Source organism: Cryptomeria japonica, chromosome 3 (assembly GCF_030272615.1).
Source record: "Cryptomeria japonica chromosome 3, Sugi_1.0, whole genome shotgun sequence".
Classification (NCBI taxonomy): Eukaryota; Viridiplantae; Streptophyta; class Pinopsida; order Cupressales; family Cupressaceae; genus Cryptomeria; species Cryptomeria japonica.
The window spans coordinates 408676442-408964799 of NC_081407.1; the positions used below are offsets into that span (position 1 = coordinate 408676442).

General features: G+C 38.5%; 1 protein-coding gene across 6 annotated transcripts; it reads left to right on the forward strand.

Annotated features, from left to right (window-relative positions):
- Nucleotides 1-6927: 6927 nt before the first annotated feature.
- Nucleotides 6928-227249, forward strand: LOC131035073 (uncharacterized). Of its 6 annotated transcripts, none has more exons than XM_057966695.2 (18): nt 6930-7081; nt 7225-7352; nt 7688-7732; nt 7927-7944; nt 11072-11241; nt 11340-11400; nt 11534-12980; nt 13157-13188; nt 86500-86632; nt 86879-86976; nt 122809-122853; nt 123465-123570; nt 149540-149666; nt 150017-150132; nt 214776-214852; nt 216339-216473; nt 226133-226201; nt 226397-227249. In XM_057966695.2, exons 5-18 carry the CDS (start codon nt 11072-11074, stop codon nt 226667-226669), a joined length of 2889 nt encoding a protein of 962 aa, XP_057822678.1. In that variant the 5' UTR covers nt 6930-7081; nt 7225-7352; nt 7688-7732; nt 7927-7944; the 3' UTR covers nt 226670-227249. The 6 variants fall into 6 exon arrangements, with proteins under 6 accessions (XP_057822676.1, XP_057822678.1, XP_057822680.1 ...); XM_057966697.2 differs by having other exon boundaries at nt 7225-7320; XM_057966696.2 differs by lacking the exons at nt 7688-7732; nt 7927-7944.
- Nucleotides 227250-288358: the final 61109 nt, after the last annotated feature.

Below are 288358 nucleotides of genomic sequence, written 5' to 3' on the forward strand. Positions count from 1 at the left end.
AACGATTGTTTTGACATAGTTTCCTGCAATGATTTATAGAGAGTGATTTATGGAGTGGTAAAATTTTTTTGAATCCGATGTTTTGGAGGGAAAGTTGGCGATAGATCGAAGGGTAATAAATTCACATAACTCATTTTGATGAGGTTGTTGTTGTCAATGTGAAAAGTGAAAATGTGAAAGTGAACACAGGGGGAGTAGAACAGAGTGCAGAGCTGGGTGATAGAGAACCAACAGAGTGTAGAGCCGAGGATCAGTAAATCGACAGAGTGTAGAGCCGAAGGTATATTCAGGAAACCGGTGTTGTGTAGAGAAGACACAACTGATGCAGATATAATATAATTTTCAGTGTGATCTGATCAAGTTATTAGTAGCCACTCCAACAGATCATCTTTCTGTTGCTTTCTAACCATTGCAACTAAAATCCCTTAATAAGGTGGACTTTAACAGGTCCCATTGTAAAAATCCCTTAACCGGGTGTCATCTTAATTGACGATCCTAAGACCTTTAATAGGGTAAAGGCACTGACAGACCTTAATCAAAATTCCTTAATCGGGTGGCACCTAATAGTGTCTTTGTAATCTCCTAACAGGGATGGCTCCTCACCGGACGTACTCCAGAAAAGTAAAAATTTTGTGAGTTCCCACTCACACCGTGGTTTTCTACCATTTGGGTTTCCACGAGATAAATCTTGGTTTCACTGTGTATCTTTTCATGCATACATATTCTTCTCCAATAATTATTTATATTGATGAATGTTAAGTTAGTACAAACTTAAAGTAAAAGTTTTAATTGAGATAAAACTGGTATAGTGTTGATTCACCCCTCCCCTCTCCACACCAGTTGGGACTAACAGAGGGTTTGTATTTGTTGTGTGAGTGTCAAGAGGGGATTGCCTACATTATTTCTTGTTTCACTATTTCTATCGTCTTTGTTTCTGTCACCAGCTATTCAAATTTCAGTGGTTCGAGTTGTTTTATTTTGTGCTTCACTTGTCTCTTCTGTTTATTTTAAGTATGTTGCATCAAAGTCTTGAGACAATTTTATGCCCATATTTGCCAACATAAAAAAATACTTCTCCTTATCATTCTCTAACACCTTTTCCATGAATTTCCCAAATGTGGGACCTTGTTGTGCTTCCTTAATTGTTTCTTCTAATATTTCTTCTTCATCATCATCTTGAGTGTGTTATATAAAAGGAACTTCTTCTTCCATTGTAGCTTTCTATCTTTGTTTTCATTGTATCAGTTTCTTTTTCTGATTCCTACTCAAAATTGACATACAAGTAATTGAGATTTTTAAGCTTTTGATCAGTGTCAAAGTGCAAGTTTTGATGTAATTGGACCAAGTCCAATAGGAAAGATCTTATCCAATTAAGAAGACAAGGTCAATTTGATCTAAAGTTCAATTTCGCGATGAAGAATGATAAATCCTGATAAAGACACTATATTGAAGAATCAGATAATTGATATGCCAACTATGCACTTAGGATGTTGGATCATAAACTTTGTTAAAATGCGTGTACTTGTAAAAACCTGTTTTGTCTAGTTTCAAATTGATTTGATGATAATGACTTGAGAAGCACTTTGAAAAGGGTGTTTAAAATTGTGTTTAATTTTCTGTGAAAAGTTGCAGTTTACTCTCTATCTGTGGTAAAAATGCACAGATGCGCTAGAACAACGTATCAAAGCCTAATCTATTCACCAAAAGCGCTAATTTGCACTATGTATGTGCTATGTTGTCCTATTAGTGCGCTAATCTATGATACTGATACACTAATCTTGGTTTTTAATATGTTATTTTGCTTTGTGTTAACCTATGTTATGTGATGCCCTAGTATTGTCAATGTGCTAATCTGGGATACCAATGTGTTAATCCGTGTTCTCATTGCGCTAAATTGTGGTACCAAAGTGCTAATATGTGTTCTTAATACGCTAAATTGTTATCAGAATGCACTAATGTTTCCAAGAGATACGCTACTTTGTGCCTTCTATATGCTAATATTTTTAAGAGATGTGTTACTATGTGTCTGTGAAATGCTAATCTATGAAATGATGTCCTGTTTGAAATTGTTTCATAGTTTGAGGTTTTCTATAAGTTGAATCCTTATGTGTTTCAATGGACAATATTCTGATTTGTGATTTTAAAACATAACCAATGTCCAAACAATTATTTTGTCCTGAATTCTAAACATGAAGTGTATGTTCGAGGCTCAAATAAAGCCCAAGTTTTCACGGGTATAGCACATGAAAAACACTTCAAGCAGTTCTAGCCTAAGGAGTGGATGCAATGTGATAATTCAACCCACATCTTGGTATTTCTTCACGTTGAATGCTCAACACCTTAAGGAGTGTTTAAAAATCTTGGATTTGTGAGAGAAGATAGATAGGGGCCTCCAAGACTGAAAGGATAACTCGATCAACCTTTTTTCGGAAAGCTATAAATAGCCTATACAAAGCCGAAAAGTTCTATCTCATCTCAAGGAAATACATATGTTGAGTGTCTTGGGGGAAAACCAACTATCCCCTTGCATTGAGATTACCGCGCCAAGACTTAAAAGGGTAGATTTTAATGTAACAGTACTAGTAAGGGCATTCATTCAGTGCGTTGAGGTATAAACTCAATTTCTAGTCTCCCAGCCTTGAAAACCAAGGATTGATATACCCGAAGGTACGAAGGAGAGCTAATCAAAATCACTTTCATTGACCTCAATTTTCATAGAAATCACTTTTATTTTAGAGTGGGTTAGATGAACTTGGCATTAGCCGTTCCCCTCTCACCCAGCCTTATGGGCTACTCGGGTGGGAAGGCCCACTAAAGTTATTGCACTATTTGAAATGAAAGATTTGATGAGTCAGGTTTTCTGATTACCCAACGAAGGGACCTATCATCTCAAACACATAAGATATGGTGTTTATTGATCCCTTAATTAAAATATGTGCCTAAATTAAACAAAGAAATGCAATACTCCAACGCCTGCAAACAATATTAGTAGTCTTAATTAGAGGTCATTGACTGTGTAATGTTTTGCAATTTCAGTCTTTGGTAGCGTAAAAGTACCTGCAAAACAAAAGGATGTAAATTAGTCTCTGGAAGTTAAAATTCTGCAAGTACAAATGAAAGCACTAAAACAACTCATCTAAGTGCTAGTTGGATCTACAATTGCACTATTTTGTGAAGCTAAAACGCTAATCTATGAAACCAAAATGCTAATATGTGCAAGCAAAGCACTAATATGTGAAAGCAAAGCGCTAATCTATGCAAGAAAAGCGCTAGTCTGTGAAAGTAAAACGCTAATCTGTGTAACCAAAGCGCTAGTCTATGAAACCAAAGCACTAATATGGAAGATGTATGCATTAGAACGAAAGCTTAATGCACCAAACTTAGTCGCCAAAATGCTAGACTGGGTCTCCGGATGCACCTGTTAAGAAAAACTTGCCGAAAAAAGATATTTAAATTTGGGGGAGTGCCCCACGGTGGGCGCCAAAATGTATGCATGTAAAATATGTGAAACAGTCCATTTAATAAAACATTACACAAAATTCAATGAAACATTACATTAGAGAGTAAAACAAATAAACAAATTATAAAACTCCCTCAAATTGTCTCATTGTTCTCTATTCTCATGGACCTTACAGGTTTAGGGGCTGGCTCTCAGCTGCATGATCATAAGATGGCTACCTAAGAAATGAGAGTGAAACAATGCAATTCTATGATCTAGATGATGATATGAATTCTAAATTATCATGACAACTATGATAAAAATTCCATGAGTGCCATTATCAAAATACAATGATGCTAAAACTTATTAAAATACTTTTAAAAATGCTACTAATGATGCTAAGATTGCTAAGGGTTTTCTCATGGCTGAGAAGAGAGGTATTTATAGATTTTCCAAAGCCAAAGCTGAGGTGGCAGGAATCAACGGTGGAGATTAGGTTTGGAGAGATCAATGGTAAAAAATGAGGAAAGTAGAAAGGAGGTTAAGAGATAGGACACTTGTCATCCCTAGGGGGACAAGTGTCAAGGAATTTCCAACAAATGCCAAGAAGTAGGCAAGTGTAAAGGGGATAAAAGACATGTGGCAAAGGTGCCATGTGTCCTCAAGGGAGAATGGACACTCCAAAGGAGTTATATAAGGTTAGTTAAACCCATGGTTAGATTTGGATAGGTTAGGCTAGAAGGTGGTTAGGTGTAGGAGACATGTGATTTAATTTAAATTAAAAAATTCAAATTAAATGAGAGACACATGTGAGATTAATTTGATTTAAAAATTCAAATTAAAAGTTAAGAATAATTAAACGAAACAAATTAATTAACCTTGTCCATTTAATAGAGAAATGAGGAAAATGATTTAGAAAGGAATGAATTTAATAAAGTGAACCATATAAATAAATTATTCAATTTATTTATAGGTAGAGGAATAAGAGGGCTTCAATTTATTAAATAACTTTGTATTTAATCAGTTATCTCTAGACCAATTTCTAGTATATACATTAACGCCTCCACAATTTTGATCTCTGAAATTATCTCACCTTATCACTCTGCTAGTCTGCCTTTATCTCTCCTTAATTCACCTTATACCTCCCTCACCTTATCGCTCCATGAACTCCTTATATCTTCTGCTCCTTATCACTCCACATGTCTCCTTTTTCTGTCCTAAGCTCCCTTATCTCTCCACCAACCATGACCCTGCCTTTATTTCTCCTTAGTTCACCTTATACCTCCCTCACCTTATCGCTCCATGAACTCCTTATATCTTCTGCTCCTTATCACTCCACATGTCTCCTTTTTCTGTCCTAAGCACCCTTATCTCTCCACCAACCATGACCCCGCCTTTATTTCTCCTTAATTCACCTTATACCTCCCTCACCTTATCGCTCCATGAACTCCTTATATCTTCTGCTCCTTATCACTCCACATGTCTCCTTTTTCTGTCCTAAGCACCCTTATCTCTCCACCAACCGTGACCCCTTATCTCTCCAACTGCACAGCTCAAAACAACCTCCTTATCACTTCGATTTTTTGTATATGTTGTGCAAGGAAGAGATTTGAACCAATGACTTGCCCATTCTGGGGCTCGTGACATTACTGTCACACTACGAGGTGGGCCCTAAATACATTCTTATTATTGAATATTATTTATTTGGTAATTTATTCTTGTGAAAATAATATTTATGTGAAAATTAGTTATTCCATTTTAATTTAATTTATTGGTAAATAAATATTTATTAGTTGGAAATTATTATTTAATCCATATATATTTATGAAAGAAAGTAATTATTTTTAAGAATATTATTTGGGTATATTAATTTAATTTTTTTATTTTATTGATTTATTTGAATGTGTAGGATTTTATGTTATTTTAATAATTAATATTAATTATAACTCGAGTGTTATAAATTGATTTATAAATAATTATTGTTTATTGTTGTTTTAATTGTATTTTTAATTTAATAAATATATTCCTATTAATAGATATCATTTAAAGAGTGATTTATTATTGTACATGTGATATTTTTAGTGTGAAGTTATCTTGAATGAGAATAGTGCTTTGTTGTGGAACTCATTGTTCTATCTTGACTGAACTAGCTGTTCTATTTTTTTGGATAATTTTATTTAATTGAAATTAATTATTTTATGGTGGAAATTATTTATTATTTATGATTTGTTATTTTATTATTTATTTTATGTTATTATTTTGAATTATTATTTTATTATTTATTGGAATGGAGTTAACCTTTAGTTTTATTTTTGATGGATTATTATATTAAAATTTTTAATTTAATTATTTATTATTTATTTTTTTGAATGAGAGTTAATTATTTTTAGGGGATTATTTATTTATTCTTTGCTTGCTTGCCAAGTGGGAGTTAACTATTTTTAGGGGATTTTTAATTAGTAGGAGTTAATTATTTTTTAGGGAATTAATTATTTATTCTTTGCTTCTTTGTCAAGTGGGAGTTAACTATTTTTAGGGGATTTTTAATTGGTGATTTAATATTTAATAATGATTGTTTAATTTTTTATGGGGGTTTTTATTTGAAAATCAATTTTAAATTATTGATTAAATGTTATTTTTATGATTTTCCAATTAAAGTTTTTGTGCATGTTTTTTTGTGAGCTTTATTTAGTTTTAATTGATTTTTAATTATTATTCTTTATGAGAGTTTGTTTTATGACTTTTTGTGAAGTTTTTGGGAGGAATTATTGTTGGAATTTTGTGAAGAATTTTCTAAGGGATTTTTGTGAAGAATTTTCTAAGGGATTTTTGTGAAGTAGATTTGGAGGAAGGTTTGTAGCTTTTTGAAAAGTGGATTAGTTTCTTTGAGCTTTCTCTTTCTTCACAGGGTTTCCAAGTAAATTCCTATTTTCCAATTTTAATTTCAGTTTAATTTGTATTGATTAAATGAATTATTAGAAAAATTTGAAGATGTGTTATTGAATATATTTACTATTTTAAATCAATTATTTAATTTATATTTTTAAAGATTGAATTTTACTAAAGCCCCGACTTCTTTTCTTCTAATCTATAATAGATAAATAATACAGTATAGATTAAAAAGCCTAATTCTTCCTCTTACTTTCTTTAACTACACTATTGCAACTTCCAATTTTTTTATTTTAATATTAGAGCTGACAAGTAGGTTCGTAATATACAATTTTACATCATGATAAATAAATTTAACGACTCGCTTCCATTCGAAGATGAATTGGGAATCATTGACTAACCGTTTTAACTTTTAGTCTATTCCTACAAAGGCATTCCAAATAACGCGAGTCTTAAAATAAATGAATGGTTTTAATAATATCTACAAATTTATATATCCAAAAATAATAGCAAATTTTCTTTGCCTACAAATATCCTCCAATAAATATTACCCAAAAATACATAAATAATATCTATTTCCTTTTTATTCTATATTCAAAACGTCTGAAAATGATTTATAAAGCCAAGACTTGTATCCTAAAATGCTTTGAAGCGCGCGTTTGACTGCGATCGCTTCGCTTTGCCTGCCTTTTCTCTTCTGAAAAGGGATTTTCTTTGCCTGCCTTTTACAAAGTTCCTCTGCCTTTATGAATGGTAAGAAGTAATAAATGTAGCACGTTTTTCCTCTTCTGTAATTTTTAGTAGTATTTCTTTTTCAGTAAGCATGCAATCTAATTGATTCTTGCCTCTGATATCTCTTCCTCCATTGTTAACGTTTTTAACTTTTATACATCCAGGGGCAGCATTATAGCATAAGCGAGAATTTATGATTTTGGAAATAAAATTAAACTGGAATCTGGAAAAATACCACAAAACTGTCAACAGCTTTCCTAGTAAGAATTTGAAACTGAAAACCTGAAACCAGGTATATTTATGCACAGATATTGAATATATATATTTTATAGATTAGGTTTGAAGGGAAAACTGATTTCCATTGACAAGTCTGTGGCATTTCTCGCAATTGAATCCTGATAAAATCAACTTGCTTGCTTCTGGATTAGACCATGTTAATTTTTTTGGCAGAAGCAAGCACATTGATTATTATGGACTGTGGAAACTTCATGAATCTGATTCTGATAAAATATCAAAATTGATTCATATTGACAAGTCTATGGCAATTCTAGCAGTTGACTCCTGATAAACTATCATAACTGATTTCTAATGAATCTTCTACTTGCTCTAATTACCTCTGGTGAACAGAACATCACAAACACCGCAAAGACAACCACTGCTCAAACAACATAGGTTTTTTTAATTATTTTATCTAAATTAGCTTTATGTTTATCCCCATTCTACTTCCTAGAGTAGATGAATGCTTTATTCTCATCCTATCTAATAGAACACGCATATTCCTATTTTTTTTCACTAATACAAAATTGGCCTCATTGTGGCATGTCACTCCTCAATTGCTTCGTTCCCGGCCAATTCACATATTGAAGGATGCTAGATTGTGGCAGGTACCTTGCAAGAGTCTCTTATCTGAAGATCTTTCCATCATACCAAATTTTCCACTAGAAGCTTGCTCTTAGGCTTTTATCCCTATCTAGAAGCCATTATTCTCACAATGCAACTAAATTAGCTTGCAACTGAAATAATTTAACTTTCAACTACTTATCAAATTGCATAGGACAAAAATGCTAGTAAGTCCTTGCTCACCAATCATTACTATAAAATTCAGTGTTTTAGTAGATCTGTTCCAATGATCACATGAACTCTTTGCACAATTTAACTGCTGATTTCATATGGATGTTCTTTGTTAAGTTGCTTACGTTCATTCTGAAATGTCTTTATTCGTTTACAGTCATCAGTATTAAGTACTTAATGATTCTGACGATTCCAACCAATAGATCCAATTCCCTGATAGATAGTCTGAGGTTCCTTCCTGATTTCCTGATTCTGTGATTTCAATTCCAACCTTTATACTTTCATACCATTGATTCCTTTTCCTCTAATGCCGGGAATCTGAGATCTCAGAGACTCCTTCATCACAGTAGTCAACTCATCAAGGTGACATTGATATTTGAGCAAAGGCAAACCTTAAAGATCACATATCGCGGGAGATTCCCTTTTATTCCGAGTATGAAGAGAGCGGTCTTAGTCTGGTCTATTCTCAAAAGGTGATGAGTTAACGTTCTTTGATAGTTACAATTCAGGCTTAACTATCGACCTAAATTACAACAATCACCCTTCCCTTTTTGCAAACCAAGATTTGGGGCAATATTGTTTCTAATGTCGGGTTTCTAATTGCTGCAGATTTGGAAAAAGAATAACACTTATTTTTCATTTGGAAATAAATAAACCTGGGGATAAAGGGACTTGAACCTTCAGGGTCTATAAAACCAACATTCCTTCCAAGCTTCAAATTGTATGCACGTGTTCTCTGTACCATGCAACAAGGTTACCCATAACACTTCTCTCCCACTTCATATATACCTAATTTATTCTATTACATGATAATTGGGCCATTTCTCTTCCAGGTGAGGGACGGCTAACTATTCATCTTTTCAAAAACAAAAAACAAATCCTAAAGGAAAACACATTTGACTGCACTTGGTCTGCAATTGCATTCATCCCAGCCTTTAGGAGATGCCTAAACTTCAACATTCACAGCCGCCATCTTCAGCATATGAGTTTCCTGCAAGACTGAATTCACTAACACAATGATTGGATCCTGTCTATAAAATACATCTTTGTATATACTATATATTGGCGCTACAATTTCTTGGGGTGATTTCCTTCAGTTCATACAATTTCAGAAATCTCCCGAGCAAACCTGACCTGGACATAAGATTCTTCATTCAAGGAGAATTTATGCAACATTTCTGCTGATTTGTTGAAAAACTCTTTCATGGAGAATGACTTGATCATCTTGAATCAGGTGTATTGGAGGAGTAGGAGATTATAGTGAATAAAAAAATAAGGCACTCTTTTGGATCTACTTTGATTACTTGATAGCTTTTCAGCCCTATGTAAAGTACGACGAGAAGCAGAGGATCTTCTGTTCATGTTGAGCAGTAGTTATTGCATGAATTGTGGTGTCTGTCTTGAATCAATGCCAGTACTGTCCATGTTCTGAGCCAAAGGTTCAAACCTTTCTTTGATAACCTATTATTGGATGATTTAACTGTTTTCATGTTTAGAAAATTTCAAGTTGTTTTTTTGTTTTCTTCAGAGATTTGGCCAAGATTCACAATTTTCAGCAGTCTTGTGAGTTCAGCTGTCAGATTTGGCCGAGTCTTTGAATCTCAGGTGCAGACTTCCTGAGGCTGTCATGGACTCAGATCTGTGATTATGAGTCTCAACTTGGTGAATGAAACACTGCTCTGATTATTGCTCATAACAGAACAGCTCAAGCTCTGAGGCAAGCCACTTCCAATTTCGAAGACAACCAATCTTCAGTTTATCAAGGGCTGGATGAGACAGATCACACAGTATCATAAAACAGTAATCTCCTTGTTACATTAGTTATGCCATACTTAATAGACTAGGAACCCTTTCCAAAAATAAAACAGTATGGGTGACACAGATCACTCAGTATCATAAAATTGTAATCTCCTTGTTACATTAGTCATGCCATACTAGGAACCTTTCCAAAAATAACTCCATCCTTTCTTATCTCTCCAAAACAGACTTCATACTTTATTCTTCATAAACAATCTGTCTACTTTTCATGGCTTTATGACTGTATTCTATCTTTCTAGATTAGATTTATGCTTTATTCTCTTTCTATTTTTTCTAGAATAGCTTTATTCTTTATTTTCATCCTTAGAATGGTTTTATCTTTATTAGCAGCCTATTCCCTTGAATCAACACAGGCAGAGGTCTCATTGATGTGCCTACTGCTGCTATAATTCTGCACGAGTTGGTGCCATTACAAAAGAAAATTTTTTTGCCCTAAAAAATGAATCACTATTGCTTTGGAAGGGAGTTATTAAAGATGGTCGGTGGGGGGCAAGGGGCCTATACTTCGTGGCAGCTGCAGAGAATTTACTGTTAAACATGAATATAAACCACATAATTATTTTTTCGTTTAATTTATATTTTCAAATAAATTTCTCACTGTTGAGTGCTAATTGTTTTTAACAGCCACTATTTAATGAAACTATAGAATCACGGGGACCATTTAGTGCCTAATAATTTTTAAATTATCTCAAATTTCAATAGCACCCACAACACAAATTCATGGTGCCCCCACAATAGAATTATTATGTTATTTGTTATCCTATTTCCCTACACGAATCGGGCTCAGAGAGTCTCATACACTTGACTTGTCCATCTCGTTTAAGGATTTTAGGTTGAGGCTCCTATATTGGTTTATTTCACTTTGATGCTTGTTATCGGGATAAAGAGTAAGAAGATGACCCTTAAGTTGAAACAAACTCTGCTATATTATGCTTATGTTTTTAAACACTTGAATTGCCTTGAAATAGGAGTGTAGTCCAGTACTAAGTTTATAACATTATAGACTGTTATGATGTATTAGGTTGACAACATTTCTTTTGATACATTCATATTAGAGAATGTAGTAGATACAGATAGGAGAAACTATTGAATGCTCTAACATGCTAGTTGTATGTATTGCAGATGGCTATTCCAATTCTACAACCTGATAGATTTGTTACAAGTTCTATGCATAATGCCAAACTACCCCACTTGAATGGCTTGCGGAGATGTGACAATGCAAGGTTAAATGACTTTGGAAAGCATTTGCCATTATTGTCAATACACCAAAAGAAGATTTCTACCAAACAAAGGTGACAGCTGGACCATCATCTTTTAGTCATTTTACAGTTATTGCACCTTTAAGTGTAATTTCTTGAACAATTTGATGTGTATAGAAAATTGCTTGTAGGAAGCTCAATGGAACTTTTCTGGGTTCAAACGATTGTAGATTTATTGTATCAGCCATTGGGGTATGAAATGAGACCTTCTCTCTGATTCTAATTTAGTTTGTGATAGATGGAATATATTTTCTGTCCTCTTGAATTCTTTTTTGATTGGTGATTTGTTTATTTTTTATGAGGAACTACTTAAACTGTGCTACAGGGTGGTTCTAAAGATGGTATTACAGAGAGTGAGACTATGAAAGCTGCACTGGAAGAAGCCAATGCAAGAGCAGAAGCTGCAGAAAAGGGCAGGAAAAAAGCAATTGATGAATTAGGTCGAGCTGAAGCCAAACTCCAGGAATATGCTGCTAATTTGGTTAGCAATACTGAGTTAGCTGTAGCTGAACTTAATGCTGCTAAGGATACTTTTCACCAACAACTTCAGCACCTACTTGATGAGAAACTGGCTATAAAATCTGAGCTGGTACTTGCAAAGCAGGATGCTATTGATTTGGCCGTACAAGTTGAGAGGTTCGCAGAAATCGCTATCCAGGAAGCCACTGCCCATATTGTTGACGAAGCCAATTTAAGGGTGTCTACTGCAGAAACTTCTGCTGCAGAAGTAACTCAGCAGGTGGAAGAAAAACTACGAAATGCTGCTGATGGAATTGTTTCAACTGTGGTAACAGAATCAAAGGGTGCGATGAACAAGTCTTTAGCCATTGCTGAGGTGGCAAGAGAGAAGGCGAACCAAGCTCAGGCAGCCCTTGCCGAGAGGTCAAATGTGCTTGATAAACTATTCAACTCTGAATCTTCTAATATAAGTTTGAAAACTACTGTCCATGATCTGGAAAGGGAGTTGCGGCTATCCCAAAATAAAGTCGAAAGATTGCAAGCTGAGTTAAAGGCAGTTGAAGCTCGTCTAAATGCTGCGGAAGCTAGGGCAGCTGCATCGGATAAGGCATTGCTGGAATTTCAGGAGTCTGCCAATAGGGCTTCCTCTGCACAGGAAGAGGCTGCAAAAAATGCATTAGACTTTTTTAAAAAAGCATCAGCAGGAAGGGAAGAGGCACTATTGAGGACTTATAAACTTGAAATGGAAAGTATGGTATCTGCACTTGATGCTGCAAAGAAAGCAGAAAGCATAAAGGAGAAAGCATATCTCAGAAGGTTTGAAGCTCTTGAAAGAGCTCTAAATGCTGCCGAAGCTTCTGTAAAAGCTTGGAAAGAGAGATCACAGACAGCAGAGTTGCTTTTGCATAAGGTTAAGGAAGGTGAAGGTGAAAGCCAAGAAACAGAGTATGTGCTAAATGGAGGGAGAATGGAATTCTTGATAAGAGATGATAAAAAAAGGTGGAACCTTTTGGCACATGGTCCTAGAAGAGAAACACCAGAATGGTTGGCTCAAAGGATGGATGGTGTTTGTCCGAACTTTCCTCCCATTAAGATTAATGTTCCTGAACACAGGATTGAGGCTGCCATACCATTGGATTTGCCTAAAGTGGAAGAAGTATGGTCAATTGCTAAAGAAAGAACAAAAGAAGATGACATGTTTACAAAACGAGCTGTTGAACAAGAGATTATAAAAAAACAACGAAAAACTCTGGAACGTGCGTTGCAGCGAAAGACCGTTCACAGACCAAGAATTCCTGAAGAGACAAAATTAGGTTGGAATTTGCATTTCAAGGTTTCTGTATTTCAAATGTTATAGTATGTACTTGTAAGGTAGAGCCGATTGTCTTTTCCATGTTATTTAATGAAACAAAGATCCAATATGCTCTTTTTAGTGATCCTTTTTTTGATTAACGATTTTAATTTTGTGGGTTGTTGGTTTTCTCTGCAGAACCTGGTACAGGAACTGGGCGAGAGATAGTGGTATGTGATATAGATATGTTAGAATATTATATGTGGTTTTCTGTTAACATTGCTTGGGATTTCATTTAAGTTTCCTGTTTGTCTCAACTCTCAAATGATTTGGGATCTTTGTACCTTGTTATCATGTGCATGCCCTTAGAATTTCCTTTGCAATTTGAAGGGAAACCTGAAATCTATTGGAGTTAATAAAATTTGAGATCACTCCTTCCTGTTACTTCTATGCTATGAATTCAGGGATCTGGCAAGAATTTGGTCAGGATTCATTCTATGATAAATTTCAATTCTGCAGTCAAGTCTTATTTGATCGTATTTTAAGGCAGGTCCACCTCTCAAACTAAGTACCACTTTATTATAAACAGGACCTAAAACCTTCCAAAAGTGAACAACATAAAGGCATAAAGCAATGGCTTGGAACCCTATAATGTATCTATTTATGCATTTCAATACTAAAAAAAATAAAATTTGGACCAAATCTATCAAAGGTTTGCATATGTATCCAAATATTTGAAAACTTTAACTGTGATGACTCCTGCTTGTTTTGTTTTAACTTTCAATCGAATAATATATTTACAGTGATAAAATAGAGGTGCATAGAATAATGGTACATCCTAGAAGTCTGCGAAATGTAGAGTGCTTGATAGTACACAAAATAATAACCAAATCTCACCTGGTGAATATTTATACAATTTAAAGCATATCTTTTGAGAATATAAAACAAAGCAATTGAATGCTCCATGGGTCCATACTTGCTTGTTATGTATCAACTATCAAGAAATCCTAGAGATTGAGTTGTCAAGATAATACATGAATAGAAGAATCTTTCGTATCCCCTGCAGGACACGGTGCCATGAGCTCAACAGTTGGGTTGGATCCAGTTATTATTGTCATTTATATCCTGACCACATCATTCAGGTTTTGGTTTAGGGTCTGTCATGTCCCAGCCATTGCTTTTCTCTGTAACTGGTGGGTTTGCTGAGATGACAAGATTGAGTCTTAAGCTCTTAGAGGAGTGAGTTAGCTTTCAGACAATGCAAGGGGCCACACAGACTGCCTCTGGCGACATATACTAAATCTGCACCATCCCTGGGTGATAAATGCAAGGTAATCTTAAAAATAGAAACAGTGCAAGAGGAAAGGACAGATATGCAAGAGTATATAAGTGAAGAAACTAAAACCAACCCTCAGTCCTTCTTTGGGCAAAAAGGATTATGAAGTGAAGAAATTCAAACCTGAAAGTTGTGCTGCTTTCCAAGCTTGGTTTATATCAGTAGAAAACATCTTTCAAAATGTGGGACTCAACAAAAGAAAGTCCCTATTAGTGGGCTATACTTCTAAGAACAACCTTCAACTGGTTCAATAGCTTTAAAAACATAGCTGAAATCATTAAACAAATCATTGATACTTAAACTAAAATCAAGTATGCAATGGCGAGGGATGACAATCCAATTGTAGATACTTTGAGAACAACCTTTGAGTGGTTCAATAGCCATAAAAGAAATGCTGAAACCGATAAACAAGCCACTGAAACTTGGAGTAAAATCAAGGATGCAATGGCTGATGGATTACCATTCAATTGGATGCACACTAAGAACAACACTTGACTGGTTCAATAGCCTCAAAAGAAGAGCTGAAACCAGTAAACAAGCCATTCATACTTGGTGTAAAATCAAGGATGCAATGGTCAGGGGACTAACATCCAATTGGAGCACCTTAGTCGCTAAGTTGCTTGTTCAGGTTTGGGTTCAAAGTTTGTGATTGCAATATTGTGGATATTTTTCCCCTAGGTTTGGGTTCAGATAAAACCATTCAATATATATATATATATGTATGTATTTGTTTGAATATGCTAAATGTAGTTCAATATAGTATTATGCTAAGGTAAAAAATAATTGAAGTAAGCAACATGGGAATGTAGTAAGAAAATCCACTTGAGAAGAAAAAATGATAATGTAGCAAGTGACACGGGAATAAAAACACGACCTTAAACAAGAAAAATGCCAAAAACATGGGAATACATCTTTTCTCATGTGGATGCCACACCATGGGCGAACCCCTAGCCGTCTTGGACTTGAACCCATATCAGAACTGTATTTATGTAATATGGGGACCTATATAGGAGAATCCAGTAACATAGTTTAGGAGCCTTTAGACAAGGATTAGGGTTCAAACAGGCAGGCAATGCTTGGGATTATAGAGAAATAACAATAAACATGAAATTTAGTCTACTTGGTTTTCTATAAAATTATCAACTTCTCAAGTTCATAGAGGGATTGAGATCTAACATAACAGAATATTCAATTCTAAATATTTTCAAAACTTTAGTCAAAAACTATTTCCCTAGCTCTTAAACCCCAAGCAACGTTTTCAGCCTCACTCCAACAAGGAGAGTAAGCTATTGTTGAAAAGAAAACATATCAACATAAATTAGAAAAAAATCAATACTAGAAAGAATCTTTGCAGCCTAACAAGAATTTCAAAACTTGGTTGTTCAATTTATATCAGTTGCAATTTTAGAGAATGAGGACTTGCAGAGAGTAGTGATCAGCCCCAAAAGAAGGAAAAAATTATATTTGTTGCAGTTTGCAAAGACAATAAGACATGGAATTGAACCTCAAGAAGGTAGTGAAAAGAAAAATCAACCTAAGTAAGATTTAGATTAAAGTGTGAATAGGTCCTAAAGTCCTAATGGTTTGATAAGGTACCATGTTCACACCAACACCGCCTCTTGAGTGCAAATTAGGGAGGCACTAAATTAATGCAAAAATGTGAAGTGCCCCAAATATAACTCAAAGGCTACCTTCCAGTGACTCTCATGAGGATCATGAGAATAATGGGATACAAGCCCAATAGAAAAGGTGATATCAGGAAAGTATGTGTTGAATACAAGAGACTGCCCAAAAATTGTTTATACAAAGTGGCATCAATGCTTGGTGAAGTGCAAGTGGTAGTCAATGTGACAACTGATTGAAATGGGTTAGGAGCTAGCTTACAATCAACCTTGCTAAAATGATGAAGTAGATAAATGGCACACTTCTGTTGATGTATGGACACACCCTTCGTAGATTGAAGAGCTTATAGACCAAGAAAGAAGTGCAGGAGCTTGAGATTTGTCATCTCAAAGTGCCCCATCTATGAGTGTCATATATCCTGAAGCATGGAGGAGGAGCGATTAGTGAGAAATAAATCATATATGTACAAGACCAGATTCAAAAGATTAGCACCATGCCTTTGAATATACACCGTGTGTTCAAAGTGGCAACGCATGAAACTAGATGCAAGTAGGAAACCATCTATCTTCTCATACCAAGGGCTAGGGGCTTGTTTGAGACCATACAAAGAATTTTGTAGCCTACAAACAAGAGAAGAGTTCTACATGAATCTTGAAGCTGCTCCATGTAGATCTCTGCATGAAGATCACCATGCAGGAAAGCACTCTTCATGTTCTTTAGGTAAAAAGGTCAACCTTGAGATGGACCGAGAGAAATGATAAGGCAAATAGAGTCCATCTTGCCTACAGGGGCAAATGTCTTGGAGTAGTCAATACCCTCAATCTGTGAAAAACCCTTAGCAACAAGATGTGCCTTGTATCACATAATAGAACCATATGCTACTTGCTTGGTGTGGTACACCCACTTGCACTGAACCATCCTTAAGGAAGAGAAACCAAATTCCATGTGTGATTCTTCATCAAAGAAGAATACTCATCCATAGCATGATCCTACATTAGAATACTTGAAGCCTCTAGAAAAATCTATGAATTAGTAGATATAGAATGACTGAGAAGACTAGTGCCACAAGATAGAGAGTTGATGTGACAGGAAGTCATAGGATCACCATCTAAAGATCCAACCTTGAAGAGTGGTAGGAAGCGGAAGTGGTGGAATAGAACCATCATTTGAAGCATCCTCCAATGTACATGTATCCTCATGAGATAAAAAGCTGGAGTAGGTAGTTAGGAAGAAGAAGAGGATGTCGAATCCAACTACGGGAAAGACTCGTAAAAGTAGACATCTTTGCGAAAGCAGACTTCTCTTGTGGTGGATCAAAGAATCGATAAGCTTTTACATCCTCATAATAGCCAACAAAAATGAATGGTTGAATCTTGTTCTCTATTGCCTTACACTGGTCATCTGGTATGAATGCCCAAACCTCACTACCAATATCTTGAAGAAGGAAACATTAGGATTTATATTGGACCAAGCCTCCTTTGGGGTGATATTTGTAATTGTCTTGTGGGGAATGTAGTTTTGAATATATTCGGCACAATTGATTGTCTCAACCCAAAAGGACGGAGCCATAGATTGAGTTTGAAGCATACAATTGGTCATCTCCTTAGTGATTTGTTCTTGTGTCTAGTAACTTCATTCTATTGAGGAGTAAAAGGAATCACACATTGATGATGAAAGCCATGGTCAATGCTATAGTTTTGAAATGTCTAGTTCAATATTCCCCCCATTATATGTGTGTAGATGCTGAATAGAAGAACCTAATTGCTTCTCCTTGAACATCTTGAATGTTCTCAAAGTGGCAAAGACATCACTCTGGAAGATGCTTGGTCCAATATCAAGCCCGATGTTTCCTTCTTCAAGGTATTTGTTAGTGAGATTTGGGAATTCATACAGGATGGTCGATGTAAGGCAATGGAGAAGAAGAGTCAACCATTACATTTTGTTGGTTATTGTGAGGATGTGAAGGCTTATCAATTGTTTGATCCTACCATGAGAGATATCTACTTCATAGAGATGTCCAATTTGATGAATTTTTCACATAGTAGGATTCTCCTTCCACTTCTTCCTCATTACCTTCTCTGCCCTTTTTAATCTCATGAGGATACCTATGAATTGGAGGATACTTTAAATGATGGTTATGTACCAGCACCTCCTACTGCTCGTGTTTTGCCTTGGTGGGCCTGCAATACTATTCATGAGGCAAGATCTTTAGCTAGTGATCCTATGGCTTCTTGTCACACTCACTCTTAGCCTTTTGGCACCAATCATTAGAGTCATGCTATCTATTGATTCATAGAGTTTTTTATAGGCTTCAGACATCATTGATTTGGTATTCATAAAGTCCATTGAGTTGTGTTTCCTTTAGGCATCACTGATCTGTAACTTTTCTAATTAGTTTTTTTGTCTCTACTAAATTAAAAGCTTCCATTTCAAGAATTAACACCATCTGAAATCAACATCTAATGAGATAGTTGGGAAAAAAGTACTTGGCATTCTATCTTCATGAAGAGGAGTGATGAATGTCTATCTTCATGAAGAGTAGTGATGAATATTGAATGAGTACTTCATATTTTTTGTTTTTGCTAATGAACTTGTAAATACCCAAACTATATGTATACATGGAAAAACAGATCCAAAAATAATTAAACAATTATCAACCAAGTGAATGAATCCTGGTTTAGGATCTACCCACAAATTTTCTTTAAAAACTAAGATTCTATCAATCATATGAGAGTATATTTATGAATGTAGAACACAATTCTTCTACTGAGAGGGGGCCGAGGGGGAAGGGGTGAATTAGTAGAAGAGATAAAATTTAGATTCTGAACCAATTAAAAGTTTTGATGAATTTACCAAAACTTTAAACTGAAAACTGAAAGAAATGCAACTTGAAACTGAAGTTTGAAAAGAAGCAACCATACAATGAAGCAAATGCACAAGAAATACGTGGAAAACTCAGGATGGGAAAAACCACAGTGAAAAATGCTGCTAGGATCTACTGTCCTAATCCATCCTCACGAATAAAATGGTTTACAATACTTTATGGGTACCAACCCTAAGGAATCACCCAATTCCTTGCTAAAGAGCACCAACTCTTGTTGTCACAAACTCTTCAATCTGAGCACTAACCCAGCATCCTTGAGGCACTTACCACAGGATGTTACAAACAAGTTTTTACAGAATTCAAATCTGCAACTTTAAACTTCACAAATATGAAGATACACAATTAAAAACACTGCAAACTGAATAACATCACCCTTCAGATGTTTTGGACTGATCTATACAACATAAAAATATCAATCTCCTCATAAATCTTTACAGATTCAGTACCATCAGTGACTTAGAAATTCTGTTTACAATCTCAGACAATATGCAGTCTGCAAGTCCTGTTCACATTTGCTTAACACAACTTCATCAAACAAAATATTATTAACCACTGTATTATCAAACCTTGTTCACCATTTAAACAATGTATGCTTGAAACACTGTCAAAATAAATAATTTGCATATGTACTGTATACCTCAGAGTTTGAACACTTGTTTAGATTTTCTTCAATAGATCCTATACTCCATTAATCACCCAGAAATAGTTGCAGGCCCTTGCTTATAAATCATAGGATTGCATGTCTATAAAGGCACTTTTTTACTTTGCTATAGCAATCAATTATTAAACTCTCAACCATAGAACTCAAACAACAATTAAATAGTATCTCTCATAGTTGGAAAACTCAGGCTCACCACGGACTTGGCAGCCCAAAAATTGGACTCGTACTTGGACTCAGCAAAATCAGGAAAGGACTCTGCAAAAAAGAAAAGCGTAGTTTTACAAAAAAACAAAAAGAAATTAGTGCATTTAGAGAACATAAGAGCCATAATTGAAACATTATGTAAGAACCTCAAAAGGCCCTCAACTGAGACAACTAATGCTTTGCTGAACCTGTTGCGTTTCAAGTGTGTTCTTTGCAAATAATGACAGCAAATAGAATTTTGACAATCTTAAGCACAAAAAGCAACTAATGGTATTTGCTGGAAATCAATTTATATTCAACAACACTGATCAAACCCTCATTACATCCGTTCATCATTTATTTAATACTCAAATAAAAATAACAAGCAGCTAGAGAAGAACTGATAAATACCAGTATATTCTGTTAAAACCCTTATTTTCCTATTGCTGGTCATGCACAGATTTTATGACAGCAAGCTGCAATTTATTTTAAACTGACCCGAAATACTCGCATGTTAGCCCGATGGAAAGACATTGGCAAGGCGTCCCTTCTGGCATTTGTTTTCGGAATTTTTGGACTCCTCCTCAGCAAAAATCGTACCCTTTCAAGGAAGAAAGGTACGACAGATCAGCAAGCTGTACATGCACAAAACCCCCATCTGTCACACACTTATTCCTCCTTTGTTCTGACTTTGCGGCTGCAATCAATCTTTTGCATAAAAATTAATAAACCCCTTTCCAATCTGTCCAATCTTGGTTTCTGGATAAAACCAACTGAAAGAGCAAGATTAGCTGATATTTCACAAGCTCTGATGCTGTTGCACAAGAATCCCACGTTTTCCTGTACCGATACCTCTGATCACTGCAGAAGAATCTTCTGCTGAAACCCTAGGCCAAAACTCCTTTCAGAGCTCCAAAGCAAATTATCCAAAACTTAGCATAATGAAAGAAAACCTAAAATCTTCTTTAATCATCCCCATTTAGGGTTGGCGCAATTCCCAAGAAAGGTGCGATTTGGCCTTTAATAATGTTTTAACTTTTATTATTTATTTTTGACTATTGAAGTGTCAAAAAATAAATCATTTTCCATTTAATATAAAACTGGCCCCATCTGATGAGAAATAGATCCTCACTTAAGTTATAACTTAAAGTGACTTTTAAAACATTAAAACATTAAAGTTCTCCATTTAATATTTAATTAAAAATAATTAAATATTAATATCTCTCTAAGTATTCATTAGAAATGCCTGCCGTCTGAACTGGAGACTGCCAAACTATAATCTGTCCTTGCCCAACCTATTGGCTATAAATAGCAGGACTGCTAAAAATAGAAAGTATCTCAAACGGAGTCTTGGAGACTTCAAACGAAAACCAGACCTGGAGTGCTCGCTCTGAAGATGGCGAATCAAACTCTGGAGGACCCTCTACCCAACCTCATCAGCCTACGAATGTCAGTGATAGGCTAATCTACTCAGCTGACAGATGTCAACTAGAAGGGGACATCACAGTCCGCCCCTCCTGAAATTGCTAGTCCTCAAGCAATCTCAACTTCGGGTGCTGTAAAATTTCCTCGCTTTCCCAAGTAGCATCCTCTACCGGCAAATCCTTCCATTTCACCAGGTATTCTGTGATAGTTCGTCTCTTGAAATTCCTCTCCCTGAACTCAATGATAGCCTCGGGTACGAGTATCAACTTTCCCTCATCATCCAGGGGTGGTAAGATCGTGGAAGGAACAATACGGTGTCCCAACGCTTTTTTGAGACGTGACACATGAAATACATTGTGTACTCTGCTATCTGCCGGTAAATCCAACTCATAAGCCACCTCATCTATATCCCTGGTTACTCTAAAAGGGCCATAATATCGATGCTTGAGCTTCTCTGCTCCACTCTTCCTGAGAGTAGATTGTCGATAAGGCTGCAACATCAAATACACCATGTCTCCTACCTCAAATGACCTTTCTGTCCTCTTCTGATCAGCATATTGTTTTTGCTGATTTTGTGCCTTGGCTATATTTTCCTTAAGAGTCTTTACAATGTCCTGACTCTCCTGTATCATGTCTCCCGCACTAGGCACCCTACTGTCACTCAGCAATAAGTCAATGAGACTAGGAGGTTCATACCCGTATAGTGCTGTAAATGGAGTCATCTGAATGGACATGTGGTGAGTGGTATTGTAACAGTACTCACAGAGGTAAATCCACTTCACCCACGCCTTTTGCTGCCCTGAAATATAGTTCTTGAGGTAGCCCTCCACCCATTTGTTAACTATCTCAGTCTGGCCATCAGTCTGAGGGTGGTAACTGGTGCTCGGTGTAAGCTCGGTCCCACAGAGTCTGAAAAGCTCCTGCCAAAAGTGGCTCAAAAACCGCGTGTCCCTATCACTGACAATAGTTCGAGGCAACCCATGTAATCTGAACACCTCTTTGAAGAATAACTTTGCTACCTGAATAGCTGAATAAGTGGTGGTGATCGGATAGAAGTGAGCATACTTCGTCAAACGATCCACAACCACAAATATGCAATCACGTCCTACGCTCTCGGTAACCCTGTGATGAAATCCATAGACAAACATTCCCACTTCTTGTCAGGAATTGGAAGTGGTTGAAGTAAACCAGCAGGGTATGTATGCTCCTGTTTATTCTGCTGACAAACAAGGCACTCTCTAACATACTGTAGAACATCCGCCTTGAGCCCTTTCCACGTGAAGCGCTCATGAATTTGTCTGTAGGTTTTGAAAAACCTGGGATGTCCTGCTATCGGTTCATCATGACAAAACCGCGGTACCCTACTCCTCAACTCCGATCTTGGGATCAAGTACACTCTCCCCTTGTAAATGATCAATTCATTTACAACTGTATACCTGCTATCCACTACTGACCCCTCTATCACACCTGCAGCCCAGCTATCTTTGGCGTACTCTGCCACTATAATATGTCTCCAATCCTCTGCTATCTGGACCATAGAATTCAGGTGGGGACGACGTGACAAGGCATCTGCAACTACATTCTGTGTGCCTTTGATATAGGAAATATCAAAGTTGTAAGCCTGAAGTTTGCTAACCCACTTTTGTTGCCTGTCATTTAAGTCACGTTGCCCAAGGAAATGTCTCAAACTATTGTGGTCAGTCTTAATGCAGAACTTGCTGCCCACTAAGTACTGTTTAAACTTGGCCAGTGCATGCATTATGGCTAACATTTCCTTATCATAAATGCTGTAAATTCTCTCAGGTCCACGGAGTTTCCTACTCTCATAAGCAATAGGGTGCTTGTCCTGCATAAGCACCGCCCCAATGCCCTCACCAGAGGCATCACATTGTAACTCAAATGACTTCGAGAAGTCAGGTGTAGCAAGTACTGGACATGAAGTCATGAGCTCCTTGAACCTCTCAAAACACTCCTGGGCCTCAAGAGTCCATAAGAAGGTACCCTTTTTCATCAAGTCTGTCAAAGGTGCCGCATGGCACGAATAACCGTTAACAAAATGGCGGTAGAAACCACATAGGCCCAAGAACCCACGCAACTGAGTGAGGTTCACTGGAGTAGGCCAATCTACAATAGCACAGATCTTCTCGGGATCCATCGGCACTCTCTCTGCACTGATAACATGGCCCAAGTACAATAACTCAGTCATTCCAAGGTCACATTTGGATTCCTTGGCATACAAGGACTCCCTGCTCAGAATGCTCAGAATTGTATCTAAGTGACTGAGGTGCTCCTCCCAAGTATGACTGTAAACCAGTATATCATCAAAGAACACCAATACTGATTTCCTCAATTGATGTCTGAAGACTTTGTTCATTGTGGACTGGAAAGTAGCAGGAGCATTGGTTAGCCCAAATGGCATAACCACAAACTCAAAATGTCCATAATGACAACGAAAAGCAGTCTTCTCAATATCCTGCTCACAAACACTGATCTGGTGATAGCCTGATCTCAAATCAATCTTTGAAAAATAATAGGCCCCATGTAATTCATCTATGAGCTCATCAATATGCAGAATGGGATATCTGTTTTTGATCGTATGCTTATTAAGGACCCTGTAATCAATACACATCCGCAATGTGCCATCCTTCTTCTTCACCAAAACAATTGAAGAAGCAAAGGGGGACTTACTAGGCCAAATATGTCCCATGGCCAGAAGCTCCTGTATGGTTTTCTCTATTTCATCTTTCAAGCGCTTCGGATGTCTATATGGAGTAATCATCACTGGCTTCGCTCCCTCCTCTAGCTCAATGATGTGCTCAAAACCCCTATCTGGTGGCCTCCCTGATGGTATGTCACTGAAAACATTGCTATGTTTGGTTCTCAGTATCTGAATGTTAGGATGATATTCAACTTTTTGAGCATCCTGCTGTATGGGCATGATCATACACTTTGCTGCCCACTCAGTCTGATCATGGTGTACAAGCCTCTCCATCCGCTTGAGTGTAATCATTCTGAAATTGGTGTCCTTAATCGCTTTCAACACATGTGTTTTCTCATCAATGGTGAAAGACATCTCCATCTCCTGCAAGTCAAGTGTAAACTTGCCTAGTTCATGCAACCACTTCATACCAAGGACCAAATCTGTGTCTCCCATCTGAACGACATTGAAATCAGTCTTGAATTCATAATTGTTTACACGTAATGGGAGTTGTGTAATCATCCTATTACACTTTAAAGTGTAACCATCTGCCACCCTCACATGAATGCCCTCAAACTCCTTTGTTTGGATTCCTCTCTTCTCCACCAACCTGGCATCAATAAAGTTATGTGTGGGTCCGGTATCCAGCAGTGTAATAACTTTCTGACCAGCAAGTACTCCTCTCATTCTAAATGACCCTTCCTGCTGAATACTCGTGAGAAGTGCCTCCTTAAGGTGCTCATCACCTTCTGCATCCATTTTGTCAAGTCTCGGAGGACCCTGTGTATCATCTTCAGCCTCTAAATTCTCATAACCAGCAGGCTGACCTTCATGATCAGATTCAAAATCTTCATAATATGCCCACATTACTCTGATTGCCCTGCCCTTAGGCCTCAAAGGACAGTCATGGTTGGCATCATATGGACCTTTGCAATAAAAACAGAGTTTCTTTTGCCTTAAATCGTTAAGTGTCTCCCGATCTAAGGGAGGGGCTGTTGGCTTTGGCTTGTAATCATTTCTAAAGTCTGATTTTTCTTTCCCTTTGCTGAAATTCCTATTATCTTTGAAAGATGTTGACCCTTTTGTCCCAAATTTATTTTGAGTGGCTGTCACATCCATACTCTGTGCCTTTTTAATGGCGAGTAGAAGTGTTGGGGGATCAAATGCCTTTACCCAGCCTCTCAAAGGCTCCATGAGTCCCTCTATAAACAAAACTACTAATCGCTGATTTGACATGTTATTTACCATGCATGACAGCTTCAAAAACTCTGAAACATACACCTCCAAGTTCCCTGTTTGTTTCAGCTGTGCTAACTCCCGAAAGTATGACTCAGGGTCTTTCTTATCAAACTTTTCTACTAACAAATCAGCGAACTCCTGGTAGGTGGTAATCTCATCATGTTGGAGAGTGATGAGTCCATTATGCCACCACTCATGTGCAGTACCGTCCAAGTGTAAGGTTGCAAACTTAATTGCATCCCTTTCAATCATGGGTCTCAGTGTGAAGTATGTATCCAGTTTATGGTTCCAAGATCTAGTTGTAATTGCACCGCTGCCATCATAATAAGGTAGAGTGAGCTTGCTTGTGGCAAACTCAAGATCTCTATGTTGGAAATGAGGCCTCCTCTCTTGCCTGTTTCTCTCAACCTTCCGTTTTTGCCTCATGAACTGATCAAAATTCAGATTCTGCCTCACATCAGGTGGAAGAAGACTCCACTCATCATGTACCGTCATAACATTATCAACAAAGACAGGCTCTGCCTTAGCTCTGGCAACATCCTCAGGTTCTTCTGCCAAGAAATTAGGCCTTGAAGGCCTGTCAACTGTGCGTGTAGCTACCCTGTGAGGTCTAGGAATATTGGCTACACTCCTATTGTCCTCTGGTTCTTGATTGTTTCGGTTTGGAGGATTCATACACTCCATCATGGTGGTGAGTGCCTGTAAAGCCTGAGCAACTTGCTGCTGCCCCGTAGCCATAGTCCTAAAAAATTCTCTTGTCTCCTCATCCTCAGCTCTGTGACCTCTGGTTGGGCTGCCTGTATGCCTTTCACCCATGGTATTTGACTGCCTGTTAAGACTCTGTTCTCCTTCACGAAAGGCTTTGCTGCGTGTGTAATACCTGTGTGAACCCGTTTCCTGCGACTGCATGTAATTGCTAAACCCTTAGGATGGCAGGATTTAGCTCTGATACCACTGTAAGAATCTCAAAAGGCCCTCAACTGAGACAACTAGCGTTTTGCTGAACCTGTTGCGTTTCAAGTGTGTTCTTTGCAAATAATGACAGCAAATAGAATTTTGACAATCTTAAGCACAAAAAGCAACTAATGGTATTTGCCGGAAATCAATTTATATTCAACAACACTGATCAAACCCTCATTACATCCGTTCATCATTTATTTAATACTCAAATAAAAATAACAAGCAGCTAGAGAAGAACTAATAAATACCAGTATATTCTGTTAAAACCCTTATTTTCCTATTGCTGGTCATGCACAGATTTTATGACAGCAAGCTGCAATTTATTTTAAACTGACCCGAAATACTCGCATGTTAACCCGATGGAAAGACATTGGCAAGGCGTCCCTTCTGGCATTTGTTTTCGGAATTTTTGGACTCCTTCTCAGCAAAAATCGTACCCTTTCAAGGAAGAAAGGTACGACAGATCAGCAAGCTGTACATGCACAAAACCCCCATTCTGTCACACACTTATTCCTGCCTCTATTTTGACTCTGCGGCTGCAATCAATCTTTTGCATAAAAATTAATAAACCCCTTTCCAATCTGTCCAATCTTGGTTTCTGGATAAAACCAACTGAAAGAGCAAGATCAGCTGATATTTCACAAGCTCTGATGCTGTTGCACAAGAATCCCACGTTTTCCTGTACCGATACCTCTGATCACTGCAGAAGAATCTTCTGTTGAAACCCTAGGCCAAAACTCCTTTCAGAGCTCCAAAGCAAATTATCCAAAACTTAGCATAATGAAAGAAAACCTAAAATCTTCTTTAATCATCTCCATTTAGGGTTGGCGCAATTCCCAAGAAAGGTGCGATTTGGCCTTTAATAATGTTTTAACTTTTATTATTTATTTTTGACTATTGAAGTGTCAAAAAATAAATCATTTTCCATTTAATATAAAACTGGCCCCATCTGATGAGAAATAGACCCTCACTTAAGTTATAACTTAAAGTGACTTTTAAAACATTAAAACATTAAAGTTCGCCATTTAATATTTAATTAAAAATAATTAAATATTAATATCTCTCTAAGTATTCATCAGAAATGCCTGCCGTTTGAACTGGAGACTGCCAAACTATAATCTGTCCTTGCCCAACCTATTGGCTATAAATAGCAGGACTGCTAAAAATAGAAAGTATCTCAAACGGAGTCCTGGAGACCTCAAACGAAAACCAGACCTGGAGTGCTCGCTCTGAAGATGGTGAATCAAACTCTGGAGGACCCTCTACCCAACCTCATCAGCCTACGAGAGTCAGTGATAGGCTAATCTACTCAGTTGACAGATGTCAACTAGAAGGGGACATCACACATTACACATGTCATGTGATCTCCAAACACTCAATATTTGAAATTTCATCATTCATACTCATAGTTTCAAACTTTAAAATGTATAACAGCAACATAAGTTTATAAATGTTTACAAAATTACATATAATGATATGTCCAAATGTGAAAAACAACAAACTAAACAGCAATAGCAAATGACAAAAATGAGGAAAAGTGAAAAAAAACCATGTTTTAACTGTCACCGGGTGTTGTCAACAAATAGCGAGAGTCCTTCATCAGGATTTGGGAGTCTTGACATCAGACTCGCACGAGTCCTCAGAAAAACTTGGTAGTCTTTGGCTTGGACTTGTTGTGACCTTTTCACACATCCCCTTATTGCAAATGGGGAACCCCTCTTTCTTGCTTTCTGCGTTGATTAGTTTAGGGTTTTGGCAGCATAATGGGCAATTTTGAGTTCCCGTGCCTGAGTCTTGGATCTTTGATCATGCCTATTGTGATTTAGGGTTTTTGAAGTTATAGGATCTTGCAGGTGAAGTTGAAATTTTAAATGATCCTAATTTTGTTTAAGTGTAGACCTTTTGAGCGTTAACGTGTTTTTGAACGTCCACGTTGGTGATTTTTAAGTGCTAAGGTGTTTTAGGACCTTTTGGAGTTGTTTTCTCGCTCCTAGGAAGTTATTCAAATTGATTTTGCACTTTACCCTGATAGGTTTCCTTTTGTTTTGCTCAAATTTTGGTGAGTTTGCCCAAGTCTCGATGTGTTTTATTGAAAATTTTAAGTGTCTAGATGATTTTGAGTGGTTAAACTGTTAAATTCCGGATGAAAATTCACATTTTAAGGGTCAAAATGTCAAAATTCCAGATTGGAGGTGCTTTTCTACCCACATTCATGATGATCCATGGTTTTCCCCTACTCAAAATCCTGACTGGTGGTGGATTTCCACTGGATTCCAGATGGACCTAATTTTTCCCCCACTCATTGTCCAGACATGGGGCGTTTTTCCACCAGGATGCTCAAAATTTGACTGTGGGAATTTTTCCTGACAACCCACAATTTTCCACCAGGACTGCGGATGACTTTAATGAGGACTAAAATGATGATTCCTGATGTCTATCGATTTTCCACCAGGACTTTTATGACGAGATTTTGTGGATTTTTATGCGGATAGTGATTCCAGACCCTAGGCGAATTTCCACTAGGGATGATTTTGAGGATTTTGTGTCTGGATAACTGTCCAGACTGGGGTCCATTTTCCTCAGAGTGATTTTTTATGCTAAGTGGCAAGTTTGAGTTGAAATTTTCACTCTAGACTAGGATCGATTTTCCCCTAGAGGCATTTTGTGCAAAGTTTGATGAATTTTTGTTAGGCTTTTTATCCTAATAGGGGTTGAATTTCCCCTAGTTGGCATTTTTAATGATTTTAATGATTTTTCATTGGGATTTTTATCCCAATAAGGATCGATTTTCCCCTAATGGTCAATTTGATTTTATTTTTGAAATCTTTTTAATAAATTGACCCACATTTAATTGTTTTTACAAACATCAGCGATTATTTAAAAATAAAAACAATTAATAAATGATTTGCAATAAATATTAAATGATTTTTACCTTCTAGAAGCAAATCGATTTTCCCCAGGCAAGTATAAGTAACAAAGTTTTATCCCGCATTGCTTGTGTGGTGAAAACTGAAGGCAAAAAACATGTTTAAAAGAGGGTGTCCAGCAATATTATGGTACTATATTTTGCTGATGGTGATTGCTACGTGGTTATTTGGAGACATTTTGGTGGCTGATTGTGACTTTTCCAGCTAGGCGATTTTTATTTAAGTGTCCATTGGACACCATTGGAGGCGATTGGAGTTGCAGATTTGAAATTATTTCTTCCAATTAGACCTAGGTGCCATTTTTGGAGAAGATTGCAGCTTGTTTAGAAGATGAATTTTTCAGATTTTGGCGATTTTCTTTGTGATATCCTCACCGCATCACATGATGTAAGGCCTTTTAACATAAATAAATACAAAATTAATTATTAAATAAGGTAATAATGTTAACACGCTATTGAGGAAATAATACTAATAAATCATTAGAAGAGAATTGATTAATTATATTTATATTCAATTAATTAAATATAATTAATATGTTTAAAGTATATTGATATTTAATAATAGTCAAAGTAATTATTAAATATATTTACATTGAAATAGGAATCGTTCAGAAGTGGTGGGACGGGAAGCCGCAGCCCAGGCTGCGCCTACCCTCACACCCCTTCCTTCGGAAGGGAAGTGGTGTGACGGTAGCCGCAGCTTAGGCTGCAGGCCGTCACATCCCTTCCCACGGGAGGGTGCCCGTGGAGGGACATGACCACTCCCTTCTACGGGTATTAAACCCAATCAATCCGTTGGGGTCAAGGGAGGCAGAGGAGACAGAAAGGAAAATAAAGGAGGGAGGCGCTGCAGACCAGACTGCGGACAGACAGGTAAGAAGTCTGTGGTATAGGTAGGAAAATAGGCAATAAATATTAATATATGTATATTAATGAATGTAGGAATGGATTAATATATATATTAATAAATATAAATGTATAAAAATAAACAATGATATTTAATATGTATATATTAATGAGCATAGGAATGGATTAATATATATATATATATATATATATATATATATAAATATATAAATATAAATGTATAAAATAAAAATGGTATTTAATATGTATATATTAATGAATATAGGAATAGTTTAATATATATATATATATTAATAAATATAAATAAGAACTTGCTGTATGCATATGTAATGAAGGGCTCTTAAATGTTAAGGAATGCTTATAAACATAAATAGTGAATACATCAGGATAGTAGGAATGTATGTTAAGAAATACATGTGAATAATGGTTAATGAACATTTTATGAATATATGTAATGAATACAGGACTATGTACATGTGGATTATGGAATAGGGAAATAGTAAATAAGAATGCAAAAGAATGTATTGTAAATGTAATCACATGAGAGAGGCTATAGGCAGGAAACTCTCTTAGCCTAAGGGAGGGATTATGATAATCCCTAGGGTAGTATATACTGAACATTGATATGCATATGTATGGCTTGGTTGATTACGTTCAACCAAGAAGAGACGGATCTGGCCGGTCCCCTTTGAGGACTTGGATGATGGGATGCATCACCCAAGGCAAGGAATGGACATAGGGTCTTCCTTGGATGGCTTGGGTGTAAGAGGTTACACCAAAGACAGGAATCGAATTAACCTTCGATTTCCTGGAGGGCTTGGATGTAAGAAATTACATTCAAGACAGGAGTCGAATTCACCTTCGACTTCATGGAGGGCTTGGAACCAAGATGGGTTCTAAGAAGGCGAGCTTCATGGCCGCCTAAGGACATATCGTCGTATGACATTCATATCCTTTTTATTAGATAAAAATTATAATTATGTTAATTAAGTATTTTTAAGTTAGATTGCAATTTAGATTACTTCTATATATATATGTCTGTTATATTGTAACAAACTGTTTTGCAGGACAGAGATCCCAAACTAGTAGGGACATTACATTCTTCCAGTTGTACGATTTTGTTGAAATATTCTTTTGGCACCATTAAGGCTGAAGCTCATATTTGATGATTATTTTCTGCACTTCCAGCCTTAGGCGATTATTTTTTAGACACCATTTAAGTGATTTGGAGAGCATTTGGGCTGTCTTAGACGAATTCTTGGGGTGGCGCCATTCTCCTTAGCTGGGCGATTTTGACTTTGGGGGGTATTTCCCTTTAATTTGGGGCATTTTGGTGAATGTGTCAAGTGTTGGATGGCTGCCATCATTTTCAGATTGAACTAGACTTGCATATTCGCCATTGCTGGGCGCCATTTGACCTCCATTGTTTGCTGGTAACACATTTTCAGACTAAATCTTTCACCAACCAGCAATACTTTTCTTAGGCGATTTTGTTTGGAGGTATTTTAGAGCGTTTTCAGACCTTCTTAATGCTGTTACAGGTCTGAAACTTCATTGTCAAGGGGCTGTCCTCAGAAAACATTAATTTCCAGCCACTTTCCTATTGGGCGATTTCACTTGGAGTGCATTTTTGCACCATTTCTTGGCAATTTTTTGAGTTTACTATCATTCCTAGAGGTGCTGGTAGTCTGAAAACTCTATTTTTAGACTTGTCTTCAGACTGAAAATTCACTTCCAGCCCTACATACGTGCTCAGAGTTATTCATTTTTGCCTTGGGAAATTTATTTTCATCATAGATTTTGCATAACACGCGATTGCAACATAATTTTGATGACTGATTTATAGAGTTATAGGTTGTCTTCAGACTTGCTGGCGGCCATTGTTGACCTTGGGAAGGTGTCCTCAAACAACTTTTGTGTGAAAACACTACCTTTCACACCTTTCCTAGTTCAATTCCCGATCTGGATACTCCTTTGCACTCTAATTTGGATAAAATTTCTAAGTATAAGGAGGTGTCTTCAGACTTTGCTTAGTCTGAAAATTGATGATTGTAATGAACTTCATGAGGGTTTCACACCCTAATCTTGTCATATTTTCGTTCTATTTTTAGAATTCATTTTAAATACAGATTAAATTCCTGATTTCCATCCATAAACTTGTCTAAATCATTAAGAAATGAGAACTTATTCAACTCTGAAAATAGGTATCAAGATAAATTTTCTGAAGTGTCTAATTTCTAGCTTCATACAGGTGCAATGTCGAAGTTGGGAATTAGCATGCGGAGGGAACAATAGAAGATAGTTAAGACGGGATTCTATCCAGAATCCAAGATGTCATCCTGATGGAAGGAGATTACAGACACGAATATGAATTTCCTAAACATGGGCCAGATGCGACAGTGGATGTTCGGAATTGGAAGCTAGATTCCTTCCCCAGCCTATGTGAACATTATGAAGAGTGGTATTTATCAGGCCACTGGATTTCCGCAATCCATATAGTGTAGCGAGCTAATCCTGGAGTGTGCACAATGTTATGATCCTCTCTCTCGAATGATCGAGACTCCTAAAGGTGCCATCATTGCCTACCTTGCTGAGGTGTTTGGAATTCCACGTGGAGTAGACATGAAAGATAGAACCAAGGATGAATATGAAGAAAGATATAAGAAGAAGATGGATCCGTGTAAGACCGTAGTAAACAAGGAGTGGATGATCAATCCTAGGACTCATCATTCCAAGGCTCCCAAGACACTCATGTGCACAGATTTCAATGATGAATATAGTGATTTAGTAATCCTGCTTAACCGAGTGATGGGGATGCCGCATGGTGCAATATATGATTGATAGATGTTCTATTTCATCCAAGATTGTTTGAAAGGAATGTTGATTAATTGGTCAAGAATCATAAGTGACAATCTGAATTTTCAACTGAGGAATGTGGAGCGGTCTAGGTCATTCGCCATGACTTCCTATTTGGTGTACTTGCTTGCACGATTTGTTACCTACAAAGGATTGATATGCAGAGGTGAAGTCGGGAATGGACAAGGACAATTTAGGAGTTATGAATGTTATCCACAATTGGACATGTATCAAATTGAAGATTATAAGAGAGTGACTGATGCGTTCACTATGTACATAACGTGAACGTTGCAAGGCGGGATCCACAAGAGGTTGTCCAAGGAGGCAACAGAGCTTATAGAGAAATATGGATCGTAGTACATACAGTTTCCCACATTCACATGCCTAAGGATTCATGTATTTCAATTTGAACCTTACAAGCTTCCTAGGTATCCTATAGACAGAATAATATTACTGGAGGTGGTGAGACAGCTTCTGGAATTTGATTCCATCTAGAAGGATAAACATAGAACATGCATGTCATTTCCTATTTTTGTAGGGAAGACATTGGAGGTTTGCGAATCTGTCACAACAGTTAGCACAACAGTTGAAGAACTTGCATTCTATTGATTTGCAACATATAAAAAAAGAGAATGATTTGATCCAGATAAGAAAGTTGGAAGGATCAGGGGAGATAAGTTCATCCACAAGGTAGACATAGAAGATTATTGGGCCGACTTGATGGACGAGCAAGCAGTGAAAAGAAGAATGTGGTTCGGAATGTCAGTGGATTTCGTGAGAAAGTGTGGAATTTTCCTCATTCCTAAGCAATTATTAGATGACAAGGATCATATGCATCCACTATATGAGAATGAAATGAAGAAGGCGATTTTATTGCCTAATTGGTCGGAGCTAGAAGAGACAAATTTGAATGTGTTGATGAGAGAGGTCTTGAGTTTCTCCCGAGGATGGGTAGACCATCAGATGAACAAGTTAGTTGACATGGGTGTTACCTTCACTTATGAAAGGATGAAACCGGAGCAATCCGCTTCCGAGGATGATCAAAGGACTATCTGTGATATCGGGATTCACTTGGATGAGGAGAGTCAAGCTCCCAAGCGAAGGAAGAACACACCAGGAGAAGTCAAGGCTAGAGGGAAGAAGATTGAGGAGGTTAAGAAGAAGAAACAAAAGACTATCATTCTTCACGTATCATTCCTCCACCTCCCCTCAGTGTCTCATCAATCAAGGAAGTTGAAGTGCCAGAACAAAACAAAGAGTTTGAGCAATGTTCCAACACAGTGATATTACCAGATAATGTTCAAGATTTACATGCCACAGCTACATCTGCTCCACCTAATGAGGATGATGATCAACCAGGCTCTCCTTCTGTCCTTTTGGAGGTTAGTTTGGGGAAGAATGTTATATGATTTGACTAGGGATGATCCTGATGATGATGATGTTATCTCGGCATTGAGAGAGCTTGATCGAGAGATATGTCTTGATGATGTTATGGAGATGGTCGCTATTCCTGATTGGCTGATAAAGAGTATGGAGAAAAGTAAGAAAATGATAGAGGCACAACCTATTGATGACATTGATGACTACCTAGCTAGGAGCAATAAGGAGAAAGAACCTCAGAAAGATGAGATTTTGTCACACATAGCTAGAGATGCGACAGGAATGCGGATTGCACAGGTGGTTGCTCCTATTGGAGATGTGACGATGGATGTTGCTACTCCCATGGATATCTAGATTACTTCAGCTTCCCTTGGTCGTACTACAAAGGAACAAGAATTTCAGGAGGTTGGTGATACCCTCAAGGCAATTAGTGCCAGATTGGACTGGGAGATAGAGAAAAGAGAGAAGTATGAAGAAGAGAATATTAGACTTAGAGAGTACGTTGCAGGCAATTGATCGTGGACTACATACACATTATGAGGCAGCAAGAGTACACTCTCGGAGGTGGAGAAATGGATTGAGGATACAAAGAGACAGGCGGATGATTTCCTTACTCATTTTGTCCAGGCTTTTGACAGGACAACATGGCTCATATTCAGGATACAGTATTTGGAGGGAGTTTCGAAAGAATTTTGACCTATTCAGGAGAAGACTATTCCACGCCTCAAAGCTTTGAAGAATATTCCTATGTCCACATTGATCAAGGAGAATAATGGAGATAGATATGATTTCCATGGCTGGTATTGTTCATTAGCCATGAAGAAATCAACTTATGAGAGCGCACAAAAGAGTTGTGCAGAGATGGAAGGATCAATTCATGATATTCAGTTGAAGATCCTTGCCTCAATTGAGGAATTATTGGGAGTTGATGTCAGTGAAGCTAGTGGTTTGCACTTAGTAGAATTGAGAGTCATGTATTTCAATTAGTTGGACTCTTTGAAGAAGAGTCAGATAGATGATTTGGTCTCTTTATTGATTCATGTTTACAATTTGCAAAAGCTCATGCCAGATTGGGAGAACACCTTGGATGCTTGCTTGGATGCGTTGGACGTGATTGATTTACAACATGATGCCTTACCCAACATTTCCATGGAGGAGTTAGATTTTGTATTAGCTAGATTCTTGGATTATGCTGTGAGAGAAAGAGATGCAGGACAAAATCTTCTAGAAGATTCCCTATTTAATGACTAGGTATCTTTCTATTGGGCCGTATGTTGGTGGCTCCATTTTTGATGTAAACCCTAATTAGGGCAACTCTAGGGTTTTGTTGGCATGATCTTGGCCCTTGATTTTGATTTAATCTTGGCCATTCATTTTGTATGAGACTCTATCTATACCTCATTGCCTCTCATTTGTAAGAGATATTTTTGAGAATTGTTGGTAGATGCTGCAGATTTGAATATAAATCATTATTCGACTTGATGGTGATTTTTGTTTAAGTGTTGTTTTGCATTCAAGGTTCTCAATTCCTCCAAGTTAGATTAGAATTTTAGATTTAGAATTTGCTTTCAATGTTTGTTAGATTGAATGAAAGAATTGTTGAGTATGTTTGTGTGGAATCTATTAATCCATACCACTAGCCTCTTGCTGATTGTAAGTGCGCCGTGCGTGGTCAACTGGAAATTTATGCAAGCTTAACTTCAATTATTATATGTCCATTGTTATGCATCAACTTGGATGGTCTCAATGTTTGATGTTAGTAATTTGAAAATCTATGAAATACCCCTTAGATGATTGCACTAAGCTCATGTCAAGATCTGTTCGACTTGATGGCGAGACCTTGCCTAGTTTGATTCCACTAAATTTTTTTTTATCATTTCCTACATTCCTAGGCTTAGAGTAGATTTCCTGAACCCTATTCCTTTTTGTCCTTTTTTTGAAAGTCTTGAAAGAATTAAGTCCAGAACTACATTGCCAAATCCTAAGTTATTAGCACACTCATTCCATATTCATGATAAGAGAAGTTAATTCGAACAATTGTATAAGTCCCCAAGTGAAAACAGCAATTCACATTGACCATTGAGTTACCCACTCGTCAAGACTCGACTGTAGAAACCTTGGAATCATTTTAGTTGATCTTACCCTTAGCATCTGAGGTGATTTTGTTCAAGAGAGGGTAAAGTACTTTGATATTTTATTCTGATGCTTGCATGTGCATAAAACACACATCAACAGGACTCTCCTAGACTCGATTCGTGAGTCCGTGGCGAGTTGACTTGGCCTGCCAACGGACTCGCGAGTCTTGGCAAGTCCGCATAGTCTTCCAACTATGGTATCTCTCTTTTCTATCGGCTTTATGTTTCTTAGAAACAGTTGATAACTGTTTGAACCAATTTCGGTTATTAACTGCTTGGAGTTGGCTTAAGATTACAACCATATCATAATTAAAATCCTTCATCGCTAAAGCATTTGAGATGGCAGACTTCCAATGGCATTTACAAACTTCTTTTTGAATACAGTTAGGAGCAGTTTCTAACTGTTTACCCAATCTAATGCAGATTGATGTGTTTATTCAATCTGAAATCAAACTTGCTTGATACAAAGTCATTCTGGGAATTAAAGTGATGCATTCTGATACAAGTCAATTTGATAAATTCATTGTTACTGCAAATATACATCGAACTGATTAAGAACAGGATTTCCATCACCATGAAGTGTAATGTTCCCTCTTCCGGTTTTGGTCCTTGTTGAATAATCTTTCAGAGATATAAGATTTCTGCCTTAATTCCTTTCTAGGAATCTTACAATTCACTAAGAATGTCCTTAATCAAATCTCTACATTCACTGAGAATGTCCTTGATCCAGGCTCAACATTCTCTAAGAATGTCCCTGACCCAATCTTATCATTCACTAAGAATGTTCTTAATCAAACCTCTACATTCACTGAGAATGTCCCTGATCCAGGCTTATCATTCACTAAGAATGTCCCTGATCCAATCTTATCATTCACTGAGAATGACCTTAATTGCTGGTAATGGTAAACACCCACTGTTCAGTGAGAATCTTCTGCTGAAATGTCAGGGCCGAACTCTGATCTGATCAGATATCTTGCTGATGAATGGATGTTGACTGTCTCCCTTGTAATGTTTCTTTGCCTGCTCGAAGAATCTGATCTGCTCACATGCCTCCTGAATACTGTATCTTCCTTTGGCTGGAATGAAGGCTTAAGAACGAGTCCTTAAATGATGAAAGTGTCAAATACTCTCCTTGATTCAATTTCTGGAAATGAAACAAATATCTATATATTAATATATTGGATTTTCTGACTTGCTGCTGTTGGGATTTGTTAATCCTGATTTCAACTTTCCAAAATAATAATATATCCTCCACCCTATTCCTTCCTTCCATGATTCGATCCCATTTAAACTTTTTAATCAACACGTCCCTTAAGGAGAGACATTATTGTGTCTCTTCATTCATGTCCTTTGACAATTAATTATGAATCGGTTAATAATAATCACTATTACTTGAGGATACATATAATCAGAATATTAATTGATAATGGAAATCAATTAATATCAATATTAGATATCATTTGTGCCTGTAACTTAATAACAGTTCTTATATGATCTGATCGATGGTGATCTCCCTGGATTTTTTGATTCCTTTCCTTTATATCTCTCAATGTGAGGGAGAGGTCACACCTCTTCATCATGCATGCCCTTTTGGCAAGAGACAGAGCCTTTCCATCATTAGCACCCTTTGAAAAAGTGCAACTCTTCATTATATCTGTCCTTTGAAAGGTACACAACCTTTCAAGATCAGATCTGCACTTATTTAAATCAGATCTGTACTTCTGATTCCCCAAATTATTCCCTCTCAAATGAGGTACTGTTCTCCCTTTTATATCTCATGTTTGAGGGAGTCAAACTTTTGATTCCATGTCTTTTGACCATTCATTAACTTAATTAAATTTTAATTATATTTAGTTATATTCTTTTATATTTTAATATTAATTTTAAATTTTATTCGCGTGAATTTAATTTTTTTTAATTATAATTTGCCATTAAATTCTATTTCAAGGTGGGGACATTACATGAAGTATCTTCAAAATAAAAAGAAAGATACAATCTGAAAGTAAATAACCAGATACCGACCGATCTATGCCGTCACCTTGAAACTGTATCAATCAAAACAAGTTTGTCTAAAACAGTTAAGTATCAAGGTATGTGATTGTTCTCCATCTCCAAACAAATGTGTACTTTCAGATTAAGATTTCTACAGACTAATATTTCTGCAGACTTTATACATCATGTCTAATTTTCAAATGTATATTGACATCAATGACAATTGTGCTAACGATGAAGTCAAGCTAGCTGACTTGGGTACTATTCAAAAGTGGGATACCCACAAGCTCACCATCAAAGACAAACCAAACAATGTAGCAATTACTTCAGAAGATTGCCAATGATAACATCCTTATATCCAAAGTATCATTTTCGTGAAATACAAATGGGAACATGGTATAAAGACCAAGACAATTTAACCATACTCTTAATATTCCAACTTAAGAAGTTAATCAGAAAATGCAGCAATTGCTACACAATATTCATCAAGGAAAACACAAAGGAAGAACCTGTTGACGTGTATTTTGTACACAATCATACACAGAATAAAATACCAATAGGCATCTTATCCTCTCTTGAGAAAATAGTCTCTAACTGCTGAAGATTCGCGTAATGGATCAGTTAGGTAGACTCCAAGGTTCTTTTAGTGGGGTCTCCATGTGTGGACAAGCTTTTTAGTGGTATGATGTGATTTGCTGTTTCCTCCAAGGCGTCTTACGGATTCCAAAGGCTCGAAGATTCTACTAAACTAAAAAGGAACTTTCAAAAATAGCAAAAGGACAGGGTTTAAGGAAGTCTAATCTAGCCTAACCCTATGAATGACTTAGCATGAATGAGATTTGGCAAGACTCAACCAACTTCAATTTTGCCATAAGATAACAACTCAATTGAAATTAGTGCGATCTTCTAAGGTAATAATGATGTTCAATGCATCAAAGACCAAGGACACTACTACGAAGGTACATATCCTAGATACGAAAATGCTTGAAGGTTAAGGACTCAAAATGTTCTCCAGTCGACCACGCAAGGCGTTCCTACAATCAGCAAGAAGCTAGTGGTTTGGATTGCGAATCCTACCAAATATCAAATCCCACACTTAGTCTTTCAAATTAACAAACTACTTTGATTGAGCGTGATTCAAGTACATCCAACAACCATGAAGATAACTTAAGAAATTTGCAACAAAACACCATAACTTCAATATTTTATTGATTTCCAAGTCATCATATACAACAATTGCTTGAATTTCTCTCTTCAAGACTCAATCTTGCTACAAAATAAAATTGCTTACAACTCTAATCTCTCTTCTCTATTACATCAACTATTGATTCTTCGACTATTAACTATATTTAAATGAAATGAAAAATGGGGGTATAAATAGCATCCCCAGTTACAATGAAAGGTCCAGATTGAAAATAAATCAACGGACAAGATCATGACACCTAAACCCTAATTAGGGTTTGTTACAAATGACCTCCTTTTTACTGAACAATATTAAATACATAGCCAAATATTAAATTTGGCACAAAAATCTAGGAGGTATCAACCAATGAGAAATAAGATGTCATGTCATCTGTAACAACCTTTCATCTAGAATCTTATTCCCTTTCCAATTCTCTTTCTTAGCATATGCAATGAATTTTGTCACGATTCCTTCGATTTCTGTGATTGGAATCTCGGGAAGATTCTTGATACTCTCTTCTAAGTGGATGACCTGATCGAATGCATCTAGAAGAGCTGCGTCCCAAGTAGGTTCAAGTTCCTTCGTTCTGTCAATCAGGAACATGGTGGCATACATCTGATCATACTGTTCATCTGTAACATCTGCGTCCTTGCGAAAGATGATCTTGATTCTATCCTCAAATTCTTGTATATCCACATCTGTCTCGACCTCGATCCTTCTGCCAAGAATGGTACGAAGTACCTCAAATACTCTGTCCTGGATCGGATTGATCACCTCCTCAACTTGACCACATCTAACACTGATGTCCTCGAAGAGAACACTCTTTATATGGAGTAAGGTTGACCACTGAAACAAACTGTGAGAATCACCTTCCAAGATCCTCTCCTGCGCTAAAATTCTTTTGGATGTATGTCTTATTACTTTCAAGACAGGGATGGTAACGTCCTTGGTATGGGCGAATGCAGCTACTGTTGCCATCAATCTGTGGATTATCTCAAGAACTTGGATAGCCTGATGGGTGATCTTCGCCATCCTTGTAACAAACTCTATGGCCACTGTATGAGATCTATCCATCCAACTACATGTACGCTGGACCAGGTTCCTGAATCTTTCTGCTTCATTGATCGATTGAAGGGGCAATGCTTGCACTGGTGATCTAACTGGATCCTGACGTCCCAAAGGTTCATTGATGTGACTGAAATATGTCCTCCATGCATCGACCTCTCTCTCCAGCTTTCTATTCTTTTCCACTTCTTCTCTAAACTTGTCCTTCAATGCCTCAAATGTGTCGGTGGCATCATCTAAAGTCTGCTCTGCTGTGGATGGTCCTAACTCAATAGTCTGTACATCATAATCCTCTGCTAGGATCTCACCCTCATATTTATCTGCTGCCGGTGTAGCTATCTGCAGTTTTCTAAATCCAGTCTCATCTCGAATCATCTTGGACATCTTTGTAGCCTTCTTCTTCTCTGTTATCACATGTGAACGCCCAACAAGGCTCTCTAAATCAATTGCATTGTCCTCGTCCTCAATTACGATCACCTTAGTCAATCTTTCCTTCAACCAATCTGGGATATTCGATCTTGTTTCTTGAACTTGAATTTCTTTATGTACTATTTCTTCTTGTCTGGGAGGAGATGTTACTTCATTATCTTCTTCTAAATCATAGTCTTGGAGAGATCCATCTGACGAAACATGCTGTGCCTGTCCTTCCTCCTGTCTGTCATTCTGTACCATCGACTCCATGGACTCTTCCACTCGAACTGTTCTATTTTCCAGTCTGGAAGAAGTACTTGGTGTTTGATCTTTGTTGGCACCTTGCTTTTTCTTGGAAGACTCTTTCTTTTCTGATCTTTCCTTTCTCTTCGAACCTCTCGAATGGAGATTGCCCTCACTGGCACACCGAAGGTTACCTTCACCTGAATTCCTAGGATTAGGATTGCCTTCACTAACACTGGCTCCACCTTCGGCTGGTTTCTCTTCCAAAGTAAAAGACATAGCTATGCCTTGTTCTCTCAACTTCTGATGCTGAACGTCTACCCATCTGCGAGTACAAGACAAGACTGGTGCCATCAAATCATCTAAATCCACGACCTCGGGCTCATTCCAATTCAAACTTATCGTTTTGCTTTCTCTATCATATGAAGACTGGATGTGCCTGCCATTGTCCTGAGCTTGGTCGGCCACTTTGTAAATCCTGCATTTCCTGATGAAATCCAAAGGCAATCTAGAATGTATCTTTCGTTTCACTTCGAGATCATCTAGGAGATTCATCATAAAATCTTCAATTTGGTGTTCATGTTTAAATCTTCTACCGACCGTCTCCTCTAAATGTCCATGTGGATCAAAACTATTCCTCCAAGCAAAAGATGAAAAAGAATACAAGGCTAACTCCTTCTCTGCGTCATCCATGGCTAAGACATTAGGACATACCTCAACTGAATTACCCAAAATAATAGGTACCTGAACTCCATTCTGGTGTCTGTGTCTGAATGCCTTCACATATGCTGCCAACTGCCTTGTTACCTCAAGTAACACAATTCTGTCTGTTGGATACCTCGGCAACATGTATGGAGGTAAAGGACATCCATGCACTCTAATGTAAGTGAACTTGGGAAACTGAATGAACCAAGCACCATACCTCTTGATGAACTCCTGGGCATCCTGAGATAATCTGTTGTGAATCCCTCCTTGCAACGTCCTTGTGATGTTCATCGTGAAAGTATCATTGACTAACTTGTAGTTCTTCCCTGGTGGATGATGCAAGTAGGTATAGGATTCACAAGCTCTGACCTCGCCGGGTCCTCTTCCAATCACTCCTCTGTGAGGTAGTCCTGCGTACTCAACACTCCTGATCAAAGCATAAATGACGTATGAACTCATGTGGAAGGACTTAGTAGCCCTGAGTCTTCTCAACTGTACGTCTAAGCAATGGCTAATTATCCTAGCCCAATGTATCGTACCCTTTCCTTGAACAATCACCTGGATGAAGTAAAACATCCATTTCTCAAAATAGAAGGCATGAGGTGCTCCTGTAAATCTGTTGAGCATGGTAATCAAATCTCTGTACTCCTCCTGGAAATCAATCCGATGCGGTGTGTTCGGTACTTTGCTCAGACGGGGACGACTCTTAAGTAGCCAGTTCTTGTTGATTATGCTTAGGCAAGCATCTGGATCATCATCGTACACTGACCTGGCTCCTTCAATGCTTTTGTATATCATGTCCCTGTGCTCTGGAAGATGGAAAGCCTCACTTATGGCTTCCTCTGAAAGGTAAGCCAAAGTGTTTCCCTCATTGGACACAATTGTCCTGGACTGTGGATTGTAGTGACGGGCACACTCGATCATCAACTCGTGGCACTGAACAGCTGGAGGAAAACCGGCCGCCTTGATGATGCCACTCTCTATTATTCTCCGGGCGACAGGTGATGGCTTGCCAATGTAAGGGACCTCTCGAAACTTCTTCGTGCTAAAGTTCCCCAAGTTTGTATCTCCAATGTTGCTCCACTTCGACACGATCTTGGTCTCCACTTCTTCGGTCTTCTGATCTTCTTTCATGAGAGCTGAGCGGCTGGTGGATGCTCCCGCCTTTGGGGTCGCCATACCTACACAACATTTCATTATAAGAACTAGATTTTGCAATAAATAACGTTGATTAGAGAGATAAAGTTTTTAGGAAACCTCATGATAAGTCTTTAGAGTTATCATTTCCTAAAAAAACAACGATTGAGCTGAGAAATTCAAAATTCAAAATTTCAAAATTTGAAATACGACGATGAATGAATAAAGCAATAATAATTAAAATCGCCATACCTCGATAGAGAGCTAACTCTAGAATGCAAAAAGGAAAAGATCGCCTAGGGAAAATTGGAGGAGTAAAACAGTCTTCAATGTGGTCTCCTCAAAATCGACTTCGCCACCTTTGGATTTCAATGTGATCTTCAAGTATCGCCTTTGGCGTGGCCTTAAATGGATCTCCAAGTTCGCCTTTGACAAGAATCTTTAACCCTTGGTAAATTCGCCCAAACGAAGGTCTTCAAGTTCGCACCACCCTTGATGTATAAAGCGCCACCTTTGGATGAATGAAATTCGCACCACCTTTGGTCCTTAACGCAATTCGCACTCCACACTTGATGATATACTTCGCATCACCTTCGCTTCTCCTCAAGATCGTATGAAGGATAAAAAAAATGATGTGAAAAATGAAAATTTCACTCCCCATATATATAGCGCTCGCACCTTTTCATCCCCTAGGCCGACTTGATAAATAAAACCATTTTTAAAAATGATTTTAAATGATTTGCAATAAAATAACAAGGCCGACTTGCTTAATTGAGCGCTCTAAATTCGATTTTATATTAATTAATTAATTAATTATTAATGCCTTGCGTTTGCAAATTTCGATTTTTTAATTAAGGCAAAAATAATTAATAAAAGATAACGCCATATTAAATGCTAAATAAAAATGGATTTTCAATTTTTTAATCGATTTAGCATTTAAGGAAATTTAAATTTGTTTTTTTTTTTGGCGCCAAAATTGGAAGACAAAGGGACGTACCTCATCGCTCTGGTCCCTTGGAGAGGGACAGGAGCGATTCAACATTTTGTCCTGATTTTGCATTTTTTCACGATCAACTCCTTCATCTCCACGTTAAAAATCGATCATCTTGATAGGTTCTTCGCATTTGATCATCTTGCATGTGTGCTTAAGTGCCTTTTGAGTGTACATCGCCCTGGTCCTTGTCCAAAGGACAGGAGCGATCTTCTTGTTTCCACGTCCATCTTGCATCTTTTAACTTCGATCTTTTATTGTTGGCGAATAACATCCTTTGTTCGTGTCTTTTGCGCTTATTCCATTTGCTCGCATGAAGTTTTGGGCGTATTAAAGGGATCATCGCCCTTGTCCCTTGGAGAGGGACAGGAGCGATCCATGTTTTCTCCTTGACCTTGTCAACTTTAAACCTTGATCTTCGTTGTGATGTCCTTCAAACGTCGTCCTTCACCTTACCTAACCTCGCCTAGCTTGGATCTTGAAGGAAAATGAGTGCTATTGATAGTATCGCCCTGGTCCTTGTCCAAAGGACAGGAGCGATGGGAGCTTTTCACCTTGATTGGCAATGTTTGGACGTTGAAAAACTCTCGCATTTATCTTCAAACGATGCCTTGGAGCATGTATTACCTTATGAAATCTTGCTCTTACGTAAATCTTGCACAAAATGACCAATGCATCTAACATCGCCCTGGTCCCTTGGAGAGGGACAGGAGCGATCTATGTCCTAGGATGCGAATTTCATCATTGTGACGACCTTTGAGTACTTTTGCTTGCTAAAGACGCCTTGAAATGTCCCTCGCCACTTTGTCTTGACTTGGATCGACCTTGAACTTTGGAGGAACGACCTTGAACTTGCATAGGAAGTATCATTACCATTGTATCGCCCTGGTCCCTTGGATAGGGACAGGAGCGATCCTCCCTTTATGGCCTTTATTTCACTTGGTCAGGTTCCAAATTTATATTCAACGGACTCGTCATGCTCCACTCCATTCGTTCATGTCTTGACATCATCTGTAACTTTGCAAGAAAATCATTTATATCAAAATCGCTCTGGTCCCTTCCTGAGGGACAGGAGCGAACTAGGCATTTAGGACCTTTGTGGACGTCCAAAAAAATCTTCAATTTGTATTCAATGCGTCCATCTCATGTTTTCCCTTGTTTTTGAACGTAAACTTGCCTTGACATTTGCCTGGATTCTGTCTAATGAAGGAAATCGCTCTGGTCCCTGGGAGAGGGACGAGAGCTACAAGGTACCTCGCCCTGGTCCCTTGGAGAGGGACAGGAGCGATTTGGTCATTCTAGGTCATTCTCCTTCACCTTTGGCATTTCAAATTATATTCATTTGGTAAAGCACCTTCCTTTGGACCCTTTCAAATTGCTAAGTCATCAAAATCTTGCAAGGACAAGGCGAAATTTGATTTGTAGCTCCGGTCCTTCACTGAGGGACAGGAGCGATTTTCCTCCTGGAGGCATTTCTGTGCTCATGAAAATCTTCAATTTATATTCAATGGAAAGATATCGCCGTTCTCCATCACTTCCAATTTGAAATTTGTCTGGACTCTGCAGGGATGATGAGATATTTGAAAATGAGCTCCCGTCCTTCACTGAGGGACAGGAGCGATTTTGCTCCTACAGGCCAAAATAACATGATTTTTCACATTTTAACACTTCACGAGGCGAAAACAAATCAATTCCAATGCCCAGGATAAAAAATCAAAAAAGTCAAAATTTGGTCAAAATATTCAACCGGACAAAAAAATTCACATTTGACTGTCAACACTTAGACAAATTTAAGCTCTGCATTAACATTCCAATTGAAAATTAGACCATTTTGGCGAACTCATTGCATTCAAAATTTGCATTCTAGAAAAGGAACTCAAAAACTCTCAAAAGCGACTGGATTCTGGCCTGAAAAGACAAAATTTAAAACCCTAAGGCTTGACCCTAAATCCAGACGACTAACTAACTAGCAAAACCCTAAAAACGAAAGCGAAAACGAGCGAAAAAACAAGCAAAAAGAGGGGGTCCCCATTTGCGATGGGGCGATGTGTGAAATGGTCACAACAGAACCTTAGACACGATTTAAGGCCAAATTTAGATCATTGTTTGATCAGTAAAATGATTTTCTTCAAGTTGAATTACTATTTGGAATCTCAGCTTAAAGAGTAGATAATCAGAATGAACATTTTTTTTAAAACAGGTTAAAAATAGATATACAATGATCACTAAATATTACAATCAAAATGTTCTTGCTGTCAATTTAGTGGACTCTAACGAGAATAGAAAAAGTATATTTTTGCACATCAAATTACCAAAATAAATTGCTATCACAAGAACAAAGAGAGGATTTAGTTACCACCCTCCATTTATGTCGACTTTATCATCTATAATAACTCTGAGAACATATGTGAAAGTTATATAGCTGTTGTGGATGTATACATAAACACAAACCAAATCCAAAGTACCAAGTCTAAACATAAGGAAAAAAAACCATATCAGAGAAAGTCTAAAAATTAATTCGTTATCTACGCATGAGATCCTATGTCATGTCCTGTACCATTCATCTATTTGATCCTCATTGCCTATTCTTCAACCTTTTCTCCAACTTAGCCATATGTTCTTGACAAGGAAGAAAGAGGTTTGAATCATTCATTGCTAGGTTTAATCCGAAGGTTGGCATTGGAACTACTTCTGGGCAATGGGCTTAACAGTATCCAAGTTCCCATATTGTACACCGTCTTAGGAAATGGAGCCCCTAATTATCAAGATTCAAGACAATAAAAAACCAGAAAATTTGTGAAGCAGCTTCCTATAGTCCCCTGCTAAAACCATTGCATCACCTTCATTAAGTTTTTTCTCCAGCCCCTCCAAACTGGAAAGCATTTGCATTCACCATGACTTGCTGGTATTTGATAGCCCTGTGTAGCTGCTCATCTTCCAAAGCTTCTAAATCTCTACAACAAGCTGAATGGGATGTGAACCTTGACTTTACTCGTATTACAACCCAAATTCACAATCCTTTTTATGTGGGGTCTTTCTATGCTTTATTTAACAATCAACTGATGGATGATGCTGTCTTTCCTTTCTCTTTTTTATGTGCCCGACACATTGTTTTCACCAATGTTTTTATTGAAAGAATGGGGTTAAGTTTTCTGAACATTGTCATCAATCATAGCCATGAGCTTCCCCAAATCAGGATCCTTGTCTAAAACATTATAGTTGTTTTTAGTGCAGTTCAAAGGGGTTAGAGTTGTGTTTTTCATGAATTGATCGCTTTGCATTTGCATTGGCAGGGTTTAAATAATGTTCCTCAGGACTATTGGTTCACATTGCTCTCTTTTTAAGTGTTTTGGGAATTATATCTAAAACAAATTGTAAAGAGCTGGACAATAGAAAGCTAACCTACCTTGGGAGAGAAAAGTAGCTGAACTTACCTTCCCTTACTAGATGATGTTTTAAAGGTAGGCTCCCAACCAAACATGTCTTTCCACAGAAAATCAGAATCATTAATCCTCTTCTTTGCCTCAGAGAAACCTTTGAATGTTTGGCTAATATATTGCAGAAGGCCTTGACCACGAGCATACTTCACTAGAAAGACTCTCTTTCTATAAATTATTGAAAAATACTTAAATTATGATCAAGAAAATCATTTGATTATTAGAGACTTTCAGGGTGACGTTGTGACTCCCCATGGTGAAGTGGTCATAAGTGTAATGATCTGACCATTTCTATGTATTTTTGCCACTTTTTGTAGTTTCATCGCATGGACACTTTTCAAACAGTTTGTATGCATTCTTTTCTGAAATTTTCTGATTTGCAATGTTTCATGATAACCATCACGTGTGTTTAATTCACATTTGCATCATCATAGCATTTATCAAAACTTAAAGCATTCGACCATGCACTTACTATTCATCCACACAAAGGTGCAAATGACAATGGAAGAATTTAACTTGGTCTATAAGATTTTCAGAGTTACAAAATATCAAATTTGTGACCTCTTCTCTGCAGATTTGCATTCAATAAATTTCTGTTCATGTAGGTCTGATCACCAAGGATTTCAGACTGTCAATAGATTCCAAGATGATGGTATTTGCACCCGAACGTCTCTTTTAAACTCCATGCCCATCTCCTAGCACTTGCAGTTACACTTCTATCCTCTTGAATTGACCACAGACATTCATTGCTGACCCCATTAACATTCCCAAATGCCGAGTCTTTCTGTCCATATAAGTTTTGATCAGATGAAATGAAGTTTCATTCCTAGCAATAGAATGAATGCACTTGCCTAGAACAAGGAAACATGCACGACCAGCGACACAAGTAGCTTACATCAGCAAAGGGAATACCTACACCCAACAACCACTGAAAATCACACCCAACTCTAACTACACCTCATGCCCAACAGTATTTGGAATAAAAAATCTATTATATACAGAATCAAGTCTTCATAAAATGTCGTCACATATTCATGCTCTACCAATCACTAGAACTAGCACTTGGAAAACCAACAAGATGATAAACCTCACCAAAACAATCAGAGAACAATAATCTTTTGTTTGTCTACAAATCTCCAAAAAATTGTTCAATATTTATTCGTTTGACACTTGCGTGAAACTAGTGGGATTTCACCTATAAATCGGCTAGGAGAGATGTCTCACCACCGAAACCAATTCCCTTAGAGTTTTATCCTAGGTTTATCTCTCCTTGAAAGCTTCAAATCTCTACAAAGGAATACATCCAACACATGCCAATGAGCTTTCAAAAAACCCCTTTTATAATTTCTCATAGAACTTTCTCGAAGGTACTTTTAATTTCCCGCCTCAAATATATCATTAAAGCACTTTTATAACGCAATTTTATAATATTTGCCCATTAAATCACTTTATTGAATTAATTTAAATCAATTTATCCAAAAATTTTTGGACAACTTTATTTAATTAATTTATTCCCTAACAAAGCTTGAAATGATCCTATGGGAATTGAATAGGCTAAAAGCAAGGTTACTAGGAGACGGGGGGTACTTGGAGACTTTGAAGACTGGTACCGGTATTGGTACAACTAATTTTCAAAAATAGGAGACGGGGGTATTTGGAGACGCCAATTTTTTTTAATATAATTAAAAAATTTCCAGAAATATCATGATAGAGAACTTTGAAAACAAGAATAGTGGTAAAGTTTAACATTAACTTTAAAATTGAACAAAAATTTGAAATGAAAATTGCTTTAATTGCTGGTACCATAGCTAGTCTAAATGGTTTAGTGAAAGTAAGGTAATACAGGTGTTGAGCACACTCAATATTGTCAGCTAAATAGTAAAGGCGATTTCTCTTTAGACCATTACAATGACAAGAAATCAGTCATACAATTGTTTATGTCCCTCTTAAAAAGTTAACACTGACAATAGATCCGATCACTACAATTTTGCATGGATTTTTGTCTTCACGTCACACGGTTTTCTTATTAGTTATTACCTATTTTCCTACGACTTTTCTTTGCTACAAGCTTATTTTGTTTATTTACTTTCCTTTTTTTGCCTTTTACTGTATTTTGCCCTAAGTTTTTTTGGCAAGAGATGTCAATTTTTAGTTAGGAGATTTCAGAGACAGCATGAGACGGTAGCCAAAAGCACTCTATGCGTCAAGAAGTTTCCAAAGAAGTCTCCGGTACTAGAGAACACATCTTTGTCTTTGAGACGTGTCTCCAGGGGTAGGAGATGGGTCTCCTAGTAACTATTGTCTAAAAGTGACACTTCTAGCTACTTAGGGAAAGGAGAAATTACAATAAGCATAGTTGGAAAACTTGGACTCTACAGTAACTTGGTAGACCTAAAAGTTTTAATAACCCGAGACTCAGTGAGAACTTGTCAATAACTCTAACAACTTTATCGAACATTTGAAAATACATTTAAAAACAAAAAAAATTCTTCAAAAACTTAGGGGTCTGGGGGTATAGGCCCAAGCGCGGTCAAGAGGTAGCACCCCTCATGGGGTTTGCAGTTAGCGTCCTATTGGTGTACATTTTATCATTGACCGAACACTTAGAATAAAATGTCAAGGACACTCTACCCTTTCTTGAACAAAATCACTATGTGTGCCAAGGTTGCAAAGAAAGACCACACAGCGACTCCAAGGTTTATATGTGCGAACAGGCGACTTTATGTTGGATAGCTTCCTTGGTGATGTTTGCTGAAATACAAGGGGGACTTACACTTGGCTCGTTCAATTCACAATGAAGGTCTAGACAATGATGATCTATCGTTTGTGTCTTGGATCATGGACTTCAAGAAATCTGAAAAGGAGATAAGTGTTTAGAAGTTCTAATCTATTACTAAGAATTCAAGAGACGATATTGACTTGGTGAAACCAATAACCTCAATTTGCTTCGCCACGCTAGGACAACTATACAAAGTGAGTGCAATCTTCAAGGGATGTGCTTATGATTTTCACGTCATGAACAACTACCATCGAATCGAACAATATTCATCCAAACAGAAGTTAAGCATCCATAAAGTAAGCTCAGACTAACTTTACACAATGAACAAAAATCATCTGTTCATCAAAAGTATGAGCGGAAGATTCACCATAAATCAATACTTAGTAGATCTTGCATTTGCTTAACATACATGAAATAAAATCTAAACTATGATGAGGGATAAGAACCATGCAAACTCCAAAATAAGAGAAGTAATCACCAACAATTTGAACAATGCATTACTTATTATTTTGGCAGTCGTAAACAACAATTTACTTACTCAACATGTTTTGCAACATGCTCCCATGTTTTACAAATGAGTGGCGAGCTCAATTTATAGGCTCTTCAATTACAATTCAATGGCCAAGATTGATTTCAAATCAACGGCCGAGATTACAAATAAAACCCTAATTAGGGTTTGTTACAACTCACTTCCTCTCGACCAATGAAAAAATTACATTTGGGGACACTTGTCCTTTTGCTAAATATAAGCCAATAATTAAATAAAATATAAACCATATGGATATGTCAGGTTCGTTGAACTTGGACATGTTGACTTGGAACAATCTGATTGGTTGGAAGATGACGAGGGGACACCTTAGCGTGTTGGATGTCCTCCTTGGCCACTTTGTTCTTTTTCCATGTACTTGCCTTAGAATATCTTTCCTTGCCAACTTTCTCTGTGAAGTATTTCCCATACTTAGCCATATTTTGGCTATTCAATTTCATTTTGTAACACCTTCATGTGGACCTTTCAACACTTAGCCAAGATTTTGGCCATCTCTATGCTCGAATGAAGTTTGCCTATGGATTTGCCTTCAATTCTGAATTTGGCTTGTGCTAAGTAAGGTAGACTTCCATCCTTTGAACAAGGATTTTATCCATTTCCTTTTTATTTTACCTCTTTATTCTTCTTCATTGTTCTTGTTTTCTTTCCAGCACTTAGTCAAAATTTGATTCTTTTATTGTGAAAAATTCCACACTTAGCCATTTTTTGTTTCCTCTTGGCAAATTCCAACACTTGGGTCGGACTTAGGAAATTCCTTCCCTTCCTTGCTTCAAAAAAATCCACTTATTGTCTTTGAAAATCTTCCCTCCTAGCCAACTTGTCTTCATCTTGGCCATGTAGGTGAATGTGTTGGCAAAGAATCTTTAGAAATTCATGTGTTTTAAGAAATTTCTCTAAGTGTTGGATAAATCTTTGAAAAATAATTCGAAGTGTTATAGTGGCTATCCTTCTATTATGCTTGAGCGGACTTTGCATGTTCAATGCCAAATAGAGGGCGGAATCCATACTTGTTTGGCCATTGTGCATGGCGGACTTCATGTTTATCTTGCCAAAAGGTGGGCGGACTTGGCACTTGCTTAGCCCTTTTGTGCTTTAGAGGTGGCAGACTTGAAGAGTTCTTTGCCATTTATCCTTTCTAGCTAGGCGGACTTGCTGATGTGTTGGTGATTGGTCAAGTGCCAAGGTGGACTTGATCATCTTTAGGCCATCTTCCTTGGATAGAGCGGAGTTCATGTTTGTCAAGCCATGTTGAGTTTAGCCTTGGTTAGCCATGTCTTGGCGGACTTGGCTTCATCTTGGACAATCCATTTTCTCACATGGCATGGCGGAGTTTAAGATTCTTGTGCCAACTACTTCTTGGTGGACTTCATGACTTGGAAGCCAATATGCATGGTGGACTTGGCAGCTTGCATGCCATTCTTACCAAGTGTGCATGTTGCTTGGGCGGACTTTACCAACCTCATGCCATTCCCTACCTTGGACAAACTTTGCTGGGCACAAGACATCTTTAACCTTGTCATGGCAGACTTTGCTAGGCACAAGACATCTTTGACCTTGTTATGGCGGACTTGGCCCCTCATTAGCCATCTCCCTTAGGCGGACTTGCTGAGTGTTAGAACATTGCACGTCATGCCAAGGCGGATGTTAGCCATCTTCATATTTCTCGTAGGGCAGACTTTGTAGTTGGTTGGCCATGTTCTTCAAACCATGGTGGACTTCATGTGGCTTTGGACATTGCCTTGCCTAACCTTGGGCGGAGTTTACTCGACTTTGACATGGACAACTTCATTGATGGCATACCTTGAACCTGCCTGAGACATGGTCTTCTTTTTTCATGAACACTTGGATGAATTTTCGTTTGTTTGGAATATTTGGATGAACATTTTGTTTGCAGATTTCACCTTGCTTTTTGCACTTGAAGACACAAGTTTTTGATTCCGAAGATAGGAATGCTGTTGCCATGACCTGAGGGACCAAATCCTGGGTCAACTTTCAAAAAAGCTGGAAAAAGCAAAAAAGGCAAAAAGCAAGCCAAAAAATTTGCTTCTCGGATTGGTCACAAAGTGCCAAAAAAAACAAAAAACAAAAAGCAAAAAAACAGAATCCCTAAAAAATAGGAAGGTGTCAGAATTGACCCAAAGCAATTGCGATCTTCATCCTTCGAGCCTTTTGAGCACTCCCGTGATGTCCAGACACAATTCTGAGAACGATTTCTCCATTTGACTTGGATGATCACTCTAAAAACTCTTAACTCCTCATTGCAAAAAGACTGGTGATTAGCAATTGCGAGGCCAAGGCAAAACCCTAAAAAGCAAAAAAAAATAGGGGGTCCCCATTTGCAATGGGGCGATGTGTGGAAAGGTCACCACATCTAGCACCAATCCGAATAAATGTTCCTGAAAATTTCAAAAATAAAACCAATATATACCGAGAAACTTTGGAAAATTCCTTCCAATCCATCAAATGACTAGAAAACATACTCAAAAAGGAATTAAAATTCTCAAATTGGATCAAGACACTTCATCTTGGATTATCCAAGTGTGTGCAATTGAGTTAATTCCAGCTCAAAGGAAAAGTAAGACTTTGAGAATCCGTCATGGTGAGCTATGTCACTATCTTAACTTCAAAAGCATCCTGGATAGAGCCTTGTTGCCAGCGAGCATCCATAGCCTCGACAAGGTTATCGCTGTGATCTCACGAATATTGCTCCACTGCCAGCCGTGCGTCCATAGCCTTGATGGAGTTACTCACATGTTCCCAAAGCCAAGTATTTTGATACTTTTCATTTCATTTTCTTTTCTTTTGATTTTTTTTCCTCTTTTTTGTTGATGTTTGTAGCTAGGTCGGATTCCTTCTAGGGCCGACCTAGCGCATGGGTGACTAATTGGCCTATTGGCCTTAGTCACATTAATATACAAAATTGAAGTATAACTTGTAAATTGAGCTGGTCCCATAATGGGTGATGAAACTTGTGAATAGGACCTACCCTATAATATGCCAATGTAACTTGTATATGTGAGTAGGGCTGACCCTATATCAAGCGATGTAACTTGTAATGTAATTGATCCGACCCTATATTTGGGCGCCAAAATAAGATCATGTTATTGTTATTTGTGAAGCTGACCTAAGGTGTTTAAGGCGGCTAAGCTATATATATAATCAAAGTTCATGCAAGCATCAAACACAATTTTGATTACACACATTCAGTCAAGCGAATTATCTCTGCCTAAGATCAGCAAAGTTCTCCAGCAGACTATTAGCGAATCGTCCTTCCAAGAGCAGCGAACTATCTTCTTGAGGCAGTGATTCATTCCTAAGAACAATGCATTGTCTCAGGGGCAGCAAATCACATTCACAGTCAGCGAATTCACTCCCATGCTCTGCAAATGATCTGCATGACAGCAAATTCTCAAATCTTGATATTGCAGATAAGCCTATCAAGCTATTCCTTGTGCCCTAGTTTGAAATCTTTATTCTGCTGTTCTGATTTATATGTTGCTTCAAGTGTTGAAGCAAAGTTGTAAAGAGACACACTGATATTGTCTAATATAAATTGAGATCTTGTTGCTGGGTTTTTCACCTCCAAGAGGGAGGTTTTCTTATGGTACTATTGTGTTCTGAGTGTTTTGTTGATTTTCTGTTATTGCTATCAGTCTGATCTAAAATTAACATGGTATCAGAGCCAGGTTTGACTCGATTGTGATCAGATTGTGTGATAGCAGCACTCCTACTTCACCTTCTTCATGCCATTTCCGCATTCAAGATGGTGTACGGTCTGAAAGTTGAAGAAAAAATTGAAGGAGCTTCGAATTTCACTTCATGGAAATTCAGAATTCTTGTTATCCTCGAATAAAATGATCTTCTTGAGTTCGTGCAAGGAAAATAACAGTTTGAACTTGAAGATCAAGAAGAGAAACTTCAGTTCAAGAAGAATGAAGTCAAAGCCAAGAAGATTTTGATTGACTCCGTGAAAGATCATCTTGTTCCTATCATCTCCAAGATGTCTTCAGCCAAAGATATGTTCAAGACATTGGCAGGGATGTATGAGATCAACAACACAAGTAGAGCACTTGCATTGAGACAACAACTTCACCAAGTCAAGATGGCAAAGGGTGAATCGGTCATATCCTTCTTCATGAAGATTTCAGAATTGAGAGATTAGCTAAGCGCCATTGGAGATGAAGTTGTGGACAAGGACCTTGTCATGCTAGCATTGAATGGCCTTCCTCACTCTTGGGAGCCATTTATCCAAGGCAGAAGTGGGAGATCCAAATTTCCCAAGTTTGACGGCCTTCATGTTGATTGCATCCAAGAGGAATCAAGATTGGCTGCAAGAGGAATCATCAAAAGCTCCCATGGTGAAGACACTCATGTTCTTGCCTCTTAGTCTGTCAAGAAGAAAGGAGGAAATTGGAAGAAAGGCAACTTCAAGAGGCATAGAGATCAAAGATCAGAATCTACTCCTGATTCAAAGAAGAAGAAGAAAGATCTCTCCCACATTCAGTGCTTTAGATGTGACAAATTTGGTCACTTTGCAAGAGATTGTTTACAAGGAGCGAACATTAATGAAGTTTCAAATCAAAGGAAACGAAAGACAACTCCAATGAATTCCTCTTCATTTCAGCCCTATCAAGCAATGTTCCCATGGATAGTGATAGCTGGCTGATTGATAGTGGAGCTTCTAGACACATCACCGACTATCGGGAGCATATTTCAGATTTGGTAGAGAGGGAGTCTAATCTTCAAGTGATCATTGGAGATGATGCAGGCTATTCTGTGAGAGGGTTCGGTGCTACTTCCCTCAACCTTGATTCTGGAATCTCTCTTCATCTCAGCAATATCTTATTTGTGTCGGGTATCAAGAGGAATTTTATCTCCATTTCAGCTTTGGAGGATAAAGGTTATCAAGTAGCATTTTTAGAAGGAAGAGTTCTTGCATGGCCAAAGAAATCTAGCATCAAATCTGCTCGTGTGATTGGGAATCGGTATGAAAGCTTATACAAGCTTTCCATTCATCCAGTTCAAGCTCTTCTTCATGACTCCTCCAGTTCAAGCGAGCTATGGCATCAAAGGCTTGGACATCTACACTTTCGAGCTCTTCCAACATTAGAGAAGATGGTTAAAGGTATGCCTAAACTTAGTCATGTTCATGATGATACAAGTGAAGGTTGTGCTATGGGTAAAAGCTCTAAGAGTCCATTTCATAGTAGTGAAAGTAGGTCAAAAGAAATATTAGCTCTTCTACATTCTGATTTATGTGGACCTATGTCTATAGCATCCCCAAGTGGATTTTTGTATTATGTAACTTTCATAGATGACTACTCTAGGAAGACTTGGATTTATTTCTTAAGGTCTAAAGAGTCTGATGAAGTCCTAGGTAGATTTAAAGAGTTTAAGGCCTTAGTAGAAAACTTATCTAGAAAAAGAATTAAAGTGTTAAGGTTTGATAATGGAGGTGAATACACCTCGGGTAGCTTTCATGATTTCTGTATTGAGGCAGGGATCAAGAGGGAGTTCTGTGTCCCTTACAACTCGCAACAAAATGGGGTTGGAGAAAGAAAGAACAGATCTATTGTTGAAGTTGCAAAAGCTATAATTCATGATCAAGACCTTCAGACTTTTCTATGGGCAGAAGCTTCTAGAACAGCTGTGTATGTCCAGAATAGATGTCCTCATCGGATTCTGCAAAATATGACTCCAGAAGAAGCCTTTTCAAGGCTCAAGCCTGATATCAGTCACTTGAGGATCTTTGGGTGTCCAGTATACGTTCATGTGCCTAAAGATAAGAGGGCCAAGTCGGAACCTTCTGGCAAGAGAGGAATATTTGTGGGCTACAGTGAAACCTCTAAAGCCTACAAAATCTACATTCCAGGTTAGAGGTATATAGAGGTTAGCAGAGATGTTACATTTGAGGAAGATGTTGCATTCAGAAAATCCAAATGTTCATGCATGGAGATAGATGATGAAGTTCATGAAAATCTTCAAGTCATGGACACTTATCATGCTCCTGAGATTCAGAGGGAGTCTACTGAACCTATAGCAAAAGATGATCCAATTGAACCTTTGGATCCTACTGATGGGCCTAGAGATATTGTTGTGAATCGAAAGAGACCTTTTTGGGCAAGGAACACTATGCAGGAGGCAGAACAGTTCGTGGCTCCTAGAGGCACATTTAGAGAAAGTAAAAGACCTCAGAAATTCTCTAGCTATGTTGCATTGATGTGTAACATTATTGAGTCTGAACCTTCCAGTGTTGAGGAAGCTTCCAATCAACAAGTATGGAAAGATGCTATGGATGAAGAATATCAATCCATCCTTAAGAATGATGTTTGAGACATTGTGCCTAGACCTAAGGGAAAGTCAGTTGTATCTTCCAAGTGGCTATTCAAGATTAAGCATGCAGCTGATGGAAGCATTGAGAAATACAAGGTTAGATTTGTGGCTCGTGGATTCTTTCAGAAAGAAGGAATAGACTATGAGGAAACCTTTGCTCCTGTTGCTCGATACACTTCCATCAGGACCATCATCGCCATTGCAGCAGCTAAGGGATGGAAGCTACATCCGATGGATGTGAAGACAACTTTTCTCAATGGAGTAATTGAAGAAGAGGTCTACATTGAGCAACCTGAAGGCTTCGTGATTCATGGGAAGGAGTCTCATGTGTGCAAATTGAAGAAAACATTGTACGGTCTTAAACAGGCTCCTCGTGCATGGTATGAAAAAATTGAGAGATACTTAGTAGGTTTGGTTTTTTGCAAGAATGATGCTGATCTGAATCTCTACTTCAAGGTATTCAATGTTGAAATGTTAATTTTGGTTCTATATGTTGATGACCTATTTGTTACTTGGGAAGATCATCTCATCCTTAGATGCAAGAAGGAGCTGACTTCTAAATTTGAGATGGACTTAGGACTCATGCATTTATTTCTAGGTTTGGAAGTATGGCAAAGGCCAAAGGAAATTATTCAGAGTCAAGGGAAATATTCCATTGATATCTTGAAGAGTTTTGGAATGTTAGATTGCAAGTCTATGCCTACACCTATGGAAACTAACTTGAAGAAGTTAAGTGAATCTGCAGCTAGTTCAGATCTTGTGGATCCTACTATGTACTGACAGTTGATCGGATCCTTGATGTATCTAGTTAACAATAGACCGGATATTTGCTATGCAGTGAGTGCACTTAGTCAGTTCATGTGTGAACTGAGACGGATACATCTAGTTGCAGCCAAGCATATCTTGAGATACTTGCGTGGCACAGTTGGATATGGCTTAAAATATGCTTCCAGTGTGGACCTAAATCTAGAAGGCTATTCTGATTCTGATTGGGCAGGGAGTGTTATTGATAAGAAAAACACCTCTGGTTGTTTCAGTTTGGGATCTGCTGTGATCTCCTGGTGTTGCAGGAAGCAGTCTTCAGTGGCACTGAGCACCGCAGAGGCAAAATACATTGCAGCATGTGTGGCAACTCGCGAAGTAGTGTGGCTTCGGAAGCTCCTTGTAGGATTGTTTGGACAATCATTGGAGCCTACAATTATTCATTGTGATAACCAAAGCTATGTGAAGCTTTATGTCAATCCAGTGTTTCATGACAGATCAAAGCATGTGGAGATCAAGTATCACTATGTTAGAGATATGGTGCAATGGAATGCGATTCAATTGACGTAGATCAACACTGATGATCAGATGACTGATATTCTCACCAAGCCTCTTCCCCGAGTAAAGTTTGTGTACTTTCGAGACAGGCTTGGAGTTGTGGAGAATGAAGCCCTAGCTGAGAGGGAGCCTCAGCATCAGTGATTTATTGAGATGTACTTTAATGCATTCTTCTCTGCGAGAGAAGTTTGAGGTGCAAGCCCTTTAAAATGCATTCTTCTCTGCAAGAGAAGTTTGAGGTGAAAGCCCTTGTTCCATCCTCTGCGAGTAGGTATGGTGGATCCACCCTCTGGGAGTAGCTATGGTGGATATCATGGGAGAAATTTGATGACCTAGCACTCGTGTTTATTCACCCTCTGGGAGTAGCTATGGTGAATGTCATGTTGAGATGATGACATCACGATTCCGTGATGGCCACTTGTGTTTATTTATTTTTTCATCCATGGGAGTACCCATGATGGACCCACCCTTTGGGAGTAGCTATGGTGGTTGTCACTAGGTGACTCAGATATTGAGGACTCCTCCCTAGCTAAGAGGGAGTGTTGATGTTTGTAGCTAGGTTAGATTCCTTCTAGGGCCGACCTAGCCTATGAGTGACTAATTGGCCTATCGGCCTTAGTCACATTGATATACAAAATTAAAGTGTAACTTGTAAATTGAGCTGGTCCCATAATGGGCGATGAAACTTGTGAATAGGACCTACCCTATAATATGCAAATGTAACTTGTAAATGTGAATAGGGCTGACCCTATATCAAGCGATGTAACTTGTGATGTAATTGATCCGACCCTGTATTTGGGCACCAAAATAAGATCATGTTATTGTTATTTGTGAAGCCGACCTAAGGTGTTTAAGGCAACTAAGTTACATATATAATCAGAGTTCATGAAGCATCAAACACAATTTTGATTACACACATTTAGTCAAGCAAATTATCTCTGCCTAAGATCAGCGAAGTTCTCCAGCAGACTATTAGCGAATCGTCCTTCCAAGAGCAGCAAACTATCTTCTTGAGGCAGTGATTCATTCCTAGGAACAACGCATTGTCTCAGGGGCAGCGAATCACATTCACAGTCAGCGAATTCACTCCCATGCTCTACAAATGATCTGCATGACAGCAAATAGCAAATATTGATATTGCAGGTAAGTTTATCAAGCTATTCCTTGTGCCCTAGTTTGGAATTTTCATTCTGCTGTTCTGATTTATATGTTGCTTCAAGTGTTGAAGCAAAGTTGTAAAGATACACACTGATATTGTCTAATATAAACTGAGATCTTGTTGCTGGGTTTTTCACCTCCAAGAGGGAGGTTTTCCTAGGGTACTATTGTGTTCTAAGTGTTTTGTTGATTTTCTGTTATTGCTATCAGTCTGATCTAAAATTAACATTTTTTGCATATTTTCTCACTTGGCTTGTAAACGTTGAAGTTCACATGTGGGTTTGAGAATCATAGTGACACTAAAGCAAGACTTAAGATTTTTTACCTACCATGACTTTTCCAGCAAACCTTACCGTCTTAGAGCGATTAATTAATCGTGTAAAAATATAGTAATCACAAGATATTGGCATCAAGACACAATAAATGATCCCCTTCCGAGTCAAGAACAAGTTCTAACCAAATGATGAAGCTGAAAAGAACAACCTCGAATTCAAAAGTACTTAATAAATAATTATCCAAGAAATGGACTGAACATAGTTTAGCACAGACGCTAGAGTTCTTAAGCTACAACACCTTTCACAAATGGGATCCCTTTTATTGGAAGCAAAACAAAATGGACAAGCAAACTAAACTAAGAAAGCAAAACAACTAATCTAAAGCAAACAAAGCAAATTGACCCGAAACATGAAAGAAAACCTACTCCAAACTAAAACATTTTTTTTTTTAAGTGAACAACACTCAAAAGACTTATGTACAACTCCTAGCATGATTTCTCAGGACATGTAGGAACAACAAAGTAGCGGTCATAGTGCGAAGTTTTGCAAACTTTTCTTTAAACTCGGAGAAATATTCTTTCAAACTACAAATCTGAAACTCAAGCAAAACTTCAAGAAAGATTAGTAACTGGGGCAACTTGCTTGGACCATGATTGATCCATAAACAAGTTGTCTTTCCTAAATCTCCATAATCAAAATGATATTCCTTGTAGTCAACGATAGGGAAAGATACAATCTGGTGGTCTTCATTCGCGGACAGGAATTCTTGCTTGTCGTCCATTCCTTCATCAGGAGGTCAAAGTTGATGGTGAACCATACCACTTGCATCTGAAACATGGAGATCAGCATTACATTCCAAACTGGGTGGAGCGTGGCAGGAATCGGGTTCAAAAGGGAATTTGGAAATCCGGAACACTTCATGCGCTGGCTCCTTTTAAATCCCTAACAATGGATCAAGCCCCAACCCAAATTGTTCTTCATTTTCTGTCTTTGTCACAGTTACTTGTTCATCAGGTAGCGTTCCATTTGTTTCAATTTCATCTAGTAATTCCTCCATGACTGTGATAATTGGATCAAGCGCTGAAGCAAAATGCATTTCATATTCTGCTTCCATCTTGGTAGCCCATTGATCGTCAACCATTCCCTCTTGCCTCAAGCCGCTTATCATTTCTTCTATCTTGTTCATGCATGGTTGATCCTTTTCATCAAGGACCATTCCTTCTTGAAGTGCATTGGAACCACTTCCTTCTTCATGTTTTTCATCAATTTTGGCAAGTTTTTGATAGATTTTGCAGCAAAAATTGAGTTTTTGATGTTTTTTCTAAAAAAATAACTCATTTTTTCAAAAACATGACAATGCGTTTTTCAGCGAGTTTTCACCAGTTTTGGCTCAAAGTATTGTGAGTACTCATAGAGTGTGAGGATTAAGTTGTGTAAGTCATGAATGGTCTCATTGTACAAAATAGAACTTTGAAAAATGAAGTAAATGGAACGTTAGCTTGAAGTTTGTTTTTCAAGTTTTGAAGGTTTATGCAAAACATCAAGTTCATCTAAATGTAGTGAAGGATATTCAATTTTGTTGAAGAGGGACAATCTATCTTTGAGAGTGATATTGAATCACTACTCTAGGTTTAAATAGCTAAGGTTTTTGATTTATCTCTAATCTATTGTAGAGATATTACTATTTAACACTTTTAATGTGTTTTAGGTTTCTATAGAAATGTGTTTATGAAATTAAACTGAAACACCTTAGTAAACAAACTTTCGTCAATCACAAAGATTTGAGAAATGACAATCACATTTTAAACATAGAAATAGAGTGTATAGAAAGTGAGGAACTTGGAATCTAAATCTGGAATCTCTATCATGATTGTGAGTGCTTTGTCAGTTGTTTTGTGCAGGTGGAAAACTGAAAATGTGATTTTGTCCAAAAAACTATCACCTGCATGCACAACAAAGAAAATTTGGGAAGTACAAGGAAAACAACAGTGATTTAGATGGTAAACTAATTGTAGAACAAACTATTCTAATGTAAGGAGTTTACAAAGTGAAAGGGAAATAAAGGAAAAAGTGTCACCAAAATAGATTGTAAAATTTATCACAGTTTCCTTAATGCAAACCTGTAACACATGAAAGGAAGGAAAATAATATTTGTGGCTATTTGAGGATTTGCCTTAGTCAAATCCTGGTATTGGTCTTTTGACCTCCACAATAGCCTAGTTTTTAATAGACTTTTGGAAATAAAATAACAAATGCCATACTAAATGAAGTGCAAAGCTACAATAACAATATTATGAAAATGCTTCATGATAGCAATGTTTGAACCTTGGAATCAACAATGGGAGAACTAAAACAAGGAGAAGAGATTTGAGCAAAAACAAGAACAAAATCACCCTTGATATGGGAAGGAGTGAAACTAGATGATGCTGGCTTGTAGAAAATGCTTCCAAACGTCCACAAGTGTAGTGACCAAGATGAGAGCTTTCAATGCAAGTGATACTTGTAAAAAATCAAGAATCAATAATAGAGATAGCTAGTTGTTTGCTAGTAGAGCTTGAGAGATTTTCCAAGTCATACATTGTGATTTAAGAGAATAGTTTTAAATCTGGTCAAAGAGGAGTCTAAGGAAAGGATAACTATTTAGGAATCTCCCAAGATGGCTATCTTTTGCAAGCTGAACTTGATAGAGGGAAATGAAATGCTTGAAGCGGTCACTATAATGATGAATTGCTATAGGATGACAATGTGTTGCACTAATGTTGGTGAGTAGCACTAGCATTTAGACAATTTGGACCAAACAAATCCTCAGTAGGTTGAATAATACAAGAATTAAGAAAAGCATATCAAAACAATGTTAAGATGTTGGCATTTGGATTGTTAGTAGGAGATTGGCTAGAACTAGAACAGTCATAGAGATCCTACCGCATACCACCCCAAAGAGGTTGCAAAAAGCTTCTAGCTGAAGATACACCCTACAAAATAGTAGTAGAATGTAAGGGACACCTGTTGCCAAGCAGATATTTGTATAGGAAAAATACAATGTAATAGATAGAGGCATAAGGCTAAGGATATAGAGAAGGGTAAATCTCTAAGCATATGTACATGATGGATAAATAGTAACATATACATATCTGGAGTTGTATCTATTATGCATTATGGTTTATGGCAATCAGTTTTTGTTTAATTCATTCTATTAACTAGTTAATGCACAGTCGGTTTAACTCCTTATCCTTGTCATACTATTGAGTTTGGGGCTATGTTACCCTGAGTTTTCGGGACGGGGGGATGGGGAAACAGGTTTCTGGGACGTTTGGACATTTTTTTTTTGCCGGAATAGGGGACGGTTATATATATATATATATATATATATATATATATAAATTTGTAACACAATAAACATTCATCATAGCAACATAATAACATTTATAAATTAGAATCTAGATTCTAATTCTAAAATCATTTGAATCAAACTCTTCATAGTCTTCTTTTTCCTTGCTCAGACCAAAATGAAAATAAAAATAAAAAAACCCTTTCGCGTTTCACACTTCACGTCTTCACCAGTTTTGTATTTCTTCCCTTACTCAGCGCTGCCATGAAAGCTCCGCCAATGTTTTTTATTTTCTTTAAAACTAAGTATGACTTTTATCGATATAATATTATATCAATATCAATAATATGGTATCAATAGCTAAGTAAAAATAAAAAAAAATTAATCGCTCAATTTCTTTCGATATTAATAATTATAAAAAATAAAAAAAATTTAATCACTTTCTACCAGCAATTTTCATTAAAAAAATTTAATTGCTTTCGTTAATAATTTTTATAAAAAAATAATGAAAATTTTTTTTTATAAAAAAAAATTGTTTTTTAATTGTGCTTACCATCGGAAACGGACATTCGTCCCTGAGACAATTAGGGGACGGCTTGGGCATCCCTTGCCGTCTCGGGGACGGTCAATAGTCCCCGAAAAAAAAGGTTGATCGTTTTTGAGTTTTCGGGACGGTTTCCAAATTTTTTTGAGGATTGGGGACAGCTTGGAAATGTTTCTGGCCGTCCCCAAGTCCTCGAAATGGTTTCCGTTTCCAGAATGTGTGCCTTTAGGCTGGAAACGCATTTGGAAACGTGTTTCCGGAAAACACTGGTTTGGGGTGTAAATACAACACAAATTACTTGGGGCTCAATACTTCAGTCTATGTTCCCCTTTTTGTTGCTAACATTTGTTTTGTTGTCAAGACCTTGGTTATGTTGTATAGAGGAAAGGAGAAATTAAATTTTAATCCAGATAGAAGAAGAGAAGGAAATGCAATTTTTCTCATCAACTGCGGCACGATCTCCTTGGTGTAAGCCTTGTGAGGAGGGTGGAGAATGGAAAGGTGGGAAATCTCCGAAAGGAATCCGTTCAAGGATGTGACCCATAAAAGGAAGTTACAAAATAATTTCCATGGGATGAGATAAAGGAGTAATGTAGCACCAAACCAAAAACATCCATGGAAAAAGGAGACAAGAAGAAATGAAGAGAGATTAAGGAGAAATTTGAATTGACACAGAGAATTAACATGGCAAGCTCAAATGGTGAGGAAAAGATGACATAGACAAAATATTGAGAAGGAAGAAGACACCGCAAGAGATTGGGAAATGTAGAGAAAAGAAGGAATGAGCATGCCAATGAGGGTGTTGTTGAGTGTGCTAAGGTGGGTGTTGCCAAAAGAGAGAAAAGGAAAGAAATGAAAAAGGAATAATTATATGCTTTAGAAAAATTGAATTCACATTGGGAAAAACGGGACAAATTTTAATAGATTTCGAGAAGAGCATAGAAGAATATGGGAAATCTAAGAAGTTTCTAGTAAAGGACTGTTAAAGCATTGAAGCTACAGCCCTAATGCTACAGCCCTATAGGCCGGATCTATCAAACATCACAATCAAGTTGGCTGATAGATTTCACAAATTCCTAAAAACTCTGGAGAAGATTCCATCCATTAAAGAAGAATATTTGGAAGAATAAGTTAATCAAAGTGTAAATAAGTTAAGGAAAGAAGAGATAGAAAAAAAAATATTGCCATGTTCAACTTGGGAAAAGAATTATTAATGAAATGTCATTAAGTGATAAGAAAAATCATTGAAGATGAAAGGTGTTATGAAGAGTCACAACCCTCAGATTAGGACCCATCTCCTTTGCCCTATAAAATAAGCTTGCGACAGTAAGAAGTGTAAAGAATGAAAAGATAAACACTTTGCCAATCCGCATCCTAAGCAAGAGAAAGAGAAGCATAAAATGGAACCATCAATCAAAATTCTAGTTTTCAAAAAGGATACTATGGAAGTTGTGGAACATGTATTGCTTCTAGAGTCACAATGAAAAAGAAAGGACATTGAACAAAGACAAAATCAAATTACTAGATTTTGTGTCGTCCTTGAGGAAGGATACATAGGACTGGTATAAGAAGGCCTATCTAAAACATGATAAGGATTTGGAAGAAGTGAAGGAGAACTTCTTAGCAAACTTTGACACTCTGGAAGTACCACTCGAAAGTGTGAGTAAAATGAGGAGTTGGTACAAAGGAAAGAAGAATCGGTGAAAGATTATGATAAAAGGTCTAAGGAGGTATCAAACAAACTAGAGGAATCATTAACCGAAAAGTAGAAGGTAGAATGGTTCATCTTCAGATTACAAAAAGATATCAAAGCAGCCTTGGATGGAAGGATATTTGATAGATCTAGATGTTGTAGCCATGGCCTACTGCATGGAGGCACAACCTTCGAGGAAAGTGGATTAAAAAAGAGAAAGTGAAGCAATAGAAAAGTTACAATCGACAGTTGAGAAACTTACCTTGCGCTAGGACATAGTGGGAATAGAAGATGCCAATTAGGCAAAACAAAGTTGAGAAACTTACCTTGCGCTAGGACATAGTGGGAAGAGAAGATGCCAATTAGGCAAAACAAAAGTTCTGGTTCTTTTATTGTTCAAGAGAAGGCCACTCAAAAATTGATTGCTCAAAGGCACAAGGAGAAAAAGAGGTTCAAGAGAAGGCCACTCAAAAATTGATTGCTCGAAGGCACAAGGAGAAAAAGAGGCAGCAACAATCAAAGTGGAGCTTCAAATTGTACCGCAAAAATTCCAATCGGTGTGTGGGATATGTAAGGAATGGAATGACGATGAGATATAAAACTGTCCATCTAAAGCATTCCAAATAAGAAATGCAAAGATTGTCCAAACCCTAGATGTCCACTATACCAAGGATATGATAGAGACGTAGATCGAAACATGGTCCATTTCAAGGGACTTGCGGAGTGACCCTTGCATGCACATGATATAGGATACAACTAGTCCCAATGAAGGATCAATAGGAGTGCTAATGCCTTACAAAATACCCCTTCACAAAATTATCAAGAGGATAATAGACAATGCAATTATAGAGGAGGTAGAGGATGAGGATGGAGCAACCATAGAAGAGATGATGCGTCTTGTTACAAATGTGGTAAAACTAGTCAATATGCCATAGAATGTTGGTTAGAAAAAAGGAAGATTTGTGCATTTTGTGGTAATGAAAATCATGATTTATGCAATTGTGAGAGAGCACAACAATACTTTCATAATGACCCTCCCAAATCCATGAGTGATGAGCTTCAGGGGCAAAATGGAGGAGCAAGGGTATTCAAGAGAATCCCTCCGCAAGGTGCAAGAGGGTGTCAAAGAGCTGATATTATGGTCGTCAGACACATTCGCTAACGGGGAATATCCTGGAGAAGAATATCAATAGGCGATAAAACCTCAAAAAAATAGAAAACAAAATAATTAGAAGAACAAAGCTGCAGTACTTACTCGTCAAGGGATTGATACCAGCATGAAAAGAAGAAAAAAATGAGACAAGTGAAGAATCAGGTCTGAATGAGTATGATTATGGTTACATCTAGCCCTCAAAGCAACACCATTATAGAGTAGTGGAAAGCACCAAGAAGACCAATATACAACAACAAAATGAAGAAATAACTTGTTTATCAGAAGTGCTCATGCCGAAGAAGTTGGCATCTCTAGCACAACAAAAAGACTTGTTAGTCAAATTGAAACAACTGGGCAAATATTGGAACAAATAGACACCCAAGTAGCTGCGAAGCCATATAATAACAAAAGACCAGAATCGAAAGAACAAACCATTGCTAATAACTACACATTTGAATAACCAGAAGGTGAAAAATGTTATGGTAGATTTATGTACAAACATCAATATTTTACTGGCAACTACTTGGGAGAAATTGGGAAGACCTAAATTGGTAAGAAGTCCATTCAATATAAATTTAGCAAATGGATCTAGAATGTAGACAATGGGGACATAGAAAAATGTTGAGGTTTAAAGTACATGGCCTCAAACTAATAGTGTACTTTGAAGTAGTTGAAAAGAAAGAACCTTTTAATACATTCCAAGCATTATTAGGTCTTAAATGATTTGTAAATGCAAATGGAATAGTAGACTCAAGAAAAATAAGAGATTTCATTTTTGAATGATACTAAGGCCATACATATTCCCCTAGGAGAGGATGAGATAGTTCACATGTAGAAGAAATTGATCAAGAAGAAAATGAAGAGGATAATTCAAGATTGATATACTCAAATTCTAAGTTGCTTACCATAGAGGAGGTAGAAGACCCAAATAGTGAAAGGGATATTGAATTGGAAAGTGACCATTCTAGTACAAATAGTATTGAGGTCCTCAATGCATGGATGCAGGAGGAACAAGAGTTAACATCTCAGAAGGTATATGGGTCATGGCGATCCTTTATGATACAAAAGCAAACTAGAAACACTCTGGCATACTACCACGATAAGGACCCATGCATCACAAAAAACAAAAAACTCTAATACTTCCCATCTACTTGTGAATTCTAGGCAGTAGGCACTCAAAGAGAGACTATACAAACTATCCATGCACTCATACAGTATAGAAGCAAACAAAAACCACTAAAGTTGTACTTCACAAAGCTCAAATGAATTGTAATCCCCTTCGACTTAGGCCATTTCAGTTAAGTGTTAGCCTATCAACAGGTCCTCATAGGTTGACAAAAGGGATGGAGGACATCAATTGGGCGAGTCAAGGCAACAGAGGTTTGGTTGGTAGCCACATGGATTCCATCCTAATCATATCTTATTATTTAAGTCTACTCCAAACTCTAGTGAGAAAGTAAGAAAGAGGAGAAGGACGCCAATGAGGAAAAGACAAAAAAGGGAAAAAGACAAAAGAGGCTAAGGACAACTAAGAGTGGATTAAAGTTTAATTAATCCCAACAAAGAAACATAAGTGGGCGGTCCTTTTGGGAACCCTAGTTAGGGTGAATTGAGGAAAGGTTTTAAAAAACCTTTGGAGACTCATTCGTCATTCATGCTTGCTGATTTTATTTCTGCCTCATTTAGGAGATTATACAACCTTAGGGTTTTGCAAAGTTTGTGAGGACATAGGCCCTCATTAACTGCATACCTACAACTGTGAGAGATCAGTTTTGGGTATGTGGGAGAGATTCTAATATGGGAGTCTCATTGTGCTGCAAAGAGTTGAAAAGATGTTGTTACAAAATTTTTGAGTGAGGTGCTTGCTAACAACCTGATGCAGGAGCATCCCTGATTCATAGCAATCTTGCATCAACCAATAATATTTCCTTTTTGTTTTGCTTTCTGTTTGCAGTTTCAACATTTCTTTCTGTGTGTCCTGGATTTGGCTCACCGGAACCTGTGGAGTTGGATTTTACTTGAAGACTTGATCATCTTCCTTATTCCCAAACCGTGGAGCATTTGGATCGTTTTCCAACAAGTTATCGCTACCGGTTTTCGAGACAGTTTACTGTTACCGGTTGCTTGGACCTATATGCATTGGTGATCTACTGGATCCCCTTCTGTAGCTTGCTAAGCCCTGTGCGTTGATTCCGATGTTCCTTGGCGTGTGGCTGACCTTTTCCCGTGATCTACTCTTCATCCTTTGGATTTTCTGGAGGAATTTCTTTGGCGGAGGCCGACCTTGTTGGTTTTACACGTTAGGTCTTGTTCTTCGGTTTTGATCCCTTTTTAGGCCGACCGGATCCCCTTGGATCGTATAAATCATTGTAATAGAGCATTAGAATGTAATCAAGCAGTTAGATTGAGCATAGAAGATAGATCTTAAGATATGAGGTCCTGGTTGTGACCTGTTCTGTATTTTGAGCATGTTTTAGCTAGCCTGTGAGCTGGTTTTTGTAATCCGGTTGTTATCGGTTGGTTGTAATCAGTTTTCATGATATAAATCAATCTGTTTTGCATTGCCTCCATCATGTCCCTGTGTTTCCGTTGTGTTTACTCTTGCTGACCGGTCTAGACTGATCTTTTTGAGGTCCCTCCTAGTCGGTGACTGCTTCAAGTGGTATCAGAGAGAGCTTTTGTTTCGGATATTGCGTTGTCTTGAGAATTTTGTCTGAGGGTGGCGGACTGTGGATCCAACCTGCAACTGTAGAGGACTGGCGTAAAGATGGCGTGAAGAGGAACTAGGAATGGTGGAGCGTGTGGGAATGCAGACCCTGTTGTGATGGAAATGTTGCGAGGAATAGCAGCCCGGTTGGAAGTCGTGGAGACAGCCCAGAGAAGAGGCCGACATATTGAAGATGTAAGTGAAGATGAAGGAGAAGAAGCCTTGACAGAAAAAGTAAACCCATCGGCGGTTGATCCGGATGAGGAAAGGTTTTTGAAGGTTTTGAGTAGGGCGAATACTAAACCTCATTTTACCCTACTGGAATATGATGGAAAGTTGGATTCGGATGAATTGATGGATTGGATCTCGGAGATGGAGAAATATTTTGATTTTGAAAACATTGCAGAAGAAAGGAAGGTGAAATATGCCTGTACCTGGTTGAAAGGTCATGCATCTCTTTGGTGGGAGCATTTGCAGGTTGACGGACAGAGAAGAGGTAAAGAGAAGATCAAGATATGGGATCGGATGGTTGTGAAGTTGAAATCAAAATTTATGCCAGCTGATTATCAAGTGAATCTGTTCCAGAAGTTACAAAATTTGAGACTGAAGGAATCTAGTGTGAAAGAATACACCGAGGCATTTTACAAGTTGAATATCAGATCCGGACATGTTGATGATGAAGTTGAACAAGTTGCAAGATATTTGAATGGATTGCGGGTGTCTATACAAGATGAACTTAGTTTGATCAAATTACAAAGTGTTGAAAAGGCTTACTAGTATGCCTCGAAGGCAGAAGAAAAGGTAAACAAAAGACATGAGCAGAGGCAGAGAGGTAGAGGTGGAAGGTTTTCCAGAGGAAGATTTCAAGGAGGAAGAGGATATACCGGAGGTAGAGGAACCTGTACAGATCAGAATAAGGACAAATAAGTGAACAAAGAAGGTAATTCATATAGGAAAGATGATAGAAATTTCTACCGGAGGAGAGAACCGGATGGCTACTGGAATGAGAATTTTGGAAGACAAGACAAGAGAGTGTTTAGAGGAACTTGCTATAAGTGTGGAGGAGAAGGATGTCGTGCTTTTAAGTGTAAGAAGACAGAGAATACCGGAAGAGCAATAGTGGTGGAAGAAAACCCCACCGGATTAGATAATAAACCGGAAGATGGAGAACTGTTAATGATGAGGAGAGCTTTGTGTCATACCGGGAGAGATGAAGAGCCCTTGCAGAGGAAGATTTTGTTCAAGACCAGATGTAAGGTATCTGATAAGTGCTATAAAGTTGTTATTGATAGTAGTAGTTCAGATAATCTTGTTTCAGAAGAGATGGTGAATAAATTGAATTTGGAAAGATTGAAGCACCCTAAGCCTTATCAGATAGCGTGGATTCAGGATGAACATAAGTTGTTAGTAAGTGAGCAATGTTTGGTGAAATTGAAAATCGAGAATTATCATGATGAAGTCTTGTGTGATATTATGCCTATGGATATTTGCCATCTTTTGTTGGGTAGACCTTGGCAATTTGATAGACAGACAATACATGATTGGAGGAAGAATACATACATTATTGTGGCCAATGGGATGAAGCAAACCTTGTTGCCCTTGGAGGAACCTTTGAAGAGTGAAGTCTGTACGAATGCTAGAATCTATTTGGTGGATGGAAGGAAATTCTTGGATGGATTGAGACATGAGAATGTGTGTTTTGCCTTAGTTCCTAAGAAGACTGAGAATCTAGAGCATGAAGAGGAACAACCGAAAGAGATAAAAGATTTGTTGACAGAATATGAAGACATCATTTCAGATAATGTGCCTGATGGATTTCCACCCGTGAGAAGTATCAGTCATTGCATGGACCGGGTTCCCGGAGCTAGTTTGCCTAACAAAGGTGCACACTGGATGACACCGATAGAGAATGAAGAGCTGAATAGACAAGTGCAAGAGCTGTTGAAGAAAGGTCCGATCAAAGAAAGTCTGAGCCCTTGTGTAGTACCAACAATATTAGCACCTAAGAAGAATGGAGAGTGGAGAATGTGTACCAATTCCAGAGCAATAAACAAGATCACAGTGAAATACCGATTTCCTTTGCCTAGGATGGATGACATAATGGACTGTTTGAGCGGAGCCAAATACTTTACAAAGATAGACTTGAAGAGTGGATATCATCAGATTAGGATCAGTGAAGGAGATGAGTGGAAGACAACATTGAAGACAAATGAAGGACTGTATGAATGGTTAGTGATGCCTTTTGGGTTAAATAATGCACTGAGTACTTTCATGAGGCTGATGAATGTGGTATTGAAGAAATTCTTGGGGTAAGTTTGTTATTGTATATTTGGATGACATTCTGATTTTCAGTAAGACAAAATAGGAGCATTTGTTGCATTTGAGACAAGTTTTGCAGAGGTTGAGAGAAGAAAAGTTGCTGATAAACCTTAAGAAGTGTACTTTCATGAAAGATGAGTAAGTCTATTTGGGATTTGTGATATTTGAGGATGGTTTGAAGATGGACCCTGAGAAAGTAAAAGCAATTGTTGAGTGGCCTCCACCGGAAAGCATTGGAGAGCTAGTTTCTACTGGAAGTTCATCAGAAATTTCAGGTGAGTTTGTAACCCTATGGCTGAGACCATGAGGGGAGATTAGAAGGAATTCAAGTGGACCACTGGAGCAAACAAAAGTTTTGAACTGTTGAAATGGAAAGTGACTGAGCAACCTGTGTTAGCTTTACCAGATTTCAATAAAGTATTTCAAGTGGATTGTGATGCAAGTGAAACAACAATAGGAGCATTCTTGAGTCAAGAAGGGAGAGCAGTAGCTTATTTCAGTGAGAAATTGAATGATGCCCAGAGGAGATATTCAGTGTATGATCAGGAGTTTTATGCCATAGTTCAAGCCTTGAAGAAGTGGAGACATTACTTGTTGCCTAAGGAGTTTGTATTGTATACAGATCATCAAGCTTTGCAGTATTTGAGTAGTCAGAGTAAGTTGAATCAGAGACATATGAGATGGGTAGAATTTTTGCAGAGTTACACCTTTGTGTTGAAGCATAGAAGTGGGAAATCTAACAAAGTTGCTGATGCATTGAGTAGGAGAAGGAATTTGCTGACAGAGATGAGAGTGATAGTATTAGGATTTGAGGAATTGAAGACCTTGTATGATGATGACCTAGATTTTGCAGAACCTTGGAGAGCATGTAGAGAACCGGTTATGGTAGATAGAAGCAAGTGGTTGGATTACTTCATTCGGGGTGGGATGTTATTCAGAGGAGTTTAGTTGTGCATACCTAAGAGTTCTATGAGGGAGAATCTGATAAAGGAGAAACACAGTGGAGGATTAGCTGGACATTTTGGTATTGACAAAACAGTAGCACTGGTGAGTGAGCATTACTTTTGGCCCCAGATTCATAAGGATGTTAGGAAATATGTGCAAAGTTGTAGAGTTTGTCAAGTTGCAAAGGGTAGTAGTCAGAATGTGGGATTGTATAAACCTTTGACAGTATCGGTAAGACCTTGAGAGGATATAAGCATGGATTTCATACTTGGATTGCCTAAAACACCGAGAGGGAATGATTCTATATTTGTGGTAGTGGATAGATTCTCGAAGATGGCTCATTTCATACCTTGTAAGAGGACATCAGATGCATTACATGTAGCATACCTATTTTTCAAGGAAGTAGTGAGATTGCATGGATTACCTAAGAGCATAGTTTCTGATAGAGACACTAAGTTTGTTGTCTATTTTTGGAGAACACTTTGGAAGAAGATGAAAATAGATTTGAAGTTCAGTTCTACTTTTCATCCATAGACTGATGGACAGACAAAAGTAGTTAACCGGAGCTTGGGAAAATTTATTGAGATGTTTAGTTGGAGATAAAACCGGAAGTTGGGATTAGATTCTTGCACAAGCAGAGTTTGCCTACAATAATTCAGTAAATAGGAGTACTAGAAGAACACCTTTTGAGATTGTTACCGGAGCACACCCTTGAGGAATATCAGAATTAAGAGATATTAGCAGTGAAGGTCGGAGAAGTTCAGAAGCAGAAGAATATGTAGATTACATGAAGGACTTACATATTCAAGTTAAGCAACATTTGGAGGACATGAATAGCAAGTATAAGGAGAAGGCAGATGAGAAGAGGAGACATAAGGAATTTGAAGTTGGCGATGAAGTGATGGTGTATCTGAGAAAAGAAAGATTCCCGGTTGGAATTTATAACAAATTGTAGATGAGAAAGTTTGGACCTTGCAGGATTTTGAGAAAGTTCAATTCTGGGAATGCATATGAAGTGGAGTTACCGGATAGTCTGAGTATTTCCCCTGTGTTTAACATTGCAGATCTTCATTAGTATCATGAACTAGAATTCAGTGAGGTCAGTATTGCTGACTTGGAGAAGTTGTTGCCTTGTAAGGAACCAGATTGTTTACCCTCTCGGGTGAATAACTTAGAGCACACAGATAAAACACGTAATGTAGAATAATAATGCCATAGATATTAGATGTAATATAAGAGATGTTATTCCATTCCTAATTGTCTTCCGTCACAAGTTACATTCGGAAGTATATAAAGATACGGAGGGGGTGCGTGCGCCAACCGTCGCACCGCAACTACCACCCCGCGGTTGCCAACTAACCAAGACAATTACAACTTAATTAACTAGTTTTATTTTCATGTACAATATTGCCGCTAACACCATCCCCCCCAAAAGAAAAGAAGTCGTCTCCGGATGACTTAATACAAAATAGAGATGACATTACACAGAACTGTTGATGCCAGTCGAGCCCAGAACTTATACACCTGCTGCATCCTCGCTTAAAAACCCTTTTCTCCTACCATCTTATGCTCAAGTGTGGATTTCACCCTTATGGCTCCCTTTGACAGCACAATCCTCTTGTGCCTAAACCAAACTTGTCTACAAAACACGCTTTTCAGTCTCAACCTCCACCAACTGCTACTCCAATGATACTGTCTCCCTAGCCAATTTGTCCTCGATAGCCACCCGTGCTGCCATCTCGGCATCCAACTCTTGTGTACGCCGAGCTAAGTCTCACGCTAGTACTGCCTCCATCCTGGTGGTCAGCTCCTCTCGAGCCCTCTGCGCATCCACCAAGGCAACCTCACGTCCAGCCGAGACATACTCCGAGTTCCTTAAAGCGTACCATTCATGCCTGGAAGTGGCCACGACTTTCGGGAACAAAGGCTAGGAGACGCCTCAAATCCTCCATCACACTCCCCAAAGTTTGATAACTGAATTGAATAACTCTCTGGTGCTGTGTGACTTCGCGTTCTTGCAATGCCTTCCCTCAAACTCTGTTTGTTCGCAACCTCCAAATCCGTCTCTCTCTACGACTTATGGCTTCCCTGCCAATGCTAAGCTGTAGGCTTCTTTCTCACAGTACGGAACAACCCAACACTTACCGTGCCTTTTCTGATGCCCTTCGCTAGACTCAAAAAGTGTATTGAAGCTCAAAAATAAATTGGGGGTCTGGGGGTAGTGCCCCCAGCGGGGTCGAGGGGCAGCGCCCTAGCGGGGTCGAGGGGCAGCGCCCTAGCGGGGTCGAGGGGCAACGCCCCCTCGCGGCCACCCATTTTTCAATCTGGTCATCGTCGTTTTTTTTTTTAATCCACTGTAATGTCCCCGATGGCACCCCGTACGGTCAACAACAACACTGACACCTCCAATCGTGCGGCCACCTTCCCGTGTGGTCAACACCCCTCCACCGTACGACTGTGTTTGTTTGTGCAGTGCTGCGTTTATGGCTACGTTGCTGTGCGCGTCTCTCCTTGTTTTCTCTTTGTCCGTTTTTTGTTTGGCGTGGGCTGCGTGTCTTTCTTCATGCATGGGCTGCGTGGTGCGGGGTTTTTATTTCTTCTCCTTTGCGTGTGCGGACTTATGCGGGGCTTTTATGTGCGGGTGTCCACCCACGGTGGTATCCACCGCATGGTGGTCCCACTGTTCGGTGGTTCCACCGCCGGTGGTCCACCGCACGGTGGTTCTGTCGTTGGTGGTCCACCGCATGGTGGTCACACCGTTTGGTGGCTCCACCGTACAGTGGCCCCCACCATCGTGCGCCTTCTTTTTTCTTTTTTTTCTTCTTTTTTTTTTCTCGTATGGTCATCGTACGGATCGTACGGTTGTTGTTTTTTTATTTTTATTTTTTTAATATATATATATATATATTTTCCAGCCGTACGGTCAACTGTTGTACGACCATACGATTTTTTTTTTTTCCAATTTTCTAATTTAGTTGTCTAGAGAGTCGTCGGCTCGGGTCCCCTGTCTCTGGGATCGCCCTTCATGCTTCTCGGTTTTCCTCGCCCAAGAGTCTCCCGCGTTGGTCTCGTGCCTCTCAAGTCGCCTGCCCGGCCTCTCGAGTCCCCTTCCATCCTCTCGGGTCCCCCTCTGGCCTCTCGGGTGTCCTTCCAACCTCTTGGGTCCCCTGCGCGCTTCGCGTGGTAGGGTTTCAATTTGTATCCATTGGTGGCAAGTCTATCTTCAATGGCCATTCTAAGACCTGGAACCACAAATTCTACAGGGACCACGGTCTCCTTCTCGTACATAAGAAGAAGGAGAATAATAAAGATTTTGAAAGCTGCGGCCTTCCACACAGGGTTCCAATCGTTGCCGACACAATTGATCTTGGGATTATCTACATCACCGAGGTTTGGGGCGTCTCCCTTCCAATATTCTCTGTATTTTGGCAGGTACACCTCCTCTGGTACTTGCGCTGGTTCCTCTACTTCGAGCCTGTAGCTCTGGAACATTTCGTAATCCTCCATCTGCTAGTGGAAGAGCCCGTTCAATGACCCCGTCTCATCCTCGGAGCGCTCTCCGAGTTTGAGAATCCCTTCGTCGTTGGGCTCCCTGCAACCTCGTCCTTCGTTCCTCATGTTGCCTTCTCCTTCACCCTCCGATTCCGAAGATGATGCCAGTTCCTCACTAACCAACTGTGTCCCGAGGTCTATGATAAACTTCCTTCCTCCATTCTCCATAGACAGTGTTCTTCTTCCAGTTGTGGGTGGCCTTGGCTGCCACCAACCACCCTCTCCCTAAGATCGCATCATGCCCTTTTTTCTTTAGTGGGATTACCACGAAGTCCAGTATGAAGGGTTGCGTCCCGATGGTAACTTGTTGGCCCATCAGTGTCCCAATGGGTTTGATTCCATGCCGATCTGCTCCGAGCAGATTCATTGTAGATGGCCACAACGTCGGCTTCCCCAGCTTCCGCCAGGTTTCTTCTGGAAGAACATTCACTCCTGATCCACCATCGACGGTGGTATCGGTTAGAATGGTGCCAAGGATACCCATCTCCACAATGGCCGGGTTCCTTCCAGTGTTAATTGCCAGCAGCATGGGGTCTATTGCAGACCCCCCAGGAACATCTGTGCGGTGGTTGGTATTGGTGCATGGTTGGGAGAGATTATTCAGCAACGCCGTTCGTAATTGAGGCATCGTCTGGAGGAGGTCGTGTACCTTCACAGGCACCTCTAGTTTCAATTTTAAAATTTGATTTAGTATAGCATCCTCCGCCTCCGATCGGCTGGAAGTACTCGCCGTACCCTTCGCCTTCGCCCTTTCTCATATCTCTTTCTCAATTTCTACCCGTGCTTCCCGTGCCCTTCGCTTCTCCATCTCCGGGTCTGGGCACATTGCGTGTCTGGCTTCGGCGCGGGTTACGGCCAGCACTTCCTCTTCTTTGGTTTCCTCGACATTGAGCAAGTTGACGTCGGACTTTGGGCAGGTGGCGTCTTTGTGGTCTCCCGGTCCGCACCATTTGCACAAATATTGTGTGGCCTCTCCCTTTGGGCAGTCTCGGGCGAAGTGCCCCCACTGGCTGCACGCTCTGCATTGTACCATCGGTTGACCTTTGGAGTCGTATTGGATCCGGCTCCTTGTGTTGTTATTGTTGTTTCGTCCTCCCCACCGGTTATCTCGGTAGCCTCCCGAGGTTGCATTGTTGTTCGCTTGTTGGCCCGTACCCGTTGGTGCGGATGTTGTGGCCTGCTCCGTGAACAACACCTGGTTCATTTGCATATTTCAGGTTTTCATGTTGTATGGGCACTCCTTGGTGGAGTGTCCCATCACTTGGCAAATCTCGTAGAATGCCTTCTTCGGGCAAGTACCCTTTGTGTGCCCCTCCTCTTTGCACTCAGTGCACCATATGTCCCCTTTGGTCCGACCGGTGCTTCTCATTGTTTTGAATTCCCTCCTCATTCGCTCCATGTCTTTCTAGAGCTCTTGCACCCGTTTGCCAGCCTCGCTGTCGCTGCTGCTTTCCTGTGACGAGTCATCCTCCTCAGACGAGCTATCCTTCTTCTTCTTTTTCTTCGATGTCTTGGTCTCACTCTCGAGATCCATCGCTCTATTGTATGCGTCTTCGTACAATGTAGGTGGAACGATTTTGATCTTCTTTTGGAGGGAATGCTTTAATCCCTCCACGAACCATCGCTTTTTCAACCCATCTGCTGGTTGACTCTCCATTTTTCCCAATAGTTCCTTTAGCCACCGACTATAGGCTCGGACAGTCTTGTTCTTGTTCTGCTTCGTTCCATAGATCTCGGCGACTATTTCGTTGTCATCTCTCAGGAGGCGGAACTCTATCCCAAACTCCTTCTTCAGGTCAGGCCATGTGCCGACTTTGGCCTTATCCATGTCTGAATACCAGTCTATGGCCACTCTCCTTAAAGTTGTTGGGAACTGTGTTACCCATTCGTCTTGGTCGGTAACACCGTTCGCTGACCATATGGTTTCAGACGTTCGACAATGGCGGACGGGATCTTCCTTCCTGTCGCCATTGAACTTTGGTAGTTTCTGTTTACTCCCCATTGATGGGGGTCGTCTTCCTGGAGGTGGCTGTGGCTGTGTCTGTGCCCCTTCGCTGCTCCCTCCGGTCCCTCCGGTGCCGGTGGTGTGTCTTGTGTGGGTGACTGGAGGTACGGTGTTTTGCCTGCCGAGTGTGGCACCTACCGTACAGTTATCCTCCCCTTCATTGTCACCCGCGCCCACTCCTGGCTCCCTTTGGTGATCCTCACTTTGTGGTGTAAGGGACAAGTTTCTGAACCGATCCCGGGTCTCTTCGACTAGATCTCTCTGTAACCTTGTTTCCTCCAGAAACTCTTCGTGGCTCCACACCCTACGGTGTTCTGGCGATGCGTAGAAATTTCCGTCGGCTTCTGCACCCTCCGTGACACCTCCTTGGTTCCCTTCGGGCCACCCTTCGGCAGGTCGTCCTTCGGCAAGTTGCCTCAGCCTCCGTCTACGTTCTACTTGCTGCTCCAGAATCAAGGCCCTCTACACGGCCTCCCACTCGTCCGTTTCTGCTTTTTTATTTCTATCTTTATTCAATAGGTTGGGCATTAATTGTCGTACATTTCCATAATTCACAATACATAAACCAAAACACGTCTTTATTAATTCATTTCCTCAGATACAACTCGTGTCAATGACACTCTTATTTGAATATAGAAGGTTCAAGGTTCAATTCCTTCCTGGCCTGGCGCCATCCCGTTCTGCTTCTGGTCGGTTGTTATCTTCGTACCGTTGAAGGATCTGTTGGCGTCGCTCTTCCTGGGCAATCTCCTCCAGGCGAGCTTGTTGTGCCAGCGATGCCTGTGCAAGCAACCGGGGAAGATGGTTCATCAACTGGTTTACTGCCGGGCTCACCTCCAACGCTGTCCACACAACACTTGGTGGGATTTCCACCTCTATCGCCTCTCGTCGGACGTAGGTCTGGATGGCTACCTGGAGCAAAATTGAAAATTCTCTCGTTGCGGTGTCTTCTCCTGTGTAAAGTTCTGTTCGCGCGTCGTCGGCCTCTGGGTTTATCTCACCAACGGGTAGGCCCATCGTGTTCGTGCGCCATCTGCGTCTTCCGTTCCCGAGTATGTCTAGGCAACGACGCCAAATGTTTACCCTCTCGGGTGAATAACTTAAAGCACACAGATAAAACACATAATGCAGAATAATAATGCCATAGATATCAGATGTAATATAAGAGATGTTATTCCATTCCTAATCGTCTTCCGTCACAAGTTACATTCGGAAGTATATAAAGATATCGAGGGGGTGCGAGCGACAACCGTTGCACCGCAACTACCACCCCGCGGTTGCCAACTAACCAAGACAATTACAACTTAATTAACTAGTTTTATTTTCATGTACAATATTGCCGCTAACACGGATCAGATTGAAGACATTTTGGACAGAAGGATTGGGCGTAGTACCCGAAGCAGTCAGTATAAGGAGTATCTTGTGAAGTGGAAGGATAGACCAGTTGAAGTTTCATTCTTGGATTTCTTAGGCAGAGGTAGACCAAAAAAGTCCAATGCCTAGGTGATAGGTAAGTGTTTAGGAGGTTAAGGCATCACCCAGCAGCCTCAAAAACATTAAAATATGCAGCACTTTGACAAGAAACCCACACGCCAACCTTTTACCAGCTGTATGGCTTGTCTGGGAAATGGTAGGACAGCTTTAGATAGAACAAATTTGCTAATTGAAACTGTACAACTTGCGAAAGTCATCTCTAGCTCATCACAAAAAGGAAAGAATGACTATCAAAGAGTTTGCACACCAAAATGGGGTGAGCAGCAACAAGGATGGCTTGCAAGCAAGATGTATGACTTGCAATGAACTCCCAAGAATTGCCCATAACACTTCACACACATAAACAAAACCAATCAACTCAATATAAATCAAAATACATCATATGTATACATTTTGCTCCACATTTGAAAAAATTCATTTGGCAACTGACTGGTGATTCCTAGATGAAATTGCACTAACTAGTTTAGGAGGTTTTGGTCCCCAAAACTAGTAACTCAAGAGGGTTTTAGTTGTCAATAATTTTGAAAGAACACAAGTTCTCTCCAACCAAAAAAGTAAATAACATTTCATGGCTAACTTTTCAAATAAGCTCTTATCCTCTTATAATTTTTTTTTGAGGAAAATATCAATAATAGAATATAATAATTTTCTTTTTTCTTCATGAAGTCCTTTTTGAAAAACATAATAATGCATTATGGTCAAATTAGACCATGTGCCTTGGCATCTAAATTGATGCACAACTTAACACCTTTTAATTTTTTTTTTTTTACTAAGTTGCCTTTTTAATAACTTCGATATTAGACAACTTAAGTAAAGATTATTTAATAACTCAATTATTTACCCAAGTTGCAGAAAGTATCAAAATGATGCCACTGCAATTTTGACCATATCCAAGTGATCTTGAAGTCTTAGGATGACGATTTGAAGCAATTGGGTGACTTGATCTTCTCCAATTAGTTTGGAGAGCTCCCAAAAGGAAATCAATTTTGAAAGCATCACGAGCCTCACTAATGAAATGATAAAGGAGACAAAATTGATTATTTGACAATTAAAAAAGGAGACGAAAGCTCCTTAAACAGAGATTACAAGTGGATCTTTCTATGATAGGAACGATTGAGAATAGAAACACAAAAGACAAAAAATGAACTTCCTAAAAGTAACTAAAGATGAAAGACGTGAAAGGAAGTTTCTAAATACTAACTAAATGACTAAGATGACCATTATATCAATATTCCAATATTATTTTAATACCCTTCCGTAATGGTCATCCTACTAACTACGTTACAGAAATGTGACATAATCTGCAGGTCTTTTGGCCACGAATGCATAGAAGGCTGCCCCCTTCTTCTGAGAATGCTCTGCAACTTGAGCTTGTTGAGACCCTCCTTAGTTCTGTAGAACTTCTGGATATGACCAAGCTTACCATAACCTATCGGCCACAATTCATCCAACTTGACTTTGGGTAACAAAGCCATCCCTTACATCGAGATCAACTTCTTAAAAAACTTAATAGTTCTGAAAGACCATCAAAAGTTTTTGCAGAAGAACACCATTCGCCTTAGAAACCTTAGGAGCAACCCAAAAACAAGCTGCAAGAAACCACGATTTTGTGGAAAAAACCATCAAACCCTTGATGCAATGCTGAAATCACAAACGATTTTGTGAAAAACTGACAAAAACCTTTGTTTTGTTAAAAAAGGTAAAACCCCATGTCCACGATTTTTAGGAAAAAATCATGCAAAATGCTCCTTGATTTTTATGGTAAAAATCATGCAAAACCACCCAAAAAATAGCAACACCCTTCATGATTTTTTGTGGAAAAAAGTAAAAAAACCCTTCCGTAGAGAAAAAACCTATGAATAGAAAGGCGACTAAAAACCCTTTAGAAAATGCCGTTGAAAATCTTCAATAAAACCCTTGATTTTTTTTGTCAAAAAAAAAATCGGTCAAAAACCCTTTTGAAAATTTCTCCCTAAAAATTCAAGAAAAAACCACGATTTTATTTAAAAAATTGTCAAAACTTTAAAAAAAAGTTTTAGGTAACAGCACCATAATTTTTCATAAAAAATCATAAAAAACTTTTGTAAATAAATTCCAGGTAACCACAGATTTTTAAAAAAATCTGTCAAAAGATCTTTCCCCACTCTAATACCATGAAATAATAATTGATAATTCGATAATTACAAAAGGAGGGGAAAGATCCTTGAATAGAGACTACAAGAGGTTCTTTCTAAAACGGAAATGATCGAGAATAGAAACATGAAAGACATAAAGGAAACTTGCTAAAACTAACTAAAGACAAGAGACATGAAAGGAAGTTTCTAAATACTAACTAAATGACTAAGATGACCATTATATCAATATTACAATATTATTTTGATAAGACCAACTGAGCTTAGTGCCAAAAACAACTCTGCAAGACTCATCTTGTGCTCTCTAAGAACTTTGGAGTTTTGCTTTACTCGCCAATTAGCCTATGGAAAAGATCGGAAAATAAGCTAATTGTCCACAAAGTTATTATGCTCAAGAAGGGGACATTAGACAGATTTATATTTAGTGGTGTGTTTAGGCTACTTGGGTCGCTGAAAAATATAGTCAGTGATAGAGATATTAGATTCCTTAGCTCTTTTTGGTAGGATTTATTTCATTTGATTGGTACAAAACTCACCCCCAACATAAGCTATTATTCTCAAATAGATGGACAATCAAGGGTAGTGAAGAAGTGGGTTGAAGGATACTTGAGGAACCATGTTTTAGATCAACAATTAGCTTGGGTTAAGTGGTTATAGATCAACAATTAGCTTGGCTTGATGTTTCAGATGAAGCCCGAAGTTAGGAAAGAAGAGTTACACATACCTCTATAGGAGATTATGAGAGAATATCTCTATGTATTTTATGGGAGCTTTTCCTTTGTCAACGGATGGGCATAATTACCTATATATTTTAGTAGATGGATTTAGCAAGAAATGACACTTAATTTCATGTAAGAAGACTGTAAAAGGACACGAAATGATAAGTTATTCTTTACTAATATGGAGAGGCATTTTTGGTTTGCTTAAGATTATGGTACGAGACATGAATTCTAGATATTTGGGGAAGTTTTGGACTGCCCTGTGGAGCAAGATGGATTCCAAACTCTAAAGAAGCACAACCAAAGTGATAAGCAAACAAAATTTGTAAAGAACCTTGATTTAGATGATAAGGGATTATAAAAAAAACATCCAAGGACATGGAAAGAGAATGATACTTTCCGTGTGTGGATTCAACATTGTGGGAGCATTCCACACATCTTGTAGAAGTCCATCATCTTGGGAGAGTGCCAACTTTTGCATAGACTAATATGCTATGCATTTAAGGTACTGGTGGTGTGGTTAGAATTCATATTTTGGGCTATTTCAATATTTTTCGTAACTTTGGTGGTTGTGTGGAATATAATTAAATTATTAAATAGCTAAATATTATTTAAGTGTGCAGATAAAGTGTATTAAAAAAAGTAATGGAAAAGGAATTTTTTTATTTTTATTTTCAAAAAAGAAAAACAATGAAAAAAGCACTTTTTTGAGAAAGCTACGAAATGCTTTATCCCTAAAATAACTTTAAAAAGGTTATAAAAGGAGGTTGGGTCTTGAGAAGAAGGGTTACTCCTTATTCATTTTATTTTCATTGGTGGAAGAATGTGAGTTCTTATTGCCTAAGGACAAAAACCCTTTAGTGAATCTAGTTTCAGGGATGAAATCCCTCCTAGCTAGTTGAGTGATTTCATCCCAAAATCACCATTGTGTTGAATGCTAAGCCTTTTTCACTTTGTTGCTGATAATGGAGATCTTTGATGTGTTTTGATAGATTTTGGTATGCAAGTTTATTTGGTGTTGGCTATCCCAGTTCTAGTTTGAATGTAGGAGTGGGGTTTGGAGCTTTGGGGGGGGGGCATACTTCTTATTTCATGCTATATCATTTTCTGCAGCAATAATCAGTCACTTTAGAGAGATTTTTCTCTGCATATTGAACCATACAGCAGTGTTGTTATTTGACAGTTAAAGGTTGGTTATACAATGGCTTGGGATATTATTATGGTGGATGAAAGGCATTTTTTAGACCCAAACAGTCTGGCATGGCAGTTCTGAGCAATGTTCAGTGAGTTTGGAGTTCTACAATCAGCATTCTACATCATCGTTCAGCCCTCTTTGGTAGTGCATTTCAGTTTATTGATTCCACATGAATGATATAACATCAACCTATGATTTTATGGACTAGCTTATGTATATGCAGCAGTGTGTTAATTATTTTGAATAACATTATTATGGGAGCTTGCATTTATGTGAAAAATTTATAGTGGGTGAAGGACTACTACTCTCTATAGAAGACTTGGTATTGGATTCTCATGGAGAATTAGAGAACATGGTTTTCTGCCTGGTTTTTTATACATTGGTGTTTCTAGGCTAAAAAATGTGTACCAATTGTTGTAATGTCCCCTTTTTAGCTTGTTCCTATTTTTGAACGATTAGCCTATCATTCTGACCCTCGTAAGCTAATAATTGGGGGATAAAGGGTCTTCTGAGGCAGAGGCTTGGTTAATGGATGTTCTTGTCTTCTCCAAAATTCGGTATGTTCCAGTTTGGACTTCGTTTGGCTCGGATTGGACTTCGTTTGAGCTCAATTTCATATACTTACTATTTATAGTAAGTCAAGAGGTGATCGAGAGGGACCCTTTCTATTTTTAGTAAGTCAGTGGGTTGGACAGAGGACAAAATGGTCAACTCCCCGATGCAGACAAAATGAAGAAATATTGATTAATCATGGAGTTATGCTTATTTGATTATTAATAAAGTGATAACTTTATAAATAAATTTTATTATGAGGCCATTTAATGTTATATTATAAGTTATTATTATTTCATAAAGAAAGGGTCATACTCATCATTAAAATGGGGCCATGTTTTAATTAATTATTGAGCGCCTAGCTAAGGAGGAAATTAAATGACATAAAGTGCAAATATAAAATTATATTGTTAATGATTTATTAGAAGATTCTAGATGGCCGACTTCATAAGGAGGAATTCAAAGTAAAGGAGGATTTATCCCACATTGAGCGTGGAGATTGATTTGGAGTTTGAGGAGTCTTTATAAACAAACCTGGTCTTCCTTCAAGAGAATGTTATGAGATTATTTCATTGAAGCCATTTCTCCATTGTTGTTGGAAATCAGTGACTGGATTGTTCTAAGGACGAAAACCCTTGAATTTGTTGGTGTTGGATGGAAACCCAAGCACCATTGTGAGGTGGTTTCACTTAGGAATCACTATGGAGTTTATTTCAGGTTCTTAATTCATGTTTTTAGCATAATGGTAGCTAGGGTCTGCACACAAATTCATATTATCAGTTGCATATTTTTCCCAAAATGTTACAGCAGGGTTTGAGAGCAAATTAAAAGGGGCAAACATTGCAGATTGAAGAACTCTTTACCAGCAAGCGCACCATCAAGTATTTTTAACAACAAACTGCCATTACGTTCCAGGTTTCTCATTATATATTAACATTATTTAGTTTGACACATTGTACTTGGCTTTGACATTCGAAAATAAGGAGTTACAAGGTTGCACAATAACTGTTTGATGAAATGTCTTTGCTGTAGTTATTCATTTCAGCTTATATTGAATCACTAGTATGCATGTCAAGTGTTTGTCAAAATGCTACTTGGCTGTAGGTATGCATTTTACCTCAGGAACTCATGTAATTTGCATTTGAAAAGAGTAAAAAAACAAGTGCATTTCATTCTCAGCTTATTGTTAGATCTGCTGACATTCATTTATTTCTACTTGATTTTAAGAGCATATACACCAAACTGAAATTCACATCAGCAAGCCACAACTTCGCATACAAAGTGTTTGACAATATTCCTTGGGGTTCAAATAAGCAAAACAGGGTCAAATTACCAAGGGATTTTACAATTGTGTTCTAGTTCTTTCTTTTTGGTTGTTTCCAATTTGCTTCATGTAATTACAATACTATTTCATTTCCAACTACTTGGAACATTAAATCTAGGATTAATTGCTTTTAAATCTTTGCCAATTTGAAGTATAATTCAAGTAGGACAATGTAGAGATTACAGATCAACATGTGCTCTCCAAAATTCTATATGCTTATTCTCTCATTCTTTTTGATGTATATAGCCATCCATTACATTTATGGGTATTCATTTTCTTTCACATGATTGTTTTTTAATTTTATTTGATGTTGATCTGTGTGCAAAGAAATTTTTTCTTTCTCTCCAGCCTCTTTTCATTTGGAATTTTTGTAATTAGAGTTAATGATTTTGCATCAAGAACTTTCATGATAGTGCTTTTTATCTTCTTCCAGGAGGAATTATTAAAATTTTTCTATTGCATTTAATTTTACTTGAAGAAGAGATCCATATGAATAGTTATTTTAATTGAAGTGGGTAATGATAATTTTATTTGTCCTAGCATCACTATTAACATATTATAATCTATTTACTCATTTATTGCCCTGGAATGGCTTATATGCTAGACGATGTTTCATATCTAGCAGTTGTTGGATGAGAGGCTTGGAAATATAGATTGAGTTCTTCTTTGTGAGTGAGAAAGACAAATAAAGAGAGGAGAAAAATTTAGAAAATGGAGAAAGGATTCCTATGCTATTCTTCATTCAGTCATAAAATGAAATGGGCAAATACATAACATGGGAGAGATGATCAACTGAATGCTATTTAATCATTAATTACAATGTTGTCAAATACACCCTCCGTTATTACTTGCTTTTATAAAGCACAATATTATGCTTTAATGTTGTACATTATTTCCATTGTCAAGGTAGTTTTACAATATATGTACATATGATGTGCATTTAGGATCATTATATTAACTAATCTAAAGGTGACAATGAAAAAATGGTTGATTTAGAAAGTATATAACATAGCTAATTGAATGTTGAGGAATATAGATTTTGGATTTGTTCTTGTTTGGAGAATATTCAAATTGGCTGGGCGATTGGGGATTTATGTTCTTATTCATCGTTGTTTTTATCAAATGAAAAGTTACAAGGTTTCAATTGGGAAAGCTGTAGAAGGAAATGGTACCAGGAGCTGGCTCCTAAAGCTGCAGATTTGTCTCAGAGTGGGATAACAGCTGTATGGTTTCCACCACCAACTGAATCGGTTGCTCCTCAAGGTTTGTTTACCTCATTACTTTTCTTTTATAAGCGCATTGCAGAAGATTACATTACATTTTCTTCCATCTACAAGTGCCTTTTAAATAGGATACATACGGAAAGCTTGTAAATTTCTCTAGAGAACATGTGCCACTATCAAGTTTAGAGGCCTATGATTTTTCATATTGCATCTAGAGCATACCTGCCCTACTGAAAATGTTACTGTAGATCTAGTATTGAATTTTGGAAACTCTTCAATTGTGTAGGTTATATGCCTTTGGACTACTATAATCTGAGTTCTGCCTATGGTACTCAGGAGGAGCTCAAGCAGTGCATAGAGGAAATGCACAATCACGACCTTCTGGTTTGTGTTGAAGGGCAAACTGTTTGTTCTCATTTGAATTTTTCTATTACACATTGACTTTGCCTTGGGAAATTCTTAAATTATATTTAGTTCATGATATTGTGTATTCATTGGTGGTCCTTAGGAATTTGAAATATGAAATAATAAACCAAACTTTTCTAGTACAAAAATATAATGGTGTAGGAGTAGATAAAGAATATGTTTGACACCCAATCTGAGATGACTTTATTACTCACTGTGTTATTTTGTTGCCTTTCATGTTGTAATTCATATGGTTGATTATTTCCCTTATTGATAATTGATTTGAGAAAACTTATTGTGGCTTTGTAAGTTCTTATTTTGAGCTTCATGTCACAGTTTACAAGTTTTAAAGCCCCACCTCATGTGAATCTTCATGTTTTTGGCTGTGATCAAGTTATATGTTGTGCTTTCATGGTGTTCCTAGTTCAATAACTGCAATATTCCTTGCTAAACTGCCCTTAACTTGCTGATTTAAGGCTGAAGGAATATCGTCAAACACTTGTCATGAATCCTCTAATTTGCTGTCATTTGTTTTCAGATTGATTTTTTTTTTCAATAAATCTGACTTATTTCTCTTCTTTCAGCACTCAGACATTTTGTCAAACACTTGTCAATCCATCTCCACAACTGCTGTATACTTGTTTGTTTGTATTTGAATGGCATATAAAGTTTACACAAACTGAAATAGACTCAAATGGAAGTATCCAAATGACTGAAACTAGATGGAGAAGCAATGCAAGGAATAATTGACTGAAATTGACATCTACAGCTGATAGGTAATATTTTTCAAACACTTAATATGCAAACTAACCATACAATGGTAAGCTACAGCACTAGATAACTTCCCATGCAACCTATTAATGCAATAAGATACCTGGTATGCGTCTACAGTCAAGGGACATTAAGGCAAACACTTGGCAAGCAACTCACTCATGCAAATGAACACTTACAGCAAGAAGGTATTTTAACAAACATATCATAGGCAACCTCAATTTCCTTTCATATACAATGATGTATAAGCTGATTATAATCTGATCGCCAAAACTTTGCCTTGCAAAGAGAATTGACTATAACTTGATTGTTATGCAATGGCAAATATTAGCAGCAATTACAACTGAAATAAAGATGCAGACATTAATATTCTGGAATAATGACAAGATGGCAGCAATCAAATAGTCTCCAATGAAAGATCTTGCAATAATCTGATAACCATAATCAGATTATTACTTGATCGTGCCTTTTCAAAACCATAATCGTATTTTACCGATACCAATCGGTGTGAATGTATTTAACAAATACAACCGATACTAATCGATGTTTGTGCATTACGAATTATGACCGATGCTAATCGGTATTTATGCATTGGTTAAGAACCCGATATTAATCGGGATTTGTTTGCAAGGTTATATATATACAAATCAAGGAATACGATCATAGCAAGATCGTATATGTAAATATCAACATAAGTTTGAATGATCATGCATACGATCATCATTATTGGTATAAGAAAAACCAATAATGCAATAACATATAGAAGAGCAATTATAATAATCATCAGACAAAGGAATGATAAATGAAGTCTTATCATAGTCTATCGATGAGATAGATGATTGAATGAGAGACTTCATTTGTCTCTCATTCAATCATTTATCTTATCGAAGCTATCATGTATCAACACACACAACTGCATTAACCTAGCAGGACACACTGCAAGAGAGTGAACAATGCCTTCACTATGCATATAACGAGAACTTTGCAAGGTACCATTCATCAAAGACTGTCCCCATAGGCAAAGGAGCTAATAGAGAAGTTCGGTGCTTGGTTTATCCAGTTTCTCATGTTCACCTACATAAGAATACAAGGATGCTCTTGTCCGCCCTACATGCTACTGAGATATCCTACTGACAAGTTAGTGTTGTTTGAGTTGGTGAGACAGTTGATGGCATACAACAAAGTATAGAAGAATAGGCATAAGTCAAGAATTCCATTTCCCATTTCAGTTGGGCAATCGTTGGAAGTATGTCCATCCTTGCAAGCAACAGAGAAGGTGGAAGAGGAATTGATGTCTCTCTTTCTTATCCCATACTTTTCCAGAGATAGCTTTGATCTCTACGATAGCATCAAGAGATCTAGTGGAAGAAGACACAAGCACAATTTACACTTGGAAGATCATTTCATGAATGCTCAAGATGATTTAGACATAAGAAGAAGAATGTGTTCAAGGCTACTTATTAACATCATTAGGACATGCAAGGTTTTCAACATTCCAGATCAGGGACAAGACAGTGGAAGATGCCTCCGGCCAATATATGAACAAGAGAAAGACAAAGAGGTGAAACTCAATTGGATTGATGTAGAGATCACCAACTTGAAAGATCTGATGAAGCCAGTCTTAACACATACAAAACAATGGTAGATGTCCAAATCTAGAAATTGAAGAGTCAAGATACCAAGTTGACATTCAAATTGATGAGAGAGGTAGAGTCTTCCGATGATGATACAGAAAGTCAAAGTTAAAGTGGAAGTACCACCTAGTCGACTCACTCCAAGGGATTGAAGAGGAAGGAAAATGACAAGGAAGAGCCCCCAAACAAGAATTACAAATCAAGTTCAGCTCACCCTTCTACTAGTACCTCTTCCGTGCATAAAGTAGAGACAAATCAAGTAGCTGCTCAAGAAGATCGTCCACCAAGGGAGAGCATTGATCATGGAGTGAATGAGTTTAGAACAATAGGTGTGAAAGGATAGACAAGGGTAGGCAGCCATTGGGTCAAGACAAGTCAGTCTCACCTAACCTAGTCAATGATAAAGAAGGCAATGATGTACATGTGAATATTGAGGATGAAGACCAAGAAGTAACATCTCCACCTCGGGAAGATCAACAAACAAATGAAGTGCAAGTAGGAGAAGAGAAATCTGCTACCCTTGCATGGCTTAGGGAAAGGTTACCCAAGGAAGTGATAATAGCAGAGGAAGATCCTATTGATTTAGACAACTTCCTGGATCGAACTCACAAGATTGAGAAGAAGAAAGTAGTGAAAATGTCAAAGATGATAAGAGATGGTGACGAATCTCGAATAATACAAATTGCCACTCCAAGAGTAGATAAGCCAGAGGTTGAGATCACAACAAAGGAATATGACTTGGAGACTATTGATTTAGGTCCTACTATTAATCAAGCATTAGAAGACAAACGATACGGTGAAGATGGTCCATGACATGCTCAAGTTGGAAGTAGGCGGCACCTTTATTTCGGCCTTCGGACAGAGCCGTACGCTAGTTACACTTGGCCCCTTCAGCAACGGGTAGCACCACCGAGCCCAACCACGGCGGCACTTACAGAGGACATGGCAGAGTTAGAGACGGAGGAGTCACCGCATCGGGTAGTAGTCGCCGAGGAGCAGGGGCTGAGGGAGGTAGTGGATACGGAGCCGCAGGTGCGGTTGGACATTGTGGGGACTGAGGCTGTGGTGATTGTTTCAACGTCTTTGTTGGAGGAGCCGACGACAGCGAACCATCCCCCGGTCGTAGAGATGTGTGCTGACCCGTCGGTCGTGGCTATGCAGAGCTGGCTCACACAGCGGTTTCAGATGACATTGGCACAACCAGAGGGAGCTGTTGTATTCTACTCGTGTCGAGAGACTAGAGCAGAGGTAGTCGACTTGGATGACTCATTAGGCGAGGCACATGGACTTGTAGTTGGGAACGAGGCAGGGGAGGTCGCCTCTGCTGGGCAGGCGCCAGGGGATGGTACACCTTCGGTGGCGGAGGAGGTACCTTCATAGCAAGATGCGGTTGTGTTCATTCCACTAGAGACTTCATAGCCTTCGGCGCAGACGGGGGAAGATATTGAGACCTATCTAGTTGACATGGCTGACATGGTGACGAGGGGTAGGCAGGTGGTGACCGCTGCCCAAATGCAAGCATTGCAGCAGGTGGTGGTGGAGCTAGAGCAGGTCTTACAGTTTATGCGGGTGGGCTGCCCGGCAGCCTTTGCTACCTGCTTTGAGTTTCAGGGTTGGCCAACTACTGAGACAGAGGAGTTGCTCCAGGCTTGGAGGTTGCGTCAGCCCATTGTGGAGAGTCGGGTGACGGCAGTTGTCCCCGAGATCGAGCAAGTCTACCGGGATGCCTATTGTACATTGAGGCGTACACAGCAGGAGTTTGCGGTCTGCGAGGTTGCGCGAGTAGCATTGGAGATGGAGGTGGCCAGTCAGCAGGCCTCCTGGGCAGCCGAGAGGGCGCAGTTGTTGGCACAACTAGAGGTGGCCCGGGCAGAGACGGCTGAGACCCGGGCAGAGAAGGCCGAGGTAGAGATTCGTCTAGCGGCTAAGCAGAGTGTGAGGAGCCATGTGCAGCAGGAGTTGGATGCCATCAGTATCGAGAGGAGTATGTTGCAGACTCGGTTGGTTTGCGCGACGGAGGCAACGGATACTAAAGAGGAGGAGTTGCTGGAAGCCGCACACATGGTGAAGACAACTTTGGAGAAAGTATTGGTGGTAGAGCGGGATGTGACTGTACGCACTCAGCAGGTGTATGAGCTCCGCGCGCGCTTGGCGGCCCAAACACCGGCATCTCAGCCTTCTGCTTCAGGGACGCTTCCTCAACCCCCTCCCTAGTTTTTCTGATATGTATATTGTATAGGTTGCATGATCTCCATTTTTGTTGTAAGTCGCCTGGAGACGACTTTTGTTTTGGGGGGGATGATGTTGGCAGCATTATTGTATACGAAAATACGACTAGTTAATTATGTGTAATTGTTTTGGTTAGTTGGCAACTGAGGGGTGGCAGTTGCGGTGCGACGGTTGGCGCTCGCACCCCCTCGGTATCTTTATATACTTCAGAATGTAACTTGCAACACACTTATTTGGAATGGAATAACATCTCTTATACTTGTTTGATATCTATGGCGTTATTATTCTGTATTAGGTGCTTTATGGTTTAAGTTATTCACCCGAGAGGGCAAACATACGCCACCACCTTTGCTTCCTCTAGACTCATTTGACAATTTAGAAAAGAAAAGAGCTTTAGCACACCTAATGGATACTTGGATAAAGAAGACTTTCAAAAGGGCGAATGCATTTATAAGAGAACTAGTAAAGATTATTGACAGAGGTGTAAGTGTTCTTGAAAGAACTCAGGTCCTCATGGTAGCATATGATACTTTCATTTTCACTAGAGACTATACCATGCCTATATTGTAAGCAATGAAGAAACTGCTGAAGCAAACTTTGGTGAATGAAGGAGTATTGAGGGATGAGCAATTGCCTGATTTCCAGCAATGGTGTAACTTGCTTCGTATGAGGAAGGTTATCTTTGAAGATATCAACAATGGATGGACCGAAGTGGATGGAGCAATAAACCTGATACATGACAAGATCGTGGAGGTAGCTGAGATCATTCTTGAGAAGGAGATGAATGAAGGAATTCATATAGATGCCGATCAGCTAGATGAATGAGTGAAGATCATATTCTTTGGAACAGATGGGTCACCTTCTGAAAAGTAGCTGGATGATATACACTCATTCACAATACTTGCCAGCAAGACTAGAGACTTTGGCCAGGATGGGAGACAACTTTTTTTCAGCTTTGGAAGAAGTTAGTTACTTGGAAGAACAATTGAAGAACTTAACTGCAGTTCCAATAATTGAGATTGAATTCATGATGTCTAGATTCATTGAATTTGCAAAAAGAGAAAAAGATAAGGGCAACAAGATTCTAGAATATAGCTTGTTATGATCCTATGTGGCGTCATTTTTTCTATTGGGGGATTTTTCTTCGTATTTTATGCCAAATGGATGTCACATTCCCATTTGCTGATTTAATAATTTGCAATAAGATTAGGTTTTTTGTTGAAATAAATCCTAATTAGGGTTTAGGTGGCAAAATCTGGGCCCTTAATTTTGATTTAATCTTGGCCATTCATTGTAATTGAGAGCTCTATATAAGATCAACTCATTTCATTTGTAAAGGATCAATTAGAAGAGTTTTGAAGAATTGTTGCTTGATGCTGTAGAAATTACTAAAATTATTAAAGTGATGGTGACTTATTGAGTTTTGGAGCATTTGCTTGTTTCTTCATCCTTTTATGAGAGAAGTTAATATTCAAAAAAAGAAAAAAATTAGAATAGAATTTGCTTTAAGTGTTTTAGATGAATGAAAGATCTGAATTTACTTTATTTGTAGCTCCATCTTGACTGTTTGCTCTTTCGTACTATGACTTTAGAGGAAATGAAAGATCTGAATTTACTTATCATTAATTGTGTTGTGCGTAAGAGGAAATGAAAGATCTGAATTTACTTATCATCAATTGTGTTGTGCGGCACCACATACCCATCCTTTTGATAGGGACCCCCTCCTGCAATCTACTTGATAAGAGAGAGAGGTGTCCGAGCCCGACCCTGCAGGGCCTGTCAAAACCCCGACCTTCCAAATCCTCTGCTAAAGCTGAGAAATCCCTTTGAAAAAGAAGTGCGTGAAACATCGAAACAAGAAAGGGGAGTGAAATTTCGACATTTGTATAATAGAAATGAAATCTTTTCCTTATCACCTTTGATTGTGGCCTCCTATCATCGCCAAGGAAAACCCTGTCAAATACCAAAGAGAATCGCTCCTATATTTGCCGAAAATCACAAATCTTATGGCCGTTTTCATATAACACCCTCTGTCAAGGCCGAAAATATCGAAATGGTGAGGGCAAAACGTAATTTGTGTTTTCAAATCTTACCAAAACATCTCTATATTTGCCGATAGAAGCCCGTAGGAAACATAGAGGTCGCTCTCCCAAAATGTCTTCAAAATTGCATCTCCAATAGTCGAAGAAAATCCCCACCGAAAATATCAAGAACAAAATCAAGGACTTGGTAAGGGAAGTTCGACGTTTTTTATGAATTGTCTAGTAATGTCTATTCCCCACTTAGCAATCGCCGATAAAATCCCTTCACAAATGCCTTCAATATGTCGAGAAAGCCCCAAAATTGTCAAGGCATGGGGTATTCATTTTTATTTTTATTTTTGACAAATGATCTTAAAATGCTGAGAAATACCCGATAAAGTGAAGCTTGGGTGTTGAAATGAAAAACTAAGGCATGTATTGAGGCGTTGAAATGATAAAGTAAGGGTTTGATAAATTCAAATCAAAGGTGCTTTTCGCCTTTGCTCTTGATTTCACCGAAAATTTCCCTAAGGAGTATAAATTCGGGCTTTAGGCTTTATAAAGTGAATCGCTTCATTCTTCCCCATGCCTTCAAATAAACCCAATAATACTAGGGAGATACCAATAAAGGGGGGTCATTTAAAATAAAATTTAAAATGTTTTAAATCGCCCTCTTGCATTTTCATCTAATATCGCCGAAATTTCCCCTTGCATTTTCACCCACATTTGCCGAACTTTTCCCCCAAATGATGAAATGTTAAATTAAGTGAAATGAGAAGGGGGGGGGGGTTGAATGTGGTGTTTTAAAATGTAAAGGGTTTAAGTTTGCACTTTTACCTCTCATCCCCTAAAAATCTCCTTAAATGCGAAATACTAAGTTAAAAAAGAAAAGGGAGAAAAGTTTAAGTGGGTGTTTTAAAGTTAAAGGTCACATTTTTCCCTCTAAATGCCAAAATTTTCCTTTTAATTAGGTAAAGTGTGAAATTAAAATAAGGGAACTTTTTGGCACTTTTGCTTTCAAAATGCCTAAGTTTTCCCTTTAAAGTGGTGTGATTTTAAACGAAAAGTGAAATGAAGTAAAAGAGGTTCAAATTGTTTTAAAAAGTAAACATCTTTCATTTTCGAAGCCCAACGTTGCCTTGATAACATCTAATATTTGTCAAAATTACTTTAATTTTTCAAGGTGATTGATTTAATTTGAACTCGCTTGTGTAGATCAGTGCCACTGCGAGGAGTCAAGGGGAAACCTAAAAACGCAGATTGAAGATGGGATCGCAATCAAGCCAAAAAGTGAAGGCAAAGCACGAGCGTGGCGAGGATCAATTTAATCGGATGGAAGATACAACTACTGTGTAGGAAGATTAAAAGGATGTTATTCCAAAATTCTGGAAAGCATCGACAAACATTCAGAAATATCCAGAATCAAACACAAAAATACACAGTTGGAAAATCCCAAAAATCAATTTGTAAAAACTGAATTGTTTTAATGTAAATAGCTACCCGTGGGCCCCGTTTAATACATTTAAAACAAGGGGGTACATAGGTTAGTTATTTTTCAGCTACCTGATTGATAAAATTGATGTTAAACAGTGGTCAGTAGCTGAGGAAGTGGTTGAAAGTAGCAGCTAAGAAGTTATAAGAAGTTAATAGGCATGGGTTAAAGCTGCTAGGCTTCTAGAAGGCAGATTGCAGTCAATCCTGGCCTTTGAATCAAAAAGTAAAAATCTATAAAAGGCAAGGCCTCTCTAACTGTAAAGGGTTAGATAGCTAGAAGTTAGATTTTAAAAGAGTTAGATTTTTAGGAGTTAGAGATTAGAATAGTTAGATGTAGTTAGTAGATTAGAAATAGAATAGAACTGTTGGAAGAAATTGTTGTAATGGCAGGTGAAATCAATAAATGAACATGGAAGTATGGTGTTTGTGACTTTGTTGTTGTCCGTGACTTTGTTTTCTTCTGTTTGCATGGTTTCCCTTTCAGCTGGTTAAGTAGAAGTTTAGTGATTCTAATGGTGAAATGTGGGGGGTATTTGATGTATTTCCGGTTCATAGCATTGGGGGCATGCTGGTTGTAGGTCACCGTGCATGGTTAGTCTGAACCCAAAACTGTGCTTAGTTCAATTGTGGGTATTTGTTTCAGGCTGCGCCAGAAGTGGGTGCCTAGAAGAATGTTCATAGTTTGAAAACCTTCAATTTCCTAGGAGTTTGCACTGTTCTTGTTGAGTTGTGAGGGTGTCTCTAGCAAAATAAGAATTGGTTTATGGAAATCTGTCTATGTGCTGCATTAACCGTTTCTACCATTGTACTTAGGATCCCTAAATCCTTCTCTTTTGCTTTTATTTTCCGTAGTTTGAGAATCGCAACATCCTTGGATGCAGACCAACTATTGTAATTGTAAGGCCCCTTGTGTTACCAACAAAACAAATCAACCCACTGAGTTATCTTGCAGACAAGACTTGACATTTGGAACATTGAGGTTATCCCGTTTGATCATCCATAACAACATTAGTGATTTCCTTATTTAAGAGAAGATAGGATACTCAACATTCTATTCTGTGTTGATCGGAGAGAATTGAAATCCGCCTTTAGCGACATCAACAAAATTGGATTACATGGTTTATGAAGTTTCCATCTTAGTCACTTCTTATTTGTATTGGGATTCTAAATTTGGTGACTATCTATTTAGAGGTACAACTTGTACTTAATGCTATGTTATCTAGTAAGGCTTGTGTTTCTACCCACTTTGTCATATACTCTTTGGCTACTACAATGTGTACTTGCACATGTGCAATTAATTGACTTTTAATGGATTGAGAAAGTATAGTCCTGTAATGTTCCCAGTTGGGGATTGGATTATTTGGCGTCCAAGTCCTGCAAACAAATGTTAGTATACAAACAATATGAAAGGTAATTAAACATATATATTTATTTGCACAATTATACAAGAAAGACTGCGATATGTTATTCTACATATTTAACAATTAATGTTAAACTAATTTATTGTTATCTATAAAAAGGATACAATACTTAGTTGGACCTTGCCTGGATTGACCCAACCCTCTGTTGAGAAACATTTCTCAGTTAGGAGCAGTCCAAGATGTCGTCCTCCTAAGGTCTCTATTTGGAATCTCTATTAATGAGTGAAATCATTAATGCTCTCAAGCTTGGCAGAGATCCCACCCCTGCTCAAGCCTCTCTAGCTCTAACATATGCATATGATTAATCTCTACGATATATATATTGTCTCTAAGAGATTCCCTATGAATCTCTCTCTGGATTCCTCTTGGAATCTTGGCATTCAACTCTGCTCTGAAATGCCTCAATGATTCCTAGCTCTGTAAATTTCCTCAGAAGCAATCTCTATTTCCTCTGTTTTAATTCTGAGTGTATCTCTACAATCTTATGGTAATTTGTTTTTTAACGTCACTAATATATTGCTATTATAATATAATCCTGAATGTATCTCTATTTCTAGAAATGTTATTACAATTCTGGGTGCATCTCTATGATGCTAATTCTGAATGTATCTCTGCAACTTTGATTCTAAATGCATCTCTGTTAATTTAGAATGTATCTCTGTTATTTATCGGCTATTCTATTTAAGTCTATCTTGCTGTATGATTCGAATTCTACGGTATTATTTATGAAATATTTACTATGGTTTAGAGTGAACCAATTACCGATTACTTGCTGGGGGTGTATCTTGGATATGCTGGGTACGCTTCCCTCCTTCCACGATTTTGCTTCCAATGTGGCTATCCTTCTTCGCCTCCTCCCCCTTGCTCAGCGCAACCCTGTGGTCTTATGTATTTGGCTTGGTTCCCGTCAAGGGGCGTGACTCCTGTGCGTGACTAATATATATTTTGCCTATATTAGTTTAATCCTTTCGTGACTTAAGGTTTCTCTTTTAATTATCGGCTCCAAATCTATCCTTAACATTATTGGTTTATCCTTTATAAATTATGGTTTACTTTCTTATTTATTTGTTTCATCATTATTAATTAATATTTACCAAGATTTATTCTTTATTTATTAATTATTATTTGTCCCTCATGTTATTTGTAGCATTTGATTTAAAGGTGATATATATATATATATAAATGAATAATAATTAAATAATAATTAATTATTATTTGTCCCTCATGTTATTTGTAGCATTTGATTAAAAGGTGATATATATATAAAACATGAATAATAATTAAATAATAATTAATAATTATTTATTTATTAATAATTAAAATTGTTGTGTATTTGACAAGAATAAGGTATTAGGATATCATATTTACATTAATCGGGGGTCATTGTAGTCCCTCCCTCTCGACTTTGCTTGTCCTCAAGCATTTTAAGAGCCTCTTCCTTCTCCCAAGTAGCATCTTCATTGGGTAGTCCTTTCCATTTGATTAGGATCTCTTTCACGGTTCGATTCCTCAATTTCTTTTCTCTAGTATCAATGATGACTTCAGGCTCTAGAATAAGTTGTCCCTCATCGTCAAGAGGGGGCAGTGTTTCGCATGGTACCACTTGTTGTCCCAAAACTCTTTTTAATCTGGATACATGAAATACATTGTGAATTCGGCTATCTTTGGGAAGCTCTAATTCATAGGCCACTTCTCCTACCTTCCGTGTTACACGGTACAGTCCATAGAATCAGGTTTTGAGTTTCTCTGTCCCATTCTTTTTGATGGATGTCTGTTTATATGGTTGCAGCCGCAAGAAGACTAGATCCCCTACTTCAAATGATCTCTCCACTCGCTTCTTGTCTGCATAGAATTTTTGCTGATTTTGGGCATGATGTAAATTGTCTCCGAGAGCTTTCATGAGGTCAATGTTCTTTTGGATAAACTCTTGAGAACTAGGTACTTTGCTATCTTGGGTGTTCAATCCTCCAAAAGATGGGGCCTCATAACTGTATAGTGCTTTGAATGGACTCATCCCTATAGACAAATGGTGGGTGGTATTATAACAATATTCTCCCAGATGCAACCATCTAATCCAACTTGTTTGTTGGCTCGTGACATAGTTCCTTAAGTACCCTTCTATCCATTTATTTACTACCTCTGTTTGCTCGTCGGTCTGGGGGTGATAACTAGTGCTTGGTGTTAATGTTGTTCCTGCTAACCTGAAAAGTTCTTGCCAGAATTTGCTAAGGAATTTTCTATCTCTGTCACTTACAATGTTCTGGGGAAGCCCATGGGGGCGGAAGACTTCTCTAAAGAATAGTTCTGCTATTTGTTGTGCTTTAAACTTTGAGGAGGTAGGGAAAAAGTGAGCATATTTTGTGAGTCTGTCCACCACTACATAAATGCTGTCTTTCCCCTGAACTTTGGTTAATCCTGTTATAAAATCCATAGATATACTTTCCCATTTCTGGCTTGGGATAGGGAGTGGTTGTAATAGTCCTGCTTGATGTGATAATTCGGTTTTATTTTGCTGACATGTCATGCATTCCTGTACATATTTGTAGACGTCCTTCTTTAGTCCCTTCCATGAGTATTTTTCTCTTATATGTTTGTATGTTTTATAGTACCCTTGGTGTCCGGCTAGAGGGCTATCATGATACTCCCTCAGAATGGTGTCTTTTATTTTAGATTTAGAGGTTAGATATACCCTACCTTTGTAGAGGATAACACCATCCCAAACTCTGAATTCCTCACTAGGCATCTTCCCTTCCATAATCTCGGCAGTTAGGGGGTCTTTGGCATATTCTGCTATTATATCTCTTTTCCAATTGTTTGTAATTTTAGTGATAGTGTTGATGTGGGGTCGTCGGGACAAGGCATCTGCGGTTCCGTTATTCACTCCTTTAACATACTCTATATCAAAATCATATGCTTGGACCCTACTCACCCATTTCTGTTGTCTATCATTTAGGTCCCTCTAGCTCAGGAAGAAGCGCAAGCTGTTATGGTCTGTTTTCACCAGGAACTTCCCACATACCAGGTATTGCCGAAACTTTGCTAAGGCGTGCATTATGGCCAGCATTTCTTTATCATAGATGGAATAGTGTTTCTCTGTTTCTATGAGCTTGCGGCTCTCGAAGGCTATCAGGTGTTTCCTTTGCATAAGGACAGCCCCGATACCTTCCCCTGATGCATCACACTGTAGTTCAAATGGTATGGAGAAGTCGGGAATGGCCAATACTGGGCATGAACTCATGGCTTCCTTGAGTTGTTCAAAGGCTTGTTGGGTTTTGTCACTCCATGAAAATGCTCCCTTTTTGGTCAAGTCTGTGAGTGGGGCCGCTATCTTGGAGAATCCTTTTACGAATCGTCGGTAATAACTGCATAACCCCACAAAACCTCTAAGTTGTGTGAGAGTTTTGGGTCTAGGCCATTCCTTGATGGCTCTGATTTTTTCTTCATCCACACTTACCCCTTCCGCATTAATTTTATGCCCTAGGTAGAGTATTTCTTTAAGGCCAAACTCACATTTCGAGATTTTGGCATATAGTGACTTTGTCTCTAGTATATTCAGCACTTCCTCAATATGTTTGAGATGTTCCTCCTATGTTTTACTGTAAATGAGAATGTCGTCAAAAAATATGAGAAGGAACTTCCTTAATTGTTGCCTGAAGGTGTGATTCATACAAGATTGAAAGGTGGCTGGAGCATTCGTAAGTCCAAATGGAAGCACTAAAAATTCGAAATGCCCATAATGACATCTAAAGACTGTTTTTTGCACATCTTCCTCCCTCATTCTGATTTGATGGTATCCTGACCTTAAATCAATCTTGGAAAAATAACAAGCTCCATGTAGTTCATCCATCAGCTCGTCGATCCTAGGGATAGGATATTTATTTTTTATGGTTTTCTTATTTAAGGCTTTATAATCAATACACATTCTCATGGTTCCATCTTTCTTCTTGATTAACACCACTGATGAGGCAAAAGGACTGCTGTTGGGCTGAATGTGACCCATTTCCAATAGCTCCTTAATGGTTTTCTCAATTTCCTCTTTAAACTTGTGGGGGTGTCTATAAGGTGTGGTAATCACTGGTTTTGCTCCTTCTTCTAATTCAATAGAATGTTCAAAACCTCTTTTTGGGGGAAGGCTAGGTGGAATGTCTCCAAAAACCTTTTTGTATCTTTCAAGGATGGGTTGGACATCTATATGGATTCTTTGTTCATCTGAAAGAGTTTTATCTAGTATCATGCATTGAGCTACCCATTCACTTTGATCATGTCTAAGGATTTGTTCAATTTTATTACATGACACTAGCTTGGGACACCCATCTGGCATGCCTTTTAAGATTACTTCTTTTCCTTCATGCTCAAAACATATTTCTAAATTAGGGCTATCCATAATAAAACGCCCCAAAGAATTTACCCATGGCATTCCAAGGATAACATCATTTTGTATGTTTGCTACATAAAAATCTCTTCTGATTGTATGTTTCCCAAAAGTGATTTCTACTTGAGGGACTATTTTTGTACATTGATTTATGGATCCATCTGCAAGGGCGACCTTAAATCCTGGAAAGTTTTGGGTTTTTAGTCTTCTTTTTGCCACCAAGTGTTGGCTAATGAAATCATGCGAAGCGCCTGTGTCTACTAAGGCAACCACCTTCTGTCCTTTAAGAGTTCCCTTAATTCGAAAAGGTCTATTCATGTTCTGAGTGATGACTGCCAGTGATCCCTTTGTTTCGTCGGTCATAGCCCTCTTGCTAAATTCTTCTATTTGGTTTACTCTGCCTCTCTTACATTGATGCCCTCTTTCCCAAGGCTCTCTACATTTGAAACATAAATTTTTCTTCATTAATTCATCCCTCTTTTGGCACCTATGTCCTGCACTCCAGGGCTCCATACATAAATAACATGGTTTCTCTAAATTGTTTTTCCTTGAATCATCTCTTCGGTAGGATGGTTTGGAGGGGTAGACCTTTGTCTTTTCTTTGGATTGGTTAGACTCAACCCTTCTTGCTTTCCTGATAGCCTCGGCTAAATTTTGGGGTTCGAATGGTTTCACTACATTTTTGGTTAGGTCTTTGAGCCCCTCTATAAACATATGAGTTAGCCGCTTCTGGGATAGGTCAGGAATCATAACAGATAATTCTTGGAATTTGCTAATAAATTCATCCACTGTGCCAGTTTGTTCGAGGAGCACTAATTCTTGAAAATACCATTCGGAGTCTTTTTCGTCAAATCTGCTGGTAAGTTTTTGAGAGAATTCCCCGTAGGAGTTTATACTTTGATGACTTAGGGAAACAAGTCCATTATGCCACCATTCATGAGCTGCTCCTTCTAGATGGATAATCGCAAATTGGAGGGCGTTCTCTTCTGTCATGGGGCTTAGAGTGAAATAGGTATTTAGTTTTTGTAACCATGCATGGGCTGTGAGTTTCCCTGATCCATCAAAGTTGGGAAGGGATACTTTATTCACTTTGTGTTGGAGTTCTTTATTCTTATGCTTCCGGGGTGCTTCCCTACGCTTGTCCTCACAGAAATCACTAAAGGATACCACTTCCCTGATATGAGGGTCTAGATCGGCATATGCTCTGGCAATGTCCTCAGTGCTGATTCTGTGTTGTTCTATCCCCTCCTCTTCCTGAGATGGTTCATTGTGAGGTAAGAATTGGGGTTGAGGCATCCTGGACGTTGAGCATTCATTATTATTCTCTGAATGATTAGAGCTAGTATCCCTTTTATCAGAAGTATGCCCTTTATTGGTTGAGTTTCCCATAGATTTCAAAGCTTGTAGGATGGCTTGATTAGATTCTTTCATCTCCTTAATCAGGGTGTGATTTGTTTGTTCCAAATAAGATCTCATCTCATTGGCGAATTCGTTCATGTTGGGTTTCTTCTTCCTCTGGTAGACTAACATAAACTCCACAGGATGGCAGGATTATGCTCTGATACCACTGTAATGTTCCCAGTTGGGGATTGGATTATTTGGTGTCCAAGTCCTACAAACAAACGTTAGTATACAAACAATATGAAAGGTAATTAAACATATATATTTATTTGCACAATTATACACGAAAGACTGCGATACGTTATTCTACATATTTAACAATTAATGTTAAACTAATTTATTGTTATCTATAAAAAGGATACAATACTTATTTGGACCTTGCCTGGATTGACCCAACCCTCTGTTGAGAAACATTTCTCAGTTAGGAGCAGTCCAAGATGTCGTCCTCCTAAGGTCTCTATTTGGGATCTCTATTAATGAGTGAAATCATTAATGCTCTCAAGCTTGGCAGAGATCCCACCCCTGCTCAAGCCTCTCTAGCTCTAACATATGCATATGATTAATCTGTACGATATATATTGTCTCTAAGAGATTCCCTATGAATCTCTCTCTGGATTCCTCTTGGAATCTTGGCATTCAACTTTGCTCTGAAATGCCTCAATGATTCCTAGCTTTGTAAATTTCCTCTGAAGCAATCTCTATTTCCTCTATTTTAATTCTGAGTGTATCTCTACAATCTTATGGTAATTTGTTTTTTAACGTCACTAATATATTGCTATTATAATATAATCCTGAATGTATCTCTGTTTCTAGAAATGTTATTACAATTCTGGGTGCATCTCTATGATGCTAATTCTGAATGTATCTCTGCAACTTTGATTCTAAATGCATCTCTGTTAATTTAGAATGTATCTCTGCTATTTATCGGCTATTCTATTTAAGTCTATCTTGCAGTATGATTCGAATTCTACGGTATTATTTATGAAATATTTACTATGGTTTAGAGTGAACCAATTACCGATTACTTGCCGGGGGTGTATCCTAGATATGCTGGGTACACTTCCCTCCTTCCACGATTTTGCTTCCAATGTGGCTATCCTTCTTCGCCTCCTCCCCCTTGCTCAGTGCAACCCCGTGGTCTTATGTATTTGGCTTGGTTCCCGTCAAGGGGCGTGACTAATATATATTTTGCCTATATTAGTTTAATCCTTTCGTGACTTAAGGTTTCTCTTTTAATTATCGGCTCCAACGCTATCCTTAACATTATTGGTTTATCCTTAATAAATTACGGTTTACTTTCTTATTTATTTGTTTCATCATTATTAATTAATATTTACCAAGATTTATTCTTTATTTATTAATTATTATTTGTCCCTAATGTTATTTGTAGCATTTGATTAAAAGGTGATATATATATATATATATAAATGAATAATAATTAAATAATAATTAATTATTATTTGTAGCATTTGATTAAAAGGTGATATATATATAAAAAATGAATAATAATTAAATAATAATTAATAATTATTTATTTATTAATAATTAAAATTGTTGTGTATTTGACAAGAATAAGGTATCAGGATATCATATTTACATTAATCGGGGGTCATTGCAAGTCTGCATTTCTGAAATGACTCTTGTGGTTATGATGGTGCCAAAGTGGTATGGAATCTCTTTTCAAGTGTTTACCTACTTGCTAGCACATATCACATCCAAGTACACGCTTCCTACCATCAATACAAAGTGTTTGCCACTACAGGCTTGCTAAAAGTATCTTTTGTGTTGTGGCATTGGGCCCCATATAGTCTCAGTTGCGACTTCTTCATGTACTTGAAATAAACCTTTCACTTCTTTAGGCATTACACATGTTAAAATTTAATTTGGGCCTTTTTTATACAACAGTCCAATAATCAATTGAAGTGTCTTGGCTTTAAGTGCTTGTCTTCTTCGCTCACCAAGTGGCATATCTTTTGGGAATGATGATGTAGACATATATTCTGCTATGTTCTTATACTATGTCAGGACCACAACTATTTGGAATAGGTGAGCATTAAGAAAGTTTTCATTTATCCCTTCTAGTGGTTCTCTTGACTTTATACTTGAGAGTTAACTTGTCATGACATAAGTCTATTTTGATTGTATCGTAATATCAAATGTAAATTCTTGAAGTAACATTAGTCATCCACTTACCTAACCTTGATTGATCGATTTATTTACCAAATACATTAGTGCTTGGTGGTTCACATAAAAGGTGAATGTTGTGGCGAGTAATTAGTGCCAAAATTTTTGTATGGACTGAACCATGCCAAGAACCTCCCTCTCTACAGTACTATAGTTCCATTTGGCATTTGACAATAATTTGTTCTAGTTTTTTGTGGCAGTCTCTTGTGAAATGTCCTCATTCATTGCATTGTTGACATTGTATCATGGGATCTTCTTTGGAGTTATATTGTGTTCGACTCCTACCTCCCTTGCTAGTATTATTAAATCTTTGATTTCGATAGTTGTTGAGAGATGTGTTCTTGTTATTTTGCAACTTTGATGTAGTTTTGGGTGGAGTGGAATGCCCTCCTTGTGTAAAGAGCACTTGTGTGCTCTTTCTCTTTAGATTGTACAAATACTCTTTTATTGAATGATCATGACCTTATTAAAATGGTGAGCATAAAACACATTTGCATATTTATATGATGAACAACACAATAAAACACAAATATAATGGATTCTGAATGCAATTAGATAATTTTTCATTACATTGCATTGGCTAATATAGCCTTTCAATTTCTCGTACCAAACTAACCAAAATCTCTTACGACAATAACTCCCAACCAACTTATTAACTTTTTACTAACATTTATTTATCACAAAACTCACTTATATACAAAGCTATAGATGTAATAAATCCTACATTCCCCCAATTATTACATCAATCGAAATAAAAGACAAAACATTGCAATAGTTGATCACAACAACCCTTATGGAGAATTTGATGAAGTGCATTTACTAATTCTTTTGGCTCATCCAGGAAACACCAGACTGACTCCATCAATGGAATTCTTGACTATGTAACCTATAGAACATCTATACAACATGAGAGAACAAAAGTGTCTCCATCCTCCTTGCACAATACAAATCTCCTCTGAAAGTTCATATCTTCTTTGAGTGTGTCAAAATCCCTCGAGTGCTGCACATGAGAGAATAAATCTCCTTTGAGAGTCCATTGAGAGTCCATATCTCCTTCGAATGTGTCAATATCCCTCCAATGTTGTGGAAACAATCCCTCCTTTGTTGTACAAAAGGACCTTAATTGCAGCCACAAGTTCTTCCAAGATGCCAAGTTCCCCCTTGCTCTATGAAGGGAGACAAATGTGAAATGCTGCTTCTCATTTAGTATATCATCTCTGAGCAAGAAGCAAGCTCAAGATGATAAAATACCTCCATTCTCTGATGCCTCCAACCTTTAATGAGTGCACTTAGTTTTTAAGCTTGATATGTTTTTTGCCTTTTGCATTCTCTTTTGTCTTCAACATCTGCTTCATAGCCTTGTTTAAGTTTTCTCTTTTCATGTCTTGTTCGACATTTTGCATCAATTAAAATGAAGTCCAAGACACGATGTGCTAGCAAATAGTCAAAGTTTAATGGAGCTTTTTCTTTGAGGATCTCACACAACACAAAATAAAAGCTATATGTAGATATTGAAGATGTTAAATAATGCAACCTTTTAATGAGATACTAACCACTTATTAAGTTCAACAACTTCCCCTTTCACACCTTATGATTCCTGTTAGGAAAAATGTAATGTCCCCTACTATGTTTACACCCTCTATAACCATAGTTAATCTATTTTTATATATTTATGACTATCATGTCCCCTCCTAGATCGTTATATATATACGGAGAGAAAGAGAGAGACCCTAAATGAAGAAATTATTATTATTAATTAACATAATAATTACCAATGAATGATTATGTAAAATTCATTAATTAAATATTATTTATGAACATGACTTGAATATTATATCAACATAATTTATATATTCAATAATAAATAATAATACAATTAAGACTAGTCTAAAGATGGCCAATGACCATTAAGTATGGGACGATGAGCATAGTCTTTGATTGACAAAAATAACTAAAAGACACAATAGGCAATAAAAAAGAAGAAGTAATTATACAAGGGAAAAGTGACCAATATATTGAAGTCAAGAAATAGTAAGACAACTGTCCAAAGCCAAAGTAATTACAACAACTCATACATCAATAATCATCAGCGGTAGCATTTGATAATTAGGTTGTAACACGTTTATTAGCATGCGTATTCAAGACAATCCATGACCAGCAAGTGCGTTGAGTAGCAATAATAACCACGTGGATATGAGCAAATCATGATTATGCTATGATTAAGGAGATCGACCAACTATGATATCAAATATCATTACACTAACTACCGGTAAGATAAATCAGCATCTGAAGGTACATCAAGACAGCGATGCACAAGAAGAATCAAATAATAAACGAATATGATTATTAGACAAGATCGGCTAAATTCAAGAGGTGCGATTAGTGATAGTTATGAAAGATGACAACATGAAGGGACGTGAGATGTGACTAAACGCTTCATCTTGGCTAGATATAAGAAGGATTAATTCCTCCATTAGAAGGGAGGGAAGGTTTGGAGGAGGGTGGTGTAAGGACTCGGTATATTTGATAGAGGAAGACAGAAAAGCGGTAACCATCGATAAGACCAGCATTAACTAGTGCCACACATCGATAACATAAACAAAAGCAGCAATCCATTATTCCAGCGATTCAAAGAGAGATGAGACTAATGGGAGAACACTGGTCAACGTTCTCTAAGGAACCACGATTCTCTTAATCAGCGATAAGTGAAGGATCCAGATAAAGGAGCAGCGAGTTGTACCAAGATTAATATTTACTCCAAATGCATCGATTCAATGAAATTATGGTGTAGCGACTTCAAAGGTTCGATAATAATCAAATAATCATAAGCCACGATCTGTTATGGGAGACTCAGGTGTGACGTGACTAAAATAAAGATAGCGTATGACAATTCATGTATACACAGCAAATCCCAGTAAAGTGGCTCGTGGGTTATGAATTCTTTGACTAACCTTGTGGCTGCGATTACATTAATCAAGTTAAAATGGAACAATGCAGCTCTACATACCCATGACTCCTCATCGCATATAAAAGAGACTTCAATCTCATTTCATTCGGGGGGTGGGGGGGAGAGAGGGTCTGCGTTAGAGACTGTCCCCCAACATTAGACAATGATAATACTCCCAAATTAATTAATATGAAGGAGGAGAACATAGGAAAAGATAATTGTTACTGCTGCATAGACAGAGGAAAGGGTGAAGGGAGGAAACAACCGAGGCGTCATAGGTACGTATATGTGTGTGGGTGTGTGCCACACACACACATATAAATATACGTTTAGTTTTTTTTATAGTTATATCATTATTATTATAATGTGTAGTTACAGAATTATTATAATGTGTTTTTAATACTTATGACATAGTTATTATAATATGTATGTACAAAATTATGTCACCATCATTACAATGTTATATGTTATAGAATTTTAGCATAATGTTGTATGTCACAAGATTATAATTTAAGTAATAATGATAATATGGATTATAACGACATTGATAATATGAATTGTTATGAAATGTTGTATATCAATGGATGGCAATAATATGATTATATGATGGAGGCTATTGGGAAGAAATTCCCGTAGCCTAATTCAGGGATTATGATAATCTCTGGTAGGCAGTATATACTGAATATCTATATGCATATATGTATGGCCTGGTTGACAAAGTTCATCCAAGAAGAGACGGATCTGGCCGGTCCTCTCTGGTAGACTTGGATGATGAGATGCATCATCCAGGGCAAGGAATTGACATATGGTCTTCCTTGGATGGCTTGGGTGTAAGAAATTACACCCAAGATAGGAATCGAATTAACCTTCGATTTCCTGGATGGCTTGGGTGTAAGTAGTTACATCCAAGACAGGAATCAAATTAACCTTCGATTTCCTGGATGGCTTGGGTGTAAGAAATTACATCCAAGACAGGAATCGAATTAACCTTCGATTTCCTGGATGGCTTGGGTGTAAGATGGGTCCAAGAAGGCGAGCTTCACAGCTGCCTAAGGACATGTCCCAGTACTGTACTCGTATCCTTTTTATTAAATAAGAATTGAGATTAGTATTAATTAAGTAATTTAAGTTTAATTGCAAATTAGATTAGTTATGTATATATTTTGTTGTGTTCTAACAATCTGTTTTGCAAGACAGTGATCTCTAACTAGTAGGGACACTACAATGACTTAGACTAGGTCGATTAGGGAACAATCCATCTTAACATAAACCAAATTAGGGTCATTCCATAGTTCAATCCGTAAATCGCTCATTCAATTTATTATTTCTATATATATATATATTATTTATTTTCATTTATTATTATAATATATTTTACTGTAGAACAGTTTCTATAAAGCATTATAATAATTATCATATTATTATTTTTTATTATATTAATATAAAATTCTGCGTAAGAACGTTATCACGCTTCATGCAATTAAGCATACATATTAAGCACATCCCATGTATACCACCAAGAACATAGATATTACTGCTGTACTCCATAACAGTGCTGTTCCAATCTCGTCAATGGTCTATTTGTTCTAGTCCATATCCCTTCAACCGAACCACCCTCTTATTATTATTATCTCCCAAGATCGAAGAATTGCAATGTTTGAACAGCCAAGAGAAGTGTCTCTTAACAGAACGCATCTACTCATTATCAATCGATTTATGCTAATGATTCTAGATAACTCTCAATCACTGCCACTTCAATCGTACATGTCATACCTGAACGGTCATTGGTTATCATTAATCTTTAGTCTTAATTAGCCTTATCAATCTTTAATTCAGTCGCCTACTAGATATGGATAATTGCGGTCCTCGGTTAATTGCTTCTCATAGAAATACTTCATTGACCATGATATCATTTAGGGGCTTGATACTATGATCGCTAGTTTGAGTACTCGTGACTGACCCGGTGGTTGTGTTGCACGATACCGTATTTGATTATGGTAATTTCTCTGCTGATTAATGCTTTAAAGCCTTTGATCAAACGCATCTTCCAAATCTTTGTCGCTGAAGACAATATGGAGTTTGAATCAATTGTTGCCATACACAAGATAATCGTTGTTCACCTTGGATTATCATAGTCGCTGCTAGTCATCGGTTGGTCAAATTGATACGGTTGACAAGTCACCATCGATAGCCAACTACTTGATTAATTGTCTTCTCCTTAAATCGATTTCTTGACCATTGATAGTGTTGTTCCCTATTATCTATCAATGCCTTCCCTTATGCATTGTAATCCATTTCAAATCACATCTTTAATGCATTCGTTCTTCACTCCAATTGTTATCCTATGATATTCTCGGTTCTACCAATCTGGAACATATTCGATAAATACCTTCCTTATCGGTCCTTCATCTGCCACTATACTAGTTGTAAACAGTCAGACATTTATTTGCTGATGTGTAGAGAGGGTTTGGAGGATATGGATGCTACGTCAAAGCTTCCTCCCGATAAGTGTTTGTTTGCTCAAACTCTTCTTAGTAAATGCTGTTTACAATTATTCAAGTTGTAATATAATAGTGATATAATTTTAATAATTTTTTTTTGTTTGTTTGAATATTTCAATAATATTATTAATAATGATTATTAATACATATTAATTAAATACTAATATTTATTAATAAATTTCAAATAGTCATTCAAAATATTATATTAAATAATAATTGTTTCATTTAAAATGTAAATAATGATCAAGGAGGGGACATGACAAAAAATAAGTGCATAGTTTTAACTTTTGATCATGTGACTACGTACAATAAAAATACTGATTTGAAAAACATAAACCAGCTTCACTAAGCACATTTATGTGCAAGCTTGTTGAACTCCATAGGTAATGCTTATTTTAATTTATTGACAAAAAGCTTCACAAAAGGAGGCTTGTATGAGATTCAAACTTTGATCATGGAGATGCCCCATATCCCCTTTTCCTAGTAGAGTTCTCATGCTTCTAAATAGTTGTATGCAACCTCAATGTCTCCAAATAAATTTTTCTTTCATATGCTGGAGTTTTTTTACTTCAATTGTCATATTCCGCTTTTTATCTACAACTCTCTTTGTGTATTAAGTAGTGGCATGCCTTTTCCTACTGGTCTTTCACTGCTTTTGCCTAACTTCTCAATGTTGGATTACTATCTGAAAAAATAAAACTTTGCCTTCTGAGAAATAATAAAAAATTATGCAACTGCAAATGGGGAAATTGTTTGTCAATGTCATCACCATAGCAAACAAATTGTATAGCCAACTACGTTTGTTGCCATTGCTTCTCCTCTACCCTAACCTCCATGCCTTTATAAATAAAATTCAACGCAACAACAAAGAATAAGAGTGCCATTTGATTTAAACGAATCTTCTTCCAGATTTACCATCACCAGATTGGACACGTACTTGCTTGGGCAGATATGGAGATGTAAAATGGGTGGCATGCTTATCCTATTCTTGACAGCACAACCTTAATGCTTCAATCACAAGCACATAGGAATCAATAACACTCTGATACTATATTGAAATGGTGACAAGTGAGTGCCAAAGGCTCAAACATTTAAATTCTTCATTTATCAACAATACCTCATTATTACAATCAATGGCTTTATACAGCCATACAACCTACAACTACACAACAAGTAACTAACAACTAACTGATAATTAAACTCTACTAGCTAAAGTGATTATTATAATCACCTATAATATTAATCTATGTTAAGCACTAATTTCTAACACCCCCCATTAGTTCTAACATAGGAATTTTATTTTGGTGCTGCACTATCAACAATACGTCCCCCTTCAATGAAATTTTTTCTTTGGATGGTGGTTTCTACTGATAATGCATCCAATTACAATGTGCAAACACAAAATCTATTACACGCTTATGCTCCATAAAAAAAATACATTAATTTGGCAATTCAAATTCCTTTTTTTTTTCCGGATCACATTGTGACTTAATTTTGAATGGTATTCTCAAATGTTTTTTGCGTTCTATGCTCATGTTCAACATCTTTCCAGTACATGTTGAATTTTTGAATTTCGTTAAGAAATGAGAAAGATATTGTAGTTTTAGTGATACCGTGTCAAACTGCCATTTTAAAATCAAAGCAATATACCAAGAATAGAATGATGCCTTAGGAAAATATGATTCCTCCTTTGCACAAACTGAATATCCATCAAAGAGCAGCATGATATATTCAAACCAATTTTGTAATAAATAAACCCTCATAATTGAAAGATAAAAAACTTCTCTTCACAACTTTGAATATGAACACAATGGAGGAAAAAACTGTAGAAGGAATGTGCAAAGTGGAAGAGAAAGACAATGCACATGAATGTTGGATATCAATAAATTTACTGTGAGGTCTGTGGTATCATAGAACAATTTTTTGAGACAATTAGCTTTGCTGTGAGGTCTGTGGTATCATAGAACAATTTTTTGAGACAATTAGCTATAGTGTGACCCTCGATTTCGCAATCTAGACACCATAATTATTTATGTTCCTTGTTTTCTTTCACTTCCATCAGTCAAAACATCTCTCCATAGTGTTTATATTGTTCTAGATTCACTGTCATTGTTTTCATTAAGTCATGATCTTGATCCATTTTTTGTTTAGATCATGAAGACATTTTATCCTCACTTTCTATGCCCATCACTTTATCATATGTTTTTGGGTATGATGAAGGTGGTACAACAACATTCATGTTTTTCCTTAATGAAGGAATAAGGTCTTCAATGAATCATCTTTTCTTTAAATTGTTTGTTGGTTCTACTAATTTTACAAGTAATTCCTTGAGCCTATGAATATAAACTCTTACACTTTCATGCTTACCTTGCTTGGTTTTGTAGATTTTTGTTACAATTTCATTGTCATCTTGAAGTAGTTCGAATTCCTTTTCAAAAGCTTTTCATATTTTTTCCCATGTATTTTGGAAGGTTGGTTCAATCTCAAGCTCAAGGTGGTTGGGTAGGACCTTAGCCAATATGTTGTGTTGTCCTTGCCATTTGTTGCCCAAATGGTTTCACAAGTCTTATAGTGTCTTACTAGATCTTTTGATCTATCTCTTGTAAACTTAGGTAGCTTTTGTGTTTCTACATTGGGGGTTGATTGTGGAATCACCATAGTTTTCTCTTGATGCAAATTTAATGCCTAGAATTTTCTCCCTAGGACATTTTGGTGCTCCTGTAACACTATTAGCTACATAGGAATCCTCTATTCTCCCTCCAACTTTAGCGCTCCATAGACTTGTTTTCACTTTAGATTCTTTTTTCCCCTCTCTAACCTTTTGTCTTTTGAGTTTTTGGTTCAATTTCCTCTTCTATTAGCAAGACTTTGATTTCTTAAAAGGTTCCTCTCATATGCTTCCCGCTCTTTGTTTATGAAGGACTCTGTGGACTTTTTCTTACAATAAATACTTTCCTCGTATAGAGGAGGTTGTATTGATCCTTTATACCAAAATTAATCTGCAAAGCCAATCCCATGCTGGAAGATGTCTGCTATTTACACCCACTCTTCCTTTGTATGGTCATTCATAGCTAGTTGGATGTTTTGGTTTCTTTTCTCTTGACTATGGCTCTAACTTACACTTCAACTTTGGCTGCTGCTTCAAGTTGGGCTTCGGCTTTGAATTTATCCTAATCAAGTTTCTTCATCTAGTTCTTTCAATCATGTTCTTTACTCTTTTTGATCCACCAATCTTAAAGATTATTTTTTCTTCCCCACTCCTTGACCAATGTTGTAGAACACATGATATCACTAAGAGGGGGGGTGAATCAGTGATTATAAACAATTTCAAACAATGTGTGCAACCAATAGGATAATAAAAGCACTAACAAACAATCACACACAAGAGCACATCACATAAAACCGGATATACGAGGAAAACCCAATGTGGGAAAAACCTCGGTGAGAAATGTTGCTGGAGATCTACTGCTCCAATCCAGCCTCAGTGAAAAAACAGTTTTACAATGTTGAGGGCACTAACCCAAGGAGCACCAACCCCTGGCAATTTATGGGCACCTACCTGTTGACGTGTATTTTGTACACCATCATACACAGAATAAAATACCTAAAGGCATCTTATCCTCTCTTGAATAAAGTCTCTAACTGCTGAAGATTCGCATGAAGGATCAGTTAGGATGACTCCAATGTTCTGGTTAGTAGGGTCTCTACGTGTGGATAAACTCCAGTGGTATGATGTGATTTGCTGGAATCACAAGGGGACTTACATCTGATGATTGAACTTCCGATCTGCTTTGCTGGAACACAGGCTCTTACTGGCTTAGATTTGAAAAAATGGAAAAAGGATGAGGGCGAAGAGAAGATCTAATCCTAATACTAAGAATGTGGGAGCAACGATTTGATTTTTGATGAAACTCTAACTAGGTCTTGTTTTGACATCAATGGACCATCTCCACAAGGCTAGTGCGATCTTCTAAGGGAAGCCTTATGATGTTCAAATCATCATCGCAGGCATAGACACCATCAAGCTGATGCATATCAATGAAGAAGCGACAAATTGAAATTGAGCTTAAGCTGAATGATTCCAGTTGACTACACAAGGCAAGTCTGCAATCAACAAACTGCTAGTAGTATGGATATACGAATTCCACCATTAATCAATCGCATTTCCTCCATTCATCTAATCATCTACCATCTATGATTGAAGACTCAACAAGAAACCATGCAAATTGCAAGAAACGACACACTTCACCATTACTTCAATGAAAATGGAGTTTGTTTACAATCAATGGCAACAATTTCTTGCCTTGTCCTCCTATTCTACTCTAATTACTATCCTATCAATTTCTAACTACTTTCTATCTTCTAACTCTCTAGCTATTGCTAATTAGCCTTTACAAATGAAATGCCAGGGCTTATATAGTGCCCACAATACAATTCGATGGCTTAGATCAATTTGAGATCAATGGCCAAGATTTTACAATGAAAACCCTAATTAGGGTTTGTTACAACCATTACATAACATTTAATGCTCGACCAATGATAAAATTGTATTGCTTGGACACATGTCCTCTCTAGAAGAATCGACCAATGGATAGCCGGGGTAGGTACATCGGAGTTTGTGCCACCTTCCATGAGTTAAGTACATTGAATCTGGACATGCTGAGGTGGACCTCACTGATTGGAGGAGTGATGACTGGGATGCCACCTCATCTGACACTTGTAGCTTGCTAGATATTCAATTTGATGTCGTTGAGAGGCTATCTTTAATTAACTCTTGTTCTAACTCCTTTTGTTCTTGATGTGCAGAATGATGATGTACCTTGCCTTGGAACGCTGGATTGAAAGAGGTCGCCCCTGTCCTGGCTTGATCGTCCCGGCGAAGATCGTCCTTGATCCGGCTTGATTTTCCTTGATGAGATCTCCATTTGATGCCTACACAACATTTCAAAATTAGCAACATGATTTTGCAATATATAACATAGATTAGATTAATTTTTAGGAAACTTCATAATAAATCCTTGAGTTATTATTTCCTAAAAAACGATTGGGCTACTGGAATTCAAAATTTCAAAATTCAAAATTTAAGCTATGACGATCAACGTTCAAAATCAAAACAATAAATCCATATCGCCATACCTCACTTGAGAGCTAACTCTAGAATGCAAAATGAGGAATTTGCCTAGGCAAAATTGACGTTAGACGGTCTTCAACGTGATCTCTTCCTCAAGTTAGCAACTTCGCCACCTTTTGGGATATCTTTTACGTCCTTGGCAAATTCGCCCAAGTGAAACTTCAAGTTCGCCTCTCCTTTGGATAGTAGTTTCGCACCACCTTTGATTGAATTCGCACCTTAAAACACAACTCGCACTCTTCCTTTTGTCTTCCTCAAATCGCACTTGAAGGATAAAATGGTAATGTGAAAATAACAATCTTCACCACCCTTTATAAGCGCTCATATCACCAATTCACTTAGGCCGACTTTGTAAAAAATAAGGCAATTAAAACGATTTTTTAAATAAAAATAAAAGGCCGACCTCCATAAACCAAGCGCTTCATTTAATTTTTTAATTGATTAATAATTAATTATTAAATGCCTTTATTATTTAAATTGTCAAATTCGATTTTTACAAAGGCAAAAATAATTAATAAATATCAAACGCAATATTTAAATGCTAATTAATTGAATCTTTTAATTTATCGAATTTTAGCATTTAAAATAGATTCAAAAATATTTGTTTAAGCGCCAAATTTTGAAGATGAACAATACATACCTCATCGCCCTGGTCCCTGACTGAGGGACAGGAGCGATCCATTAACTTTGTCTTGATCCTTGCTTTTTTGACGTTCAAAGTCTTCATCTCCACGTTGAATTTGCCATTTTCGTTGGGTTCTTCGAGCTTGATTGATTTGCTTGTGTGAACGAGTGCCCTTTATGACCATTATCGCCCTGGTCCCTTGGAGAGGGACTGGAGCGATCTAGATGTTTTCACTTAGATCTTGTATCTTTAATCTCCAATTTTCATCATAAGGCGAATAATAACATTATTTCTTCATTCTATGCTTGTTCCACTTGACTTCTACAAGGCGTTTTTGATGTTTGGAGGATCATCGCCCTGGTCCCTTGGAGAGGGACAGGAGCGATCCATGTGTTTTCTCCATTTCAAGCTTAAATTGGTAACATCTTAACGTTCACCTCCTTTGTATCGCCTTCCAAATGATGTTTTTAAACCTTGTGCAACTTCGCAAAACCTTGACTTGGCATGAATTTTGCATGAATTGATAAATATAGTAAATATCGCTCTGGTCCCTTGGAGAGGGACAGGAGCGAACTTCAAGGTTTTGAGCTCGTCCTTGCCTTCTTCAACTTGTCATTACCTTCATTGGGTAAAACGTAGTCCCTTGATCCTTCTTGGTTGCTCAATACTTTATAAACTTTCAAAATCTAGGCCCTTATAGGAATTTCGCTCTGGTCCCTTCCTGAGGGACAGGAGCGAATTAGGGTATTTTAATGCAAATCCTTCAATTTGGTGATCTTCGTAACTTTGTGTTTGATTGAGATGCCTCGAAATGTCCTTGCCACCTTTCACCTTGACTTGGAGTGGTTTTAAACTTGGAGGAAAGGCACATAACTAAGATATCGCCCTGGTCCCTTGATGAGGGACAGGAACGAATTTGTACTTTCAAGCTCAACTACACTTTGCCATCTTCAAAAATTATCTTCAATGGTCTTGTTGCGCCCCATCTTATTCATCTTTGGCTTGGAAATCATTCAAACTTGGCAAGAAATTCATCTAAGACAAAAATCGCTCTGGTCCTTCAGTGAGGGACAGGAGCGCCCAGGCCAATATAGGTCTCATTTGGTGTCCTTCAATCTTCAATTTTGTCTTCAATGAATCCGTTACATCGTCCTTGCTTGCCTCAAACTTTAAACTTGCTTGCTTTTTGCCCAAAACATGCCTCATGAAGAATTTCGCTCTGGTCCCTAGGAGAGGGACGGGAGCTATCACTGAACTTCGCCCTGGTCCCTGACTAAGGGACAGGAGCGATTTTGCATTTTGGTCTATTTTTCCTCATGTTTGTGCCTTCAAATTATATTCAACTGGTAAAAAGCACTTCCTTGGTTCTCCTCAAGTCGTCAAATCGTCCAAATCTTGCAAGGATAATGCGAAATTGGAATTCAAGCTCCAGTCCTTCAGTGAGGGACAGGAGCGAATTTTGTCCTCCAGGCCCAAATGCTTCACTTTTCACCATGAAATGTCTTTGCTAAGGAAGATATCATCCTGCTTCATGCTATGAATAAAAGTTAATGTCCAAACAAAGTCTAAAAATGTGCATATAAAGAAAATCGCTCTGGTCCTTCAGTGAGGGACAGGAGCGATTTGACCTTCTAGGCAAAAACTTCATCACTTCATTGTTTTTGATCAAGTCTGGATGCCCTATCATGTTCATTTTGTCCTTCACCATGCCTTTGATGTCTCAATTTATCCAAACAAGGTCAGGAATGGCTCAAATAAGCTTTTTCGCTCTGGACCCTTGGTGAGGGACACGAGCGATTCGCCTTGGACCCTTGGAGAGGGACAGGAGCGCTTTTCGCTCTGGACCGTTGGAGAAGGACAGGAGCGAAATTTGACTTTTCGAACTCTCTATCAGGATAATTTTTATGGAATATAACATTTAAGTATAAGAAAGAAGAAACACACTTATACTTTAAGTTATATTCCATATATACTTTCAGGATGTTTGAGAGTGGTTTTAGACCTCCAGGAGTTATATTGCAAAATCTAGTTTTTTGAGGTTTTTCAGTTTCCAGACTTAGTCAAATTTCAGGATCAGGACATTCCAGACTTAGCCAAATTTCAGGATCAGGACCTCACTCAAGCCGGACTTGCTACCCTATTGATCTCCCCGACATCACTCAAAATGCAAAGGCCAACTAACAAAACCCTAAAAAAACCCAAAGAACAAACCCTAAAAAGCAAAAAAAAAAAAAAAAAAAAAGCAAGGGTCCCCATTTGCAATGGGGCGATGTGTGAAAACGTCACAACACTACCCAAAGGAGCACCAACCCCTATTCTATTCTGAGCACCAATTCAAGGAGCACCAACCCTTGCACCGAGCACCCACTCAGTGAAATACAATGAAATATAAATCAATACAATGATAAACACCTGGTTACAAATGAGTTTTGTAACACCTGGAAACTATTCACTCTGCTGGTTAAGCTTCTTTTCTGTTTCATTGCTTCTCTGTTCTACCGGTCTTCTGTTCTTACTTTCTGAATCCTCTACAACTCAGTTTCAGCCTTGCTGGATCTTCTCTGAAATTCACTTTGCTCTCCTTCACTCTTTGCTGCTCTCTTACCGGTTCACACACTGCCTATTTAACAGACTGTTAACCTCTGTAACAGTTTACCAGATACCTTAACCCTTGTCGGTTAAGCCTTCCTTACCGGTTCTTCTCCAACACTCAGTCGCTTCAATATTTTCTATCTCACTCAGACTGATCAACTCTTGCATCGCAGAGATTCACTGTATCATAAATCTCTCATCAAGCATCCTCTCTCAACATGCTTAAGTTTTTGATCTGCATATTTATATATATGCTTTCCCGCCAAAACAAAAACTCAAACTTCACGTGTTAGGGTTTTGTTCATGGACCTCGATCCATATCAAATTGGATCTCATCTTTCCTGAATCAACAACCTGCAATAGTACAACAAAAAGCTCTGTCCTCTTTTTATTCTTCTATGAACGTTTTCTATATTTAGCAAACTGGACTCTGTTCATCAGTCTTGATTTGTCGATCACAATAAATGATCTAGTAGTTTCCTTCTCCAGATCAGCAAGACGATCAAATATCCTGCTTCGATGATAATGTCAAAGAATAAAATCTCTGCCCTTCGATTTGCTTTGAGCCGTAATCCTCTGCAACTGATCCATGTTTTTCACAGCCGACATTTAATACGAACTTAGTCGGCAACTACCTCACTGACGCGCTATTCACCTACCACTGCACATTCACCACCTGGAGTCCACGTGACATCTCTGTCAGCGTCCAGCTCACTTGATTGTGTCGGTTCAACTTTGGTCACCGATTGAACATGCTACCGGTATACACTAACCGGTTAACCTTCATATCGTGCACTTCACTATTCTGCTGGTTAGGTCATGTTATATCAGACTGCACTTACTGGGTTTGCTTGCTTACCGGTTGACATCCCATACCGGTTGAGATCAACATGTCAACAATCTCCAATGCCGGTAACAATATCTTGCATACCGGTTGACATCAATGGCAATACAATGCCAATAAATGTGTGGTGTCTTTATGCTTTTATTTGGCTCTAAGAGAATTAGTTTTGACTACAATGTTGGTCTTTGGTTTGGTTTTCTTCTGCCCAATGAATTCTCTCCTCATACCTTTGATGTATTTGTTGTCTGCTTGCCTTGTAATTTATTCAACACACAGCTTGCAAAATAATAGTCTTGTAAGAATTTGAGGAAGATGATCAAGTAATGTGTCCACTTCTTTAGTCGTTGTTAGGCTGTCCCAAATTATCGCTTGGGATACATGTTTCCTTTCAACTTCTTAATGGATGCATTCTTTTACATATATTTCACACTAATATATAAGATTGTTTGCGAGGTCATCCTCTCTTTGCTGGTTGACCTCCACTAGATCATAAATTGGTTCTCCCACATATACGGCCATTTTCATAGACTAACATTGATCTGATTTAAAATGTGCCTTGGCTTCCTTAAAGACAATGTCTCCAAATGTTTACAAATGGTAAAAGTTATCTATTGCAAAGTAAACAAAAATAAGAGAAAAAAAAATAAGAGAAAAATAGAATGTGATAATCCCTCATCTATAAAAAATAAAAGAAATATATTTGTTTTAATAAAAGAAATGTTATGTAAATAATTAAATATATATTGATATGTAATATTGAATATATTTAATGAAATGTTATGTAATATTTAAAAGGAAATAATATATAGTGTTTATATATTTAAAATGAAATGTAATTAATATATTAAAAAGAAATAATATATAGTATTTTATATATTTAAAATGAAATGTAATTAATATATTAGGAAGGAAACAAGATACACTATTTAACATATTTAATATGCAAAACATATTAAAGGTAATCCCGAAAGGGGGATGGGTTACCTCCGCACGAAGTGGTGTGTGGGTAACCGCAGCCTAGGCTGCGATTACCCCCGCACCCCTTCATGTGGAAGGGGCCCGTGGAGGGGCACAACCCCTCATGGGTTGTAAAGGAGGCAGCGGCAAGGACCTAAGGGAGGGAAAAAGGGAGAAGAGGAGCGGACTGCAGAGGAAAGGTAAGGGAGAGCAGACTGCGGAAGAAAGGTAAGAAACAAAATTCCTACTTACATTAAACAATATAAGTATAGTATATGAAATGTTATTATTACTAATATTAATAGGTGATGTTAATTGTAAGGTTCATTAATATTAGTTAATATTAGTTAATGAGTAATGGGTAATGGGTAAGGTTCATTAAGAGATGATGTTAATTATAATCTAGTGAATATTCATACATATGTTAATGTATAATATTCACTAATCACTAAAAATAGGTAAAAGATATAATTTGTTAATTGTTGTATACATAAGTTTGCATATTAAGAAAGATTATGAATACAAAGGTATTTTAAGAAATGTAATGCATATGTAAAAGATAGAAAATTATATATATCTATGTTAATTAAGAATGCATTAAGAATTCATGTTAAAACAAGGGTTAGTTTATGAACTGAAACTATTATGCAAATGTATGGCTTGGTTGACTAAAAATCAACCAAGAAGAGAAGGATCTGGTCAATTCCCCTTGAGGACTTGGATGATGGAGGCATCACCCAAGACAAGGAAAGACAAGGGTCTTCCTTGGCTGGCTTGGGTATAAGAGGTTATACCCAAGACAGGACTCAAGGTCGGGCCGATCCCCTCTGAGGACTTGGATGATGAAGGCATCACCCAAGGCAAGGAATAGACAAGGGTCTTCCTTGGAGGGCTTGGGTGTAAGAGGTTACACCCAAGACAGGATTCGAACTCATCTTCGATTTCCTAGAGGGCTTGGGACCAAGGGGTTCCAAGAAGGTGGGCCTCACGACCGCCTAAGGACATACTTACGTATGGCATTGTATCCTTTTTATTAGATGGAAATTATGATTATGTTAATTAAGCATTGAAGTTAGATTATAATTTAGGTTACTTATATATATATATATATATATATATATATATATATATGTTTGTCATGTTCTAACAATCTGTTTTGCAGGTTAATGATCTCTAAATAGTAGGGACATTACATAGAATTAGTCCAAGAATTTGTAGATTAATACCACTGATTACTTTATTCATTCACAATATTGCTTATATAGAATTGTAGACCAAGGAGCATTTACAAGATCAAAACACCTTTCCTTGACTACAAGAAGCCTATATAAAGCACTTGATGGTTGTCAATGAGAGAACAATTCATAACCACTAACAACTGACTAATAACAAGTACTTGAAATTTAACAGGAAATTACTACATTATCAGGTACAACCAAATTAATAAAACATAACAAAAACATGTGATGGTAATATTAGGCACTAGTCCTCTTTTTGGTAAATTAGTTGTGTTATATGGATATCTCCTTTGCTCCATGTAAATTATTATAAGTTACGTCCTTCCAATCGGCATTCATTTAGTGATACTCACCTTTGCATACAATGGGAGAGCGTGTAATTGTTTGCCTATCTTTAGACAGTTATGCATGTTTGGGAGTCTTATAGGTTACATATGATCTATGAAACTATGAATGAATTTACATTTGAGGATATAAACATGGTTTTCCATCTAAACTGCATTGTAATGTCCTGTTAGTTTCCCTGTCAAGAGATATTTGGTCTGCAAGACCAGAAAACATGTATAAGGGATAGTTAGGGATAAATATTTGGGGTATTCTTTTGCATAGGGTATGGCTAAATTGTGTGACCAGTTGTTTTCCATTTCGATTTAATTGTCTTGTTCATATCTGTATGAACACCCTCCTTGGCCTAGCAAGACTAAAGTGTAGTAAAGTTACCCTCTCTAGTCAGTTGGTTAAAACCAACTGTAGTTTGATCATTAATCCCACTCAATTGTCAAAGACTCAAACCGGACTTTGTTTCCTTAGGATTAGTTATCAGTGTGAACCTTCTCAAATTGTAGAGTGTGGGTTTGACCACGAACCAAATAAAATCGATGGAACACTTTTCTCTTTTCATATAAAAGGAAACGTACAACAATCATAAATAGCAAGAATACAAGAGAGAATGTACACACAAGTGAGCTCCTTGACGAACTCTTATACTTTAATACTATGTATCAATGCTTGTCCAAGAGATCTGTTGGTTGGACAAACAGTCTGTCAGTCACTCAAAGGGTAGTGACTTTCACTAAACAAAAAGCAAAGGTCATGCCTTTGAAAATTACACATAACATGAATGATGAAAAATAATGCTATTTTTCTTAATAACTTAGTTAAAATGTCCACTAGGTTGTACCCATTACATCTGATAACGTACTGTTGAAAAAATTACTCTTTCATCGAATGAGTTTCCTACTGTTTTAACATCATAGATTTTCAATATTTATCCAAGTAAAAAAGATAATATAATATTTATTATCTAGTAACAAATTACCAACACACGTTTTTCTCATATTAATGTGTCTTTAACGATTCAAACATGTTATCTACTCAGAAATTTTAATACTATCTATAGTGATTTCAATGTGGTGGTTTTAGTTTTGACTGATCTAAATTTATTTGCAGGCTTTAGGTGATGTTGTTTTAAACCATCGTTGTGCTCAGAAACAGGTATGCTTGGGAAAAATATTCTAGATGCAATTGTTTTTAGCTGGATTCTTCTATCACAAAAAAAAATCTCGCACTCTGTATATTTGATGTGGTGAATGTTTTTTACATAAAAGCTTTGTTTATATTTGTAAACACTTTTGGCTTGTTGATTTTAGCTACCAGCAGTATTTGAATTAACTTTTGCTCTAACTTGTCTATATATTTTTCAAAAATTGTACTTAGATATAAAAGTAGAGTCCTTTCATCAAAACCCAACTAACTAGTTTGGTAGATTTTGCAAACAATTTCCATGAAAGCCATAGAAGTAAGCTTTAAATTGGAAAAGGGACTTATACAAATGAAATGTTTAGCTTTTTGACCAATTAACTGTATTATCAAACCTGTTAAATAGAAAAAATTCAATTATGGAGGATTTCTGGATTATATACAATGTAGATGAAGTATGATGTTTACTATTATTTTGTCTCATCCAGAATTTTGTTTGGTATTTGTAGAAGATAAAGATTACTTCCCTTTTGTATTGGCTGTAGTTTTATCACTTATGAGCCATCATAAGGCCACAAACAGTGAATGTGGTTGAATGATTGCATGGATTGTTTCTTTCATATCAGAGTCCAAATGGTGTATGGAATATTTTTGGGGGGAAGCTTTCTTGGGGTCCTGAGGCTATTGTTTGTGATGATCCCAACTTTCAAGGTCGTGGCCATCCTTCAAGTGGTATGTTATATACACCATAATAAAATTCAATAGGTAGTGTCTGCTGAAACTATTGTCTATTCTACATTGCAATCAATTTAAGTGGTTATGTCTGGTTCAAGTGGTTTTTTATATCTAAATGGTTTGTTTTAAATAAATGTATTGGACCAGCATGGATTTTTTTAAATTTTATTTTGTGAAATTAATGCCTGAAATATTCTTAGTTTCCCTTTGTCTTTCCTGTTAAATCGTTCCTCTACATCCTTTCAAAACAAATGTATTTTATGTGCTAATAAAAATAATACTGAAGGGGGTGAACCTAGTTGGTGAGGATGATGGATATTTCACCATCCACCAAATTTAAAACCCCAGAGATGTGATAAGCTCAGGTTTGTTCCCTTGGTGACTTTGATGGAATGGATCCCCCTGCTTGTGGCAGCTTAGCCCAAGGAGGCTTGTGGTATATGTTTAGCATACTCAGCATGTTGTAATATGCTTGAGAGTGTTACCTGGTCAATTCCATTAAAAAAAAAGGAAAGAAAAATTCCCATGCACAAAAAGATATATAAGTTAGAAACTATGATTTTCGCAGTCTTTTTAATTAAAAGTACATTTGTGCCATCTCACGGTAGTGTGCTCCACATAAGAATACAAAAGAAAATGATAAACATAACAACCTTGTGATGATATGTACAAGAGATGCTTTGAAATGCTATCAAAATTTAAGAAGAAATTGATTAACCCACCCCTTTTAAAATAACAAGTCGATAACTTATATTTTACATGTCCCAAATTGAACTTATATTTCCTAAGTCATGACTTGTTCTGCCTTTTATCGACAATGATAAGAATTGCTTTACTTAGATTTTTAGTGGAAAATTTTTCTCTACTTTTTGTTTTTAGTGGAAAGACTTGTTGAATCTATTGCCATTTGTTGTTTGAGATGGAGTTCTTTATTGATAATTTTGATGAATCTTTTTTTTCTAGGTTCAAAGATAAGTATGTCATCATACAATGTTATTCAAACTACCTCAATTTGATGAGGGGTTGGTGGTCAAGAGAGGAGTGAGGACTAAAAGATGAGTATTTTGAAGGATTTGATGTCAATGTTGTTAATGGATTCACCATCCCATACACCAAAATAACCCGACAGCTCAACATAATCATGTAAGATCATAAAGTATGTGATGATTTCTATGTTGTGATTTTAGGAGAGACTAACATGGTTGTGGGTATACAATTTTGGACTTCCTTGGTGAGTTTTTCATAGAAATATAAATTCATAGAGCTCTGAGAGGAATTTCTAGTGGAACACTATGGGTGTTTATAGCTAGAAGAATGGAGAGCATATTCCACAAGGGATGAGTTGCTTGGACAAGAAGTTGTTTGGTCATGCCTACAAATTTATCCATGGATAAGTAATGCACTTATTATGTTGACATTTAGAATATTTTGGATAATTATAGAAGGGTGTTAGTGATTTGCCTCTAGGACGATTGCCTAATAGAGGATTCCTACATATCATAGAATTGGAGGCAGGTTCTAAGCTTGTCATGACTACACCTTACCACCACCCAAGAATGTAGGAGGAAATAGAAAAGGCTATAAAAGAGCTATTGGAGATGGGTCACATTAGGCCTAGTTCTAGTTCATTTCCTTCATTCATGGTTCTTTTGAAGAAAAATGAGGGCACATTGTGGATGTGTAGTGATTATAGAGCGGATTGATGAACTAATTGAGGAATTGCATGGAGTTGTTTATTTTTCAAAGATCAATTTGAGAGTAGGTTACAATTAAATCTGAGTGACAGATAAGGATGTGCACAAAACCCTTAGATGTCATATTGTTGACTTTGAATTCTTTGTCATGCGTTTTGGTTTGACAAATGCTCTAGCTACTTTCCAATCATGTATGAATTATATGTTCAATAATCAATTAAGGAAATTTGTCACTGGTTTTCTTTTGTGACATTTTAATTTACAATGAGACTTGGGAAGATCTTTTATGACATCTAGACAGTCTTTGGTATATTGGAGCAACAGGCTCTCTTTGCAAAAGAATCCAAGTGTGACTTTTTGGTGAGAGATTTTGTACTTGGGCTATGTCATTACTGCTCAACAAAAGATTTAAGCCATCTTGGGTTGGCCTGCTATCATATTAACATAGTTGAGAGGCTTCTTTGGCCTTTATAACTAATTTATAAGGGGCTACAGACAGTAAGGATCATTAAGAAACTATATCTGCTTTCATGCAATCCATTATGACCCTAATCATTAAGGAAAGTGATGCCATCTCCCAATCCATTTTATCTATGTTGGTGGTTGTTTGGAAGCAAGAACAGGATATTTCTTGATCTGCAAATGAGTTGGTCAGCAATGTGTTGAAACAATGTGAGAAGCTGAAACATTATTTGGCTAACAAGGAGTAGGTGGATGAAAAGGAGTTCACAGAGATTGCCTCACTTCATGAGGAATGTTTGATTGAGCCCCAAGATGACTTATTTGACATGCATGCAGTTATGGTTGATGAGATTATGCATAGGGAAAAAAATAAATAACAGCCTTGGTTTCAAGTTCAGATTTATCCAGTGATGTTTCAAAGACTATTGACCTTTTTGATGACAATAGTACAAGTGTTGGGATAGTTGAGATCACTAATACACCTTTAGAAGGAGAGAATGTTGAAAGAAAACATGATGATGGATACTTATCTCATTCCAGTGATGTTAGTTCAGATAGGTTCCAATTGGATGTCCAAACAGAGCCTTTGTAGAGGAGTGACTATGGTAGCTATTGTCATTTTATGACACCCTTGGTCCATCAGTGAGAACCGTTCAGAGATATGTTCCATGGACCAGCGCTGCCCCAGTTGATCAAGGAGAAAAGCAATGGAATTATGAAGTGTGAAGTGTTGTCTTGTCAGAAGGAAGTTCCTAAGTCTTCCCAACTTCGGTGACCCAGGTCTCCGAAGTTACCCCGGAACCCCCAGGTTCCCAAGTTCCTTGTTCTTCTAGCTCGGAACTCTGGAACCACCAGGTTCCCAAGTTCCTTGTTCTTCAACCCCAGAACTCCGGAACCCCCAGGTCCCCGAAGTTCCCCAACTACTGTTACCCAGGTCCCCGAAGTTCCCCAACTACGGTGATCCAGGTCCTCGAAGTTCCCCAACTACGGTGACCCAGGTCCCCGAAGTTCCCCAACTACGGTGACCCAGGTCTCCGAAGTTCCCCAACTACGGTGACCAGTTGGGTGACCCAGGTCTCCGAAGTTCCCCAACTACGGTGACCCAGGTCTCCGAAGTCTTCCAAACCTGCTTTTGGCTTGCAACACTTCCAGATGGCGTGATCGACACTCCAGGCTTTTAATGCTTCGACAGCTTGGTGACTTGTACACTTTCTTTTGTGGAGCCACAAGGGTGCATTAAATGTTTTGGCAGGGTTTCTATCAGGAAGGTACGGGGCCATGCTGGGTGACTTATGTCATGTCTGACTTTGGAAGGTTAATCAATCTATCCTTCTCAGGATTGCCTTTGGTGGTATGGCTAGGTTGCTTGCATGTACAAGCCAAGTGCATGCACTTCCTTGCACTTCCAGACTGACATGCAGGGGTCATGATCACCATTGTAACCCATTTTTCTATATAAGGCTATTAAGCCTCATTGTAAAGGGTTCTCTCCCTGCTGCCTTGAGCTTTCTTATGCTCTTCTCTTCTCTTGAAGACTTGTAATCTTTTTTTTGCATTTCTGCAACTGTAAGATTGGCTTTTGACCTCCAATTAATTGAAGATCACCATTCTTGCCTTCTTTCAACTTATTCATGCTGAGTATGTGTTCTTACCTCCATTATAAGTGTATGTTTGCGATTTTGTTTCACATGTATGTTGTGTTAGCTTGTTTTCTGAGTGTGACTTGTGGGAATCCTTCTCCCCTCTTGACACTTAGCAAATTCTAACCCCCACACATGTATTGGGATCACTTATACAATTGAAGTTTGTGCATTTTCTGGGTGTTTCAGTTAATTCTTTGTGTCATTTCGGTAGGGAGAGGAGCTATCTCTTCTTGGTGCATCACCCCTTTCATTTTAAGCAATTCTCTCTTCTCTTTCCTTTGCAAGCTGTTAGGATAGGCCTAGGAGTTAGTTTCAAAGTGTTGAGTTGGTTCAACACCTGCACTTGGAGTGAGAAGGAAGCCGACCTTCTCCGGAGATTCAACCCCCTCGCGCAAGGTCCCACACTTCGGGGTTGTTTCCATGTTTCACAAGGTTGAGTTGATAGCTTAGCAAGGGTGCAAGCTTTTGTGATAACAGTAGCTTCAGTATTTTTGACTTGGGGAATGATTTGTTTAGAGAATCCATCACACATGAGATACTTACTTTCTCTGAACAAAGCAATCAGTCTTTTAATCCTTCAGATTTGGGTGAGAGCATAATATATGTCAAGAGAATGACATTGAGGGAGTTGAATCTGAAAGGCATAGTCTTGTGTGCAAATCAGAAAATTTAATGCATGAAGCTGATTTTGATTGAGGGCCAGAAGATAATGAAGGAACAAGCTTCAAAGGTGAGGTACATGAGACTTAGGACAGCCATGGAGACGATGTTGAAAGGTATGGAGAAGGTTCTGTTTTTTGCATGCATTATAACAGCAGTATACCTTGCATGATTATGTTTGGAAGGATGAATTCTTGGTGTCTGTTGAAAATAAAATGCATACATTATCTAGACTGGATGACACAAAATGTCCTATTGAAAAGTTCATCCTCATGACACCAAGAAAACAGTATGAGCAAATTATTCCCCTTGCTGATTTACAAATGATTAAGAGCACAGTGGAGGAAGTTATAATATCAGCCTTTTTACGTATGATACCCTAATGAAAATTTCATCCTTATGACACCAAGAAAACAGTATGAGCAAATTATTCCCCTTGCTGATTTACAAATGATTAAGAGCACAATGGAGGAAGTTATATCTGCTTTTACATATGATACATGATAGAGATGTAGCCACCAAGATTGCAGATGAGGCTTTGTCTATGTCTAGGTTGAGCTTGATTCCATGAATTTTTCTTTGGAGAGTGACCAAAAGGCACTTCTTGAAGCAAAAAAAACAACTATATGAGGCCAAACAATTCAGGGAGAAGGAGAATAGAGAAGGGGCCAAGGAGATCAAATAGGTAATGAAAGAGCTTGATTACATTCAGGAGTTTGAACTTGCACATTGCCCCAAGATATCAGAAAATGTAAGTTTGAAGCAGCATAATGTTTGGGTGGAGCATAAGGATTATGATAGTAATCAGTTGGTTGATAATCCATTATTTGATGTGGATGCTGATATGACACTTGATAATCCACTGTGATGTTCCCATCCTAAATTCACCCTAGAAACATAAATTAGTAATGATTTTAGGATTTAGGAATAGGAGCTCATCCTTGACTTTCTTCCATATTATCCAACCATAGCTATTCTTATGCATACCTATCAATCATTTACTTATGCCATTAATGAAATGTTAAAATATTTTCAATTCTTGTATGGTTTACTTCCCATAGAGTGCATGAGGTTCCTCTCCCCTATTCTGCTAATCCTTACAAGATGGAAGATTTACTGTGCCAAGGGTGCATGACACAATCTACATGTGGCTCCCTCAAGGTTTTCTACCTGTCTTGGGACATTTTTGCCATGTGACCAATTTACTCTGCCTTTCCCCCACACACTCCCTATCTTTGCAAGTATTAGAGAAAGACGAAGAATAAGATCACCTAATCTATGGGTTAAGAATTAAAATTCAATATGGTGTTATTCAAATTACAATGTCAATTATTTACTTAGTGAATTATCCACATTCTGTTGTTATCATTACAGCAGTAAATTTGACCAATAGAAAGTATATTACTTAATTAATATTGAATTACATTGCTGATGAAATATCAGCTTTATGTTAAATAGTGATTGAACGTTATATTACTTGGCTGATGAGTTATCAGAATTGTTTGCTTAAATATGTATAGTATTTATTTCCTTATTGAATCATTTGGAGTATTTATTTACTTATCTATATTAATGATAACCATTTGTAGTACTGAATCGTTTGTAGTATTCATTTATTTTATTTTATTACCTATATTATTAAATGATGAGTTATTCTGGAAATTAATAATAATAATGTTAGAGTTTACTTACCTCTTTGCAGGCTGATTGCTGTTTTGAATTGTCTTGTGGTAGACTGGACTGCCACCCGTGGTATTTCCTTCCCCCTTTATCTGATCATATTCCCCTCTTCCCTTACTTACTATCTCCTTTCCCCCCCATGAGAAGTATTGCTGTCTCCCTTTTTAAATCCTCAGCCAGTCCGATTTTGGGAAGAGACGTGGCTTAGATGAGGGTCACGTCCTCCCCTCAAATTATGCTTTCCTCCACAAAATCATGCCCCTTTGTGGATCGACATGCTATGTTAATTAGCACTTGATTTACTTTTGTTAATATTTTCCTTTGTTAATATTTTCTTTTGTTAATATTCATTTATTATTAATTATTATAGGAATCTCATACAAATACTTTCATATTAATTTAACTAAATCTATAATATAATTAACTAGTGTTTCTTAATTTTATATTAATCATTAAATATAATCAAGATAATCCTCTTAAATAAATTGTCAGGAGATATAACACAAAATAGGGATCATCGAAAATAATTATGGATTAGAATTTGAACAATTTGTGATTTCTATTACATTTGGTTTTTATTATACATAGATTAGGCATGTTTCGTGACATCCACTCTTTGAGTTGGCTGATGGATCCCTTTCTGATTCCAGTGATGTGATTGGCGTTGTGGACAAATTTTCTGACTTAGTACAGCTGTTCACTTTCTAACCAGCCTCCACTTCAATTTTTGACATGCAGATGAGTTACCGTGCCTTTACAGTCTAGCAGTGGAGTATTTAGTGGTTTTGATCATAATAGAAGTTTTATCAGCTATTGCCATTATCACATCTACATTTTCGGGGGTATCTCATATTATTAGTTGCTGCCCTTGCATTTCTGTGTTGATTAGGGTGACATTATTATATTAGTAGATAGATTTTGAGGCCTTGCAGACTTCATGGCAGTGGGTTGTGGGAGAGTTTTTGGATATAGTTCAGTTAATTTCCACATCCACTTGGATGAGTGATGATTATTTGCAGAAATTCCGTGATGGTGGTATGCATATTTTTAGATGATGCCTTGATGATTGCAGTTGGTTGTTGTGCTTGGGATCATCCTTTTGATGCTTGGAGATTAAGTGTTGATGTGGTATTATCAGTTCATGATTGTGGAGGCACCTCTTTTAGGATTGGCAGTGTTGTCATCTTCTATATTAGCTAGTCATCTAGGATTGATTCGTTTCATTTTTGGGACACCGCAAGGAGATGTTCTGAGGTTTACGTTTTATGGTTGCTTGGGTTACTTTCATGTTGCCTAGGATCGTGTTAGGTAGTTGGATTGCAAATATAGACCTCACCGAGATGCCTTGGTAGGAGATGTTTCATGATATAGATTTCAGCCCTTTTAGGTATTTCAGTTTTGGGGGGTTTGATGATTGTTTATTATTGGGTCACAAGAGAGGAGTGTGGTTTTGGCACGATGAGTTTATAGTTATAATTAGAGTGGCACATTGTTCGCATGGTGGGTTCTTTCTGAGAGTGACGTGGGACCTTGGGATCACATGAGGTTGTAGCTTGGTTCAGACTGGTGTTTTTGATGTTGTGCAAGCATTGCTTGAGGACAAGCAATCTTTGGGGAGGGAGGACTGTATTATCCCCTTTTTCGGGTCTCTGCATTGTAGTTGGCACTGACCTTCTGGGTGTGTGTCAACATTATCACAGGAAATATTTGATGTTACCATTGAGCTCAGATGATCTAGAAGACTCGTATGCATCAAATAGGGACCTTGTGTGTTAGATTATCGTTATTTTAATAAAATCTCTGTTTTTGGAGCTAAAATAATTCAAATTAAATAGTGAATTTTTAAATTGGGCTTTTGGGATGTTTGGTGGGAAAATGTATAAAAGGCATTTGAGAGGCTCATTTGGGATTATGCAGCTTCTGTTATTTCACTTTGGTGAAAACCTTAGGGTTTTCGAGATCAAATTTGTTTGTCTCAGCCTTCTAGAGGACGAAAACCCTCTCAAAGAAGATTGGCTATGGTGGTGAGAGATCCTCCCTAGTCAGTGCAATGAAGCTCATTTAGAGTTGTAGATGGTGTGTGGAGAGAGAATTTGCAGTGAACATACGAATTTTCCAAAACATATTTTGAAAGTTGAAGGTTTTTTAAATTGCACAGTTTTGTATTTTCAAGGCATTGTGATTCAGATTTGCAGGGGATTAATATTTCATGTTTATGCCATGTGTGTGTGTTGGAAGGAATTAAATTTGTGCAATGATTTAAGAGTATGTTTAAATTTTTATTATGTTCTATCTGTACTCTTCCAGCTGTTTCCTCACTTATACCTCTTTAAGGGAAATTGTTCAAGATTTCTTACACCTAAGGAGAGGTCGAACAGGTTTTGAGGAGGCTCTAAGGCCTAGCACGACATCTCTGTTTGATTTAAGACAGATGTATCTTTCTGGATAAAGGGAGTCATTCTAATTTGGTGACATTCTAGCTCACATGGATAAGCCAAGAGGAGGATGCAATTTCAGTTTGAAGCTTTTAAGTGAAAATCGCTGCCTTGTTGGGCCCTTGAATGCCTATGCAGCAGAAAGGACAATATCCCCTTGAAAGGTATCACTATCAGTAAATGGAATGAGATTTGATTCTTTTAACATGCCTGTGAAACGTTCCCTTGTCTTCTTGTGGCCTTAGGATGACATGGGAATTTAGATCAGAATTAAAAGAGGATGTGTTAAAGGAGAGAGCAGCAATTCATATTTAAGAAACTCATGGAAGGTAACGTGGAGAATATGAAGTCTCCTAATTCAATTAGGATTGATTTAAGCTGTTGATCTGAGTATGAAGGGAGCTGTGTGAAGGTTTGAGATCAAAGTTCCATCAATATGGGGTGTTGGAAGTTGACTGGTCGATGTTTCTTGAACTGGTGTTGATGCGAGGACATTCTGAGCAGCGTGAAGAGCAGGTTTTGTGTCTTAAAAAGGCCCAGTCAAATCGTGGGGCTCCTTTCAGATAGTATTGAGGCATATGAGCATTGGTATAGAGCAGAACGGGCACTATCATCTGCTGCAACAGGTCATTTCTGTTGTTGTTAGTGCAAAAGAAGTATACTGTTGCGAAGTGTTGATTTCCAGCTTATTCCTAGGCTCTATCAATTGTTGGAACTGTGGTTAGAATTATATGTCATCTCTTTATCTTTGTAATCTGCCAAATGATAGGAGACATTATTGAATTTACTAATGTTGTTATCTGATAGTTTATCAAATCTGCTATTTCTCATATGAATGTTTAAAAATGTCATCATGATTGTGTGTGAGTTTCCAAAATTATTGCAAAGTATTGTAATCAGTTTGACAAGCATAGTAGTATAATGGTCAGCAGGATATAACCACAAGTTTTATCAAGTTGAGAGAGCTATTACATTCAAAACAAAATCAGACCTTTTTTACAAACTGAAAACAATAACAGGATCACCCTGTTCATTCATTCATGTATAACTGTTTAGCAACCTTACTCAGTTGGGAAGAAGAGCACTGCAAAAAGAATTTGTACCAAATAGGGTGGCCTCTTACAGTAAACTCAAGTCTGATGCTTTAATGATAAAATTTTGTAAGGCATTTGGTTGAGATATCAGGGAGCAGGCAAATGGCATGACATCAAGGGAAGCTCTGAAAATCTGCAACTAGAACATAGAAAACAACCATAAAACATCTCAGACCTAGAAATTTCACAGACTTAAGCAGATTTTTTACATGAACAGTGTTTATAGAGGTTTTTTAACTCCCGAATGGAATGGTTTCAATTTATACAGAGTAGACAAAATACATAACATAACAGAAATGATAGCAATCAATATTCAACACACTATATAGCTGAATGATATTCCTTTATTATCAGGTGTAATGTCTGTACAATCATCCATAGAATGTTTCCCAATACAATACTCCCAACATATATAGTGCCAGGCGGTTGGTTAAGACTGCCGACTGTCAGCAACTGACACAATCTCTCAGGAACAACTAATTACACTGCCATCTACATTAGCCCCCCCAAAAAGAAGTCATCTTCCAAAAGACAAAAAACAAAATGGGGCTTGACTCTACAAAATCACTGAGAATTAGGAGGGTGAGAGGACGTCCTTGGAGTGAGCGAAGAGGTTGAGAGCTGCTGCTGCACTTGCTCCGTTCATAGCCGCAGATCTCGCTCCGCTACAAGCTGACGTTCCTGTGCAGTCTTGACCATATACACAGCCTCCATGACATCCTTCTCCTTTCGCTCCAGTTGTGCAGTTGCTGTTGCAAGACGTTCCTCCAACTCGGTCAGCTTGGTGTCCTGGCCTGCCACGGTTGCTTTTTGATGCTCCACTTCCTCCTCAAGGGCCACTCTTAGCTCCTGCTCAACATGGGTTTCTTTTGGAGTGCCAACTCTCCTACAACTGCTACCTTCTCCACTGTAGCTACTCTCCTTGCCTCAACCTCTCTGGCCTAGTGTGTTGACTTCTACATCTAATAAAATATGTCCCTGAATGAGCTTTCCATGCCATGCAAGGTGGATAATATGCTGCCCTGACCCTCCACAGTATGAGCTTGATGCCAAGTCTAAATCATGTTTGCTGTCTCCATGGCTGGCCAACCATGGTGCGCCAAGCATTGTGCAAATTTTTCTTACAACCACCCCTCATGAAGGCAAGAAGCCTCTCAGCCTTCGGTACAACACTAATATCCACCTGCCTCACCAATTTTGCGACCTCTCGGGTGACCGAAGTAATGCCATCCAACTCTATGAGAAATCTCTAAATGGACTCGAGAGCATCCTATGGGTCGGGTTTTGAAATCTGAATGTGGCTTTCCTCCCTCATACTGGATTCAGTCACCATCTCAGTCTCCCCAAGATGTGTACTCTCCGCAATTTCTATAACCACTTTATCCTTCTCAGTGAGTGGTTCTTCCTCTCTGTTGTGCTCCACTGCCTGGTCAATATTTGGTTCTATCTCTAGATGCTCTATCCTTCCTCCCGCTTGTTGTAACTTGTTTATCAGGCAAGTGCTTTCTACTGTACGTGGTGATGGGGGTGGGGGTGCACTTGGTGCCACATCAACTGACCCAACCAACTATCAATGAAGCATCGATCTCGGTATCCTTTGTAGGTGCACCCATGGTATTTTTTGGTACGGTGCTCCCAACAAGTATGGTGCTCCCAACTAGTACTGTGTTCCCAACTAGTATGGTGGTCCTAACTAGTACTATGCCAATATGGGGAGGCTTTGTTTGCCATGCAATGGCCACAAGAGTGGTGTAGCCCCTGCGGCGTTGCAATCCACAAAACCGTACTAGACGAAAGTAGACATTTCGTTGGGGACAACTTCACTAGTGCAAAGGTAATACTACGACCTCCTAAACCTCTCAACATCGTACTAACCCTCGGCTATGCTACGGTAACTCCTCGCTATGCAACTCCTTTGGTTGAATCATCCCTCACGGCGACATCATCCTCCAATGCAGATTCTCTTGTTCGTCCTCATGAAGTGCCATTTGAAATGCATTTTCTGCACTCACTCTCGATGGATGAAACTTCCACAGTGTCTTTCTCCTCTTTGCTAGGGCTGCCCTCCTCAGCGCCCTCATCCTCGACACTTGGCTCTATGTTGTCCTGCAACTCTTGCCGTCTCTTCTTCCTAGGTTGAGCCTGCTCATCTCTGACCGTGAGTGTGTCGAGATGCACCCAATAAAACGTAACTGGCTTGTTTAGTTCCACTCGGCTGAGAGGTTGGACCCGTCCCCATCTATCTGTAGGTACTCGTGTGCAGAGTGCCTCCAAGAAGAGCCTGATGGCATGGTGGCACATGTAGAAAGTTTTGTGTTCAAGGGTTAGAAATTCCTTGATTAGTTCAGGGAGTATAGTCGTCCAGTTGTACACAACGCCATTCTTGATCCCATTCATCAGCCATATCATCCACACTGCAATGTCGGAGGCTCTTGTAATGTCCCCTTGTCAGGCGTGATGTTTCAGTTGACTGATAGCCTATTTTGGAGATCCGTAGGCTACTCAATGGGTGAAATTAGGGTTTCCAGTTGTACACAACGCCATTCTTGATCCCATTCATCAGCCATATCATCCACACTGCAATGTCAGAGGCTCTTGTAATGTCCCCTTGTCAGGCGTGATGTTTCAGTTGACCGATAGCCTATTTTGGAGACCCGTAGGCTACTCAATGGGTTAAATTAGGGTTTTCAGTTTTGGAGGTTGTTGTTGCTCGTGAATTAGAGTTTGGATTGCATATTCTTTTTGGGTTTTCAGAGGGCTTCACAGTGGTATGTCCAGCTTTGCGTTCCGAGCATTTTTTGGAATTTACTATTTTTAGTAAATTCTATTTCTGGTAGTGGTCCTAATTATTTCGGCACAGTTGGTTCTCTTCTTCAGTTGGTTTAGTTGGCTTCGTCACTTTTGGCCTTGGGATGTTTTTGGAGAGATAAGTTCATTTCATTTAAATAATGTTATGTTTTAATGTTATATTATAAAGTTGACCCCTTGGCCTAGCTTCATCACTTCAAGTTGTATTAAAAGGTGGTCTTCAAGGGTGGACGAATCATGGAAGGGATTTAATATTTCCTAAGGTCTAAAATCTTGCTTATGAAAAGGGGTGCCAACTTTATGAAGAGAAGTGAATTAAAATAAAGGTTAATTAAAGCTTTTAAAAAGTGGCGCCATCTCTTGGAGGAAAATTCAAATGTGAAATTAGGGCTCACTTTCTAGAAGCCTCTAGAGATTCCTTGTTAAGCTTATAAATGGAGGCCTCTTCCCTTCATTTTGGGATCGGATGTCTATTGAAGTGTTACTCTGCCGGAATGGTATTGGGGTTGCTTCGAGGAATGAATGCCTCCTAGCCTTGGCATTGCTTCTTGCTTGAAAGATAGCAACTAGTGGTGATTTAGTGTAGTTGTGAGAGTTTGTAGTGAGGATTTCATTGTAGCTTGATGTGTGCTGGAAGTTCAGTTATTTGCATTTCATTTCATTTTTGGGAGTCGCGGTTAGCAGGGCAGATTCGTAGTTTCACTCATATAATTCAAAATAAAAACATATTCATTCTGGGTATTGCATATTTCCTCTTGTTTTGGCTGGGCGCTCCTTTGTGCAAATTTGCAGATTCTAATATGAAGTGTTTTATTTTATAGAGAAGAATCGCCATTCTTGCCTGGCGTCACTGCTGGGAATTGCCTTGGGGTTCGTTTGGGTTAATGTCTGATTTCTTGGTATTGGTTTGTTCGCGTCCTTCATAGGAAGCCATTGCTTTTGGTTTTGGGTCATTCGGACTAATATTGAGAGAGTAATGAGCATTTTAGTGATTCCATGTGTTGCTGATTAAGCATTTCAAGTGCAGGTCTGTCGTAAATCAGAATATTAAGATTGATCCTTGAGTAGAATTTCTTGGACTTATCATTTTTGTTAAGCCTAGGAGAGTCTTCTATATTGTTGCAGCATTGTATAGTCTTAATCGTATGATCTTGGCAAGCATTCACTATCATATTGTAAGCTGAACAGTAGTACTGACAGCATTTCTTCTCATTTTCATTTCACGCTTTAATTCCATTTCTAAGTTCTTAGCATCTCCGCCATATGGTAGCTCCATTCCCACCCTGGGTTTGAAAGCACATGCTTGGTGTCGAGTTTTCCTTCCAGCAGTTGTAATTGTAAAGATCCTCTGACCATATGTTAGTCCATCTTGGGCACATTCTTGGTTAGAGTTGCTTTCAGCATGCACTAAGATCCTTTGACCATATGTTAGTCCATTTTGGGCACATTCTTGGTTAGAGTTACTTTCAGAATGCTTTAAGACCCTCTGACCATATGCTCACGCCTTGCCCAACCCAGGATCCTGGTGTACATTCTTGGTTACAGTTGTATTCCACATCGTTTTGGTTTGAGTGCTAGCCCTAACGGATGTGTGTTGCATTACTTTTTGTAATTGAAAAATTGAAAAAATTGGTCTGGGATATTTCAGCTCTGCTAGCCCCTATAAGACAACTCTTGACTAGGTCCATAATACATCTGCTTTTTGTAGTGGCTATGAAGCTCTTCTTCACTCTGCTATTGCTACTGCTCCATAGGCTTTCTCACTGCTTCTCCGTCAAATCACTCCGGGATACCAATTCTAGCCAGTTCTGCTTCTCTTCTTTATCCTTCTTTTTGGAGTGTTTGGCCACCTTGTGCCCTCTGGATGGAATGTTGAATACCCTTGTAAAATCTCCAGGGCCATATGATACGGCGACTTGACTTCCCTGGAATTCTATGATGGACTGATTGGAATGTCAGTCATATCCTGCGACCAACGTTTTCAAAACAAGCTCAAACTCCCTCAAGTTGAAGATAGGCATCTGAATTGCCTTATCCACTTCGGCTTTTCGCAGTGGGTCTTCATGGGGTGGTCATCTGGAGTCTCCTGCCACCATGTGCAACAATTGATGTCGCTTACACTCTCGAATGTTAGACTCTCCATTGTCACTTCATTTTTCTGAGTTTTTGGTTGCGTCTTTTTCTTACTGCTTCTTGCAACAGTCGCCATGGTTGATTGTTATGTCTAGCCTTTGTCTTTTTTGCTCTTATCCCATTTGGAATAACTGTCCTAACTGCTAGGGTTCCCATAACTGATTTTGACCATCTCTTCATGTCGAGATTTTTGGTACGGCTGCGTGTATGGTTCCTTCAGTGCCTGCCACCTTCTCTGTACGACACCTTCCCTTCTTCTGCATGAACTCCAACATACCAATTCCCATGTACGGTTCCCCACGCACGAATTCCAATGTATGGAATTCAACATATGATTGTCTCTATTTTTTCGTGCTACACTTCTTCCATATGGATTGGTACGGCTCCCTCTCGTACTATTTGCTGCCCTTTGTATGGTCTTCTTCGACCTCCTTTGCGTACGACACCTCCTCTTCGTATAGGTAATTCGTATGATGGAACCTCTTCTTCATACAAGTAAATTCGTACGACACCTCTTCTTTGTACAACACATCTTGTGTGCATGGGTGAATTTGTATTGTGACACTTCCTTGATGGACTTGTAAAGCACTGAGAGGGGGGGGGGGGGTGAATCAGTGACACCAAAAACAAAACTACTTTAAACACTGACCAGTAGAAATACTTAACAAGTTTGTTAAACAATATGCATGCAATCCAAATGATATAACAACATCCACCATAACACAAGTGTTTATACGTGGAAAACCCAAATAGGTAAAAACCACGGTGAGATGGGACTCACAAGTTAACTATCTGCAGTAATAGATAACTGACCGGTTAAGGTCTACAAAGTGCTCTGCTATGAGCGAATCTTATTAAAGATCCCAAAGCTTAGTTAAAAGCTATACCCTATAAAAGGTAGTACCCTGTAAGGAGTAACCTCGGTGGAGGATTTCTGAATCCAAACTAATGGATCACCTGGTTAGAGGATTTGTACAATGAAGCTTGTTAGAACTTACCCGGTTAGGGGATTTGACTGTTGCAATGATTAGAAAACAACAGGTTGTGTGATCTAGTAGTAGCACAACTTGCTTGTATATATCCTCTTCTGCGCACTCAACACTTCTTTACCATCATACTCTGCAACTTAATACTTCTGCCTTCGCACATAACATATCTCCTTCGCTCATACAAAATAATTCATTGTGATGTCAATATATAGACATTTAGATTTCATGTCGGCCTCTAGAAATCATTTCACAATTACCTAGGTGCAGTGTATCTGGTCAAACAATTATAACGCATCACAAAAATACCGCCAAGAATTGTCGGTAAGGATAACTCATCACATAATCAATGAATACCGGTTGGAACAATCAATATCGATTGGAGTTAAACATATAAACTGTTTATCCTTTGATGCTCCTTTGATAATCTCCGCTGGATCTTCATGTTGATGCCGAGTTATGTATAATCACTGGTTGTCTCCATGCATATACCGGTTGTCACCATGTTCCGGTTAGATATAAACCTCTAGTATACCGGTTGTAATATAAACAACTTTGAAGTCACACCGGTAGACAATATGAACATGTGTGTGTATGTGTTTCATCAATGACAACATATGATGAAGTTAATCATTACAATCATCATCAAGCCAACATTCCTCTCTACTCAAATTCATACGGTGTGATCCATACGAGATTACTTTCTTCTTTGGACGTACGGGTTGAAGTCCATACGCCTTGTTTCCTACAACCTCCTCTGTGGCTTCTCCATAACCATACGAACTTGTTCTAGTGTGCTTTCGTTCGTAAGCATGTTGTCCGTGCTGCAATTTCTTCCTTTTCCACACGACATATGGATATGTTTGTTTTGTTTGGAGCCCATATGGATTTTATCCTTCTTTGCTTGCTCTCATGAATATTGATCTTTTGGAAAGTTCTCCTTGCTTGGTTTGAATGACTGAGTGACTTGTTTGGGCTGATCTATAATGGCCTCCTTGCTTCAGGGTTATGGTTAGAAATAAATACCTGATTAACTTTTTATAAAATAATCCCTTTTGTATTTTATTTATTGTTTTTTTTAGAATCTTTTATGTTTTCTCTCTCCATATTTTCCTTCCACTTCATAATTTCTATTTTCTTTTCCACCAATTTTTCAAATTTTCTCAAAAAATTTCTCGTGTTCTTTTCATTTTTAACTTTTTGACTTTAAAGATGTTATAGAAAGCCGTACCTTTTAATTTTTCCATTTTTGGAAGACTTGGGCTTACCTCTCTCCTTTCTTGCCTCTTCATTCGTTTCCCCTTGAATTGTCTATTTTTCACCACTTTGTAATAGCTCTTCCTTTTAATTTTCTCCATGTCGCCTTTTTGCGTTTTCCTCGATTGTTCATTCTCCTCAACATCCCTTTGTTTTGTTCCCCTCAGTTCGACACTAGGTCAAATCTTGACCTTCGATGCATACCACCACCAACAGGTCTCTAGTGGGTCTTATAACATTTGTCCTTGCAACACATTCCAATATATTCAAGATCAAATATCTTGTCAAGTAGGGGTACTGGCCCCATCCCTTTGTAACTGCCATCTATGTACATCCCGCCATACTATTGATACCATGTTGCTTCTTCCCTATCAATCGTTGGTGGTCCTGTTGTGTTTGGAATAACTCTACATAGAGAGTTAGAAATTTGCATGGGTGGAGGTCCCTTCCCCCCATTTTTGCAACGTTTAATGTACTCATTGTGACCATCCCTCTTTGCGACAAATAATTCATCCGCCTTCACTACCATCTTCAGGCATGGGCCAAGGGTGGCACCGTGCTCCAAATCGATTTCTTCCTCTAGGTCCTCTTCTCTGATCTCCCCCTTGGCCACTTGTTCTTCCTTTTGCTTCCTCGTCTATGTCGTATGCTATGTAGCCCCTACGCTGCCCTTCATACGATACCTTCCATTTCCAGTACCCATTCAACCGCACCCACAATGTAGGTGTTTCGAACAAGGCATTGAAGAGGTGTTTGTGGATACGTAGAACAACAATGCCATCTACATATTTTCTCGCCAACCGTTCTTCAAGAAAGGTCACAAGGTTGGCCCAATCCTCATTAGGTTTGTACGATTGCTCCTTGATCACCGAGTCTTCTTCGAGTGCTTCACTCCTTCCCATTGTCTAGTCACCTCCGGTAGCGTATCCTAGCATGTTTACTCCAATGGTAGGTTCCTTTTCCTTGTAGATCTTGAGCTTGGAGCCATTTACTGGGTCTCGAAGAGGGTTGTCAAGTCTTATGGCCTTGTTCTGGCCAACCTCCCTTATTTTATAGGGCTCCAACCAACGAACTTGAAACTTTCCTGGTTTGAGTTTGTTGTGACCGTTATATTTTAGGACTAATTGTCTCGATCGGAAGTTCATCCGTCAGAGGTGTTTGTTGTACTAGAATTTTTGTCATTGTTGGGCAACCTCTATCGCCCAGTATGCCATCATTTGTTGCTCATCCAATTTATTGAGATTGAGGAGGCGTTCTGCTAGGCTCTTGGCATCCCCAAGACAATTCTTTACAGCAACCCGTAGACTCGGTATAGTGTATCTGCTGGAACCACTACCTCTTGCCTGTACATGAGCTGGAACGGAGTGTCTCGTAGTCACTTTGTATGTGGTACGGTACACCCACAGTAGCGGCAGGACTCTTCCTAGTTGTCTTCTTCCACAACATAGGATTTGTATATGATTGATACTAGGACTTTATTCATGGATTCGACCTGACCATTAGCTCAGGGGTAGTATGGGCTAGAGAGATTGTGGGATATTTTGAATTTTGATGTCATGGCCTAGATGACGTGGTTCACAAAGTGTACCCCGCGGTCACTTGTGATTTGGATCGAAATGCTGAATTGTGTTACAATTTGTTCAAAAATGAACCTTGTCATATTGATGGCAGTGTTATTTGGAAGTGCCCTTGCCTTTGCCCATTTTGTGAGGTACTCCATTGCCACTATGATGTATTTGCACTGATGCATGTGACTTGCCCTTAGTGGCCCGACGAAGTCCTGACCCAACCTTCAAACAACTCTTGAGGCTATAAAGGGAATAAAGGCATGAAACCTTGCTTCAATGGCTTACTAGCTCATTGGCATGCATCACATCCAAGTACCCACTCTTGAGCATCTATATGCAGGGTTGGTCACCATAGTCTTGCCAGCTATACCTTCAATGTGGTGGCATCTGACCTCATGTGACCTCCTGCAAGCCCTTCGCGCGATTCTCTTAGTACTCACAAGATCTCCTCTTGCATCATGCATTTCTATAGGACCTGGGCTGGCCCCATCTTGCACAGTAGTTCATTGATCAATTGGAATGTCTTACTCTTTAAGGCGAGCTTCCTCCGTTCACTCAACGACATGTCCTATGGAAATGTAGAGGTGGACAAGTATTCTCTGATATTCCCATACTAGGGTGGCAATGCAACAATCTGAAAGAGGTGGGCATCAATAAAATCTTCATTCACCCCCTCGAGAGGCTCTTTGGACTTAATCCTTGATAATCGATCCGCGATGATGTGTCTCTTCCAGGCCATACAATGATGGTGAAGGTGAACTCCTACAATAGGAGCAGCCACCTGCTCACCCTTGAATAATTGGCTTGTTGACTAGGTACATCAGCACTTGGTGGTCCATGTAAAACGTGAAGGGTGTTGTGAGCAGGTAGTGACGAAACTTCTATATGGAGTACACCATGCCGAGTGCCTCTCTCTCCGTCGTATTGTAGTTTCGTTCAACCTTGGAGAGTAAGTAGTTGGGAAAGAAAATAGTGTGGTCCAGTCACTATGTGCCCACTTGTGCCAGTGTAGCACCAATAGCATAGTTGGAAGCATCCACGTGTACGTGGAATTCCTTATCCTAGTTGAGGTACGCCAAAATAGGCACACTCACCAATTTGGACTTGAGTTTCTTGAATGCCTCCTCTTGTTCTTCTCCACATACAAATGGTTCACCCTTTATTGTTAGTCTATCCAACGCATATAAGATTTGTACGAAGTTCTTAATGAAACTTCGATAGTAACACATGTGTCCGAGGAAGGGTTTTACTCCTATCACATCTTCTGGCTCTCCATCTCAACGATGAACTCTACCTTGTTCGGGTCTGTCTTCAGTCCTTCCCTACATACTATATGGCCGAGTAATTTCCCTTGTGGTACCATGAACCAACACTTTTTCAGATTTAGAGCCAACCGTGCCCTTTGGAATTGCTCCATACATTCCCTTAGTGCGGTGAGGTGGGCCTCTTGTCCGCTGTAGATGGACCAATCATCTAAGAAAGCCTTGAAATTCCCTACGGACATCTTGTCAAATATGTGCAAAATTATTTGCTGCAAGGTGGCGTGGGCGTTACATAGGTCGAATGGCATTCTTTTGTATGCATACACCCCATCTATTGTGAACATGGACTTCAGTTTTTCCTCCTTTGTGATGTTGATCTGGCTATATCCTAAGAACTCATCCATGAACAAATACATCTCATGTCTTGCCACCTCCTCTAGTAGGCTATCGATAAATGAGATTGAGAAGGGGTCTTTGATTGTGACTGCGTTAAGACACCTAAAGTCCACACAAATCCGAATTCGATTTACTTCCTTTTTCAAGGATATAACAATCGGTGAGACCCACTCACTCATTTCTACTTTGAAAATGATACTAGCTTCACACATCTTCTCGATCTCCTCCTGCACTTTCATTGTGTAGTTTTCGTTCATTTTGCACAATCTCTTCCGTATGGGTTGTGGACTTGGTAGAAGGGGGATCTTGTGTACGCACATCTTTGGAGGTATCCCTTTGAGATCCTTGTACGTCCATCTTTGTACTCCATGAAGATTCTAAATGTTGCTGCCTTGAGTATGGGGTTCCAGTCATCCCCTACCAATATCATCTTCGGGTTGTCTTCTTTCCCCAAGTTGACTTTCTTTATGTTCGGTTCCTCATACTTTCATTTTATCCCTCTCGAACTAGTGAGCAAGTGTATCTACTCTCACCACTCCCTTTTTGTACTCTCCATACTCTGGGGGGAAAGTGCCATTCTCCATACCAACTTCTTCAATCTCTTCGATTTCAAGCATGTTGAACTCGGGGTCAAAAACTTCATAGTCTTCCATCTTCCAATGAAACAACCCATTGAGAGAGCTTGTCTCGTCCTTCGAGCAGTGTCCGAGTTCTAGCACCCCTTTGTCATTGGGCTCCATTGTACTTCCTTCCTCCAACCTGAAATCTCTGCCTTCAGATTTTGAGTCTAATGCCAGCCCCTGGCTCACCGCCTAGTTCTGAAGGTCGATGACATATTTCCTCCCATCACTCTCGATGGAGAGCGTATTTTTCTTCCAGTTGTGGTTTGCCTTGGCGGTGATTAGCCAGCCCCTTCCAAGGAGGGCGTCCGAGGTATTCTTTTATTACGGGATGACGACAAAGTCCAATAAAAAATGTTGCGTGCCAGTTGTGACCTTTTATGCCATTAGTGTCCTGAGTGGTTTGATGTTATGTTGGTCAACCCCTACTAGATGGAAGGTTTTTGGCCAGAGTGTTGGCTTGCTCAGTCCCTTCCATGTCTCTTCTGACAACACTTTTACGCCCGAGCCTCCATCGATGTTGGTGTTCATGAGCTTCATTCCCATTATCTCCATCTCGACAATGGTCGACTTCCTCCTGATACCTATTGTGAACAACATGGGGTCAATGGTCGAGTCACCAGGTGGCTTCACCGTTGGTTCCTTTGGTGGCTTGCACTGTGCTTGGTTGACTGTGTCATCACTGATTGTATTGGTGATGGCCACTTTCAACTGTGGCATGGTTTGTAGAAGGTTTGATATTTGCACAGATATCATCGTTTGCAACACTCGTCTTATAATGTTCTTTTCCAACTCCGACCGCAGTGGAGTGCTAACGGCTTGATTTGAGGCTCGTCTTTCCTCTGCCATCGCCTATTCTATGTCAACCTTTGCTTCCCGGAGTCTCTCCTTTTCGTATGGGGGTCGGGGTATATGGCCTTCTTGGTTTGAAGTTTAGTGATTGCCAATACTACCTCATCCTGCTCTTCCATGGCCAACATGTTTACCCCTTTTTGTTTTGGGCAATCGGGTGTCTTCGTGGTTTTTGGGTCCACACCATTTGCATAGAAACCTTGCATTGTTACTTTGGCCATTCTGACAATCTCGCACGAAGTGACCCCATTCATTGCAATTCCGACACTGGATCATGGGTCTACTCTTCGTATCGCACTGTATTCTCCTCTGTGGTGTGTTGTTACTATCGTTATTCCCTCACCTGTTATTTTGATACCCTCTAGGAGAGGCATTAGAGTTGGCAAGTGGTTTCAGAGGTGTGGTCGGAGGGGTTACTTGTTCCCCTTGGGCAAAGAGCACTTGTGTGCTTCTTGTCTTCAGGTTGTATGGGCATTCTTTGATGGATTGTCCCAATACTTGACAGATGTCGTAGAATGACTTCTTAGGGCAAGTAGCTTTCGTGTGACCTTCTACTTTAAAGTCGGTGCACCACAATTCTTTACTATCCTTACCACCATCATTCTCTATCTTTACCTCCATCATCCGCAACGTATCCCTCTGTAGGGCCTGTACAGTTTTAGATTCTTTGTCACTGCTTTGTCTTGTACTACCATCGTCACTAATCTTCTTTCTATGCGATGTCTTATTCTCACTCTCTATGTCCATGGCCCGATTGTAAGCGTTAGTGTACGAAGACGGGGGTACTACTTTCATTTTATTCCTCAAGGAGGGAACCAATCCTTCCACAAACCATCGTTTCTTCAACCATCGTCTGGTTGGTTCCCCATCTTATTCAACAATTCTTTGAGTTTACGATTGTATGCTCGTACGTTCTCGTTTTTTCCTTGCCTAGTGTTGTTGATCTCTGCAACAATTTCATTGTTATCTCTCAGCAGTTTAAACTCTTTTGGAAATGCTTTCTTTAGTTCGCTCCATGATTCTTTGTATTGAATTGCTAGGTCTGTATACCAGTCAATGGCAATTTCTCGTAGGGTGGCCGGAAATGCTTTCAACCAGCAATCATGGTCATCATGACCATTCACCTCCCATATTGTCATAAAAGTCTTGCAATGGCATACGGGATCCTCCAATTCATCCCCTGTGAATTTAGGGAGTTTCTACTTCTCCTAGGTGTTCAACATTGTTTTCACTTAGAAGGTACCATGTGTATTTGACCAGATTGGACCTCTTTCTCCCGTTTGTGTTCTTGTGCCTCTCTTGCACTCTTAGCCACATGCGAGCTCTCTATATGTCAACCTTCTAAGTCTTCTACACTTTGGTCACCTTCTTTGTTTCTATACTCTCCTCCCAAGAGTCTTTGGCTCAGGCCCCCTATTCTCGATTCCTCTGCGAGGGACACGTTCTCAATACAGTGCAAGTTTGTTTCAAAATGTTCAACAACTTCGGTCTGTAGGTTCCTTTCTTCCCCTTCGTCATGTACCCACTGTACGAACGAGCTGCTGGTACTAGTACTATCTGTAGATTTGGAGTCTTCACTTGAAGCAGAGTGTATGGTTTGGTTACTTGCCTAGTCGGCAAGATCTTCGCTTCATCGTTCGGGAGTGGTAGGTTTCTGGCAACCTCTTCCAACTCACTCCAGGTACATGATCTTTCTCTCTCCCAACTATTGCTTCAGTTGATACTCCGACTCCTACTTCTTGCTGGACTCTCCGAACCTTCGATGATTCCTCGTAATCACCGTCTCCTCCCACATTGTTCTATTAGGCAGAGGGATCTCCTTACTCATCTCCACCCTCCTCTTGAGTGTCTCTGGTACATTGAGACTTATTTGGTCGTAGGGGCATTAATTGTCAGGGATATGGTGTCTGCTAGTATCCTCCTCTTATTCCTCCCTATGGGTCCTTTCTTTGTATCGTTGCAGTATTTGCTGCCGATGTTGGTCTTGGTTCCTTTCCTTCCGTTGGTCTTGTAATTCAATCAAATTTCGTGCCAACAGCTTTGGAATTATCTCGACAAGATCAAAGACCGCATGGTTTATTGAGAGTTCGTCGTGTACCGTGTTTTCAGGGATTGCTCTCTCCTGAGCTTCCCTTTGCACGTATTGATTGACTGAAACTTCCCACAAATTTTCCAAGTCTTGCGTCAATTGATCTTTTGGTGTTTCTTCCTCGTTACTTTCCATTACTAATTCTTCTTGTTCAAATGATCGGCCCATTACTCCGCCATGCCCGTCACCACTCTCAGATACTCTCAGATCTCTAGGTTCGAACTAGCAACAGCGCCAAAATGTTTACTCCCGAATTGAATGGTTTCAATTTATACAAAGTAAATGAAATGCATAACATTACAGAAATGATAGCAATCAATATTCAAAACACTATATGGCATAATGATATTCCTTTATTATCAGGTGTAATGTTTGTACGATCATCCTTAGAATGTTTCCTGATACAATACTCCCAACATATATAGTGCTTGGTGGTTGGTTAAGACTGCCAACTGTCGACAAATGACACAACTTCTCAGGAACAACTGATTGCACTACCAAGTACTAACAAAATATAACCCAAAACATTATTTATTTATTAGTGGCAGCTTTGCCATCTACAAGGTCCATACTTAGGCAAAACACGAGCGAAAACCCATACACAATTTCTTAGATTGGTTATAAAGTAAGGGCAAAAGTAAGCTTAAGTGGACAACAAATAGGGATTGAATGAATTTTTTTTGACACTATGAGATTGAATCCCAACACATTCTACAATTTTTTAAAAGTGTAGATCTATAGCTATCTTGCATAAGACAAGCTTGCTTTTCATCTTCAAATTTTTGTTCATACACAAAACAGAAGTTTTACCTGGCGAAGTGGTGCACTTTTGATTTTTATGGCTTAGTGTGATTGATGGCCGAGTTTTAAAGAGGAGACTTGCTAGGTTTGGTGAGTGTGGTCAAACTTGTTAGGTACCTTGGTCGTGAGTCTATTGGCCTCATTTGGGTGCAACTGGTTTGACACTTGCCAAGTCCTATAATTATGGAACTTACAAATATTAAACAATACTATAGATTGACTGTCTAGGCCTTGAATAGCTTTTTACATCCTCTAGCCATGACTATCTTTTGGTATCCACTGCGAGCTCTCATCTTAGGGATCGTTCTGGTATCTCATATTTAACTTTAAGCAAAGAGTATTCTTAACCATAAGATAAATTGTTTTTGTATATAGAAGTGATATGACAATGTTTGTTAAAGCATAAAGCAGTGATCCTAATCGAGGTCAAGCTGTAGTCCTTACCTTTGGTGCTCTATAGGACCTTTTCTGTATCTTTACGCATATGCTTGAGTAGAATGTAGTGCACATTAAGTCCATCTAAGTATCTGTATATCTATATTTTTGTTGTTTTCCACAATATGTGTTTCTAGGTACAAGGAATGTAGTCTGTAACAAACATGCTTCAGAACCTGCTTGAATAAAGCAACATCTGTACAAGGCACTGCTCTTGTTCCATTATTTTTGGGGTTATTTCATATCCCCCAAAGAATGGGGCCATCACAATTCTGATGACACAAATATTTGGATAAAAAAGAGACAGTACCTTGTTGCATCATGTAAAGGCAGCAAGGGGAACATTTTTTCTTTTGAGAGCTCACTGCCGAACAATCTCTTGTCTACTATAGAAACATTGAACAAGTCTAAGAGATGTGTTAGGTCATTGGTCATCTTATAGATTTATACATATAATGCTCTTGATGATGCCTGTAATGTGTTGGGATAATCTTGTTTGTTAGCATTTATTTCTGTTCTTCTGTGGAGAAGTCATTTAAGATTACATGCTTGTTAGTTTAAAATTGCACTGACTTGGCTACATTGGGGATTAACTTCAAGACAGTAGTGGAGACAACAACGTACATCTACGACGTATCTTTCATTCTCCTGATTTTAGGTTTTGGCTAAGATTACATAGCATTGCTATACTGACTTGCAGGTGCATTGTGTTTGGAGATACTACCATTATTTTCTATTTCAAGCATTCTATTTACATTTTGCAGCTTTTTTCTGATTTCATAAACAAATTTTGCAAGAAATGCTGTAATGCAATTTTTTCACATTTTTTTCCTTTGAATAGGCACAGTTCTGGTTGGACAGGTGTTAAGCATATGTATTTCCTCCCCTGTGATCAATGTTTATCCAAATCTCTAATTTTGTTTTATACAAATGCAGAAAAGTTGGTTCAATGGAGTAGAAAAAAGCTTATGTTCCTAAGTAGCTTCTTGAGCCAATTTCTTCATGACATATTGCTAATTTACATGCCCTTTAAAATTTTTGTCAGTTGTTTATCCAGTCTCTGGAATTGAAGTCTTAAATGCATATTACAGGTGATTTCTTTCACGCAGCACCAAATATTGACCACTCTCAGGATTTTGTACGGAAAGACATCAAAGAGTGGTTAAATTGGTTGCGGACTGATATTGGTTTTGATGGCTGGCGTCTTGATTTTGCCAGGTATTTCTTGTCTGAAGCTTCACATATATTACTTGGATCCCAGAAAATATCACTGGGTGTGATTTGTTCCCACTCAAGTATCTTTGACTTAATAACATACTCTCTGCAAAGAACATACCTTAGTGCAGTTTTCTATTACAGACATGCATCCACTGCCATGGAAATGTTTTCTAAAGTTAGAGATTTGCTTAACATTGTAAAATTGCCAAATCCATTTCATTGCTTATTCTTTTGGGTTCCTAGTCCTGATTTTAAGTTTACTTTATCAAATACTACTATTTTTATTTTCTTCAAAGAAAACAGTCTCTAAGCTTGTTCTTATGGAAAACAAAATCATATTTTATTGGCAGAGGTTTTTGGGGTGGCTATGTTAAAGAATACATTGAGGCATCAAATCCTGCTTTTTCTATTGGTGAATATTGGGACAGTTTGGCATATGAAGGTGGAAATTTGTGTTATAATCAAGGTAATGGCATTTCTATAGAGGCAACTGATTTAGACTAAGTTTTTCTTGTAGCTACTTGCATTTAGAAGTGTAGCTTTGCGCTTTTACAGGCGCAATAAAGCTCACTGGAAAGTTCTGTCCCTTGCATATTTTTGGGAAAAACTCCAATTTGAATTTTTAATTATATAAATATGAGTGTGCAAACTAAATAATAAATTGAATGTAGCATAGCAGATACAAAAAATGTGTTCCATGTATAACAAATATACTCACAATGATCTTTATATTACCCAGTGAAAAAATACATGTATAGGCATTAAAAAGACTTCTGGATGTGAGATGATTCTTTTGGGATGTCTTGTATAATTCCCTTTCTACTGTAACCATGGTGACTAAAATTAAAAAGGCTTCGACATAGAAAACAAACATGGTTTGCATGCAAAGGAACACGATGGTTGGTGGACAACCACCCACCCTCTAGTTAGCTAACTAATCACAGGGCACCTTGAGTACTTATCAATACAAAATTTTGTCAGTACCTTCTTTGAACCTGCTTAAGCAACCCATGTACGGCAGACTAAGACTGGGAATTTCTTTAAGTTGTTAACATAGACAAAATAAAAAAGCATGTATCATATTTCTTCAAGACAAACAAACAATACTTACCAGGGATATATTTAAAGGTTAACATCTGCCCCACCAGCTAGCTGAAATCATTTGAACAAACTCGTTTTGAATCATGAACATAGTCTATTCAGATAGATACACTAAGTTCTAACCATGATCACTGCAGCTAATTTTTCCCATGTATTTTCTGTAAACAGGTCACAGTACTGGTCCTTTTGTTTTCATTCATCCATTGGTCTTGATCTTGGAAGGGAGACATTTTGCACTCATCTCATAACGTTCTCACAAACTCATTTCATTTTCTACACCCCCTGGACAAGACAATATATCTATACCAACCTATCTAACAATCAAATACACTGTTAAGCCATCTGCTCAAGGAAAATTATATGAATTATTAAGAGCCAGGTTTTCCGATAGACACAGCAAGTTACAAGAGTTACACCACAATGAAAACTGTAATTCTTGAGGGAACTCACAATTTGCTGCAACTATATTGCCTTCAGCACACTATTGCAACCATAGGGACGAAGTGAGAGGATGCAAAAATTCTGGGTCTCCTAATTTTCTATCGAGCATATAGGAAACTTATCTCAAATAATGAAGTTTGTCGTCTGAACTTAATAAAGATCAGATTTATTCATCTGTAGTTCTGTGTTTAGTTTGAGGCCAAAATAACTTGACAATAACTAAAAATGGGTGTAGCGTTACATTATACCTAGTATTCCTAACTTCATTTTTATCTGTTTGTTTTTCCTAGGTTTGAACTAGGACCTATAAAATTTTGTACAATTGCTTAATGCTTTACAAAGTACTATAAATCGTTAAGTTGTCGTGGGCCAAGCATAAGCTTAAATCAAGCTGGTTGTCAGTATATAAGTCAATATAAGTTTCTTTCATAAAAATACATGTAATTAATTACAAGTGATCCATCAGTCAGCATAGAATCCCTAGGAATCAAACAAGGAGAAGAAGATCAATCCCGCATATGAGGCTTTTTATAGGTTGAGATAACTAGTCTATAAGCCAGGAAGGAGTGATAGTACAAATATGTATAACGCTTCAAGTCATTTGCTTGACTGTAACTCATCCATGCTTTGAGGAATCTATGACTCCATATATTACAGATTAGGCCATCTGTATCTTCTATATAAGGCATCTGATTAAAAGCAATTAGCAGTTTGAGATCTTTAATATTTAAATCTCTTTGTGCTGAGCAAGAGAAATGTGTTATTTTGTTAGAGTCCGTAGGATGCCCTAATAATTTACCTTTTCCTTCCTTTTATGGACCTATTTTAGTCAAGGAAACCCAAGGACGCATTTGCGGCTTTTTTAGGGGTGTCCCCATTTTTGGGGCATTTCAAGGATGGGGGATGCCTAGTGGAGGTCCACAAGTCGCCCCCCAAAATGGAGAAAACATAGGAAATATCCCCAAAATGCGGGGACACAATAGAAGATAGTAGGGTACGATTGACTGTCCCCGAGACAAATGAGGAAATCTTTGATGTCCCTCGACCGTCCTGGGGATGCCTAGCTATCACCTTTGAAAAGCAACAATTTTAAAATTAGAAAACACTCAAAAATTAAAAAAATAATATTCTTTTTTTGTGGGTCCTGTTGATGTGTCTTTTGTACACGACCAAACACAGAATAAAATACCTAAAGGTACCTTATCCTCTCTTGAATAAAGCTTCCCCGAATGTTGAAGATCTCGCAGAAGGATCAATCGGAGTAGCTCCAAGGTTCTGATTGTAGGTTCTCTACGTGTGGATAAGCTCTTGCGGTATGATGTGATTTTGTTGGAATCACAAGGGGACTTACATTCGATGACCTGAGCATCTGATTTGCTTTGGATATCACTGGAACGTGGGTCTTTACTGATCCTTGATTTTTAAAAAAGGGAAAAGGATAAGGTTGGAGAAGGATCTAATTCTAACACTAAAAATGTAGGAGCAACCGATGACCTTTGATGAAACTTTAACTAAGTCTTGCTTTGACATGCTAGGATCATCTCCACAAGGTTAGTGCGATCTTCTAAGGAAAACTTTATGATGTTAAGATCACCGCTACAAGCATAGACATCGTCAAGTTGATGCATATCAATGAAGAAGCGATAATTGAAGGTAAGCTCAAGCTGAATGATTCCAGTTGACTACGCAAGGCAAGTTTGCAATCAACAAACCGCTAGTAGTATGGATATAGAAATTTCACCATTGATCATACAAATTTCTTCCATTCTTCTAATAACGTGAAATTAAATTTGAGAAGTATAGAGACCATGCAAATTGTAAAATCGACACATAGAATTCACCATTCCTTCAATGAAGTTTACATGTCTTTTGCAACAATCTCTTGGCAACAATCTTTGCCTTCTCTTTCTACTCTACTCTAAAATGCTATCTACTATTGAGCTACTAATTATTGACTATTGACTATCTCTAACTATTCACCGACTATTCTCTGACTATTAACTATTAACCTTTACAAATGAGGAGTCAGGGCTTTATATAGAGAGCCCTTTACAGATTGATGACTTTGATTGACTTAGAATCAACAGCTAGGATTACAAGATAGAAACCCTAATTAGGGTTTGTTATAACAAACTTCCTTAGCCAATGAGAAAATTACATTCAATGAGTGTGGACCAATAGGAAGTAGGGGTAGGTACACCGAAGTTTGTGCCATCCCTGATAAATTAGGTACATTGAATCTGGACATGTTGAGGTGGACCAATCTGACTGGAGGAAAAGTGATTGGGATGCCACCTTGTCTGACGTTTGTATCTTGGCTGATCCTCCTTTGTCCTTGATGCGAAGAATGATGTACCTCCTTGATCTTCTATGTGCTTGATGAGGCTTCCTTACTGTCAAGTCTTCCTTCTCCAGTAGCATACCTTGCCTTGAAGTGCTGGTGAAGGTCATTCTTCTTTGTCATCATGTGGTTTCTTCATGTGGTAGAATGAGGTCTTGAGGCTAGCTTGCAACTCCTTGAACACTTGAAGTCTTCCAACGCTTCAAAACACCTTGAGTCCTCCTTTATGCATCTAGAACGTCCTTGATGGTGATGGGCTTAGACTAGGTCGTCCTTGTCCTGGCCTGATTTTCTCCATTTGCAAAACAAACCAAAAGGTGATTAAGGACACATAATAAATTCATTCCAACATAGCATTTTCTACCTTAAAATATCAACAAGAAGACATTAAAATGAAGTTCGCTCAAGATCCTTCCCAGGGACAGGCCCTATAAAAATTTCGCTTTGGACCCTTTGGAAGGGTCAGGAGCGAAATTTGCATTCTAGCTCAAATTTCATCATCTCCTTGCCTTGAACTTCTCTTGACCTTTGAATTGCTTTCTCCTGAAGATATCATTGATTTGACTCCCAAAAAGACCCAAAAGAGGATTTCGCTTTGGACCTAGGCCAAGGACACGACCTATAGGGAATTTCGCTCTGGACCCTTTGGAAGGGTCAGGAGTGAAATTTGCATTCTAGCTCAAATTTCATCATCTCCTTGCCTTGAACTTCTCTTGACCTTTAAATTGCTTTCTCGTTAAGATATGATTGATTTGACTCCCAAAAAGACCCAAAAGAGGATTTCGCTTTGGACCTAGGCCAAGGACAGGACCTATAGGGAATTTCGCTCTAGACCCTTTGGAAGGGTCAGGAGCGAAATTTGCATTCTAGCTCAAATTTCATCATCTCCTTGCCTTGAACTTCTCTTGACCTTTGAATTGCTTTCTCGTGAAGATATCATTGATTTGACTCCCAAAAAGACCCAAAAGAGGATTTCGCTTTGGACCTAGGCCAAGGATAGGACCTATAGGGAATTTCGCCCTAGACCCTTTGGAAGGGTTAGGAGCGAAAATTGCATTCTAGGACAAAATCTTCACGTTTTGTGACCACAACTTGATAAAATGCAGGCCTAAGGATGTTTTTAATCTCAATCAACACTAGGCTTGATGCAAAATTGGGAGCAAAATAGAGGTTTTAAGAATTTTGCTTTGGACCCTTTGAAAGGGTCAGGAGCAAAATTCTTGACATGCTTGTTTTCCTTCACCAAGGTCTATCCTTTTCACTCTCTATACTTGGACTCTCATCTTTGGATCCCTCTCCCATGCATGCAACACTTGCTTGACCCTCAAAATGGCCAGAAAGGAGAATTTCGCCAAAAATCATGGCCAGGGACAGGACCTATTTAGGATTTCGCTCTGGACCCTTTGGAAGGGTTAGGAGCGAAATTCTTGATTAAGCTCAAAATCTTGATCATTGGTGGCCACAATCAATTCAAAGGCATGCCTAGGGGTCCTTCCAAGATCAATCTACCTTGATCCACACTTAGCTTGACACAAAAATGGAAGGAAAAGAGGGATTTTGGGAATTTCGCTCTGGACCCTTTGGAAGGGTCAGGAACGAAATTCTAGTTTTAGGCTAAAATCCTTCACTCCTTCACTTTTAGTCACTCCCTAAGGCAAAAAAATGTCAATCCACTTCCCAACATGCCTTAGAAACTAAGAACTTGGTCTAAACAAGGAAGAAATTGATGTCTATGGGGATTTTCGCTCTGGACCCTTTGGAAGGGTCAGGAGCGAAATCCATGTTCTTGGTTGGTTTCCCACTTCCTTCATCCAATTCTCCTTCAAACTTGATCAAATTCAAGCTCCTTTCTTCTCACTTAAGTGAATCTGCCATCTAATTAGCTCAAGACAAGGTCATTTTCATCATTTTAGGCAAGATAGGGGGTCAAATTGAGGATTTCGCTCTGGACCCTTTGGAAGGGTCAGGAGCGAAATTCTCCTTTTAGGTTGATTTCTACCACTTCATCGCCTCAAACCTCTTCTCAAAGGCAAATATGCATCAAAGCCTCCTCAACCATGCCTCAAAAATCCAAAACTTGGCCATATCAAAGAGCAAAATAGAGGAAAAGTGAATTTCGCTCTAGACCCTTTGGAAGGGTCAGGAGCAAAATTTTTGAGTAAGCTCAAATTCCACTTTTTTCCTCCCTTCTTTGGCTTGGATATAACTTATTAAGCCTCTCTTGATCATCCTCCAATCCAAGTTAGCATTCACTTCAAGGTTTTGTGAAGAAAAAAGGGGCTCATATGAATTTCGCTCTGGACCCTTTGGAAGGGTTAGGAGCGAAATTATTGTCTTGGTAAAAAATTCTTCACTCCTTCACATTCTATCACTTGGAAAGGCAAAGACACATCATTTCCCTTCCAAATACGCCCAAGGAACAAGGTTGGTAGTCTAAGCAAGGAAGCAAACGAGGCTTATGAAGAATTTCGCTCTGGACCCTTTGGAAGGGTCAGGAGCGAAATTTACAATCTTGGACAAGATCCTCACTTTTCAACACTTTCAATCACTTCCTAAGACAAAAACATATCAACCTACCCCCACCATGCCGAAAGAACAAGACTTTCAGTGCAAACAAGGAGGAAAAAAGGTGTCTTCTAAGAATTTCGCTCTGGACCCTTTGGAAGGGTCAGGAGTGAAATTTGACATTTTAGCCACTCCGTCAGGATATATACTGTCAGAATGTTTGAGAGTGGTTTCGGACCTCCAGGAGTTATAATGCAAAATCTAGTTCTTGGAGGATTCTTCAATTTTCCAGACTTGGTCAAATTTCAGGATCAAGATGACATTCCAGACTTAGCCAAATTTTAGGACAATTGAGGATCAGGATGACATTCCAGACTTCTCAAGGCGAATTCGCTCTGCCCTTGATGCATTTCCTTCCCTATCTTTGCCAATTGTCTCAACCACTCACTGACTTAGGTCAAATTTTAGGTCCCTTATGAAATTTCTCTCCGGACCCTTTGGAAGGGTCAGGAGCGAAATTCAAGTTTTACTCAAATTCCTTGACCTTTTCATCAAATCATCATGTCTAGATTTGTCCAAGGCGTCTCCAAAGGACAGATAGGTCAACTATTCATCAATCAACTCTCAAGACTTCAGCACTCACCAATTTGACCTAACTCAGACCTTCAAAGATGATATTCACTCACCAAGCTTCATTGACCTCCTCAAACTCAAACAATATACAATTAGCAATAAGAGCAAAACTTTGTCCTAAGGAAGACTTTCAAAGATGATCCTAACCCGGAGCATCCATCGACTCACCTTGGCTCAAGCAGAGCCTGCCATCTTAGTGATCCCCCTGACAACACTCAGCATGCAAAGGCTAATATACAAAACCCTAAAAGACCCAGAAACAAACCCCAGAAAGCAAAAAAGTAGGGGTCCCCATTTGCAATGGGGCGATGTGTGAATACGTCACAATAGGTCCCCACACCCAACTCGCACTATATGAGGAAAAAGAGCTTCATTTCATTTCATATGCACCTTTTATGTGCAAAAATACTGCAATACGGTTTGAACGAATAGAAAAAATGTTTTAGCAGGTATTGAAGGAGCAGCAGAAAAAGAGGTTGAGTCTAGGGTATTGTTGGTAGTGAGACTGCAATTCTTCAAAGAGGTAAGTCATATTGTCATTCTATCATATTTATTTTTTTTGCAATTTTTTTTTTCAAAGCTTAAAGTAAGAAATGTCTGATTTTTAATTTTTTTTTTTTTCATTTTGTAGTTTAAAGTTGCATTATATATAAAAAAACAACATGAGCAATAATGAGAATGATAGTAGTGACAAACAGTGGAAAAAACACAAATAAATGTAAGAGGTTTAGCCTCATCAGAGTGTGGAAGTGTTGGGTGTGGAGGTGAACAGCCACCAAATCCATTTGAGTGCCCTTCAATTGTCTTGAGATCTTATGTAAAGGGCTCCTTTAACAAAAAAAATAACCTTCCTCTCCAACTTGTGAGAGCCCTAGATATCAAAAGCAAAAATTTAGGGGTTAGTAGGATGTGGTTGTCACATTTGCAAGATTGATTTTGGAGAGAACTACACAAGGATACAATTTTATTTCTTGGGTGTTACAGATTGTGGAGTTAAAGTTTGTCTAGACATAAAAGAGGATGAGAAGGTAGAGGCTCATAGATTGCACATGGAGGTGGAGTTGAGGTCTAATGCCAACACATTCTTCTGCAAGTGGACAATCATCTATGCCTATGACATCCATGGTTGGTACTAGTAGTAGTGATATTTCCATGAGAGGAAAGAGAAAGATTAGTGGTGGAAATGAGGTCTAAAGTGTGACAATGCCGACACATTCTTCTGCAAGTGGACAATCATCTATGCATATGACATCCATGGTTGGTAGTGGTAGTAGTGATATTTTCACAAGAGGAAAGAGAAAGATTAGTGGTGGTGAGAGGTCAAAGATAGTTGCAAGTATGTTTAATGTGCAGGCACAAGGTGCAATAGAGGCTTTTGTTGCAAAATTATTTTATGCCCATGCCATTTTGTTTCATGTTGTCCATTCCTATTTTTTCAAACAAATGATCAATTGGTCCCTCCTTTGTACCCCTTGGAGATCATAAACTACACACTACCCTCCTAGACAAAGAATATTCTAAGGTTAACTTGCTAATGGAAGATATGAGGAAAACATGAATTAGGATGGGTTGTTCTATTGTGATGGATGGGTGGATTGATATCAGACATCGACCACTCATCAATATCACAGTCGCATGCCCAATTGGGTCTTAATTTTTGATAGATGTGGATTGTTCAAAGATGCCTAAGGATGCAAACTTCAAGTTTAGCATTTTGAGAGAGGCCATAGAGGAGGTTGGGGCATCAAATATTGTAGATGTGGTTACTAATTCAGCATGTGTATCCAAATCGGTTGGTATGATGGTGGAGGGTCCTTACAAGCACATCTTTTGGACCCCATGTTATGTTCATGCATTGAAAGACATAACCACCACACCTCGCTCTTCAAATTATTGAAGGAGTTCCTTAAACTTGTTGAGATAAGATATGTCAGTTACTTCATTTTGTTAGGGAGGGCACTTGAGATGCATGAGCCTCTACAATTGATGATGGTGAATTTAGATTGGTGTAGATGGCCTAATGCAAGCTCTACTGAAGGGAAACCATCAAACAAAGGATCCTTCATGACGATTGGTGGTCCACTGTGAGGTATTAATGATTTTATTATAAAATTGTTGATTTTTATATTAAATTTCTGATTTTGATATTTAATTTTATTGTTTAATGTTTCAACTTCCGGAGTTTCTATGTGTCAAATTATTCAACTTTCTGATTTTGATATTTGATTTTGTTTTTACAACTTCCAAAATTTCTAATTTGTCAATTAATTTGTTTGAACTTTTTGTTTGCATTTTGTAGACATGTTTTCTCTTTCATCTCACTTACTATAGATGTCATTAGATATGCTGATATGCACTTTCCTAGTCGTGGAGAGATATATGAGACATTTGATAGCATTCTTGGAAAGATAAATCAAACAATTCTGGCTAAGGATCATATTATGGAATTATATGAGCAACATATTGAGCCCATTGTGATGTGGAGGTGGAACCCAATGAACACCCCACTATGGAAGCCTTTTTTCTAAATCCTCAATGGTACACACAAATGCTATAAGGTTGTCTCCTTGTGATGACAAAGAGGTGAAAGAGGGGCTAATGAAGGCTTTCCAAAAGATGTATTTAGTTGAGGAGTCTACAATACTTCACACACAATGGCTTGTCTCCACAAATCTTCTTGGTACAACATTTAGGAAATTAGAGGTGAAGATAGATAGAGCTACATTAGCTCAAGTTAACCCTACTGGATGGTAGACATGGCACAAGAAGGATAAACCACAGTTGAGGATGCTTTCCATTCGCCTTCTTTCAAATGTTGCTAGTTCCTTTGCTACTGTATTGTCCCCTCTTTAAGCCTAATTAGATTGGTGATCATTAGACTGTTTTTTAGGTTCCTGTTGATGTGTTTTTAATTCACAAAACATTTCAGAATAAAATACCAAGGTAATTTACCCTCTCTTGAACAAAATCACCTCAGATGCTAAGAATGAGATCAACTAAAATGATTCCAAGGTTTCTACATGTCAGGCCTGGACGAGTGGGTAACTCAATGGTCGATGTGAATTGCTGTGTTCACTTGGGGACTTACGCAAATGTTTGGATTATCATGAATGATGCGGAATAGGTGTGCTAACAACTTAAGATTTATCAATATGGCTCTGGATTTTACTTCTTACTAAAAAATGGGCAAAAGAAACAGGGTTCAGGAAATCTATTCTAAACCTAGGAATGTAGGAAATGATGAATGGATCTAGTGGAATCAAACCAGGCAAGGTCTCACAATTAGGTATTGACACAAGCTTAGTGCAATCGTCTAAGGTATACTTAAAGATTTTCAGGCTATCATCATCAAACGTTGACACCATCCAAGTTGATGCTTGTCAAGGGACGCGTAATAGTTGAAGTTAAGCTTACTTAAATTCCAGTTGACCACACAAGGCGCACTTACCAGCGGCAAGAGGCTAGTGGTATGGATTAAGGTTTCCACACAAATAAATTCAACAAATCTTCCACTCAATCTAACATACATGAAAATAAATTGTAATCTAAAATTCTAATCTAACTTGGAGGAATTGAGAACCATGAATGCAAATACAACACTTGAAGAGAAAAATCACCAACAATTGAACAATGATTATGATTCAAATAGCTGCAACATATACCAAGAATTCTACAAAAACTCTCTTACAAATGAGAGACAAGGAGGCATATATAGAGTCTCTTACAAAATGGATGGCCAAGATTGTTCCAAGATCAACGGTCAAGATCATGCCAACAAAACCCTAGAATTGCCCTAATTAGGGTTTACATAAAAAATGGTGCCACCAACATATGGCCCAATGAAAAGATACCTAGTCATCAAATAGGGAATCTTCTAGAAGATTCCTCCCTGCATCTCTCTCTCTCTTAGCATACTCCAAGAATCTAGCCAATACTGAATCTAACTCCTCCATGGAAATGCTGGGCAAGGTATCCTGTTGTAAATCAATCACGTCCAGTGAATCCGAGCAAGCATCCAAAGTGTTTTCCCAATCTGGCATGAGCTTTTGCGAACTATGAACATGAATCAACAAAGAGACCAAGTCGTCTATCTGACTCTTCTTCAAAGAGTCGAACTAGCGAAAATACATAAATTTCATCTTGTCTTTTAATTCGGCTAAGTGTAAACCACTAGCATCACTAACATCAACACCCAATAATTCCTCAATCGAGGCAAAGATCTTCATCTGAATGTCCTGAATTAATCCTTCCATCTCCATACAACTCGACTGGGCGTTCTCATAAGTTGATTTCTTCATGGCTAATGAACAATACCAGCCATGGAAATCATATCTGTCTCCACTGTGCACAATGTTCTCGCTGACCAAGGTGGAATTAGGAACCTTCTTCAAAGCCTGGAGGCGTGGAATAGTCTTCTCTTGAATAGGCTGGAATTCTTCCCAAACTCCCTCCAAATATTGGATTCTGAATACGAGCCCTGTTGTCCTATCATATGCATGGACAAACTGAGTAAGGAAATCATCTGCCTGCTTTCTTGTATTCTCAATCCACTTTTCCACCTCTGAGAGTGTACCTCTCGCTGCCTCATAGTGTGAATGCATTCCATGGTCAACTGCAATAGGGGAAATAAGGGTGGGATCTTCACGCCTTATCCCTGCAATATACTCTCTAAGCCTGATATTCTCTTCTCTGTACCTTTCTTTCTCTGCAATCTCTCTGTCTAACCTTGCATCGATTGCCTTGAGGTTTTCACCAACCTCCTGAAATTCTTGCTTTCTAGATGTATGACCAAGGGCAACTGAAGTGATCTGGAAATCCATAGGAGTAGCAATGTCCGCTGTCACGCCTGCAATAGGAACAACAATCTGCTCAATCCACATTCCTGTCTTATCTCTAGCTATATGCGACAAAATCTCCGCTCTCTTGGGCTCCTTCTCCTTAGCACTCCTAGCTAGGTAGTGTTGTGACGTTTTCACACATCGCCCCATTGCAAATGGGGACCCATGTTTTTTGCTTTTTAGGGTTTGTTCTTTAGGTTTTTTAGGGTTTTGTTAGCTAGCCTTTGCATTTTGAACGTCGCCCAGGGGATCACATAGGATAGCAAGTCCGGCTTGAGTGAGGTCCTGATCCTGAAATTTGGCTAAGTCTGGAATGTCCTGATCCTGAAATTTGACTAAGTCTGGAAACTGAAAAACCTCCAAAAACTAGATTTTGGAATATAACTCTTGGAGGTCTGAAACCACTCTCAAACATCCTGAAAGTATATATGGAATATAACTTAAAGTATTTCCTTCTATGTTTCTTCTTTCTTATACTTAAATGTTATATTCCATAAAAATTATCCTGATAGAGAGTGCGAAAAGTCAAATTTCGCTCATGTCCTTCACTGAGGATCCAGAGCGAAAATACTTATTTGAGTCATTCCTGACCGTGTTTGGACGAATTGAGACATCAAAGGCATGGTGAAGGACGAAATGAGCATGATAGAGCATCCAGACTTGATCAAAAACAATGAAATGATGAAGTTTTTGCCTAGAGGGTCAAATTCGCTCCTGTCCCTCACTGAAGGACCAGAGCAAAATTCTTCATAAGGTACGATCTGGGCAAAGATCAAGCAAGTTTTTGGTTTGAAGACAAGAAAAGATGTGACTTGAGCCCGTTGAAGACAAATTGAAGATTATCAAACGTCAACAAGGGACCCAAATGCCCAAGTTCGCTCCTGTCCCTCTCCAAGGGACCAGAGCGATTTTTGTCTTAGACAAATTTCTTGCCAAGTTACAATGAATGCCAAGGCATGGATGAACGAAAGGGGACATTACGAGACCGTTGAAGATAAATTTGGAAGCTGGCGAAATGTGATGGAGACTACAAGTACAAATTCGCTCCTGTCCCTCTCCAAGGGACCAGGGCGATATCTTAGTTATGTTGCCTTTTCCTCAAATTCAAACCACTCCAAGTCAAGGAGAGAGGTGGCAAGGACATTTCGAAGCATCTCAATCAAGCACAAAGTTACAAGGATCGCCAAAATGAAGGATTTGCACTTAAAAACCTAGGTTCGCTCCTGTCCCTCTCCAAGGGACCAGAGCGAAATCCTCATGAAGCTCTAAATTTTGAAAGTTTATCAAACATCAAGTATCCAAGGGGATCAAAGGGACTTCATTCTACGCGATGAAAGTGATGGCAAGTTGATGGAAGCAAGGACAAGCTCAAAAACTTGAAGTTCGCTCCTGTCCCTCAGGAAGGGACCAGAGCGATATTGATTATATTGGCCAAATCTCTCAAAAATCACGTTAAATGATCATCAAAATGAACACAGAAGCTATATCGCTCCTGTCCCTCTCCAAGGGACCAGGGCGATTTGTATGGGATCCTTCATTTTTCTTCAAATTCATGCCAAGTCAAGGTTTTTCGGGATTACACAAGGTATAAGGTGTCTTTTGAAGATGATATGCAAGAGTTTTGAACGTCAAAATGTTACCAATTTGTGCAAGGAACTCATATCGCTCCTGTCCTTTGGACAAGGACCAAAGCGATTTTTATTAAAACACTTATGTTCCGTCAAAACCAAGACAAGGCAAGGATAGCTAAGGTCAAGGACGTCCTTTGGAAGGCAATGAACGAAGAACGAAGATCAAAAGTTTGCAAATTTGAGCCAGGACACTAGGATCGCTCCTGTCCGTCAGGAAGGGACCAGGGCGATATTTGCCAAAGCACTCATTTTCCTTCGGAGATCATGACAAAACAAACTTGCAAAGGGTTCAAAGCGTTGTTTGAAAGGTAATAAACGAGAAGTTGATATCAAGAACGGAGAACTTCAAGTGAAAAGATCTAGATCGCTCCTGTCCCTCTCCAAGGGACCAGGGCGATATCACCACAAAAGGACATTCATTTGCAAGAACAAGACAATCAAGCTCAAAGATCCTAGCAAAAATGTCTAATTCAACGTGAAAATAAATACTTTGGACGTCGAAATTGCAAGAATCAAGACCCAGTTGATGGATCGCTCCTGTCCCTCTCCAAGGGACCAGGGCGATGAGGTACGTATCTTTCCATCTTCAAAATATTTTGGCGCTCAAACACATTTTTGAATTTATTTAAATGCTAGAAAATTCGATAAGATTGAAAATTTAATTAAAAATAGCATTTAAATATTGCATTTAAATATTAATTAATTTTTGCCTTGTAAAAAAAAAATCGAAGTTTATTAATTAAAAACGATGGCAAATTAATTAATTATTATAGAGCGCTTGGTATTTTATTGTTTTATGAAGGTCGGCCTTTCTTATTTATTAAAAAATCGTTTATAATTGCTTTATTTTTACAAAAGTCGGCCTAAATAATGATGAGAGGTAAGCACTTATAAAGGAGGGTGGTGAAGATCATTATTTTCACATTGTTATTTTATCATCTCAAGTGCGATTTAAGGAAGACAAAGAGGTACGAATTATATTCAAAAGGAGTGCGAGCTTAGTCTCAAGTTGGGCGAACTTGCCAAAGACCATGTCAAAGATATCCTCAAGGGTGATGAATTGATAGAAGGATCGTTCATTTAAAGGAGATCACGTTGAAGCCATCTAATTTTGATTTTGCCTAGGCGATTTCCTTGTTTTTGCATTCTAGAGTTAGCTCTCAAGAGAGGTATGGCGATATGGATTTATTGTTTTGATTTTGAACGTTGATCGTCATAGCTTAAATTTTGAATTTTGAATTTTGAATTTCATTAAGCTCAATCGTTTTTTAGGAAATGATTAATAAAGGACGTATCATTAAGTTTCCTAAAATTTGCTCTCTAATTTATGTTATGTATTGCAAAATCATGTTGCTAATTTTGAAATGTTGTGTAGGCATCAAATGGAGATCTCATCAAAGAAAAATCAAGCCGGATCAAGGACGGTCTTCGCCGGGACAATCAAGCAAAGACAGGGGCGACCTCATCCAGTTTAGCATCGGCAAGGACGACCTTCTTTGGACTAACGTCATCAAAGGCGACCTCTTCCAAATCCAGCATTCCAAGGCAAGGTACATCAATCGTCTTGCACATCAAGGACACATGGAGTTAGGACAAGGGCTCGTTGAAGAAGCAAATAATTTTAGAAGAGTTAATCAAAAATAACTTCTCAATGTTACCAAATTGAGTATCAACCAAGTGTCGGATGAGGTGGCATCCTAGTCATCACTCCTCCAGTCAGTGTGGTCCACCTCAGCATGTCCAGATTCAATGTACCTAACTCATGGAAGGTGGCACAAACTCCGATGTACCTACCCCAGCTATCCATTGGTCGATTTTTCTAGAAGGGACATGTGTCCAAGCAATACAATTTTATCATTGGTCAAGCATTAAATGTTATGTAATGGTTGTAACAAACCCTAATTAGGGTTTTCATTGTTAAATCTTGGCCATTGATCTTGAATTGATCTAAGCCATCAAATTGTATTGTGGGCACTATATAAGCCCAGGCATTTCATTTGTAAAGGCTAAGGAGCAATAAATTAGAGAGAGAGTTGTAAATAGTTGAAAGTAGTTAGTAGATAGAGAGTAGAATAGGAGGACAAGGCAAGAAATTGTTGCCATTGATTGTAAACAAACTCCATTTTCATTAAAGTAATGGTGAAATATGTCGTTTTCTTGCAATTTGCATGGTTTCTTGTTGAGTCTTCAATCCTAGATGGTAGATGATTAGATGAATGGAGGAAATGTGATTAATTGATGGTGGAATTCGTATATCCATACTACTAGCAGTTTGTTGATTGCAGACTCGCCTTGTGTAGTCAACTGGAATCATTTAGCTTAAGCTCAATTTCAATTTGTCGCTTCTTCATTGATATGCATCAACTTGGATGGTATCTATGCCTGCGGTGATGATTTGAACATCATAAAGCTTCCCTTAGAAGATCGCACTAGCCTTGTGTAGATGTTCCATTGATGTCAAAACAAGACCTAGTTAGAGTTTCATCAAAAATCAAATCATTGCTCTTACATTCTTAGTATTAGGATTAGATCCTCTCTTCGCCCTTATCCTTTTTTCATTTTTTTTTTCAAATCTAAGTTCGTAAGAGCCTGTGTCCAGCAAAGCAGATCGGAAGTTCAATCATCACATGTAAGTCCCCTTGTGATTCCAGCAAATCACATCATACCATTGGAGCTTATCCACATGTAGAGACCCTACCAAAAGGAACCTTGAAGTCATCCTAATTGATCCTTCATGCGAATCTTCAGCAGTTAGCGACTTTATTCAAGAGAGGATAAGATGCCCTTAGGTATTTTATTCTGTGTATGATGGTGTACAAAATACACGTCAACAGGTAGTCATCAATATCATCAATAGGCTATACCTCTATCATTTGTTTACTTTTCTCCATACTTCTCATCAGCCATTCAGGAACAATAGCCATCTCCATACCATCATCGAGACACATTTCTCGATCAAGTCCTCTTAATACCAAGATAACATCATCATTATCATCAAGATTATTTCTGGTTAAATCATATATCTCATTTACCAAACTAACTTCCAAAAGGACAGTAGGAGATCCCGACTGATCATCATTTTCATTAGGAGGTGCAGATGTCGTTGTGGCATGGAACTCCTGAATATTCTCTGGTAGTATCACTGTGTTGGAACACTACTGAGTCTCCTTGTTCTGCTTTGTAACTTCAATCACTTTGATTGATGAGACACTGAGAGGGGGTGAAGGAATGATAGGCGGAGTGATAATCTTCTGTTTCTTCTTCACCTCCTCAATCTTCTTCCCTCTGGCCTTGACTTCTCCTGGCGTGTTCTTCCTTCTCTTGGGAGCTTGACTCTCTTCGTCTACATGAATCCTGACATCACTGATAGTCCTCTGTTCATCCTCAGAAATAGACTCTTCTGACTTCATCCTTTCATAAGTTAAGGGAACACCCATATCAATTAACTTGTTCATCTGTATATCCACCCATGCATGGGAGATATTCAAGACCTCTCTCATCAATATATTCAGGTCAATCCCTTCTGACTCTGACCAATTTGGCAATAGGATTGCCTTCATTTCATTCTCATACTGTGCATGTGTATGATCTCTATCATCTAATACCGGATCAGGAATGAGGAAAAGTCCACACTTCCTCATGAAATCCACAGACATTCCGGACCACATTCTTCTCTTCACTGCTTGCTCGTCCATCAGGTTGGCCCAATAATCTTCTCCGTCAACTTTGTGGATGAACTTCTCTCCCCTAATCCTTCCGACCTTCTTGTCTGGATCAAATCGTTCTCTTTTCTTGTACATAGCAAATCGATAGAATGCAAGCTCCTCACCGGCAGGGCTGGCGGCTATGGCGGACTGGCAAACCTTTGATGTCTTCCCAACTGAAATAGGGAATGTCATGCATGTCTTGTGCTTCTCTCTCTAAATAACATTGAACTCTAGAAGTTGTCTCACCACTTCCAACAAGATCATTCTGTCACTCGGATACCTAGGAAGTTTGTAGGGTTTAGATTGAAACCCATGAATCCTCAGGTATGTTAAAGTGGGAAACTGTATATACCATGATCCATATTTTTCTATTAACTCTGTTGCCTCCTTGGACAATCTTCTGTGGATTCTGCCTTGCAGCATCCGTGTGATGTACATAGTGAATGCATCATTCACTCTCTTATAGTCTTCAATTCTATACATGCTCAGCTGGGGGTAGCACTCATGACTCCAGAATTGTCCTTGCCCGTTCCCAATTTCACCTTTGCATATTAATCCTCTGTATGAAACAAACTGTGCAAGTAGGTATACCAGGTAAGAAGTCATGGCGAATGACTTGGACCGCTCCACATTCCTCAACTGAAAATCGAGGTTGTCACTTATAATCTTGGACCAATTTACTAGCGCTCCTCTAAGACAATCTTGGATGAAGTAGAACATCCATCCATCGAATATTGCTCCCTGCGGCATCCCCATCACTCTGTTGAGCAGGAATATCAAATCACTATACTCCTTGAAATCTATGCACATGAGTGTCCTGGGAGCCTTGGAATGATGAGACCTAGGCTCAATCATCCACTCTTTGTTAATCAAATTTTTGCATAGACCCATCTTCTTCGTGTATCTTTCTGCATATTCATCCTTGGTCACATCCTTTATGTCTGTTCCGCGTGGAATTTCAAACACCTCTGCAATAGCATCCTCAGCAAGGTAGGCGATGACAACGCCCTTAGGAGTCTTGATCATTCTCGTGAGCGGATCATAACATCGTGCACACTCCAGGATAAGCTCAGTGCACTGTATGGACTGTGGAAATCCAGCGGCATGGAAAATACCACTCTTCATAATGTTCGCATAAGATGGGGAAGGAACTTGATCTCCGACTCCGAACATCCCACGCTGCATCCGGTTGAAGTCTAGGAAATGCATGTTTGTGTCTGTGATCTCCTTCCATCTGGATGAAATTCTGAGCTCTGGATAAAATCCAGTCTCCAGCATCTTCAATAGTTCTTTCCTTTCCTTATATCCAGATTTTGACATCGCACCGGATCAACGATGACTAAGGAAAGGTGTGAAAGGTTGTGTTTTCATACAAAGGTATGTCTGAAGACACCTTCCGCTGTCAACAATGGGGGTCAAAAATTCTGAAGACAACCAGGACCTTGCAAAGTAGTTAAAAATCCCTGAAAATGATGAAAAATGGCTAAGGAATCAGCTCCAATCAAGATCGCCAAAATGGTTAGGTGGCTGGAAATGAAATTTTTTTAAGACAACTGTCTAACAATGGAGTTTTCAGACCTGCAACAGCGATAAGATGGTCTGAAAATGCACAGAAAACTCCACAAAATACCTCCAAATGCAAATCGCCTAAGTTGGAATTGGCTGGGCAACAAAAATTTAAGTCTGAAAATTAATGGGCAGCCATTAATGGAGGTCAAATTTGAAGCAAACCTCAGATCTGAAGCGAAACAGTAAGCTGGAAATGATGGCAGCCACCAAGAATGCATGAAAATCATCAAAATGTGGCACCAAATCACCCTCCAAACAAAATCTAAATTTTCCCAACTATGGTGCCATTCTAAAATTCTGAAAATGTCATCAATGGTAGTCCGTATCTGCAACAATAGAGGTCTGGAACAGCAAGCAAAAAATGGAGGAAAATATTGCCCAAGTCTCCAAGCACAAAATCGCCACTTTTCACCAAAAATCACCAAATTTGCAAAAAATCGCCAAACTTGGAAAATCGAAAATCTGGAAATGATCTTTAATGGCAGCAAGGGGAATAGATCAGCAAGCTGGAAAAAATAGAAGAGGAAAGAATCCTCAATTCAACACTTCACTTCAACGCCTTGCTAAAATTCACCCGACTTGGAGAAAAATTGCCTTTCATGGAGACACCTGGCAGATTTAATAATAAAATAATGCTAAGGCTCCTCTCTTATACTTGCTTTTACCTCTTACTTTCACCACACAAGCAATGTGGGATAAAACACTTGTTTATATACTTGCTTGGCAAAAACTAACTTGCTTCTAGAAGGTTCAAAATATTAAATGTTTATTGCAAGTTATTTAATTTTGCTTTTAAAATTTTAAATAATCACTAATCATTATTTAAAAGCAATTAAAAATGGGGCTTATTTATTAAAATATTGCAATTTAAATCCAAATTAAGCCTCCAGGGGAAAATCGACTTGGGTTGGGATTGAAAAATCCCTTTAAAAAAATCATTTAAGTGTCAAAACTTTCCCAAGGGAAAATCGATCCTAGCTTGGATAAAAATCCTTGCATAACTTCATCAAAAATGCACACAAAACTCCCCAGGGAAAAATCGACTGTAGTCTGGATTGAAAATCCACACTCCAAACTCACTTCACTTGCAAAAATCACTCCCTGGTGGAAAATCGACCTTTGTCTGGATGAAAATCTAGACAAAAATCCGCAGTCACTTGTCACAAAAAATCCTGGTGGAAAATCGACCCAGGCATGGAATCATCTAACTTTGTCCGCACTCTAGTCCGCACTCTAGTCCGCACTCTTGGTGGAAAATCGATGGCAGTCTGGATAAATCTTGACACTTAGCCAAATTTTAGCACTCCCAGGGGAAAATCGATCCAGGTATGGATAAACAGTGGTGGAAAATAATAGCTAGTATGGATTTCAGGGGAAACCCATGTGTAGTGTGGATTTTGACTGGGGGAAAGGGGTGGGTAGTCTGGAATGTGAGGGGAAAAGCACCTCTAGTATGGAATTTGACCTTCTAACCCTTGGAATATGGATTTCCCTTAGGATTTTGACAATTTAACCACTCAAAATCACTTAGAAACTTTAAATTTAGACTGGACTTAGGCAAATTTTCCAAAAATAGGAGCAAAACGCTAGGAGATTATTGGAATAAAGTGCGAAATCAATTTAAATAATACCTTAGGAGCGAGAAAACAACTCCAAAAGGTCTTGGAATACCTTGGCACTTTAAAATCACTGATGCACATGTTTAAAAACACGTTAACGCTCAAAAAGTCAACACTTAGACAAAAAACCCTAGATGACACTAGGCATGATCAAAACTCCAAGACTCGGGCACGGGAAACGCAAAATTGCCCACTAAGCAGCCAAAACCCTAACCTAACAACGCAAAAAGCAGGAAAAGAGGGGGTCCTCGTTAGCAATGGGGCGATGTGTGAAAAGGTCACAACAGTTCCTTAAGGCTAATGTGGGTGGTCGGAGAACTGCTTTGTTCTTGGAGCTACCACTATACTATTCATTTGACATTTCGATTTATGGCATTGAGCTCTATTGTCAGTGAGATCCATGGTGACGCTTTCGAAAGCATTATCAGCCACTTAGTTTTTCCTCCACGCTTCTTGGAGACCATGGCTATTTATAGCAAATCAGTGTTTCGACTTCAGTCATGTTTCCTCATGATCAATTGCATCTTGACACATTCAATTTCGATATCCAATGTTCCATTGGTGTTTCTGTAATTCAAAATGGATGATTTTAATTAAATGCTTAAGTTATAATATTTTATTATAAAGTGGTGTAGGAGCACATGGGCAAAATGTTAATCAGCATTATTGCGACCATTTCACTCATCACCCCATTGAAAATGGGGACCCCCACTTTTTTCTTCTTTCTAGGATAGTTGTAGAGTCTTTAGCTATTAACCTTGTGCTTGGAAGAGGTGCAGTATCTTAGGTGGCTAGGAGGTAATCAAGTCATTTCTCTCTCTTTAGGATGAAATGAGGTTAGTTAATTCTCAAGGTTTAGGAAATGAACGATCCATGATGATCATACCATTTGATCATCATCATTAACTAGCTGAATCAAAGATGAAGTGCTATATTTGGCTAGGGAAAACTTGTTTTAAAGATTCAATATATTAAGGAAGGATAGGCTAGAGTTCAAATCATCATGAAAGGGCTCAAGGCAAGGAGATCAAGATAGCGAAGTTATCATTTTGGGATCATTTCTAGTGGACCTCCAAATCAGCAAACTAAGACTTCCAGTCAAGCTCCAAGTCAATGAACTAAGCTTTGACTCTTCCAGTAGCCATCCAAATGTGCGAATGAAGCCTTGTGCTTGTCCGTTGCTTGAAAAAGACCATGATCTTGCGAAGTATGTTGCCAGGGAGTTGATGCAAACTTTATCAATATTAAGTCAAGGAAGTGAATGTGTTAGCAATTTAATTAATCCACAACGATCTTCCACTTCCAATTAGGGATAAAAAACGTGAACTAACATTTCCAATTGCTCCCTTGAAGTGTGAAATCTGTCATTAACATTTCCAATTCACTCTCCAAAGTGCGACCTGAGACCTCCATTTGGGCCTCCAAAGTGCTAACCATAGTTTTAAAACTCGTGGACTCGCCACGGACTTGCGAGTCCATTGGCAGGCCGAGTTGACTCGCCAAGGACTCACGAGCCAAGTCCTGGCAAGTCCATCCCAAAGACTCGCGGGATTCAGGGAACACGCCCAACCACGATTTAAGTGGTTTTTTTTCACTTTTTTCACTCATTTGGCATTGTTTCTTGGTGAAAACAGGTTTGTAGTGTTTGAAGGAGGAGATGAAATTTAAAACAGCCTCATTCTCTTCATCATAATATATACATGAAATATAACATTGAAGTATAAGACATATACTTAAAGTTATATTTCATGTATATATTGGTAGGATGTTTGAGAGTGGTTTAAGATCTCTAGGAGTTATAATGCAAATTCTAGGTTTTATAAGATCTTTTAAATTTTCAGACAGTCAAGTTTTAGTAGTCAGTAGGATCCTATTAGCATTCTCTCACTCTCCATCTCACTCACTTTATCTGCCTCGAATTTTAGACCTATCTATCTCTCTATCACTTTTCCTCTATCCCCTCTCTCTACCACTCTCTATCTCACTCTCTCCTCTCTCCCCCAAGATCTAGACCTATCTCTCTACCCCTCTCTCTCTCACCCTCAGATCCCAGCAAGTGGTGCTACCCTCAACCTAATTTTGGTGAGTTGGAGAAGCCACATCGGACTCCTAGAACTAGACCCTCTAGTTCTATCTCTCCCTTGGTTTTCACTAGAGCTAGGAAGAGGAAGATGTAGTCTTCTCTTTAGTTTGTTCATTGTTGTTTTTCATATTTGGGCATATCCTTATATGTAATTTTGTAAACATTTATAAACTTATGCTGCTATTATACATTTTAAAGTTTCAAACTAATTTTTTTTTTTTTAATGGTAAGTGCTATCAGCTGTGCGGATAGCGCCCTATATTAATAAAAGAAAATAAATACATAGTTATGTTATCACATATCCAAAAATCTCTTCAACTAAGGAGAGAGCATAGCTACAATAAGAGCCCGACTATGAAAACCTTGGCAAATACACCCTAACCAACCCGAACACCAAAAACCTATTCCCTAATTCTGTCTAATAAAGTGAAGGATATCTACCACTACATCCCCTATGCTAAGGAGATTGTCAGTTGACCCCTTCGATAGCCACCAATCATCCGATTCCAGGAGCCTCCTGAAATTGTTGAGGTTGCCGCTCAACACACCAGCCTTGAAAGTGCACCAAGCCTCTCTTGCGAACAGGGCCTTTCTTCTCTGCTCTGCTCCGCGAGCTGCCTCTCCATCAGCCTCCTCTTCCTCTCCGATGTCCGAGTCTGTCACCTCTTCCATGCCTTCGTCCAGCTCCTCTCCCGCATTAGCCTCCTCCTTATTCTCTCCTTCTGCATCCATCTCCTCGACATCAACACCATCAGACTCCTCTTGACCATTTCCCGACGAATCCTCTGTGTCAGATGTGAAAGAAATGCTCTCAGTAGACTCGAAATACAACTTCAAGATGCTCTCCCTGACCCCTTCTCGCAGTTCAAAAATTGCATCCGCCACGGCATGGATATTCATTGGGTTAACAAATCCTTGCATCAAACCGACACCTTCCACCCGTGACTCCAGGATATCCACTATGGGAGTGATTACCGCTCCATAGACAAGCCCATCACACCAATGACGCTCTAAGCTCAAAGAACAATCCACCAGGGAGATAATTGCCCCACAAATTTCTTCCTCCAGCACAAATAGATTGAGACATTGTCGCTCCAGAGAGTTTCCACAATTAACACAGCTCAGACCCACAAAAGGCGGCATTTTGGCTATACAAACATGATACATCCATCTCTATCTTGTCCCTCCTTAATCAGAATGCAGACTACTAGAGACATCTGGACTCCCATTCCAAAGAAATCTTATGGGATCCGCGCACTGCACTCTTACCTGCTATCACATACTGCGATTTGCCAGAGGTGTGACTAACCTGTACCTATCACCGCCACTTTCTGTAGACTGGGACTCACGAGGAACCGAAACACAGTTCTGTTTTCCCTTTTATCATACAACTATGCCACCGATGGTCCAGTTCATGACAAGCAATATCAGTCAATGTCTAGCCAATCCCCGTACGATTCAAATCTGGGATCTTAGTCAGGATGGCTTCCAAAACTACTGTGTCTGCATCCTCTTTGTCAAATATGATTGTACCAAGATCCTTATCAATCCCAACATTGGCCAAAAGATCTGCCACCTTATTTCCGTCCTTAAATGTATGTTTGAATTCAAAAGAGTTAATGGATCCCAGAAGCTTATTAATATAAGGTATTGTTGACGTGTCTGAAATCGCATTGTTGCAAAGTCCATACGGCCAAAGCAGAATAGAATGAACTCGCTGAGTATCCTATCCTCTCTTGAGATAAGGAAATCCCTAATGCTGTTTTTTGTTTGATCAAAGGGGACGACCTCAAGGTTTTGATTGTCAGGTCTTGACTGCGGGATTGCTCAGTGGTTTGATGTGTTTATGCTGGAAACACAAGGGGGACTTACGGTGAGATAGGCGATTGATAGATGATTTCCCTGGAATTCTTATGATCTTTCTTATCAAATGATTTCAGTTTAGTTGATACTGTCTTCAATGGGGCTGTGGATTTTCTCGGTTAAAAAAAAGGGGAAACAGGAGGGAAGGATAGGGAGAGAGAGATGCATAAAATATAAATTTTAACTAAGATAGCAGATTCAGTAAACAGACAGACATCTCCAAATAACTAGACTAAGCATCACCAGCCTTTTAAGCACAATACTTGCATAAATCTAGTGCGATTTAAAGGAAAATAAGTTTTTCATGTTATCAGATACAACATTAGAACTTTTACATTCATTCAGTGAGCATTCAATAACCGAATTAAATATATGAAAGGTTCAGATTAACCATGCAGAAGGAAGGGCAATCAGCCATTCCCTAATGGTGTGAACTGCGAGGATTCTATCGGATGTTTATTTGAAAATGCTATATAAAGGAAATAAACATAACTGAAAAATTTCTAGATTAATGAAGGAGGAGACCATGCACTCATAAGGAAATTTGGAAACAGTCTTAACTTTGCATTAAATCCTGTAAATTTCGCCAGAGTTTTTGCAACAATCCAAAAACTTCTTTTTTTTAAAATAAGGGAAAACTAGTCCCCTTTAAATAGGCTCCAAAATTGGATGAATGGCCAAGATCTAATCTAAACAAGTGGCGCAGATTTATCCATAAAACATGGCTGCCCATACCCATAAATGGGAGGCAAATATCAACAACCACCCCAAAATGAGCAATAACTACCCAAAAAGGATAATTAATACTCATCCAAAATTATCCAAAAAGGTGCATTCATAAAGTTTTACATTTTAGTTGACTTGAAAGTCAAAAATGACCCTTTTGGCCAAAAGTGTACTTTTCAAAATTTAAAAAGAAAAAAGTGCATTTTTAGGAAAGCACTTTTTCTTTTCCAGTTTCAAATCCTTTTATCAAAAATTGACTTTCTTCATGCAAATATTCCCGCTAGAGACCTCGACCTGCCGCACGTTCCTCACGAACATACTCCTGGAACCTAATACATAATTGGAAAAGTAGACTAAATGGAGGCATAGGAGGATGGCGAATTTTATATTGCATGCCCTCGAGGTATTGGTCTACCTGCTTCAGACCATCTCGCCCACTGGAACGATTACGCTCAAAGCACAACATGTCCGAGTGGAATTGACCGGCAAAGCCTAGGTCCTTAGTGGAATAAGTAATCTTATTTGTTCCCAATCTTTCCTCCCAATCTGGCGGTATCACTTCATCGGATTGGTCATTTACCCATCCCGAAACCATTGATCAAAGGATTATCTTGCCAAGTTTCTGCATGGTTTTCAGAATTACCTCGCATGCATTGTGTTCTCTATCGATGATTTCCTTTGCATCATTCTTCATGTTGATAGTTGTTGATGTGTTTTTCATGCACATGCGAACACTGAATAAAATACCTAAAGGTACCTTATCCTCTCTTGAGCAAAGTTTCCCGACTGCTGAAGATCTCGCCGAAGGATCAGTCGAGGCAACTCCAAGGTTCTTGTATGTAGGTTCTCTACTCGTGGATAAGCTCTTTGTGGTATGATGTGATTTTGTTGGAATCACAAGTGGACTTACACTTGATGACTAAACGTCTGATTTGCTTTGAATAATGCTAGAACACGGGATTTCACTAGCCTAGATTTTTTGAAAAAAAGGAAAAAAGGATGAGGGCGAGGAAAGGATCTAATTCTGACACTAAGAATGTAGGAGCAATGAATAACCTTTGATGAAATTCTAACTAAGTCTTGTTTTGACATCCCAGGACCATCTCCACAAGGTTAGTGCGATCTTCAGAGGAAAACTTTATGATATTCAGATCATCGCTACAGACATAGACACCATCAGGCTGATGCATATCAGTGAGGAAGTGACAATTGAAGTTAAGCTTAAACTGAATGATTCCAGTTGACTACACAAGGCAAGTCTGCAATCAACAAACTGCTAGTAGTATGGATATACGAATTTCACCATCAATCAAACACAATTCTTCCACTCATCTAATAACATGAAATCAAATCTGAGAAGTATAGAGACCATGCAAATTGTTGAATTAACCCATAGATTTCACCATTTCTTCAATGAAGTTTTACAAAGTCTTTTACAACAACATCTTGGCAACAATCTTTGCCTTCTCTTTCTATTCTACTCTAATTGCTATACTATTAACTGACTTATTCACTATTTCTAACCATTCACCTTCTAACTCCTGACTAACTATTATCTATTCTCTGACTACTAACCTTTACAAATGAAGAGCCAAGGCTTTATATAGGGAGCTCTTTACATTTCAATGGCTCAGATTAATTTAGAATGAATGGCTAGGATTACAAGATGAAAACCCTAATTAGGGTTTGTTACAACAAAACCTTTTAGCCAATGAGAAAATTACATTCAATGCATGAGAACCAATAGGAAACGGGGGTAGGTGCCTCGAAGTTTGTGTCATCACTGATAAGTCAGGTACATTGAATCTGGACATGTTGATGTGGACCTATATGACTGGAGGAACAGTGACTGGGATGCCACCTTGTCTGGTACTTCCTTTGTGATGACTTTTGTCGATCCTCCATCGTCCTTGATATACTTGATGAACGATGTACCCTTCCTTGACTCTCTTGTGTTTGCCTATGAGATCCTCTTGAAGAGGTCTTCCTTTGACCTTGATGTTGAAATATTCTTCTTGAGATCTTCGTTCCGATCTTCCTCCAACCTGGTCTTTCTGATTTCTTTCTTTTCCTGCTGCAAAACAAACAAATGAACATCAAACACATGATATATAGCTTATACAATCTCTGTTTTTATGTGATTTGCAGGTCTGATAGGTGCAGGTTTAGGGTAGATTGTCCTTTTCTTGAGCAAATTTGCTCTTGCTATGATGAATTCAGTCCTTCCTTTATTGAATTTTGCTGTTGTTAGGATGTACTTTGCGCCTTAAAGTGACTGATCTCTATAAGACCTGAAATTTGCCTCCTCAATCACCAATCTGTCTAATGAAATCTGCTTTTGAAATTCGCCTTGATGGATTCAGTTGCTCCTCAAATTTGCTCTTGTTGAATTCGGCTTGTGAAGATTGTTGACAAATCTGGAATTTGCTTCTTAACTGCTGAAGGATTTCGCTCTTTGAAGAAGAATGTTTGAAATGAATGATGAATAATTTAAGAATCAACCTCCCTTATATAAGCGCCTTTATGGGAGAATGCACTTCTTTGATGAAAGCCGACTTTGTTTGGATGAATAAATCAATTGTATTTCCCTTTAGCTGGCCGACTTCCCTTTAAAAAATTCGAATTTGCTTTTGCCGCCAAAGTGAGATTGGTTTATTAATGCATCAAATGTTTCTAGGTTCACTTGCACTTAGTCTTCTCTTGATCTTTTCGGTTTTTTACCGTAATGCAATTGCCTTTAATAGAATTTCGCCTTGGTACCTTAGAGAGGGACATGAGCGAGCTAGGATATAAGTCAAATTTTCATCAATATTTGATGAAGGCAAGCTTAGTTCTCACGATCTGCATGAAGTTTAGGATGCTTGAACACTTGAAATCACCATGAAGAAGACTTACAACACACTATCATTAGCATATTACTCATCCTCAATGCATTTCGCTCCTGTACCTTTGGAAGGTACCTGAGTGAACTAAGGGCTAATCTTAGTTTTCTCACTCACATACTCAATTTTCATTATCATTAGAAGGCTCATGCTGCAACAAAGACTTAAATTACCTTCAAGAAGGCTTGTCTTGATATCTTGATTAACAAAACATTCCTCTTTAAGAGATTTCGCTCTTGTACCTTTGGAAGGTACATGAGCGAATTTCTTCCTCTTGACTCAATTCACGCTTCATTCCTATCACTTTGCCTTAGACTTGATTTTTGAAATTCTCTTCTCATCGTGCTCAAGTCAATCTACTCCCAACTTTGCTTAAAACAAGATCCTCTTAGTGCTTTAGGTGAGATAGGAGGTCCTTCCACCAAGAGATTTCGCTCTGGACCCTTAGAGAGGGACATGAGCGAAATTCTTCTTTTGATTCAATTCCTTCACCATTCCTCAATACTTCACCTTGAACTTAGCTTTTGAATCCTTCTTCCATCATGATCAAGTCGGTTTGCTCCCTAATAAGATCCATTCAATTGCTTGAGTGAGAAATTAGGACCTTTTGATTCAATTCCTTCACCATTCCTCAATACTTCACCTTGAACTTAGCTTTTGAATCCTTCTTCCATCATGATCAAGTCGGTTTGCTCCCTAATAAGATCCGTTCAATTGCTTGAGTGAGAAATTAGGACCTTTCGAGGATTTCGCTCCTGTACCTTTGGAAGGGTCAGGAGCGAAATATGCTTCTTGGCTCAGATTCCTCATGTTTTGCTATTCAAACTTGTTTCAATTCAATTTCAAGGCATGCATACATCATTTCCTCTTCAATCATGCCATAGGAGCAAAGATTTTGGTCCAACTTAGAAGCAATGGAGGGCTCTAAGAAAAATTCACTCCTATACCTTTGGAAGGGTCAGGAGCGAAATTGACAATATTGTTCAAATTCTCCAAACTTCATCATTCAACTTGGTTTGAATTCACTTCTAAAGGCACACATGACTCAAGCTTCTTTCAATCAAGCCTCGAAGGCATGAGTTGGATCCAAGTAAGGAGCAAGAAGGTGTTTTTAAGAAAATTCGCTCCTGTACCTTTGGAAGGGTCAGGAGCGAATTTTATGCTTGTGCTCAAATTCTTAGCTTCTTCTCCAAATTTCTAAGTTCAAGCTTGTTTAAATTCGTCCCCAAAGGTAAGTTCAATTTGATTCCTCTCCAATCAATACTTTAAAGTGAGATTTCCATCCAAATTAGAAGCACAAAGAGAGCCTAAGAAGAATCTGCTCCTCCAAATTAGAAGCACAAAGAGAGCCTAAGAAGAATTCGCTCCTGTACCTTTGGAAGGTACATGAGCGAAATTTGATAATCTAGCCCAGGGTCTCCAATTTTCTCCAGATTTACACGCTCAAGTCTCAGGAAAACCGGTGATTTTGTCCTCATTTGCCCAAGCAATTGTGCTTAATGAAATTGTCCTAGATTGTGTTGAATTCACTTCTTCCTTGTAAAATTCAGGTTTCCTTTTCCCATAAATCTGTCACTTTCAGATTGATGAAATCCAACCTGAATCTAATATGGACCAGGTCTGTAGAAATACCCCAATCTGCTCTTCGTTATTCAAATTAAGATCCTCCTGCCTCAACCTTGAATTAAGCACAGAACTAGGCTTCAAACAAGTTGCTTTTGCTTCATCTCAAGCAGAAATTGACCTCAAATCAGGTCTGATTGTAAATTTAGTGTTGGATGATTATGATGGCTTGCATCTAATTAGGTCTGCTCCTTTTGAATCCTGCTTCCTGAATTAATTTAGGTCTGATCTGCTCTGATTTTCTCGAGTCTTTTATTTTTTCACCTGAAAGTAAAAAAAAAAAAAGACAATTTCAATTAAGAAGAATCAAACAAAACTTAACAACATTATTAGCTTTATCAATCTGGAAATGAATTATCTCTCGGTACTACTGTCTTGAAATCTAATATTCTTCACCTTCCACCAGATTGGACCCTGAAAGATGACACTTGGTGAAATCCGCATCAACATGATTGAGATTACCTTCAAAATAAGTCTGATTCACCTTTCCCCCTTGCTGAAAGTTAACTACCTTTATCTCTGCCTTGTTCAAATTGAGAGTTTTATGCTCTTCTGCTGTAGATCATATTCGAGCCTGCCCTGCTCTTCTTATGATTTGATTTTGAATTTAAATCCCCCCCAATGTTTTGTTTATGTGACACATCTTCCACTTCAGAGGCCAGCTTGTTTATTTCCTAAGTGCCACACCTTACATTGTGTTTCATTGTGGCATGTGTTGGGAATATTAGGAGCCAAATAAAATGATGAGGTGGCTGCTTTCCTTTTAAACAAATAAAAATAAAAAATGTCTCAAAAACTTTTTCCTTCACCTTAGAGTTTGGTGGGGCCCAATCAAGGCTACGGTGGTAAAGGAAGTCAAAGGAAATACTATGCCTTAAAACAAGCTTTTAAAATCTCCATTTAAGATTTGTGGGGCCCAAGCAATATGTGGCATGGTATTTAAAAACACTTAAAATCCCCAGGCTAAAGCTCGGTGGGTCCCAACAAGAGTCTTTAATAAAAAGTTAATTCAATTCTCCATTTTGAGTTTAAAGTGGGGCCCAAAAAGGTGATGAGAGGAATGTGAGGGAAGTGGTAAGGGAAGCTGCTACGTGGAGAAAGAGGGGAAATGGGATGTTGGAGGAAAGGGGGACATAAGGGATATAAATGATGGAAGTAGGAGAGGCGTCGGGTTAGGAGGTATAAGAGGTAGTGGATGGAGTTAGGGAAGGTTAGGGAGTAAAATGTAATGGGAGGTATGAGGGGGTAATGAAAGGGTAGAGGGGTGTAGGTTATAATGGGATGAGGTTTAGACTAGGGGAAGGAAAGGTGGGATAGATGGGTAAGAAGGTTAGGGGTAGGGGTAGAGGTAAGCTTAGGGAAATAGAGGAAGTGAGACTTACGGGATGTGGGTTAGAATAGGTGATTTTAGGGGAATAAAGGGGGAAAGGAAGTTAGTGTGGATGGTAGGCTAAAGGGAGTGTGAGATAGAAGGTATGAGGGGAAGAGAGATGTTAGGATAGAATAGGGATAGGGGTAACGTGGAAAGGAAGTTAGTGAAGGGAGGTGAGGGTGTAAGATGGAAGGGTAGGTTTAAGTTAAGTGAAGGGAGGTGATGGTGTAGTGGTAGGACTAAATGTAGGTGAAGGGTAGTAGATGAGTATGTTAGGTGAAGGTGATAAAAGATAAAGAGAGATAGAAGGTAAGGGATATGGAAGTGGAAAGGGTAGGGTGAAATGGTGATGGTAGGAAAGGGGAAGTGGAAAGCCGTTAAGATGGAGGGTTATGGAATGAAGAGAGAGACGAAAGGATGAAAGGGTGGAATGGTGATGGCGAAGGCGAGGAATGGAAATGAGAGTGATCGGGCCTGGGCACCCACGGGCAGTGTTGGGAGAAGTGGAAGTGATAAAATCTTGGCTGGGTAAAGGAAGTGTCTAACCTCGGTTCATCTTAAAGAGACAAACTTGATCAACTTCTGACCTCTTGACCCACTATACCTCTTCAATGCAAAGGTTCATAGCGAAAGACTCACAAACCTAGAACTAAGCTAAGAGGACTAATCCTAGAAAGCGAAAAGCAGGGGTCCCCATTCGCAATGGGGCGATGTGTGAATACGTCACAACAATAGTCCAGTACCATTCTTTGAAAATGCTGATGTTATGAGGATCTAGGATGGTGGGTAACGTAGGAATCTGTGCATGGGTCCAGAAGAGAGCTCTCATGAGGGGAAGAGTAGTGGCAGCCACTTCCTAGATGTGGAGGGATTCCCTCTTTACCTCTAATAACTTAACCAAAGTGGTTTCTCGGTGGTGAGCCATTTCCTTCACTTCCTCAAGGATTCGTTCTCCTCTTCTTCTGATGCCTTGTATCCATTCCTTGACGGCCCTTGCGGTGTCCCGTACTTCTTCAAATTTTGTTGTGATCCTCTGTGCCAATGCTGTTGGGGGAATGTGGGATTCAGAGGCATTGTGTAATGGTCTTAGGAGTTGATCGATGTACCCTTCGGCCCGCTCAGCATGAGCCCGATACATATCCTTCTTAGCTATTATCTCTTCAAGTCGCCTGAGTATGTTCTGCACTGAATCCTTGAATTCCTCCTTTTCCTGTGCCTTAGTGGCTCGTCCGATGGGGACGGTTGTGATGCTATAATCTGCCAGTGTGATCTGATCTGCTGGCTTGTCTACAGGCGGGGTGGCAATGTGGAGAGTACGGTTCCTTTGCTCATCTTTAGTCATTCTGGAATATGCCTTGGGCTTTTTCTTCCGCTTAGCTTTAGATTGGTCTATACGTGAGAAGATGTCCTCCAAATCAATAGGTGGTTTGGTGGCGGCCTTGCGCTGGGCTCTGGCAATCAACCATTCTTGAGGTACTATCTGGGCTGATGATATGGTTAAGTTTGCATTCCGTTCTTTGATGTTTTCACCCGTCTCATCACAAATTTGCAGCTGTTCTATTACCGGAGGGGTGGAGGAGGTGCCAAGTTCCTTACTTGCAGCTGAACTTTCTCCCACTTCATTGAACAATTGTCTGGTGCCTCCGTGTGATGGTTGCTCTTCAGTCCTCTCGAGCTTGTGGGTCTCCTCTGCCCTTTGCTCTCCTTCAACGGTAGAGTCATCTTTGGTTGTATTATGGAGCAGCAGTTCATGGCGGCTCTGTTGGGTGGGTTCATGCACTCCGATTTCTTGAATGGATGGAATCTCTCCTTCCTCTATTTGGTTACCCGGTTGGGTTGATTCAATGGCCCTTAGCTCAGCTTCTAGCATGTCGGGTGCGGGAGGATCATCAGCTCCAAATGCATCGATGTCACTCTGGGAAGGCGGAGCAGGTGTATAATCTAATTCCACTACATCGTCGGACGAACTGGGGTCCTTTGATGATGAAGTGACCTCTGGTCTCCTTATAGGAATCTTCTCCCTTCTTGTTCTCTTTGACGTCCGAGTCCTTTGCAAGCCTTAGCCTTCTTTCTCTTCTCGGGTTTTTCAATTTCTTCCTTGGGTGCACTAGAAGTTCCCTCATCTTCGGAAGACTGAGAATTGAGGCTACCCATTAGGTGGGAGGTGAACTGGACTCCCTCATGAATTAGTCTGTCAATTTGCTGATGCAACCATTGGTCTGTATATCTTGCTGGGGCTGCCATGACTGCCTCAAAATCAGTGATCGGGTCTTGGGACCAATCAATATGGCCTAGGTCGGTATCACCGACATTGTCCCAGGTGCTCTGAACTTTTGACTCCCTCAATCCCCCTCTTTGATACTGGTACTTCATCCTTTCAACTTTGCGTGGGATATCTGATTTGGATGCTCACGATGTTTCGGCTGTAGCGGGTTTCTTGGATGATTCCACCGCCGACTTAGGCATTTATCCTACACAGCTGGATGCGGATTGCGAGGCAATGTAAAAGAAGTAAGGTGGGTTAGATAGAGAATACACCAACATTCAAGAATCAATTCAAAATTTAGATTGGAAACAGAGTGATATTGCTAGCTGAGAGCTTGATCGAGCAAAACATTTATTCATGAAGGTTTTGATTGCGAATTTATATTTAAGCACTTCCTGGATTAATTTTCAAAAGGGACAACGCTCGAAAAATTCTCCTAAGTTTGAAAATGCAATTTCTGGTTAGATCTTAGGAGCAAATTCTAATTTCGACTGCTTTGCATGACGTTTTAATAATCGGAAAAAAGATGCGAATTTTAAGCATTTTAATCAGTTTTGCACATGCATGCATCCAATTTATAAACATTTCAGATGATCAAGAGAGACAAAGCGAACTTACCTGATGAAAATGGATGGCGAGAAATTGCCCGACTCGTTGTGCAAAAATGAATGGATAAATCTGCAAATTTCGAATTCCAATGGTTATCTCTCTAATTCAAATTTTCGCGGTTGCGGTTGGAAAAGAATTTGCAATGTCGAGTTTTAAACTAGGCGATTTTCACTTTAGGCGATTTAGCAATTTGAACCTGGACGCTTGGAAGGGTTTATGTCCGCGTTTTACCTTGAATGCGAATTATACTTTCTGGCTTTCCTTTCAAAACCGAACGCGATCCTCTCACGCGAACTTCGGTGGTATGGAGGGGTTTTGCAAGCCTTATAAACTTCACACTTCGTCTCCCAAATTGCAAACTCCGGATGCCTTTGCGTTATGAGGTTTATTGCACTTTCGCGTTGTGTTCTTCGGATGAATGGAGGATTTCGGAGCATTTGGGATTTTCGCCAGAACTGCCTTTGCTTCTTCGCGGCTATCCTCTAGCTCGCGACTTTAGTGGAATGGAGGTTTTTGAAACCTAAATTGCATTTTTCCTTGAAATACTTCGGCGCTTTTCACACAAACTTCAGGCCTTTTAGACGTTTTGGCGATTTTTGGGGCTTTCACGTTTTTTGCGAGTCTTATGAATTCTCCCATTTTGCCCTTAGGGTTCGAAATTTGGCCCATAAGGCGATTTTGGCAAGTTTAAGTGTTTTGAAATTTTAATCTTGGGGTCCGAAATTCGGCCCATAAGGCGATTTTGGCAACTTTAAGACAAATTCGGACCTTTGGAACATTTTTGCAACTTTAAAGAATTTTTCGGTCCCTTGATGCCTTTTGCAAACTTAAAGTATTTTCGGAGGTTGAACGCCTTTTGGCGACTTTAACAAATTTTCGGAGCCTTCACCCCTTTAGGCGACTTGAAGTATTTTGAAATTTTGGACCTTAAGGGACCTTCTGCAACTTAAGCGAATTTTCGGAGCTTTGAACGCCTTTTGCAAATTTTGGAGTTTTCACGCCTTTTGGCGACTTTGAAATTTTGAAATTTCGGCCCCAGGGTCCAAAATTGGGGAACTTAAGTGAATTTCGGACCTTGGGGGGGGTCTTTGCAAACTGAAAGGTAATTTTTGGACCCCTGGCACATTTTTTAACAAATTTCGGACCTTTAGGCACCTTCTGCAATTTTATGAATTTCTCTCATTTTGTCCCAGGGTCCGAAATTCGGCCCCCTGGGTGATTTTGCAAGCCTTTGAAATTTCTCTCATTTTGTCCCCAGGGTCCAAAATTCGGCCCCCTGGGCAAAAATTTCGGACCTTTAGGCACCTTCTGCAATTTTATGAATTTCTCTCATTTTGTCCCCAGGGTCCGAAATTCGGCCCCCTGGGTGATTTTGCAAGCCTTTGAAATTTCTCTCATTTTGTCCCTAGGGTCCAAAATTCGGCCCCCTGGGCAATTTTGCAAGCCTTTGGCATTTTGCAACGAAATTCGTTCCTTCTTCTTTCTAGTTGGTGAAAATTGTCATTCATTGAAATCTTGTAAACTCCGTAAAACAAACCTCATGTAATCCATCTCATCGCTCTTACGCAAAAATGACAATTTTGGGTCGTCATGCGACCTTCAGACGCGCTGCTCTTTGCTTGGCTGGCTTTGCCAACTTCTATCATCTTACGCCTATCCAAGGCGATTTCACAATTTTGAACAATCTCTTGGCATTCGTGCCCGACGGCTAGACTAGTCTAATGGAATCATCGGCTCTATTTCTTTCAACATCATCACTTCACGGACCGGTCACGGACTCGCTCGAAAGGATGCGAGATGCTCTGCGCGAAACTCAACAGGGCGAAGGCGAAAGGCTCAAAAAAAGGGAAGGGGAACCCTGTCGGCGACAGGGAGCGTGTGCAACGCACAACAAATGGCAACTCTGCTGGAGAAATGCTCCTAGCCATTTCGGGGACGAAAGTCCGGATCGAACCCAGGATCTCTGGTTAACCACCACGATTCATACGAGAAAAGGAGAAAAGGCCTTTCAAAACGAGATAGTGTCAGGGGTCAAATCGAATCACACGCAAATTGGATTAACTAGTGTGTGAAAGTGGAGTTTATTCTAGCTTAGAAAAAGTTGAGGCATCAATGTTTCACCGTGTCGAGATGCCCAGCGAGGTGATACTTCAAAAGCAACCTGGATAGAGACCCACTGCCAGCGAGCGTTCATAGCCCCGATGGAGTTATCGCCTGTTAGCTCACAGAGATTGCTCTGTTTTCAGCAAGAATTTTTTTCCTTTTTGCTCTGTACCGGCAGAGATGCCTGCTTTCCCATTTGCCAATCTTATGGTTGGTATCAAATTGATTCTGAAGCGCTTTGCTCTTGATTCTTTTCTCTATTTTCTTTTCTCTTTTTCCTTTGGCATGGTAGGCAGTGAAGCCTACGCGGGATTGAGCGTAACAGTGGTCGTTGAAGCATAGCCTCGGACCTTTCATCGATGTAGTGTCCCTTTGATTAACAACTGATTGTATGCGATTTTAAAATGGGCTTGTGCAGTAATCACGATATCGGGGATGGGTTTTGACAACAAGAAGATCTTGCAGAGAAAGGTCATCTAGATTAAACCGACCTCATCATGGGGTCCTCCATCAATCAAGAGTCCTCCCCGAACTTGGATCCTAGAAGTAGAAGGTTACAGATATTCGGCATCGCACCAAAGTTGTACACGGCATAGGCTTCCTTTCAAAATTGACAAGGGTCCCAAAACAGAACGGGAAAGCAGGAAACTAAACTAAAGTTGGAAATAGTGCTTGAGGAATTGACCATTCACAGGCAAGGGGATGTCCTCACCTGTTAGGGTCCTGAGTCGGAATGCATTTTCTCCCAAAATTTCAAAAATCTGGAAAGAACAGGTTATCGAATTTGTCGTGCTCTCCTTTCTGCTCATGAGCTTTGTCCCAACGAAGGACAACGTCAAAAATGTGGAAGGCTTTTACTTTCGCCCTTTTGTCGAACCAACACTTGACCACTTCTTGGTGTTTAGCAAAATTATCTATGGCGTTGTCTCTCTTTTCTTCCAAATATAACAGCTGTGACAACCTAGCCTCCACGACGTTGTCGATTCCTATATATTCTCTCATGAATTGCAAGGTTGGTATCCTCAATTGTATAGAAAAGATGGGGTCAAGGCCATATACCAAATGGTATGGTGAAGTTCCAATGGCGGCCTTACATCTGGTGCGGTCTGCCCAAAGGGCAAATCGGAGCTGGGTGTGCCAATCTTTCGGATTCTTGTCTAGAAGTTTTTTGATCACTTGCAGCAGGTTCTTGTTAGTGGACTCTGCTAAACCATTACCTTGGGGATAGTAGTTAGATGAAAATTTTAAGGTAATCTCGTAATCAAAAGCCCAATTTGAAAATTTTAACGATGCAAAAGCAGAACCATTATCACAGACTAAAGCATGAGGACAGCCAAAACGTGTAATGATGTTTTCTTCTACAAATTTAATAACAACATCAGCATTGCATTGCTTCAAAGACTGAGCTTCAGACCACCTCGTAGAATAATCAGAAGCGGTTAGAATGTACCTGTGTTACGTAGAGGAGGGCGGGTTGATCATACCTATGAAGTCGAGCGTCCACTGGCCAAACGGTTTTACCTCTATGACTGGTCGAAGTGGCATGGCTGGAGTTCGCTCCTTAGTTGCAGATACTTGGCAAATATGGCAGATCTTCACATGTTCATGGGTGTCCTGGAATAAAGTAGGCCAATAATAGCCTGCCCTGAGGATTTGATGGGCTGTTGCTAAGCCTGATCCATGACCTGTCCCAAACTTAGTATGGAACTGCTCTATAATTTGGCGTGCTTCATCTCTGTTCATGCATCTTAGGTAGATGCCCTCATGGTTTCTTCGATACAGGACAACACCTTGCAGCATGAAACGACTGCTCTTCATCCTCAGTGCCCTTTTCTGTACTGGGTTAAGGTGTGATGGACATTTTTGATTAAGAAGATAGAAGGTTATGTCATCATACCACTCATCTGGCGAGACTTGTTCAACTAGGTATTGTTGATGCACGATTCCTGAGCATTCGGATGCGAGGGTCTGCGTCAAAGCCTGACCTCGTACTAGCTTCATGGGCTGGATTTCAATGTCATACTCCTGGATGATGGTCACCCATTTGCCTCTCCTTTTGCCTAGCTCATTCTGCATCAACAATGTCTTTAGTGCAACATCCGGCACTATGGCATATATCTTACTCCTGAGTATATAATGCCGGAATTTCCTGATGGCTTTGACTAGTGCATAAGCTTGCTTCTCAATATTCGGATATCTCAATTCTGCTTCCTTTAGCGGGGTGCTCATGAATGCTATCGGGTGCTCTCCCTCTTCTTCCTTTCGCTGAGTCAAAATTGCTACATAGGTGTGTTCAGAAGCGAACGAATATATGTAGAATGGCCTTAGGTAGTCTGGGCTTTGTTGGTGGCATTATTGTACACGAGAGTAAGACTAGTTAATTATGTGTAATTGTCTTGGTTAGTTGGCAACCGAGGGGTGGTAATTGCGGTGCGACGGTTGGCGCTCACACCCCCTCGGTATCCTTATATATTTCGGAATGTAACTTGTAACACACACTTATTATGAATGGAATAAGATCTCTTATACTTGTCTGATATCTATGGCGTTATTATTCTGCATTACGTGCTTTATGTTTTAAGCTATTCACCCGAGAGGGCAAGCATTTGGCGCCGTTGCCTAGATGTACTCGGGAATGGAAGACGCGGATGGCGCACAGACACAATGGGCCTACCCGTTGGTGAGATAAACCTAGAGGCCGACGACGTGCGAACAAAATTTTACACAGGAGAAGACACCGCAACGAGAGAATTTTCAATTCTGCTCCAGGTAGCCATCCAGACCTACGTCCGACGAGAGGCGACGGAGGCGGAAATCACACCAAATGCCGTGTGGACAGCGTTGGAGGTGAGCCCGACAGTAAATCGGTTGATGAACCATCTCCCCCGGTTGCTTGCACAGGCATCGCTGGCACAACAAGCTTGCCTGGAGGAGATTGCCCAAGAAGAGCGACGCCAACAAATCCTTCAACAGTATGAAGAAAGCAGCCGATGGGAAGCGGAACGGGATGGCGCCAGGCCCGGAGGGAATTGAACCTTGAACTTTCTATATTCAAATAAAAGTGTCATTGACACGAGTTGTATCTGACGAAATGAATTAATAAAGACGTGTTTTTGTTTATGTATTGTGAAATATGGAAATGTATGGCAATTAATGCCCAACCTATTGAATAAAGATAGAAACAAGAAAGTAGAAACGGACGAGTGGGAGGCCGCGCAGAGGGCCTTGATTCTGGAACAACGTGTAGAACGTAGATGGAGGCTGAGGCAACTTGCCGAAGGACGACCTGCCGAAGGGTTGCTCGAAGGGAACCAAGGAGGTGTCACGGAGGGTGCAGAAGCCGAGGGGAATTTCTACGCGTCGCCAAAACACCGTAGGGTGAGGAGCCACGAAGAGTTTCTGGAGGAAACAAGGTTGCGGAGGAACCTAGTGGAAGAAACGCGGGATCAGTTTAGAAACTTATCCCTTACACCGCGAAGTGAGGAGCACCAAAGGGAGCCTGGAGTGGGCGCGGGTGAGAACGAAGGGGAGGACAACCGTACGGTTGTAGGTACAACACACGGCAGGCAGAACACCGTACCCCCAATCACCCACACAGGACACAGCACCGGCGTCGGAGGGAGCGGCGCAGGCGCTCAGCCACAACCACCTCAGGGGAGACGACCCCCATTAATGGCGAGTAAACAAAAACTGCCCAAGTTCAACGGCGACGTGAAGGAAGATCCTGTCCACCATTGTCGAACGTGCGAAACCATATGGTCAGCAAACGGTGTTACCGACCAAGACGAATGGGTAACACAATTCCCAGCAACCTTAAGGGGAGTGGCCATAGACTGGTACTCAGATATGGATAAGGCCAAAGTTGGCACATGGCCCGACCTGAAGGAGGAGTTTGGGATAGAGTTTTGCCTCCTGAGAGATGACAACGAAATAGTCGCCGAGATCTATGGAACAAAGAAGAACAAGAACGAGACTGTCCGAGCCTATAGTTGGCGGCTGAAGGAACTATTGGGAAAAATGGAGAGTCAACGAGCAGATAGGTTGAAAAAGCGATGGTTCGTGGAGGGACTGAAACACTCCCTCCGAAAGAAGATGAAAATCGTTCCACCTACATCGTATGAAGACGCATACAATAGAGCGATGGATCTCAAGAGCGAGACCAAGACATCGAAGAAAAAAAAGGATAGCTCGTCTGAGGAGGATGACTCTTCACAGGAAAGCAGCAACGACGGCGAGGCTGGCAAACGGGTGCAAGCACTCCACAAAGACATGGAGTGAATGAGAAGGGAATTCAAACCAATGAGAAGCACTGGTTGGACCGAAGGGGACATATGGTGCACTGAGTGCAAAGAGGAGGGGCACACAAAGGGTACTTGCCAGAAGAAGGCATTCTACGAGATTTGCCAAGTGATGGGACACTCCACCAAGGAGTGCCCATACAACATGAAAACCCGAAGTACGCAAATGAGCCAGGTACTGTTCACGGAGTAGGCCACAACATCCGCACCAGCGGGTACGGGCCAACAAACGAACACAACGACATCTTCTGGAGGATACCGGGATAACAGATGTGGCAGCGGAAGAAATAATAACAATAACAATAACAATAATAGAAACCGGATCCAATATGATGCCAAGGGCCGGCCAATGATCCAGTGTAGGGCCTACAATCAGTGGGGACACTTCGCCCGCGATTGCACAAAGGAAGCCACCCCTTAGCACCTCTGCCGATGGTGCGGGCCAGGCTACCATGAGGACGCAAATTGCCCAAAGCTTGGTGTAAACCTTCTAAACATAGAACCCACGAAGGCAGAAGTGTTGGCAATCACAAGGGCGCAGGCCAAAAAAGGTTGCATACCCAAAGCCCTACATGGAGACGGAGAGAGTGCGGGTAGCAAGAGACGAGATCGCAAAGGGAATGGCCGCACAAGGACAAAACAGCCACCAGACCGCAAGTCCGCTACGGACGAGGGGAGAAGAGGAAATCTTACGGCAAATATTTCAGATGGAGGTACCTATGAGAATTCAAGACCTCCTGGAGACCATGCCGCAGTTAAAAACAACTATCTTAAACTCTGTACCCTCACAGGTGAAAATGAGGGAGGTCATGAGCCCCACAGCTGACCTTGTGTTAAGGGAGGTCGTAAGCCCCATGGTCGACCCCATGTTGTTGGTAGTCAACAGCAGATGCCAACCCGCGGTGGTAGAAATGGGCATACTGGGGACTACCTTGATAGACACTATAGTGGACGGAGGGTCAGGAGTAAATGTGCTCCCAGAAGCGACATGGAAAAAACTTGGAAAGCCTATGTTGTGTCCCCCCACGTTCAACCAACTAGGGGCAGATCAACACGGGATTAAACCCCTTGGTACCCTCATGGGCCAGCAGGTGATGATTGGCACGCAGCCATTCGTGTTGGATTTTGTTGGCCCCATCCAGCAACAGGTAGCATCACCAGGCCTGGGCCCAACCATGGTGACACTTACCGAGGACATGGTAGAGTCAGGGACGGAGGAGTCACTGCATTGGGTAGTGGTCGTTGAGGAGCAGGGGCTGAGGGAGGTGGTGGATACGAAGCCTCAGGTTCGGTTGGACGTTGTGGGGACTGAGGCAGTGGTGACTGTTTCTGCGTCTTTGTTGGAGGAGCCGATGACAGCGACCCATCCCCTGGTCGTAGAGATGCGTGCCGACCCGTCGGTCGTGGCTATGGAGAGCTGGCTCACACAGCGATTTCAGATGACATTGGCACAATCGGAGGGAGCTGTTGTATTCTCACCGTGTCGGGAGACTAGAGCAGAGGTAGTTGACTTGGACGATTCCTCTGGCGAGACACGTGCTAGCAGTTGGGCACGTGACAGGAGAGGTCGTCTCTGCCATCCAGGCGCCAGGGGATGGTACACCTCTGGTGGCGGAGGACGTACCTTCACAGCACGATGCGGTTGTGTCAGTTCCACCAGAGACTTCACAGCCTTTGGAGCAGGAGGGGGAGGATATTGAGGCCTATCTAGCTGACATGGTGACGAGGGGTAGGCGGGTGGTGGCCACTGCTCAGATGCAAGCATTGCAGCAGGTTGTGGTGGAGTTGGAGAGGGCCCTATGGTTTATGCAGGTGGGCTGCCTTATACTTGTTTGATATCTATGGCGTTATTATTCTGCATTACATGCTTTATGTTTTAAGCTATTCACCCGAGAGGGCAAACAGGCTTACCAAAATTGGCACCTGGACGATAGCTTGTTTGATCTCTTCAAACGCCTTCTTGGTCACTGGGATCCACTCTATCTTGGCATCTTTTTTTAGCATGTCATTGAGCGGGCGAACTATTTCAGCAAATCCAGTTATAAATTTTCTGACAAAATTTATCTTCCGGAAGTATGACTTAAGTTCCTTTTTGCTTGCGGGGAGATTGATTTGCAGTATGGTCTTGATTCTATTAGGATCGATTGATATCCCCCTTTCTGAAATAACATGACCGAGAAGCTTACCTTCGGTCACAACAAACATACACTTCTTGGGATTTAGAGATATCCCGAACTGGCGACAGCGTTGAAAACCTTTTCGCAGATCATTCACATGATCTTCCCTTTGCTTGGAGAAAACGGTCAAATCATCCATATAGATAATGATGCACTGGCCTACGAGATCCTTAAAGGCGATGTCCATGGCGCGTTGAAATGTGGCTCCTGCGTTGATCAAATCAAAAGGCATCCTTCTATAAGCAAATATCCCCCACTTAGTGGTGAATGCGGTCTTCAGTCGATCCTCATACTCGACCATTACCTGATTATACCCGGAATAACCGTCTAGGAAAGACATCATCTGGGATCCATTGACCATTTGCAAGACTTCATCAAGTGAGGGCAGCGAGTAGTTATCTTTTTTTGATGCTCTATTTAGATTGTGGAAGTCGACACACAATCTGATTTCACCGCTCTTCTTCCTTACGGGAACTAGGTTAGCGACCCAGGTAGAATGTCGTACTGGAAAGATGATGCAAGCAGCTAGTAATTTTTTTACTTCTTGATAGATTAAAGGTTCGAGGAGGGCATTCACTGGCCGCTGCCTCTGTTTGAAAGGTTTTGAGTCTAGCTTAAGGGGTATGGTATGAGTTATCACTGAAGTGTCATAAGTTTTGAGATCCTCATAGCCCCAAGCGATGATATCTGGGAATTCTCTCATGTTCTTGAGGATTCTGTCTCTCTCCTGAGTGGTACATACCTTGCCAATCAGCACATTCTTTTGATTCTCTTGCGTGCCAACATTGATCTTATCGCAGGCGCCTCCTTCAGAAGTACCTTCCTTGCGAGATTTGAGCTGGTCCCAGTCGAAGATTCTTTCTAACTGGACCATACCCCTAGGAATGGTATTTGTCCTGAGATTCAAGACTCCTATGTCGATCTCGGCTTCTTGAGGTTCTTCCTCATCAATAATCTGTGTCGCAAATACATCTGAGCTTGTAATAAAATCAATGATGTGCTTATCATCATTGAACACCTGAAAATTAGTGACATTGTGTGGAACTGATGGGACTGATGTTAACTCCACTATGAATTTTTTTAAACTTTGCATTGACAGAGGCTCGAGCGTACTTGCGGCCTGTGCCAATGAATCAACAACCTGATTCTGTGATCTGAATATGGCCTTGATGTTGAAAGCATCAAAACTCTCCATTATATCCCACACACGGTTGTGATAGACACTGAGTCTCTTATCATGGCAGGTGTATTGTTTTCGAACTTGCCGGACTACCACTTTGGAATCTCCGAAACCATGCAGGATCTGAGCTCCCTTCTTGATGGCTAGCAGCAAACCATGAATCAAAGATTCATACTGTGCTATGTTATTAGTACAGTGAAATTGTAGTCGGTAGGAGGCCAAATAGGTTTCACCGGTAGGGTTTATCAGTTCTACTCTTGCTCCAGCTCCTCGCTTGGACTTTGAACCATCAAATCTTAGAGTCCAAGTCTGATTTGGGCTGGCAACCTTATTGGTTGCGATTGTTGGACTTATCATTTCATACTTTTCTTGCTCAGGAGGCCTCCTTTTAGGAATTTTAGGGAAAGCGGTGTCTTCTGGCCTGAGAGTGTGGGTTTGCAGCACCTCTGAATGTCTGTTCCATGCTTGATTTAATGCTGTTCTGCATAATGAACATGTTATTTCTGAATGGGCGGCATTGTGAACATTGCACCAGCCGGTTAGAAGCAAATCCTTAATAGAATCTTGACGGTTGAGATGGTGCATCTGCTCCGTGTATTTGCAGAAAAATTCTTTAAAGCTGCTGAACAACTCATTTTCATCTGATGATGAGATCTCTTTATCATAATCCTCTGCAATTCCTTCCAGATTTTGGACTGGATTTGAGCATTGTACCAGCAAAACTTCGTTTGTTGAGTCAGTGTGAGCCCTGTAAGTGCCCATATCGGATTCCAGAAACAAGGTCTCATTGGCCTAGTTATATTCGGTGATCATTAGTTTAAGCCTAGGTTGGGACTCAATCCGGATTTGGTTTGCTACCCCTCTCCATGGTAGCCACATATGAGTGAAATTGGAATGCAGCCAGTCGTTAAGGACGCGGGTCCAGTCTTGGCTAAGCAACATGCCATATGCTCCCGGGATGTCTATTACTTGGATATCAATGTACATCTGGATATGCGGATCTGCTGTCAACTGCATGTGTATATTGTTAAACTCCCCCACTACTGCCACTTCAGATTTATCTAATTGAATAACCTTTCGGTTAGTCTTGGTGGGGGTTAGGCTTAGAGCGGTGCACATTGATAGAGGCATAACATTAGCTGAAGCTCCTGAATCTATTATACAATTGTGCAAGTTCTTACCAAAGATTCTGAGAGTTAATAGGAAAGGTGGGGGTTCTAGCTTTTCAGTAAACAAATTAATAGTAGGCTCTGATGGCAGGGTGTTATTGTTCATGATTGAGATGTCCTGAGTTCTTCCTCGTGCACGCACCCTAAAACCAGTTTCCATAGGCAGATCATTTGAGAACGCAGGCGGTGCAACATAATTTATTGTTGCACCCCTAGAATTCGTTGGTCCTCTTACCTCATTGCTGATCTTCTAGGGCTGCCCTGGCGGCACTCTTGGTCCGGAGTTCTCATCGGTTCCTTTAGACTGAACCGGCGAGGGTTCCTTAAGACTGCCCAAGACCATGTCCCTGACCTCGGAAACTTTCATCAGTTCAGCAAGGGATAAGCTGACTTTAATCTTTTTGAATTCATCTGCTACCAATTGGCCTAGTTTAGTAATCTCTATATTGCTAGATGGCTTATCACTGGAGCCTTGATTTGTGGCAGCGGTCGGCTGATTCTGAGGAGTAAGTATTCTCGGGGGGGTTTGCGCCTTTTGCGGCTGACCTTGGCCTGCATACTGCTGTGATGCCCTAGGATAACTTGGGTTGTTGTTGGTATTCTGATCCGGAGGAACTTGAATATCCTTGGGAGGTGTGGAAGTAGTGTAAGGGCCACTATTGTTGTTCTGGTTATTGTTATTGCAATACCCCCGATTATCGCGCTGGTATTGCTGAAATGCATTCACATTAGCAGGCTGATTTGGGTCCGCCACCTCATTTTCATTCTGATTAGGGAAGAAGAACGGGGGAATGTAGGTCTCCAAGACAAGTGCTGTATCATAGCTTGGTGACGACACTATTTCAAATCCGGTGGGAGGGAGCACTGGCTGAGGCATTGTGTTCTCCGCTTCTCGCTGGAATATATTTGCTGCAACCTGAAACTTGTCACATTGTAGCTCTGAGTGCTGGTTAGTATTATGCAACCTGCACCAATTAGAAAGAGCTCCCTTTGCCAAAAATACCCTATCTATTGGCCTGTTTTCTGGTGTCGGCGGGTTATCAAGTGGAGTGGAGACTCCTTCGTTGTTGGGACGGGTGTTCCACGTCTGTAATGTCCCCTTATTAGATATAGGCCAATTTAATAATAATTAATCTGTTTCAATACATTTATGATTTAAATTGATTAATTAGGAGATAATTACTATTCTTATTATCTGAATCAAATTGTTATTTCAATACTACAATATAGTTATTTCTTAATCAAGAAATCATGAATGACATAAGTAGGATAAAGGTTTGAGACATACCTTATGTTAGATGAGTGTAGTCTTGTGAGGACAACCTGCACCCAAAAGAAAAGAAAACACCTACATACATGTTCAATTATAATTAGACCTAATTCTTTCTAATGCAAAAACAAATAGAAATTGGTATATGAGACATGAGAGGGGTTGCGTGGGTCCGTTATCTACCAATCCCAAGGAATGGTTGCTTCTAACCTCCTTGCTAGACTTGGCGGCACATGTTGCTTGTCCTTCAAGCCCATTACCCATACGCAACATCTTGTGAGTTCGGCATGGAGAGTGCAATCTGGTTCCTTGACTCCAAGGGTCCTTATGCCCACTTTTGAGCCCCTTGTCACCACTGGATTGCACCTCAAACCTCTTCCCACAAGATGCAGCAAATAGATTGAACCACTTCTTCAAGTGCATACATCTCATATGGAATATAACAACTTATAAATATATATGCATATTCCTCTAATTAATGTAGTTTGCTATACTAACGTTATTGTTATGCTCTCATACTTCTGTTTTTATTATATATATAATAACTGTTATCAATCCTTATAAAATTCTGCTCCTATTCTGAATTATAAATTGTGATTAATTCTTACATAATTCTGCTTTATTAATACATTACAGCTTAACTTTATTTCTCATTGAATATTAGCTTATAAATCTTCAATAATGAATTGCTTAAATTATTAAGTAATGCCACATACCTGGCCGTATGTTGTTTGCAAGTATAAATCAATTTCATTGAATGTTTGAGAGCCAGACTTATCGCTCCCCTTTCTTGTAGTTGGAACGATTGTCTTATACACTATTCAATGGCAATGGAAGTCATGTTGCAAAGGACACGACTCTTGGCTGTTCATAACCACCACTTTCCTTGCACCCTTTCACATCTATAAGCTACCGATTAATCTCTTAATTAATTCGCTGTCACATGATAATAAACCGTGCATTCCAGGTATCGGTTAGATTACAAATTTTGAATTATCATTAACATTATTTACGGTTGGGTGTTTGTTTTAGACAGCAATTCCGATCTCTATATATGTTTATTTTATGCTCCCTTGGGTTTGCTAATGCATATTCTCATTCCACATTAAATTAATATTATCATAGAATTCAGACTGTTGTGCGAATGGTTGTAACCTTGTTGTATTATTCTTCTTCTTGCTGTTTGATATTATTCCAAACGTAATGCCATATCCTTTTTTCCTTCAATCCTCGTTCAATGCTGAATAGTTCTCCCCTTGAATGCTGATTGATTGATATGCCTATCTCTATCCCCATACATGCCACCGAGAACAAGAATGTTACTGTCTGTAACTTAATAACAGTTCTGATGTGATCTGATCGATGGTGATTGTTGGAGCCACCGCTCCCTGTTTGAATCGCAATTACCCTTGGTGCCTTTGATTATCTTCCCCGCATTTAACTTAATGCTTTTGTCTAACAAGTCATTTGCTCTTCCTTAGTGTGGTTAAGGAGAGCGTTTAGTTTGTATTCATAAATTGTTTATTTTGTAGATAGGTTTCTATCAATGATATCGTATTAATACGATATTAGTCCAAATAATAAATATAATGTATTTTGACAATATTTGTTATATTTTATATTTATTTTATATGGTAAGTGTAATATTATATCATATTTTCAATATATCTATTTTATGTGTTTAATGGTAAAACTCCTTTTAATAGTTAATATAATATTAGTAATTGAAATATGAACGTTATATTAAAATAAAACGATAATAATAAATAATAATCATCATAAATAATAAATATTAATAATTGTATATTAAAGGAAAATCGTGAAGTCTCATAAATGAGACAATTTTCCAATATTATTAAATGTTAATTAATAAATGTTTTAATTATCGTCTTTATTTAATCCTATGCCCAAAGAGGGGTTATGACAACGTCCTTGTGGGTCGTTGATATCCTTGGTTTTGGTATTGACCTTGGTTCTGGTTTCTATGACTATTCTGCAATCGGTTATTCTAATTTCGCAGATAAGTGACTTCAGAGGAAAGTTTCTTCATTTGGTCAGTTAGCTCCCGCATCTCATCCTTCTCCTCTTGGGTTCTAGACGACACTATAGTATTTTGCAGATATATGGGTTGTTTAGGAGGAATCTGGGATATAGGTGGTCCCAGATGAAGCACTAGCTGATTGGTAGATTGCTAAGGCTGATATGCCAATTGCGGAATTGGATTCATAATAGGCGTTTGGTGAGCCAAAGCCTGGCTGATTCCTTGAATTTGGTTAGGCGTAGCGAGAGATCCTAATTGCACCAATGGTCTGACAATGTTTTGGCCTAGTCCCTTACTGATCTCCATAGCCTTAGCATAGGCTTCAGTTAATGTGGTCGGTGCAGGGTGTGACTTTTGGACAAACATAGCTGTTAAATAGTCCAAAGCTGAATAGTAGATTTCTCTTGTCGACGCATCACTTACCACGTATAAATCTTGCAATCGGGTAAAGGCTTTATGGAACCTGTTGTTGAAGGAACTGATCGGCTCATGTCCTTGTCTTTTGACTTCTACAAACTGTCTGTATAGCTCCATAGGGGTTATAGGGATACCATACTTTCCCATAAAAGTTGTCTTCAGCTTCTCCCAAGAGTCAATAGAAGATACCGGTAAGTGGATAAACCAGTAAAATGCGTCTTCCCCTAATGAATAAGGGAAAAGTCTACATGCAACATCCGCATACTCAATTTGTCTATTGCGTAACGCATCTTCAAATATTTTGATATGTTCTTCTGCTGTTCTGTTTGGATCATTTGCATGAAAAATAGAACAGAATCTGTCCGGGCTCTTAGGCATATCATGGTAAGCTGGGAAAATGATGGGCGACGGATTGTCTACCAAGTGGCACCATTTGGAGCGGGTGGATTGTGCGCCATTTGTGGCTGATTTACTTGAATTTGATTAGGAACTAGAGTTGTAACCGCTGGAGCTGTAAAAGTTGTATTTGCTGGGACAACAAACTGCTGATTTGTAGAACTGGACTCACTGGGATCTATAGCCCGGCGATAACTCTTGCGTCTGCAAAACTAAAATCCAGCAAATCTTTCCCGCTCTGGGCTTGACCTTAGGACTCTTTCGAATCTCTCCGAAGAGAAAGATCCAATTCGTTCCAGCGTGAGTTATTTTCAATGTCAATTTTGTGGATGCGGTGCAAGAGCTAGATTAGCCTCTTCTTGATCTCTCTGATTTCGTGTGTCGATATGATCAACAATCTCTTGTTCTTCCTCAAGGATCAAGCGCATCCGAGACCAGTTTGGATAATTTCTTTTTACTGACCAGGCCAAGCTATATAATTTAGTGATAAGGCTTTCTTGTTCGTCGCTGAAATCCAAATCTGGCTGTATCACTGGTTTGGGGTCTCTTTCTAGCCGAGGAGGATTAATGGGTAGGCCCATTGTTCACCATATTAGCGGACCGGAAAGAAAACTGTTGGATTTTTTTAAGAACTTGCTTACGAAGGGTAGCGATCCTTTGTCTTTCTAAATTTTCCCTGAGTATTTGCAAACCCTTTTCTTCTTCCTGATTAGTAGTGTGACTTACTCGTCTGAAAAGAGGGTGATCTGCTTCTGATTTCCAAGCCAGAGATCGTAGCTGGTCTGCAATATATGACTGGTTCAGTCCTTGATCAGGCTGTTGAAGGGGAAGGTTGAGCGGGAGTTCATGCAACAATACCATACTGCATCATGGCCCTCCTTCTAGCACCAATTCTGTTGCGCGCGGAGGAGGGTAAAAAAAGCTATAGGGTTACTCTTTACAAATATGGACTGATATGATGCGGATTTAGCTGTTTAGACATTCATCGATTGCCCTCCTTCTAGCGCCAATTCTGTTGACGTGTCTAAAATCACATTGCTGCAAACTCCATACGGCCAACGCAAAATAGAATGAACTCGCTGAGTATCCTATCCTCTCTTGAGATAAGGAAATCCCTAATGCTGTTTTTTGTTTGATCAAAGGGGATGACCTCAAGGTTTTGATTGTCAGGTCTTGACTGCGGGATTGCTCAGTGGTTTGATGTGTTTATGCTGGAAACACAAGGGGGACTTACGGTGAGATAGGCGATTGATAGATGAGTTCCCTGGAATTCTTATGATCTTTCTTATCAAATGATTTCAGTTTAGTTGATACTGTCTTCAATGGGGCTACGGATTTTCTCGGTAAAAAAAAAGGGAAAAAAGGAGGGAAGGATAGGGAGAGAGAGATACATAAAATATAAATTTTAACTAAGATAGCAGATTCAGTAAACAGACAGACACCTCCAAATAACTAGACTAAGCATCACCAGCCTTTTAAGCACAATACTTGCATAAATCTAGTGCGATCTTCAAAGGAAAATAAGTTTTTCATGTTATCAGATACAACATTAGAACTTTTACATTCATTCAGTGAGCATTCAATAACTGAACAAAATATATGAAAGGTTCAGATTAACTATGTAGAAGGAAGGGCAATCAGCCATTCCCTAATGGTGTGAACTACAAGGATTCTATCGGATGTTTATTTGAAAATGCTATATAAAGGAAATAAACATAACTGAAAAATTTCTAGATTAATGAAGAAGGAGACCATGCACTCACAAAGAAATTTGGAAATAGTCTTAACTTTGCATTAAATCCTGTAAATTTCGCCAGAGTTTTTGCAACAATCCAAGAACTTTTTTTTAAAATAAGGGAAAACCAGTCCCCTTTAAATAATCTCCAAAATTGGATGAATGGCCAAGATCTAATCTAAACAAGTGGCCCAGATTCATCCATAAAACATGGCTGCCCATACCCATAAATGGGAGGCAAATATCAACAACCACCCCAAAATGAGCAATAACTACCCAAAAAGGATAATTAAAACTCATCCAAAATTATCCAAAAAGGTGCATTCATAAAGTTTTACATTTTAGTTGACTTGAAAGTCAAATATGACCCTTTTGGCCAAAAGTGTACTTTTCAAAATTTAAAAAGAAAAAAGTGCATTTTTAGGAAAGCACTTTTTCTTTTCCAGTTTCAAATCCTTTTATCAAAAATTGACTGTCTTCATGCAAATATTCCCGCCAGAGACCTCGACCTGCTGCACGTTCCTCACGAACATACTCCTGGAACCTGATACATAATTGGAAAAGTAGACTGAATGGAGGTATAGGAGGGTGGCGAATTTTATATTGCATGCCCTCAAGGTATTGGTCTACCTGCTTCAAACCATCTCGCCCACTGGAACGATTACGCTCAAAGCACAACATGTCCGAGTGGAATTGACCGGCAAAGCCTAGGTCCTTAGTGGAGTAAGTGATCTTATTTGTTCCCAATCTTTCCTCCCAGTCTGGTGGTATCACTTCATCGGATTGGTCATTTACCCATCCCGAAACCATTGATCGAAGGATTATCTTGCCAAGTTTCTGCATGGTTTTCAGAATTACCTCGCATGCATTGTGTTCTCTATCGATGATTTCCTTTGCATCATTCTTCATGTTGATAGTCCAGTACCATTCTTTGAAAATGCTGATGTTATGAGGATCTAGGATGGTGGTTAACGTAGGAATCTGTGCATGGGTCCAGAAAAGAGCTCTCATGAGGGGAAGAGTAGTGGCAGCCACTTCCTGGATGTGGAGGGATTCCCTCTTTACCTCTAATAACTTAACCAAAGTGGTTTCTCGGTGGTGAGCCATTTCCTTCACTTCCTCAAGGATTCGTTCTCCTCTTCTTCTAATGCCTTGTATCCATTCCTTGACGGCCCTTGCGGTATCTCGTACTCCTTCAAATTCTGTTGTGGTCCTCTGTGCCAATGTTGTCGGGGGAATGTGGGATAAGGAGGCATTGTGTAATGGTCTCAGGAGTTGATCGATATACCCTTTGGCTTGCTCAGCACGAGCCTGATACATATCCTTCTCAGCTGTTGTCTCTTCAAGTTGCCTGAGTATGTTCTACACTGAATCATTGAATTCCTCCTTTTACTGTGCCTTAGTGGCTTGTCCGATGGGGACGGTTGTGATGCTATAGGCGGGGTGGCAATGTGGAGAGTACGGTTCCTTTGCTCATCTTTAGTCATTCTGGAATATGCCTTGGGCTTTTTCTTCCCCTTAGCTTTAGCTTCGTCTATACGTGAGAAGATGTCCTCCAAATCAATAGGTGGTTTGGTGGCGGCCTTGCGCTGGGCTCTGGCAATCAACCATTCTTGAGGTATTGTCTGGGCTGATGATATGGTTAAGTTTGCATTCCGTTCTTTGATGTTTTCAGCCATTTCATCACAAATTTGCAGCTGTTCTATTACCGGAGGGGTGGAGGAGGTGCCAAGTTCCTTACTTGCAGCTGAACTTTCTCCCACTTCACTGAACAATTGTTTGGTGCCTCCATGTGATGGTTGCTCTTCAGTCCTCTCGAGCTCGCGGGTCACCTCTGCCCTTTGCTCTCCTTCAACGGTAGAGTAATCTCTCCTTCCTCTATTTGGTTACCCGGTTGGGTTGATTCAATGGCCCTTAGCTCAGCTTCTAGCATGTTGGGTGTGGGAGGATCATCAGCTCCAAATGCATCGATGTCACTCTGGGAAGGCGGAGCAGGTATATAAGCTAATTCCACTACATCGTCGGACGAACTGGGGTCCTTTGACGATGAAGTGACCTCTGGTCTCCTTATAGGAATCTTCTCCCTTCTTGTTCTCTTTGACGTCCGAGTCCCTCTGCAAGCCTTAGCCTTCTTTCTCTTCTCGGGTTTTTCAATTTCTTCCCTAGGTGCACTAGAAGTTCCCTCATCTTCGGAAGACTGAGAATCGAGGCTACCCATTAGGTGGGAGGTGAACTGGACTCCCTCATGAATTAGTCTGTCAATTTGCTGATGCAACCATTGGTCTGTATATCTTGCTGGGGCTGCCATGACTGCCTCAAAATCAGTGATCGGGTCTTGGGACCAATCAATATGGCCTAGGTCGGTATCACCGACATTGTCCCAGACGTCTTTGATACTGGTACTTCATCCTTTCAATGTTGCGTGGGATATCTGATTTGGATGCTCGCAATGTCTCGGCTGTAGCGGGGGTCTTTGATGATTCCACCGCCAACTTAGGCATTTATCCTACACAGATGGATGCGGATTACGAGGCGATATAAAAGAGGAATACGCCCTCATTCACGAATCAATTCAAAATTTAGATTGGAAACAGAGTGATATTGCTAGCTGAGAGCTTGATCGAGCAAAACATTTATTCATGAAGGTTTTGATTGCGAATTTATATTTAAGCATTTTCTGGATTTGCAAAAGGGACAAAGCTCGAAAAATTCTCCTAAGTTTGAAAATGCAATTTCTGGTTAGATCTTAGGAGCAAAATCTAATTTCGATTGCTTTGCATGACGTTTTAATAATCGGAAAAAAGATGCGAATTTTAAGCATTTTAATCAGTTTTGCACATGCATGCATCCAATTTATAAACATTTCAGATGATCAAGAGAGACAAAGCATACTTACCTGATGAAAATGGATGGCGAGAAATTGCCCGACTAGCTCTGCAAAAATGAATGGATAAATCTGCAAATTTCGAATTCCAACGGTTATCTCTCTAATTCAAATTTTCGCGGTTGCGGTTGGAAAAGAATTTGCAATGTCAAGTTTTAAACTAGGCGATTTTCACTTTAGGCGATTTAGCAATTTGAACCTGGACACTTGGAAGGGTTTGTGTCCGTGTTTTACCTTGAATGCAAATTATACTTTCTGGCTTTCCTTTCAAAACCGAACGCGATCCTCTCTCATGCGAACTTCGGTGGTATGGAGGGGTTTTGCAAGCCTTTTAAACTTCACACTTCGTCTCCCAAATCGCAAACTCCGGATGCCTTTGTGTTATGAGGTTTACTGCACTTTCGCGCTGTGTTCTTTGGATGAATGGAGGATTTCAGAGCATTTGGGATTTTCGCCAGAACTGCCCTTGCTTCTTCGCGGCTATCCTCTAGCTCGGAACTTCGGTGGAATGGAGGTTTTTGAAACCTAAACTGCGTTTTTCCTTGAAATACTTCCGCTCTTTCCAGAGAAACTTTGGACCTTTTAGACGTTTTGGCGATTTTCAGGGTTTTCACGTTTTTTGCAAGTCTTGCGAATTCTCCCATTTTGCCCTTAGGGTCCAAAATTCAGCCTATAAGGCGATTTTGGCAACTTTAAGAGAAATTCGGACCTTTGGCACATTTTTGCAACTTTAAAGAATTTTTCGGACCCTTTACGCCTTTTGCGAACTTAAAGTATTTTCGGAGGTTGAACGCCTTTTGGCGACTTAAACAAATTTTCGGAGCCTTCACGCCTTCAGGCGACTTGAAGTATTTTGAAATTTCGGACCTTAAGGGACCTTCTGCAACTTAAGCGAATTTTCGGAGCTTTGAACACCTTCTGCAAATTTCGGAGTTTTCACGCCTTTTGGCGACTTTGAAATTTTGAAATTTCGGCCCCAGGGTCCAAAATTGGGGAACTTAAGTGAATTTCGGACCTTGGGGGGGGGTCTTTGCAAACTGAAAGGTAATTTTCATAGCCCTGGCACATTGTTTAACAAATTTCGGACCTTTAGGCTCCTTTTGCAATTTTATGAATTTCTCTCATTTTGTCCCCAGGGTCCGAAATTCGGCCCCCTGGGCGATTTGCAAGCCTTTGGCATTTTGCAATGAAATTCGTTCCTTCTTTTCAGTTGGCAAAAATCTTCATTCGTTCAAATCTTGTAAACTCCGTAAAACAAACCTCATGTAATCCATCTCATCGCTCTTATGCAAAAATGACAATTTTGGATCGTCATGCGACCTTCAGACGCGCTGCTCTTTGCTTGGCGGGCTTTGCCAACTTCTATCATCTTATGCCTATCCAAGGCGATTTCACAATTTCGAACAATCTCTTGGCATTCGTGCCCGAGGGCTAGACTAGCCTAATGGAATCATCGGCTCTATTTCTTTCAACATCATCACTTCACGGACCGGTCGCGGACTCGCTCGAAAGGACGCGAGATGCTCTGCATGAAACTCAATAGGGCGAAGACGAAAGGCTCAAAAAAATGGAAGGGGACCCTGTCGACAGGGAGTGTGTGCAACTCACAATAGGTATCCACTTACCTAGTTTCCAATTTAGAAAGCTAGATTTAACGATACCGTTAATGATAATCTGTGAGTCTCCTTCAATCATGACTTTGTCTTACCCTTTTGGAACACATAAGTCCAATCTAGCTGCCAATGCCCTTATCTCTGCTTCATTATTTGTGGTTAAGCCCAAACTCCCAAACAAGCCTCCCATCAATTGTCCCGAGGAATCTCTAATGACCGCACCAATACCTGAAATTCCAGGATTCCCTCTACTCGCTCCATCAAAATTCAGCTTCACCCAATCACATTGTGGAGGAATCCATCTAACTAGCTTCCTATTGGTTTTGGGAATTGGAATGCACCCTAGCCCCCAGTCCTTGAGTGACCAATTGCGTTCCAAATCCCTGTCCCAACTGCAATACCTGAGTGATTTAACTTTGGGGGGCTTGCCATTAATCACTTCTTCAATTGCCACCTTGATTTTGAAAATCACCTCCTCCAACGAAAGACAAGTTTCTCTGAAAATCCTCTTGTTCCTCTCCTTCTAGATGTGCCAAACTAACAAAGCAGGGGTAATTAGCCACTATCCACTCCACTTCGAATGACTTTCTTTAGGCCACACAAGAAGGAAATCTTTAAGAAGCTCATTTTTAACTGAAAAGAACTGCAATTTATCCACGAGCCAATCCCAGCCTGCATCCACAAAGGGACATTGAAAGAGTAAATGATTGCTTGTCTCTTCACTCCCTTTGCACATAACACACCAACTCGGTCCTGAAATCCCAATATGCTTCAATCTATCACTAGTCAAAATTTTGCCATGAAGTGAAATCCACAAAAAAGCTCCAGCTTTAGGAAGACCAATGCTGTTCCAACAAAGATAATAAGGCCACTTGCTTTCTCTTACTCTGTGACGTTGAATCTCGTACCCCAATGTCACACTATACTTACCCGATTTGGATGCACACCAAAATATGGTGTCCTCCTGTTCCGATTGCAAGACGCATCTATTTTTTAGAAGATCTGCCAACTTCAAACACAACCTTCTTTCTCCAATATGAATAGATTTCCACCCCAACACCCCACCATTACTCAAGCTGTCAATAACATAATCTTTAACAAAAAGGCCGACCTTACTTTCGACCTCTTTGACCCATTCCTGATCTGCAAATAAGTCACCAAGCACCTGCTCACCTTCCCATGAGTCGCACCAGAACATAGCCGTCTGGCCATTGCCAATGCGCCAAGATATATGATTGGTAATGATGTTCCTGCAGTCCCACAAGAAGTTCCAAGTTGAGGAACCTCTAGCAGCATCAGCTATGGTAAGGATCCTATTCGGATTCTCCATATCCAAATATTTTCTCCTCAAGAGTCTACACCACAACTTGTTTGGTTGTTCATACATTTTCCAAGTCAATTTCGCCCCTAACGCAAGGTTCTGAAGATCCATCTTCCTTGGTCCTGCTCCACCATCCTTGAGAAGGCACATGGTATCCCAATTGATTAGGGGAATCTTCCTCTGATCTTTGGCACCTTCCCACACAAATTTCTTGAGCAACCCATCCAACTTCCTCCCAGCCACATGCGGCATCTTGAAACAAGACATACTGTAAACCGGAATAGCTGAGAGGACAGCTCTGATCATAGTCAAACGTCCTGCTTGCGAGAGCCATCTGTTTTTCCACTTATCAGACTTCGACTGGCACAAATGGATCACATCTTCCCAGATATGGCTCTACCTGCAACTAGAGCTGATTCAAACCCCTAAGTATTTGATGGGGAACCCCCCAATTTTAAACTCCAAGAAGTTTGCAATTCTGGTTTGAAGAGGTTTGCTGGTGTTGAAGAAGAAGACCTCCGATTTGTCCCTGTTCATCGCCTGTCCCAAAGCTTGAGTGTAAATGTCCAAGACATTCTTGATTTCCATCGCTTCTTTCATGGTTGCTTCACCAAACAAAATTGTGTCATCTGCGAATTGCGAATGCGTGATGGCCTCAAAAGTTTCATGCACCCTGATGCCTTTCCAAAAACCTTCACTATTTCTCCTTTTAATGAAATTGCCCAACACCTCTGCCATTAGGACAATAGAGAAGGGGAAAGAGGATCCCCTTGGCGCAGCCCATTTGTGGCCTCAAAGAACCCACAAACCGCTTCATTTACAATCATGGAAAAACTCACCGAAGAAATACAAAATTTAATGCAATCAATCCAATCTTTAGGAAAACCAAATTTATCAAGAACACAGACAAGAAAATCCCAAACCACCCTGTCGTAAGCTTTTGCAACGTCAAGTTTAATGGCCATACCTTTTTGTTTGCCTTTCTGCATGGAATGCAGCACCTCTACTACCAAAATGATACTGTCTGCTAACTCTCTACCAGGTGTGAAGCCATTTTGGTTTTCAGAAATTAAATTAGGCATGATTTTCTTGAGCCTATTGGCCATAGATTTCGAAATAATTTTGTATATTGTGTTGCACAACGAGATAGGCCTAAAATCCGCCATGGTTACACAATCTTCTTTCTTAGGAATCAACACAATCATGGTATGGTTCAATTCTCTAACAAATTTATGTTTTTTCCTGAAGTCTTCAACAATCAACCAAATGTCCCTTCCCATGAACTCCCAGCAGTTTTGAAACAAATTTGCAGTCATCCCATCTGGACTAGGGGTTTTGTTTGGGTGTAGTCCAAACGTCGCAGCCTTAACTTCTTCCATGGTGTAGGGAGCTACCAACAATTCTGCATCCGAACTGGAAATCGGATTATTATTAATATTCGCGTCGACAAGGTGCTCAAAAATCAAAACCTCCAAAGTCAGCATTCCCTAGAACTCTTTGAAAATGATTAAGGGCAGTATGTTGAATCTCCTCATCTAACATCTTCCAATGACCATTTTCATCCTTGATGGCATTAATCTTATTATGGATTCTTTTGGCTTTTGAAGATGCATGAAAAAATTTGGTGTTACGATCACCCTCAGAAATCCATAGCTCCCTACACTTATCCCTCCAAAAAACTTCTTCTCTTTTCAAAACTTCATTGTACTCCTGCTTCAAAATGTTTTCAAGCAGAAATTCCTCCTTATTCATCCCGGCCAACATCACTTTTTGGTTTAACGCTTCAAGTTCTTCCTCTGTTCTCAATTTTTCAGAAAAAATGTTTTTGAAGGTCGATTTATTCCAGGCCTTAATCTTATGTTTTAAAGATTGAAGTCTTTTAACAAATCTGAAACTAGGGGTGCCCATGAAAGTGTCTCCTTCCATCCACCACACCTTGAGTTTTTCTTTAAAACTAGGGTCACACCACCACATACTGAGGAATTTGAAGTAGCTCCTCTGTTTGTGAGTCTCCTTCCCGATTGATAAAGAAATTGGTAAATGATCAGAGCCACATTGGGGAATAATGCAGGTGACCAATAACATGTCCCCTGACAACCACCATTCTCCAGCAAAAAACCTATCCAGTCTTTCCGATATTTTAGCTTCCTCCTACTCTACTACTAACTGCTAACTATCACCTATTATCTATTGATCAACTATTAACCTTTACAAATGAGACAGTAATGTGTTATATAGACATCCCAATTACAATTCAATGGCCCAGATTGATTTAAGATCAATGGTTGAGATTACATGATGAAACCCTAGTTAGGGTTAGTTATAACTAACTTCCTTCAACCAGTAAGAAAATTACATCATTTAGGACACATGTCCATCTTTTAATAAAAACCAATGAGAAAATAGGTTAGGTACATAGAATAATATATGATGAAGCGACACATGTTACTTGCTTTCTCCTTGATGATTGAAGTTCACTGTATGTGGATCCACTGACGTAGCACCACTTGATTGGTTGATGAAGGTGAGTTGGTCCTTGCACGCCTTGTAGACTCTATACCTCATCACAAGCAATATCTCTTGATACTCAACATTTGTGTAACTGCTTGATGTGATGGAACATATTCCCAAATTGCATCATCTTTGGTGATCAAGCTTCTAACTTTGATCAACTCTTTTAAAACTATCTAACTTGATCACACTTCACTTGTTGATATTCGGAAATCCTCCTCTTGGTGATGCACTAACCTTGATGTTTGGGAATTCACCTTGTTCTTTCCTTGACGATGTTTGATCTTGACTTCATGATGTCTACGCTTAATCATCTTGTGCATGATGCTCTTGACCCGGATTACCTTCTTGTACTGGCCTTTATTTTTGGATTTCTGAAGGAAATTCGAGATGGTTAGAACATTTTCTTCATTATCATTGTGATGTCATGAACATCTTGTCATTGTAGAGTAATCTCCCATTTGGTGGTTGTATCCTTAAAGTTGTGATGCTTGAGTCGTTGTCCTGATGTCTTGATGCTCATCTTGCATGCCTCCTCCATGAATGTCCTGAATATGTATCCCTTGTATTGACGCCTCCCTTCATGTGATTGAATCTTGATGTTGTCCTTTCTTGAATGTTGACATTGATGTGCAAGTCCTCCATGATGTTGATTTGCCCTGGAGTGTAGACCTTCATCCTTATGCTCCATGTTCCCCACTGCTGACCTTAAACCTGAAAAACAAACACATTCAGATCAAGACACTAAAAAGAGAACAATGTTTTTCAAATGAATTTCAAGTCTGATTTGAATTTCTGATCCAAAATTTGCTTAGGTCTGCCTGTTTTCTTTGCTCGGGTCTGCACTTTATTAGCTTGCCTAGGATTAGATTGATTGATGCCTGAAATGAATGGTTTTTTCCTCCTTTATAGCATTCCATACCCTCTCAATTTACTTCTTACCTCACTTGGCCAACTAGGGGCATATTAAATTATTTTCAAATTTGCCCTCTAAGGCAGCCGACTTTGGTGTTTAATCTCTCTTTAGTGGGTTTAGAGGGGTAATTTACACAAGTTGGGCATTATTAGGGCCACCTCAAGGACTGGGCCGAACACTGATTTCATATTATTGTTGGGTCGACTTTAGGCCTTTAACTTGTGTTTTATCTTCTTTTTCTGATCAAGTCAGCTAGGGTTGATTTCGCCATTGAAGGGGGGGTATAAATAAGGGCTTCATCGCTACTTTTCACCACACAATTCATCTTTTCAATCAAATTAAATTAGGTCTGCTCTGCACAAACAAATCAGGTCTGATTTTAGGATTTTGAAGTCTGATTTTACATGTTCCAGGTCTGATCTGCCTATACCTAATGCGAATTAGGTCTGCTTTGCATGCCTCAGGTCGGATTTTTATCCCTGCAGGTCTGAGCGGGTTTTAGGTATGTGTTTGCACAATGAAGCTGAGCAGATCTGACACTTGCGTATGCGCAAAAGGTAGAGTAGGTTTGAGACATGCTCCTGCACAAGTAAGGGCGGATTTAAGGTCTATGCATGCACAAATTTACCTTGGGCTGGCTTAATAGGCAGCCTTGCACTATCTGAGCGGGATTTGATAGCATGTTAACACAAGTCTGAGCATATTTGAAGTAGGTGTTCACAAGATGATAGAGCGCATAGGGGATGTATAAATGCACAAGTATGAGGGTGGAAATCCCATGGGTATTTGCACAACTTTTCAGCAGGCGGGATTTAGGGGGTCAAGTGCACAAAAGTGTGCAAGACAGGATTGAGACCCTAGCTTGCACAATCACCTACTGTAGAGTGCATATGACATGCTAGCTTGCACAAACAAAAGGTGAGCAGGATTGACAAGTAGTCTTGCATCAATTCAAGGTCGGCATTTCACACGCCTTATACATTATAAGGCCAGGTGGAGCATTAGCTTATGCATTGGTCATAAGGGCAGGCTTGAAGTAGGTAATTGCACAATGTAGAGCGCATTTTACACTCGTGCTTGCACAAATGAGATAAAGTGGATAATGATAGTGCTTTTGCACAACTCCATCTTGAGTGGATTTGGATAATGGCCTTGCACAAAAAAGTGCAAGTGTAAGGGCCCTTAAGTCGGCACTTAGACATTTTTTCAAACTAATGCACAACTTACCCACCTTAGGTATGCACTAATGTGCAACTTACCCCACTTAGTTATGCACTAATTTGTACATGCTACAAGGGAGTTGATACTTGCCTTAGACAAATTTATCCTCATTCATCCCATACCCTAGGCTCTTACACAAGTGTGAGTGCATATACGTGGTACAATGATGTTGATTCTTGACAGCCAAATTTTCACACTATTTTCCCACCTAGGTCCTACACAAATATGGGCTTGTAATTCATGACCTTAGGCACTGTGCTTGCAATTCCTGACAGAATTACAAGCAAGCTTACCACTTCTCACTCGTATGACCAAATTCACAACATTAACAACTTTGACAAGATTTTGCAACATCTGACAACATTGACAACTTTTGACAACTTTGGCAATTTTAGCAATTTTGACAAGATTTTACAACCTTCTGCAATTTCACCCTTTCCTTGCAATTTTATCACCCAATCAAGGATTCCGAACTTGAAACAAAGAATTCTTAACTCGACCTCACCTATTTGACTCAAGAGTCTGCCTATCCCAGACTAGCAAAACAAACCCTCTCACAAGCAAAGGTTAATGACTAGGACTACTGCCAAGCTAAAGACGAGTTAAACAAAACCCATAAGCTAGGAAGCAAAAAAAAGTGGGGTTCCCCATTTGCAATGGGGCGATGTGTGAGAACATCACAACTGGGCTACGCAGGAAGTGGAGGCTTATGTAGTGTAGGAAAAAGCAATGTAGTTTCTGGAGGAAAGATAGGGAAAGAATGGGCTTAGCGGCAGAGAGGAGATAAGCAAGAGATTCATAGAGAAAAGAGAGTCAGAGAGGCTTTGTCGCAGAAAAAAAATATATGCTGTTGTAGAGAGCTGAGGGATTATATAGAAGAACATTACAAAAAGAGAGAGAGAGAGAGAGAGAGAGAGAGAGAGAGAGAGAGAGAGGCCAGAGAGGCCTGTGAAAGACCATATATGTTCATAATATGCTGCAAAATTAAAGAATGTATTCATTTAGAATGAAGTTATTTTCTAAACTGCAAAATTTGTCTTGAATTTAATGACAGAGAGTCTCTGCTACTTATTGTTTTGTTGTTTGTTAAGTTTGAAATTGAAGGTAAGTGTTTGTGTCTTGCATCATAAAGTTTCACTTAAACGTTTAATTAATTGTTAAAATGACTTTTGGCCTTGGAATGAGTGCCCATTTATTGGAAAATGGAAAATAGTCATCTTATTAAACATTAGACTTCGTAAAAGGGTGTTGGTACTTGTGAGAAGTATAAAAAGGGAATTTTTAGCTCATTTACATTGTGTGAACATTTTGGTTAAGGATATGTTGCTGAGTGTTTGCTGATAGATTCATACAGAGTCTATGTTGGTGCTTCGAATGTGGTGATTTTTTTTTTGGTTTGGATTCAGTTTTCAGAACAAAGTGAAATTCTTTATGTTGTTCTAAGGGCAAGCTGAAGTCTTTTTGTGGGATTTTTTATTGCGGAGTTTGTGGCTCATTTTTGGCATGGTATCTTGATTGTTTGGTGTGAATTCTAGGCTGGCAGACCCATTTCTTGCAGGTCGAATCTCACATTTCAGATGCTGGGCGTTAGGTCTCTGCTCATATCATTCTGGGTATCATTGACAACAGTTCGCTTGGTCAAGGTGCTTCCTTTGCAACTGATTTCAAATGTTTTGATGATGATTTGAAAATCTTTTAGAGCAAATCGCCCTACCTAGCTGTCCACCCACGCTCATAGTCGCTTGACTTGTCATTATAGAATTAGCTGAGCTCTTTGGTTGTTATTTCTTCCTGGAAAGGTGTTCAGGTCAGTAGATGTTGATTGGATATGTTTTGATCAAGTATGAGGGCGGAAGAGAGTGGAAAGAGGTATTTGGAGCCAATCACCCGTGTGATATTGTCCAGTTTGCTTCAGCAGGGTCTGATTTCTGAGTTGCTGTTCCTTTTTGGTATTTATTGCTGTTTGGTAGAGCCTATTGATCTGTTTTGAGCTATTTTAAGGACTTTCTCCTTGTACTGGAAGTGCCTTCAGCTCTATTGCTGCACCTAAATGCATGTTTTTGGCATGGAGAAGTGAGATTTGCTGCTGATGTCTGATCACATTCTGAGCTACATACAATTAGGAGTTTTTTGATGTAATTGATCCTTATTTCATTGCAATTTATTTGTTGTGATGTGTCAAGTTGGCTATGCCATATATTTCACAAAAACAAATGTAATATGCTCTTTGAATGAAATTAAAACTACCGATCAGACTACACCAGCAAGAAACTTTGTTTTGTATTGTTAAAGTTGACCTTGTTTGGCAAGGGAATCTTTCAACAAATAAAAAATAAAAATTTAGGGGTATATGGTACATGCAGAGATAAATTGGTCCACATATAGCTTTATCCACTTCATTAAGAGGAATACACTTACTTGTAGATGAATGTTGAAGCTAGTGGCCATGCATACTTCTCTTTGACTTCAGGATCGTCAGACTCCAGCTTTATGGTGGGATGTTAATCTCAAAGACACCGCCCAGGTTGGTGAGGAGGTACTAGAGGGATTGGTTAGGATTCTATTCGATGAGGCAAACCCTCACAATGGCAGTGATCTAGAGGGCTCCAATTTTTTGGAAATTTGAGAGATGTAGATTACGGGTAGTAGCGTATTTTTTTGTATTTTCATGTTGTAATTGGAAGTGAAACTTATACCCTTTGGGCATTTTGTTGTAACTTGTACACTATTTTTTAATATCGCAAGCATATTGACAATGAATTATGAAAGCAATTTGAATTAAGTTTTGACAGTTGTTAATTCGTTTGACTGACTCTCATGTGAACTCTCAATTTAACACAAATGTCATGTATTAAGGTTCTATATGTATATGTGAATTCTTTATCAATGTTATCAAAAGAATATTTAAAATTTTCCCTCATTTTTATATAGCCACCCCCTTTGTTGTTCCCTACCATCCCCAAAAATGGCCTGAAAAATTAGGGACCCCAAAACGCATCCCCCCATCCCCTACCATCCCTATTATGGTTTCAGATACCATCTTGGAGTAATGCAATAAACTAGCCATAGATGACAATTAATTGTATGAGAGACATTGTATTACATTTGCAAATTTTTATCTGTTCACTGTGAAGTTATTCTAATTCCAAACACTAACTTCTTATGCAAAACGTTAGGTCACCATTATTCAACGTGAACATTTAAAGTTTAGATTTCTAACATGTTTGTGTCATAGTTTATATTTTGTGTTGGTAAATCTAGCATTTAGTTTCCATTCATAATTAGTTGATATAAAGTGAAACAAGTGTCAAGGATTTGGAAATATGCAAGAATTTGTGAAAGGTGAAGTGCCAAGTCATTACCATTGAAAAGTAATCACTGAAATTTAGCATATATAAAAATATCTTTTATCTTCTTCCAATTGGTGAATTCCTCATAGATCTTTGGAATCTTCATGGTGTCTATGCTCTGCCTGAGTTCAATAATGTGATAGTGATATTCAATAGTAAGAAAGGCATCTTATATTACTTCAAGGAACTATGAATCTATATCATTTTTGCCTCAAAGGTATGGTTAACAATAGGGTTATTAAGAAAATCTCTCCCTATGTATGGAAGGAAAGAAAGTGCCTAGGACTCAAACCAATAAGAAGTGAATCGGCATCTTTATGGATCCATTCATCTTGAGAACTAATTTGCATAGCCATCGTCTGCCTAAATGTCCCCAGATTTCCTTGGCTGATAAGACCATCATCCCCCTTAAAGAGTTCATAGTACAGCTGAATTGTATGTGATACTATTTCATGATTGTCTCTGGTCATCCAAGAGTCACCTAACTTTTTGATGGCACAATCAAAGAATACCGCTTTTCAACTCATGTCTATGAAAGTGAATGAATTGATGCCTAAATACAATTATTCTGCGGAAGCAAGGTGAGTAGTATGTCCTACATGCTTGTTTTCATTTCTTGGTACACATGCCAGCAAAAAATAGTCTGGGTTTTGAGCAAGTTCATAATGATTAATGATTCTTCTTTTTCGTTCATGTAGATTCTCATCGTCAACGCATTATTAATTGGATAAACGCTACACAAGGCACTTCATCAGCATTTGATGTAACTACAAAGGTATTTCTCTTTGAATATCTTTCTTATTCTAGTCTCCTATAATTATCCTGTTATCAATCATTTACATCATTTGTGTTAGAGATGGAAAAAATGTTTTCAACTTACCATTAATCAAGTATTGCAAGGTACAATTTACATGAGAAATATTTTACTCTGATGATGGATCATGGACTTTTATCCAAAACATTGATGGGGAAAAAGGTTTACATGGTCAAATCTAGAAATATACACTAAAATATTTACCCGAAAAAATGTTTTCTGTAAGGACACTAGAGGGACTACTTATAGAAGCGACCTCCTGTTGTTCAATAGAAAATAAAATGGTTTGGTTCTGTTCTGGAAATTAAAGCTAGTTGGAAAAGGATAACAAATACCCACAGATTCCAAGAGAAAATATGAGGGAATGAATGGTGGAAGTTGATTGAGAGTGAGAGAAATGTAGTGGCCTTAGACATCTTGAATATAGAATATAACTTGTGATTCATGCCTGAGTTCTGCTTGATGGTAATGCCATTGACTGTAGTGGTTTCAGTTTGAGCAGGAAGGTGGCCTTTAACTATGAAAGTAGGATGAGTATTAAAAATATGCAGGAATGGTCTAAGTTGTAGAAAATATTAGATAAGTTCATTTCTAGTTGTGGAAGAGGTTAAATGTTTTGGTTTGCTTTCTTTTCAGAAAAATGGTGTATGAGAATAATAGCTGATTGAAAGCTATCAGTATCTTACGATTAATGTGAATATGTTGGACTATTTTAATTTTTTTTTCTTGACCACATATTTAGTGATCCACAGCTGTATTATATTTTTGCTTTTGTTCCTTCCCTTTTTGGGCTTCTCTAGGATTTTATCTTCCTTGAGATTTCTGTTGTATACTGATATGCTTTCAAATCTCATCGACTTACTTTTTGTCACCCAGGGAAATTAATATAATCGCTTTCTTTCTTTCTTTGATGAATATGGGGTATCACCTCCAAACCTATATCAACCTCCAAACCTATAGCAACTTTGGTTAGAAAACTTTGGATTTTTCCTACACTGTATCCATCCCAAACTTTTCTGCAGTATATTAACTTCCTCTTTTTGTGTATCATGTTCTTTATTAGAACAGAACATATAGTATAGATTTAGTTTGTAAGAATCTTTAACTGTTTAATTGGTTACACATTTGGTTTATATCACTCTAAAACTGATATAGATGATGAGTTGATTATGCTCCTTTCATTTAGTTCTCTACTTATTCTGCTCTTATGCTTTATACCATGTTACAGAGATTCACAACATTCCACAGATCCGTAATCTTGATTGAAATGAAATCTCTACCCATGCATCCAGTCCATAGACAGGATTACGTATTTAAGGATGGGCCAATTGTCCTTTTTAATCTGTAATACACCATTAGCAATTCTCTTAAGTGCACAAGTAGGGAATTTGCTGACACAAAGAAATCAGTAAAACTAATAGTATTTCGTTTCTGTTTACAATCTCAGGGAATTTTACATTCTGCATTGCACAATCAATACTGGAGGTTGATTGATCCTCAAGGAAAGCCAACTGGTGTAATGGGATGGTGGCCTTCACGGGCTGTTACATTTTTAGAGAACCATGACACTGGTTCAACACAGGTCTCTTTCTCTCATAGATCACCATCATTATTTAATTCCAGATTTGGCTAGAATTTAAGTTTTCAAGGTTCCCATATTGTGTTCCCAAATGCATGCAATAAAAAATTCAATTGCCATAAAAGCGTCAGACATTTATCCATTATTTTATTGTTTTCCTTTCATCTTATTACTCAAGGAATAGTGGTTTTATGATTCATATTATCATCATTGTTTTCTAAATTATGAGTTTCAGTTTGTTGTGTTCTATTGCATTCTATCACATTTTTATACGAATCAAACTGTTTTATGAATTAGTCCCTCCATAAAATATTTGAGACTAAATAATAGCATGTTTATAATGGTACTTCTTTATCCTCATTAGGCATTGAAACATCTGAGAACTTCTTGCTCTAAATTTTTGAAATTCAAACTTCAGACAGGACAAGCTCTAAAACTTTCTATTTGTGCTTTCAAGATCAGCTTTCATCTTTTGATGATATTAAGCTTCACAATACTGTTCCTTTGATACCACTAGTTATGTACTCTTTCTTATAAAACATTAATGTTTGTTGATATTTATGCCTGTGGATGCATTAGCCTAGACACTTGAAAATTGTTCTGCATTGAAATGGCTGATCTCTTTGTAAAAGATCACCCTGATATTCATATTTATTTCTCTTCTGTGAGTGTCTGAAGTGTTGGAGGATGGTCTTCTGCTGTATCCATAGAGCACTACTTGCATGCTTTGGTTTGGAGAAAAAAACAGTTAACTGTCATTTTTGAGTAAATATAATTTTAAGGTAAGTACAATGCTTCTGAAATTTTTTGACTGTATGTAAGTGTTCCTTTGAGCATCAAAACACCATTTGAGCAATGCGATGCATTTTGCATAGCTACCTTCTGAGTTGGATTCTATAGACCTCATCTCATACAGAGCTGTATCCTCAAAATAAATATCTGCTTTGATTGTCAGTGGCTAGGTTTGGGATTCTTGATATCCAATCTCAGACTCTGCCTTTCAATTTCATATTGCAGGCCTTAAAATTAGCTTCATGTTGAACCGATGGTGACAAATTAAGAAAAAAGAAGGAAAAAAAAGTTAAATAATATTCCAGGATGGTTGTCGCCTTTTGCCTGTTGTCTATGGATATTCTGCAATTGACTTAGGGGCTGCTTCCATTTATGTATATGATGCTTCCATACAATTGATGAACCGCAATCTAAGGAAGTTACACCTCCATTAGTTCACCAATTATGAATATGTTAGGGAATAAAATACATGATTGAATTTAATAGCAAGAGATATCAGAAAAAAGTAGGAAAACAGAGGGAATGATGGTCAACACCAATATACCGTCAAGAAACCCACTTTGGGTGAAATCTCTCGCAAAATGTGAGCATATCCCACTTAGAAATCACTCCAATGGCACTTACAATCTGGTTGAAGCCTCTTGGTCTTGAGCAAAAACATGAAACAACTGTTTGCAGCTTTTAGATCTCTAACAATTTCTTTACTAAAATGCTTGCAAAAGCCACAAGAAATTCAGAAACCTGCACAATTTTCTACTCTGAATGCCCCAAGCGTTCTCCTTGATGCCGAATTCAAGCTTACAATGCATATATAAAGTGTTACAATACTGCTGGAAGTCAAATCAATCAAAGAAACTTGAGAAAAATCTGAAACTGGAATGACAGAGGGAAAACGCGTGCATGCCTAGAAGTTAACTATAGATTCAATCCAAAAAAAAACACTAAAGATTTTTTGGTGAAACTGGCACGGGGGTATTACAGGAAGTTTCCAGAAACACGTGGAAACGTTTTGGGCTGAACCTGCAACAAACCTAAGGCCAAACCAGGATTGGACCCAGCCCCGCACCCACACCCTGAGCCACAAATCTGGTATCGTGCAGGCAATGCCACAACTGAGAGTGGTAATTACCAATTGAGTCGGTGACAACTCGTAGCAGCAGGAAAGTCCAAGAAAGAGCACAGTGAGACTAGATGGTGAGCAAGCTGCTGATCCCATGCTGTTGATGGTAAACATCGAGAAGCAAGCGATCATCATGGAGATGAAGATCATGGGAAGGAAATTTACGAACACAATTGTGGACAGAGGATTAGGAGTGAATGTACTACCAGAGGAGACATGGAAGTGAATTGGAAAGACGACCTTTTGCCAACTGACATTCCACCTTTTTGGACCAGGTAGCAGTCAGAAAACAATTAAATTTCGTACCAACCCTCACCCGCAAACCCCAAGGCTGAATAAGCATACTCACATACGTCACAGAAAACACATTACCAAAGGAATTTGCTTGGCCCAGGTCACAGAATTTTAATGCTCAAAGTAAGTCAAGCATTTTCAGAAAGTGAACATGTCAAAACTCATCTGAACCCTGCTAACCATGTGCCTTGAAAAAATTCAAATCTCGTCCTAGGAAGTCACCACTAGGTGGAGGAATTCATTAAGGTATAGTGAGAAAATGTGCCAAGGGAATTTGCATAACTCCATTTTCTCTACGAGATATTAATGGTCAAAGTTGACCCTTTTGAGACTTTCAAGAACAGGCAAACAGCAAATCTCAATAAATTCAATTTGCTGTTGGCTTGGGAAAAATATCAAATAGAATGTTGAGGCTCAAAAAATGAACAGGGGATCATACAAATATGAGGAAAATTGCAAGCACCAATTGGTTTGATATGACAATCTCCCAGCTCCAAAATATTAACCTCTGAAGTCAGCTACCTTGGCAAATATAACGATGTGCAAACAGAAGATCTTCACAGAACACCCAAACTTGGTGCTTTGAAAACCAAACAAATCTGATTTTGGGGATCTGAAAATAGACATGCACACTTATAACATATGAATACGCCTACAAAGTAGCTCATATGAAGATCAACAGGTCTCAAGATATTTAATCACAAAGTGGACCTCTTAGGCATATTCAGCAAACTACAAACAACAAACGTTTCTTGAAACCCACCGAGGGTATCAAAAACATGTCATATCTAATCATAGGAGTCTGTAACTTAGCGAATGTGCTTACTTACGACACAAAAGCATGCTCACCAAGCCATTTGTCATGATCATCAACCATTTTCAAAACATAGCCCTCCAAAGTAGGCCACTTAGGCTGTTTTGACAGGGGTGTGCAAGGGAATACTGATGCAAACTTAAGACAAAATGGCACTTCGAATTGCAAAAATTTGAAGGTGCCAACACAAGGAAGGTGGTTGGAGATGATACGATTATTGTTGACACCATCACTTGGGAGAGCTTGAGTGGCAGTGAGTGCTGCACCTGGTGGCAGGGCACAAACGATCATCATCCCCTGGAGGTGGCACTCATACACGCCCAGGTAGATAAAGTTGCGCAACTACCTTTTTTTTAGTGTGGTGATATAGTACAACAAACACTCCCATAAGTCGGTCATACAGTATAAGGGTTGTCATATTACTATCTTCTTCTAGCATGTTGAGTTTACCAAGGTATTTGGGATACCCTTGAGAGGAGCCTCCACTACCAAGGCAAGTGGAAAAATGACATGGTAACATAAGGATGCCCTCCTGAAGAGAGTGTGTCACACCAACCTAACAATGGCATAACATGATTGCATTTGGAGCAGTAGTAATAGTCAAGGACTCAAAAAAAAATTTATTGCCACGACCGAATGGTGATGTGTGTTGGACATGATTAAAAGTAGACTTACAAGAGCAAGTAGGGCATCAGACATTGCCATCTAGATGATCGATCTCATGATAGGGCTTAGCGTTGATAAAATGTACAATTGGGCATCCTTACTCTTCAAGAGGATCAAAGATATCTTGTGCTTGCAGCACAAGGCTTTCTATATGGCTCAACATGCCATTGGTTTCTTCTTGGACGTGGTTCACACTTACATACCCCCAGATAAATAGGGATGATTTTAGCCAATTGGCCAACTCGACTCTTCGTGGCCAACCATGTTCTATTGGGCCAACCTAGGAGTGCAAATGGTTGGCATGGAGCAAACACAACTAGCCAAAAAGAGGTGGAAGCAGAGGGAAGACTTAGAGAGCAGTGGCGAAGGGGAGGCAATTGAGTTGTCTTCTTCCAGTGAGAGTGTCGAGGGGGTTTCAATGGCAGTAGAGGCATACTCGAAGGAGGATGTGGAGGTCTTTCCTTTTGAGGACACGGCTATAGCACCCCTGGTAGCAATTCTCATACAAGCCCAGTGACACAAGAGGTAAAGTTTGAAGACAACCTAAAGGAGGAAATTGATCTTGATGAATACGAGGAAGAGATTGGTCCATGTTCAAAAGGCATCATAAAGGCAAGTGACTAGTTCATTTGTGAGCGAGATGGATATAATGAAACATCATCAATTACTATCACGAAAATAACATGGAACCTCCACCACTACTAACCACTCCCAGAGCCAACACTGAACAAGTATTACAACTGCTACGGAAAGCTCGTGACAATACTCTTTTGCGACTAAAAGCTACTTGACAATGAAGTTTGATGCGTGGCGATGCTTGTCATTTTTATGCAAAAAGTTTAAATTTGGTTGGGTCAAAATGAGGCCAACATAGTGTCAAATGTACTCATTAATAGTGAATAAGGTTTTGCAAGGAAGTTGATGGGAGTGAATAGTGCAAAATGTGGGAGTTATGGATTTTTTAGGGATTGGTGTTGGAGATACCTCATAACTTGTATCAATTGTAGGCGATCAAAGATTGGAAGTATGGCATACTTCATGCTTGAAGCAAGAAAATTAGAGTATCTTCGCATCACCAACTCTAAAAAGATATGTGAATGGAATTACTAGAGTCAAGGATTAAAGATAGCGAGGAATTTATCCCACAAGGCATGCAAATAAGAATAAGTCCAAAATCTCGAATTTGATAGGATAACACAATGGGAAATGTTGGGTATTGGTAGTTTGGGATATTTTATAGTTCATGCAAGAATTACCATATTAGAGATATTCCTGCATATCCAACTTCAATGAACGTAAATAGAAGTAAATATCAGTAGTTGGGGATTGAAGATACCAATGAATCAATGCCATAACGTAAGTAGGGAAAGGAATGGTTGAAATTGTGACTCCAAAAATTAGCACAATGAAAAGAACCAAGAAATGGGGATCATGGTTACACCATACCTTGTGCCACAAGGGATGTGGATAAGAAAATACCTGACACTGCAATTCTGAAAGGTTAGTGAGTTTAAAGGACCAAAAAATTGAAGGTTGGATGAAAGGCATGCCAGTAATAAAAAGTTAAACTCTAACAAAGGCAAGTGAAAGAGTAGAGGTCGAAGGAAACAGATGTCAGGAAGGAAAACTCCAAAATTCAGACAACAAAAGGGGATGAAGGCATGGGTCAAGGAAAAGGTATGCAAGGATGGTAAATCCCAAAACTTTGCCAAATAGCATAGTCCTTAGGAATTTAAACATAAAATCTCCACAATTACAACTTTTTGGGATCTTAGCAACTTACAACATATGATAGGCACATGGGGGATGAGAAGGGAGAACAATCATGCAAACCCAAACAAGAGAAACCCATTAGGAAATATCTTAGATCAAAGTGTCATGGGCTGAACAAGGCCAAAACGTGTAAGGGGGCTGGAATTGAAGTACAATTGAACAGAGTCAAGTTGCGCTCCAACATTGAGTAGGGAGCAAAAATCGCATGTAAATGAAATAATAGTACCATATAAGTTCAGTGTGATACTAATTCCTTGAGTTATTGTGAAGACAAAACAAAGGATAACTTGCAGATACTAATTTTCTCTAATACGAGTGATTCACAATGCAAGGTCAATGATGGTGGTGAGTAAGACAACACAATAATGCAGCTAATAAATTACTATGTATAATGAACATGCAACAAAATATGATGTGACAAACCATTGCACATTCATGTAGAAAATGAGATGGTAGAACAATGCTCCTTTAGACACTATTGATTGAGAAATACATCTTGCCTATTAAGTTCTATAAAATTGAGGAGGATTGAGAAATGCATCTTGCCTATCTCTATAGCATATCAGCCTTATGGGCTGAGTACATGTAATGTATACAAGATTTTACAACAAGAACTATCATAAGATAATTTGGTTTATGTAATAGTTGATGTTCACCCTCTTGTTGATGAGTTGATTTACCTTCTAGTTGTGTGCAATGTGGACTAGTCTCTAGAGAAGCACCAACCTTTGGAGCAACCATAGATGAAGTTTGTTAAAGCCTTTTGCAATATATGCTGAATTGGAGAGCTTCAATTCAATTGAGCACCATTTGAGGTAGGTGTTGGAGGAGAACCAATTTGTTAGCTGGACTTTGGTGCTACATGGTATGCACTAGGACATGCAGTTTTGATTGCACGGCCAAGTTGAATGTGTGGATCAAGGCTTGGCTTGGAGCAAATTTCTTCTTATTCTTTCAAAGAGTAACCTCCAGTTAATGGTTTTCTGCTTAAATTTGCATGCATTCCTTCATCAAGTCTCTTACATTATGTTTCATTTATAGAGCTGCTTCAAAGACAACATGAAGAATATGTGACTCATCACTAGATGTTGGGATAGATAAGGCTTTAGGCACGCCAACTTTCTAGTAGAGTTGCCAATTTATTGCATAGAATTGTTTCACCTTCAGAAAAATCCTAATAAGGTAAGCTAAATCACAACAAACTAGATTTGGTGGTTGTCTTTCACAATTTAGAGGGTTGCACCCTCACAATGGCATGTTTTAGGTTTTATGCTTTGATTTTCTAAAAAATGAGAATATCAATATTATCGATAATGATAAAAAAATAAAGGGAAAATCTGCAAGTAAAATGGAGAAATTGAGAGTTGTCTAGAAAACCCTAAAAAGAAAAAAAAATAATGGGAATATTGACCCATTCTGCTAGCTAGTGAATAAAACGGCCGAGGACAAGAATTTGGTGCACTCAATGGAAGTGTTGAACCTTTTGAAGCATGAATTTCCAAGCCAGTTCTCCCTAAGAAATCATGGCTCATAGTCAATGTAGGACAGCATAAACCCAAAATTTTGATGAACCCATCTTAAAAATCCCAAAAGGAGAATTGTTCTTTCTAGAAGAAATTCTGCATTAAACACTGCTTGAAGTGATGCATAATATAATTGTATTTCTCAATAAGTCATTCGCTCTTGATATCATGCATGAAATCATTGAAATCACAAGTATATCTTCCATTCATTTCGATTCATGAATCCACACAACAACATTATAAATACAGTTATTTAAAATTGTGTAGGCCAAACAGCCGAGAATAAAAAGGATGAGAATCCTCTTTTATTAAAATTCATTAACTTTATACAAAGTTATTTCAAGGGTGGTCACACAAGTAGTTACAAATACCAATCAAACCTCTTATAATTCATGGTTAAATCACTGTGGCTTTCTCTCCTAGCACTACATAATAACTCAACTCTAACACGATTTCAAACAAACAACCACTAATTTCTACCTCCAATTAGCACCTTTAATTAATTTGGACTTTGTTTTATAATTTTTCCCTTGTATCACTTAGTGACTTAATTGAAGTAGCTTTACATTACATGCCTCACTAAAGAAAGCACTCAAATATGCCCAAATTCTGCATATTTGTGTGACCACAGCACAGTTTGAGTATTTAAACTTACACATTAAGATCTTGGGCTTTGAAATGGGATTTCACAGAATTTCATGATTTTGCACTTAATTTCATCCCCCAGGTAAATTTCGTTGATGCCTTGCCCTTTAAAACCCCTTCCGATGAATAATTGCACACTCTTTTTTTTATGGTTGTGTTACTATGCTAGACCCCACTTATGCCCAAAAGACTAAACGTGGCATTTTAAACTATTTTTGTCCAGGAAAAAAATTAAAAAATAGGTGATAACAGCAATCAATGTCTGATTAAATTTGGTTCTAAACATTTTTAATGTATCCATATCCAATTTATTGAACTGCTTAATTTTAGAGCTGTTAATTTTGTTTTAAAATGATGAAGTGACTACACCTCATCAAACCATAGCATAAGCTAATCTTTGAAAATTTCATGAAACCCTAGCCTAACGCAGGCCTTGGTAACTAAGTTCTAAGAAAAACAAAGGCATTTTGTGCGAAAATTATACAAATTGCTTCTACTATCAGAACACTTGATGCGTGTAATATGAAAATTTTCTCACATTGCAATTAAGCAGCTTTCAAAAGTTATTTACGAATGTTGCTTCATCTTCGGAGTAATTTTCATCATTAATGAGTCAGATTCTGTTTGGAGCTTTGCTTTGGCAGTGGTTTCAACATATCAATGGACTTTTTGTTAATAAAAATCATTCAAAGATACCAATCTTATCATGACAATTTGGAGGAGTGATGTTTATAAGTGTGAAATGTGCTTAGAAAGAGGCAGGGGACGCTGGGACGTGTTTCTGGTACAGGGGTACTTTTGGGTCATTTTCGGGGCGACGGCTGTTAAAAAAATAGGGTTTTTTTAACAAATATAGGGAAATTTCAAATATGCATATCATAACAATGTTAAAGCATCCATCATAGACATTAATACATTGCATTAGACTTGAATTGAGATTTCACAAGAGAATTGACAAACATTTTACCAAAATTCAAATGCTTTTATCAATCATTGCCAACAAACATGTCATAAACATCCATAATAGACATAAAATGATAAATATTAAATATTGAACATCTATAACTATGAGATGACATAAACTGTAAATAGAAAAGTTAAAACATTGAAGTCCATAATCAGCTGTCTATCATAATGTCAAGATAAACTAAGAAAATATATGGCTGTCCATAATCAGCACATGGTAGGTCTAAGACTAAGAGTCTAAATCAAGATCAGAGCTAGAGTCTTTGTCTGAGTCACTATCAATATGAGGGGCTGCCTCCTCAACCAATGGAACCCCAAGCAATCCTAGAGTTGTCTTGTCCTCTTCAACTTGCATAGCATCTTCGGGATTGACATCCCAACATAAGCCTAGAGTCTGACGATATTCCGGAGTTTGGCGATCCTGTAGCTGCAAAAATTGTCTTTTTCTTCCTTTTGTTTGTTTTATGCATTAGGTTAGGGTTTGTTATGTTTTAATATCTATTTGGTGTCATGGTGGGGCCAGCCGAACCTCTTTTATAAATTATAAATGTGTTTTCTATTTATTTTGGACTTCAAAATTTTCTGGGCCGTAGGGGACAGTCAGCTGTCCCGGGGACAGTCGGGGGACGCCTAGGCGTCCCCTGTCTATCCCAGGCACAGCTGGCCATCCCCTGCCGTCCCCTGCTTCCCAACAGCCATCCCCAAAATGTCCCTGGTGAATTTTCCAAAAAGGGGACTCCTAGGAAACGACAAATTCCCGTCCCCGTTTCATCCCCGGTACAGATACGAGGCAAAAAATGCAGGGGACGCGTCCCCGTGGAACATAGCTTATAAATAATGAATATGCCAAGATATGAGTGAAGATTAACCCCAATATATTGAAAAAATTATTTGTAATTCCCTTAAATAGTCCATTGTTTTCAGCATAAAATGATATGCAGATGAAATGCACATGCCTTGTCTCACAATTAACTGTTGGTGTTATATTAGAGATTCATTTTCTTCAGAAGCTTCAAAATTTGTACATGTTGTATATTTCTTAAGCAGTATCCAAATTGTTATCCTTCAGGGACATTGGCCATTTCCTCGTGATAAGCTTATGCAAGGATATGCATACATTCTCACACATCCAGGAACTGTAAGTCACATTTTCCTTGAGTCACTTCATCACTTAGATATAGGATTATTTTGTTTACCTTGAAAGCAGCTGGGAGTTTACAATGTGTGTTTTGCAAAGTGTTTTCACTGCATTTGATTTTGGTTCAATTCTTATTTTATGTGGTTTTACTTTATTGGAAAGACTAACATTTTCTGATATTACATTAACAAGCAGCCAGTTATTTTCTACGATCATTTCTACGATTTTGGTCTGCATGATCCAATTACAGAGCTAATTGATGCCCGTACTCGTGCTGGAATTCATTGCCGTAGTCCAGTGAAAATTTTCCACGCCAACAATGAAGGATATGTTGCACAAACTGGGGAAAACTTGGTAATAAAGTTGGGACAGTTTGATTGGAATCCTTCCAAGCAAGATATTTTAACTGGTAGCTGGCAGAAGTTTGTGGACAAGGGTGCAGACTATATAGTATGGCTAAGAAAATAAGCTCCCCGAAACTCAAAATTCGCAGAACATATTTCCAGTTCATTGGAGTGGTGGTTTCAATGAAAAAAGAACCGCGGCTCAATAAGAAATATTCATCTACACAAGCAGTTATCAAGTCTAATGTTGATTGTTTGTGTTCTGGACCTGCTCATCCAGGCTTGTGAATATTTATTTTTTACAACAGTGATCTCTACATTGATCAGAACTTTAAAAGAAAAGATCTTGAGAACATGATACATTTATTTGGAATACTGCAAGCTAGTCTTTTCCTCTCAAAATTAGAATTTCTTTTCAATAAGGTAAAAGAGTACAAGTTCTGTACAGGAGAGATTCCTAATGGAATACACTTCTTCAATGAGAAACAATTCTCTGATGTCCAATTGTGAAATAAAATGTAGATTTGAATAAATACCCTTTGAAAGGAAAAGATAGAACTACGAACCATTCGAGTAATCAAACTCAAATATACATAGCACTTAGCAGTATTCAAGCTTCTAGAGCTGGAAGATTTCCAGAAGCGTAAAGTTATTTCATTTTCCAATATAAATATATCAAAGATCCACGTAGCAATGGAATTCCCCTGTCAATGGCATCAAACTACAATAGCATAATAACCAGGAAGTTTGCTATGAAAAGTACCAGAATTCAATGTTTTTTTATAATGTAAATGTTTCATAAACTAAGATAAAACTAAATAAAATATAGAAATATATAAATTAATGCCTTCATCTTTGGAATGGCCAACAAAATGATATCGATATGAAAATGTCATTTCACTAAAAGTTGTCATCTTCTTGTGCTTCAAAGTCTCGAAAGGTAGTCATGAAAGCTTGAAATGGTGTATATGATACATTAAATAAATAATGGTTAGTAGCATCTAAAGAGATGAGCTCTTCTTGGGCAAAAGAATCGTTGTGCTTTAGATTGGATTGTGGTGACATTTTTTACGGAAATAACAATAAAATAACAAAACATTTATTTTAGAAACATGTAGATTTAAGGCATTGAATGACCATTTGCACTTTACACATTATATAGATGGATTGGTCAGAATAACACTTCAATTTCTAATTTAGATGTAAAAAAGAAAAGGTTTATTTGCATTTAATAAATGCTTATTTTATTTTTTTAGCCAAAAATAACTCTTTATAATTCAAAAACTACATTTTAATTTTCTCAACATTAAAATACAAGGTTGAGAAACCTTTTTTTAACACTCTTGGCACACTATTTACATTAAACATTTTAATTGTGTTGTTTTATGATTAGTACCTCCTCCATGACTATTTTGGGCTAACAATGATTATCCATGTTTTCAACCTTCTTTAAATAACTTACCAATCGGATTATTGTTGATGCCTCCAATGAAAAAATTTATGCTTTATCCAAAAGAACTTCATATAGGACTATGGTTTTGACTTTGAGATTTCTTGTTATTAGATGTTTATGGATTCTTTCTAATTATCTCCAACTACAGTTTGACATCCTGCTTCCCCACTCTTCACATTCATAAAGGACAATCAACATGCCTAGTAAACCAAAAAGGGTTTTCTTGGTTTTCCACTCCCAATGTCCATTTGTCTACACCTATTGTGAAGTAAGAGGGAAGCTTTCCATCCTCAATGTATCATTTTTATTCTACAAGTCTCCCAACTAAACTTATAATGGAATTCAATCCCAAGATATTTGTATTCTTTTACTATTTCCAACAAGCTATCTTCAAAAACACAGGTTATGTGTTTATCTTTTTTGTTTAATGAGAAAATCATGATTTTTATTTTGGTAGTGTTCACCCGCATTCCAACCTCCTAACAAAAGTATTTGAAGGCCTTCAAATGCTCTCTCATCCCATGAGTTCTTCTAAGGTAAAACATCAATTCCCTTTGTAAGTTAAAATTAATGACTATCATAACCTGTTAGGATTAAGGAGTCACCAACCTTGTAAATCCTTGTATTATTTATTCCTCTAATTTTATTTGTAATTTATCCATAAGGCATGAAATCGATTTATAAGCAATAATAAAAGAACTCATGTAAAGATGAAGTTACTTTCACTATTTGGACTTTATGAAAAGGACAAAATACCTACGTGTCCCTTGTGGAATCTTCCATTTTGGTTGTTTGGGCACATGTAAGATGTTGTAAGAGCATCTATAATAGTTAAATTAGATGTCATAAGATTCCATGACAAAATATATGACAAAATATTGCCATCTTGGTCCCTAGGTGCCCATGCATTGGAGATGTCTTATGAGAGTTGTAAGAGCATTTGTAAGGGCTATTTTGAGCTACATAATGATAGTTTCTAGGTGGAGGCATTGGGTTTTACTTATATCACATGAAAGACTCATTATGTGTATATAACAAGTGGCTTGGAGAGAGTCTTCATTATGTTTATTCAGTCTTTTGAAGTGAAAGTATCTAGATGTTGCAAGATCCTACAAAGGTTTCATTACAAATATATTTTTGTATACTCTTCTTAGATTAACAATATACTTGCCTCTCTTTCTCTAATGAATTTTTATCCTTAGAGATTTATCCATGTAATTTTGGTGTTATATATGGTACTGTCATTTCGTAATTGCATTGATTACAAAATCACATATTTAAGTGGTTCATCTTTAGTTTCATATTTGCAAACACACAAGTTTTAAGTAATCTTTGCAAGATTTCTTTTCTCTATCTATCAACATAAACAATTTGGTAAGGATATAGAGAAGAAGCTTCAATGACCTACTCATTGATCTATGAGAGACAACAAAGTAAAGTTCCAAACTTCTATAGATATATTGGAGGTTCACATCTCTTACATATTTATCATTGGAATCCTTGGCCTAGAGGCCAATCACACCAAGGTAACTTAATCCCTACAAATTTAGGTCCTTGATATGTGTTTTGATTATTACCTTTTTCGTAAGTAAGCGTAGATTCTTCATAGAGTAGGCAAAACAAGAACGAGTAGATTTAACTCATCATGTAGGTTGTAAATGCCATGGGAGTGGAAATTGAATACCCCTTCCACTCCAAAGTGGAGAAGGTCTACCCAAAGGAGGCACTCAAGAACAACAAAAAGAAAGAAGAGGCTTGCTTGTCCAACTTTTTTCATTGGCATTCTCATGTGGTGGTTACATCGGGGTCATTGATATTCTCATGCACGACTCTTACATCAAGGTTTTAACTTGCGACCCACTACTATTATTTCTCTTCCATTTGTTGGTCAAAAACACAAATTTGCTTGGATTCCTCTTGGTCAATAATTTTCTCTCCAAACCTAAAATTTCGTCGCCTTTCTTGTTTGGTAGAACATAACACAAACATTTTGTAGGATTTTTTAATTTTGCATCACTTTATCTTCGGGCAGTAATTTCACACCCATGGGTAATAATAGGGAAATGTAGGTTATTCAGACTATAATGAAGTTTTCATGATTTGTAAATGGTGGTTTTAATATCATCCTTCTAGAGAGGAAACCCTATATCTTTCCACATTTTAGGATTTTCTTCAAGATATATTTCATTTACTACACTAGTCAAGAAATAAGACTACAAGAATTTTTTAGGGATATATTAGTCATCATTGATCGTGAACAATTTCATTGAATCCAATGATAAAAGAAGCAACTTATCAGCTCCTCCTAGGCAAAAGAATCAATACAATCTAGATGATTATATATTTCCAACTAGGAGATTTGATTTTTGGAAGATTTGATTTTACACTTTTTGGGAGATTTGATTTGGGTTGTTTTATAAAAATATTTTGTAGTAAGTGTAATTTGGTGGAAATGGGATTCAATAGTCTAAACATACAAACTAGGAATCAACCCCAACCCCACTAATTGCGTGGAAATGATATTCAATAGTCTAAACATACAAACTAGGAATCAAACCCAACCCCACTAATTGCATTGGAGAACAACCAATAGGCCTAACTACAAACCATTGGGAGAGTTGGGCACATGATGGGTTTGATTGTTCTCTTTTGATTTGATTGATTAGAGATTGGAAATGCAAGAATTGGGCTAAATAGTGCAAAAGGCAATAATCAACATAAACAAACAAATGTAGATCTGAGAATCAACTAGGTTGTACAAAATTGGAAAGGAGATGCAAAGAAGAGCCTATGTCTAAAATTTAAGCTCAAAAATGGTTGGACGTTATGACTAGGCACCCTAGTCTTGACATGTGTCCAAGTGCAAAACATGGGTCAAATTGGTCTCATGATCTTCCAAACTACCTTTTGGTCAACTTTCAAGTCAAAACACCTACACTATGGTGCTTTTTGTCAATGTCCTACTCTTTTTTGATGAAATTTTCTCAAAAGTTCTAATTTTGAGTCCTAAAGCTTTTTGTATCTTCAAATTGAATCTCTAATCTATTCTTGAACCTGCAAATGCACAAAATGAGAGGAAAATGATGTTGGTTGGTATAGGTGTTTGCCTAAGTTAAACCCCATGTTGGAATTAACCCTACAAAAAGTATGATTATAAATAGAGCTTAGCCCTAGTAGGGAAAACATTAAATTTGAAACGAAATGCTTGAATGGAAATGTTGAATTGAAATGATTATACCTTTGATTAATGATGCAATGCTCTTCGGATAAGTCCTCCAAGTGTTGATGCAATAACATGATAAATCATCTCAAAATGCATCATGAAAATATAATTCAAGACAATTTGTTGTAGCTTGATGCTCCTTATACTCAGATTTTCTCTTGAGGAAGAGTATTTGGTCTTGAATTGTAAGAATGAGATGATGAAATGAATTAGGAACGATGTCTTAAATAGGGTTCTCAAGGTATTTTCACCTTTAAGCCAACTTACAACAATCATATCCCAACTTTGAGACCTGATCTAAAGATGTTAAGGCCAACACATTAGTCTCTCAAAATTTCTATTAAAAATCATTAGGACACTGTGCAACAATTGACATATGCTCGACAAGATATACCTTAATTTTAAGAGAAGTGAGATAATAGGGCCCTAATCCAAATTTGTAATATATATTAGGATAGAAAACATTTAAGTGGGGTCGGGAAAGAATTTGAAATTTAAAATAGGGTAGAGCCCCCAAAAAACTCAAAATGGTGTAGGAGAAAGACTTAAGTAAGGACCCAAATAGGAATGTGTTGAAATTCTAAAATAAGATAGGATGCATATTCTTAAGTTGAGGATTAATTCAAGGCAATAAAAGGTCCCAAAATGCTTAGAGGAATAAGAAACTAAAGTGAGTGGTACGGAGAGAATGAAATTGAACTCATAATTAAAGGAGTACACCTTATGACACTACAGTAAGTATAATAGTTTTATGCTTTCCATTAGCTAAGAATGATTTTTCTATAGAATTTTACAGCATGAGATGCTTCTCAAAGTGGAAGTTGCCACAAATATATAACCTATTGGCTTAATAACTATAACTGTCTTTACATTGTGTTTCTTAACAACTCATTCTAGAGAGGATCCTCAAACTCAAAGTAATTGTGTGTTTTGTGCCTACTTATGTTCCTCAAATGAAATTGATTTTGATTTGTGCATTGGGAATATATTTTTTAATACTATTGATCTTTATTTGGAATCCATTTCAATTTGTTAGTTAGGCTAGAGAAGCAAGTAAAACCAGCTTTAGGTGCATATTGAATACAAATACAAAGAGAACTTTGGACATTTCTAAATTGATTTGTTACTTATGGTCCATAGGATCTTTTGCATCTTGTTTTCTTGAACCCACTATTTCTAACATTTGAATTATACTAGATGAGCATCAAAATGACTATTTCTAGAGATTCATCACACTTTGTGGAATAATTATTAAGCATAGTGGATTTCCAAGCTACTAAGGCTTTTGGAACCAACAAAATGTACAACATAAACATAATTACTATTAGACTTTGTTGACTTTACGACCAATGTAGTTGATAAACCAAGGGAAAACTGTGGTGAGGGTAAATGGTTAGTTTGAATGGAAATATGAATAAAACATTAAAGAAATACAACAAACACCATTATACCTTTACCAATATTCACTTGTTCCTTGGATTGAGCTTGATGAAGTGAAGGCACCCCTTTGATGCTCCACTTGATTTGCTCTTTGCTTGTTGTAGATGTGGATTGCTCTCAAATGCTCAACAAGATAGATGGACTAAGGATTTGGATTTGGATGAAGGATAGATGGATATGTATAACAAGAATTTGATAGAGGACTTTGAGAAAATGATAAAAATGTGATAGAGGGAGATGAGAGGAAAAATTAGCAGCATGCTGATAGAAAAATGGAAGACTTTTTCTTTGAGAAGAAAAGATGCTCCAATTTATAGATTGGAGGAGGCCAATGGAGGGCCAAGATTGATTTGCTTATGAAGGGATAAGATTGATTCAAGATAGTGGACATGGACCAATGATGCATTGGAGAAATAAGAAGGAATATAAAATTCCTTGGGACAAAGGGGGGAAAAGAAATTTGAATTTAAAAGTGAGGATTGCATAGGGGGGTTCAAAGAAATTTGAATTTGTTTGAGAGGTTCAAGATTGATGTGACATGAGTGGGGGAATTTAAAATTGGAGAATAATGATAAGTGGGATTATGAGAGATTCTAGAAGAATTAATTAGGCTAAGTGGGGATTAGGAAAAGTGATTTGTAGGAATCGCATGAGTAGGTTAATTAATTAAAATTAATTAACTGAATGGGTTTAGAAGAAATTATTGAGGTGACTCTAGAAGAAAAGGAAAATAATTATGTAGCGTCCTAAAATTGCGACACTTGCAATTTCGACTGCATTTGGGTCTTCACGATGGTGGCGCAACACGGAACCTGAATGGAGACCTCGAAACTTGTTCATGACATCAAAAACTGCATTTTTCAGCACCCTGGCCTGATCCTCCTTGCACCCTGCTGTCCCAGGAGGTGGGACCATGGCGCCCAGCGCCCTGGTCCTTCAGGACTAGGGCGCCCAGCGCCCTGGTCCCCCAAGACCATGGCGCCCAGCGCCCTGGTCCCTGTCCCTATTTTGGGCCCGGTCTCTTATGGGGCTTCGGGTCTTTAAGTTTGCACATTGGAAAATAATGTTTCCTAGTCGGCCTAAGGTCGGGAAAATCAGTCTATCAGCCCTAATTGACAAGTATATAAACTACATTTCCTCTCCCACTTGAGGAGGTGGAAAAAAGGAAATGAGCAAGAACAAAAGGCGAAAGCGATATTCAAACATTCAAGCATTCAAGCATTCAAGCATTCCTTCAAGCAATTGAGCATTCTAAGTCTCCATTCAAGGCTAGGTGTTGCATTCAAGACAAGGATTCAACCATTGAAGAGGAGATCACATACAACATACAACATACTACATACTACATACATTACACCTTCGCATGTAAGAATACAAACATTCTTACAACAAGGTATCAGTACTTGTTTACATTACAAACATTTACATTTACAACATTCTCATTTCTTGGTTAATTCCAAAACCGGGGTTTGACCTAAAGGCAAACCCCTCATCCCTAACCCCCCAATCGTCCTCTCTTTTCTATGTGTAGGTTGCAGGTACGCGGCTATAATTGAAGATCTGGAATCCTTGTGCAGAGACGAACAGATCCCCCTTCGTTTCGCGGATTTTTCGGAGGACCGTGTGCACGCCGGGCGCCATCGTCCCGTCAACTTTCGCTCAAATTTGCAGAACAGCACCGTCTCGACATTTTACTGCTAATTCCAGGTCCGCAGCTTCATCCCATATCCCTATCTCTGTTTATAAGTGAATCTTTCTTGCTTCTACATGCATTCCTAGTTCAATCTTTCTATCTACATTCTTTACAAAAGAGGCTATCCTTGATGTCTTAACCCTTGAAACTCATATAGAATCCAATCTTGCATTGCGTGGGATTGGATCTTGTGGGTTTCAACCCCTCTTTTGAATGTAAAGTCTCTCCTAAGTGAAAACCATCAACCCTAGTGACTCTCCCTTCTCTCTCCTTGGAGTTGGGGAGGGGAGAACGACTAGGGTTCGATTTTTCCGCTTTACATTTTGGTGAACCCGACGTGAACATCCTCATTCTGATTATTCATGGTTAGATCTGAAAATTTTGCTTTCCTAATTATATTTCCATGTTTGATCTTTTGCAAATTTTAGAGGTTGATTGCATAAAAACCTTAAAATTTTCTTTTAAGTAATTAAACTTGTGAAATGTTTAATTGTTAATGCTTGTTTCAGATCTACCCTTCTATTGCAAATTATCAATTCATATTTGTGCCTTAATTCTGAAAATTAAGTGGTTAAATGTCAAAACCCTAATTTTTAAGACCTTCTTGATTCAACCTTTGACTGATAATTTCACTAATCAAAACACCTCCAAATCGGCTGTAACTTTGGATTCCGCAATAAAATCACAATATCTTTCATCCTTGAAAATTTGGAAAAAAGTTGCGAGGACCGTGTGCACCCCGAGCGCCATCGTCCCCGACATTTTTTCCGAAATTTCAGGGGCTAGATCTTACTGTATTTTTCTGCTAAAATCCAAAATTTTGGCTGATTTTATCAATTTTAACACCTTCAAAATTAAAGTCAAAGTTGGTCTAGCGATTGCTTGGATTGAGGCTTCTAATCATTCAAAAAATTGTTGAAATTAAAATTCATATCAAAATTGTGTTTCTTACTGTACTAAATCTGAAAAGTGTGTTGGTATTCATTCGAAATTTCAATGTTTTATTCAAATTTTTGCAATTTGTGACTTTCGAAATTAAGTGTTTAATTGCAACAACCTTGATTTCCACTTTCAAATTTGAATTTTGCATGAAATCGAGTCAACTTTTAAGTTTCAAAGCCTGCATTGCTTTCAACATTCCCTCTAAAATCATAAAATTCAAAATTTCAGTTTCCCTCTCTTTTTCAAAATTCAAAATTTGCATTTTTCAACAATCTTGGCAGGGTTCAATTTTGAGATTGCAACTTTAATTTGGCCTATCTACAGATCATAAAATCACTCAATTTTTTCAGATTAGATTTTAAATCATCATAACTTTCATCCCTGAAAATTTCGAAAAAAGTTGCGAGGACCGTGTGCACTCCGTTCGCCACGGTCCCGGACATTTTTTTCGAAATTTCGGGAGATTGTCCTGATTGTATTTAACAGCTTAAATCTAGGAGATTGGCTGGTTTTATTGAAATTTGCTACCTCTAAAATTCAAAATCTTCTCTCTTTTTTAGTGCATGAGTTTTACAACAATAAGTCCTACTTACACTATTCCCGTTAGACGAAGTCTTATAATTAAGTCTTTCCAAGGTGTAATTACCGAGGAGATGGAACCTAATTTGAATGGCCTTTTTAACGAGGACATGGGTAATTCCTCTAATCCTCTTAATGATGAAGAAGCTCTCCATGAGGTTTCTGTAGAACAACTTTCAAAATTGGATAACCAATTTGATGATTTTCGACAATGGATGTCTCAAGAATACCCCGATAGTCAAGCTCTTTCATTAATTGAGGGTCTAAAATGTATGGTTCAAAGTGATAAGAATGGAATTGATATTTTGCGTGGTATTGCACACATTGTGGATTCGAATGTGATGCCGATGAAAAGTTGTGCCGAAACTTTAGGTTATACACAACCTCCTACTCAAGTTAATCATTCTATTCCTTTGACAACTCCTATTGCTAGTATACCTACTTTTACATCAAACATAATGACTACTTCAATACAAGACATTCCTCCTATGATCACCAGTCATGGGGGCAATCCCTCTTCTTCAATCAACCCTCTTCCTTCATTCATTCCAACTTCTTCATTCATTCCTTCAATGAGTGTTCCTATTTCATCTCCACAAATGAACATGATACAAGGGGGCAATTCGTTTAATGATTCCATTCCTCCTTGTAGTGTTCCTCCTTTCCAATCATCTCCTATGACTAACTATCATAGTGTCCCACCACCTTACTCTCTACCTTCTTTCAATAACATAACACCTCCATCACAATCTAACACGTCTAATATGAACTCTTCGACTGAAGCGACCATTAACAATCTTGCACAAACTGTCTCTTCTTTACAGCAACAAATTGCCTCTATGAATCAATCTAAGTTTAGTGTGCCCACATTTGATGTTGCGAGCCCACTTTCTCTTGACATTGTTCGAGCTATCCCCCCTAAACATGTTGAAATTCCGCATTTGGAGCTTTATAATGGTAAGGGTGATCCTCTAACACATGTTAAGACCTTTCAAACAATATGTACCAATTTTGCTTATGACCAAAGGTTGCTTGCAAAACTGTTTACTAGAACATTAAGAGATAAAGCCCTACAATGGTATTGCTCATTGCCTTCTTATTCTATTACTTCTTTCGAACAACTTGCAAATGCTTTTATTCAACAATTTCAAAACAATATAAGTCCTAAAGTTACTTTGATTGATTTAATGCATTGTAAACAAGGTGTTAAAGAAAAAGTGACTGATTTCATTGGTAGATATAAGCATTTGTATGCTCAAATTTCTTTTCCAGTACCTGACAATGATATTCAAAGAATCTTTATTTCTAATTTACAAAAAGATATTAGAGAAAAACTTCTATTTTTTGAGTTTACTTCTTTCCAACAGTTGTGCGCAACTCTTCACAATTATCAACTGACTGTGAGTCAAATGGAACAAGCAAATCCTATGGCTCCGGGTGATAAGGGTGATAGTAGTCAACAACCATTTGGGAAGTTTAAACCGAACAGAGAGTCCATTAAATTCAATGAACACATCATCAACAACAATGTGAATGCGGCATCAGGTGTGCCCCCTATTTCTAAGTTTTTCAAGAAAGAAAGAAAGTTTACTCCTTTGAATGAATCATTGCATAGTATTATGAATAAGTTATTGGAACAAAATGTGCTTACTCTTCCTCCTATAAGGCAAATAGATCCTGCAAAGATTAATTCACCCTATTTTGATAACAAATCCTTTTGTCAATTTCATCGTCATCCTGGGCATGATACTGAAAAATGTTTTGCTTTAAAGGGTAAAATTCAAGATTTGATTGATAATAATACTATCTCTGTTTCTGGTGTGAATGATAAAGGCAATACATCTGTAGCTCCTCCTAACCAAAATCTTCAGATTTTTACTGATCCATTACCTTCTCATACCTCTAATGCAATTGATACTACTGATTCCTCTGTCTCACCTGATGATCTTGTGTCCATGACTCCGAATGTGATTAACTTTGTGGAGCAGCAGAAAATTCCTAAAGAACTTTCCATCACATTTGATTCCAGTGAAACTATCAGGGCACCTGATGGTCCTTTATATATAGTTGCAAAAGTCAAGAATGCACCTTGCCGTGGAGTGCTTATTGATCCTTCTTTCATGGTTAATATCATTATTGAAGAATTTCTTTTTACTTTGCAATTGAATCAAGTGATCTATGATGAAACAAATGTGGTTGTGAAATTATTTGATGCATTTTCTTCTCCTGCAATTGGTTCTATTACATTACCTATTGAGGTCCATAACAAATCCCTTGATGTGGACTTTGCTATTATTCCATCATCCGAACAATTTCGTGTGAAGCTAGGCTATCCTTGGCTATCTTCCATGAAAGCTATTGCTTCTCCTATTCACAAGTGTTTGAAATTTCCCCATAATGGTGAAGTTGTTACTGTCAATCATAGTCTCTTTAAACCAGCTGAAAGAACTTCTAGCGTTCCTATTGATTACTTTTGGCCTAAACAATTCCAATCTCTTCCTCCGCGAAGTGATCATCTTTTTAAATCTTATCAAAAGTGGAAAAAAGATATGATCCTATCTCTAAGTGAACCTAGAACACCCAAACTTGACATTCTTATCGTTCTTGAGAAGGAAGTTCTTCCTTTGAAAGATAAAACTAATGTCTTTCCTCGAGAAGATTCCCAACCCATCCCTATGCCTATATCTAATAAACTTCCTAAAAGTAGACCTATCCCTCCTCGTCATGATGGACTTGGTCTCCTTCCTAAACCGAATATTCCTCCTTTGTATGGAGCAGTTCCTCCTCCTTCCTCTTATGGAGAGAAGAGACCTTCCTCTTCTCCTATTGTTCAACCCAAGAGACCACAACCTAAACACCCAAGTGAAAAGGATGAGAACATTCCTCCTCCTCAATCTTCTCAACTCCCTACTAAGACTAGACGGAATCGTTCTGCACGTGAACGCCGACGAAAGCGTCGTCTTAGAGCTCAAACTTTGCAATCCCCAAAAACACCTTCAGCCAATATTATTCCATTTTCTCCTCAGCCGACGATTGAGCCGAAATCTCCTAAACATAAGATGCATGATGGTCTTGATCCTGTGCGTGTTAAAGATCCTATTTTTATAAATCTTGATGATGATATAGATGAAAATGTTATTCATGATGAAAATGTTACTCTTGTTCATTCTGATAGTGAATATGAATATGTTGATGTTGATAACCATTTATGTAACGAATTTTCTAAAGCACTTATCCTAGCTCCTAGACAAGAACACCGTGGCTTGGGATATGAACATAGCCCTTGTTTGGATCTTGTGATAGCTCCATCTGCTGTGTTGGATGTTCCTCCTCTAGCATGTTTCCTACCTTCCCGAAATATTGATCAGCAAGATCGGGGGGTAGATGACGTGCTAGACTAGTTCATTAGCATAACAGACTCTCTCCTCCTCTCTTTTGTTACCTCTTCTATGTGTTATTCTCATTCTTCTATTTGTTGTCCTTAGTGTTGTCTACTTGAGGACGATGCAAAACACTGAGATCTCTTTTGGTCTCTCTCATGTTGACTCAAAAGACACATGTGTTCCCTTCTTCTAGGTGACCTTCCTTGATTGGGGAATGAAGAACAATTATGCATACATACGTATGATATACATGAATTATCATACAGCATACCGACCCCGAGGAAAGCGATGTCACCTTGTGCTTTGTGTTTTGTGTCTATTATCCTTGGGCTTATCTCACAATTGGGGGCTAAATCCTTGTGATAACGTGCTCCTTTCCTTTCTCATTTCTTATATGTATCACTACCTTAAAGCAATCACCCCCGGTAAGGCGTGTGCGATCGCTTTAACGTAGGGGGGCATACATCCCGTCCATATCTTTTCAAGACACTTGAAAATTTCTTGACAAATTTAGCTTTGCCTTGAAAATTTTTGATATCTTTCTTGCATGACTCATAGTGAGGGAACCTCACTACTGATAGTCATGGTTCTCCCTCGTGATCTTCCCTTTTACTTTGTCAATCGAAGTCGTAAGATCCTTAGTCCACTGGGGGCTTGGTGTATCTTGCCTCCTTGACGTGGTGAAAGTTTTTCAATGTTGTTTCCTTGTACTTTACCAGAAGTATGAGCGAACGCTTATACTCCCGCTAAAGTGGGGGCTAAATGTAGCGTCCTAAAATTGCGACACTTGCAATTTTGACTGCATTTGGGTCTTCACGATGGCGGCGCAACACGGAACCTGAATGGAGACCCCGAAACTTGTTCATGACATCAAAAACTGCATTTTTCAGCACCCTGGCCTGATCCTCCTTGCACCTTGTTGTCCCAAGAGGTGGGACCATGGTGCCCAGCGCCCTGGTCCCTGGCCCTATTTTGGGCCCGGTCTCTTATGGGGCTTCGGGTCTTTAAGTTTGCAAATTGGAAAATAATGTTTCCTGGTCGGCCTAAGGTCGGGAAAATCAATCTATCAGCCCTAATTGACAAGTATATAAACTACATTTCCTCTCCCATTTGAGGAGGTGGAAAAAAGGAAATGAGCAAGAACAAAAGGCGAAAGCAATATTCAAACATTCAAGCATTCAAGCATTCAAGCATTCCTTCAAGCAATTGAGCATTCTAAGTCTCCATTCAAGGCTAGGTGTTGCATTCAAGACAAGGATTCAACCATTGAAGAGGAGATCACATACAACATACAACATACTACATACATTACACCTTCACATGTAAGAATACAAACATTCTTACAACAAGGTATCAATACTTGTTTACATTACAAACATTTACATTTACAACATTCTCATTTCTTGGTTAATTCCAAAACCGGGGTTTGACCTAAAGGAAAACCCCTCATCCCTAACCCCCCAATCCTCCTCTCTTTTCTGTGTGTAGGTTGTAGGTACGCGGCTGTAATTGAAGATCTGGAATCCTTGTGCAGAGATGAACAGATCCCCCTTCGTTTCACGGATTTTTTGGAGGACCGTGTGCACGTCGGGCTCCATCGTCCCGTCAACTTTCGCTCAAATTTGTAGAACAACACCATCTCGACATTTTACTGCTAATTCCAGGTCCGCAGCTTCATCCCATATCCCTATCTCTGTTTATAAGTGAATCTTTCTTGCTTCTACATGCATTCCTAGTTCAATCTTTCTATCTACATTCTTTACAAAAGAGGGCATCCTTGATGTCTTAACCCTTGAAACTCATATAGAATCCAATCTTGCATTGCGTGGGATTGGATCTTGTGGGTTTCAACCCCTCTTTTGAATGTAAAGTCTCTCCTAAGTGAAAACCATCAACCCTAGTGACTCTCCCTTCTCTCTCCTTGGAGTTGGGGAGGGGAGGACAACTAGGGTTCAATTTTTCCGCTTTACAAATTAATTTAATTATTGGACAATAGTGACAAGATTAATTAAATTGGATTTAATTAACACTAAGAAGAATAAGGATAACACAAATAAATCAATTAATTATGTTGACAAGCTTAAATTGATTAAATATTGATTTAAATAATTTTAGGTGTCTACATTTTGCCCCTCTTTGACATAGCGTCTGATGATATATCAAAGAAGAATAAAACATAGTGGAAGAAAAGGATAAGGACTATTAGCATGAGGCACCAGTCATAAGATGATGAAGAATTACGAGGAGGAAGGATGACGAGGAAGTAGTTGTATGCCCCCTCAAGAGGACATGCGGGTTTGAAGAACATGGGTGTGCTCTCAAAATGGACGAGAAGATGAGGTGATAAAAGAATGAGGATGATGAAGAGGGAAAGAGGATGGATTGGAGTCTTGTGAATGAAATGAGATAAAAAAAATGATAAATGGATGGGATTTCTTATTGAGCAAATATAGAGAGCAAACCTCGGTTTGATATTGCCATGGATAGTCTACACCACTTATTATAAGAACCGAGATGATATGAAGATCCAAGGCATGGACTGACTCTCAATCAAACAAGTATGCCTTGCACACAATCATGCAAGTGTTGATAAACACTAATGAAGGGTTGCTGGTACGTACAAGGGAAACCTTCAAACATGGCATACCATAAAAACTATGCCCCATTATACACCAGCCAAGACATACCAAGATATAGGATGATCAAGGTAGTCCTGAACAAGTATAGTCCTGGGACACAAGGTGAAAATCAAAGCCAAAATCTCAATCATGAAAATAGCATGCACATGACCAACTGACATCTATTTCCAAGAGTAGGACATGGATTTGGGTAAACTGTTGGACTAGGGAAGGATACATCCCGATGGGTAGGTGATGGATTTGGATACAGGTTGATGATTGGCAAAAGGCAAGTTGGATGTGCAAGGTCTGCAGATGAGAGGATGATGCTTGGATTTGATTAGCACAGTATGGATTAGGTACAAGTCAGTGTAAGCTTAAGTAGATGGGAAAATCTCAGTTTGATGGATTGGATAGGATGGAAGAAGGATAAATGATTAGATAGGATGAAAAGGGGGATGGATGATTGAGTAGGATTGGATTGGGGATGGGATTAATGATTGAATTGGAAGAGATGGAGAATATGATTAGATGAGATAGGATTGGATTAAAAATATAATTTTATAGGATGGGGTGGATTGGTGGATATAGGATAGATGGACTGGAACCAATGACAAGGGAGAACCAAGGATTGGTAAAAGAATGGATGGATGGGGAGATATTGTTTGGATAGGAGACAAATGGATTGAGTGGATGGATATGGAGGAATAAATAGATGGAGGGTATGATGATGGAGACCCAAGGAATATGTTGCAAAGGAGTGCAATGCCCCACACTAGAGGTAGTGGAATTAAGGATGGTGGATAAAAATGTATGAGATGGAAGGATAATGTGTAATAGGTATGGATGGTAGAGGATTTAAGGCTTGTATTTTCCAAAGAATGCATGCATATTATTTTACCTCTCTATTGATCAAGATCAAACGTAGGAATGGATGATGGATTTGGATAGGATGAGGAAATATGCGATGGAGGATATGGATAGGATAGTCAAGATCAAAGATAGGGAAGGAGGATGGACTTAAATACGATGTGGGTAGAGGATAATGTATACAGATAATGCAGATGGTAGGGTAGCATGGATGAAGCTTGCCCCCAAGTGTAGAGTGCAAGAGGGGGGATTACATATGATGCTTGTTTACCAAGTTTTATCATGGTACTTACCCAAGGTGCCACAAGACGTGGTTTTCACCATTGGATGAATTTTTATCTCTTTACTCTTTTTTTCTGTTTTTTTTTGGGGGGATTTTTCTTTATTTTTTTATTTTTTTGAATTTTTGAGGTTTTTTGCAATAGTTTGGATGGATAAGGATGAGGATAAGTGGATTTGGATGATAGTGGATGCATGAAGGGGGAAGGGAGGACTCAAGAATCTAGTTCCATGGATAGTATCTCTTAGTGCTTTTTTTAATTGGGGGTATGCTCATAGATGTTGGTAACAATAATTGGGGAGATGAAATGGATAGGGGAGGGAAGATAAGGATTTGCAAAGGATTGGACTAATGGATTGGGATTGTGAAAAATGGATAATGGATAATGGATGAGGTTTTGAAAAATTTGTGGAAGATCAACATTGGCACACGCCTTGAAGGGTGGTGGAGTAGTGGAGGAGAGGGTTTTGAATTAGATGGAGGATAAAGTGTGGATTTTGGGACATGAAGACCCAAAATAGAAGAAGGGGATGATGGAGTTGGGATGATGGGTTTTGGGACATAAGGACCCAAAATGGATTTTGAAGATGGAGGAATGTTAGATGGAGGATTGGAGGACTTATGAATGGATGAAGCTTTTGGATTAGCAAGTTTGGATGCCAATTTTGATTGTTCTACTTCTAGAAGTAGCTTAGGAATCCACATAGTTTTTAATTTTTTCTCTTGGGGCCTTTGCGGCCTTTTGGATTGTCTTTTCTTTCAAATCATATTTTTCTTTTGAGCATGTTGTTTTGAGGGGACATTTTGATCCTTTGATTTTTGTGGATTTTGAGCTTTATTCTTTTTAGATTGGCCATCCAAATTGCTTCCAATAACAATGGGATGGGTCAATGAGGATGAGGGGTTGATGGATTTTATGGATGGGATGGTGGAGGGAAAGTGTTGGGAGGGATTCAATGATGTGTGCCTTTGTTGATCTTGCTTAGGGATTATTTGAGGTGATGGAGTGGTGGATGGAGGGGTGTAAGGACCCAAAATGGATGGAAGGAATAGAGGATTTAACTTTGGAACATAGGGTCCTAAGACAAATGTCGATGATAGGGGGATGCTAGGATTTTGATTTATATGAAGGGCTTTTGGATTTAGGAGGAATAGAGGATGTACCAACATCTTGAGAATTTCTCTTCCCAATAGGATACTTATTATTTTGGAAACAAGATGCGAGTCCATTTTGAGGGGGATGGGATGTGGAAGGAGGATTATGATGTTTAGATGGATTGGGATCATGACATGGAGATGAAGGGATAGTTTGATCTTGACTAGGGAGGGTATCATGAGATGGAGTGGGAGGGGTGATTGGATCATGAGATGGAAGAGGATCATGCGATGGTGGGAGAGGATTGGATGTAGGGATCATATGATCATGAGAGGAAGTGGAAGTGGAAGGGATGATATTATTAGATGGAGTGGTATCATGAGATGGATGGATGCTTTGATCTTGAGGTGAAGAGAAATCTATGCTAGCATGCGTTGGAACAAGCTCTTGGCATGTTTGGAGTTGTAGGGATTGTATGATGGAGGAGGATATGGAAGCTTTGACTTGGGTAGATGGGGGGAAGGGGGTATCATGAAGTGTGGGGGATTGGGATTTGTTTTGAGGTGGAGGTGATGGAGGTGGATGGAGGACTTGAGGAGATTTGGCAACTTTGTTTCGAGGTGGGGATTTTGTCTCCTTTGCTAGCATGCCTTGGATAAGATTATGGATTAAGAACTTGGAAGATGTGGATAATACGAATTTTGGAGGATTAGGATTAGATGAAGGATTGGGATTGGATGGAGGATAAGGATTGGATGGAGGATTGGGATAATGGATTGGGGAATTAGGGGTAGCTAGAGGTATACATATTGAATTAGAGGGGTATGTGGATGAGGGATAATATGGAGATATAGATGGGGAATAAGATGGATTTCCCTTGTCAAAGGTAGAGGAAGGATAATAGATATGGTATAGATTGGGATAGATATGGTATAGATTGGGATTGGATATAGTGTGTGTTGGGAAAAATGGTGTCTCAACCTTGCATTTATGCGAGGTTACTATTTATAGTAAGTTTTCATTTGAGCACGAAATGGTGCGAAACTCTCCCTAAAGCTTCTGGTTGGTTAGATAAGCATTCCGATAAAGTTGCATCGCAAGGTCACAGCTAGTTTTGAAGATATTAATGTTTTCGTCATGGAGGGGTGCAATAAAATATTTAAACTTAATTTTGGGGAATTTAGAGGCTCCGAAACGCCCTGAAAAGTGGCCATAACAGGCGAAGCGGGTTACGAGGTGATAGAGCACTTCGCGAGCTTTCCGGCGCTTCAAACGGTTCGTTAATCGGACACCTGGTTCTCAAGTTATGGCCTCCGGAAGTTTGTACTCCTGAAATAGGAAAAATAATTTGTATCGGATACATAAATGAGCTGTAAAAGGGAGCGACACATGTTGATGTGTGCTTTAACATGTCATAGGGCATCTAGAAGGGAGATAAGGTCGGCTACACCTTATTGGGTGGTTTTAGCCCATGGTTTTGTAATACCGTTTGACGGTTTCTTGTATTGTATCTCCTATTTATGAGGTGTGTGAGATAGAGGTTGTGTGTAAGAGTCTTATGGCTATTGAGTTGCCTCTGAATCTCTGATTAGTGGTACTCCTGCGAAGAGCTTGCTCTGCAAGTATGTTGTAATCTGTTTTGATTGCTGAATAAAATATTGAGCTACTTTTGGAGGGTGGGGTTTTTCTCCCGAAAGGGTTTTCCCCACGTAAATCATTGTGTTGTGGTATGAATGTTATTATATCTATTTCTATTCTCTGTAACTGTTGTAATGATCTGAAAATTTTTGCATTACCCTCCTCTCAAGGTTAGTGTAGGAAGTTGTTTCCACTACTTTACTTCCTTACAGTGTGTTGAGATGAAATGGATGGGGATATGATAGATGGATGGGAAGTTAGGGATTGACTTGGTAGGCAGGTTGAGGTGGTTATTGAACTTCCATGAGCATCTGGTCATACCAAGTCTTGAAGTTTGGATGTGAACTTTGGGTAGCCATGCGAGAAAGGTGGTGATGTTGGATGAAGATGAGGACTAGGACTTAGCAAATTCAGATTGGATTGAGGATTGATTGGATTGGATTGGATTGGATTGGTACTTGGATTAGGACAAGGTTGATTTGGATTAGGATGACACCTTAGCCCCTAGATTAGGACTTCGATGGGAATTGATGATGTGGACCATAAGCAAGGTGACAACCAAGCTAGGTAAAATTTAGACCTTAAGATAATGATCAAACCTTCTTCTGCTTAGGGTAGCCTTACGTTCCTAAGCAAAAGAGGGTAAAAGGATTAGGGTTTTGATCAACCCAAGATGATTAAGAAAAGGTACTTGGGGGAGATTCTTTCCCTAGCACAAAAGCCAATTGATTGATTGATTAAAGATAAAGATCTAAATTAAACTCTTACAAAGTGTCGACCTTAGGAGGAGGTTGATGATTGATTGAGGGATGATTGGATGATTGATTCATGGGTGATTGAATTATCGAATTAGAAAGATGGATTGATTGATTGATTGGAATTTTGGAGATTTGATTGGATTAGAAGGATAATGATTATGGAAGAATGGAGAGATGATAGGAAGAAAAAGGGGAAGGCTACCCAAAGTTGGATGAATGATTTGGACCAAAATGTTGGTTAAGGAAGGATGATTGTTTGGATGGATGAAAGTGGATTGGGGATTGGAGAATTACTTGGATAGATAGAAATGGATTAGAGATTTGATGATGACAAGATGGAATTTGGAAAGAGGGAGGATTTATTGGTTTGAGGAAGGATGGACTTGGAAAGAGATATCAAGCAATGAATACACATTGGCCACTGGCACAAATAGAGAATCCAAGCACAACGCACTATCCTAGGAAGTTGGCTGAGGAGGAAAACCTTTGCTTGTTGACCTAGGTACATACCCAATAGCTAATCAAATACAACCATTGAGTCTCACGCAATGGATTCTCAACGTCGTATTAGCCAACTCCAAATGCTAATGGGGGCATGATATGATAAGTATCTTGGAGGAGTTACTATCTCCCTTGCACAAAGATTATCCACCTTTCAGATTTGAACCAGGTAGTTTCTATTCCTAGGATTCTTAGTAATGGTAGACTACCCTTTGTAGTCGCGCAAGCGCGATTGAGGCCTATAGCCCTACAAAGTACCAAGCAAGATGTAGTCACACTAGCGTGATTGAGACCTAAAGGCCCTACAAAATGCCTGATATTAGAGTAAACTCTCAAATAGCTCCGTCCTCCGAGATTTTCATCCCAAGAGGCCTATTTATTATAGTGAGTTGGAATGCTTGGGTTTTAGCCGTACTCACTTAGGTTGTTCCCCTCTCACCAATGCCTATGCGAGTGTGTCAGGCAAATCGGGAGGGCAGGCTCGCTAAAGGTAAAGAGCATGCAAGCAAACTAGAAAAGTTTCAAGGGTCTAAATTTCTAATTGTCTATATAGACAAGAGCATACTCTCCTACCTTTACGCTTTCCTCAAACACATAAAACACATAGTTCTTTTACACAATCATATTTAAGTGACTAAGAAAACAATTAAAAAGATATAATGTTTGCTTGTATCTCCTTAGGCAACCTACAAAAACAATGAATTAGTAGTCCTATGGTTTGAGCAACAAATTCTTTGACAAGCGAAATCTTGGACTAACGTTCTGCAAAAAAACAGGTTAGTAGTCTAAAATGGTGTCTCAGACCAATCAAGTAAAACCTACAAAACTCACAAAATCTGATCAATACACAAAATTATGCAGAAACAACACTCGCGTTATTCTGCAGATAGTTGCGTTGAAGTGCCTACGCAGGCGCTGAAAGGTTTGCGTACGCGCTGCAGTGAGGTCCGAAAATGGAAAATAGAAAATACAGAAAATAAGAAAAATTCTAGAAAACTCAGATTATACCTAGAGCAGTCGCGCTGCTCTACTGTCGGTCATGCCCGAAGCATGTGCGCTCGCACCAAAAATAGGTAATGGTTAGTGGCTAAACAAAAATTTGAAAATTCAAATTTTTGAAAATGAGCGGGATTTTGACATAGTGCCCGCACTATTCTCAGAGCGCTCACCCTAAAGCGACGTTTCTAAAATTAAAAAGGCTAGATTAAAAGGATTAACTATTTTTTTTTTTTTAATCTTTTCCTCTTTTTATGTGTTTTTTAAATGAGTGATTAAAAAAACAGAAAGCAAAATGAATAAGAATAAGGACATGAAAGTGAATGGAGAAATGTTGGAATCAGACGCGCTATTCCAGAAGTGCTCACGCTGATCGACAAACTTGCAAAAATGTGGGTTAGGCAAATTTAAATTTGAATCGTACGCGCTAAAGCGCCTGCGCGTGCGCGAGCACGTGTGTCGAAGACCATGTCACTCGCGTTGGAGTGCAATCACTCACGCTAATCCGGTACCTGCGACTGAAAACTTGCAAAAACTTCACAAAAATTGTTAAATTAGGGACGTGATTCCATCGGGCGTGCCAAAATGAACCAAGGGAAAACTGTGGTGAGGGTAAATGGTTAGTTTGAATGGAAATATGCATAAAACATCAAAGAAATACAACGGACACCATTATACCTTTACCAATCTTCACTTGTTCCTTGGATTGAGCTTGATGAAGTGAAGACACCCCTTTGATGCTCCACTTGATTTGCTCTTTGCTTGTTGTAGATGTGGATTCCTCTCAAATGCTCAACAAGATAGATGGACTAAGAATTTGGATTTGGATTTGGATAGATGGATATGAATAACAAGAATTTGATAGAGGACTATGAGAAAATGATAGAAATGTGATAGAGGGAGATGAGAGGAAAAATTAGCCGCATGATGATAGAAGAATGGAAGACTTTTTCTTTGAGAAGAAAAGATGCTCCAATTTATAGATTGGAGGAGGCCAATGGAGGGCCAATATTGATTTTCTTATGAAGGGCTAACATTGATTCAAGATAGTGGACATGAATCAAGGATGCATTGGAGAAATAAAAATGAATATAAAATTCCTTGGGATAGAGGGGGGGAAATAAATTTGAATTTAAAAGAGGATTGCATAGGGGGATTCAAATAAATTTGAATTTCTTTGAGAGGTTGAAGATTGATGTGACATGAGTGGGGGAATTTAAAATTGGAGAATAATGATAAGTGAGATTATTTGAGACTCTAGAAGAATTAATTAGGCTAAGTGGGGATTAGGAAAAGTAATTTGTAGGAATCACATGACTAGGTTAATTAATTAAAATTAATTAACTGAGTGGTTTCAGAAGAAATAATTATTGAGGAGACTTTAGAAGAATAGGGAAATAAATAATTTATTTGATAAATTAATTATTGGACAATAGTGATATGATTAATTAAATTGGATTTAATTGACACTTAGAAGAATAAGGATAACACAATTAAATTAATTAATTATGTTGACAAGCTTAAATTGATTCAATATTGATTTAATTAATTTTAGATGTCTACAGTTGGAGTCCCATCTTGTGCCTTCATCTTCTAGTTAAGCATGTGTCTGTCTCTTAATTCCACCCAATCTTGCTCTCATGTGTGTCGGTTAGAAGCCAAGACTAGCTCTCATCCCCTTGTCTAGAACAAACAGTAGGTTGATAAGATTTATTCTTGAAGCTCCCATAAAATTTGTGTTAGGACTTCATGTTTGAACAAACCCATTAAAAAATCTTAACTTTTTAAAATATTTTTTAGGGAAATCTTAAAAGTTTAGGATCTAAATCCAAAGCTCGTAACTATAGTTTTCAATGAATAAATTATAACTATTTATTGTTTGAGCACCTTTATTTGAATGACAAATCTATTAAACTGAAAAAATGTAAGGGATGTTTCCTTTCTTTTCAAAGTTTTATGTAGGTCTACATGTTACGACAATGATTAGTTTACATTTGTTATTGTACTTTCACAAAACATCCTCATACATGGTATCAATACCCCCATGTCTCTTGTCATGTTTTTTAAATAGATCATTCAATTAATTCTTGTTGTCATGTATTTTATGTGTATTATTACAAATGGCATTGTGAGGGAATATATTCAACAATTTGAGTTTCAAGAGGTTGTGCCTATAGTAATGGAAATGGATATATTGATAGATTGCATGGACATGACAAGAAGAGAGTAGGTGCATGTTGAGTAGGTATGCTACCAAAAACAAAGATATAATGTAAATGGAGCAATAATAATAATTCCTTGCCCAAAGAAGTGGACCAAAATATCTTTTTTTTCAACAAAAATATTGTAGCTATGGATCCTATTTGTCCTTCACTTACAGATAAATAATGAGATTCCTTAATTTCTACTATTTGTTAGGTTTTCTTTGAATCCTTCTATGAAGGAGCCCTAAAAGTCCTTGAAACTTTGGAGTATATCACCACTTGTAAGAGATACAAGAGAAATATGAACTACACAATAAAATAATGACCTTCCTTGATTTTGGAACTATTTTTTAGGTTTTATTTGAATCCTTTTATGAAGGAACCCTAAAAGTGGTTGAAACTTTGGAGTAGATCACCACTTGTAAGAGATAAAAGAGATATATGATGTACACACTCAGTCATATGAGAGTAGATAGACAACTCTTATAGAATAGGTTATTAGTGATTCAAATGTAGAGGAATTTTTTTTTGCTATTTAAGAGGAAGCACAAACTTCTTATGTAAGCAAGTCTTTTGTTTTTACTATGTGCTCATCAAACTAACTATGTAGGAGAATATTTCCAACAAATATGTAATTGCATAATTTGTTGGGACTAGATTTCACTCCCTTCTTAGATGCAATGAGTGGTAAGGACAAACACTTGGCTCCTCTTCAAAAATTCATATGATATATTCATGCATGTCGTTGCTAAATAAGATGAATACAAGGGCCTTGTAGTTCAATGTTTCAAACCAGAGACATCCGCCTTGATTTCCAATTACATTGGTCTTAATTCTATTTTTAGCCCTTTACTTGGAATATTTCCAATGGCTTTGGTGATCGAAACTCACTTCAAGCTAAATATCATGAACAATCCTCTATTGCATTCTTATAAGAAGAAACTGCAATGTGTGGAAAATTAGGAATTAGGGTTTTACTAATTAAATCCACCAAATAACCTAATAGTCACAACATACATTGAAAGAGGCTTGAACGCAATAGATCTAGACTCAATCCCAATGGGGAAAGGTCTGAGATTTTGATTGGATTCAACTAGTTGGGGTTGATTATCCTCTTTCTTAGTTGAATTTGTAATGTAATTGTAAAATTAGGAAAAAACCATGAATAATTGAAGTAAAATGATAGAAATAGTATTGGAGTTGAGAAATGCAACCCCACAATACCCTGAAGATATTTTGCAAGCCGAATAACCTATTACAAGGAGAAGCAATGAAGCAAAATCTGAAGAACACACAAAACACAGGAAAATATTCTCAAAAGATGAGAGCTCCAATTCACCAAAAAAGTATTGTAAAAAGATAATACAATGAAAAGAAAAAAATAACCTCTAATAGGTCAAGAAACCCTAAAAAGGGAAAACCTTAGGCTTGCACATAATAATTATTAAAATAATTAATTAATATGCACCTAATGTTAGCTTAAGTGTAAAAAGATAATTGGGAACTTAAAGAATTAAACAAATATTGTTTAATTAATCAAGTAAAGACCCAATTACTCTAACACCCCCCCTTAAGCTAGACTTAGGGAGAAGCTAAAACCTAGAACAACTACTAAAAGCATGAAAGATGGGTCCCGACAACAAGGCTTGATCAGGTACCCAAATACAATGAAATCTCTATGAAACAGAGACAAAGGAGAAAACCCAGTGGGAAAAAACTCCTCTCCAAAAAGAGATAAAAGAACATGCTAAAAGAAGAAGAAGGAAGGAAGGCCTCATAAAGACCCCCCAAGGACAACTTCCTTCACCCCAAGCATAGAGCGCAACTGAAGATAGCACGGCGATGCAAAAGGTTTCGTGAAGATGTCTGCAACCTGCTCGAAAGTGGGAATGTACTCCAGAATGAGAACACTGTCCTGAATCAACTGGTGGATGAAATGAATGTGAAGCTCAATGTGCTTCATTCACTGATGCTCTATCGGGTTGAGAGAAATATGAACAACACTCTGATTGTCACACCAAAGAACAGTGGGACTATCAGGAGGAAAACCAAACTCAGTCATCAATTGTCGAAGCCATAAGATCTCCTGACTAGCGAGCATAGCAGCTCGACACTTAGCCTTTGTAGATGATAATGCATGAGCAGTCTGCTTCTTGCAAGACCATGTGATAGGACCAGAGCCAAGACAAAAAACAAAGCCAGAAGTAGACTTCCGATCAGTGACATCACTAGCCCAATCTGAGTCAATGAAGCCAACAATGTGAGGTTCCCTTGATGTGTAGTGAATGCCATGAGAACTAGTGCCCTGAATGTACCTCAAAATACGTTTGACAGCTTGCCAATGACTCTCATGAGGATCATGGGAGAATTGAGAGACAAGACCAACCGCAAAGGAAATATCAGGACGGGTGTGAGTCAGGTACAACAAACTGCCAACCAACTGCCTGTAAAGTGTAGAATCTACCAAAGGAGTGGGGCAAGCGGTGGTCAAAACAACCCCTGACTGAAATGGAGTGGGAGCAGGCTTGCAATCAAGCATGCCGAAGCGTTGAAGCATGTCAAGAGAATACTTATACTGGTAGAGGTAGATCCCATCAGAAGACTGAATCACCTGAAGACCAAGGAAATAGTGCAAAAGACCGAGATCTGTCATCTCAAACTGGTCCATCAAGGCACGCTGAATATGTTGAATCATAGAGGATGAGCTACCTGTGATGAGAAGCTCATCAACATATAGCACAAGAATCAAGATGTCACCCTTAAGAAGCTAAATATACACTGTGTGATCAGAATGACTATGGGAGAACCCAATGGAGAGCAAGAAAGAGTCCATCTTCTTATACCAAGCCCGAGGGGCCCGTTTGAGACCATACAATGAACATCTGTTTGCAAACCAAAGAACTATCCTGCATAAATCCTTGAGGTTGTTCCATGTAGATTTCCTCCTATAGATCCCCATGCAAGAAGGCACTCTTCACATTCATCTGAAAGACAGGCCAGCACCAAGAAGCTGCAAGAGATAGTACAAAGTGAATAGAATTCATCTTGGCAACAGGGGCAAATGTCTCAGATTAATCAATACCCTCAACCTGTGAAAACCCCTTCGCAACGAGATGTGCTTTGTACTTATCAATGGAACCATCAGTAGCATACTTAGTGCGAAACAACCAGCGGCACCTAACCATCTTTCTTCCCTTTGGAAGAGGACAAAGATCCCAAGTATGATTCCTCATCAAAGAATAATACTCTTCCTCCATAGCACAATCCCACTCAGGGTGACCTGTCGCCTCTGAAAACTTCTGAGGATCATCTGAAATAGCATGACTCAAAAGACTAGAACCCACAATATGAGAACGAGTGCGATGAGTATTTGAAGGGTCACCAGCCAAAGGACTTGCCGCCTCAACAATAAGGCGAGCCCACTTGGGCATCTGATGTGGAGTGGGTGGAGGTGGGGATGGTGGATCATCAACACCATCATCAGAATCATCCTCCAAAAGATCCTGAAGGGGTGTAGTGGTTAGAGGAGGCAGAGGAGGAGACACTGGAGTCAAGGTATCCATTGTGGGAAGGCGCTCATCAAACAGAACATCTCGTCGAAACAGGACCTCTCTGGAATCAGGATCAAACAACCTGTACGCCTTAACATCCTCACAGTAGCCAACAAAAATGAGTGGTCAGCTCTTCCACTCCATGGCATGACTCTGAGCATCAAGAATAAAAGCCCATGCCTCACTGCCAAACACTCTGAAAAAAGAAACATCAGGCTTGTCATGAGACCAAGCCTCCTCAGGAGTCATATGTCGAATAGCTTTGTGAGGCATCCGATTCTGAATATAGTTGGCACAATTGACTACCTTAGCCCAAAAAGATGAATCCATGGACCTGGACTGAATCATACAATTCGCCATCTCCCGTAAAGTTTTGTTCTTGTGTTCAGCAACACCATTCTGCTGAGGGGTGTAGGGAACAGTAAACTGATGCTGCAAACCATGCTCAGTGCAAAAATCTTTGAAAGCCTGATTCACATACTCCCCCCCATTATTTGTATGTAGCCACCGAATATAACAACCAGACTGCTTCTCTACATATGTCTTGAAGATTCGAAAGGAATCAAAGACATCATACTTGTACTTAAGAAAGTACACCCATGTGCATCTGGAGAAGTCATCAATGAAAGTGAGTATATACTTGGCCCCTGAAAAAGGAGTGGGAAATGACATGAGGTCACTGTGAATCAACTCCAAGGGTGCCAAAGCATGAGAGGCTCTTCCCTTCAGAAAGGGATCTCTGTGATGCTTGCTAAGAACACAACCATGACAAACACCATTAGTGCAGGAAATCTGTGGGAGCCCAAGAACAAGTGCTTGTGTACTCATCTGCTGAAGATATCTGTAATTGACATGGCCCAATCACTCATGCCAAAGCTTACTCACTGAATCTACATGTTCTATGAGAGATGAACCTGTACCCGAAGAGGGCTCAAATTCATCAAATCTATAGAGATGAGATGCAGAATCCACACTACCAGTAGCCACAACCAAATTAGGGTCATGGAGGTCCCGAATAACCACATCATGTGGTGAGAACTCAACTGTCTTACCAGAGACAGAGTGGCAAATATGATAAATGGATAGGAGGTTTGTTGAGATGACAGGGACAACTAGAACATCCTGTAGGGTACCCCCATCCAGAGAGACAAAATCTGAACCCAAGATGGAAAGATGAACTGAGTCACCCATTGCAATCTATGAAATACCACAAGAGGCAAGAGAAGTAACCAACTACTGAGTGTGTGTCATATGGTGAGAAGCACCAGAATTTGGAATCCATGTGGACCCATAGGTCGAAGCTCTAGCAGTGAGAGCATGACCTTTCCCTGTGGAAGGAGAAGATGCCTGAGGTGAGGAAATATGATGTTGTTGCATGGCTTCCTCTAAAGCCTCTAATCGTTTCCAACACCTGGAAACTGGATGTCCTTCCTTTCCAAAAAAACTGCAAGGGTCTCCTGATTTCTTCTTAGTCTTGGAGGAAGACTCACCAGACTATGAAGATTTCCCTTGTTTGGGAGGAAATGGTTTTGAATCAGACTTAGGAGCAGGCTTGGAGGAATTCTCACTACCTGCAGAAGGCTTCTTCGGCTTCGGTTTCTACTTCTGTTTCTCCTTCTCCTTAGAGGATTGAGCAACCAATGCTTTGTTCTTGGAGCCTGAGGGTGTATCCAGCTGAGAAAGATGAGACTGCTCACGAGACAATCACTCACAAAAGACATCAAAGGTAGGCATGTTGAAACAAGCACCCAAGCCATCCATGGTGGAGTAGAAAGCAGAGGCAAAAAATTGAAAGTGACCCCAAAGCTTTGAAAGAATCAAATGAATGTACTCTGTATCTATCTTGTTCTTTCCACATCCCCGAAGAATAGATCTAGTAGTCTTGAATTTGTTCAAAAAATCCTCAATAGTGGGAAAGGAATCAGGTGACAAAGAAACCAACTCTGCCTCAATCTGTAATGCCCGAATCTCATTGACCCTCCTGAAGAGAGAATCAAACTTCAACCACATATCCTGAGGAGTAAGCAACTCATCAAGGTGAAACAGAAGACTGTCAGAGACATGCAAAGAGAGCAAACCCATGGCCTCATCCAGCTTGTTCCTATGCATAAGAATCTCATAAGGACACTGCAGTACTGGTTGAACCTCATCCAAAGAAGCCCACAACCCTCTTTCCCTAAGAAGCCTCATGATGCGGGGCTTCCAGGTGTGATAGTAGTGTGAAGTCAACAACTCAACTGAAGGATCTGCCATGAGAACAAGAAAAAACTCAACACCTGCACCTGCTTGGTGGTTTTGTTTTATTATGTGATCTTTCAGAATAGACAGAAGATGTAGAAGGGTTTGTTTGTTTTGAGACTTTAGGTGTTCTTTATTTCTGATATAAATGATAGAAAGGGAGAAAAAAACACCCCCCCCCCCCACAATAGAGAAACCCAAACCCTAGTACATAGTAATGAGAAGGAAGTAGTGCATAAGCAAAAAAAATTAAAACTGATATCTCATTTACCTGGTGAAAATTATGAGAAAAAGGATCACAAATCTGAATAGAGCATGCTGAGATCTTTCCAATGCCTATTTGTTTTCGAAAAACGGAGTCCGTTTGCCCATTCTACGGCCCCGGAAGTGCAAAAAAGAAGCCCAACTTTGACTGGTAAAAAATATAGTCAAATAGAAGATTTAAGAAAAAAATCCACCACCACAAGTTCCATCTTAGAATCACCTTTCCGACGCCTATTCATTCATCAAAATCCAACTCCAGATGTGCAAGATAGAGCCAAAAAACCAAGCCCTCCTCAAAAAGGTTAAAGGGTGGGGCTCCGGTGAACAAGCCAAGCTCTGGTGGTGCAATCGGGCGGAGAAACCGGGTAGAGAAACCGGGCTGAGCTAGGGACAGGTGGAGCAATTGGGTAGAGCAGGGGCTGGGCGAAGCTGCTGGCCGAGGAGCGGCGGTGGCGGCGGTGCAGGGCCGGAGGGGCGGCGGGGTAGCCCGAGGGGACAACCGGCGAGAGCTACCGTTGCCAGCGGGGGCTGCCGAAGTCTATAGCTGGTGGGGGCTGGGGTCGCCGGAGGGCCGGTGGGGCTAGCCTGATTGCTCTGCAGGCGCCGTACAATCAGGTCCGGTGCCCAAAAACCTAAAAAAAATTCCTTTTCGCCTTTTGGAATTGCTTTTTGATTTTTTTTTGTGAATATTGACTTTTGAAAGATTTTTTTTTTTAATAAAGTCAAGATCCGGCCTGCATGCCATAAAAAGGCAAAATATTTTTTTCTCGATTTGCATGCCAGAGCTGTACGACCTGTTTGGGAGGAAAAAAATCACCCAGATGCTCAGGGGTAAAAAATGGACAAATTCTATATGACTATAGGGGTTTTTGGGCCTTCTAAGCATAATGGTGAGGTCCGTTTAGGCCCAAAGTGCTCAGAAAAAAAAGCCTAACCCTAAGCACACAAAAAAGCCTGAAACTCCAAATCTGCTTCAAATGCAAAATTCTCAAAAACAAGAACAGGCAGCTGTAGATCTGAGCCCTGATACCATATTGGAGTTGAGAAATACAACCCCACAGTAGCCTGAAGATCTTCTGCAAGCCAAATAATCTGTTACAAGGAGAAGCAATGAAGCAAAATCTGAAGAACACACAAAACATGAGAAAATATTCTCAAAAGATGAGAGCTCCAATTCACCAAAAAGGTATTGTAAAAAGATAATACAATGAAAAGAAAAAAATAACCTCTAATAGGTCAAGAAAACCTAAAAAGGGAAAACCCTAGGCTTGCACATAATAATTACTAAAATAATTAATTAATATGCACCTAATGTTAGCTTAAGTGTAAAAAGATAATTGGGAACTTAAAGAATTAAACAAATATTGTTTAATTAATCAAGTAAAGACCCAATTACTCTAACAAACAGTAAGCTACAGATGTCCCATGGAGCCATCAACTGATATTTGGATAAAAGGAGATGTTTAGAACCTATTCTCAAAAGTTTGACCTAATTTTTCGGGACTAGGTATCATAGATCCACCCTTGTCCTCTAATTTTTTTTGTCATCAAAAGTTGAACCTATTTGTTGTTGTTGATATTGTTGGATTTCTTGAGTGCAACTCCTACACTTGTTTCCTCCACATAGAAAGAGAGGTAAAGATGTTGGGAATAGGGGTTTTCCTTAGGTCAAACCTCAATTTTGGAATTAAACATGAAATTGAGTTGATAAATGTAATGAAATACATTACTTTGAGGTAAAGGTTGAAAGTTCTTAAAACAACAATGTATACCTTTATGAAGTTTTGTTTGACCTTCACAAAGGTTTTAGGGTTTCATGTAGAATGTCTTTTAGAAAAGGATTATCTCCTCTTGAAAATGACATAAAAGGGCTCCCCTTTAATTCCTTACAACATTATAAATGCATCCTACCATCGGTTCAATCTTATTTCAACTTTGGGGTCACCTTGCATATATTTAGGCCTATTTCCTTGGAGCCCTGCCAAAGCGGTTTTTTTAGCATAACTAATAGTACAAACATAATCCACCCAAAAGGTTTACCTTTTCAGATACCCATTTAGCCATACTATAACATATCTCCAAATGGCTAGGGATTACTTTGTAACACTATCACCTAAAATTAACTAGTATGCTGCAAATACACCCAATTAGGCCTATTTTACAAAGCAAGTGTGTGATGTTGCCTTCCTACACACCAAATATACCTTTAGGAGATACAAGAATGTCACTTAAGAGAAAAATATGCAACCTATAGCACTATATTGCTTCATTGATCTAATCAATCACAAAACCCTCCTTTAACCTTCCTACACAAGCCTAATACATGAAGATATTAGGCCTCTACATGCACCCATCATTCTCAAACTCCAAACCCTACACTACTAACCCTAATGACATATATACCACCCTATTTACACCCATTAGACTAAATTTTAGGGGTTAGATTAGTGGAATGTCAAATCTTGGTATAATTAACACCAAAACCCTCACACTTAGGGTTTATCAACCCAATTACACCAAAATGGCTCTTAAATGCTGCAAATTGAATAAAAATCAATCCATTCAATGCCAATTTCTTCTTACCTCATTATTCTATCACTTCCAAATCATTTTGTGGCAATAGAAATTTGTACGAATCAATACCATGACCTATAACAACATATTTGTATGGAAAACAACATAAATCTAAAGTCTTATTATCTTTTGTGCATACAAAATTGTTCAATAACCTTGAATAGATGTGTATGAGGATATTTAAAAATGTTTCCACCAAATCCCAATGGTCTCCAATATAATTTCAAAGGGCGACTGTTGGTCTTCCCTTAACAAACAAAATTGACAAATTTGCCAAGCAACTTTTACATGTATTTTGCAATTACAACTAAAAGACCCTACATGACACCAAAAACATTTAAAATGGCCTTCATATGACCTTATTACATGAATCAAGTGACATAACACACCCGAGATGCCAAAATGGCCTATTGAAGGCATAAATGTGCTTCGTTCTCTTGCACCATACTCTCGAGGTGAAGAAGGATCTCAAGTCCCTTTTGAGATCGGGTCTTGGATTGTAACTCCATGCTTCAGAATGTCTTCCTCAATCATCCATGTGGCATATTCTTTAGGTAGGCCTTGCCATTTCACTAGGTATTCATGGTAGACTTTATGTCTTGTCCTCTTGGCCTCCTAGTGTCCAAAATGCATTCGATCTTCATAGGTTCACTTGGAGGAAGATCTCTAATCCAATCGTCATCTACCTCTGATGTTGGACCTGCATTTTCACTTGCACTCATAAAACTTTTAAAAGAAAAAATACCAGAAACATTAAAAATAGGTAAGATAGCCACTCTAGGAGGGAGTTCTATCTCATAATCATTTGGCCCAAACTTTTGGACCACCTTTCAAGGTCTAATCTTCTTCATCATCAGCTTGGTGTATTTCCCCTTAGGCAAGATCTCTTTCCTTAGGTACGCAAGCACCATGTCTCCAACCTTGAACTAAACATCCTTCTTTTTCAAATCTTCCTTCTCCTTGTACCTTTCCACACTCTTTTGAAGAGTTTATTTCACTTGTTGATGGATATCACACATTGCTATTGCAAAATCCTCTCCTTGTGCACTCCTTTCCATTCCTTTTAGATCCCTCAACTCATATACACCCCTTGGGATCATGCCATACACAACCTCAAAAGGACTCCTTCATATGCTTCGGTTAATAAAATCATTATAAGCATATTCTTCTTGGGGAAGTATGAGATCCCATGACTAACCACGCTCTTTGGTGAGGCACCTCAATAAGTTTCCTAATGGCCTATTGGCAACCTCAATTTGCCCATCCATTTGTGGATGATAGGCAGAACTAAATGTCAAATTTGTTCCCCTTTTCCACAAGGTCCTCCAAAAATGACATATGAACTTGGAATCTCTATCAAACACAATAGTCAAAGGAAGTCCATGAATCCTTACAATATCTTTGAAAAATAGACCAGCTATATGAGATGCATCATTTGTAGTTCTACAAGTAATTAAATGTGCCATCTTACTGAATCTATCAACAACATACACACTGTCATACCCTCTTTGTGTCTTGGGAAGACCCAAAACAAAGTCCATACTGATTGACTCCCATGGGCGGCTAGGTACTGGCAAAGGTTGATAAAGACCTGCATTAGAACTTGATCCTTTGGCTCTTTGACACACCCCACAACTCTCCACAAACCTTTTGACATCAACATTCATCCTTGGCCAATGATAAAATCTCTTGACCTACTCCAAAGTCTTATCATGTCCAAAATGTCCACCTAGATTCCCACAAAGCTTCTCTCGTATCAGATTTCTTCTCGTAGTGCATTTTGGCACACACAACTGAGCACCCTTGAATAAAAAACCATCTTGCAAAACAAAATTATAATACTCACTAAGAAAAGCACCTTGTGACTAATTACAAATAGCAAAAGCATCTCTAAATTCATCATCATCTTGATACATACCTCTCAATGCATCCACCCCTACACTTTGTATCTCTTGTACTAACATGGTTCTCCTACTCAAAGCATCAACAACCTTGTTTTCTTGACCCTTATTATGCTTTATGGTGAAGGTATATGCCTGCAAATATTCCACCCATTTCATGTGTCTATGGTTCAACTTTTCTTGACTGTTCAAGAAACTCAACGCATGATTATCAGTGAAGACAACCAACTCTTTAGGTAGAAGATAATGTCTCAATTTCTTGAGGGCTTTCACCATTGAATAGAGCTCTAGGTCATATGAGGAATAATTTCTTTTAGCTTCATTAAGTTTCTCATTGAAGAATGCCACCTTCCTCCCTTCTTGACTTAAAATTGCACCTATAGCAGACCCGCTTGCATCACACTCAATGGTGAACATCTTATTGAAGTCAGACAAGATAAGAATGGGTTGTTGGGCTACCTTGGTATTGAAGATTTCAAAGTTCTTCTCTACCTCATTAGTCCATTGAAACATATTCCTTATCCTTATTTATAGTATCAACAATAGGAGCACAAATATGACTAAAATTCTTTATGAACTTCCTATACAAACTAGCCAACCCATGGAAGCTTCTTACCTCTCCTACTGACTTAGGAGTTGGCCAGCTGAGTATGGATTTTACCTCTATGGGATCCATCTTCAAATTACCCTTAGAGATCATAAAACCAAGATAGACTAGTTCTTCTTTCATGGTTTCACACTTCTTAAGGTTTATCATCAACTTCTCCTCATGCAACCACCTCAAGACCATATCAAGGTCCTGCAAGTGCTCCTCCTTTGTTTTTCTAAACACAAGGATATCATCTAGGTACACCACCACACATTTTCCTATGAAAGGCTTCAACACTTCATTCATAAGCCTCATGAATGTGCTTGGGGAATTTGATAACCCAAAAGGCATCACCTTCCACTCATATAAGACCTCATTGGTTTTAAAAGTTGTGTTCAATTCATCCCCCTCTCTGATCCTAATTTGATGGTACCCACTTTTGAGGTCTATCTTTGTAAAATAACATTCCCCTCCAAGAAAATCCATCAAGTCTTCAATTATAGGAATACGAAACTGGTACCTTATTATGATTTTGTTGATTACCCTTGAAGCAATGCACATTCTCCATCCTCCATCCCTTTTAGGTGCTCAGACAGTAGGGACAACACATGGACTCAAACTCTCCCTTATTAGGCCCTTATATAGCAGTTCTTGGATCTACCTTTTTATCTTCTCATTTTGTTTGGGAGTCATCTTTTATGCAACCTTATTTGGGAAGCTCATCAACAACTATGTCATTATACTAATCTAACAGAGTCTGCACTTCCTTAGGCACATCATCCACATAGGTTGCAGTCAAAGTTGTTTTTGGTCTAATTAGGAAAACATATTCCTATCCTCCTCCTTCCTTCAAGGTTTTCATGAACTCCTACTCTCCACTCAGCATGACACTAGACCCAATATGCTTGCCCAAGTCTCCATCTTGAAGTGGTGTCAATATAAATGACTTCCCATCCTTTTCTATCTCATAGACATTCTTGTGTCCATCATGTTTAGCTCTCCTGTCATACTGTCATGGCTGCCCTAGGAGTAGGTGACAAACATCCATTGGAATGATGTCACATAGAACCTTATCTTTGTACCCTACAATACTAAACTCTACCCATGCCTATTCATTCACCAAGATGTGATGGCCCTTGTTTAGCTAGGATACCTTGTAGGGGGTGGAATGAGGAATCCACTCCAAACTCATCTTCTCTACCATCTCCAAAGACACCAAGTTGTCAGTAGAACCGGAATCAACCACAACTTTACATACCTTACCATGTGATTTGTAGGTATTTTTGAACAATTGCTTCCTTTAAGGGAGTTCTTTGGCTGTTGGAGCTTTTATGAGTGTCCTCCTCATCATCAAGGACTCACCTGTCTTCGGAGAAACATGTTGAGAAGGTGAATTGACACTTCCATTGTCATCTTCATGAGCCAATTGAGTTCTCTTCTCACCACCATGAGAAGTAGATGTTTTTTTCTCAAGGAACCTCCATCCTTGATACCTAAATTGATTGCAATGGTAGCACCTACCTGAAAAGGCATTTAAACCCCTTCCTTGTCCTTCGAACCTGCCCCTACTATTTGGCTTTCTTCCTCTAGGGTTTCCTTTTTGACTAGGATTTTGTTCTTGGCTACTGCTAGATTCTTCTTGAGACTTGGAGGGTTGTCCTCTTCTCCCAAAAGTGCCTCTACCTCTGAAACTCTTACCTTTACCTTTGTTTTGCTTGTCTTGCTTCCTCTTCAACTTATCCTCAACCTTGATGGCCAACTTATAACACTCTTGTACTATCATTGGTGTGGTGAGACTCAACTCATCTTGAATATTGTACCTCAAACCATTAAGATACCTTGCCACCATGTCTTCCTCATCTTCTTCATGCCATGTCCTTATGCTTAATTTGTATAATTCCTTCATGTAGGTCTACACATCCAACTCTTTCTACTTAAGGTTTTGTATCCTTTTGAACAATTGAATGTTATAATCACTTGGTAGGAACTTCCCTTTCAGTTTTGCCACTATTTCATTACATGAGGCTATCTTAGATTTCCCTTTCTTCCTCTTAGCATGTAGAAAGTCCCACCATAGAAAATCATGACCTTTTAGTTTTGATTTGTACACCTTCACCTTATGTTCCTCTTACACATATTCACACTCAAAATGGTTGTCCAAGGCCCCTATCAAATCTAGGAGCTCTTCTCCATCTAACTTCCCTCCATACATGTGTAAGTCTTTTTTGGGCTTATGACCATCACTTTTGACTGCTTTCAAAAGCCTAGCCATCCTGTCTTCTTCAAAGTCCATTTGCTCCTTGGGCCCTCCTTGGGGTTCTTCTTCTTCCCCTTGGTCACTCATGTATCCCATGACCTCATCTCTTCTTTGGTTGGCTTCGAAGGCTTCAACTCTTGCAGCCATCCGTTCTTCCAATTCTCTCATCTCTCTAACATGATTTTGCTTCAATTCACTAACCTCTCTTGCAATAGCATTCTTTGGAGGCATCTTGTTCTAACTAAACTCAACAACCAAAATGTGATTTCCACTTGATCATGCATTTTCTCTGATACCACTTGATGTAGTACAAGGGTGGAGTGTGCTCAAAACTCTTGTTTGGATGGGCCTTCAATCATAGACTTGGTGTTTTGATTCCTTACCATGGTCTTTGTTCTCATTTCATTAGATTTCTCCTCACTCTCAATATATTTTATAAAAGGCTTATCTCCTCTTTCCAATAACATCAATGGGATCCCTTTTACTTCCTTACAACATTATAAGTTCATCCTACCACTAGTTCAATCCCTGTTTCAACTTTAGCATCACCTTACCTATATTTTGGCCTATTTCCCTGTAGCCCTGCCAAAGCATTTTTTTTTAGCATAACTAATAGAATCCACCCAAAAGGTTTACCTTTTCAGATACCAATTTGGCCATACTAGAACATATCTTCAAATGCCTAGGGGTTACTTTGGAACGATATCATCTAAAATTAACTGGTATGCAACAAATATGCTCATTTAGGCTTGTTTTAGAAAGCAAGAGTGTAATGTTGCCTTCCTACACACCAAATATACCTTTAGGGGCTACAAGAATGTCACATAGGATCCAAATATACAACCTACAACACTGGATTGCATCATTAATCTAATCAATCACAAAACCCTCGTGCATAAGCCTAATACATGAAGATAATAGGCCTCTGCATTCACTCATCATTCCCAAAATCCAAACCCTGCACTACTAACCCTATTGAAATATCTACCACCCTATTTAAACCCATTCCACTAACTTGCAGAGGTTGGATCAATGGAATGTCAAATTTTGGCATAATTAACACCAAAACCCTCACACTTACGGTTTATCAACTTAGTTACACCAAAATGGCTCTTAAATCTTGCAAATTGAATGAAAGTCAATCCAATAAAAGCAAAGGTCCTCTTAACTCACTAGGTTATCACTTATAACTCATTTTGTGCCAATAGAAATCTGTACAGATTAGTACCACGTCCTATAGCAGCAAATTTGTATGGAAAACAACAAAAATATGAAGTTTTTTTGTCTTTTGTGAATACAAACTTGTTCAACAACCTTGCCTCGATGTGTATGAGGATATTTTAAAAAAATTCCACCAAATCCCAATGGTCTCCAACAAAATTTCAAAAGGTGTCTGTTGGTGTTCCCTTAACAAACAAAATTGATAAAGTTGACTAAGTTGCCTAGCAACTTTTACATGTATTCTGCAATTACAACTAAAAGACCCTACATGACACCAAAAAAACTTAAAATGGTCTTCATTTGACCTTATTACATGAATCAAGTGACATAAGACACCCTAGATGCCAAAATGGCCTATTGAAGGCATAAATGTGCTTGGTGCTCCTGCACCAGAACTTGACTTCATTGTTGCTCCAATGCTTGATGAATGATTGATTGCTTACTCACTTTAATTGAATTAGGATCATACATTTTCCTTTTGAAATTGTTAGGTTTCAAATGAGAGGGGTAGATCTCCTTTTATAATTGTCTGCCCAGAAAATAAATTGTATTTCCGAAACAGGCCAACACAAGATCAAATTTCTTGCTCATTTGAGATGATTGTTGTGAGGCCCCAATTTAGGGCCTAATTAGGAGGATCAGGGCATGGTATGCCCTAGTCCAAAATTAGGACCAAGGTGTGGGCTGCCTTGGTCTTGATTTAGGAACAAGGCGTACTACACCTTGGTCTTGAAAAATCAGGACTTTGAAATGTGGAGGGAACTGGAAAGATGATGAAAATGTGAGATTCGAATGGGGTGTGAACAAAATTAGCATTGCAATCAAGCATGAAAAGTTGGAACGCCAAAGTGAGGCTTAGGTGAGGAAAAAATTATAAGCGAGTACAATTTAAGACACTACATTTAGCCCACACTTTAGCAGGAGTATGAGACTAAGCATACTCATGGTAAAGTACAAAGTTGCATTGAATTTTTTTTACCAAGATATCAAAGTGACAAGACACAATGAGTCCCTAGGGAATTAATATTGAGATAAAAGAGACATAGGAAATGACAAGAGAAAGAACATGACTACACTAGCCTAATAAGATTCACTTACTATGAGTCATGAAAAATAAAAATACCAAATTACAAAGAAAAAGGCTCAGTTTGCAAAGTAACTTTAGTACCATAAACATGTCATGGCGTGTTCAAAAAGTGTAACATTGAGCATAGTGTATGCCCCCACGTTAAAGCTATTGAAAACACATTGTCAGAAGTGATTTCTTTAAGGTATCATATATAAAAAAGACAAGCACATTACCGCAATGAGATGCCCCAAAGAAAGGACAAATCAGAACATAATAGTCACAAAACATACATGAAAAAGAACATAAGGGGTGCACTAACTCTGGGATCAGAATGCTTTTATGATAAATAATGTATATCAAGGATATTTGTATTGAATTGAACTCATCCCCCAAAGGTAGTGGAACTACAAGCACAATGGAAGAAGAGAACATGTGTCTTTTTAAGTCAACATGGAAGAAACCAAAAAGAGATCTCAATGATTTGCATCATCCCCAAGTAGACAACAAAAGGCACAACACATAGAAGAAAGGAGATACAAATAGAGGAATGCCATAACATATTCGGCCTCTTTATTACCCTACACCAATGGAGTAACATGGTTCATCCAAAGAGAACCTAACATAGCACAAAAACATATCAAGCAACACATCATAGGAGAAGCACATTACGTACAAGCAAAAACACAAGAGAGGATCCATGACACGAATGTAGCTAATCAAGCAAATCGTCTACCTCCCAATCTTACTAAACATTATTTAGGGATGGTGGACAAGATGCAATAGGACCCACTTCAAGAATGGTAGATGGACCTACAACAGGTTCCAAACAAGGACCATGCTCTAATGATGAGTTACTTTGCTTGTCATTAGGAGCTAAGGTTAATTCTTTTTAAAAATGTGACGATAAATCATGATTAACATCAACAAGCTCGTACATATCTTCAACATCATTAGAATCAAAATTGTTAGCATGAACAAGTTCATCATCCATATCATTATCTAGATTAATAAAAATAGGATCTCTAATGTGAAAACAACTTGAACCATCATTTTTATTAAGCATTTTTAATCTTGGTGATTTAAGCCGAGCTTCCTCCCTAGGGTTAGGCAAAGGTTGGACAAATGGGATCAAGTCAAAATATTGTGTCTTAGGGGAGGAAATGGTTTGGGAAGCAAGCTCATGAGCCTTGGAATAACATCTTCATCAACGTTTACTCACACAAAGGTTCCTTTTAGTTTTAGTGAAGACCTATGAAGGTTGACAATCAATAGACATAGGCTTCTTTTCTTCCCTTAAAGGAGAAGGAACGGGAGAAACCCTACTAGGTTGAGACATAAAAGATTCCAAGTGCTTTCCTTTGTAATATGTAGGAGGAATAGAAGGTGTACAAAGAATACTAGGTCTACTACGAGGATGAGGAATATCCATAGGTATAGGATCTCTAGGCTTGCTCAAGGACATGATCATCTCATTTTTCCACATTTGATAAGATAAGAAAAGGATGTCACTTCAAGGATTAAAAGGTTCAAGTTGTTGAGGCAAAAAGTAATCAAGGGTAAAATTACTATGCTTCATTGTGAGTTGGTAAAGGCTATGATTAATTGTTATGATAGTGTCATTATGAGAGAATTTCAAACATTTATGAATTCTAGAAGGGAAAGCTTTCATGGAAGAGAGCCAATGATGTCCCAACTTCAAAAGAAATTGATCTGATGTAGGAATAATAGCAAAAGTGACATTTAAGCACTTAGTACCAACCTCAATAGGGAGAGTAATAGAACCAATAGTAGGGAAAGAGAAACCCTCATACAACTTGACCACAACATCATATTTTCCATATGTAACTTGATGCAATTGTAACATATAAAGATATTCTTTAGTAATCAGATTTACCATACACACTAGATCTATGAGAACCCCTCACGAGAGTTTGTCATTGATATTCACAATGATATACAATGGGCCATCAGGTGCAACAATAGTCTTACTAGGATCAAAAGTAATGCATTGGTACTTAGGATGTAGAGGTTTAAATACACAAGACTCACAAAATTGTTAGATTCTATACCAAGGTCATTGGGAGAAAAGGCAAGAGACTCAGACTCAACAACATTAGTAGAGTGAAAAGGCAAAGGATTGGTAAAGATTTGGAGGTTTTGATTAAGAGGAGTAATGGACTTCTTTCTCTTGTCATTCACACTGGCTACAAATATAGTATTATTATCAATGAAGTCTTGAATTTTACTCCTCAATATATAACATTTCTCAGTATCATGGCTAGGTTGATGGTGATATTGACAAAAGGATTTGGAATCATGATAGGGTGGCAATGGTTTAGATGTGTCAATTCGTTGGATGGGAGGAAGTTCCAACACATTAGCATTTATCAACCTTGACATTATACTATGAAAAGACTCATAAAGAGGAGTTAATTATTTTCTAAAGTATTTGGATAAAGGGGCCACACTTGATGTCATGGGCTAAAAGTACAGATCTGTGTCACACTTAGAGCTAATTCGTATGATTCGGCTGAAAGGGTTCCAGCCAGAACAACAATTCTGACCAGACCAATGTGGCAGTCACGTGGCGGTCGCATGGCAAAGGGGTTCCACCCATAACCATCCCGACTACATAAGTTGCAAAAAGGATTTTTGCCTCATTTTGCACTAATCGTCTTACAGTTCAATGATTGAGGAGAAGAAGGGGGCAAAGAAATTAGTGCTAATATATTAATATTTTGTATTTTTTTCATAATTTTGTATAGTTTATTAATTTTTTTAGTTTTTTAATGCTTAATAATATAATAATTTTAAAATTTTTTAGTGCTTAATAATATATTAGTTTTAAAATTATTTAATGGTTAAAATATTTTAATGCTTAATTATTTATAAATGTTGTACACATATACAATTAGATGTTAAAATGTTATCCTACGACCCCTTAGCACATACTAGGACCTATTAAGACACTTAGGAGAACATAGTACATCCTAGGACTTTTTAAGACATCATACAACCCCTTAGTACATCCTAGGAGCAATTAAGACATGAGCGACGCCTTAATACATCCTAGGACATCTTTTGACTCGTTTTAACATCCTAGAATGTATAACATAAGACCCCATATGACACCATAACACCCCTTAAGACCCCTTATGTTTGTAATGACCCCTTATGACCCCTAATGACCCCATAGGACCCCATAGGATCATCTAGTGCCATAAGGGATCATATGGTGTCGTTAGGGGTCATATGGGGTCCTAAGGGGCCACACATGTGTTCTAACACATGTGTAGCCCCATAGGATCCCATATGACCCTTAGTGACATACATGTGTGGCCCCTTAGGACCCCATATGACCCCTAAGGACACCATATGACCCCTTAGGATAACATATGACCCCATAGGATCATATAGATTCCTAAGGGGTCATATGGGGTCCTAAGAGTGTGTGTGAAAAGTGGACCTGTATCTGTATCTAGAATACACAACACTTCAATTAAGTCATTAGATGCATGGTTAGTAAATCAATAATCAATAAATAACAAACCATTACAAAGTGACCCATTAACTTCTATTAGATGCGAGTTTAGATTGCTCTTAGATTGCTAAGCTATCCAGTGACTAGACATCACCTAAACAAAGGATTTTTAAATGTATATGAGCATGAATATGAGCTAAACGGATGCAAGATTTAAGCTAGATATGCAATATTAATCTAACATGATTTAATCAATATATGAATATTTAAGCTAAATGATTTAAGCAATATGAAATAACTAATATGCAATATCTCAATGCAAATTCTCAATGAACCTAGAGCAAAAACAACATACTAACAATATATTCTCTAGGATTTTTGAATGAGAGATGAGAGCCTGAATTTATAGAAAATTCAGAAAGAAACAAAATGGTTGAGATCAAATGATGATGAATAGTCAAGATTTTCCAAGAGGAAGCACAATCCAAGTGAATTGATGTGATTGGATGCTTTTCTCAGTTTTAAAGGAAATTGAACTAAAATTAAGATAAAATCAGGAAAAAACTGATTTATTCTCTATTTCATTCAATTTCAATATTTAAATGTTTTATTTGTTTTCTTTGAGATTTTTTATCAATTTTTAATTTGTTTTTTCAAGATTATCTCCAATTGATTTCTTTTCTCAAATTTTAATTCTTTTTTTGTCAATTAATTCCTTTTTTGATGATTTAATGGCAAATTGATTTATTTAATTAAATATGCAAAATATATTTAATTAAAATAAATAGGATAATTGTTTGAAAATGATTTACTTGGAATGATCAATTAATTAAATAAATATTTAATTATTATTGGTTGATTAATTTTTCCATGTGACATTTGATGATTAAAGAATTAATTGTGTGCTCAAGATTTATTTAATTGCCTTTGGTTAGGACCTTGGTGATGTTGTCGAGATTAGGGGCTCATGGTTTAGATGACCATTTTTAGGGTATTACATTTGCCCCTCTTTGAAATAATGTGCAAGCAACGCTTTGGTTCAAAGAAAATTTGATGTCTAGGAGATACTGGTTCTAAACTTGATTGATCACAAACTAGATGAAGAGCGAGGTGTTTAGCTTGATTTGAAGCGATGAAGCTGAACATAGTTGATAAAGAGAAACCGATCCTGAACTTGATTAAACTAGGACCGATAGAGAGCAAATATACCAAACTTGAATTTGATTGATCAAGAAGTGGATCTTACTCATCTAGAACTTGACTGAACTAGACATAGTGAGCAAAGATAAAATTGATCTTGAACTTGATGGATCAAGACACGATGAGCGAAGATAAACTCTTCAGCTTGATTCAATCTGATGAAACTGAACACCTGCTTAGATTGAGTGTGTGATCAAAGATACTCCTTAAACCCTTGATTGAGTTTAAACGAATAATCATCTTGATGAAAAATGATGAAGATGATTAATGTTAAGAGACTGATTCAGACAAAGACAATATCATCTTGATATGAAGCGATAAAACTGATATGCCCCTAGCGATTTATTCGATTCAGATGGTCAAGAAATCTCAACTTGATATAAAGTGATGAAGTTGAGATGCCCCTAGCGATGAGGTTTTGTTTGATGTTTAGATAAGATTAGCTGCTCGACTTACAACAAATATTTTTAAAATAAATTCTTGACTTTGAGTTCATGAGTATGTCCCCTCGGGAGCGAAATTGAAAGATAGCAAGGGTTGCACTGTGATTGTAGGCAATTTTTTTTGTAGCGATGATAAGTTATTTGAGCACAAAGATTAATGTTGAAGATTAAAATCAGAGTTAATGTGAGAATTAAATTGAGATCTATTGTTGATTAACAAGAAATTGAGCACAAATTAAAGAAGAGAATGAGCAGTTGATGAAAGTGCTAAGTGGTCAATGTCGTGAAATTTTGATGAGAGAATTAACATCAGATTTCGATTTCGATCCCAAAAATGGACCCAGGACAGCCGATTTAGGAGCTCTTGATTTGATTTCATCGTACTTGTGTTGATTGAATATGAGATGTTCTATATGCTTTATTCTATATGTATGCATATCTTTTTAGTATAGAATGAAATATGGATGTTTATTTTTGTTTCTTTTTATGCAAATAATTGGTGATGCAAATAAATGAGGAGAATTAACTTAACTAGTAATGCAAATGTTTATTTTTCTTCATGCAATAATATGAATGCAAATAAGTGATAGTGAAATGTATGGATTTATATAAGATGCTCATGTATGCAACTAACATCTCAATACACAAGTACTCGATTGGAGAAACGGTGATGAAAAGGAGACCACTTAGCTAAGAAATGATGATGCTTCAAACTCGCATTCAAAAGATAAAGAGATCATTGTTATCATGCCAAAATCACTTGAAATGCATAAAATTTAGAATGAATGCAACCTAAACCTAGTCATTGGATTTGGAATGCTTAATTTTCATCACTGAGCATTTTACAAACACAACAGGTAGAGTAGAGTTCATTTCTTTGCATATGCAATATGAATTATCTTGTCCACAATGACCCTTTTTTTGTTCATATCCTTGGACAGATTACACATGCATCTAGATTGCACATTTAAGAAATTCCCTCAAAAAAGACAAAGAAATGACTCCAACCTCCATGTAGCTTACAAATAAGTGGAGTCGAGGTATGTGTGGCAATTTCACCTTGATGTGAAGGCACTTATCATAGACACCCAGTTGATTAGATGTTTCCCGATCATCGGATTCATTCCTACAAGCAGAAAACAAGGAAAAGTATTATGCCCCCAATCCTTGCTCCTCTTAGTCAAGATAGACTTCCTCGAGTTACTCAAAGGGAATAATAAGTGAAAGCCAATGTAAAAGACAACACACAAAGAAAATTTAATGCATATCTCAAACAGTTTAGTGATTTTTTTTAGTAGTCTTGTTTTGCTTGTTTACTCAGTGATAAAAATCTTCAGTAGTTAGGAGACAGGTGACTAACTCAGAGTAGATGACTAGGTACCACTGACTGAAAGATGACTTGGTTGATACTGCTTAGGACATGTAAATTGCTCAGTTGATTACCCTAAGACTAGGACATTGATCAGTTTGAAGCCATGAGGGTTCCAACAAACCAGGATGTCACAAAAGCAACCAGAAAGGTATGTACAAGCTAAAGCAAAGATGCAGCATTTCAGTACAAGAGATAAGACCAACCTGGACAAAATCCAACAGCCATATTGATCTATGTCATTGTTTTGATTTGAATCATTGATAGGAATGTCTGGTTTCAAAGAGTAAGTACCTCGTATAAGACTGATCTGTCTAGTTTCGAGTGTACCCTTCCTTGTATAAGACATGTTGATGTTTGATAGAGTTTGATGGATTGATTAACGAGACATGCGATAAGTTTGATCGCAAACTTTGAGAGTTTGTCTGATGTTGATTTAGTTTGATGGATAGTCTATGCTTTCTTGCTCTGATTTTTTTTCATTTTTTGATTTAGTGAATTTTTTGAGTTTTTAGGATTTTTTTCAGGACATTTTATGAGTTTTAGGATTTTGTTCAAGATATTTTATGATTTTTAGGAGTTTGTTCAAGACATTTTATGATTTTTTTGGATTTTTTCGAATGTTTGCCCCTAGTGTCTAGCAAGGTAAAAGGGATTTGGAGTACATGAATGGATAAGCGAATGATGGTGGACGCTTTCAAGGACTATATCACAATGTTAATCCAAGTCCAGATATAGAAATGTAAAGCAAGAATTTTAGCGATATAAAGCAATGATATAGCGTAACAAAGCCATATGGTCCAAATAAGTGGTCATGCCAAGAGGTTTGTGGAAAACATGTTTTTGTATTTTGTCCATAGTGTTGATCAAGATCTGGATAGGGGACAAATAGGATAATCAAGATCAAAGGTGGTAATGAAGGATGTAAGTGAGCAATGGATAGGAGCTAAAGGGTGTGGATCAAGTGCAATATATAGGACATACAAAACCTGTAAAGATCCTTAACCTTGTCAAGATCAAAGGTGGAAAAGGGATATGAATGTAGATAGAGCGTATGCGAGATAATGGTGGATGAAGGATAATGGAGGAAGATGGATAATAGATGGATGTACATGGATGGAACTTGCCCCCAGTGTAAAGTGCAAAAGGATAATGGATTACACATGATGCCTGTTTGCCAGGTTTTCATCATGGTACTTTCCCAAGGCGCCACAAGAAGTGGTTTTCACTCGTGGACGAAATTATTTCTCTATACTTTTTTTTTTGATTTTTTTTTTTTTTGGAAGATAATGGAGGCATGATAGGGGATGGAAGAAGGACCCCATCATCTCGCTTCTTTGGATGGTACCCTTGGAATATGAGTTGCAATAGACCATGGCCATGAAGGTATGCTCAAAGATGTTGGCAGGATAATGAAATGAAACTAAGGCAAGGACTTATGCAAAGGATTGGATAAGAGGGATGGAAGGGTGAAAAAGAGGTATTGGATAATGGATGGGATGTTGGAAGAATTGTGTATGGATAGATGGAAATGCTGGAAAGATCAACATTGGCACACACCTTGAGGAATGATGGACATATGGAGGAGAAGTGAATCTCAGATTTTGAGATTTGGATGGAGGAAAGGTTACAGATTTTGGGGCATAAGAACCCAAAATGGATGAAAGAGGTCATGGAGGAATAAAATCAGAAGGTTTGCATGGAGGAACAACAATCTTGGATGCCAATTTTGATTTTTCTTTAGACTTTTGTGCTTCAAGTATCTGCTTAGGGATCCACATGGTTTTTTATTTTTCATGCTTTTGTAGTTCCTTAGAGCGCATTGCTTGTACAAGTGCCTTAGGGACCCATATAACTTTTGAATTTTCTTCTTTCTTTGTGGGCCCTTGTGGCGTTTTGTATTTTTCTTTTTCTTTTCGGATCATATTTTTCTTTGTTTTGACATGTTGATTAGATGGGACATATTGATCCTTGAATAAATGTGGATTGTTTGATTTATGAATTTTATGCTTGGCATCCAAATTGCTTGGAGGGAGATGCATGGATAGATAAGAATGATATGGAGGTCTTTTAGATGGATGGAAGGTACTCAAAGATGTGTGCCTTTGTTGATCCCGCATAAGGGATGGAGGGATATAGGGACCTAGAATGGATGGAAGTGGTGAAGGGGAAGGCGTGTATTTGGATTTAACTGGAGAAAAGTAGGATTTATGAGAGATAGCAACATCTTGAGATATGTCCCTGAGGCCATGACCTTTATCATTTTCTTTAATATGGAGGGGTTCTTGCTTGTGAAGATCTACCCCTTTGCCTTTATAAGTATTTTGACTTGTAGGATACACTTTGCTTTGGAAAGAAGGCACGAGTCCATTATGAGATAAAGGTGGAATGTAGGGAATGATAGGATCATGAGAGGGATTTATAGGCATGATGGATCCTTGAGGTGAATATGGAGGATTATGACAAGGAGATGAAGGGATACTTTGATCTTGACATGGAAGAGGACCATTGGATAGAGTAGGAAGGGTGTTTGACTCTTCATTTTGAATAGGATCATTTGAAAAGGTGGAAGAGGCATCATGATATTTCTTAGGAAGTGGATTAGGAATGGGATTTGGAAGGATGCTTTTCTCTTGAGATAGAAGTGAGTCATCTCGGAAGAAATGAAAAGGTATAAGGGGATCATCATGGGAATCTAGTGAAATAGGATCTTTTTCAATCATTAGATGGGATTGGAGATTTTTGGTGTCTTGATCTTGATTTATGATAGGACTTGTTTCTTCCTTTTTCAGATTATCCTCTTGACATGGAGTCACTTCTAAGGAAGGAGTAGGATTGTGCATTGGCGTAGGGGATTCTTGGAAGGTCTTCATATTTTGGCATGATGGGGAAGCATTTTGAGTGGGACTCTCGAGAGTGGGTACATTTGGAATTGGAGTGCATGATGGCATAAGATCTGGGATTTTTAAATCTTTAGAGGAACTTGTATCAATATTGGCATTAACTTGGATTTCCATAGGAGATAGCCCTTGAAGGTAAACATGAGAAGTTTTATTGTTTGAAGGAGATGGTATGGATTGTTGCTGAGAAGTTTTAGGAGATGAAGGCATCATGGAAGGGATGAAGGCCACATATGGAGCCTTGCTAGACATAGGTTCATGATTTTGATCATGCTTAGAAGTAGTTCCTTCTTTTTCTTTGGGTGAGTCATTAGGATCTTCAATTTCAATGACACCATTATCAATGAGATCTTGAATCTTATGTTTTAATTCCATGCATTTTGAAGTCTTATGTTCATTTTGTCTATGATATGCACAATACTTAATCACAAATTCACATCCCCATGTGGTCTTTTTAGGCAATATGATAAGATTATGCTCAAGAAGCTCTTTCAAAGTCGACTCAATAGATTGCCCCAAAGGTGTAAACTGTTTATCTAGAGGATATTTGGAGGAAATGTCTTTATGTCTTGGTGAAGGTGTCTTGTGAGCTTGTTTGAGATTTGGCTTTTGATTGTTAATTATTTGTTGGTTTTTGATTGTCAAATCATATAATCATTTTAGCATTCCTTGAAGTTTCTCACTCTTGATATCATGCATTTTTTTTTCAAATGGAGAAATCGATTTATTTTGTTGGATTTTCATGTCATATATTTCCTTCTTGATATCTTGATTCATTTGAGCCAAGGTAGCCATGGGAATTGGAGCTAAGGGAGCCATGAGCTTCTTACTTTTGTCAGAATTTTTAGAAGAGCTTCTGGTTTGAACAGGCATTTACAATCGACGGGACCAAGAGCTAGATGTGTTGCAAAAGTCAAGATCAAATTGTAGCTAGTTGTTCATTTAATGTAGTGATTTGAGAGAAGTAACTAGATCTGGTCTAGTTTCAGGAATGATATATCCTGTGTAAGACATTATCTAAGTTAACTTAGGTTTGATAAGTAGTTGATTGAACTATCTTAGAGATGATCGATAAAATTGTGCAACACAATGGCAGGGGTACACTATCAAGACTGTTTATGCTCAGGAGGATGATAACCAGTTTTATGCTCACTGTAGACTTGTTTAGGGAAGTTTGACTGTTCGAGATTGATAATATCAGGAATTCATATGACAAAGGATTAGACGGAGATGAGATTCTGACAGACAGAGTTTCAATGACTGACAAAGACCAGTTTTTGATAAGGACTAAGTTTTTGATGTTTAACAGACACCAGGTTTGGACACAAACAGCTTATCATTGGTTTGTTGATTTGTTTTCTCCAGTTTTAGTATTTTAGTTTCAGTTTCAGGAATGAAAACACAGTAAACATGCAAGATATATAATAATTCAATCACAACACGCTAACCCTATAGAAGTTGGCTTAGAGAAGAAAATATTTTCTTGTTGACTTAGTTACACACCCAATAGATAATCAAAATATGATCACCGAGTCTCACGCAATGGATTATCAATGTCGTATCAGCCGACTCCAAATGCTAATGGGGGCACGATATGGAAAGTGTCTTGGGAGAGTTACTATCTCTCTTGCACAAAGATTATCCCCCTTTTGGAGGTGAATTAGGTAGCCTCTATCTTATAGTTTTTAGTAAGGGTTCCATTCGGAAGGACCACCTGACTGTCACGCAAGCGTGATTTAGATACAAACCCAGCAGGATGTTGAAACCATGTAGTCACGCAAGCATGATTTAGACCGCAAGGCCCTATAAGATGCTCAACATGAGACACTCCTCATAAATGAAGCAGTGCCACTGATTATTCCATCTCCTGAGATTGTACTGGACTCACTTGGGTCATTCCCTATCACTGAGCCTTAGAGGCTTCTTGGGAGGTAGGCCCTCTAAAGGTATCAATAGATCTCAAACTCTAATAGAAAAAACCTCAAGGTCTGGATTTCTGATTGTCCAAATGGACAAGATCATACTCTCCTACTCTAGATTTCTCCCAAAAACATGAAAAATGAAATTCTTTCCCTTATATAAATTGAAGTGTTCCTAAAAAGATTAAGAAGATAGAATGTTTGTTTGTATCTCCAAAGACAACCTGCAAAACAAAGATATCACTAGTTCAAGTTTATAATCTTTGGCAAGCGTATGTTTAATGATTGAATTATTTGTCAAGCGGACCTGAAAACATTAAAAGCCCAAGATTAGTTGGCAAAATAACATAAAAAAAAATCATCAAAAGAAAATTCTAGCATGCAAACTGTAAATTAAACTAATCTAACAAGAATTTCCATTTTTATGATTATCCTAGTTATGACAATTTTGATAGTACTGCATTTTGTCGCTTATAAATTTTCAACTAGACATATTAGGAAAATCTCTTTGGTGGAAATGTGGAAAAATTGGCTTTACAAAACATATCAAAATTTTGTTTATATCCCACGGTCCAATCAAAAGTTATGCCCTCTGAACAGAGACCATTTTTAACTATCATAGAAGAATAAGTAAAATGATAGTACTACACTCTATCATTCATAACTGTCAAACCATAAATCCTTAAGAAACTCTCTTCGGGGAAACTGTGGAAAACTTGGTTTTCAACAACATATCAAAAATTGGTTTAGATCCAACAGTTGAATAAAAAGTTATGCCCTCCAAACAGAAACCATTTTTGACTATCACAGAAGAACAAGCAAAAAGAAAGATTTTTATTTGCAAAATTAACACATGTTTATTAATTATAAAAACCAAACATTAAATTTGTTCAAGAAACATTAGAAATCTTGTAGTTGTGGGTTTGAGCCCCACGGTGGGCACCAAAAATGTGTGTGTGAAAAGTGGACCTGTATCTATATCTAGAATACACAACACTTCAATTAATTCATTAAATGCATGGTTAGTAAATCAATAATCAATGAATAATAAACCATTACAAAGCAACCCATTGCCTTCTAGTAGATGCGAGTTTAGATTTCTCTCAGATTGCTAAGCTATCCAGTGACTAGGAAACATCTAAATGAAGGATTTTTAAATCTATATGAGCATGAATATGAGCTAAATGGATGCAAGATTTAAGTTAGATATGTAGGATTAATCTAACACGATTTAAACAATATATGAATATTTAAGCTAAATGATTTAAGCAATATGAAATAACTAATATGCAATATCTCAATGCGAATTCTCAATGAACCTAGAGCAAAAACAACATAATAACAATATATTCTCCAGGATTTTTGAATGAGAGATGAGAGCCTAAATTTATAGAAAATTCAGAAAGAAACCAACGACTGAGATCAAATGATGATGAGCGGTCAATATTTTCCAAGAGGAAGCACAATCCAGGTGAATTGATGTGATTGGATGCTTTTCTCAGTTTTAAAGGAAATTGAACTAAAATTAAGATAAAATCAGAAAAAACTGATTTATTCTCTATTTCATTCAATTTCAATATTTAAATGTTTTATTTGCTTTCTTTGAGATTATTTATCAATTTTTAATTTGTTTTTTCAAGATTATCTCCAATTGATTTCTTTTCTCAATTTTTAATTTTTTTTTGTCAATTAATTCCTTTTTTGATGATTTAATGGCAAATTGATTTATTTAATTAAATATGTAAAAGATATTTAATTATAATAAATAGGATAATTGATTAAAAATGATTTACTTGGAATGATCAATTAATTAAATAAATATTTAATTAATATTGGCTGATTAATTTTGCCATGTGACATTTGATGACTAAAAAATTAATTGTGTGCTCAAGATTTATTTAATTGCCTTTGGTTAGGACCTTGGTGATGTTGTTGAGATTAGGTGCTCATGGTTTAGATGACCATTTTTAGGGTATTACACTAAGAGGCCACACATGTGTTTTAACATGTGTGACCCCTTAGGACCCCATATGACCCATTTTAACATCCTAGTAGGTGCAGCATACCTCTTAGGACACCATATGACCCCATAGGGTCATATAGTGTCCTAAGGGGTCATATGGGGTTCTAAGGGTCCACACATGTGTGACCACTTAGGACCCCATATGATGCCTTTTAAAGTACTAGTAGGTACAACATACCTCTTCAGACACCATATGACCCCATAGGGTCATATAGTGTTGTACGGGGTCATATGGGGTCACACATGTGTGACCTCTTAGGACCTTATATGACCCCTTTTAAAGTCCTAGTAGGTACAACATACCCCTTAGGATACCATATGACCCCATAGGTTCATATAGTGTCGTATGGGGTCATATGGGGTCACACATGTGTTAGTACACATGTGTGACCCCTTAGGACCCCATATGACCCCTTTTAAAGTCCTAGTAGGTACAACATACCCCTTAGGACATCATATGACCCCATGGGGTCATATAGTTTCATACAGGGTCATATGGGGTCACACATGTGTTAGAAGACATGTGTGACCCCTTAGGACTCCATATGACCTGTTTTAAAGTCCTAGTAGGCACAACATACCCCTTAGGATACCATATGACCCCATAGGGTCATATAGTGTCCTAAGGGGCCACACATGTTCTAAAACATGTGCGACCCCTTAGGACCCCATATGACACCATTTAAAGTACTAGTAGGTGCAACATACCTCTTAAGACACCATATGACCCCATAGGGTCATAGTGTCATACGGGGTCATATGGGGTCACACATGTGTGACCCCTTAAGACCCCATATGACCCCCTTTAGAGTCCTAGTAGGTACAAAATACCCCTTAGGAAACCATATGACCCCATATAGTGTCTTAAGGGGTCATTGTTGACATTTTACCGAAGCGGTAAATGATTGATTGGTGAATGTGATGAAGAAATTGAGATTCATGTTTGATGACTAAGTCTTGTGTTGTAATTGATGACAATAATGTCTTTGTAGACATCTAAGTCTTGTAAGCCAATCGGTACAGATGACAGTTTACCAGTGAATCGACAAATAGGTCCTCAACTGGTAAACAGGAACAGAGTTGCATGCTTGCAACCAATACAAGCGATTCATGAAGAGTTGAATGATGTGGTTTTAAAGTAATGATGGAGATAGGTATTTGGAGCTATGTTCATGACCGCATTAGAAGATTCAACCAAGCAAGTGATATTTGATGTACAGAGTAGGAATTCTGATGAACACTTAACCAGTAGTGACAAAGTCACTTAAATCGGTAAAATGCCACAGGTTTTGATTTGTTATGTCGGTGACCGACATAAGTTCGATGTGCAATGATATTTTGTCTAAATTCATTTAACCTAGGAAATTGTTCCAAGGTTGTAGCCGACTAAGTTGATGCCTATAAAAAGTGTTATGAGTTATGAGATAGACATGCACATGTTGATTAGATCGAAGGTGAATAAGGTGAAGTTAATTATGCGATGATTAGTGAAGCTCTGTATTGATGTATTGTTGAATTTTTGAGGATCTGAAGTGGATCTTATTAGACACAGAGGTGTTACATGAAGATCATTTGAATTGTTATTTTCCTAACAGTTTGCTGCACTAAAATCCTCTAATTGGGTAGGTCCTAATAGGCCTTACATTGTAGATCCCTTAACTGGGTAGCTCTATATCAGAGTCTTAAATCCTCTTGCGAGGTTGATCCTAACAGGTCAAAGCTCCTAACAAGGCTCATCATTTAAATCCCTTAACTGGGTGAATCCTAATCAGGTTTGCTCCAAACAGGGCATATTTGTAAGACCTTAACTAATCAAGATTTCTATTCCACAGATAGTGAATCTTGTGGGTATTAACTCCGACTGTGGTTTTTCCATTTTGGGTTTCCACCTATAAATCTCTTGTGTTATGTGGAATTCATTTTATTGGGAAATAGCTTATTTGGTGATATTCCTTTTATGTTTGTTAAGTTTTAAGTTATTTAAGTTGGTGATCAGATTCATATTGTTTTTGCTTGCACTGATTCACCCCCCCTCTCAGTGCCTTATGAGTTTATCAGTCATATGGGGTCCTAAGGGGCCACACACATGTTATAACATATGTGTGACCCCTTAGGACCCCATATGACCCCTTTTAAAGTCCTAGTAGGTACAACATACCTCTTAGGACACCATATGACCCCATAGTGTCCTAAGGGGTCATATGGGGTCCTAAGGGGCTACACATGTGTGACCTTTTAGGACACCATATAACCCATTAGGACACCATAGTGTCATATGGTGTCCTAAGCGGTCATATGGGGTCCTAAGGGGCCACACATGTGTTCTAACACATGTGTGACCCCTTAGGACCCCATATGATCCCTTTTAAATTCCTAGTAGGTACACCATACCCCTTAGTACATCCTAGGAGGTATTAAGACATGAATGACCCCATAATACATCCTAAAACATCTTTTAACCCCTTTTATCATCCTATCACGTATAACATAAGAACCCATACGACACCATGAGTCCCCTTAAGACCCCTTATGACTGTAATGACCCCTTATGACCTTTAATGACCCTTTAAGACCTCTTATGATCCCTAATGACCCCTACTGACCCCATAGGATCATATAGTGTCATAAGGGGTCATATGGTGTCATTACGGGTCATATGGGGTCTTAAGGGGCCACGTGACCCCATAGGATCATATAGTGTTCTAATGGGTCATATGGGGTCCAAAGGGGCCACATATGTATTTTAACACGTGTGACCCCATAGGACCCCATACGACCCCTTTTAACATCCTAGTAGGTGCAACATACCTCTTAGGACACCAAATGACCCCATAGGGTCATATAGTGTCGTAAGGGGTCATATGGGGTACTAAGGGGTCACACATGTGTTCTTACACATGTGTGACCCCTTAGGACCTCATATGAGCTCTTTTAAAGTCCTAGTAGGTACAACATACCTCTTAGAACACCATATGACCCCATAGGTTCATATAGTATCATATGGGGTCATATGGAGTCCTAAGGGGTCACACATGTGTGACCCCTTAGGACCCCAGATGACCCCTTTTAAAGTCCTAGTAGGTACATCATACCCCTTAGGACACCATATGATCCCATATAGTGTCCTGAGGGGTCATATGGGTTCCTAAGGGGCCACACATGTGTGACCCCTTAGGACACCATATGATCATATGCTATCCTAAGGGGTCATATGGGCTCCTAAGTAGCCACACATGTGTGACCCCTTAGGACCCCATATGATCCCTTTTAAAGTCCTAGTAAGTACAACATACCTCTTAGGACACCATATGACTCCATAGGGTCATATAGTGTCCAAAGGGGTCATATGGGGTCCTAAGGGGCCACACATGTGTTATAACATATGTGTGACCCCTTAAGACCCCATATGACCAACCATTAGGACACCATAGGGTCATATGGTGTCCTAAGGGGTCATATGGGGTCCTAACGGGCCACACATGTGTTCTAACACATGTGTGACCCCTTGGGACCCCATATGACCACTTTTAAAGTCTTGGTAGGTACAACATACCTCTTAGGACACCATATAACCACATAGGGTCATATAGTGTCCTAAGGAGTCATATGGGGTCCTAAGGGGCCACACATGTGTTATAACACATGTGTGACCCCTTAGGACCCATATGACCCCTTTTGAAGTACTAGTAGGTACAACATACCTCTTAGGATACCATATGACCCCATAGGGTCATATAGTCTCGTATGGGGTCATATGGGGTCACACTTGTGTTAGAACACATGTGTGACCCCTTAGGACCCCATATGAACCCTTTTAAAGTCTTAGCAGATACAACATACCCCCCAGGACACCATATGATCCCATAGGGTCATATAGTGTCCTAAGGGGTCATATGGGGTCCTAAGGGGCCACACATTTGTTATAACATATGTGTGACCTCATATGACCCTGTTTAAAGTCCTTTTAGGTACAACATAGGGTCATATGGACACCATATGCCCCCTTAGGATCCCATATGACCCCTTAGGACACCATAGGGTCATATGGTGTTCTAAGGGCTCATATGGGATCCTAAGGGATCACACATGTGTGACCTCGTAGGACACCATATGACCCCTTTAGAGTCCTAGTAGGTACAACATACCCCTTAGGACCCCATATGACCCCTTAAGACACCATAGGGTCATATAGTGTCCTAAGGGCTCCTAAGGGGCCACACATGTGTGACCCCTTAGGACCCCATATGATCCCTTAGGAAATCATAGGGTCATATGGTATTCTAAGGGGTCATGTATGAGGTCCTAATGGTCCACACATGTGTTCTAACATATGTGTGATCCTTTGGGACCCCATATGAACCCTTTTAAAGTCATAGTCGATACAACATACCCCCTAGTACATCCTAGGAGCTATTAAGACATGGACGACCCCTTAATACATCCTAGGACATTATTTGACCCCTTTTAGCATCTTAGCATGCATAACATAAGACTCTATATAACACCATAAGACCCCTTAGGATTGTAATGACCCCTTATGACCTCTAATGACCCCTTAATACCCCTTATGACTCTTAATGGCCCCTACTAACCCCATTTGACCCCATAGGATCATATAGTATCATATAGTATTGTTAGGGGTCATATGGGGTCCTTAGGGTCCACACATGTGTTCTAACACATGTGTGGCCCCTTAGGACCCCTTATGAGCCCTAATGACACCATATGACCCCTTAGAATACCATATGATCCCATAGGATCATATAGTGTTCTATGGGGGCCACACATGTGTGACCCCTTAGGACCCCATATGACCCCTTATAAGGTCCTAGTAGGTACAACATACCCCTTAGGACACCATATGACCCCATAGGGTCATATAGCATCCTAATGGATCATATGGGGTCCTAAGGGGCCAGACATGTGTGATCCCTTAAGACCCCATATGATCCCCTTTAAAGTCCCAGTAGGTACAACATACCCCCTAGTATATCCTAGGAGTTATTAATATTTGAATGACCCCTTAATTTCGATTATTAAAAAATGTACAAAAACTACAAATAATTACAAAAATCTTAATAATAAGGTTTAATAAAATCTAAATAATATTTAGTTTAATATAACATACTTAAAGAAATTTGAAGCCTTCTAATATTAGATATTTAATTTAATTGAAAAAAAATAATTTAATATAACATATTGGAAAAAATTTGAAGCCTTCTACCAAATCTTAAAAAAATTTGGAAATGTTCGTCGCTTTATATCAAAAATATCGCTTTTATTTGAAAAAACAATTGATTTAATTCAAAAACCAATTATATTATTTCATACACCTTTATTTCCATATTTCATTATTTTATGGGGTTGAAGAGGCATGGTCGCTCAAATGACTGGTTGCACTAGCCTTTAATGATCCAGTCAAAAGGGTTCTGGCCGGAACATCCTAAGTGGCAGCCATATCACCAAATTTGACAAATTCCTGAAACTTATGACTTCTGCAACAAAATTCAATAGGTAAATTCAATTTATTAAAAAAATAAAAAATACCCTTTTGTAGAGATCAAAGTAAAGAATCTACTCATATAATTTTTATGATATTTTGATTAGATTTAATATATATTATTTGAAAAATACTACGAGTAGGTATTCTAATGTTTAGTAAGAGGTTGGTTTGAAGAACAAAAAAGTAATATTGAATGACCTAAAAAAAAATTGAAAAAAATATGGTTCACTAGAGGAGAGTCTTCTCCAAAAGGTTTTTTTTTTTTATCATAAATTTAATAGACAAAATGTGGTGGGAGAAAAAAACTATCAAATTAAGGTATATTCGACTTTAAAAAGTTATAACAAAGAAAATATACATTGAATTTTATTTATTTATTTTTGCACTGTATATGTATGTCATCTATTAGAGAGATCAAAATTAGAAAAAAAATAAGTTGATTTATATTTTGTTTTTGGTGGGAACTAAACCCCCCGATTTTCAACATTTTTCAGCAATAAAAAATTTAAATGTAAAAGTAAAAAAACATATATCAATCCTTGACAATTTTTTTTAAAAAATAATAGACTTAAACTTCATCAAATTTTACACCTTTCATCAGTTTACATCATCTTCAAATTCAAAATACAAATGCCACTTTTATGGCATCAAAATTGAACTGTTATTGTTGTGTTAACCTTTTCCTTTATAAAAGTATGACACAGGTTTGTACTTTTACCACGTGGCTTCCACTTGAGTGTTGGCATTGTCATTTATCTTGTTGTAACCTTTGTTGGGTTTAAAATTCGTAAACGATTGTTGAGAACCCTCATTCTCATCAATCAGATCCATTAAAGAGGATGATTCAAACTGAATCACTTGAAGCTGATAATTATGAAGCACTACACATAATTGTGTAAAGGAAGTAAACTCGGAAAATAGAAGCTTATCTCGAATGTCTTTTTGTAAATTAGCAATAATTTTTTTGAACATCATGATCAGGCACTTGATATGCAATTTGAGAATACAAATTTTTATATCTACCAATAAAATCGATCACTTTTTCTTTAACTCCTTGCTTATAATGAATCAAATCAATCAAAGTAATTTGAGGATCAATATTATTTTGAAATTGTTAAATGAAAGCATTAGCCAATTGTTGAAATGAAGTAATAGAATAAGGAGACAAAGAACAATACCATTGCCAAGCTTTATTAATAAAGGTTATAGTAAACAACTTAGCCATAAGTCTTTGGTAATGAGAAAAATTACTACACAAAGTTTGAAATATCTTCACATGAATCAAGGGGTCACATTTTTCATTATACAATTCTAATTGAGGGACTTCCACATGTTTAGTGGGAACCGCAGGGATAATGCCATCAGAAAGTGGGATTGCTACATCAAATTTGGGAACATTGAACTTGGATTGGGTAATGGAAGCCAATTGATGTTGTAGGGATGTAACAGTTTGGGCTAAGTTATTGATGGTATCTTCAGTGGATGGATTGAAATTGGACATGCTAGATTGTGGTGGAGTAACATTTTTATATGTAGGTGGAGGTTGAGAATAAGGAGGTGGAACATTGTGGTATGTGGGTATGGGAGATTATTGGGATACAAATGGAAGACTCATGGGGGGAGGTATGTAAGAATATTGATTAAAATGATTATCCCCATGACTAACATGTGTATGATTAACATTTTGTGTAGAAGTAGTCATGATAGAAGATGTAAATGTAGGCACACTAGGCAAAGATGTAGGCACAGGAATGGGATGATTGACTTGACTAGTGGGTTGAGAATAACCAAGGAATTTAGCACAACTTTTAATCGGCATGATATTAGTGTCAATAATATGAGCAAGTCCATTCAACAAATCAACACCAATTATATCACTTTCCACCATTATTTTTAATCCTTCAAGCAAAGGGATTGCCTCACTTTTCGAGTATTGTTGACTCGTCTATTGTTGAATATTTTCAAATATATTATCAATCTTCTAGAATTGGTCAATAGTAACCCCAGTTAGTGATTCATTCACGTCATAAGAAGTATGAGGAGAATGGGGATAAATGATGTCATTTGTTGGATTAGAGGAAGCACTAACATTCTCATGGAATAAGTGATCTAATTGAGGCTCCATATCCTTAGTAGTTAAAATTTGGGAAGCCTTAAGTCTACAACTTTTGCTCATGGGAATATTATATGTACAACTTATGGTAATAAAACTCATGCACAAAGGAGGTAAATTTGAATGCAAAAATTTTAAACTATGATTTAAGCAATGCAATTTGTTCTAACAATGATTGATTATCCAATTAATTAAGCAATTTGATTTGTGATTGTGAACAATAAATATCTTTAAATCATAATATAATATGTCATAATAATCATATTTGGAAATATACTTGACAAATTATGCAACCCACAAGTAAATTTTAGAATAATAAATTAGGGTTAGTGTGAATTTAACCTCTAAATTTATGTAATTCAATTGAAAATAACAACTATGAGTGCAAATTTGAATTTTAAAATGCATACAAAATCAATCTGAGACAAGAAATCAGAATTAAGCTTGAAGGATGTCGGGTTCACCTAAATGTAATGTGTGGAAAGTTAGGAATTAGGCTTTTACTAAGTAAATCCACCAAATAACCTAATGATCACAACATGCATTAAAAGAGGGTTGAACCCAATAGATCTAGACTCAATCCCAATGGGGAAAGATTTGAGATTATGATTGGATTCAACTAGTTAGGGTTTATTATCTTCTTTCTTAATTGAATTTGTAATGTAATTGTAAAATTAGGGAAAAACCATGAATAATTAAAGAAACTGGTAAAAACAATAAGCTACAGATGTCCCATAGAGCCACCTCTTGAGATATGGGCAAAATGAGATATTTAGAACATCTTCTCAAAAGTTAGGCCTAATTTTTCAGAGCCAGACAGCACAGATCTACCGTGGTCCTCAGAATTTTCTACCATTGAAAGCTAAACCTATTCGTCACTGTTGATACTATCGGTGTAGACACATAAATCTATCCACTAAGTTAAATAAATATTTAATATTTGTTTAATGCACTAATATAATTCTATCAATTAAATTCTCATTTAATTAATTCATTTTAATCCTATTCTTCTAATTTAATTAAATAAATTTCATAAATTTATTTAAATTAAAATTACTAAGTATAGTCCAAATATTAGATAAATTATAAATTTATTTAATTCTCCTTTCCTTTCAATTAAACAAATTAAGCATTTATTTAAAAATCCCCAATCAAATCCCCATTTAAATAAATAAACATTTATTTAAAAAAATCCTCCCATCTACTTGCATTCTCTTACAAATGCAAGTTGCACCATTATTTTGAATAAATAAATTATTTATTTAAAAATCCCTAAATCCTCACCCACTTTCAAATCCCACTTGTTCACTAACCTTCTTCTAGATTCTTCTAAGCCCTTCTAAATTAGCCTAAACCCCCTTCTAATCACTTGCACAATCCTAATCCCAAATTAACCCTCAACCAATCATCTCATCGCTTTAAGACTCTTACAAAGTCTTAAAGACTTCCCTTCTTCAACAAGTTAAGCCACATGGGTCTTGTCCCTTTAGTCAAGGCCTAACCATGGGTAACCTTGCACAAGAG

Bases quoted from the DNA above. Each gene is read 5' to 3' on its own strand.
- LOC131035073 (XM_057966693.2), top strand. The intron at 11,401-11,533 runs GTATGAAATGAG...ACTGTGCTACAG, and splicing joins TTATTGTATCAGCCATTGGG to GGTGGTTCTAAAGATGGTAT. The intron at 149,667-150,016 runs GTATTTCTTGTC...TTTTATTGGCAG, and splicing joins TGGCGTCTTGATTTTGCCAG to AGGTTTTTGGGGTGGCTATG.